At 40.3% G+C, this 288,358-nt stretch overlaps 5 protein-coding genes and 1 long non-coding RNA gene across 24 annotated transcripts; 3 read left to right on the plus strand and 3 right to left on the minus strand.

The window, feature by feature from the left end:
- Positions 1 to 6,332: 6,332 nt before the first annotated feature.
- On the minus strand, positions 6,333 to 39,847 carry DNASE2B (deoxyribonuclease 2 beta). Its single transcript, XM_032696148.1, has 7 exons — positions 39,741 to 39,847; positions 16,093 to 16,245; positions 12,110 to 12,287; positions 10,763 to 10,844; positions 9,611 to 9,772; positions 7,885 to 8,082; positions 6,333 to 7,337 (listed from the first exon to the last, which is right to left on the minus strand). Exons 2-7 carry the CDS (start codon positions 16,203 to 16,205, stop codon positions 6,982 to 6,984), a joined length of 1,089 nt encoding a protein of 362 aa, XP_032552039.1. The 5' UTR covers positions 16,206 to 16,245; positions 39,741 to 39,847; the 3' UTR covers positions 6,333 to 6,981.
- On the minus strand, positions 16,268 to 49,445 carry SAMD13 (sterile alpha motif domain containing 13). 3 transcript variants are annotated; one of them, XR_004358489.1, is made up of 8 exons: positions 48,947 to 49,445; positions 48,580 to 48,669; positions 43,963 to 44,047; positions 39,741 to 39,852; positions 34,113 to 34,538; positions 33,071 to 33,169; positions 20,006 to 20,150; positions 16,268 to 16,424 (listed from the first exon to the last, which is right to left on the minus strand). XR_004358489.1 is itself a non-coding variant. In XM_032696149.1 (5 exons), the coding sequence occupies exons 2-5, from the start codon at positions 48,599 to 48,601 to the stop codon at positions 34,395 to 34,397; spliced, it is 363 nt and encodes a 120-aa protein (XP_032552040.1). In that variant the 5' UTR covers positions 48,602 to 48,669; positions 48,947 to 49,445; the 3' UTR covers positions 33,367 to 34,394. The 3 variants fall into 3 exon arrangements, 2 of the variants coding, with proteins under 2 accessions (XP_032552040.1, XP_032552041.1); XM_032696149.1 differs by lacking the exons at positions 16,268 to 16,424; positions 20,006 to 20,150; positions 33,071 to 33,169 and having other exon boundaries at positions 33,367 to 34,538; XM_032696150.1 differs by lacking the exons at positions 16,268 to 16,424; positions 20,006 to 20,150; positions 33,071 to 33,169; positions 48,580 to 48,669; positions 48,947 to 49,445 and adding an exon at positions 45,365 to 45,455 and having other exon boundaries at positions 33,367 to 34,538.
- LOC116791010 (uricase-like) lies at positions 18,459 to 25,707 on the plus strand. Its single transcript, XM_032696644.1, has 8 exons — positions 18,459 to 18,491; positions 18,793 to 19,056; positions 19,784 to 19,900; positions 20,026 to 20,104; positions 23,267 to 23,453; positions 23,921 to 24,044; positions 24,430 to 24,513; positions 25,461 to 25,707. Exons 1-8 carry the CDS (start codon positions 18,459 to 18,461, stop codon positions 25,596 to 25,598), a joined length of 1,026 nt encoding a protein of 341 aa, XP_032552535.1. The 3' UTR covers positions 25,599 to 25,707.
- A 152-nt stretch (positions 49,446 to 49,597) lies between the features above and the next one.
- On the plus strand, positions 49,598 to 51,086 carry LOC116790779. The gene is made up of 2 exons (XR_004358490.1): positions 49,598 to 49,953; positions 50,125 to 51,086. It is a non-coding gene; the product is annotated as an uncharacterized LOC116790779 (long non-coding RNA).
- Positions 51,087 to 53,753: 2,667 nt separating this feature from the next.
- Positions 53,754 to 129,002, minus strand: PRKACB (protein kinase cAMP-activated catalytic subunit beta). Of its 9 annotated transcripts, none has more exons than XM_032696145.1 (11): positions 128,809 to 129,002; positions 126,528 to 126,753; positions 71,906 to 71,967; positions 70,841 to 70,969; positions 67,048 to 67,146; positions 66,620 to 66,702; positions 65,965 to 66,091; positions 63,680 to 63,775; positions 62,110 to 62,232; positions 59,927 to 60,091; positions 53,754 to 56,698 (listed from the first exon to the last, which is right to left on the minus strand). In XM_032696145.1, coding segments are annotated over exons 2-11 (1,011 nt in total). In that variant the 5' UTR covers positions 126,529 to 126,753; positions 128,809 to 129,002; the 3' UTR covers positions 53,754 to 56,572. The 9 variants fall into 9 exon arrangements, with proteins under 9 accessions (XP_032552036.1, XP_032552035.1, XP_032552030.1 ...); XM_032696144.1 differs by having other exon boundaries at positions 126,528 to 126,759; XM_032696139.1 differs by lacking the exons at positions 126,528 to 126,753; positions 128,809 to 129,002 and adding exons at positions 74,789 to 74,797; positions 119,558 to 119,766.
- A 9,748-nt stretch (positions 129,003 to 138,750) lies between these two features.
- Positions 138,751 to 201,070, plus strand: TTLL7 (tubulin tyrosine ligase like 7). Of its 9 annotated transcripts, none has more exons than XR_004358487.1 (23): positions 138,762 to 138,873; positions 156,588 to 156,763; positions 156,919 to 157,050; positions 157,959 to 158,080; positions 158,779 to 158,846; positions 162,769 to 162,927; positions 164,451 to 164,667; positions 167,132 to 167,296; positions 168,089 to 168,247; positions 173,332 to 173,426; positions 174,056 to 174,203; positions 174,286 to 174,359; positions 177,156 to 177,291; positions 178,097 to 178,183; positions 182,141 to 182,336; positions 183,045 to 183,325; positions 184,579 to 184,653; positions 186,160 to 186,294; positions 188,068 to 188,148; positions 191,873 to 192,033; positions 195,585 to 195,758; positions 196,081 to 196,199; positions 199,147 to 201,070. XR_004358487.1 is itself a non-coding variant. In XM_032696132.1 (23 exons), exons 3-23 carry the CDS (start codon positions 156,739 to 156,741, stop codon positions 199,265 to 199,267), a joined length of 2,811 nt encoding a protein of 936 aa, XP_032552023.1. In that variant the 5' UTR covers positions 138,762 to 138,873; positions 141,560 to 141,703; positions 156,588 to 156,738; the 3' UTR covers positions 199,268 to 201,070. The 9 variants fall into 9 exon arrangements, 7 of the variants coding, with proteins under 7 accessions (XP_032552023.1, XP_032552025.1, XP_032552022.1 ...); XM_032696132.1 differs by lacking the exon at positions 196,081 to 196,199 and adding an exon at positions 141,560 to 141,703; XM_032696134.1 differs by lacking the exon at positions 196,081 to 196,199 and adding an exon at positions 141,560 to 141,703 and having other exon boundaries at positions 156,605 to 156,763.
- Positions 201,071 to 288,358: the final 87,288 nt, after the last annotated feature.

Here is a 288,358-nt window from a genome sequence, read left to right on the forward strand (position 1 = left end):
GCTAAATAAATTATGAAATATTTACATTTGTGAAGCCAACCCCTTATGGCTAGCTCCTCCTCTAATATTAACATGACACTTTTTATAGAGCTACAGCTTCTATACTGCCATTATTCCTCTGTGGGACCCAAGACCGGGAGGCGACAAAACAGCCACCATGAGCCAAGTGACAGTAAGTAATACCTGGGAATACTTACTGATTTTGACACTAAGTGCAGTGAGAAACTACTATATTAGACCAGTGGTAGTTTGTTTAGTGCTGGAGAGCAAAGTAGGATCAGAGATGATACTGAAGAAAACATAAAGCTCGGGAGGTTTCTAAATAAAATTTGATTTTTAACCTGACAATAACAGAGCATATGTTGTAAATATATCTGTAATAACAATCCCCAAAGCAAAGTGTTAAAGGCATCAGTCTTCTTATCTCTGCGTATTTTCTGTTTATTTTCTTTTGTATTTGTATTACTTTTTTTGCCTGCAGTTCTCTCAATACTACAAGAATGAATGCAGCTCACTTCAGCATCACCAGCTGTAATGAAATAATCTGCAGTTACTCCTGTGAATGTTTTGCGTCACTTGTTTTTACTGTATTTTTGTATTGGCTTTAAACCTTAATCTTAGTTTCCTTCTTTTAAAAGTGGTTTAGCATCTTATTCAAATACGTGTGGTTCAAACTGCTTAACTTAGCTTATGAATTTCTCTCACCTACTTTTACCTATTTAATGCTTTTGACTTTGCCTTACCTCTCACCTCTCGTAGTTTGGCAACAGAGAGGTAGCAACTTCCTCTCGGGTGTTGGTTTGGTTTGTGTTTTTGTATTGCTTGGCTACGTCACTTCAGTTTATGCCTTTCATTTTTATCTCAGCAGTGTAGCCTGTGGAGACTGTATCTGTAAAACGGATAAATGTTAAGTATCTAACATAGTAAATTAAATATCCCGTAAACTGGATTTTTGCATAGCTAACTCCTAATGTTTCTCTGTCATCACACTCAAGGTCTCTGACCTCCTTGGTGTTGACAATCCTAACGGTCCTTCTGCTCTTCCCTTGCTCTCTCTGTCTTGCTCACCTTCAGTTGTCTTATTCCTTCTTCTCCCTTTTTCCTGCAAACTCTCTTTGCTCCCATTTCTCTGTTTCTTCCCATCTTTTGACAGTAAGAGGAGGCCAAGTTGGTGAGTGGCTGGGGATACAACTGCACAGATTATCCCTATTTGCTGTGCAGAAATTCTTTCATTGTCTTTTTTTGCAAAATATTCCATGCAACATTGTCAGTTCCTTTATTCTCACCTCGACTTTCCTGAAAGAAATATTTGGAGCATTAAGAAAGCAAGAGAGGAAAAGATGCAGATTTCCCTTGCAGAGTGCCTAGGATTTACAAGGTCAGGACGTGAAATGGAGCAGCTTTCAGAGCAGGGGAGGGCAGTGGTGCTGACCATTCTCATACCAGAGCAAAAATACGTTTTTAAACTGCACTATAGCAAGAGAAATCTTGATGTTTGGCTGGCAGAATGTTAGCCCAAAAAGGAACCCTGGGAAAAGGAAGACACAAAAATGCCCTGCAGCTAAATACTCTCACACTTTAGAAAGCCAGAAGTAAGGAACAAAAAGAAAACACTCAGTAACATGGCTTTTAGTGAGCTTTCGGCAAGTTTTGGAATGTAATGGGGAAACTGTGTAATGCTGTAGTGTGATGTCCATAATTTACGAGCATTAATACATGTGAAGACAGATTTTTGTATTACTGTATTATGATGCACAACTCTGTGGCTAATTTGCATGCAACATTTCTATGATTAATAAATTAGGCAATGCTAGAACTACTGTACTACAGTGAACCACTTGTAGCAATTGCCTTTACTCTAGCATGCAACATTAAATATTATGCTCTGCTCCTGTAAGCTCTGAATATTTGAGTATGGGTTTGCAGTTCCCAAGCTGCAAAGTGATCAAAGGAGGGGAAGAATGTTCCTTACTTTTATCTCTCTTACAGAAGAATCAGAATAGTCACCAGACACCTTGGGAAGAAATGTCAAGCAAAGGCAAATGAAAAAAATAAAATCAAAAGGATTTACTAAAATCACTTGAGTAAAAGTGTAACACAGCTATTTATAAAAAGTGAGATATATTTCTCATGTCCTAATGTTTTGTATTTAACAGTTTTAGTAAAATGAACATATCACATACACATAGAATAGCATATTTGTAATACTGGGATAAATAATTTAAAAACCCTAAAGATAAGCATACAATGGGTCTGCATTAAAAGTTAGATTATGCTGTCTGAGGCCAAGATCTGAAAGTGCTACAACCAATTTCTGGGTTCACACACAACTTCTTTTACTACCTTCATGCCAAATTTGTAAGGATTATGAGAAAATTCAGCAGATTAGATCTTTAACCTGGTATATCCAGTCTAAATACAAAAGTGTCAGATATGGCTAAGATACTCAGGGTATCAGGATATCTAGAAAACACTGATATTGCTATCCCAGCTTGGAATTTTAGATCAGGCTCTCTGCCTTGTACTATGAAGAATTTGTTCCCTACAAGGTGTGTTTTCACACTTAGCCTACCATCAGTTTCTGTTCGTTCTCGGTTTTCAATTCCTGTCTTTTTAAGAAATCTCTTGTGAAATTAAAGAGGTGCATCATATTCTTGCATCACATTCTGAGCACAGTTAGACTGTGGCTTACTGAGCTTTCAGATGACGCTGCCAGCACTACTCTGCCTCCCGACCATTTCACCGCGGGCATAGGCAGCTTACACCTTCTGAAGCAATTGCTATATTAAGTACCCAGTGATGTATCTTTCCCAGAAACTGAAAATAAAGGTATAAAAGAGATTCACACAATACTTTATGGGCGTTAACATAAGGGTGTTTCTCCATGGATAATTATGTGACTATGCTAATAATGCCAAGGATGGTTTGATACATTAAAAACATTTCTCACAGTGATGTTATTGAGCATTTCACTACTGTCAGAAGCCAGGACTGTGTACATTTAAACAAAAGAGAGGGATGAGAGGCCCATATGTCTTTGTAAAAATAACCTTCTCCCTTCATGCTGCAGGGAAGCTGAGGAAGCCCTGTTTGACACAGGCGCTTACATTAGATGTGTTTACTGGAAACTTCCCGGTTTTGGGGGGGTTTTTTGAGAGCAGAAAACTGCACAAAACGTGCCGAGAGGGGAGCAGTGTGTGTGGTTTGTAAGGACAGCTGGAATACCAGGTATTACTGACAGTGAAATGATCAAAACCTAATTTGTGCAGGACTGCTGTACTTTTTAAAGTGCCATCATGCACACTTTGAAGCAGACTTTGCTCTGGTTCAGAAGGACACCTGTGGACCCCTGTGACAAGTGCAAGCACCAGGCTAAGTTAGCATGCCTTGGAGAAGGGAAAACAGAGAAATTTCTCCCAAAGCTTCTTTTGACTTGCTGGCGGGCAGCTACATTGTTCATCACTCCCATAATGAGAGCGCAGGGTATGTTCAGTCATTGTGGAGACACCAGAAGCAATTCCATCAAAAAAGCTGCCCTGTGAAGTGGGCTCAGGCTGCAATGCCTCTGCCTGTGTTCCAGTTTATTGTAATTGCCCAGCTAGAATTAAACCTCACACAGTTTAAATATTTAAGCCTTCATTTTTTTTTTTTATGTTTAGCTTTTCTTCAATGTCAAATCCGTTGACCTCTTGCATTAAGTCTGTGTAAAATTGCACTTTCCAACACAGCAAACGACTGCCCTACTGACCCACAGTTACCAGTGTTAGAGAAGCATCCTCAGGGATTCAGGGGTTTACAGAAAAATCATCACGGCTTTTTGAGCAATCCTGCCCTTGCTCTGGGGTGGCAGCAGCAGTGGTGAGGGCAGGAGATGCAAATGGCAGGCGTGTATTTCAAGAGACTGTATCTGCATTTCCTGCACCCCGCAAGCGTGTCAGGCGTGCTGGGACTGAGCCTCGGCTTGTGGAAATGATTACAAGGCAATTTATACCAAACAATGATCCCTACTGTTGTGTTTGTTACAAACTTGGCTGCAGTACAGTAATGTTTAGTGGATTAATAATGTTTTCTTTTGGCCTCTCCTACTCCCTCAGCAAACAATTTTCATGTATAATAAATGTTCTCATTTAGTCTAACTAGAACAGAGCCCAAGGGTCAGAATAGCCATACCTGCACACTGAGAAGATACTCCAGGTTTGCAGACAAGAGAGCAGCTTTATTCCTTCTCCAGGCCAGGGTCCAGTGCTTGTGCCCTCCTGCAGGGTCAGTTTTGCTGAGCATATCCCCCTGAAATTGCAGAGGGGCTGTGCCACATGTCCCCTTCTGCAGCAACCAGCCTGCCCAGTCAAAAGGGTCATAGTGGGCAGCAGAGGCAACAAAGAATCACTGGGACAGGAAGGTATTTCTAGAGCGTTTGGCATTTTAAAATAGAACAGCGTATTTTAAATTTAAAAACTTTATGAATACATACATATATGCATATAAAATAGGCAAAAAGTATTTCACACTAATGACTGATCACAGTGCGTGCTGTGAGGGCATATGAGGTTGAGTAAGTGGCTTATGGTCTTGCATTTGCACAGAAAGCCGTTGAGTTACAAACCCTTTAAAAATCTATTTGGTTTATTTTGTTGACTATCAGTCTCTTTTGGGAAACGAAGAGCCTGCCCATATTTCATAAGGTGTGTAGCAGAAATACTATGATATGCAAATACTGAAGTTACACAACAATAGCAAAACTGAATTAAAGCTGTTTACAGCTAAAACATGAGAGAACCAGATCTGCAGCCTGTTTATTGCCACACCACTGAAATGAGTCTGTATATTGAGATGCTTGTACTGCTGTATGGTACAGCTGTTTCTCTGCACCTTCCCACTGCTCTTTATACCTCCTCAGGTATAAAATGGAGGCAACCAGTCCTGGGTATACTGAAAGAGGAATGCTTAAGTTAGTCTAGTAAATGCTTAAGTAGTCTAGCCTTATGCCAGCTATCAATTGATCAAATAATTAAGAACAGCAATCAGCACTTAAAGTCAAGTGACAGACTGGTGACGTGTAGCCTGGGAAGCAGGGCTGTGGCAACACTTCTGTGACAACCTGTGGGACAGAGACTCTTTGCTATCCAGCTCTGTGAATCCAAATGCTGTGGCTGAGCATTTGAAAATACCATAATTACAGGTTGTGCCGCAGGTGCTCTCTGAGGCACCACAGGGAGCCTCACCAGCAGTCTCCCGTGGAGGGTTTCTCACCAGCCTGAGAAACACTGAGATCATGTGTACACAAACCCACGGGCAAGATGCCAGAGCTCAGACAGGCAGGTCAGGTTAGTGTCTGCCATGAAAAGATGGGCAAGAGAGATTAATTCTATCTTGGCTTATCTGAGTGATGCCCTACCATCCCACGGCGCAGTGTTCTGTGTCACTGGCAATACTTGCTGCCACAAAAGGTGTTGCTCGACCCTAGCTAGCAAAAGAATGAAAGGTGTATATGTTAAACAATTTCACAAGCATCAGAGAAAAAGCATTACCAAGCAAATTATTTATCAAATGTTATGTCATAGGCAGAGAAAAGTTAAAAAAAAATTTTGTGCAGGATATCTAAGCTATCTACACTATTTTCACTGAGCTATGAGAGTCAGGTTTGCCTTTGATCCAGATTGGCTAATTTTGAAATCTATTCTTCCACAGTTCCCTTCATTATAAAGGCTTGAAACATTATTTGACAACCTCCTGTGGTTGTGGGGCATTTCTTTCCATCTAATTCCTTTTAAGACACTTGTGGAGAACCAGTGGTAGGAACTAGGAACACAGCAAAACAGAAATATTAGTGGGACAGCCAATTCTTCAGACTGGAGTTTATATCAGCAATTCAGGAAAAAAATTACGAGTGAGACAGAACCCTATAAATATATATTTAGGAACATATTAATGCAGATACAATTCTGAAATCTGAACCCAAGAGTGTATCAGGATTTTCCAAATTAGCCTTGTCTTTACAGCAACTCCATGCGAACTTCAGGTCCTAAGCCTGAGAATGGAGATATTGAAAATTAACAGTCACATTTGTTGTAATGTGAAAATGTAGATTAAATAACATCTTCCTTCGAATATTTTCTTCCCTTTTCTTTATTTTTTTTCCTATTTGTCTCAATTTTTCCCTTGGCAGCTATATACATTGTAACAAACCACAAATAACTATACAGATGGAAGAGGGAGACTGTCAACAGACTGTTTTTTCTCTTATTTTGCTTATTCAAATTTTGAACATGTTTATTTGTTTATAAGATTGCTGTACATGAATAAAAGCACTAGAAATACTCCCAAGCTATTGGTTATAGAGATGATTTAAAGATGCTTTAAAGCTCATTTATTCTCTAAAAATGAATCACGTAAAAATGAAGCCTTCCTGTCCACAGATCTACTCATCTCCCTGTCTGGATTTAATCAGCACTTTAAGAGATTCAGCCCAAACTGAGCAGAAATGCTGTGATTTATCTCAACAGCACCTGAAATATGGGGTGATTTTGAGGTATTTTGGGGTACTTGTCCCTTGCCGACTGCCCATTCCTGACAACCCAGCTCAGGAGAGAGGTTTCTGTTGTCCTTCCCATCCCACATGCAGCCCCAACTCACAAGTTGCTCCAGGGGTGCCCATGCAGGGCACCCACAGTGATGTGCTTTGGTGCAGCCTTGTGCCACAGGGTCCCATCCCATCCCATCCTATCCCATCCTGGCACGGATGGTGAGGAGCCAGCAGAGAGCAGAGCGCGGCCCAGCACACGCAGAGCCTCTGGGTCCCACACCAGAGCAAACCAGCCATCATTTACCTACACACCACCTGCTTTTATAGCCAACAAGGGGATGATCTAGCACACCTGGCAACGCACAGGGCCATTTTTCACAGAGGAAATAGATTGTAAGGCAGATATTTCACACACTTTCTACGTAATAAGGGCTGTGCTGGTTGGGAGGAATGGTCTGTTATATCCCTGTGGAAGCAGCAGTGCAGCTTTCGTAGTGGATTATCAGGTGCCTGAAGGCACTGTAGATGTGTTCATTCTGGGTACAGATGAACCCACCGCTTCTCCAAGCTTGCTCGGCAGCACGGTTTAAGTCTCCGATGCAGGTCCACTGATCTTTGTATTTCCTTGAAACAGCCCATTTGGAATGATCATTAATGGAATGAAAGGTGGAATTCAGTGGCATCCCTATTAGGTTGATGTTGTAGACGTGGTAATCGAGAGAGCAATTTGAGTAAAGTTTTTGGCCAGAACGCTGCCAGGACTCAGCCAACAAATCGGTCTTCAGTTCCTGAGCTATCCAGGCCACATAGATATCTGTGGAATAACACAGGGTGTGGGAAGTTAATCTTTCATGTTCCTTCATTTAAAAACAGACTGAAAAACATCATCTAAATTACGCTCATTTCATTGCAACGCATAAAGTCAGCCAGAGGGGATTTTGCCCCTTCCCCTTATTTTGACTTTGGTTTCAGAAGTTCATTTCTAATTTTTCTCCTTCTAGAAAACCTGTTACAAACAACCAGCAGGAAAAAAAGGAAAGGACAAAAAATTGCAAATCTTCTTGATAACAAAAAGACCCCAGATGATTTCTTCTTTGTTGTTATCGTTCAATAACAGGAAATAAATTTTCTGAAAATATCGTTGTTGAACACCTTAGGATGGACCAGACAGCTTTTTGCTTTGTGGGGCTGAGAGAATATTAAGATGGGACACCATTCCTTGCCCTCTGTTTCATTCATTTGTGAAGCTGAACTTCTTTTTTTTTCCCTCAAAGAAAATACTAATTGTCAAAGAATATATTAATTAATATATTAAGAATTAATTGAGAATGTGTGATACATAGAGCAACAGGTTTCCTTACCATCTATGAATGAGTGTGACTTTGCAAAGTGGAGAAAGGTTTCCCCATGAGCTGACTGGAGCTTGGTGAGGTGGCGCAAGGGGACCACGGGCAGCCTGGACTTTGCACAGAGCTTCTGCAGATTTGGGAGATCAGCTTGGAAGATGTTAGGGATGGAACAACTGTAGATTCCGGGATTATAACTCAACATCTGTTGATCTGAGAAAAACCCACAGAAATGAACATATGCAGAATTAAAATGGGCTAAAGCAAAGCAATCAAGAGAGCAAAGTTCTGCCTTGGAAAGGAAACGTAAGTCCTTAATCTTCACAGCCTACCTCTGGATGAGTTTGGCATTAAAGTATCTTATTTTACCAACCAAAAATATATGTAATTGCTTTGTATTCCAGGTGGCTCTGCAGCACACAGACTGGCTGGGAGAGCACGCTCAGGTTTTTCCACTCACGCCTCATTATTAGCAGAACTGTTAACTGGTGGTCTTGGTCCACTGCCACTTCCACCCCTGCTCATCTTCAAGCCTCTGTGCAGCCACACAGCACTCAGACAGCATGTGTAAATCCAAACCTGTCTGTATTTACAGAAGTGGTTTCCAGTCAGTTACAGCTGCCAAGCCAAATGCAAACAGAAGAGCTGCCCAAGGGTCTAGTTTGGTTTTAGGGAGAACAGAACTTGAGTTTCAGCATCTGGATTGAATTTCCAGAAGAAATTCACTTTTCTGAACATTGCTCAGCTTAACTGTAGAAGTCCTTGCTATGGATATCATAAAGAGCTAGGGAACAAATGGGCTCATTAGATGAGTTCAGGGAAGACCAGTCCATCAGGAACATTCCAGTCTTTCTGGCTCAGGAAATCCCTGAACCACAGATTATCAGAAGCTGAGAGGATGAGGCAGGAAAAGCACCAGTGTGCATCTCATTTTCTTGTCCTCTTTCCCTAAACACGTGCACAGATGTGTTTCCACAAACAGGAACCTGGTTTAGATTACTCTAAGGTGTGGCCACTCTGGCAATTTGCACAGCATGTGTGCTTCATTAATATGATTTGAGGTTTGTAACTGAGAAAACAGTGAAAAAACAGTGTGAAAAGAGGTAAGGAGCATGCCAGCATGACTTCTTGTAATGCCTTTTGACAGTTCTTTTCAGGATTCCACTACCAGTTACCACTGTCAGATAGTTCTGAATCTTAGAGGTATATATTTTGTTGGGTTTTTTTGGTTTTTTTGTTTTTTTGGTTTTTTTATATATTCAGTATTGGTGATTTTTGTGGCAAAAAATACCTGGGGAAATTCTAGGTGATATTTACTCCATACTTCATATTTCTGATGAGTCAAGGCTACTACTTCAGCTCAAGCTGTAGCTACCTTACATTTTTAGAACTGCAGGTGACTGTAGCTGAATGAGCTATTACTGTTAAAAATTATTAATCATCCTACTTTATGTTTCCAAAGCACTTTGTATACACAGACTAATTTACCCTTGATAAGCACTTGTGACTATTATTATCCTAATAATCCCCATGGGGAGAAGGAAACAGAGTGGAAGAGCGAATTTCCCACATTCACGCAAGAAATCGTTGGATAAACATAACTGAAACCAAGAATGCTCTCTCCAGGCCCCATTTGGTTTCCCAGTCTGACAACAAAGGTCAAGAACAATGAATTTTTGAGGTGAAGCCTCAAGGAAAGCAATCAGGGACAAAGGCTTTCTTAGGGCAAAGCTTTTCATACCTATTTCAGTGAACTGGTCATATTTGAAGGTTATACAGATGGCCGTCTGTCCAAAGGACTCCCCAGTAGCTGGATACCCGTAACCTTCCTCAGGGATGGGAGGGAACAGAGGCACACTATGAATTACCCAGAAGCCTTGTGATTTGTCCAAGAGCAGAAATCCTATAAAAAAAAAAGTTACTGCTAATGAATTAAGGACGAAAAAGTCCTGCTTTGGTTTTGCTGCTGTGGAGACCACATTTCAACATGTTAATACCTACAGTAAACTGGTTCTAGAGTAGATTAATGGATCATAGGAGACACTAACACTGTATTAAAATTGCATCAATTCTTTCCTGCATAGACTAACTCAAACTGTCATCATGTTTCATTTGAAAAAAAAAAATCTTTTCAAAACCTCTCTTCCTCTGCTCAAATTTTGTCTTCGAAAGTTCTGACTGTGACCCTCTCTCCACTGCTTATTTTCCCTCCCTTCATATATTCACTGGATAAGGGGAAACTGATTCTGTCAACATTGTGTCTTCTCTTCTAGACCAAACTCTCTTCCATGTGTAAGCAGCAGAGAGACGGGCTACACTTCCCCCCTCTGGAGGCTACTCCAGGGTGGAGCATGGCTCCCGAGCTGTCCCTATTGCTGCAGCCTGAAAATACAGCCCTGCAAAATATGGTCATACCCAAGACAGGCTGGGCAAACCCCATCTGCTTCCTCAAGGGAACATTTAGACCTCCACTAAAGTTTATATCTAAATTTTGTTTTTCTGTAACTGCATACCATGATCTTGGCAGCAGTTTCTTACCCCAGAGAGTTTGGAGGGGTATATGTTGAGGGTGTCTTTCCCTTCACATCTTGTACTGCTGTTGCCATCAAGCACAGGATCATGTGGTTTGTACTCGCTAAAAGAATCTGTATGAGTTTCAACTCTTGAAACAAAGAATCCAAAAGCCCTAAGATCCTTCACACAGCACAAGCATACCCAAACCAAAACAGAAGCTGCAGCATATGTAACTATACAACAAACCACACATCATGCAAATCATTCTCCAGTTTTGCTTTAGGCAGGAATTTTAGTTATGCAGGTAGACAAACAGACAAGTAGATGCTATCCATAACTTCAGAAAGGAGGAAACAGTAGGTTGGGACACTCCCTGTACCTTTGGTGTGTCCACTTTTCCACCCTTTGGAGTCCAATTCAGGGATCTCATCGTTGTATATCACATAGGCAATGGTGTTCCTCTGCAGGGAAACACACACTTCTGAAACATGACATTGAGTAAAAGGAAGGCATTTAAGAGAACATCTGCTGGAAACAGAAGAATTCAGGACTCTGTGTGAACATCACGAGCCTAATCCTGCTCCCAGTTCAGCTGACACAGTCTTCACAGATGCTACAGTAAAATAAGCCTGAAGACTCAGCATCAGTGCTCTGGTTAACATGAGGTGGAAGTTTTCTCAATCACTGCAGTAGCCCTTTCTCACGGGGTTGAATATGCTTGCTAAGACAGTTGACATGGGTTTATGGCATTTGCTTGCAAAAAAGTTCCCCTCTCTGTTTTTTGTGCCTATCTCTGATTTAGCAATCAGATCCGGTGAAAACATTTGCTGAGTAAAAAATAGACATGACAAGTGTTCTCAAGAAGGGCAAGCAATTAAAGCTTTTTTGCAAAATATTTGCATGTGGCCGCACCTTATTTCCCCTGAACAAAGAACTTCAAAGGAGTTGGGACATGCTTCCCCTCCCAATGTACTAAGAGTTTGTAAACAGTTTATTACAATTACAGTGAGACCTGCAACAGGACAGTTTTCTGGACTGACAGTATTTGACTGACTTCTGGGAATCTCTTCTACATATAAATTAATGACACCCTACCACTAACCCAGAGTAGAAATGCAAAGACATACCCAGACTCTCAACAATTCTATGTAGATGGTAAAAAAATAACTACAGGCAGATCTTGTGATATTTTATAATCACTTCACACAAATATATATATGTGAGGTGTCTCCCTGTGGGAGAAAAAAAAAAGGCCAACCAGTAGCATATCACCGCTGGAGCAGTCACAGTGATTTCAGGGAGAAGATAAAAATACAGATTTGATTTGAGGGGGGAAACACATGCACATAGGAGGGCTGAGGACGAGTGTCTGTAACAGTCACCACTGGCCCTGGTCTGAGTTCCAAGCCAGTTCACAGCTTCAGATATTGCTCAAGATGAATTGCAGAGAAGAAGCCAAAGGGAGTATGTACCAACACTCTTTTTTGATGGGCAATACTTTAAGTGTATGAAAAGCTTGACTAGAAATTAGAATTTTGAGGATAATTTCTAATTGTAGCCAAAACTGCAAATAATCTGCCCACTGTCAAGGCGCTCCCCTTCATGTGCTTTAGTAGATCTGGGCAGTCAGGTCTGGCCATACCTCCATGTGCTTATTTTGGGTGGTTTCATTTCATCGGCATGCAATAGCAAGTAAACATACTAACAACAATTAAATGTCACTTGCCTTAGATTCATATGTGTCATACAGCTGCTTCAGTGTTCGTCCCAGAGCGCCCTGCGTCGTGTTGATGAGGTATTTACCAAGCTGCCACTGTGGAGCCAGGGCATCCATGTACATGTATTCCAGCCCCAGCATGGGAATCTCTCCTTTAGCATGTTTTGGTAACTTGTAAAGAGCAAACCTACAACAGGGAAGAGCAATTACTTTTTTACCACCACCCTATTTGAATGTGTAAAGCAGTATCTCTTTCCCACCTGAGGAAGAGAAGGGTAACTCCGGGAATGCCTCGGCTGGAGGGGGAGCAGTGCCACCAGCACGCAGTGTGGACATCCCAGCCTCAAAGCAATGATCCAGCACAGGAACCAGCTGCAGTTCGACAGCACAATACCTGCTGCAGATAAATTTGTTCTGCTTCTTAGCAACCAAGGGAGGCTGATTCAGCACCAAACTCCTGTTGCTGTGGCCAGACTGCTGTTGGTACCCCTAAAGTATTTCAGGTAGCCCTGGTTTGGTGTCCACCAAATCCCTATTGCTCCTGGTTCTGGACCTGAGAGCCTCAGGTCCCAAACCCAGTCTAATGTTCTCATGGTCAAACAACTTATATAAATATGGCTTTATATTAAATAGATAAAATTAGGTATTAAAATAAAGAATGCATTGTCTTACATTTATACATTTCACAATCACTAAATAAGCATAAAGCACGGTGATAAAATGTTCTTCCAATCCTACTTTTCCCAAGAGACTTGCACACTGCTGAACTGTTGTAGACCGGATATTTGCAAACTTTTAGCCAGAAACACAAATCTTTTCAAAATTGTAGAGTACTCAATATTGTCAGTAAATGGCTCAGTTCATACTAAGGTCCCCGATAAAGTAAACAAGTTTTCCCATTGCAAAAGTCCATGGGATTAATTGCAATATAATTAATTCAGCCACTTTCTTCAAGGGCTGTACTTGAGTAATTTGTTATTTACGTCAATAGTAAGGACTGGGTGGCATTATTTTCAATCTATACTATTCACCAGAAATGCAGCCTGTGCTTAACCCTTCAAGTATATCAGGAGGAATAAGCCTTGCCCAGTTGATTTACAGTCTCAGGTTGGTCACAAAAGGCATCTCCAAATGCAGGTAAGAAGTGGCAGGAAAGCATTCTGCTAGAAGAGGATATTTAATCTGTGGGAAATGCACACGTAGAGGGAGAAGAAAAACACACACCGCTGGTCACCCTGGTAATCCACCTGTGCTGCCACTGACTGAATGGTGTTCCTTAAGTACCTCGGGAGAAATAACTTCTGATGACAGATTGCAGAGAAGAAAGTGATTTATGTAACAAGGCTGGGGAGAGCTGCCCGTGCCTGTCTGTGCAGCAGGTGTCACAACAATCCCTTTATCTGAAATGAAGATTTGGAAAGGAGAGGAATAACAGTAGTTACAGTAGTACAAGCTAAACCAGGAATTAGTAGATGAAGCCTTTCCAAACTGTTTTGAAATGTAGTGGAATATTTATGCTTTGGAGGTGTTTACAGTCTTGCATCTGACAAATCCACCTTAGCAGGTATGCTTACGGAAACACTAGTCATTGAGCTATCAGTAAATTGCTTGCCAATTCCCAGTGGATACATGTTTTGGCTCTTTCTAGAAAGCCAGCTGAGTATATCACCAATTAAAGTTGTCTAAAAACTTTACTGCTATTTGTGCACGGGAAATTTCTCAAGAACTTAGGCATATGTGGGAACAGAGTGAAAGTTATTTTCCTGAGAGCCAAGGAAAAGTGAAGCTGCTTAGACATGATTAGCATTGTCACATTGTTTGCTTGTGACTGAACACCAGCTTACAACAAAAAGTCATATCGTTACTTCTATATCACATCTTCATTTCTTCCCCTCCTCCCTACTGAAAAAAAAACAACCCAAACAATGGAGATCTGTGGCTTCAGTCCTCAACTCAACACTTCTCAGAAAGCACAGTTTTACCTTTTATTTGCATGGAAAACTTCCCACAGAATACAGTGAGTTTGGAAAAATAAGGGAAAGACTCTAAGCCCTCCTTAGAAAGCTGAACCTGTGGCCATTTGCTCCTGCAGCCTCTGTGTGAGGTGCAGTGAAGAGAGTGGGACGAGCTCCTGCGTGGAATGAAAGCATGGGAGGCTTTTGCCCACCCAGGCACTGCATAGGGGTAGGAGCTGCCAGCCCAGCTGGGAGTACAGATGGGATCAAGTCAGATAAGGCAACTGATTCTTCCAGTTTAGCGGCAAATGAAAGGGTGTGTAAATACTAATAATGACTAATTACAGAATACTGCAGGATGAAACCACTGGATAGTAGGAACTCACATAAAGCTCGTGCTAACTGAAAATTAAACCTGCAGTGCTGTTTGTTTGAAAGGGCATCTTTTGGTTAAGAGGAAGCTCTTCTCAGCAGTTTCAGTTCTGCTTCTCCTGCCAGCTTCATAGCAACGAAATCCAGAATCCAAAGGCTGACCCTTTCTTTTCAATAAACTAGGATGATCCTGGCAGACAGGCAAGTTTCTCTTTCGTTTAGTCAGGGCACATTGAAAAGGAAATACCATTGTCTTTCCTGCTAAATTTGTCAATGACAACAGGGATTTGCCTGTGCAGATGCCAAAGTTCCCACCTGGAGCAGGCCCCATGTCACTGGCATTCATATGGAGGCACAGGTGAATTATTCCTAGCCACAGTTTTCAAAGAATTTCTCAGAGAATATGGATATGAAAATTGTCTTCATTGAAGAAATGGATGGTAAAAGTGGTTTTATGTGGGTTTTTTTGTTTGTTTAGATTTTGGTCTGATTTTTTTTTTTTTAGCTTTAGCACAAAAAATTCATTCTGCAAGGAATAATTGCAGTGTGGGGAGAAAGGAAAATGAAATATCTCATACCTTTAAGTCGTTGGGTAGTTGCACCAACTGATTCTTGAAAAAATAAATCATGTTATCCAGAAATGCCTTGGCAAGGGTGACAAGTCACAGGGATGGACATCATACATTTGATGCTACACCAATACAGAGCAAAGCCAGCTTTGTGCTCCTGCTTGAGCGAGGAGCACCCGCTTTCCCTGCAGTTAGCTTTGTGGGCAAGGGAAAGGATGGGCCTACTTCTTTATCACTTGCATCCAAACTAATCATCGTTCCATGAGAAAAACACTTTTATTTTGAAATTGGTTGATATTTATCTTCGGGAAGCTTCTGTGCTCTTTTTTAAGAGCCCTCATTTCACTTTTTAAACCTGAGCTGGATATGTATTATGCAATTGTACTTCGCATCTTTCATCTTCAAAGTCCATTAATCCAATTAATCATTTAATAGCCAAAGTCGGGCTCGCTGCTGGCAGTGGGGTGGTACCAGCTATAAGGTGGCGGGGAGTGGCCCCTGCTCCTCAGTCACAGGACACAGGCGGCTTTGCCACACTGCTGCCACCGCACCCTCCCGGGCGGCTCAGCCTCCGCTCCCCCTCAGCCACGGCACCAAGGGGACAAGTCCCCCCCGCTGCTGTTCAGGCAGGAGCTGCGAGACCAAGGGCGGGACGCGGGCGGCTCTCCCGCCCGGCTCAGTCTCCTGTGCCAGGTGAGCCCTGTGCCAGGTGAGCCCTGTGCCAGGTGAGCCCCGTGCCGGAGCCCGGCCGGGCCGGTGCCCCCGGGGCTGCCGCTGGCGAGCACAGCCTTGGCACCCCTACACACGTTATGCTCCCTTTGATCATGAGGCACGAACGCCGCGTAAAACGGTGATTATTTTGCAGTTAGTCATAATGCGGTACGGTGGTTGGCTCAGAGAAATGAAATCACATTTCAATAACTTAACCTTGGTTTTCCCGGTGCAAAATTCTGCCACTACTCACAGGCAGATTCACAGGACTGAACTAGTGATTGCCCTGCATTGCTTCTCAGTGACCCACCCACTTCCCGCGGCTTAGTCCCAAGTGTTTTTATTTACTCACCCAGAGTTTCTCCCCGGCACGGTATTTACTTACCAGTCGACTATCTCCCCATCTTCATTCCTGCAGGAAATCTCAGCTGCCCACAGGGGCACAGAGGAGAGAAGCAAGAGCAAAGCAGGGTGGCACCATGCAGATCCTGCGGGCATTTTGGTTTCTCGGCTGCGCAGGACGAGCACCGAGTAGGCTCTAAAAGGAGAAGTTGTGCTGCGTTAGCTGCCGGCTCCTGCCCACGGAGCAGCGAGCACACCCTGGGCGCTGCCCGGGACGGCAGAGCCAGCTCGGGAAGTCGGGCTCCCACAGCAAGGACGGCCATCGACAGCGGGGCAAGGGCTCCTGGGAGCCGCTGGAAACTGCTCGCAATTTCTCTGGGCAACAAAATGACAGTTATGTTTTTGACAAAACTTGTATTTTTACTATTTATAAAGTTCATAGTATTCTGCTTAAAACAAACCCAAACCAACCTGCAGAAACCCTTTTTCTTTAGTGCTGCGTGACTGATGTATAATTTTTGTACAACTATCTGAAAAAAAACTTGGTGTTCAGACAAGCAAACCAAAATCATTTCCATCCCACTATTCTCCACCCAGCCCTCGTAGTGAGCACAGCCCTTGCACCGTGCCTGCAGAAAGAGTTTCTGGTGCAGTGCTGAGCCCTGCCCAGTCCTGGCTCCAGCAGTGGGGACCTTCAATCACCCGGGGGGATTGAGCTCAGAGGGACTGACAGTCAGAGAAATGCTCTGATCTCCAAGCCAAATTAGTTTACTTACAATTAGTTAATTTTTTAAGTGCATTAGCATTATCAAGGAACAAACATGTATGAATTGAGCAATTTCACATCTGATAATCTTTTAGCAACTCACGCATAAAAAGCTTCAATTTATATTTTGGTGTGTAAAATGTTCTTTCTCCCTCCTCGTTATTCCTACATTAAAAGGGGCTGATTTACATTAAAAGATGTTGCTACCAAGTACGGGATATTTCAGAAAGTCTACTGCAATGAGCTCTGGCTATTGTAGCATAAAAGAAATACTCACAACCTTTGCAGTATTTTGTCACCTTGTGAATATAGCCTCTCCAACACTGTAAGAGATGGGTAAATGGGGCATGTTTGAAAGAAGTAGGATAAAATTTAATAACAGGGCTTAACACAAACAAAACCAATGATCCCAGGTAGCCAGGATTTTGGAGGTGTGGATCAAGACCTGAATTTTGCTACTCACATTCACTTCTGATTCTTTTTGTGGGAGATCAGAACCGTGACAGTTGTGAGAAAACACTTTCAGCCAGCTCAGCTGGTGTCTTGTCCCTGCTCTTGGGAATTGCAACGTGCACAGACAGGTAATAAAACACACAACATGCCAAGAACACGACAGCTGTTTCCATTTTTTCTATGATTTCTGCCTGCTTACAAAGCAACCTTCCCACCTCTCACAGGAGAACTGGTTTGACACTCATTGCTTCCACTTGGCCTCGGAGCAGCAGGTCCCCACAGCCCCGTGCCCAGGACCGGGACAGCCCTGGGGGTGTGCAGAGCTGTTGCAGAGCTGTCCCTGGGGGTGTGCAGTGCTGTCCCTGGGGGTGTGCAGTGCTGTCCCTGCAGATGTGCAGTGCTGTCCCTGGGGGTGTGCAGAGCTGTTGCAGAGCTGTCCCTGGGGGTGTGCAGAGCTGTCCCTGGGGGTGTGCAGTGCTGTCCCTGGGGGTGTGCAGAGCTGTCCCTGGGGGTGTGCAGAGCTGTCCCTGCAGATGTGCAGTGCTGTCCCTGGGGGTGTGCAGTGCTGTCCCTGGGAGTGTGCAGAGCTGTCCCTGGGGGTGTGCAGAGCTGTCCCTGGGGGTGTGCAGAGCTGTCCCTGCAGATGTGCAGAGCTGTCCCTGCAGATGTGCAGAGCTGTCCCTGGGGGTGTGCAGTGCTGTCCCTGGGAGTGTGCAGAGCTGTCCCTGGGGGTGTGCAGAGCTGTCCCTGGGGGTGTGCAGAGCTGTCCCTGCAGATGTGCAGAGCTGTCCCTGCAGATGTGCAGAGCTGTCCCTGGGGGTGTGCAGTGCTGTCCCTGGGAGTGTGCAGAGCTGTCCCTGGGGGTGTGCAGAGCTGTCCCTGGGGGTGTGCAGAGCTGTCCCTGCAGATGTGCAGAGCTGTCCCTGCAGATGTGCAGATCTGTCCCTGGGGGTGTGCAGTGCCTGCCGGGCTCTGCCGCTTCCAGGGGCTCTGCCATGCAGGACACTGACTGCATTTTGCAGCTTCTGCTGAAAACAGAGAGGGCTCAGTGCAGCACAGGGAGAGCCAGGAGCCAGAGGAGTAGGAGGTGGGGAAAGTCTGTTCTTGGTGGCAGGGAAAATCGGGAGCTGTCTCTAGAGAGAGGCAGCCCAGCCTGGCAGGTGGGGTGCCCATGGAGGGTGCAGGTGCGAATGCTGCCTGCCCTCTGCATGGCTGTACCTGAGGTGACAGAGTGCACTGGGACACTGGGTTCAGAAAGAGGTGATGGAAGGGAGATTCAAGAAGGTCTACAGTCAGAACTAATTCAAAGATGACAAATGAGAGACTAGTTCACTGTTACTCCTGTTCTATCTCACCCCAAGAATATATTAAAATTTTTACTAATGTAATAATGGTCTCCTAAAGCATTTTTTCTTCCCATCAGGACTTTGAGATTTATAACGGAAATATTCTCATTATCACAGGTGACCACAGAAATAAAGGCCATAAACATTGTTTATGTTTCATTGACTGAGCCTAACTCAGGCTTCTACTGAGTTCCTTTACAACTGCCATGTATTTTCTCTGCAGATCAAGGATGTAGAAGTCCTCAACTGTGAATATGGCAAAAACACAATTAAGTTCCTTCGCCTGCATAGAGAGGGGAAGAAGCATTTCGTTAAAGAAGTGGAAGTGTGCACACATCTCCGTCTGACTTCTCCTCAGGAGTACCTGGAAGGAAACAACTCTCTTGTGATACCTACAGACACCATAAAGAATATTGTCCTTGTGTTGGCCAAAAAAAATGGGGTATTTTTTTATTTTTTAACTAGCCTTGCTGTTTCTTATGACTTCATTTGGAAGTGTTCGTTATACTTTTTATTTTTAATTGGCATGTCAGATCAGCACTGAAGTCATCTTCAGCGATATGAGAGACAAGTTCTCCTCCTCCACTGCGGGCTCCTTTTTTCCTCACAATTAACACTATTTTTGTAATTTTATCATATAAGATCCATCTTTTTTTTTAATTTTTTAGCACATAATACTTCATTATTCCTATATAGCATTTTTAAACAGGTCTCAAAGCATGTGAGACTCCTCTTAATTCTTCTAACTGTGCTCTTACTTCACCAATTGCATCTATCATAATGACAATCTGTAGCGCTAATTGTCGGTCTCTGTAATGAAACCCCATCTCTACCACGTAAAACTTAATCAGAATAATTACTGTTCACTATGCTGAAATAATTATTTCAGCATTGTATCCTCAAAGCATAAGGCTAGCAGTTAATTTCAGTCCAAGGATTGCAGCTCACTGTACCACAGAACAGGAGGTTTTTGATGCAACTGGAGCTGCTATTTGCAGCGTGTGCTGCAAGCTGGTCAAATGACTGGGCACAGTGCACCAAGCCAGGAATAAGAGAAATCTGTGGTTTTAACTACACTGATTCCTCTCAAATATTTACAGCAACCAGAAAAATCTAGTTTTGTACATGAGGTAATTGATTCTTTCTAATAATGCTGTTTGCTCTCTTAGATCCCAAGTTTAGAACAATTTGCTATAGATATCTGCAATCACTTCATGACAACATTTTGCCAAGTGGTGTACGTCAAAACCTACGTTCAAGAAGTACCATGGCAACGTCTGCACGAGGTATCTAAAATACCAATACATTCTGTTTGTTTATGCTGTAGCCATTCCTCGCTCTCTTAGCTCCTGTTTTCCAGTTAAGATAGTATTTATGGCACTTTTACTTACATGTCTGCTCTAAATTGCAGAATGGTGTTCCTCACATCCACTCATTCATATGCGTTCCTGATGGGATCCGCTTTTGTGAAGCTGAGCAGTGCCGAAATGGTGAGAAAAAAAATTGGCAACTTCCCCTACTTCTCAGTAAATATTTCTGCCAGTGAGAGACAAAGATGGCTTTAGAGAGAGCTACAGGTGTTACAGGGCTTACAGCACAGCCAAAATGCTCCACAGGTCTAAAACAAAGGATACTTCTAGAGTCTGTTTTGCAGTTCTTGATCTCTGACACATGGCTGAAGAACTAATGTAGCTCACATTTGTATGTGCATTCCAAACACAGAATGCTTACAACAGCACATCCAGCAGAACTGTTTTATATTGAGACAGGACTTAATAGCCTTCCAAGAACAGGCTGCTTACTTTTTTACCCTGTGGTATATTCTGCAGTCCCCCTATTATCATTACTCTATGCCCCATTGCTGCAGGCCAACTGCCTATGGTTTGCAGTTATTTTCAAACCCCTGTCAACGTGCTCTAATTTGATTGCCAAGATAGCTGCAGTTCCATTTCTGCAAGCCAGGCTAGCTTGAACATCATGAGCACTCAGGTCTACATGCAAACAATTTTTCACATGAAAATACTAGAGTGTGCTTACTATTTCTGCACACCAAAGCACTATTTGGCTTAAACAAGAGTTTCGTGATACTTAAAAGACATAAACTTTCAAGCTCAACTGTCTTGTCCATAAATATACATTCCAAAGGAAGCGTAAAAATTATTTTTACTTGCTATGGCTCACGACCGGAACGTACGTTCAGTCTCACTGTGATGGTGTTTCATTTAACCCATCTCTCAGACTCCTGGGAACTGAGCTGAGACCACTACATCATTTCACACAATGGGTTTAGAGGTTTTAGGCACTAGTTTGGTATCTATCTCATCTGCACTAACATAACTTAGAACTATCTCCCATCCTACAACCAGTGGCAAGACCACTTTCAGCTGCAGACAGGGCACAAGTTTTGAAAGGCGCATTTGAGCACTGTCCCTGTGTTCCAAAATGAAGGAGGGAAGAAAGGAGGGAGGGAGGAAAAACACAAGTCTCCAGTGCCTCTTGGCCTCATCTCTTTTAATGCTACCAGTAACATTAACTACTGCTGTACTTCTGGCACCCTCAATAGTATTGATTTTGGTGTCTGGAAAAATGTTAAGAAAGAAATCTGAACTAAAAAAAAAAAAAAAAGGAAAGAAAAGAAAAAAGAAAGAAAAAGAGTTTATGCTTTCTTGAAAAGCTGCTGCTCTTAATGTAGATTCAATTACATTTTTCATCATCTTGAAAATTCAGCACGAAATTCTGCAATTTCAGATTCTACACAAACAAAAAGCCTTTAAGGCTTACTGAAGAAACCACTTTTCCTTCTTAGACTTCCCTTCATGCAGCCCTTTAGCTGTTTCTTTAGGATTCCCTGCCTAGGTGAAATATTTGAAGAAGATATTTGAATCACTTCTATTTTTTTTCCTAAGAGAATGTTCTCTATATTTAGCATCCTCCTATGCACCTATCAGCCAGACACAGGAGTTCAATTCTCAGTTAATCCTATCTTTTAACACTTTTCTCATCATGAAAAAAAAAAAACCTAGTGAGACTTAACAGACTTATTTTTTGCCATTATATCAGCTGATAAAAGGCTCAGAGCATTTTGGAAACTGAAAACATCAAAAGTAACGGAGTCAACATTTGACAATTGAAGACAGCACAAGCACAAAACATACTGAAAGCACAACGTGGGCTGTTCACCTTGGAAACTCTGCCTAGGTGTTATATCCTTCAGAGTGAGTTTCAGGCTGATTGCTGCACAGCCTTTCAGTCTTTTGTTGCAAGGAGCTCTTTCAAACAAGGCTATGTATTTGACTATAGGATAAATGTATCTCCAGTTTCACTGATAGAATCTGCACTACATTAATACCTGTGTAGCACAATCTTATACCCGAGCAATAAATTAATCAAGATCTGAACAAACCCCAGAATATCCTGTCCAAGGACAGTCTCTTCTTTACATCTTTTTAAGGCTTTGGTAAATAAGTGGGTGATATAGGCAAGCTTACAGATATACCTCCACAGACTCATTCAAAACCAATAATGAATGTAAACAAGAAAAGATAGATGAAAGAAACATAAGACGCAGTTTCAATAATATCCAGTTACAGAGCAGTTTAAAAAAAACCCCAAATCTCTAAACAATCATGCAGTTGAGAAATGTCTACCACAGTGGAATTGCTTCCAGTATAAATTCCTGCAAAGACATGGTTTAAAGTTAAATTTGTCAGTCTTCCCAGTCCAAGGCAGAATTACTGTGCACGAGATGCATTCAAGGATTACTAGCTAGTGCAAGCACCAAGAGCAGCACAGAAACAGCAGCTTGGGCTTCAGCCACTGACTGTCTGTACAGGCCCTGAATGAGCCTGCATGCCATGAAGTTTCTACTTTCTGAGTCTGCTTTTTGGCAGTTCTGGTGAGTGAAATTTTCAGTTATCAGTTTGGTGTGCTCTAAATGACTGACTGCATATAATTTTTAGCCACCATTCAGAAGGTGTGTCAGGAGAAAACATTCAGGACACAATTGTTTGATCTTTAGGAGATGGTAATGCACTCATGCAGCAGTGATCCACAACAGCACATTTTATAAGTAGCGGCTAAGAGCAAAGTCACTGTCAGTTTGAATCTGTGGGTGGCATCTGTATCGATGCCAGTTCCTGCTCATTAGCTGAGCTGCAGGGATTTGCACTGGCTCCTCTCCCTCTCATTCTCAGGGATGCAAAACTCCCAACAGGATGGGTATGTAAAGCAAATTTCTGAGGCTCCGCCTTTATACAGATTGGTTTTGCACTCGTCTGTGTTGTTAGAAAAGGGGCACCATACCTCTCCTGTACACCACAGCACTAGTAGCCTATTTCATTTCCCTTTAGAGAAATCAGTCATTCCTAAATTGACATCAGTGGGAGCCAACCCAATGCATGTCCCAGTTCCAAGCAAGTGAGATAAAAAAGCTCTCCTTAAGTGCAGGTCAATTGGTGGGATTTTCCATTTTCTGGACTGAGCTCTGACTTCAGTAGTTTTTGTCTTGCTTCTTACTGTTCTGCTAACATCAGCGTGCAGAAAATTATTATCTGCTTTCTGGCTTTGGAGTTTGTCACTGCAAGTATCACCCAGAGGTTTTTTTCTCTCTGCCTGAAAATGAGCTCCTATTGTCTTGTAATTTTGGATCACAGGTCCTCTGGTCGTCTTTGCTGGAATTAAAGACCTGAAACTTATGAAGACGACACAGTCTGGATTTGAAGGGTTCTATAAGAACGAACACACCACACTTCCCGAGAGGCATGACAGGATTCTATGCGGAGAGCTCTTCTGCAAGTGGTCATATGGCGAATGCAAGGATTTTGACTTTGATTGCATATGGTATATGTCTTACCAAGTAATATTGACAACTAATCTATGGCCACAAAGTCCCTCTATACAATACAGCAGGTGTAAGGGCCAGATCTGCATCTGCTGCGCACCAGCCACTTGCAGGTCTCAGTGGTGGCACTAAGCTCCTTACAAGGAGTGAGAGGCACGTCTTGGGGGTACTCCTCTCTCTGATGCTGCCTCAGTGGACAGGATTTAAATGAACAGTTCAGTGTTCAGTACACAACACACCTGGAGAATAAAATAATGATTGTTTTTTAGATACTTTTAGCAAAACCTGCTTGTGAATTCTAGAGCTGGTGGGGGAGACCTGGGAAGAATTTGGAGGTGACAGGACAAATAAATCATTCCTCCACAAAGACACAAAAAATACAAAAACCCCACCTCATAGTAAAACATTTTGGATCTAAACAGAGAGAGCTGATATAAAGTTTTGTAAGAACCTGTGTTACCTCTAGGAACAAAATCCGTGAATGCATCCTTGAAGCCTTTTCCGGACCACCTGACTGTGGGGAATATTCACCCTCATATCAGAAAACTGTCAACTCTATCCAGATGCTTGTCCTTTCCAAAGTGTCACAGGTATCTTCTTTCCTCCTTATGATGTTTTATTTAAACAATAGTGAATGTTAATTGATGAGCAAGAAACAAACATGAGACTATTATTTCCTCTGTCAGACTGAAAACTGGTGATACAGCCAGATGGTCAGAGAAAAAATGAACACACTGAGAAGTTCCTATGCTGCTTCCCAGGTGTGAACATAACAGGGGACAATATCACTCAGTGCTTGGCAGCACTTGAGTAAAAGTGAAAGGTGTCCTACACGACACATGTTCACTAGATTACATTTAGTCAACTGTACTGGGAGGGCTGCATTGTTCTTTTTGTGCAGCAAGTGAAAAGCCTGCCAGGCTGTTGCTGAAGAGGTGCCCTAATTCACTGTCTCATCTGTTTTCATGATTTCAGGTACAGGTCATAGAAGTGGTCTTGAACAACACTTTTTATAATGTCCTAGACATGAAGAATCTAGGCTTGACCAATGACAAAGAAGTAAGTAAATGCTTCAAACATAACTTGCCTGCACTCTTTAGAAATACTAAGCCTTAAAGCATAGCAGCAGTTCTGCACACAGCAGAGCTAGAGGGAACAAACTTTCTCACCCAGCCCCAGCTCCACCTTACCTCTAAGGTTTACAGTTTACAAAAGAATAATTAATTGCCTTCTTGCATTGTTGATAAAAGATAAAGGAGCACAGTGGAATGCTTTGGACATCAGAAGGATCTATAACAGAGACTCTCTCTGAAAAATCAATTCCGTTTTCTCCACTGAATTTGACTTTCAGTTATAATGTCAACCTGTGCAGTTTTAACCAAGTAAAATGCACCATGGCATCCTTTCCCATTGCCAGGCAGTGTGAAAAGCCAGCCCACTGTGGCTCTTCTTTCTGCTCCATTGGCACCACCACTGAGGCCAGGGAGCATCCTTGGTGCAGCGGGTTACGAGCAGGTCAGCGAGGCCACAGTCTGGCTCCGGGTGACAGAGCACCAGCACTCTAAGGGAGCAGTGAAGGGATGTTCCTGTAGCCATTAGGAGCTAAGGCAGGTTGGTCCAACACGGACAAGGTGCAAGCTTGGGATGAGGCAGAGGGTGAGACATGTAGGGGATGAGATGTATTTGCTCCTCCCTCCACAGCTGCTGTGGCTGCCAGCCAGGTCCAGCTGAAGGTCTGTTACAATATCCTCCTGTGAGAGAGAAACAGGGCTACTCCATTTTGCATCGACAGTCTATAGTCTGTTTATGCTCTAGTCTCCCTCCAAAGTCTTGGGATACTGCTTCCATCCTCTCCCATTCTTGCCTTCTTTCAGGTGGACATTATAGGTCCACCTCTACTTGTTATAACATCAACATCCACCACTGATGTTCATAAGAGAAGGCAAGGGCCTGGCAGGTGAATTTGTCTCAAAAGTAACCCATGTGTTTGTGCTCATTCCCCTCAGGTTTTGATTCCTGTGGAAGCTCCTTATGGCTCCTGTGCTTGCACTCTTGGCAGGAAGAAGTTTTTTGAAGCACAAGGCCATGTGCTGAAAGATGAGAGGAAATGTCAGTTTGGACTGGCAGCTGCCCAGGGAAACTAAACCTCTCGGCTATGCTCACACCTTCCTGATAAACTTAACAGCACAGCTTTCCTATCAATATTTACTCCTTATTGGCCTCTTCCATTGCTGACTACCTTTCCCCTCTATGAACTCCTGAGGATGGGATTTATGAAGAACCCTCAGAAGTTCAGAAATCAAAGTCTGTTCCTGAATTTCAGTGTGATTTGCAGATTGAAATCCCCTACACTCTTTGGAAAATCCCAGCTGAAAACATTATAGCCAATTAATTTTTAAACTAGCTATTCCCAGACCTCTTAACAAAACAAATAATTCGATATCTGCAATATTTTTTGACATGTAAAATCAGAAACTCTGTATATTCTATTTATTAATATTTCTTCAGTAAAATGAATATACAGGCACAAGACCTGCTGTTTCATTGACATAACCTGTCATAACCCCTTGATGCCACACTGATCTACAGAGCTGAGGTTCTGACCCAGTGACTGAACAGGGAATCAGTCAGACATGGATTTCTTTGCACAGGAAATGAAAAACAGGGGAAAAAAAGTATCTCTCATATCTCCTTTGTGGTGTGAATATTTAACAGCTGTTGACTACTTTCTCTGCATGAATTCTGACTGCATGACTGCTGCTGCTGCTCATCAGATCATAAAGTTACTATAAAACTGCTTCTATATTAATCGCTGAGGTGTTTGAGGGTTTGGGCTATCTCTGTAGGCTTAATTAAATAATTTTCCTTAGTCTAATAATCTTATGACTTCTGAGCAGGCAGGAGTCAACCCAAGTAACCCTATTATTTTGAAAGCCAGCCAGGCAGACAATGCTTATGTTACTTTGGTTACCCCAGGTGATGGCTTTGAACATAGAGATAAAACTATACAGTCAACAGTTCTCATCTTGCAAACTGAGCTGGCACGTTTGCAACAGCAATCTCACTCCACTTCTAACAGTGTCTGACCACTGCTCCCACTCTCTCTGAGCACCATTTTCACAGACTCCATGTGACAGTGTACAAGTCCAATGGGAAGTGCCCAAAGCAACTTCTAAAAACTGCAATTCAGTTGCCTTTGTGCCTCTGGAGTTTGGCAGACCTGCAGCATTCCTCTGTGTACAATTATTAAGTTCACAGGCACCAAGTATGAGAGAGATGTCCTGCATTGTGAGACACTCTGAGGTGCTTTGCAAGATAGAAACTTGCCTGGGTGAGCAGGACATAACAGAGGCAAAGGGAAGACACTGTTCAGAAGCCTGAGGTATCTCCTGAAAAACAACAGGATAAATGACACCACAGAGTGAAACTGTCCCAGATATGATGTTCTCTGGTCACTAGCCAATTCTGAAAGCTCTATTTACTACACTTCTAGCTTTTGCTGGGGACATTCTTGCTTACCTTGTTAGATTGTCTTGTATTGCACTTGTGGGCTTACGTCTTGCTACTTCTGCCATTTCTAGGTCCTTGTAATTTATTAATGTATCTTTTATGGGCAAATAAAGAGCAACATCAAAAAACAAACTAGCTTTTGACTCTTTACCATTTACTACTATATATAAATGTAACCATTGTAAGTAAAAGAAATATTTTAATTCAGCAAATTTAACTTCAAAAAGAGACCAGTTTTGTTCCAAATGACAGTTCACTACCGACAGATGGAACAATACATGAAAAATAATCTTACTGAACATTCCAGCGTTTACCTCTCTTCAAAACAAGGCAGATCTGCACAACCTACTTCCCTTCTACTTTATGAGAAATTTATTGCATTAGGCAGAAGGCTTCCTTCATTACTCTTTGTGCTTCATTTGTGGGCCTGTAAGGTAGCGGTGGACTAACGTTCATGGCAGAATGAGAACACAAAGCAGCAACCAGTTGTTTAGTGAGACTCTCCTGTGGCAACAAGCCCACACGTACACTCATTCAGTGTGGTTTGTATAAACCTCCACAGACACGCAGACATCAGTAAGTCCTTAAAAGCATCTCGGCACAGCTCCATCCAGCTCTGCAAACCTGAGTCACTTACGTGGGCAGCTTCTAAAGAAAGGACTTGGGTAATCAGAAGCAACTCAAGTTTTCCATATGGCAGTTAGATTCAGATAACAGTGGCATAAACCATTCTTGAAAATGGGACTCAGACAGACTTACTTGGGCCTGAAATTTGACCAAATTCCCACAGGTTGCATCAGATTCAGTCTCCACAATGGACTTGCACTAATTTCACTGAGACAGATTTTTTTCAGTTCCAGTCCGGAGGAGCTAGGCAAGTTGCTTACTGTGTTTTACTCAGAAGCAGCTGCGACACTTTGCTGATAAAATCACACTTGATGCAAATGAGCAGCAGCTAGCAGATTGTAAAACTGCTATTTAAAATACAACTTCTTACTGATAACATGAACCTTACTGGTCCTGGGCTACATCCCAATAGGTTATAGGGCCTGAAATCTCCTACCAAGAAACAGGGTATTTCACACACACAAGCATATTATCATTTTAGCATCCAATTCTTCCACATCCTGTTTCTGTTCAATTCTGACAGTTCAGCCACAATCCTCCTCAGCTGCTGATCCTGCTCTGTGTGCAACCAACGTCACACAGATAAAATGCACCAGGTAAACTCGTCAGCCAGTATCTAAAACAGAGAGCAAATGTCACTGTCAGAGTCAGCACAAGTGCTCTATCTTCCCTGACTGTATTAGTCTCTATATACTCAGGCTACCTGCTTTCCAACATACATTTAAAACTGTCAGTTTTTATTAACTATTCCAGCTACTTTTTCTTTCCTTCTTTAAAGTTGTCTTTTTCTTTTTAAAATTTAATCTTGCTTTTATCAGGAGTACATAGTCCTGATTCGAAGTTGAACTGAGCTAGTTAAAGTGACCAAAAACCTGTTTCTGGCTCGAACTTTCAATATAAATACTCCTGAATTTAGAATTCCACTATCTGTACACAAACAACAGCTGGGAAATGCACAGCTGTATCTAGAAAGGACACCTATTAAATGTCTCCAGCTATAGGATCAAAAATGTCAACTCACATCTCAGCTATAATATAAACAGTTTTCCAATTCAGAGATTGAACCTTACCATTCATAGCAGACTGAGAAAAACAACACACGTACCTGAGTGCTTGCACACACCCCCCACCCCCACATAAAATACATGCATAAATGACACTTACTAGATCAGCTGATGTACGCCTGATCAATGGCAATCAAATAATAAAAAACAGGAGCTGGGATTAGTTCTTACTAAACCAAAAATCCAAACCAAACAATATCAGAGGGACTCAAATAAATAAGGGAGTAGAGAAACCTTTGGTGCAGAGGGAAATGTAACAACCAAAACAAGGGAGCCTGCAAGGGGCTTCTGCCATTTCTCAAGGGTGGCATTAGGCATGAATTCCCCCATTAACATTGACAGCTGCCTGAAAAAGACAAGAGTTCGAGTTTTAATAGCATTGTACACCTGCAACGTTTTCAAATCTTTTAGACACACATATTTCCAGGTAGGAAAGCCCAGGCAAACCAGCATGTGGTATTTATACTGGAGGAGGGAGTTAAGAGTATCCTTGTGAAACAGGGTTGCTAGACCACACCCACTTCTACACTTCTCTTGCTGTGGTTTCACCAGCTTGGGAACAAACTCTGCTAGAAGTACCATACTTTCTACTTCCTTCCACCTACTGCCATCCACCAGGACAAGACAAAGCCACATTGCTCTTGAATCAGAGACTGGTGCAAATGATGAGCATTCCCTCCCTTTTTTGATACTATTTAGCTGCTACAAAGTCAGAGGCGTCCTCAACATGGCAAGTACTGCAGAGTGTTTATAGAGGGGCAGCTGGATTACAGCAATCATCCGAAAAGGGGAAGAGAACATCTTGAGATGAGTGCAAGCCTGCCAATGCCAAGACATTTGCTGTTGCCTTTTCAGCAGATCAGCTGATGATACAGCAGTTCTAACAGCTGACTGCTCCTTTAACAAATATGCTCACGAGTGCAGCATGTAAATACAACAGTTGTCTCCAGTACTCACCAGCAGCCTCCAGCAGCAATGAAACTCACATGGAGACCAAGGACCACTTACAGTCTTCAAGGTGCTCCCCTTGGGCTCTCCAGGTGTTTGAGGTTACAGCTGTATGCCCCAAATTTACAGTGACTACCAACCAATGCTATTCTGAGAGTTGCATATACATCTGGGATCCAAATAACATCACTAAATCAATTCCCTAATTATAGAGGCTAAACAAAAAATAATTTAATGACCTTGTTACATTATCGTATTAAAAAGAAGACAGACTTTCCCAACAGGAATGAAAGCTATTTTAATAAATCAGTCTGCCCATTCTCCCAACAGAAGCTGCCCTTGCAGGTTGCCAACGGGCTAATGACAGCCACTGTCCTTGCACCTCCTCTGGGGAAGCTGCTGTCAAAACTGAGCAACACAGAGGTGAAGGTGTATGGAGATCGTGGGTGGGATGGAATGGGATATGGACGAGCTCTCTTGGCTGACATCCCCGAGCCCCAAGTCATCTCATTAGATGAAGCAGATGCCAACCTATTGCCTGTGTAAACTGTCCCTGAAGGAAAGGGTAGAGCAGATTCTTCCCTATCCCGCTCCACTCATCCTGCTGCTTACTGAGCCAGTGATGGCTACACTGTTCACATGCACAGTTACAGTCATTTAATTTCCCACATGACTTTTGGGCCAAAAACCATTCCTGGAAGGGAAGGCACTACTGTTCTGACTTGGAAGCAAAGAACCAGAATAGAGACAAAGCAAGGTAATGTTTTTCTGGTCCTACTCGGACCCAGCTTTCAAATTTTAGACAACACTGCCATTAAAAAATAAGAACTCATTTTGTAGCTCCCCCCCAGACTCACAGAAATTATGACTCTCTGATTTTAAATTAACTGTGATTCTAACTTAAATGTGACAGTAGAAAGAGAAGTGTTGAAGAAAACAGATCAATTAAATGCTGATTTTTAAAAGGAAGAAGAGTGAAAGGATTGGACAGAATCTGAACATGTAGGAAAAAGTATTGAAAAGAGGGAAAGGTCATTTCCCTCAGCAAGTAATCACTGAGATCGAGGGCCTAATGAGATGTTTTGCCTGGGCCATTTCTAACCAGGAGTGATCCACAGGTGGCTGCTCCCTTCATTACAGATGCCAAATCTTGTCCTATAATTACAGGAGCAAAGAATTTTCTACAAATTGATAAAGTGCAGTACATGAGAACAAACGGAGAACAATAACATGCAGGGGTGGGAGATAGCAGCACGTACAACAATTTTCTCTGGGTTGAGAAAGTGATCTGGGTGGACAGGCACAGCCACAGACCCCATACTTTGCTGACCGTTGCCTTATATGTGCTCTACATGTGGCACTTGGCACTGTGTTTGGATGCAAAGAGAGTATGCCATGCATTGTGTATTTACAGCTTGAGAGGAGAGTGACTAGAGCTAATGAACAATACCAATACATATTTCACAAGCATTATATCAGAAAAAGCATACTGTAATGCTTTCAAATAATTTTTAAAAGTGCACGAGAGATTGTGATAGATATGCACTGCTGGTGTTATGCAAAGGGTAAGAGGAAGGACGGGGAGCAGGAGGCCCTTGGCTGCAGCATGGCTCTGTTTTTGTGCTGACTGGCAGCAGCAGAGCAGGGTAGCTCACTGCTGCTTTGCTCCTTAAAGATGCCTCCAGGAGAAGGAGGGCACTCTCTGAATTGTGGTTCGGTGTGAAAGCAAAGACCACTGTCATGCTCAGTATCAGCTGAGCAGTCAGAGCTGGCAGCTTAACCACCATCCAAAGTACAGGGAGGGCTTTTAAGGAAGAGAGACTCTCCTAGCTGCAGGCACATTCAAGGGGGTCATAAATTGGATTCCTGCATAGCTCTGCGACTCAGAGCTGCAGTACTGACATGGTATCCAAGTAATGCCTATCAGTCGCTTCCTCATCTCAACAGCAGCTGTGTTTTCTGCAAGAGGAATGGTAGCTAAAAATAATCTGGCTTTGACTTCCTCTTTCAAACCCTCCAGTCTCTTTTAAAAAGATTTTTTTGTTCTCCCAGAAACAGCAAGGAGAATGTAAGAGACAAAACCAGAACGGTGACCTGCACAAAGGGAACAGCAGCATTAGAAAGCTCGGAGAACCGCAGGAAACTACAATAAAGATCAGGAATAGTAAAAAATTGTCACAATTTTGAGCAACATCCTGCAAATTCCCTTTGGCACTCGCAGCAAGCTTTCTGTTACTCCTTTACTTGTGTGACTCAATGGTGCTGAGGAAAAGGGGAATACAATCTGGATGTTTCTGAATGCAATTCATTTGCTCATTAAAACATTTTAAAAGAAAGAACTGTGCTCAGTAATCATTAAATGCACTCTCACGTCTGCACAGAAGAGATTTTTACTCCCTCATAGAATAAATATGTTTTACTTTTAATTCTGTGTCATCCATAGATCCACAAAATATGTCAATCCCACACCAAACATGCAAATGGAGAAGAAGAGAATATTCAATTAATCCTTTAGTAACACAGCACTATGTATTCTCATCCAAAAACAATTCTACAAATACAGGGCTGGTAGGCATGTCCAGGCTGCTGCACGCAGCTTTTCACAATCCTTTTCATAAACAGACCTAATTCTATATTAAAATGTTGGAGTTTCATACATAATTTTTCAATTGCAGCCCACAATTAGCCTGATACAGACTATACCTCAAAACTCCCCAAGGTAGCAATGATGATCTCTATTTGAATCCAGTCTTGTAGAAGATGCCCACTCCCAGTAGGTACCTCTGGACACTACCAACTATAAACAAAATCATAAGCAGAATTCAGACTGTGACTGACAAACCTGCTGCTAACAGACTAATACCTGAAGTAAGAACAGTACAAGGGACAGAAAAAGAAATGGTGAATACATCTCCATCCTACTGTCTCAAATTCCAAATAAATATGTTGTACAGTGTAAAGGGTTGAAAGTATACAAGAAAGCATGCCACTGTATATAGTTTATGTATTATAGCATATACCATGAGCTTTACCTATGGCATAGCCATTAACATGGCCTTCTCCCTTCTCAAATCTCAGCACCAGAAACCACAAGCAACTCTCTGAGCGCTGTAGCATGAACAGCCACCTCGCCCTTGGCCAAGTCAGAGTGAAGACAAGGCCACCACCTAAGCAGGGGATTACGGGAGTTCCTCCTTCCTCTCCCGAATCCTTTCCCCACTTGGCAGAAAGCAGCACTCTTCTCCCTTCTCAGCTGCACCCCCTCACCATTTCCTCCCACATCATTTCCACTGTCACCACACTCTCATGCTTCCTGGTTTCTTTGCTCAGCCTCACCGATGCAACCCCACAGCCCAGTCCCAGGGGTTATCACAAAGCTCTCTGGGCCAGAGAGGATGGTGAGCCCAGACAGGGCTTGGCACCATCCATGGGCTGTCTCCCAGAGCTTTGGGGGGAAATCAAATCACCTGTGTACCAAGGCTAGCACAGCAGCTCTGCAGCTCTGACAGGGGTAAGGGAAGCACAGGTGCTACCAGTGAACTGGGATCAGGGCTCCTCCTTCGGCACTATGGAACACCAGATAAGAAAAAGCAAAAATAATTAAATCTTTAAGTATCATGGTAGGTGATGTTAAAAGTAATCACAAGAACATAGAATATTAAGTAGATTTTGGTACCTTTTTAATAGGAAAATGGAGAAAAACAGGAGCTCCAATAAACCACAACAAAGAAAGAGAGAAAGTAAAAGATCTGTAAAGTAAACTGAATCCAAACATAAGCAATGTTTTATTGGGATATAGCAAGCAACCTATCAAATAGGGAACTGGTACAAACAGATTGAACAAGACTCTCTTTTAACAGAGATGTATGGTGATGAGACAGCTTCTTTCAGTTCTTAAAACAAGTATTCTAACTGTTAAGTAAAGCATTAAAAAAACCCCAATCATTACAACACCAAAGACAGACAGTATTAAAAATGTGCAGAATTTTACTTTTTACAAATTTCTGCATAATGTTAGAAAACAATCATAAATTAAAAAAGGAATAAAATTAAGCTTTTGTTGTTGTTGTTTGCAAAGGAACACAAACTTTTAAAAACCAACTATATTTTACATTGGACTACTATTAAAAACAGGTGAAAACAAGTTGAAAATTTAAAGAACACCAAAAAATACACAACCCAGTTTCACCTGTCAGCAACACCTTCTGCTATCGAAGGAGTTATGTTAGTTGTATGTACAGCTTTAAACATTGCAGCATACCACAAGTAAACCTTAATAAGGTCAAAATAGGACCCTCTGCAAAAAAGGGTGACTTGGCAAGTGTCAGTCCCATCCTAAAATTAAAAGTAGGAATAATTTTAATAGGTCTTCAGTGTAAACCAAAACCTACTTTAACTGGTTTCTCTCTCCTAAAAATGCCTGTAAACTTTATTTGGGGTTGGTTTTATTTTTTTTTTGTATTTCAATTAATGAAATCAAGAACTGGCTCAAAAATGAGAATGACATACCTCCCTTTTGTTCTGGATACAGTGATGTAGCTATCTCAACATGCTGACTGACACTTCCTAAAAGAGAAAATCATTATGTACTATGTAAAAAATACACACCACCTCTCTCAGTTCAGACTCAGTATATAGTATATTGCCAACTCTATCCAATAGGATATATATATATTGTAATTTGGTTTAAACTCTTAATAGATATATTCCCTCTTTACAAAGTTCCATCACATGAAACCAAATTGCTTATTTTTCCTTTGAGGTACAACATGACCCCAATGAGACAATTCGCTACAAAGAGTTGTTCTTTAGATGTTGTGTCTGTAGAGGTTTTACGTGATATTCATAGATTTTCAGCGCAGGCCCCAGTTTTAATGAAAGTCCAGTCAGTACATCATTTCTTGTCATCAACAGTAATGATTTGCCATCAATTTCCTATAAGAAGAATTAAAGAGTTGATAAAGACAAATGTACACATCTAACAGATGAGAATAGTCATGCAACAAAAGACTACTACAGAGAATCAGTCAGAAAAGAAATAGCAGCCTTTATTTTCCTGAAGCCATGTTTATAGCTGCTAAATTCTGGTGTCTGCTTTCCAAGTGGCTCACCTGTGCTGACTAAGGTATAAATACTATTTAGTCAAGCAAAAAATTCAAATGAGCCTAATTTCAAAATTCCCTCCTTGTAAACCTCTTTCAAATTAATAGGTACAAGTGCAGATTGTCTAATTATCAGCCATTAAGGGAAGGATACCCTTAAGAAGGCAGCTTACGAAGTGCATTTCAGAATTACTATTGACAGCAACATGCAAGTTTAGACTCATCAGTATCTGCTAATAACTTCAGATGCCTTCTTTAAAAGGCCAACCTTCCCATGCATCCTGTGGGGGAAAACAAAGAGAAGACTCTTGCAATCAGAAATTTCAGAAGGGCCTAACTGGAGCTTGACACTCTGAGGTAACTTCTCTTCCTCCACTTACAAGGGAGGAGGAGAAAAGTGGCAACCTGCCAGCTGAGGTCTCAACAACCCGTACACTTTCCTGCTTAAATATAATTTGTAAATCCGAGATATGGTGGCACTTTTTTCTCTCAGACCTTGACCTTCTGACCTGTTTAGGTTAGAAATCCTGTAGGCTTTGGAGCTTTTTTCCATCTCAAAACCTTGTCATACATTTGAAAACTACTTCTAAATGACTTTTCAAAGGTCAAAATGGAAAAGAAGAATCCACATCTCTCAACTCCCTCCTCCATTTTAGACACAGGATCATCCTTTTCGTCACACATTCCTACAGTTCAGTGACACTGCACTACTCCAGAAACAGGAGTTACAGCTACACAACAATGCATTGATTGGTGTCTCATAAGACAGCCAGACCTCCAAAGGGCATCACAGCCCAAAGAAGTATACAGCCTTATCTGGCATTCTCCTGCACTGGACTTCACTCTGCTGTTGCATTCTTTTTTTTACTTTTAATTAAGGAAACCCCCACTGTTAAGTGTTGAATTTGTTATCAATAGCCAACAATGAATTCAAATGCTGGCATATTGTTGCTGTCCTCTAATATACTGCCAAAATTTAGTATTTTTGTAAGTATTATAAATGTCACACATCAATTTATCAAACTGAAGCATGTCCCTTAGGAATATTAAATGTTGTCTTGGAAATGTTAGAGATCCCATTCTTGATTATAAGTCAACATGAAAAGAGGAAGATATATATTACAGTTCAGCATGAATTTGTCCAGACTGATCTCTCTTACAATTCGATAAAGTTTATAAATACAAAATACATGGACAAACCACAATATAGTCAAAGATCAACTGAAAGTGGAATTTCTTTAAAATACCCCCAGGATACATAAGACTGTTAATCCCTCAGAGGAGCACAAAGTAACAGTATGTCTAAAAGAAAAAAAAGTTTCCAATAACTTTTTACCCAATTAGAGCAGGTCTCTTTCCAATTACTGTTGAGAATGTTAATGGTTAAAACCAGTTTCTATCCTCTCTTTTCCATTCGTCACAATTCTTTCTGTGGGAATTTTGACACCAGTGAGTATTTTGCTCATTGCTATGACCGATCTGAAGGTGCTTTTCTGCTGCTGTTCAACGATGCTATGGAGGAAGAACAGCCTCCAGCTTGGTAGGATCCCAATGAAGTAAATCCAGTACCTGGAACAGGAGAAACTCCAAGAACAGGAAAAAAGCATCTATTCCTTCCCCTTCTTCTTCTACAGGGTTCCCTGCGATTTCTAGAAGTGCTGGTAACTACTAAAGCTTTCATTGAATAGAAAACTGATTCTTTAACATCTGTGTAGAAATGAGTGATTACGTATTCAGAGTTCAAGCATTTTATATCTTTGTGTGTATTGTAAGCTTTACCTCTTCCACTTCCTTTAAGTTTCCACATAAACATGCTTCTGCAGAATTGTCACAGTTACTCCATTTTTTGGCACCAGGTAAGATTTTGTATGCTTTAGTGACTTCTCTGATTTCTTCTCTGCTACTTGTCTATTTTCTGTATTTTTTGGGGGGGATGCAACTTCAATGCCAGCTTTCAGTATGCCTTTTTTTTATGTTACCTGCAGAGAGGCACCTCTGCACAACTAGAGCTAACAGTAATTTCCCACTGTGCCTGGATGATCTCAACAGCAGTTGAATATTGTCTTCAGCAAATAACCAGAGGACTGGTTAAGCTTCAAGTCCTCCCACCACTCCTTCTGCCCTTTCTGAGAACTGCAAGGTTTTACAGCACAGGCCACATGAAAGCACGGCAGCCAGCGTGTTCCCACACTCCTCTGTGCCGTGGCTCTGCCAGAAAGCAACAGTGGACACCAGCTGGTATCAAACCCCAGATTCCCTTCGGGTAAGGGATTGCAGCGAGGCCAGGAAACCAGCACTGGGCTTATCTGGCTATCGCAGGACTAACGGGTAAGAAGCCACATGGGCAATAACAAAGGTCACAGCACTAGCATGTCTTGAGACTTTCAAACAGCTTCAGTCTTGGAGGGAGCTACAGCCCCCTGTGCTTCCAGGGCTCCTAGAGAAAGCCCAGCCACATGCTGGCAGGCAGCATTTCTTTGAAAGTGTTCACACCTTCACCCTGCATCTGGTATTCCTCCCTCTTTAGGTATCCTCAACTTCTTGGCTTGTCTGATTTGCTTGCTGATGTTATGGTTTTTTATTACTGGGCAGCATCTTTGAGTTGAATGTGTTTTCATCATTGAGCTCTTTTGATTTGCTGACATCAGTGGAACTCCAAGAAGGAATAAGGTATAATCATCATACAACCATCACTTCTTACCAGCACTTAAAATACGGTTTTAATAAAACATTCTGCAGCTCTTAAAATGTCTTCTCATAGTCCTTAAAATACTGTAAGACAAATTCAGGTCTTAAAAATTTTTTGAGTCACTTGTTTTAGGCAAGTCCAGATGTATTCAGATTCATCAAAAGAAAGTTGGACTCTGCTACTGTTGTGTAAAACCTGAACATAATAACAAGATTACATTCTGGGCTATGGATGTTTTGTAAGGAAACCATTGTGCTACCCCTACCAAAGCAGTTCAGTGGTAAACAACTTCCCAGTGTTGTAGGTGACACTGAATACTTTCCTTTACCACTTACAACCTCATTCTTTTCCCAGTACATATTCAGGGTAGTAGCAGATCTGGTTTCCAGGGGCCCACGCAAACTGCAAATGGCAGAGGAAAACAGAGATGGCCAAAACTTCGGCTGCATGACTGGTGCTCCACAGACAGAGCATGGCTGGGATTCAAACTGAACCTGTCTGCACTGCCATACCTGGAAGATCCTGATAACAGATACCATAAGAAGACAGAGTTAAAGTTAGTGGCTAGTAAATAGTGTAGAAGAAACTGAACACCACCACTGGTAAGAGGTTAGGGATAGGGTTGTTTATGGGGCTGTTTCTGATCCAGACAAGGAACAGGCTGGTAGAGCTGCTATATAGAACCAGGTACTTGCTGCTCCTTGTGCTGCTAATGGAAAGGAGGGGCAAAGAAGTGGCAGTGACTTCTGCAGTGATTGTCCATCCCACAGCTCCTAGCCACATCCTGGTGGCAGCTGTCTGCCTCTCTCTCCAAGGCTTTAGCATAAAGTGACACTGGCAGTGGAATCACAGCCACATTTCTGCACATGCCTATCCTAGCAGAGTCCTCAGTTATCCTACTGAAGCCACTTGCCCTCACTGCAGAATACTAGTAAAACCTTTACACTCCACTTCCCCGCTGTTTTCCATAAGGCTGTTGCAAATTGCTTTGCCAAAACTCGTGAGTCAGCCTCACCTTGCTGCTGAAAGATCAGTAGTAATTACTGCAGTATTATTGACAAGCCAGCTGAGGTGCAGAGAGGTTAACATATTTGACGAAAGTCAGAAGTATCTGTCAGTACAAGATAAAACCTCCCAGAGGCCACAATTACTTTGTCTGTGTGGGTTTTTAAGCCACATTTCCAGAGCTGTTGAGGAGATATGGATGCTGGTATTAAGGAATGGACACACTCAAACATTTTCTTTTTTGGTCTGTTTACCCATCTTCAAATTCTGAAAAATGAGTAGCAGTTGGAGAAAGAACCTTCATCTGCAACTTGCCAGAGAATCACCCAATGGCAGGCTTTTCAACCCCAAGAATAAAGATACAAAAGATACTTCATTATATTCATCAGTTACAATCAGATGGGATTTCACAGGCATGGTGCTGAAGGCCAGCAACATTAACCTGATCAACAATGTTATTTCATATGAAATACACAGTGTCCCTGCAAAGCTGCCAATAACTTGCACTAGCCCACTGGCTTGGAAGGTCAAGACATCTGTTTTGATAACTAAGTACAAATGTTGGTGACTTATTTCCTGGTAGTTGCACTTAAACCCACAGATTTATCAGGGAAGGTGCTGAAGTGACAATCTAGAGATATAAGTTACTTCCCTATGGAACAAGTGGGCTGTAGGCCAAGTAAGCTGACTTTCCTATTCTGCTCCCTTTACCAGTTTGCTGGTAGGTGAGTTACAAGGGGCCATCTGACTGTTAAGCTCTTTGCTGATCAAATCTACCAGAAGAAGCCATCCATCAGCATCAGCAGCTACAAGGCCCAGAAACAAAGACCCAACCTCTTTCTCAGACTGTCATACGAACACATTGCTCCCCTACCAACTTCTCCTTTCCCTGTTCACTTGTACTGCCAAGTTCACTGTAACACAGCAGCCCCTTTTTCACCCCAGGCCTTCAGAAAAAACTTGTTGCTTAGGAGCCCCATGTTTTATAAATACTCATGAGTGTACTTGCACAATACACTAAGAAAGAAGGGAATTACTATTCAAGACAGTGAAATTGAGTGTGTTGTACGGGAAGACTTGAGTTCAAGCCAGAAAATTTGTTTAGATTTCTCATCTTTCTAATGACTATTTTAAACAAACTCCAACTCATTAGACAGAGCTTGAAGAAAAATATTATTACTCAAAGTTCATAGTCCCGTGGATTGTCATCCAGTAAGACTCAAATCCCCCCATTAATGTGAGATTTTCACTTCCATTTTACAGTATATAGTCAGGCCTATGGCAAAAACGTGCAACACGAGAAACTGGTGGCAGTCAGAAGGTGTTTGATAACAGGTTTACCTGTTCTTGAAAAGCACTGGCTTGTTCTTCAAATCCAGCTGTTCTGAAATAATTCACAACATCAGTAACAGCCCAGTCAGCAGGATCTGGAGGTCTCCCATTCTCTACTGAACTGCAAAGTGAAAATCCAGACAAGTAGTCACTAAATGCGTGCAGAACATCTGCTGCTTCTCTGTGCACACCACACGTACGGTCCCTCCCTCCTTGTTTCTTCAGGAAAAGTATTCTTGGACGCACCTCCCTCTGCCCTGATACAGAACAGTCATTCCTGTTCTTTTCCATTTCAAAGACCTAATGCTGGGGACAACTTCCAGGTACCTCTCCCTTCAGAAAAGAAGAAAATATAGGAATCTTCACATCAGCCAAAGGTATTCAGTCAGGATCTTCCTACAAGTGCGCTGCCTTTGCTGTTGGAGAATGAAGACTGCCATAACTGAGGATCCAAATTCCTGTCCTTCAAGCCTTCAGCTTGTTTTCAGCTACCAAGTACCTAACGAATTGTGGGTCGATTATTCTTTTTCCAGATGAGACTGTGCTTCCTTGTAACATGGCTAGAAATTACTGGTAACCATCTTTACCTTATAAAAACAACATCAAATAATAAAACATAAACAAACAACATCCCCCCCCAAAAAAAAATAAAAAAGAAAAACAAACAAAACAAAAAAGAGGCACCAAATGATTGCACTTATTCTTAATATAGAAAATTTCCCAAAAGTGTTTTTGGACTCATCTTCAGACAAATCTGTGGACTTCCTAAATAACTATGAATCTGAGAAAACATCTGTTAAATGCAATCAGAATTAATTCCTTCTGTGATTAACCTCAGGCAATTGTTTTCCACAGCAGCAAAACCAACCAAACATTCATATTACTATCCTTATTCTGCCTTTCTTTTCCTCAAACTGGAATCACCATATCACAAAGATAACCTCTGTGTATCTAAAAATTCTTGGTAAAAGACACACAGTGAGCTTGATTGCCTTTTCTATTGGGATTTAAGAGGATGAAGAGCAAGACATCAAAGAGTTTCTCTAACATGTTTTTCCAACTGAAAGTCCTGAAGTTCATGCCAAATATTTTTCACTGTTCTGCATGCTTAACCACAACACCAATGAAGAAATATTGAAAATGTACAGCTCAGGACAGAAGTCAGAATCCTGTCCATTTCAGGGCTGAAGCTGAGCAGCAGGACTTGGATTTCAGCAGCACCAGCTGGAACAGACACGCAGATTATACTCTGCTGACACCATTTTTGTTCTGTCCTCCAAATTTTTCTTTTCCAGCTATCACCACCTCTGCCTTGCCTGGACTTGTATGTCTTTCAGCAAAATAACCAGAGTGTCAACCGTTTTTCAAACCAGCCAAACAGAATCACATAGAGTGCCTCCCATCACTGTTTCTACAACATCCTAATTTCTACAACTTTCTGAGCCCTGGGAAGGAGGACTCATGAAAACAACAGTTTTTGTATGTCCCCTAACTCTTGAAATGTCCCTGTCAATATGGTAACACAGGGACTCATCCACAATCTATGCTGCTCTTGGCCTTCTAGAAGCAGTTTCTTTCACTTATCACATATCTCAGAGCAATAAGCAAAGGACCAGTTTTTTACTTTTGCTCATCACATAATGACTTGCTTCATGAATTGCTTCACTGATTGTGATTACATAGAAAGCAACACTCAGTAAAATTGAAAATGGGACTATCTGGTCTTATCAGAGCTGCATTTTTTTTTCTTTTTTTTTTTTTAAGGCAAAGAATGCCTTTCTCTTAAGATTTTTCAGTGTTGTGCAAATTCTGAAGCCTAAGAAGTAAAATGTTGAAAGCACCACAGAAAATCTACACGTATTTATAAAAGCAGAATTTGAAGAATTATATTTAAATCTTTGCACTTTCCCTGCGTTATAAACTATGACTTGCAGTGACTCATCTTCTACTTAAAAATAAACAAACAAAATCTCAACAACTCAGTATTAGAAAAAACTCTAGGAGATACCGAATTTAATCCTTCCTAAATAGCAAATAAAAGGTTCAATCTGTAAAAATACATCCTGACCATAATTTGCTTACTTCTCCAAACATTTTAATTTCAGGTTAAATATGGTCCCAAACCCTCCTTCCCACAGTTTTTTAGCAGCCCAGGTGTGTTGGGGTTTTTTTGTAGCTTTTCTTTTATCACTAGGGAACTACAGCTTGGTCCAGCCCCATCCCAGGCCCAACTGCAATGACTTCAGGGGCTCTATCTGTCATTAACTATTGCAGGAAATAATTGCAAGTTCCTTCCTCAAGGAATAGCATCATGCTGGACCTTGAGTGGAGCCAATTTCCACAGCTACAGCTGCAGAAGACTGGAAGGCATGGGGCAGACTGCTGGAGGCTGGCTGGATTTTAACCCATCTACCCACACAGATGCTCATTTAGCTTGCAGACTTTAATAGTCTCCTCCTTGCCCTGCTGTTGACATGGCTCTATTCTTTAAACAAGGAAAGTGAATATATAACATCCATAGTTTAGCCATACATTGCTTTATGCCTGACATCCTGGATGTTGTAAAAGGACTTAAGAGGACTGGCATTTTAGCCTTTGACAGGAGATACTAGATGCACTGACAATGTATAAAGATTAGGCTTGTCTGCTTTTTACCAGTGTCCCTGTGCCTTTATTGCCATCATGTGGCAGAAACAGCAAGGTCTGAAAAGCCATAGCTGAGAACAGATTTTATCCAAGCTATTTATAACCACTTCAACAAAGTGTCAAATACTTCCTTTGTACATAAGCACACAAACATACTATATACATTCATCTAGAAAACACAGCCCTGATCAGTTTAATTACATTTTCCATCCATTCTAAAAAGCCACCTTAGCAATCAGTATTTGAGCCTTTTTCACTGAAGCCTTGGGGAATATGATTAAATGTGAACTGTCCTTGCTTTGACTGCCACCCTTCTCCTCCCACCAGAGTACTCATTGTAGAAGCCAGACTGTCAACTGAAGGTGGCTTCTGAGGGACATACACAATAATCCATTCACAGTCACTGAATAGGAAAATGCTCTTTATGTTGGTGTGGTATAGCCAGCATCTCAAGTGAAGGGGCAGGATGCTGATTATAATGGCTGCCATCAGATCTTTTGATGCTGTGTCATGATCAGGTGTTTTATCAGCATCCTGAAGTGACCGTTACTATTATTTATATTACTCTAGTGCCTGGTAGCCTAAGCATTGTCTTGTTGTCTTGGATGGCTTATGTAAAAGGGATCTGAAGGAGAAGAATGAGCTGCAGCTGCGCAGAAGTGCTGCAGTTCGAGAGGACAGACAAAGAACTCACTCTAGTACCTTTCTTTGTGGTTTGTTGTTGGTTTTTTTTTCTTTTAATATATATGCATATGTGTACATCTATCTCAGCATGGCTTCTATAACCATAAAGCAACAAGGCCAAACCATAAAGCAGCAAGGCCAGATTTTTCCATACAGAACTTCACTTCTCAGATCACGGCTTCGTTCAAAATTGCTAGTCCTAATCTAAGAATTTCTGACCTTTAAGGATAAGTAAATGCCTACAAAACAGTCTCTATTCCTTAACCTGCAGTTTACCACATAAAAGGAAACAGTAGAGCAGTGCACACCATATCTGTCTTATTCCCACAGCAGGTCTGAAGTAAAAACCCAGCAGTTTAGGGCTTCTCCAAGAAACAGCTTAAGATATCTGTTTCAGAAGAGAACTGACACTGAAGTGATATGCTGCTGCTACTTCTCAGCCCCTAGACAGGTGGGCTGACAGCAGAGAAGGGCGTATGTCTTTCTGAATGAGACAGAAAGCAGATTTCCACACAGGACACTTCTCTCCATTAGGCACTGGTTCTGCAAAAGCCACGAGCAGATAGGTGAGCAGAGGTAGAATATTGGTTACAGTGCTACCACTTTCTCTAGTAGAGAGGAAAAAAAATTAATGAAGGAAGGTGTACCCCTAACTCAAGTTACCAGCTTCTACATCTCTCCACTGCTATACAGTCCTTCTACACACCTCCTCTAAGCAACTCAGTGCCCTAGAGTCTTCTATTTCAAAGTTGAAATATAATAGAAATAGTTTACAACAGACAAGGTTTGAAACGAGCAAAGATGGAGACATCCACAACTGCCAACCACATTAGGTCAAAGGAAAACTACATTCAAAATCCATGTCCTGTTTACAGAAAAGGAACATTTCGAATTCACTTACTTTTTGACATCCAGAGAGCCATTTTCCTTGTTTTCCATGTCAACAATTAGCATGGGGAAGATAGAGGCTTCTTTTACTTCAGCAACTGATTAACAGGGAGGGGAAAAAAAGCAGTGTGTAATTATTGCTAGTATGACAAGAGCAACATAATGTAACAGAAACAAGCATTCTACAGGGACACAAGCATGTTTCCACCTGAGAACAACAGCGCTGTCAAAGACTGATTTTCTCAGAAGCTTGGCAAAGCCAACAGGAGATAATGAACTAGAAAAAAGTTGACCTGTGCTTCAAACACAAGAAATATTTATTGCCTGAAAATCAAGGAATTTGATCCTTTTTAAGTGTTAAAATATTGATCAAATTATATATTCATATACATGGAGACTGACCTACAATATACAGCTGTGTATCAAGAGAGCTTAACAGGCCTTCAGTCAGCCTGTGAGGGGTCCAAACAGACGCATGATCTTATCCTTAGAGAGGTTTGGAAATCATAGCCTTGCTTTACAAATGGGTACTCCGGGATACAGATGAGCACAGTCATTTTTGCCCATCTCACACATAAAAAGGGTAAGCAGAATTACTAATTGAGCACCAAACTCCTGAGGCTTACATCAGTATCTTATCCGTAAGACCATCCTTCCTGCACTAGCTTCTTTTATAGGTATAGTATACCAAACTCCAAAAACGGAAGGAGCACATGAAGCACAGAGGAGAAAATCCCATTAATTTCCTTCCTCACTGCGTGCTGCACCACTTTCACCACATAGCTTTTTCCACCACTCAACAAAACGCAGAAATGACCTGAGCCTTTCCTTTCCGTTCTCAAGTAAGCCATTTCTGGTTTAGAGAGCATCAGAGAACTGACCAAGGACTCAGGATGTTCTTGCTGTGTAGCATTAATGGATGCCAGTGAAATGGCACAGGCTCTGGGAAGTACATAACAGGGAAATCATGCTCCTCAGCTAAAACTTTGCAAAAATAGAGAACTGCAATTAACACTGTTGTTTAAAAAAAAAAAAAAAAAAAGATCCTTTATTAAACATCACGTAAAGCACGAAGAAGATAGTAACAAACAAAATCGAAAAGATGCTTCCTGCAGCGGTGACCGAACAACTCCACGTCGTGCCCCGAATCACTTCTCGGTTCACCTGAGGTGACTGCAGGCGACACCCGCACCGCACTACCTGCCGGACGCCCCCGCTCCGCGCCCGCGCAGCTCCCGGCGCCCCCCGAGCTCGGGGCGGGCACCGCCCGCGGAGCCCCCGGGGCTGCCCTTCCCCGCGGCCCCGCCGGGGCTGTGACACCCGTTCACCGTGTCACGGGCACCCCCGCGCCCGCTCGCCTGCACCGCACCGTCAGCTCTGCCTGGGGCGGGGGAAGCGAGGCAGAAAAAACCTACCTACGAGCAACTAAACCAGTGCATGGTCCCCGGCTGCTGCGGAGCGCCGGAGCCCGCGGCCCCCGCCCCCCCGGCGGCAGCGGGCGCTGCGCGGCGGCTCCGAGCGGCGGCGGGCGCGGCCCCGCCCGGGCCGTGACGGGCCCGCCCGCGTCATGGCCGCCGCCTTAAAGGCGCCGCGCCGCGGGGCCGCGCCCGCCGGGAGCCGAGGGTCTCCGGCGGGTCTCCAGCAATCCGGCGGGCCGGGCACGGAGCGAGGCGGGCAGGGAGGGAGAGACGCCCCCGCGGCGCTGCCGGCAGCGCGTACCTGCGGGGCAGCCTCGAGCAGCGGCGTGCGGGCACGGCGGGGCCGACCTGCCGGCGGCACACCGAGAGCAGCGCTGGGCTCCCGGTTCGGGACCTGAGTGCCTTGGGACCTCCTTGTGGACATTTCCGCTCCTACCGAGCGACATTGCTGCCCTCAGTGAAGTTCGTCTCCACGAGGAAGCAGCCTTAGAGAACACGGTGCCGGTTGCACACTCTTTGGTCAGGTAAACCCAGAACCGAAAGGCATCTCTCGGGTGTAGGCTTCATGATTAAAAACTCTATTGTTCCTAAACTCGAAAATCTGCCGACAGGTCACTCTGCCCGCATTATCTCTCTATGCCTTCCACTAAACAACAAGCAACACGTTGTCATCTTTAGTATATATGCCCCAACTCTCCCAGCTGACCCTGCCGAAAAAGATAAATTTTACACTGACCTGCACTGCCTTACCCAAAAAGTGCCTGCAGACGATAAGATCATTATCCTTGGTGATTTCAACGCCAGAGTAGGAAAGAACTTTGAAGCCTGGAAAGGACTATTAGGCAAGCATGGTGTTGGAAACTGCAATGATAATGGTCGACTTCTGCTGGAATTCTGTGTGGAGCAACAGCTCACCATCACTAATACTATCTTTCAGCAGAAAAATAGTCTGAAGACAGCCTGGATGCACCCCAGATCTAAGCATTGGCACCTCATTGATTATGTCTTGGTGCGACAGAGAGATGCCCGCGATGTCCACCACACCCGTGTGATGCCCAGTGCAGAATGCCAAACAGACCATCGGCTTGTGCGCTGCAAACTCAACTTCAATCTCACATTCAAACCCAAAAGGGGCAGTATCCCAAGGAAGAGACTCCAAGTAAACAATCTCCAATCAGCCACAGTGAGAGACAGATTCCAGGCAAATCTTCAAGCTAGGCTCGAAAACCATTCCACAGATTCTACAGATTCCTCTCCTGAAACACTCTGGCACCATATTAAAAACAGCATCCTGCAATCCTCTGAAGAATCCTTAGGGTTCTCCTTCAAGAAGAACAAGGACTGGTTTGATGAAAACAATCAAGAGATCCAGGAATTGTTGGAGAAGAAGAGAACTGCTCATCAAGCACACCTTGCACTGCCATCCTGTCATGTAAGAAAAGCAGCCTTTTGTCTCGCATGCAGCAAGCTCCAACAGAAACTCCGTGACATCCAGAACAAGTGGTGGATCGATCTAGCTGAACAGACTCAATTATGTGCAGACACGGGTGATCACAGAGGTTTCTATGAGGCCTTGAAAACAGCATACGGGCCCACATACCAGGTCCAAAGCCCTCTACTCAGCGCAGATGGTCAAACGCTTCTGACAGATAAAACCTCCATTCTGAATCGATGGTCTGAACACTTTCAGACTCTTTTCAGTACCAACTGTGTAGTTCAAGACTCAGCAATTCAGTCCATCACATAACAAACAGTGAAGTATGAACTGGATATTGCCCCCATTTTGGGAGAAACTCTTAAGGCCATACAGTAGGTGAAAATTGGCAAGGCAGCTGGGGTTGATGGAAGTCTGGAAGTTTGTCACACGCATGTGGACAGCAAACTTGGCCTTCTCTGGAACTCATGAAACTGGAGGTTTGAGGTGATGGGAAAGGGGAGTGACCAAGGACAACGGAGCCACCACCACTACCATGCCTCTGCCAGCACTGGGGAAAGAGAGGAGGTGGAGACACCGATTCCCGGGGACATATGCATCTCTTAGAGGTCTAAGCTCCAGACTTTTATTTCACAAGTATACCACACCCATGGGATTTGCTGTACAGGAAGGTACAATTCAAAGTGCCTACAAATGACAAAGTCTGGCCCACTGGCAGTAAAATCTCACCTACAAAGTTTTCAAGTTTATCTGGCAACAGCGCTTTTTTTTTTCTTTATTACACTCTCTTTTTTTAATGTCTTCTTCAAAATTTTCCTTGATTCATGATGTTTTCTAATGGCCTAGAAGCATTACATGGATGAGATGTTGTCAGTGCCAGGGGAATTAAGCAAGGAATACCAACCAACACATCCCGCTTTCCCACGCATAGGCTTTGCAGCCAGGGCTGTGTCCCAGCCAGATGCTGTTATCTTTTCACTATCCCTAACAGCCTGGGTTACTTCAAATTTGTGGGGTGCTTTACTTGCAGAGTTTCCTTCTGAGTCAAACCACTCAAATTACACCCTTGCTGTTTGCTGCGAGGCAAGGGGGACATTACAAATTACCTGTGGATTCATACAGAACCTAGAGATTTCTGCAGAGCTCTGTGACACGAGTGCCCCAGCCGGCACAGACAGAGCCTGCTGGCCAGCAGAGCACGCTCACGGGGCTGTCTCCCAGGCACCGTGCATCTGTCTCACTCCCAGACAAAGCTTGCTGCACCCTGGCTGCACCGAGGTTCAGGTCACCTAACTGCTAACCCGACACAGTTAGGAGCACTAAAATCACCAGAAAACTGGACTTCTGTGCAAAGGACTGTAGACATGACTTCCCCAACCACTTCATTTTGTCTGACATATGCTGTTAAATAAATAACCAAAGCTTGTAAAAACTATGCAAATAACAGCACTCAAGCATCAACAGAAGTGTTGAGAACAGAGAGCAGTGACAGTCCTCACTCCTTTGGATTGAAATAAATGCAGATAAACAAGATAAATAGAGTATTAAATGTAGTGCACCCTAAAGAAAAACCTCTTTAGTTCACATCCCAAAGCATACTGTAAAACATGGCATATTTGTGTTGGACAAGTAAGCCAAGCAAGGCAATTCTTTTCTGTTTCTTGAGAAATAAGCATTCTGAATGAGGCCATAATGAGTTTTATGCATCAGCTGGTTTCTAACTTTGGTAATGAACTGACATTTGAGGATACAAATATAAATGAGTTATTTTACTCACACTCTCCCCTTCCTTCCATCATGTTCTTCAATTAATTCTTTGAGTATTTAAAGTGAGGCTCACACAGTACATGCATTCCTTCTAGAGGACCTTGAACAGCAAAGAGAGGAATTTTAATAAAATGGGTTATGGAAAAATTCAATGCGGAATATCATCTGTAGCTTGTATTTTCATTCATCGGGGTAGGGTAATTTAATTATAATGAAATTACGTCTGGAGGGAGACAAAACAGAAAAGTGAATTAGTCTTTTGTTTGACTATTTGCATCCCACTTCTGGCAAAAAAACAAAACAACACCACAGTTTCCAAGTTGTGCAAGGGAACAAAGTGAGACCAGGGTTGGTAGCCCTGACTGGCTGTGTCTCACCTTCTGCTGTCACACAGGGGGAAACACAGAGAGCTCAGCGCAGATATCGGACACCAGTCGACCCTGTTTTCTGGGTATTGGAAAAGGCCAGTTTTCTACAGAAAGGCTATCATTTTTTTGTCCCTGTCAATGAAAACAGTAGATGAAGACAAAATGCACCATGCATGTGGCAGAGTGTAGCGCCCTGTTAGTTGTGCAGTGGATACTGAGTTTCAGCTCCCCCGGAGCTAAATAAAGCCCTTTAAACCTTCCTTATTCCAGTGTCCTGGGTAGAAACATGGTTAAACACAGGGAAAGTTGAATAAGGAAACAACGCAGGACTTGCGTGGTTTCCCACTGAGGGAAGCCGCCCTCCGAAAGCTAGCCTTATGCAGAGCAGAATGGGCCGTATGCCTCTATAAAACAGGTATTCCTTTGCCACCACGGCCCGCCCGCTCGGTGCCCTCCGCAGGACGGGCCGGGGCAGGGGCCGCCCTCACCGCGGCGCGGGGGCTGCCGGGAGCGGGGCCCTTCCCCTCACGGGGCCCTTCCCCTCACGGGGCCCTTCCCCTCAGGCGGCCCTTCCTTTCCCCTTACGGGGCCCTTCCCCTCACGGCAGCCCTTCCTTTCCCCTCACGAGGCCCTTCCCCTCAGGCGCCCCTTCCTTTCCCCTCACGGGGCCCTTCCCCTCACGGCGGCCCTTCCTTTCCCCTCACGGGGCCCTTCCCCTCACGGCGGCCCTTCCTTCCCCTCACGGGGAGCGCGGCTGCTGCTTCTCTGCGTGCTCAGGGAGACACTTCGGGGCTGGCGGGGATCGCTTGTGGTTCACCGTGAGGAAAAGCGAACCAGATATGGGCAAATTGCGGAGACATTTCATTTAAATGTGCTGGCAGCCAACAAATGATCAACTCCTCTTAATGCACAGCACTGGCGGCAGGGGAATCAAGGGAGGGGCTCAGGCTGGTTTTAAGTAACTCGTCACAAGGGTGGAAGTGACATGGGTGTACAGATGACAGCTTGTCCCCCAGGTGATTTTAGACAGCCTTGGACTACTTAGAGTAACTAAGGGTCTTTTCCACAGTCCCTGGCAACTACAGTATACTCAGACACAAAAACCCTGTTACTCGTCCAGGTTGCACCTTTCCAACACTTTACTCTCAGAAAACTGTCTTTTCAACTCCTGTCCATTGTCTTTACAGTTGGCTGGAAGGGAATTTTGCCACTTACCTTGCTGCACAGCATCAGCAGCTGTTGGACCCATTGTCCTGCTCTCCCTTCCCTACTTCAGCACTGCATACATAGGAATGAGGGACAGTTCCCATCAAGGAACTCTAGTCTGCCCGAAGAGTCCAGCAATGAAGCACCTCTCTTCAATTCCTGCCTTGGCCAGGAGGATCCTCCAAAAAACTTTTGTCTTCTTCACAGTCCCCTTCTGACCTGCCAGGGTTTTCTGCAGGGCTGAGCACTGTCATGTTGCTCTGAAGTTCTGCATAAAGCCTAGACAAAAGGCTAAAGATAGCATTGGTGTTAAATAAGTGTGGAGGGAAGGGAGGCAGAAAACCTGCGGCCAGAATACAGCAGAGTGACTTGGTACCAGCCTGGCATTCATTTTCAAGGCAATTAAGTGTGCAGTGCTAGATCAGAGCACAACAGCCAGTCAGCCTCAGTTTACATTCCACGCAGTTACCTTGGTACACTCCTGTAAGGTAAAACCCAGGATCTGTAGATGTGCAAAAACTTTTGTCAAAGCTGTGGGTGTCAGGCCCAGTGCCAGGGTTCAGAGCTGTGCAGGTGCACAGGCTGAGTCAGTGACACAGCTCCCTGCCTGCAAGCCTGGGGGGAGGAGCACGGCCCACACTTACTGACAAGGCAGGGTGGCAAAGACTCTTGGTTTGTCCTGATGGAGAGTCCCTTGAATCTTTGCACTAGTACTAAGTCCTAAGGTACTTTTTATACAACATGCGTTACCCAACTGGTTTTTGTAATCATATGAATCTCCAATAAGATGACTAGTGTTGCACCCTCCTCGTACCAGTCTAAAAACGAACGTGTACAGCAGCTGACTGCAATGCAAGGCCAGCAATACCTTTCTGCTTTTGCTTCCTCTTGTTTCCAGGACTGAATTGCTTAAATAAATCTTCCTGCGTGTGAATTATATCCACTTCACTGAGAATTTCCTGCCCTACTTACTTTGTTGTGCAACTTCTTACTGTGGTAGTCGCTCATATTAAATAAGCTTCTGTCTGGACATAAAGCCTTGTTATTTTAAAGCTTATACTTTATATTAAAAAATCATTGTAAAAAACACAGCTCATTTTGCCCACACTAGCAGTAGGACCTGCCACACATGCAAACATCAAGTAGAAAGATGAGGGTAAAGATGGAAGAAATCAAAAGGACATCCCAATCAAGCATTCATTTTGTTGAACTGTAACTTAGATAACTACATATACATTCAAAGTAGCAATGTAGATACACAGTAAAGAGCAATACTTCTGGGAGAAGGCAGTTCCTGTGATATTGCTGTGTACACCAAAGCATTAATACGCCACTAAATGCAAATGGGGCGTTGGATTATTTTTTTTTTATTTAATCAAATTATCTTGGTGGGGGAAGAATTTCAGACAGTTAATCAAGCCTTCCAACACTCCAGTTTTCTCTTTGTTGCCCTAATCACCAGTAATTTTTCCTGGAATTGACTGGACACACTCAGAATGAACCACACTGTCTGCCTGGCTGCTGAGACCTTGCTCCATTTGTGTCAACAAACCTACAGCTGTGTCCTTTCCAATCTTCCACAGCACCTCGGAAGCAAAGGCAAAGGAGGACGTTTCTGATGACTGCCTCCCAGCAAAGGAAAACATGTTACTGTGGTTGCCTGCGTATGGGAACAGATGCCTGACCTCCGTCCTCAAACTCCTTCCAACTGCAACAACCGTTCATCCTAAAGAGCTTTTGTGCTGCAACCTTGTACACACGTTGGGCAGAGCCTTTATCTTGTCCTTGGCACAGATGCCTCACCTACAGCCGGGCTGCTTCTAACACAGAGAGCAGCATTTGCAATCAGACACTACACTGCCACTGTGTGATCTGTCAAAATCTAAACGTTTACAGAACGCAGCACTAGTAAGAAATATGCAAGTTTGTCACTGGCTTGCTTTTAAGCTTTAAAACAAAGAGCTACATAAACACAATTCTTAGAAATAAATTTTTGCAAAGCCATTTATATTTGACCTTTGGAGGGAGGAAACAGGATAGCAAGGCTGTAAGGATTCTAAAGGAATTTTTACCGGCTTTGAAACACAGTGTTGGGAACTCATCCCTAAGATTTCATGGAAACCTCAAGCTGCTGTTACCCCACTGAGGTAAGAATTTTTTGTAGTAGTCAATTATAAAAATAAAACACATTTTCAATATATGCAAGTTCCTTCAGACAGGCATTCCTTTTTGTAATTTAAAACCCCTCCCCAAATCCAAACCACAAACCAACAAAAAAAGGTAAAAATGGGACTAGACCTTAGATTTAATTAATACTTTTAACTCATCATCAAACTCAGAAGTTAGGGAAGATATCCTGAGATCTTATCTTGCCTCAAGGTACTAAAAAAAAAAAATCCAACACTTCACATAATCCCTATGTAAGATGACAAATATCTGCTATCTATAAGGCATTTAAACATCCTTGTGGAGCTCTACCCCTTTTACTGCCCAGTCTGACATTAGACACTGGAATTTTTACCCTTTATGTCAGAGGACTCAAATCAGTTGATTCCTCAAGCCTTCAATTAAAAACATTTTTTAAATGTGTGCAAGGCCCACACTTGTAAAACTGTGTGGTCAAACTCTTTTTTTTCTGTTTTTAATCGTGAAACACATCCAGATAAGCTATGTACACCCCAGCTGGAGAACGGAACTGTCTTTTTACCATTTTCTTATGGAATGTTCTCAGAATTCTGATCTGGGATAAGTCCTCCTCACGCGCAGCAAATCAGAAGAACGCATTTGAATGACATGTTCAAATCTGTGGCTCAACACGCTGTGTTTGCATGGGAGCTGTAGTAAAAGCAGAAGGCAATAGTTTTGCAGGTTTTTTAGCTCAGCTCTAGAAACAGTACAGAGGCCTTTGAACTGTAACGTAGCAGTAGTCCTGCGAAACCAAGCAGCCAAACCCGCAGTGAGCGGGGGCACAGCAGCAGCAGCAGAGGCCAGAGCTCGGCTCGCACAGCAGGAAGAGGAGGAGCTGCAGTACAGGGCAGGTACCGGGGCCTCTCCTAACACCACTTGCAGAAAAAGCCTCAAGACAGACAATGCCAAGCCCATGAACAGTCTTTACTTCTCTCAGTTATTTCACAGCACAATGAGACACAGCACAAAGTTTGTACAGCGGGATCTGCAGACAGTTTAAAAACAGGCAATTATCTTTAATAAAAAGCATTGAGTCTAAATGAAAATAATATGAAGACAAACAATACTGAAGCTAATGATCACCTTGCTTGCTTTTGATTGTCTAAAAAGTCCAAGACTTGTCATAGTGCCTTTAATGTTCTCCACATCACCTTCTCCAAACACCCTAGTTAGTGTAAAGCTTAATGTGCCTCAACTCGTGTGTGTGGGTAGGTTTCACAACCTTTTCCTCTTGCTCTCAAACCCTACTTGCAGTGTGTGGGGAGGTGCAACAACTCTCATCATACAACATTCTGATTCACAAAGAAGCAGCACAAGTGTTGTACATAATTTAATTTGCACTTCTGTATATAAATGTTTACTATATTGCACACTATTGCAGCACTTAAAAACATCTAATTATTTGCAAAAATTAGTAAAATACTTTAAAGGATTTAAAAATAAGGGTTTTAATGCAACTGACAAGATAATAAAAAAAGCAATTTACTTAATGAGATACAATCCTTTATGTTGGAAATGAAAGTTACATACAACTAGAGTACAATTAAAATATACCATATAGTTCAACACTTAATTCCTCAAATGTGTAAAATTAACAAGCTTCTACTGTCATAGATATACAATTTTTCCATATTGTGAAAAGGATTTTTCAAATTAAATACAGGTAACATAATATTCTGTAGTTATATTTCACGACTGTGTTTAAATGAGAGGGTTGTATAATACTCACATTGTCAAATGTACTCACTAATGCCTTGGAAATTGCACACTTCCCCTCCTTTTCCAAAATAGAATCTCGTTTCCATACTGAAGTCTATTATGCCATATTGGAAAAGTGTTTAACTTGCTGACAGGATTTTCATAAAATTAAAAAATAGCAGAATATCATGGCATTATGATGACTTTTCCACTTATGCCCACGTAGAATTTAATCTGGATATCAGACAGACAGGTCAGAACCAATTTCCTAGACTTTTGTCTTATTGTACACGCAAGATGAATGATTACAGTATATTACAAAACAGAAAAATCTCTGAACCTTTCTAGAATTATAAATGTAATGATTAAAAATTAAAATCATAACAGAATCAAATTGTGATCTCCAACATTTATTAAAATCTTTAAAGTTCATAAACGACAACAAAGTTACTGTAGAATTTATCGCATACAGCTAGCATACAGCAGCATGTCCTTGGTCTAAATGAAATACAAAAGATTTTAACATTTTCATACAAAGGATTTCTTTAAATTTATTAATGTGACGATATATCTTTGTTACATAAAATTTGCTACAGCAAAGTATCTTATACTTTTCTTGCACGTATGTATATATGGGTGGACAAAGACTGCATTCAGTGTCAGCCTCCTAATGACGTTGTGCAAAAATGCTCAACAACCTAAACACAGAGAACGTTGGGTGGTACGTTTCAGAATCTTTTGTAAAATGTCTATAAAGGCTTTTCTTTAGGGAGTCTCATACAGATTAAAAGGAAGGAATGCCATCAGCTGTTGATTTGCTCTGGCACTCAAACAAATACAATGGCTATGTATCAGTATAGCTCAGTTTTTTAAAAAACAATTCATCCTTGTATGCATGTAAATTTATCATAAAACATGAGTCTAGTTTAAACTGTTTAGATGTGCTGTTTTAAGACAGGTCACTGAGACAGCCAGAACCAAGTGTAGAAATAAAACTACTATGAATAAGTTTAAAAGCAACCCCCAGAAAAGTGCTGAGCCGCTGATTATTAACATTGAAATAAATGTGTAGAGGTGCCCAAAGCTAGCACATGGTAGCAATACCTTTTAAGTCAGTTGGTGAGAGTATACAAAACATAATTAAACCCAAATACCTGTATCTGTGTGACCATACATTCTGGTTGATTGAAAGAAAGTAGGTTAGAAACAAAGACAATGCAACTAAAATAAATTCAGCTGTTGCAGTTTTTAAACTTTCTCTCTTTTCTTCGTGAATGAAGTGCTGTAATTAAAAAGAAAATGATTGTAGCAGTACTCCATCCTCAGTTTACTAATATAGTATACCAGAATAAAAACTTGGCAATAACCTCTTATTCTTAACAGCTAACAAAAAATAACCGTGTTCATCCAGCGATGCATCTAGAACAATATTCTGCATTTGCTAAACCATTTATTTTTCACAGCTAATGGCAGAGCGCATTTTGCTTTTTGTGGCATGATGGTTCTTATTCTAATGGATGCCTTTTGAATCAAAAAAGGCTTGAAACAAGGAATACTTTGGGAGCCCAGACATTGGCTACTTAAAAAAACCCCCACAAAGTGAATCAAAATGAATCATATTCTCTACAATACTGACCAAAACTTCCTTTAAGAGTTTAGGGTTCTTGATCTTAAAAAAGCCATTTTATACCTGCCAACTGAAATGCTGGTAAGTTGACTTGGTTTAATATGGTCCAAAATCCAGACCAGGTGGAATTCCTGCTCTCATGGGACTGTAAGCTTTCCATGGTACAGTCTGGTTATGGCAACTTACCTACTGCCTAGGTGGGAAATATGAAGGAAGGAGGCAGTGACAAAAAACTGCAGGGATGTAGAAAACCAAGGCACGGGGTCTAGCTACTGTCCCCTACTTAAGCCATCCAATTGATTCTACTGAATTTTGGTCAGCCTCCAGGAAGAAATGTTTTTAAGTTAATTTAGCAGACATTTATATGGCGATAAATACTACCTTCAAAAATGCTAAAAATGTTGGCTAGGTTTAGTCTGAGCTACTAAAAAATTATTATAAATTGTAGCATCAGACACAAGACAGACATGAATTATTGGCTGGCACAGACTAGAAGCAACATTTATCTTTCACTTCAGTCTAAATCACACTAGCCGCAACACCTTCCATTTCACTCACACAAATAATACATTATTCAAAATAAAATGGAGCATTCTTGGGTAAAAAACTACTTCATTTCAAAGGGGGAAAATGAACAATACACAGAAACAAAGAACGACAGAAACCAAAGTTAAGTAGGAAAGTGGTCTATTATTCTGTGTTACTGCACAAACAGTGCTTGCTTAATTGTGCCTAGTTAGAAGGGTTGGTGCAAACTGCACACATGGAAGATGGCAATAAAGACCTCAGTCGGCTTTGTGGAATGAAGTAACTAGGTAACTGTTTTGACATATGATGGTCTCAGCTCCACCTCATCTGTTAACAGAGTGCAAAGATCCCAATGTGAGCCCTGATGTCATCTTGTCCTCTTACTCCTACTAAAAATCAGCAAATTCTTTTGCACATTTTTCTGTTAGAGACGCACGAATATCTTCTTCTTCATAGTCATCGAAGTTGCTGGTATCTCCAGGACCTCTGCACTTTGGTATGAATGGAGCTTCTACCTGTATTGGTGGGAGACACAAAAAAGCACACGAAACGTTACTGGCCAACAGATTTAACATTGTGATAATGAGCACAGCAATATTCCCATTAATCCTCAAATCCTGCCAAATCAGGTATTACAGGCTAAAGCTGTGGCACATAAATAAAGCCAGTCTAAGAAGGTACAGGCCTCTAGACATGTGAATCTAAGTTGAAAAAGACTAATATCTCACTGACAAACATCATTTAAAAATTACTTCCACTTTAAACCAAAGTTTAGTTCTCTCCTTGCAGAGGCGATCCTGCTCCCTTGAACTCATCAGCTCTGTGGCACAGCTCCCAGCACAGTCATGGCAGAAGCAGAGTAGACTGATTGCCATCAACGCTACACAAAAATCTTAGGGCAGTTTGGAACCCCTCTCCTTCCTACTTACCAACGACCCTCTCTTTCCAAATAAAAACTAACCTAATACAAGTGTAAAAGAATTTGTTCTGCCTCTCCTACAAAGCTCCTCCTAGGACCGAACTGTAAGTGAGAGGTGAAAGCCTTTTCAAAAAGGCCACAATGAGACACAAGAAATGACACGAAGGAGTCACTCAAAGACCGTACCGTAAGGAAAGCCAAAATATAACAAAATGATGGAGGCAATGCAAATTTAGACCTGGAAACACAAAGTAATCGGACGAGTGTCCCTGTCCCGAACATCCCCAGCAGTGAGTGTGCCAGAGGCAGCACAGTGGGGAGACAACTAAGCAGGGCAGGCACAGCTCCAGCTCCAGCTGAGGCAGAGGATCACATCACACTGTGCAACCAGGTAGATTAATGGTGGTGTGGATGTGCTGTGTGTGTAAATCAGTAAATTAAAGAGGTACAGCACAGACCAATACAAATTATACTCTGCTGACTTTGGGCGATAACACTATACACCCCAAGAAATCATACTAACTTTTGCCTTTGTTTGTGCAATTGTCACGTGTATCCTTTTGTTCCTAAAACAATATACACGTTTCAGTGATTTATCCTGACTGAACACACAGCCTGTGTACAGAGCTACCCTATAAAGCCACACATGTACCATTATCTGAATTTCTGTCTCTGTCTTCTTAAATTGATTTTCAGTTACTCTCTTACAGCAAAACTCAGAGCACAGAAAATATTGCATTTCCTACTGGAATTTTAGAATGCTGTCAAATGAGACACGTCAGACCTTTTCCTATTACCTTCACTAAGGAAATTGCTAAGAAGAGATTGCAGGAGATAACAGCAGCTTATAGTGGAAATACCTGTTTAGCCCTAAGTACAACCATATTATCAGGCAGTATGTTAATAAATAGCTATGCAAACACACAAAGAAAACAAGACTTGATCGTATCCGAAATATTAAGTAATTGACTGGTTCACTTATGACTGTAGCATTTAAATTTAAAGAAAAAATAATAAAAAAGAAATAAATAATTCACATGACATTAGCTGCCAAGGAACACTAAGTTTATTCAGGAGAATACATGCTGTGGTAACAACCACTGTGAAAGGCTAGTATAAGCCCAAAGTTTATTGCTGTATTTCTATGACTGCTTAGATGATATTACAATGTATGCTATTGTTTCATACCCTTAGTATTACAGGATTTATTCCTTATAATGAAAAGCTTCAAGCTTATTCAGCATCAGTTTTCACAACCCTTTAAATCTTGTAATGGCTATTTTGACTGTACTACTTGCTAACATTTTAAAATATTTCTTATTTCTGCAAAAGTAATTCTCTACAGTAGTGCACTAGGAATGCTAAGAATATTTAGCACAGTATTAAACCATCTGATTTAATCTTATGGAGCCTGAGTGTCCCCAAACAGCCTACCAGCAAATGAAACTTGGTGCATATAAATCCACCTTGCAAACAGGCATTAAGAAACCAAAGAACAATAATTACAAATCTGCAATGGAAAATATTTTCTTAAAAATATCTATACTTTATGCAAGGAATACAGGATCTGTTAACTGTACCCTGTCTAGTAGTAATTAATACATTAGTGAATAATTCAATAACTGTACTGTCACGTTTGTGCAGACAAACAACCAGTTTCTTTTTATAAACTATTGTAAGTATTTAGCTTTGGCCTTTAAAATACTGCTCTTACAAGCAGCAAGTTTATGCCTCTATAGTTCAGACTGTTAGTGTTTCAAACTCAAACCAATTTTTTAAAATATTATCGCTTGTCTCTAGCCCTTTTCCAATAGAGACTCAAAATTATTTCTCCACCTGAGTCTTCTGGGACAACACCAATTTTAGTCTTCTATTGCTGTGTATTGAAAAACGAAGAATTCAGAGGTTACATTTAAGTGAACAAATAATTTCTTAGGATTCTGTTTCTAGTTAACTCACTAATCTACAAATATTTAACTTTGACTCTACATTCAAAGGGAGAGGTAGCTTTGGAGCTACTGGAACCTAGACTGAATTATCATCATCCTCATCCCTTCTGGCAGCTCTGCTTCATTCATCCTGGCAGCACAAATGTGTTGCCCTCTAACAGATACATTAATGGCTGCTCACATGCTGAAAATATTCCCAATTGTCTCTATTGCTTTTGTTCTTATGCAGGTCCAAAGCCCAGTGCAGACTGGGCATAGATTTTCTAAAAACCATATTACAAGTTGTGTTGATCAGGGAACTGGAAAACCGTTCTTAAGATGCCAGAAAAAAAAGCATCCAAGCTCTTCCCATCGCCCCAGCTCATGGAACTGCAGTCAGTCCAAGCATGGTGTCAGGAGACAAAAACTCCAAACAAGGAGGAGGAAGGACGTTCCTTTAGGAGAAAAGAAAGAAAAGCTCTAGCTTTGGCTGGAGCTTCTCCACTCTGAAGCACAGTCTGACTGCTGGGAGCTGGCTGGAAAGGAGAACAGATTCCTCTCTGCTGTGGAGGAGTATTTATAGATGCCACTATAGCAGGGGTTAAATGAAAAGCAAGAGAGGCAGGAGATGGCTCACTCTGAGAGAATCCGGAAACAGACTAAAGCCCAACATGTGTTAAAGAGAACATGAATGTACACAGAGGTTCAGGATAAAATACCAATAAGAAACAATCATAATCAATCAATACATATCCTTGGCAGTCTTAAAAGATGGAACTACCTCTACCTTTTCTCAGTTTAAATTGATAGATTTAGGAAAAAAACCCCAAAATAATTAGAAATTTTACTTCAATCCCTTAAGGACCTGTAATAGTTTTGACCAGGAAGAGTCTTACCTTTCTCTGATAAATGGCAATCCAATCTGTAGTTGCAAACCACTTGTGATTCTTTATGTCATTTACACCATTCTTGAGATTTCCATATCGTTTGGTCAAATCTACCTGGAGTAAATTTCTTAGAAGATCCTTTAGGTCTGAACTGAAGTGTGACGGAAACCTCACCTAAAATTATATACCCACAACATTAAAAAATATTATACAAATTTGATTCTTCTCCCTGTGAAGTGAAACAACTTCATACAAAAGGAAACAGTGGGCCCATTTTCTATCCTTCCTCTAAAACCAAATCAAGTAGGAATGCATGAAGTGAGAGATTATTATTGTTGCACAGGTATTTCTGTTTCAAAGAGCCTTTATCAACAGCATTACCTGGTCCATCTACCATTTCTTGAGCTGAAAGTTTTTAGTGGGCAAAATATTAATTTAGCGTAAGAGTGATATAAAAGCCAAGTTTAACTTAAGTTGGTTCTCACCAACACAACAATCTCAAGACACACTCAACTATTTTCTAGGAATAAATTTTTAGATTATATTATATATATGCACACATGGGAGACACAGTAGAGTACAGCATATAAATATATAGACACGCTCTGAAATAACTGTACATTCAGCAATCATATATGAAAAGTCAGTCTGGAACTTTATGCTGTACTGCAATCTGTCTGATAACTAAATGCACCAAGATTAAAAGTCTTACATAACTAACATAGCACTATTTGAAGATTGCATGTGAGTGACTTGCAATTTATTCAAACCTGGCTAAAGGATATTTGAAGATGATTCCTGGGATATAATTACAAAGGGTTTTACTAGCAAATGATCTACTGACACCATTTGAGATGGCAGAGAGAAGGAAGGGAAAAAGAACAAGCAGAAAGCTATATTTATCATCCTCACTCTCAGTGTTTGACACTCCCTATATTCAGCTGATCAATTATGATGTAAATACAGAACATGGAATTACTTAAAAACATTTGTGATATCAAGAAGTCTAATTATCAAGGGCACTGCTTTAGTTCACCTATCAATATAGGTCTATTGTACATTATGAGAAATTAACAGGTTTTAATGACTATAGTACCTAGACCACTTAGAACTAAGGAAATATTAACTCAAATTTTTAAGTAGAGAACTAAGAGAATAAGGTAGAATGAAAGACTCAGGTTACAAAGAACTGCTAGCTGAAGACTGAATGTTAAGAGTTTCCAGAGTTCATGTCCAGTGCTGTTTCTGCAGCCATCCATCCATGGACTCAGTAAAAAAGGTAGATGATCAACAGTACAGACGTCAAGCCAATGAGATAAAACTGCAAAATTGCCCAACTTTTTTTCTTTTCTTTTAGCTTAGAAGAAAAAGATTTCTTTAAAAATAGATGTTTGTAAATTAATTCCCATATATTCATAGAAACAGCCGAAGGTTCACAGTATTAAAGCCTTTCAAAGAGCAACAACCTTCTTGATTTAAAAAAGAATCAATGTCAGTGCAGTGCACCACAGGCCTGCTGAGTACTGCCCTTGATTAGAAGCAGAGGTACCTGGTGCAGCACTGCTGTGTCTGTGCAGGGACAAGGGAGACAGTAACTGGAACAGATCCAGGGAGCACAGAGAAACAGAGACAACACTGGCTGGCAGGAGAAGCTGCAGTGTGAGTGCATTTTGGTGCCATTCGGCACCAAAGGTAAGAGATATTAATTAAAAATAAAAGGGAAACATTGGAAACACTTTTTGAAAATTTTATACAACAATGAAAACCAAATAGAACATTAGACATGTCTTGAACTACATGACTGCAGAAGTAAAGAGACCTACTAGGAATGATGGAAACCCTTCAGAGCTTCTCAAAAACTGCAAAAACATTCTAGAAAATAGCTAGACAAATTAAGCATACAGCTAAATAGTTGTTAATAGTCAGATCATTTCAATCCAAGCATGAAGGGATATAATACCACAGTGTCTGTAAATTTAGTAATTGGCATTTTAAATTTGAAGGCAAGGAGCAGATTTTTAGAACTTTGATTTTCAAGTTACAATGTCTGTAGTTAAGAAGTGGTCATTACACACTTTTCCTATGTTCTTTCCAAATTGCTGTCTAGCAGCCATTAAATTCTGCATGTCCTCCACCAAAAAACAGGCTCTGCAAAGGCAAACAACTGCGTTTGTGAAAACACACAAACTTACCTTGCCAGACACAATCTTCTCGTAAATTTGAATAGGCTGATCTGCAAAGAATGGGGGATATCCAGCTGCCATTTCATAGATTAACACTCCTAATGCCCACCAATCCACTGCCTTGTTGTAACCCTGGATAAAAACATCCCACTGTTAGTACCGTTTCTAACACAGATTAAGATTTCCAGTATATACCTATGGAATACAAAGAAAGCAATTACACTGTTTGTTCAATACAGAACTTACGACCTAATTCAAACCAAACTGGCAGTCCCAGATTCCAACAGCAATACACTGAAACCCTAATACAGCACTGCCAGTGAAACATTTGTGTGGTGAGTGCCAGTGATGTGACAAGAATCCCTAAGTGACAGAAATGGGCACAATTTATTTTACTTAAAATCAAAACTATCTTATTACAGAATGATTGAAAAGTCTTCAAAGCTTAGGGAGATTTCATTAAATATCACAGTATTTCCTAGACGGTATACTGTCATCTTTTTGCTTGATTATCTGCATTTCAGAACATTCATTTTCATATGCAGTGAGCTAGCTACAAGAGCTTAGAAGTTTAGTTAATAAGCTGTTATAGTCATTTACGATATGATCTTAAAACCTGAACATTAAATCATTAGTAGGTCCTATTCAGTATTACAAAAGTCAAACCTATCAATTTCATATATGTTCCCTGACATCTTTTACAAAGCTCAGGGCTCAGATTCAGTCTTTTCTGAAGGATCTACTATGAAGAATTTGTAGTAGGTGCACTGCAATTTATTCTGCTGTTCTAGCTGCACTGGGGCAAAAAAAGGTGCAAAGAACCAACATTTTTTCCCCAAATAGACATGGATTTTGTTTATTTTTGAAGACCTGCTAAGGTATTTAATTAAACCACACACTAAATGTGCGATTTAACATTATGCATTATGACTATTTATAGCACAAGCAGTTCTATAAACTATATTTTCCCCTTGCAAAATATATAGGGCTACAGTTAAACAGCTATATGATTAATAAGACTTCTTCTATGTTTGAACACTTAGTGCAAGTACCAGACAAACGGATCAAGAGTAAGCTTACAGTGCATGTACTTTATGTGTAAAACCAGTGGATTGTCACTGGTTTTGATTTCATGGAAACTGCCTTAAACCTGAAACACACTGCAACAAGTTATGTGATGACTACTGATTCATCCCCTGTGGGTTCCTGTTACCTCTGGAGTTCCTGTTCCAGCCTGTTAACACTTCAGAATGTAATCACTGAGCTCTGTTGTTCTGATAAGGATGTTAGTTAATTAACTTATAGATTTTTTAAATCTCTTTTCCCCTCCCAAGTTACATGGCAAGTATATGTAGAAAGTTCTGCACAGTATTGTGAAAACTGCTGATTTGGCATAAGTTTTAGCATACTAAAAAATATTTACAATGCGACGATTGCATTTTATGGAATTCATAAAGAATCGACTGGTCAACATCTGATTTTTTGAAGTATCAGCAATTGTTTATCCCTCAGAGTTTAACAATTAGGTGGTTACATTTTAACTGCATCAAATGCATGGCTGAGTAACAAGACAAAGTACCTTGCTGAGAATTATTTCAGGTGCCAGGTATTCTGGAGTCCCACATAACGTCCAAGTTCTTCCTTTTACTCTTTTTGCAAAGCCAAAGTCCGTGACCTATCATCAGAAGAAATAAATTGACTGTAAGTGCATTGCTACGAAGAAATTTAAAATTAAGTACTTTTGAAATCTTTTGGAAAATCATTTTATTAGAGGAAAAATTTATTTCTCAAATCACATAGTAGCATATTATCAGATGTACCTTAGTTCAGTTCTCAATAAACAGAAGGTTTCTCATTATATAATTAAGAAAGAACACAAAGTAGGTATTATCACCTGACATAACCTTCTACGTGTAACTTAAAAAATCAGTGGGAACTGTGGCTTACTAATCTTCCACATGCACTGCAATTACATTATTTGTTTTTCTTATACTTTTCACATCAGGCTGTTTGTACTGCTGAAAGTTTAAAGAACACGAATAAGATATTTATATATTTCTTTACTTAGCAAATAAATTAATCACAAAAAGGGTCATGATATCCAACAGTCTTGTAAATTTAGAATTTTATTGCATAAGTGTATAAAGGTTATATGTAAAATTAGTGTGGGAATAAGACAACATAAAAGAGGTCTTCCTGTCAGTTCTGATTCTGAGTATCTTTGAAAGCATCACCAGAGTCAAGTTTGTTTACTAGAGCCCTGGGGGAAAAATGTAGCAGTAATTGTATTCACAAATGGCAAGTACTTGGCCATTATAAATTCTTCCTTTCACTTGTCATGTTTTCTGCAGGACGTTTTCAGAACTCTGTGTGCAATATCACACTCTCTGTGGTTTTTCCTGGACATATATATTCCTGTGGAATGTACACAGCAGCCAGGTAGTTACATGTGAAATTCTGCCATCGGTTTGAAGCTACTAAGTCTATTTGTTTGGGGATCCTTTTCTTTTGTTTCCTCCTTCGTGGTATCAATTTCAACCCATTCCCAGGAAGCATACTGTACTGCAATGAAAATTGTTGCTAATTATACAGTAACCCTGTCCTGTACACTAGTGTCACAATTAAAGAAGCCAAACTCCAAACTACCAAGGCAGCTTTTGCTTCATTTCTGGAAGAAACAACAGCATCAACAGCTGGAACTGAACAGTGGGTGATGTGTTGACTAGACAGACCTGCTTCAGTTAGCAAAGAATCATTTCTGTGTTTGGGAATGCACATCAGCCTATGTAAGAATGATACACTACAGACACAGGACAAACAGTAATGGCTTTAAAATGGAAAAAGAAAATGAAGTTTGTGCAGCATCAACACAAACAGTGTGCACCACCTGTGCAGCATCAACAAATGAACACAAATCTCCCTCTGCACACCAGCAGGAAAACACAACTGTTGCATAGAGAGAGTTGCCAACTCCGGGCTAAGCCACTCATAGGTTTACATTAATGATGCTCCCCAACCACATCAAAGGAACTTGATTTATCTTCTCCCTACAGTATTATTTTACTCTCCACGCAAAATTATTTTACAGTTATAAGCTGTTTAAGATATGACTCCTTTCCACTTCTCTTGAACATTTTTATGATGTATTTTCTTGTTAGATTCTGCTATGGCAAAAGGTAATACAGTGAGGAACGAAGAACTTCCATAGTTTAGGGACTGTAAAGCATTGCAGAGTGCTTGTTGCTGCACACACTGCCTTCCCATTTGCCATTTAGGTTAAAAACATAAGAGTTAAAAGGAAGATGAGAAGGTGCTGAGAGAGACTGTTGTAAAACCAAAGTCATCATTTGCAGCACTGCAATTCTGATCAGACCTCAACTCAGCTCTTACTCCAGATGTCTGAGAAGGCCAGGACTCTCCAAGGGTGGGATTCATCTGACAGACATTAAGTACCACAGTATCAGTGTTAACATCCAAGCTGGTTTTCCCAAACTACTTATACAGACAATGCAGAGAAACAGATATTTTAGGGCACCTTTCATCTTGTTCTAGGGCAGACGTATAAAATAGGTCAGATGAACAGAGCCATGTAATCACCTACTTCTCACCACAGACCCCAAGGGAAATCTTGACAACTGGCTCAACTGCAGACAGCTCCACTGTGCATACTTAATTTTAGTCAGAGGAAGTACAACCCAATGGTTTTAACCATTACTGAGCAGTAGGGCATTTGAACACTCCCCAAAAATAGGCTAACATGCCAAACAGCTTCAGACCATTTATTCTAAACACATTTGCTAGAATTACCCAAATCTACACAGTAAGACAAGACTCCACTCCCTAAATATATGAAAAGTATCATACCTGGATGTATCCTTGCTGATCAATTAAAAGATTTTCAGGCTTTAGATCTCTGTAGATGAGGTCTAATGAATGGAGGTACTCAAATGTTAGCACTATCTGAGCTGCATAAAACCGTGCATGTGGTTCACTGCAAAGAATTAAAAGAATATTAATTACCCCAGTGCTATGCTAAGGTACTGGAACAACCACATAACTGCCAGGGATAGACAAACTAAGCATCTTTTAACCTGTTCTTTTACTGTGTAACAAGAAAAAGCAAAAGTAAATGTTTTAGAATTGATACATGCATTCCCTAAATTTAAGTCTTGCAGCTAAGATACACATGCAAATCAAGATGAATGTATCCCACAGTGCAGAGCTTAAACTTCAAATTTTACTTTTAGAAGCTATCATCAGTTTCAGTGACAAATATCCATAGGGATTCCAAGATTTTAAAATGCATAGACCACAAATGTCTGTATTAACTAAGCAAAAAATAAGAAATAATTACAAGTTCTTCACTGCCTGACTAATGTAAGTCCACTGAAAAAGAGGTAAATTAAATGCATTTAACCCTTCAGAATTTTTTCTTCAATGCTAACAAATTTTATAAAATCCTCTTTCCAAATTAGCAGCTTAAGCCTTTTTAAAGCAATAATGTCGTTAAGACTTTTACCTGAACCTTCCGATTCTTCTTAGATGTGAAAACATTTCACCACCAGGAACATACTCCATTACCATGTATAAATTAGAATTGTCCTGAGGAAACAAGTAAACATACACAAATACACATTAGGCGTGCTACAGTTTCTGTAATTCCTACACAGAATGTATTTTACTAAAGAATGAAAATGAAAAATTGTAGCCATCCAATGGCCATGACAAATATAAAGCAACATGGGTAGAAATTCTTGAAAAACTGCAAAAGAAGCATCATATATCTCAAGAAATCTATTTTAAAGTAAATCTGGATAAAGATAATTAGTGAGTTCCTGACACAGAATGCTGTGTAAGGGACCTGAAGGAAGAGAGGGAGGATGCTTAGTGCAAGTTTAAGCATGTACTTCCCTGAAACCCAGCAACTACTTTCAAAATGATGATTACCTTAAAAGAATACTCCAGTTTAACAAGGAAAGGAAAGTTCACCGCTTGTAATATTCTCTTCTCATTCAGTGTGTGTTCTATCTGCTTCAGTTTGACGACCTAGGAGACAAAAAAATACTCAGTTTAAGTGTGACATTTTATAGTTGTTGATAAATTTTTCAGTCTTAAACAATTAGTTGAAAGCAAGCTACGTAACTTTACATAATGAAAAACCTTATGGATTACTAGTACAATAACAGTGCCAAGAAAGGAGTAAAAAGTCTAACAACATTTTAAAGAGTAACACTTGTGCAATACGGCTGGCAGACAGCTCTACAAATAGTGTTCCTTCCTACTTGCTCAGCATAGAGGATAGTAAGGAAAACCTCTCTGCATTTCCTTAAGAATGGCTTATGTTTGTAATGGAGATACTTCTGCAGCAGTTCAATAAAATCCATTTGATCTTTGGACCCTTTGTTAAGGAAGGCAGGAGACTGTGTCGGACACATTTAATTCTGAATTTTTGTTATCTGTGAACAGGAGTAAACAAACTTACTTTATACAGCTCACACATTAGTGAGAAAACTAAGGAGAATACAAATTCAGAATTTCCATTCTTATAAGCCATAGTTACTTCTTGGAATCCATTAAAATGTTAATCTGCTAACACGGGGGCAAGTTGCTGATTTCTGATCATTGCTCTTTCTCAGTCAATAATAATTGGTTTCCTTGTGTTAAACCCCAACATTGCATAATCAATTATTTCCATTTTACTTAATCCCTACTGCACAATTTATCTATATCTCATTTTGAGAATGGCATGATTTCCAAGTAAAATTACTTTTTTTTTTTCTTTCTCCATAGGAAACAAGGAGAAAATGTACAAGAGTGATCAAACAAGTCTGGTTTTGTGTTTGGAAATCAAATCTAACTGCTATAAATAACAGATAAACAAGATATTTCAACCCTGACTGAAACTGTATTTAAATTTAACTTTTAGATACAAAAAGGTAGTACTAACAAAAAACTCACTACTGCTTTGAAATAAATGCCATGCAAAACTAATAGTGACTTAAAAATACTAAATCTCTTTTGAGCCACAGATCTTTAGTGACCAAAGAAAAATTTTGCTCAAATCGGTTCATTTGTGAAAGGTGTGCCCTCCACCCATGGAAATGTAGTGGAATGTTCTTGTCCATCCAAGCCAGGAACCTGAGGCTTTCGTCTGGGAGGCGTTCAGCTGCAGTGCCAGACACGGCTTTGCCCCCTTCCTGCATCTGCTTCCTGCACCTCCTCCCTGTGGGGGCCATGGAGCAGTGCCCAGGGGGGTGCTGTGGAACACCTGGGAACACCATCCCAGGCCTCCCACAGCACAGCCCTGCTCCCCTCGGAGCTCAGGCTCAGGGCTGCCCACTGCCAGCTCCTGGGACACAAAGGATCCTGCTAATGGCAGATTCTCCAACAGCTCGGCTGTGTCCCAGCTCTTGTTCATAATATTTTCTTTCCAAAAACCATTACAGAATGAAACCAGCCAAGCAACGGTGTGTTACAGCCTTTCTATCATCACAAGGCAGACAAAGGAATAATATCCCTATATACACAAACTACTGGCTGTACCAACATCGACTACATTTTTTTTTTTCATAACCTGACAAATCAAGCTTAAGATTGGATAACAAAGGCATAGACTATATGCTTTCTCTTATTTCAAGTAAATTGGAAGTGAAAAATTATAGGCAGCCTGCCCATTGTCTGATTTCAGACATCTGTATATTTTCTATAATAGAATAAGCGATAGAAATGTGTTCTCCCTAAACCATCTCCTATTTTGTCATCAGTTAATGAAAGCTACTAATACATTTTTAATAGAACACAAATACATAATTATATATGCTAACTAAGTTGAGTTGAAAAAGCAGATATTTCATAAAGGAACACATCAAGACTTCTGATTACAGACAAAACCATCTAATTTACTAAGAGAAGACTGATGTCTGGATGCAAACATGTTTTAATCCTGTGAATCATTTACTGCAAGTCCACTACAATTGTTAAAAATGTGAGTTTTTGCTTTTGCCAGAAAATTTTATAACTATAGCTTTCCAATTTTGAGAGGTAGTAATGAATTTAATGAACTTTGTTTTAAAATCCTTGAGTATTTTTATAGCAGCTTTCTGAACTAAGATGTAATTTCATAAACCGTTCCAGGGACAACAACTCAGCCATTCATAAAAAATGAAACAGCTGAAAATGTGAAATGTGGTGCTGGGCTCTCTGTGCAGCAGTGGATGCTACAGAGCTCTCCCCACAGGAGGCCACCAGCCATACTGAGGTAATGAGGAGGTGCATTTCCACACAGATGGAAATGCTCTGGCCTGTCTTTCAGTTGTGCTATGTTGGAATGTCATTTTAATTTAACTGGATTTTTTAAAAAACATAAGTTAGAAACCGTTGTTAGAGAAGAATGCTTTAGTTGCAATAAAATGAGCTGTTCCAAGTAAAAATAAAAATAATGTCAGATTTGACACCAAAAGAAAAGTTTACTTTAATTCCTCCTTATCTGACCATTATAAAGTAATCCTTAACTAAATGACCCATTATTCATGGTCCAGGACCCCAGATCACGTGTGAGGAATACTGGAACTGCAACTCAGGCAAACCAGTTTGACTATGTCACTGCCATAGTTCCATTATATAAAATTACTCAGAAATGTAATACTGCCCAAGTGCAGGAGTTCACACTGAGGCAACGCTGACTTTGATTTTGTTAGTTGCTGGTTATTAAGTTCTCTTTGCCCCATTAATACTTTTTTAATATGATTTTTGTTACACAGCAGCAAAGTTATGTATAGTGTCTTACAAAGTAAGAAGAGCTCTTACATTGAGGAGCTTTAAATCTACTGATCTAACTAATGCACTTCTGAAAAACTTGTCAAAACTACTTGTAACGATAAATTCCTTTAAAATACTTTTCCACATTCTGGAATTCTATTTAAATTTTAATTCTATTTAATTGATCTATTTATATAATTATTTATATAATTTAATCTATTTAAAATTTGAACTTTACCAAACAACACCGCTTACTTAATCTAAGAGTAATAAGCTGTTAAAAACAAAAATCAGGTTGGAGCAGCAATACAGGTTCAGACTACATCACTGAAGTTTTTGACCCAGGAAATATCCATTATGTGACAGCTGTTCCGAGGGGGAGACCACTGTTCTATCTATGCAGTTACTACTGATGCAACAGGATTACTACATAATTATACACACAAAAAGTATGGGATCAACATCCATACTTCTTGATTCATCCATTCTTGATCACGGGATCAAGAATGGAAAATAAATTATTTGTGCAAACAATTTCACTTTCAACTGTGGTTCACAAATGAAATTTTTGAGAATTTCTGACCCAAAGAGCCTTCCAGAGTTTTGAGCTACTGTGCAAAAGTTTCTTTCTTTATTTGTTTATTTCAACTACAGCACTACATTTTGCTTTGGCCAAAGAATATATAGGTCACCTTACATAAGCAACGCAGAGAATTTACCTGACCACATTTTATTAATGCTTTGGATGCTACTTAGAGCCTCTTTGGCCCGCTGTTAATGTTATTGCCCGTTGTGTGAATGCTACACAATCCCAACAACTGAATCTACTGCCTAAAAGAGAAAGTCAAACATTTAAATTGTCACTGGTATCCAAGTGTGATAAGAAAAAGCACAGTATGTGCAACACAGTTCAGCCACAGCTACCAGATCTTTGTCTACATCACACTCTTTTGTACCACAAAACCCACTATAAATTACCAACCTTCTGTTTGTCCAGTATCTTCATAGCATAATACTGTTCTGTGGATTTATGTTTCACCATCATTACTCTCCCAAATGATCCTGTTCCAAGGGTTTTTTGCCTCTCGAAATCATCTAGGCCAGCAGTATTCTACAGGTACAAGGATATAAGGACATTATTTACAACCTAATACCCAAAGACAATTTTAAGTGTACGAATTAAATCCATTTATTAAAAAAGTTGAGTAAAATCACATTTCTCAAAGACAACCATAGCCAACTGTACCGTTGTTATAATTTCATACTTGTCAAATTTGAGTAAGAGATTTTACACTGCACTCATTAAAACAGAAAGACTTAACTGAATTATATCACATTTCTGTAATTTGTTCATACGGGTGACACATGCTTCGTAAGAAACATCCAGCAGTAAACTGATCATGAATTTAACATGCAGATAAATAACCTCCTCATGCTTCCCAAACAAGAACATTAGAACATGCAAAAAACCCCCAAGTTCTAGAGACAGTTCTACGTGGAGAGAATGTCACTGAGTACATTTTCTCAGATATCCATTGCCAGAGCATTTCAAATGGTGCTTTAAAACAATGACCCTTCCCCAAAATCCCAACCCCCCATGTTAAAATTGTACAAGGTTTCTCTCTAACAAGCTCCTTAACCTGCCCCCAAGCCCTATGCAGTAGTTTTAGTACCCTTGATTCCCCTTACTATCATGAGGGAAATTATTAGCATGGTAAATTACAGATGTGCCGATGCTTCTTGTTATAAAAAAAGCCAACTAAAACATGCCAATAGATTTGGAGTCTTGTCATGTTGATTGTGAACACGATTCTCGTAAGAAAAACCTGCTGTTCAGTATGAACATTTCATCAGCTCAAATCCAAAGAAGACCCAAGAGTCTTTGCTGATGAACTTCAGTGACAAAGCCAACATTAAAAATGGAAACTCCTTTATAAATGGCACTACAATTATTTCTGTTTTCTGCTCATAGCCAAGTGATAACACACCGATAACATTATAAAAAAATGCAATACAGAAAATTATTGAGTGCTTAAATGAGTGATACCTGAGGAGGGCTTTCCCATTTTCTTAAAAAGTCTTCTTTGGCTTTGGCTAGGAACTCTTTCACTGAAAACACACAAAAAAGTACATTTTAATTAATATAATTCATCATGGATGTAATGGAAATGCTTTGTTAACAAAATACATGAACTCCATCATCAACTTCTTTCTTCAACTCATAATATGCTATTTTCACCATGTATGAAAGCAAGCATCAATGCCTCTAGAACTTCTACCATATCTCTAGGGGATACTTAAGCTTTCTGGAGTAACTACATCATTCTACAAAAACTACTTAAATTTTGCCAGTTCTAATAACTGACAATACTCTATAGGCAAGCAGGCTTTAAGGTGATGTTAATTCTTAATTCAACTGGGAAAAAACCAAACACCTGGCATTTATAAATAGCCATTCCACAAAGATTGACTTTTAATCTATTTTTGTTAAATAAACGTTGCATTTTCTTTCAGCTGCTTGACTGTAATGTCAATCTCATTGCTTTTTCCCCTCATCACCTTTATTTAAAAGCTGTTTGCAAGCTCAAGAACCAAAGGGACAGTATTACTGCAAGCAAAGGTAAAGCACAGGGGTACAACACTGCACATTAAGCATGCCCACAGTCAGAGAATATGCAGTTTTAACACTGATTTTCCATTGAAACTGAAGGAATGTATAATGGCAAAATTCTGGATGACTGTTTAAAATGTGCACCAACATATTTTGCTCAGCTCATCTCTCAGCTGTTCTTTTTTTTGAATATCAATGCTCAGCCACATCAGTGCAGATTCCTGCACGCACAGTCATTAACAGGAGGGGTTTCAGACATTGCTGTGGTTCTGAAAGTCACAGAATCGAGAAGAAAATATCATACTGGTTTTTTGTTCTCTGAATCATTTCACATAATACAAAGTTAATAACAGTGGATTTTCTGTACTGTGACGCTCTGCCTCAAGCAATTGCTAAAAACACACAGCAATACGCCACGATTACTCTGGGCAATATCTAGAAATATGCATTTTAGTAACTGTGCTTTGCATTCTGACAGTCAAAAAAAATGAGGTTTATAACACGGAAACAATCATCTGATGAATTGCAACTTCTTTGTACTTTTCAGTGAATACTAACGTTGACAAAACTTTTTAAAAATTCTCTTCTTACACCAGTTAAGTTCCAGCAGCAGTAAAAACAAAAGCAGCCCTGGAGAAGGCTGGTCATGAATTATATTTTTTTTTTATTATTTTTTCCACCCTCTCAGGTGTGCTAGATTTGATTATCACAAAACACTGAAGGGAGGTTTATGGCTCCCATCATCACTGGCTCTGATGGAGCAGCAAATATAACGGAAATTTCAGGAAAGTTGTCAAAAGTTCTGGCAGACCTCAAAATTAGGAAAGTGTTTAAAGCATGATATCCACTCAGTAATTTTATTTTAAGAGCAATATCACAGAGGAGGAACATACTCAGTATCCTAAACTTATGGCTAAGCAGAGCAATAAAAACACAGTTTATATCAAAGGAACTATTTTTAAATGGTATTAAAACTTGCTGAGAGTTAAAAATATTTTAGTGGCTAATCAGTGAAAAATGTTTACATATTTATCCTGTGTGTGGAAAATATTTCCTTTGTTTTTAAATTATAGAGGTTATTCATGTAATGACTTTTAATGATCCTAATTTGAGAAAAGGACAGGATTTCCTGTGGCATGAAATAATTTCTCAACACAAAAAAAGGAAACAAGCGATGTCCAAATTCATGTTTGATGATCCTTCTTCCATTAGGAGAACAGAGATGATGTGATCGAGTGATGAACATCGATAAAGTTTTTCAAACATGTCAAAGTAGCACAAGTATTATTTCCTCTTAATGACGAGCAAACAATCCCGGAAGATCAGTAAGATCACCAAAAAGCTGAGCCTTCAAACTGGAGCGGCCACAGCTCAGAAGGGAACAGTAACTCTAACACTGTACAGCTCAACCAAAACATGAAGTAGTTGGTCTCATTTTTTTCAAGTTATTACAGTACATATGTCTTAAATATCCCTCATGCTATCTCTGTTGTTCATATAAATAAGTATTTTAACTTTCCATATTTTTGCACTGAAATATGACTATTCAGTATTTACAAAAATATACAATGACATTTACATAGTCATTTCTGTCTCTGTTCTACTTATGGAATAAAGAATGCTGTTTATGAAATAAATGCAATCCAGCTGGAAATACTTAAATTGCAGATATGTGAGAAAAATCATTTCTAGAATATCACTAAGCCACAAGCTCTCCTGCAACAAAACTTCTACCTTATTCTACTTTACTTTGGCTCTCTTTTCTTAGAAAGCAGCACTGAACATGTATATGCAAAATAAAGCTAGCCAGTGGTGCCCATTTATCTTAAATCACTATCTTTTAAAAACGATTTTATATTTTGTGATGTGTTATATTAGAATTACAGTTTCTTCCTAATGAGAGAGTGGGTCAAATTGTGCCTGGTTCTCACTTTCAGAGGTCACCTGAGCTCCTACACCTCAACACAATTCAAGAGGTGCTCTCAAACAGAACTTAGGCAACTTCAGTGCGTACACCTCAGTCATTTCTCAAAATAGGAGCTGGAACTTGAAACAGGAGAGGTACTTTTGAAAATTATCTCAATCACAAAACAGTAGCTCTTGCTACAGGAGAACACATTTCCTTTCTACTCCTCGAGTGCAGATTCAAAATCAGTGTCTGATGCAAACAAAGAGGGCAGAGATGATGACTCGGGAGTTTTGCTCAAGTGCACATTTTTAGCCACCTTACATTGTGCCGATGTGGCTCTTGTTTGCTTTTCTAGTCTAAACTGTACCTAGCATCTGTGACTCTGGGCACTAATGAAGGAATGAGCATACCAAACGTCTCTATAGGTTCCCCAAGGGTTTGCAGGAACATTCACCCACACAGATGAGATGATGAAGAGAGGAAAGAAAGAGAAGAAGAAAAAAAAGTTTTATGCATTTCCACAACAAACACATAGAAAACACAAATACATTCCACCCTTTCCCCTCCCCGCTCAAGAACGGACCCTGTAATAAAACAGCCCTTTCCCACATAGACAGAATGACTCATGCTAAATCACAGAATGTTTGAGCAAAGGCAGAAAAAAAACCACCAAAGGCAGCTAAATTCAGTATGAAAAAAAGACCATGCATCACGGAAATAAGCACAGCTTACAAAACTTCAGGAGATCAAGTTGGCATCTTTAATAATTAATCTATTCCAAGACACACACATCAAAGGAACGGTTGCTAACAAAAGTGTATCTATCTTCATCACAGCATGCTGGATCACAATAAAACCTGTAATCAGGTGATCTTCCCACTACTTAGCACTTTGTTCCAGAAGACAGCATGTGTGAATTGCATGGCATGTGGTGGATAGGCACGGAAATGGCAAGCAAAAGTCTCAAAAAACCCCCCCAAAAAACCAAAACCACTTCACAATCAAATTTCAGTCCCATTACCCAACAAGAACAACTTGAAAAGTTTGAACTGCACAGCTGGAGCTGCTGTGTGCAAACTGGAATGCATAACGGGATCTGGTACAGTCACCACACGAGTCTGATTTAGTTTTGTAAGACTGTCAAAAAAAATAACCCAGGAAAGATATGTGGATATACAGGCTCCCACAGAGACAGAAGCTCAAGGATCACTCATGTATGGCTGAGTGAAGATGAGGGGGGTTCAAGGAGTGTATCACAGACCAGCAACAGCCCCTCCTCAGCCTGGGCTCACTGCTCCAGCAGGAGCTGCAGTGGAGGCTGAAACCAAAGGACAAAAAGCAGTTGCACAGGAAAGGAAGGTACTGGAAGGGGACAGCAAGGCACAGGCAGCAGCACTGGCACAACAAGGGCCACAGCAGGGGCAAAACCAACGAGACATGGCAGGAAGGGCACCAGCTGGAACCGGAGAAGATGCACCAGCAGTGCAGAGATCAGGCAAGCACAACCCCAGAGCACAACCCCAGCTCTTTGCCAGCAGCAGAACCAAGGCAACACGGTGGTAAGCAGAAAAGTCTGCTGGAACAGAGTTCTAAGGGAAGAAGACCCAAGATCCAGAGGTTCCAAGGTAATGCCAGCATACTAGGAGGTACTAAAAATAAATAAGCAAACAAACATAAAAACCTCTACCACACACAAAACCAAAACACCCCCAAACAGCAGGAGATTGCTTTCTCAGTATAATCACACAGTTCACGATACTTCTGCTTGTTTTATTGGTTAACTTTTGTATGGAAAGTTAGTTAGCAGGCTTATAAAAAAATTGTTAACAAAAGGTATGAGTACTACAATGACTACTTTGTCCTAAAACACAGTTCAGGAGCAAGTGAATCAGAGGAAAGTTTCTGAAAAAATTAAAAGGGTGAGGACCTCTCGGCTGCAGGTTGCAGTGATGTCAGAGGGAAAGGGGTCCCAGATGGAGCAGTCCTGAGAGTTACCATGGGTTACCCTGCCTTTCTCCCACCTCCCACATGCACTGTATTTGTTATTCTCAAACACATCTCCCCCAAGAGCCAGCAAGCCAGAATTTTATCTTTTGTAGGAAGAAGAAAAAAAAAAAAAGGATTTGGCTAGGATTCACGGCAAGAAAGCAAGATTAAGACTAAACACTGGGCAACACCACAAACCCCCATCTGCTGTGCAAAATGCCAATCTCTGCCTGGTATTTAAAATGCCCTTTATCAAAATACAATTCAAATTTTGCTCCAAAACTGTAATATAATATGATATAATTTGAAGTCTGGAGTTAAATTGGCTATTTAATTAAATAATTCAATTGAAAAATAAATATGTATGAAGAGATTCTGGTAAATGTAGATGCATATTTCATTTTTATAAAAACAGTATTTATAGCCTTAAACCTTATCAAGACGTATATAGATGACTCAGTGAATCCTGTGGTAATGGTACCTCATTTCAGAAGCAAGTGAGAAGTTGATGATTCCCGTTCAAGTCCCATTCTTGGACCATTAACCTGTTGTCTTAATTTTTAAAAATTTCTCTTTTGATTAGCATTAATGATATCCCAAGGCTCAAAATAAGGTTTCTCCACCCTGGCAAGTGTTTCAAAATGAACACAGCTAAGCACTAAGTATCATTATATACTCAGAGAAGGCAGTGTGAGCACCAGTTAACATTTTAATAGCTGGAAAACACTTCAAAGCAGGAACTAAAATGGTATCATTGAAACAGACTGTCCACAAAACCCAAATGCTTTGTTTCTCACCATATGAAAATGGGGGGAAATAAGGTCTATGTGCTCTAAGGCTGGCTGAGGAGGAACACCCACTGCTCCACCCAGGGAGAGCTGACGGGCAAGGAGGAGTCTGTTTCTGCCTAGGCTGGATCAGTGAACTGCATCCATTCGATATCCCATTTATCACAGTTCTTCACTTTTACAGAAGGGTTTTGATTTTAGATTTCTGTTTGGACGCTAATTATGATAAAAACAGGTGATGGACAGCAAACTAACTTACCAGCTGCAATGGATAAGAACTTTCCTTCAGTCAAAAAACAAAACACCAAACCCCAAACTCCCCAAAACCAAAAAGCCGACCCATGGAGCAGTTCTGAAAGAGCCTATTTGCTGAAATACAAACCCTAAAATTTCTTAGAAAATGCATGATCATATAAGATTTATTAATGGCATACAAGTTTGCTATTTAAATGGAAGTGCTAATTATCTGACTGCACTGTAAACGCTTCTGTGGAATACTGGAAAGGACTGGTAAGAAGTTAAAAAGGGCATGGAAAAAAAAACATGGAGAAAAGGGGAGAGGAACAGGATAAACAGCAAATTAAGACCAGTTACAGCTGTAGTGCCTAAAGACTAGAAGAGAGCAATAGAATCTCTGATCTTTGGAGAAGCACATTAGAGTGTTAATTTAAAACGTGCAGCAATTATAAAATATGAATTGCCTTTACCCATTACAACTCCAGTTTGGAACACAGGCGAAATCTTATTTTAATCCTGTCCATGATTTTGAAGTCTTGAGCTAAACAGTGTTTTGTTAATTTTATAAAAGCAAATTTGCAACAGGTAAGAGCCCAGCCTTTTTCTTTTTTATTTTTAGTTTAGTTTTCAGTGCTACAGGACATAATTTTAATTTTAAGCTGCCAATTAAAGCTGAAATCTTACTTAATGTTCACCTCTTTACTTGGCTGGCTATACAGCAACAGCCTGCACAAGAGATGTGACAGATTCAGACAAACCAGAACAGGAGCCAGGTTTTCAGCTACCAGAGATAACACCAGTCTTTGTTGAATTCTGAGCAGTAGATACTCTGCTGCACACAACTGCCACAGTCAGACTCACTTTCTTCTATTTTTATTAGAAATAATAAAATGAATTCTATTTCCAAATCCAATGTTCAGTCTTTCTCCCTTGTTCTTCTCTTAAATACCAAAGTACTGGTTCAGAGGTAGTGAATCCTGCTAATGCCAGAAATACAATATAACAGAGGCCACTCTGGGGAGACAATTAGGAATTAAGGTTCAGCTGTGCAGTACCACCCTCTACAGTTCTTGCTAAACTTTATCCAGCAAGTAATCTAAAATGTTGTAACTACCACAGGACCCATAGTGTCCTGCTTACATGAAATATAACAGGTATTAACAGTATAAGGAAAAATGAAAATTGGGCAAAAATTGTGAAAATTCAAAATCTTTCGTTTCTGCAGGTGATGTGTTTCCATGGTTACCATGTAGTGAAAAAAAAAAATACAGTTTAAGAATGAATTCCAAGAACAACATTTTCTAGGGCACTACTATAAAATACTTTGTAAATGTATCACATTTTTGAGCAGAGGTTTTTAGCAAATTCTAGCATTTAATACAAATACACAAATTAATCAGATTTTCCTCCTACAGCCAAAACCACTTACCAAGCAAAATGTTTCCAGCCCTTGCTGCAGGTTCCTCCAGTTGAGCCCTCCACCCCTCAGCAGCATTAAGATCCTGGCTAATTGGCTAGCACCAACTTTCCTCTCCCTGTTACCGCCCCACATTCCCCCTTGGTTAAAGTTCCCTGACTAAAAAGGATAACATGCTATCAGGCAGCTATCACTGAGACCAAGCTTTATGGCTGGATTATTAGCAACAGTAAGCATCAATCTGCAGGCAGTTCATCTGCTCTGCACATTAACCAATAAATTCCCCACCAGCAGGCAATAATACCACATACATTCATGCACCAACCCCCTTGCCTTTAGAAGTTTCACTAAACTAATTTCTTCCTTTTACTTCAAACTAAACAACTGCAGGGATGTTCACTGTATGGATGCATTTAACAAGTTACTTGAGAAGAGCAACGCTCATATTGCTTTTTCTTTTTTCCAATGTTTCGTACAAGGCATCAGAACGACGGCAGATACTCCAATCTGGTCTCTGTGCACTCACGGGGATGTAAGTCCACTCCTCACGAAGCTACCTCGTCCCAGCCCCTGCATTCAAAAACCTCCACAAATTCTCATAGAGGTGCTCGGGGATCAGCAAGACACATCTTCACAGCTGTCAGGGTAAATCAGCAAAACAGCTCTTCAGCTCTTCAGCAGATCTGAGCTTCTGACACATCTCTGCACTGACATATGCTCCCCCAGAACACACCTTCAATATTTACAGGAAAGGGTTGCCCGCAGTAACCAGCCAAGCAGGACAAGTTCATTTATACCCTTAAATAGCAGAGACTGACTTCCCGAATAAGGAAGCCTTATGTAAATAAAGACAATTCAACACATCAAGTGAATAACAAGTTTTTGTTTGCCTCAGGATTAAGGCAGGCAAAAAGTAGGTAAGAGTTTTCACTATCCGTTCTGACAGAGAATGGGTCATTGGAGAGAAACTGGTTAAAGTCAGCACTTATTTGTCTAAAAAGGCAGACATAAAACTTGCACAGATTGAACTGCAAAACGTGCAAAATAAATAAAGAAACTAAACCACATGAATCCTTAATGGGCTGGGGTATCTATCAACAAGAATGAATAAAGAAAAACACCAAAAACATTATGCAAGTTACAGAGCTGCTGGTCAGGACCTCAATAATTAAAAGCTTGCGAACTTTGGCCTGCAACAGCTGGCCCAGCAGCAACTCTTAGAGGAACAAGCAACAAATATATAAACAATTTGAGCTGTAAACTAAAAACCATGGAAAATAAAAAAAAATCTTCCTGGTAACAAAATATACGTAAGTAATGTAACGGGGACTAACTAGAGTAAGTCACAGTTCAAGCTTACAACATACCAAATAACCTTTTCTTTGGAAGAAACGCCAATTACATTAAACAGTTTTTGCTCCTACCCCAAAGCAAGCACCCTGAGGGACTGTTCACTGTGTGGATGCATTTTAAGAACTACGTCAGTGCAGCAACTCCTGTTGCCTTTTTCAAATGTTTTGTACAAGAAGCAGAACAAAACATGAACTCAAGTTAGCACCCAAGAGTCCTAATTCACTGTCAGAGGCTAACAGGTAACACTGGGGAATTTTTGAAAAGAAGAAAGCATTTGTCCCATGAGACACATAAAGGAAGATGTATAGTTCTGGCACCTGGAAATTCCATGGCACCCTTCCATTTTCTATAGTCTTTTCAGCAGTTAACTGAATAATTCAGCAACTGAATAATCAGTTGCTACTTGTTGTCCCTTGCCCTTAAAAACATTGCCAGTGCACATAACTAAGATATTTACACTCCCTCCCTTCACCCTTCACTCCTTAAACGTTCCTATTCTCCAGTGTGCACCAAACTGGACAGTAATTCAGCAGTCTGTAGTGTGGCTTACACCCTCTCCACACCCTGCTGCCTGTCTCACACACACCTGGGCAGTACTGTCCTGGGAGTGCAAAGGGCTGGATCAGCCATTCCCCTACTGGCAGGATTGGAAAGCAGTAGCCCAATCCCATACTTGGTGATTCTCAGGAGTATTAAGCCTATTCTTAGTGAAACAGAAGATTTAGCAGAGTAGCACCTTTCACCTCTGGGAGTCTGGGCTATTTAAGTTACTTGGCCTTCCAGTTTTATCTGTTCAAGAATGTTCTGCTGTTCAAAACAAAAGCCCAAGTCCAAAGAAATAGAAAAACAGCTTTTTCTTTGAGTCTTTCTAATAAAAAAAAAAAATCTAATCAGCTTTTCTGGGGAAGAGAAGAAAAAGAAATTAAAAAAGAAAACCAAATTAGCCAATTGTACTTCCAACTGAAGAAAATCTATCACTTTTTCATTCAGGTTTCACTTGCATCTTGGCCATCTTTCACAAGGGAAGCATCTGATTTTATCTGCTGACAGGGTGTAATGTAACACTGCTGCAGTGAAGACAGCCACAGAAGTGCACTGAAAAGCACAAGTGGTTTAAATAGGGAAACGTTTACGGCAAAGACTTAATCCTGATGGAGCAGAAGATGATCACCTTGTCAAACCTGTCAAAATTAGACTAGTTTATAGATAATTCTGGCTGGGAACCGACACCTGGTAAAAGTTGCAGCTATTTATTTCTATTTTTAATGGAATTGGGAGCCAGGATGTCAAGATGAATGAAATCTACAGATGCAAGTTGCAGAATAAACCCCCAGGGAAAATAAAAAAACCTCAACCCTAAAACAACCACCACCCCCACAAAAAAAATACAGCCCCAGACAAACAAAAATCCAACACAAATGATGAGGTTACAAACAACTAGCCACTTTTTCACCTAGCTTGTAGGAAATATATTCCCTTATGAATCAATCATAAGAGAATACCCAAACTAAAATCACCCAAAATTCAAAATTTATAGAGCTGATTTCCACAAACTTTAATTCCCATGGAAGCTACTACCTAACTGTAAGAGAAACAAAGAAAAACGTGACGGAAAACCCAGCCTGGTAACTGGTGAAAAGAGAGACTTCCTGCCCCAAGGAGAGCCCTCTCCACCAGCAGAGACGGTGGCCGGTGACCCGGAGGAAGTGAGGGAGGCTGTGGGTTCATTCCTGCTCCCCACAGGGGCTGGGCAGGGCAGGTCCTGGCAGGGATGCAGTGAGGGAGGCTGTGGGTTCATTCCTGCTCCCCACAGGGGCTGGGCAGGGCAGGTCCTGGCAGGGATGCAGTGAGGGAGGCTGTGGGTTCCCTCCTGCTCCCCCCACAGGTGCTGGCAGGGCAGGTCCTGGCAGGGATGCAGTGAGGGAGGCTGTGGGTTCCCTCCTGCTCCCCCCACAGGTGCTGGCAGGGCAGGTGCTGGCAGGGAGGCTGCAATGCCTGGTGTCCCTGAGGGGCAGTGCAGGCCAGCTGGGGACCTGCGTGGCCACACCAACTCCCCAGCAGCATCCCCAGAGGCTGGGCCAGCACTTGCAGAGGCAGCACCTTCAGCTTTAGGAACCAGCCAGCAGTGATGCTGTACCACGGATTTCCGTGCTGGATGTACAGAGTACTGAAACACCGTCTGAATAACTGTACCTGCTTTGACATTTGTATTTTGTACTTTGCACAGCAAAGAAACGACAGCCACGCTTTCCATTCTGGGGAAGATGACCTCAACACATTTGTATGAGATAAGTATAGACAAGCTGATATTAGATAAGGCAGTGGGATAACTCCTCCCACTCTATGTCATGCCATGAACACAAGTGAAACCTTTGTAAAAATGGTCCTTTAAATTTGTAGGATAAAGCAAAACCACACAGACACACACAGACAAACCCCATACACATGATTAACTGTTCTTTCTTTTCAAGAAATCGCTGCCTCGAGTCATTTTCTAAAGCTCCAGACTATCTGTTTGAAACACAAAGGCATCGATTCGAAAACTAACATATTTGGGCTTTTTGCAAACAATTTTCAAAGGATATCTTTTTCCGAGGAAACAAACATACACAGTTCATATATTTAAAACCAACTTTCAATAATATTCCAAGCAAGAATATAGTACTTCATAATACTATTATATTCAAAGTACCTTATAACAAGTAGTCACAGTGGTTTTGGAAAGTAAATACCTGCCTGATAAGTTTACTAGATCTATTATAGCATCTCATTTCAAATGAAACTGCCCTCCCCTATCTCCATGAATGACCTCAACTATTCTGCTATCCCAGTATTTAAAAGACTAAAAATCATAGAAGAATAAGCTGGTTCAGACGAAAAACAACAAATACCTGTCTAGAATTTTTAAGTAACGATTACAATTATTTCAGAAGGCCTCTCTGATTTGTATTAATTAACATTAAATAATTTATTATGAGTGGCACAGAAAATTAAGTGAACCGACATGTATATATTCAATTAAAAATTTTTCAAATCAGATTCTGTGCCTTAATGATTTGTAAGTTATTTCTAAAAGAAAGCTTTAAAATAAAGCACTAAATACCAGTTATCCAAAGCAAACAGTTTAATAATAAACTGCAAACCTTTAAGGCTAGCAATTTTAAATAGAAACCCACAGTGAGTGGATTACAAAAACAAAGAAATCAGCAGTCGATGTAGCTATGCAGACAAGAAAGGGAAACCTGGTAGATTTTCCCTGCTTATGAAGACAGAACAAAAAAACAGTGTCAAAGGGAATAAAAAAGACTTACCATTCATGCTGAAAAGCTAGTTGTCAGAAACATATTGCTCCTAATATTAATCCAACAGTTGATGAAGTGTGTTAATCTCTCAGATCAGTGCTTCAATCTCTAAACACACTTATACACTAACTAGAGAGAGCACAGAGAATCCAGAGAGCTGCTCTTCCTTATGAGCTCCTTGTGATGCAAAAAACTACGAAGCACAAGATACCAGCAGAATATCAAAATCAATATTCAGGACAGGGGTATTTGGGTTTGCTCATTAACTACTACTGTTCTGACCAATGCTACCTATTCATGTCTAAAGCAACTCAAAATGGCAGGGGAAAAAAGCATGCAAACACCAGGAGGGTTTAAGATGTTCTCAATTATATCAAGCACTGGTTGTTTCCATGGCAACCTTAGACCAGAATTATCTGTTGACTTGTACCCAACTAGTAGTTATTCTAAAGCTTTAAGCAATTCATACAGTGTGCTCTGTACATTATTTCATATTTCACATGCATTTTTCTCTCTTCACACACACTCATATATATATAGTAATTATTCAGCTAAATCTCTATACATCATTCCACAGTATTTGAAAGTATACCGGTATTATTTTGAATCAGAGACCAAATAATATTCCTTTGACTGTTCATCACCCATCCATTTTCAATTTAGAGACTAGGAAGATCACAGATGGACTAGTGTTGCCTCTTCTGACCATTTCAGTTATCCAAGTTGTTAATGTGTTCTCTTATGCAGATTTGGAAAATACTCGTACCAGTTCAAGAATAAAAGATTCACGCTGATCTTACTGGCTGCTCTGTGTTCAAAAGCAAGCAGCCTCACTTTCCTTTGCTTTCCCACTTCAATCATTCAAAGAGCAACAAGCAACTAATAAAACAAAACAAAAATCAAAATGCAGGTTCCATATAGTTGCAAGTGGTCACAGTCAAGACACCTACAGGAAGACTGAAAAGCATCCTTCTGACGGCTCCCATCTGTCCCTGTCACCCTGGGGCTGTGCAGCACCACTGACCTGGTTCCCAGGCCAGGCTCCACAATCACACGTGTGCTCAGGCAGCTTTTGCAAACGGATTCCAAGGCCCGTGGTGCCCTGAGTCAGCTCTGCCCTTCTGGACTTTGAGGAATTTGCAGAACACACTCATTTCGGGCATTGACCAAGAATCCAAGGCACACTGGAGAAACCACATGTTTTATATATCAAAATAACAGAGCAATGATGGCAAATTTCAAAATCAACCACTGAAAAACCCCTAAGGCCATAGACCACAAGGCAATTTATTTAAACCCACAACACCAGGCGACTGACAACACAAAGTCCACCCAACAAGCACAGCTCCCTCCCCTGCAGCAAACCCAGAGCTTCAGCAGGAACTGCTTGGGAAAGAATAGACACAGACCTGTCACTGTATTTCATTACAGCAGATGGTATAAGTATATTAACTTCCTTTTCAAATGGATTCCACCTGAAGCCTAAAATAACAAAAATTTTGAGAAGTTATTTTCCAAACTTTTTTCAGGAATTAAGAGTGCTTTTGCCTTGAACTTCCCAGAGTAATTCACGCTGTCTGCCATGTAGGTTCACCTAAAACCTTATATTTCTAAGTTGCAGTGATACAGGCAAAATAGTTGAGAATATTCAAATATCCTTATAAGACAAACACCAGCATGTTTCTAAAACACTGCTTATTCATTAAACTTTCTGTGAAATTAATCTACAACCTGAATTCAGTGACACTAAGCAATTCTATGACATTGAACTCTTGGGTATTAAAAAAACCACAAGCAAACAAAACAACCTCCAAACAAATGAACAAAAACCTAAACCAAAACAAACAAAAAAACCCTAACACCTTGTTTCTCTTTTATGTTTCACAAAGAATTTTCACAGAAGATGTATTTTTCTGAAGATCTAATTAGGAGTCAGGAGTAGAGAGAAATACTCCCTTCCCTGTACTCCTTATTTTCTCTATCACTCCAGCTAAATGTGGACTTAGTTCATGGGTACCTACAGTAATTTAAAGTATTATTTTTTTTAAATAATCTAGAAATTGAAAGTAAAGTTTCAGGATAAAGATTCAGAATTTCACCTCAAAACCAAAGCTGCATAGACACCCACTATTCAGTTACCAGCTCAGCAACTTCAGCTCAGAACACTGCATGCAACCACTCTGCTTAATTATGACTTAAAATAGCTTTCACAGAACAGCCATTTTCACCACGTTTATCAAGAGACACGACAGTCCATTTCCTCATCAAACATGTCACATGAGGAAGCCTGCCTTAAATAGAGGGGAAAAAAGTACAGACTTGTACATAAACAGGTCACAATTTGTAAGTGTCAGTAGGTCAATACCATTTTTTTCTTCGTGTTATATACACAGAAATGCTTCAGTGTTATTTTTTCAAATAGCTATTTACATAAAAAAGAGCTTCTACATAAACACAAGTATGTGCCTATTTTTACCAAGCTGAAAGTATTTTGGAGAAGTGGAAGCTCAGAATTTATGCACTTTAATCATTTATCTTCCCAACAAAACGAGTCAGTTCTTTCCTATCTCATTTGGGAGACCTAGATTCAATCTATTTTAGGTCAGTGCATTAACACCTTTTTGTTTCCCTGTTTACTGCTTATCCTCTGAGAACAGATTCACTCCCTACTCATGTAACATTTGAAGTTGCAAGCAAGATGTATAAACACTGGTTTTCTTCATGGTAACACTGTGATGTTAAGCATTTCCAACACAGCCTATCTTCAACTGAAATAATTGTGCTATCTCAAACCCATCAATGAATCTGAAATTTGGAACAAAATTATCATAAATTACCATATTGTAACATTTTAAAATGAGTATTTAACCAGACACAAGAATTGCTCTGCAAAATACTGCATGGCTTTAAAATTAAAAATAAAAAAAAGAAAATCAAACGTCAATTTGTTTAGATTGAGATTTTTTTGAAATCTCTCTTATTAGCCAAAATACAACCATGAAAACTTTTTAACCATACAAATACTGTAAACTGTTCACTAATTAAGAAATTAACGCTAATGATAACCAGCATTCCCACACTAAGTTAATATGTAATAGTTAAAATCAAACAGAATGTTATATTGCTTACACTATATAGAGCATTTCTAATGTATATATCCCTTAAAATAGAACTATGAACGATGAAAACCCCTATAATTAGAAGTTTAATCTGTGCAGCAACGTCTACCCATTTGAAAGTTTAAACATTACCGTCTTTAGTTAAGAGCTTTCTATTTCTGCTAAACTCGCTGATTTAATTTGAAAATAAAGGAAGTACTTTAGAAGTAAGAACTGGGGTGGGGGCTTGCCAAAACAAGTCAACTGTGCTTTGAAAGAAAAGAAGGAACAGGGGATAAATTCTCCTGCCAGCCAGCAGTCCCTGAACCAGCCCCATGTCCCCCTGCCTGATGCAACGTGCTGTCCTTCACACCGATACCTTCAGGTGAGGAGCTGGCAATGTGTCACCCGTCGGTGTTCAGCCTCCATTACAAACGTACAAGCGCTTCCCTTAGGAGGCAAACCGAACTGCAAACATCTCTCGAGCAAAGCGAGCCCCACTACTTACTCTCTTCATCCCACCGGGCAGTGAATTCAGAGCACCGTGGGCTCTCCCTGTCCTGAGTGCCTTTCTGCTCCTGTGCACCATGCTTGGAGTGCCTATGGAAGAGGCGATTAGCAAAACCCTCCAGTCTCTGCAGCGCGGTGCCCGAGCACTGGTGACACGGCCCCTCCCTGTGCGCTGCCATCCACAGCCAGGCTGGGCCAAAGGAGGAACCAGGCCAGGGAGCTGGCCAGCCCAGCCCCACCGAGAGCTGGCCACGGGTGAGCTTCCTGCCCGCAGCGGGTGCCAACCACTGCTCTCCTCCGCTTCCTGTCGAGAGCAGCTCTGCGATGGACTGCTTTATACCCTGAAAAGTCTCTTCTCATCTGCATTGAAAAGTGGTTTGTTTCTTCAAAAACAAACAAAACGGCACTAATTTCTCTAGCCTACGTTCTCGTAGCTTTTGAACGCGTTACATTTTATATTTAAATATAAATTTTATGTTAGAATACTATAAACAACTTGTTCAGAAGCAAAGATCAGAAGGCAGGTATATATTTTTTTAATTTACCACAACCACGTGTGAAAAAAACCAAAAGTGACTTATTCTGCAGTTCCTCCCTTGTTATTGAGAAATCATCAGAGCAAACAAAACCAGCTGGAATCTAATCATTAGTAATCTCATGCTTTCAGCTAATCAACTTTCTAATCAAGGAAGTTACTTGCAACCACAACTGAATAAGCTTATTTTAATATGGGGTGGAAAAAAAGTATTATTTTCCTCCTTTGAGGAAAACCAGTCTGAAGAAGTTGAATTCTATTGTACATATAAAAAAACCTGCATTATACTTTTTCCAACTGGGTTCTACTTTCTCTAAGAATGAACCAAATGCATTTAACTTTTTTGAGAATACGATTTCATTCTTTCACAAGAAAGAGTATTTTCAATACATCCGTATTTTCATACTTTCATTTTAAATATTTTTGAGTACTTTCAACTGTGGAGTAAGTCTAGAAAGCATATTTTTTAACAGCACAAAACATAAGGAAAATAAAGTGAAAGTTGTATTTAACATTACATTAGTTTGCAAATGATGTGATTTTGCATGCCTACAATGGGTAATACTAAATATTAATTTTTGTGAAAATGAAAATAAATACATTAGACAGGTTTTCCAGTATATCCTTCACACATCTATGATGTGGCTTCTTAAAAATTTAGGCTATTCTTAAGAAAGATTGAAATAACTTTTCCACAATCTGTCTCCTGCCTTACAGTCAACACGTGTTAAAGACATACCTCTCATTTTTCACCACCATACTTCTCACTGCATAGTTTTCAAATGTCAGCAGATACCCACCCTTGGACATTACATAACCATTTCATAACAGCCCTGTGCCTCAGAAAAAACCTCCTGATGACAAACTGCCCACGACCACGATAAAACAATCCAAATGCCGACAGACAGACTGCACGGATCTGGCGCTGTCCTTCCTAACAGCCACCGGGACACTCCTGGGGGGCCTTGGCCACACCACAGCTTGCTTTTCTAGACTCTTTGCTTCTAGGCTCCAGACACACTGGAAATGTAAATTCTTTCTCCAGCACCTGTTCAAAATTTGGAACCAACTGTCTAAATGCTTACATTTTACACAGCCATTTGTAAATCCAGGTGAGCACCAGATATCTTGGAGGTGACCAGGCTGCTTTCCTGTCAGGGTCTGGTGCCTCAACCCTCCCTGGATGCCAGCTCATTACATGTGCCACCTTATGCCTTCCAGCTGTTCACCTGCTCTGTTCCAAGGTCCATTATGACATCCATAACATCCCATCGGTTCAAGGCTTTGCTGCCATAAACAAGAGCTAGTGAAGACCATGAGGACGTGTTTGCCTTACCAGGGGATCACAAACAGGCAGAGGGGATATCCTTTATACTACCACTTTATGACAGAGTAATGCTACACACCTTCCATACAGCAATATAAGAAGTGCTTAGACAACATCAAGATACTTATTTCCCTGCCTGGTGAACCCTGCAGGACTGAAGAGCCCCTCTGGAATTATACAGCCATGCTCTCCCTGTAGCTCACTGCAAATCTTTGGGCATTCAGGAAATCCTTCCAAGAGACTAATATTCTTTCTGTCCTTGTCTGTTTTCTCCAGTAAACGAAGCCCCCTGGTATGATGGTGTGCTCGTCTTGTCCCTCTCCTCTCCCATGGGGTACTGAGCCTTTACACTACTGTCATCTTTTGCACAGTTCTTCAACTAAAACATTTTGTTTCCCTGATCTAAGAGAGCAATTTACAGAATTCACATTGCTTCACACGACATAAGTTAGAGGCTGTCAGCCATCTAAAGTCCATGGAGGGATGTGAAAACTGCCACAGAGCAAACGTTCCCAGCAAAATTCAGAGCTCTGAAATGCACCCCAAATGACTAACCCGGACACTTGAATTAGGTGTCAAAAATTGGAATCAGAAATACCCGTCCTGTGAGATTACAGAAGTGAACTGGTTTAAGTGAAGACAGGTTACCAAAAAGGAATTGTTAGAAGAGTTCCTAAAAGAAAGCATGAATTTGCCAGAATTTTACAAACCGCTGCCAGCGAACACAGTTACAGAAATTCTGCACATGTAAAACCTGAAAAGAAAGTGTTGGTTATATTACAGGTAGTGATACACTTTCCTAATCTAGGAAATTGCTCAATGATAATACAAAATACTAACACACTGATTTTATGGGAAACCCACATCCCACATGGTCTTCAACGTCTTCAAATGAAGTCCATGATTTTTAAAGGTGGAACTTCCTATTTCCTTTTACTTAATCTTTCATCTTATTGACACTCTGGTGTTCCAATTAATTTATCCACAGTAAGTATTTTATATGCTATATATGAAGAACAGAGTCCAAAATAGAATCTAAAGTTTCTGTTCTACGAGAGATAGCAAAGTTCCAACTCTTGCAGCCAAAGTTAACACTGAAATGTTAAGAATTTCCTTTCAGCAGAAATTTTATTTTTGCTAAATTCTAGCCATGGAGTCTTCACAATATTTTAAAACACATTAAAAACTCCAAGCAGTGGGTAAGAGATTCAACCATGAACCTGAATGTTGCATGCTCGAGGTCCAGTATTTTGATAAATATTATTTCAGTAAAAACTTTTAAGCCGCTCTCCCACAGTTTAATAAAAAGCAACATAATGATGATAGCCACAGACAAGGGCTAACACAGTGGCCCTCTAAGCTGATAAAGGTAACCAAGCCATTTATACTTTTCCTGATGGCCAACCCATAACCTTGTGCACATCTGCCAGGGTCTGCTGCCCTGTAACAGGTAACAAAGAGCACTATAACCCAGCCACAGACCTCCCAGCTCCTTGCTGAAAAAGAGTCAGCAATCATGGAGCTACGTGGACGATTTATTTTTCATCATCTCAGCTAAAACATCATTTCTCAATTCCTAAGAAGCAATTCTGCCCTACCAGTCAAGCCTTAAAAAGGAAGGATTAGGAAAGCGAGCCCCCTCCTTTCCTCCCAGGACCCAGCTGTTGAGTAACAGCATGTCACTGTATGGTGCAACTTTCCTGGGAAAACACGGGACATGGCCCTGAAGGATAACGTGGGCACTTCTCTATGCTCAAGCAAAGCAGGACTGTGCAAACAACGACATTCTCTAGTGTTTAGCAAAGGTCAATACCTTGAATACCTTGAGTATCTTGCAGTCAAGAACAGGAGTCTTAAGACAATTAACTGTATTCCTTGACAGAACCGTGAAAAATGGATTTATGATGCTAACAAATTTCAGATCACCTACGGCTAACCAAAATTCAGGGTTTAATTCCAGATCTTGAAACTTAGTATCTTCCTGGTTTCATGTTTTATTTCTCTAAATAAAAATATTCTACCTTCTTATTTTAAATATTAAACATAATATTAAATTTAAATATTTCTTAATTTCACAGGAGGTCTTTATCTGCATTAAAAAAGACATCTTGCGACATTTCCAGCATATTTGTTTGTAATCTGTGGAAAAAAATAACTTAAAGAAACCTTATAAATGAATAATGAAGAACTTTTTTTTTTTTAGAGGTTAGAGAAAGTTTATTTATTTGCTTTAAAAATTGATGGCTGGATGAAACATCTTTTCCTTTATGCATCAGTTATTTCAAGAATCAAAGATGAAAATACAACTTAAGTATTTATTATTTATTACAAAAGGACTGAGCAATTACTTGATACAAAGTGTTAGAGAGGGATCCTCCATTTTTAAGAGCTTGGGAATCCTGCTGAATTTTCCAGGTATCTTACTGATCAATAAAGAAGGTATTTTTAAGTCAAAAGATGCAGCCAACATATTTCATAAAAAGAAAACAATTTACCTGTCTAATTTTGAATTAGAAAATACAAAAGTTTATAAGCATTTAATGACTCTCAAATTTGTTACGTGACATATACTGAAGAACCTAGACTGTCTTTGCTATAAGCCTGAGGCAATACGTGTGGTATTTTTCTAGTTGTTATATAAACCTTGAGAGAAAAGGATGTAAAACAAAGTACACAGATAGCCATTTTGTAACTTAACCCCCCCAAACATTTGCACCAGAAATTATGTAATTGAACAAAATCCATTTTGAATCCTGCCAGGCATGCATATTTCAGAAGGAATTATGGGTAGAAAGAGAGGCAGAAAAAGGCTCTTGAAAAAGCAGATGTGTTTTCACTATACATCCAGCACTATGCCACGAGGTTGCACTTCTCCTTAAACACAGGGAAGGAGGAGCAGTGTTTGCTCACAGCTTACAGATTTGATGGCTCTCCATTTTGAAACAGAGATTTTTCAAAATAAACACCACCAGTAACTTCATTGTTGAATAAAACACAAGAAAACAAACCCATCCAGTCTTGGTGTACCTTTACACCTCCATTTTTGACTAACAAGGTTCACCCTTCCTCGAGAGTCCCTGCGAGAGCTGCGCCGAGGCTGGGGCTGCAGCACTGCTATAAATAGGACTGCCAGGAAGAAGTTGTTGCTATGGAAACGCTGGTCATATTTCTATTTTGACTCAATAGGCCTCTACTGGCATCTGCTGTACACCAGTCTAACTGCAGCACACATCTAATACCTTCACATCTCCTCAGGAAGCATACATTTAAGTTTGCATGGCCCAACAGCATCATTTACTTGTTAACCATGATGATACAAAATGAATAAAAAAATAAGTAAGAACCTGGTGAAAAAAAAAAGAAAAACGTCAAATTTGGCATCTGATTTTTCACATGCAAGCTAAGAGCTCTCACTCTTCCCATCAGTTTTCTTGTCAAAATGTGACAAATTCATCATCTAAGATGATGCGATTTTCCACGTGCACATACCGTGGCAGCAGACCAAGGTTCCTCATTTCTACCAACATATTACCTGGCATTTTGGAAATCAAATACCTTGTGGTCATAGTCCCAAATCTAGTGCAGACAAGAAGGGGACAGAAGTCTCATTATAAAAGCCAAATCTTCCACAAAACTGTCCAACTTGTCAAAGAGAACTAGATTTCTCTCCTAACACATCACCTTCTCTGTGCTTTTCACACAGCTTCCATCAAGGTCCTGTGCTCACTGGTGATTGCCAATATGGCAGTTCAGACCACAAGATCGATGTTTTCAGAATGAGAATACAAATTACACAAGTGCTCCATAATAAAGCAAAGGTTAGCCAAGAACCATCTTTGAAACAGCTGCTTTCACATAAGTACAAAAAATCTGAAAGTACGTGCAAAATTTGCTTGGTCCATGCCTTTTCAAAATCACAAGCTACTCAAATAACCCTCCATAGTTACTTTCTAGCACAATTTAAGGCAGTTTGACACACAATCAGAAGGTTTGCACAAAACTTGTTATTCTTCAGCAAAAGAGAAAATAAGTGCATTTTGTCTCTCTGAAAAACCTCACAGCGGACAAAAGTTTTGGTCCACTTAATTTACATCAAACTAATTACTACCGTTGATTAGTAATGAGCATTAATAGGTTATTGATCCAAAATGAGTAAGATAAAATGCCTGAATTAGAAGAACCACACGGACATTTTGGTCAATGTCTGACTGGGCTCAAGGAGAAGTCACCTCCGGTTCTGGGTGCTCTCCCACAACAATGCTGCTGAAGACCCGGCTCACACAGAAACCATAAAGGCCCCTGCAGGTGAGCAGCTGCTGTGCAGAGGATCTTGGCTACTGGAAGCCTTGGACAGAGGAGCTCTACTTCTACGATCTGCAGCTTTGGTCTGTTCTTCCTTGGTTTAGTCACTTAGCACTACAAGGAACTGCCCCATATGAGGCACACTTGGGTTTGAAAACCCCAGAGTCAGAGTGCCTCACGTAACTAATTGTTACTAACTCTGAGAGATTTGGAGTCACACTTAAAGATAATTTTTGATATGAGAAACTGAGAGGAAGAGACAGCAGTAAAATGTTCACCTAAACTAAAATCTTGTAGGCAAAAATTATTCACTATATTAGCAGCTACACTCTACTATCAGATCTGTACTATAGAGTAAAAGACCAGAATACTAAATATTAGAGTAACTAGAGCCATTTTAATACCTCTTTCAGGAAGCCTATCTGCATTTTAAATGACCAGCACATTTCCTAGAGAAAAAAAAGAACAAACCCAACTGACTCCACCTTGAGCTAAATATTTTAAATTCACACCTTTGTTTTCCTTCAAAACGAGAGTGTTCCTTGATTATATGACACTTAGGTTCAATTAAAAAAATATCCAAATAAGAAAGAAAGCAAATCCAAAGTAACTCCATTGGAAGGGATAGTGCTTTTCCATGGAATGGAAGAGTACAGAGTGCAAACTAGAATACAGTAGTGGCTTTCATAAAGTATGGTCTGAAGTACCAAACATTTGGCCGTGTGCTGTAGAGATGATCTCACCACTGTACGGACCCTGTATCCCAGTGCCTCCCCCACAGACTACAGGCTACCCTGGAGAGCATCCTGCTCCCCCACTCCTACCACCCTGCTCAGCTTCAGAGATTCCACAAAGCAGGGGCTGACTAAAGCACTGTCCCCCCGGCAGCTGGAGTGGACAATGGCATTAAATCCCTGCCAGCAGAGAGCCTGCTGCTGGCCCCAGGGCAAGGGGCTGCCCAGCGTGTGAGAGGGCATTTCCAGGGGCACTCTGTGCTCCTCACACACACTGGGCAAGCAAGCAGAGTCTGTTACAGGAACTTGCACGAGTGCAGAGGCATCTGAAGTACAGCTCAGACAACAGCATTTCTCTAGATACTGAAGTTAACTACACCACATTTACAAAATTTATGTTAGCCTGCACTTAAATGAAATAACAAATGCCATCTGCTGGTTTAAGACCAAACAAAGTGTGAGGTACAGGAACTGCAATACTGAACAATAAATTTTAAAAGTATTCAGTCATTCACATGTCATGTGTTGTATAAACACAACTAAATATATCAGATTTTTTAGAGGGGAAATAATTCACACACCAACATCCTAATTACTGGCTATTTTTCTTAGTGAGGCAGCAGCAAAGTGCACAGATCTTACTTTTTTCCCCCCTGTCTGTGATGTGTTTTAATTTATAAATTATATCCAGTTTGTTTCACTTAAGGTGAACTTATTCACTAGCAGTCTGAATTTATTCTTAAATTGTATTTATATTTGAATATAACAGAAATAATTTACCAAGAAAAAAAGAAACATTTCCCTTTTGCTATTTATGAAATGTGTTTTCCAGCTATCAGTAAGCAACAGGCATTTACTTCTCAGTCCACAGCATCCTTTGGCATTGCCCAAGTGTTACTTTACAATAAAGGCCAAAACAACTAAAGCTTGGACAGGTAGAATGGTCAGATTTACCTTACACATGACTACAAATATATTTATTTTTATATTTGTTTAAAAACACAGGAAAGCAGAAAGCACTTTCCAGGATAGAAATCCTACAAGAAGAAATGCACAGTGTTTCCTCTCCTTTTTTATGCATAAAATACCCCACTACTTGTAATTCTCTGAACAAAGTCAAACAATTCCCATGGCATGTCAGCTCTGCATGCAGTATGGATGTCAGTAAAGATATAATGCCTCAATACTGTATCCTCAAGCAGCCTCAACCTTTCAATTGTATTTTCACTTTCAAAGCAAAATGATCAAAGATTTTTTTAATAAGATCAAAAGAAACTAGTGATTCCTTCACCAGCTTACACAGAATAAGTTACAAGCTGTGCTGAACATAAAATTTTTGCTTATTTTTAGTGCAAAAATCAGTGCTTGATAATACATAACATCTTTATTCCAAGAAGTTTGACAATTCTACGCTTTGCTTGAAACCCAAATATTTTCTTTCTAGTAAGCAGGTTTTCATTATGCTGACTAGCTGTGATAGAGCTCACTCCATTAGATTTCACAAAAAATAAACTTTTCCACTGTTCAACAATATTTAAATTAAGAAAATTTTAAATCAAATGTAATATAAACTTTTAACTGACAGGTTAAATGACAGTAAATCTTCAAGTTAGTTTTTAATTAGATACAAGAACATCCATTAGTTGTAATTGTATTTACCTTTAATTTTCTCTGAAGAGAAATAGGAGCAAAGAATAATTACACATGCTTTCTGAAAATCACTGCATTTCATACTGCGAATTGCTACTAAAAGTAGCTTCTCACAGTAGTCACCTCAAAGCACTGACAATCAAGGCCATTCCCTCCTGCCCAAGAATCCCATGGAAGTTTTCCCTGCCACTGTGCAGGCCAGCACACACCTCCTCTGCACACTGTGCACACCTGCACTGCACACCGAGCACACCTGCCCTGAGCACACCTGCCCTGAGCACTGCACCCTGGAGAACAGAGCACTGCCCAGCCAGCCCTCCCTGCAGAGAGAACAGAGCACTGCCCAGCCAGCACTCCCCACTGGGGCAGCTCCTGCCAAGAGCTGCCAATGCCATCCTTAATCTTGTAGCAGTCACATCATAGCATAGGCCATCCTAATCATGATTACTCCAAAATAAAGGAAAAGTTTTGAAGTCTATCTCACGATAGCATCTTGCAGGCCTTTCTAATTTCTGGGAAGTAAAAACCCCTCTAATTCAGCAGAGCTGTAAGACATGTTATCTCTTGAGTTTGTTATCTTAGTTTAGTTGAACTAAGTTGTTTGAGAAAAACACTTAAAAGTTTGTAACTAGGCAGAGGCTTCATTTCTTCCTCCTGGAAGAACAACCATGTTTCCCTATGAGCCAGTCTCAGATGCTCATAATTCTTCCTAACAAGCTCAATACAGAGTTGTTATTTCTGGGAGTCACATGGCATGTGGGAAGGTTCTGGTTTTCTTCCAATTCCTCTCATGTTAAACTCTATCCAAGAAAACTGCCAAAATGAGGTACCAGCTGCAATACATTGGGCAATTTTTTGTAAACTTATTTCCACTATAAGATCCACCTCCCTCCACTCTTGGGGGGGTGGGTGGAAGGAAACACATGGCATCCCATTTAAGCAAAATATCAAAATAATGAACTCAGTAATTGCAATAACTGAGTCCTGTCCTCATCTTTCCTATATGATAAAAAAAAGCCCAACACCCAAATTACACAGAAATGAAAGCCTAAATGAATACTTATCTGAAGTGGAAATGACTGCTTATGTATTACTAGGTAACCTACTTTGACATTTCCATTCCTCTGCCTCCGTGAAGTCGATACTTTCAGAAGTAAATATCAACTGATTTGTCAGCCAAATAAGGCAAATGAAGCATTACTGTAATTTTTGAAAACACTGCTGATACCTAATTTTTCTGAAAAGTTGTACAAGGCTAACAAAGCTAATATTGTCTAATGCAACTCTGCCCAGTTCCTGGAGGTTTGTTGGGCATTCAGGATGTCAAACACGGCCAAGTTCTGAAGATGAATGGCTTTTGGGAGTCCATGTTGAATGTGATTCTAAGTTCTACCCAGTCTGAAATCTACACTTGCATTACCTTTTCAGGCACACCTTAAATCTATGCAACCCCTACTATTTTCACCCAAGTAAAATACTATTTAGGCACACTGAATACAGTTTCTTACAGAACTTTTCAGAGGGTAGAATGAATAGATAGATCCTGGAAAACAACTCAAAATATTACTTTTGAGTCCTTAATGATCCAATTTGGAACCTATCAAGGTGCCAAAGACATCCTAGGACTAAAATGCATATATGGCAAGATGGGTAGGAAGAGAAAGGAAGATATAGGCAGAAGGTGACCATGAAGGATATTATTTAAGCTAACTGAAATTTTGCTGCTCTTTCCTTTGCAAAAACAAAAGCAGCACTAGATTTTATAACCTGCTCACCTTCTGTCCTTTTTGAAGATTCATTTGTGACAATTACTGGATTAACTACATCTCTGTACACTTATTATCTTCAGGTATATGTTCATTAAGACCTCTGCCCGTGAGGTAATGAAGAGCAGATTAAATCCAGCAGTAATCCCCCCTCCCTCAGCGATGCCACTCCAGCAGCTCTGCGTTAGTCCCCCAGCAGCAGCAGTGTCTGTGCAGCACCAGCCCCCTGGAGAACAGGGTTCCACACCCAGGGAAAACACACCAGACAGACGGCAGGCTCCAAAGGTATCTTAGCTCCCTGCTTTTTGTAGGATAACTCTAGGACTCTAGGACATAACCATGAACTCTAGGAACAGAGCAGCAGATTCTCATAACTGAAAAGCTACACCAAGAGTTCCAATTCAAGAACAGTCTTTATCAAAAGCACCTCATTAATGCTCATCACCACCATCCACCAGGACTGTAGCATTTAAAACTGTATATAGTTCCTCAATCTACTATTTCATAGAATTAACAACAAAGACTTGGCAAATTGCCCAAAAGCAAACACAGGATCCCAAATTATTTTACACCTCTTACACTTCCTTCACATTCATTCACTTGGATGTAGCTTATTGAGCTCCTTCCTAACACACTGCACAGCCTACACAGAAAAGTTTCTTTTACTCCTGAATTACAACAACTCCAGCTAGAAGATCAAAGCTTTATGCACTGCTGGAAAACTTGCAGCCTCATAGCCATTCATGTTGAAACACAACTTTCTAAGGAAAGTGGGTACGTATATACTCACTCTAAGAAAAGGAAAAGAAAGGCTGATATCCTGGGTACAAATTTAGTTCTTAAAGCAATCAGCTCAAGGAACACAAATAAGAAAAGAATACTTTCAGTAGAACTCCAAACAAAACCATAACTAACAACCCTGATAATAAAATGCTGGCAAGTCACCTACAATAGATTTGAAAATAGCAGAGCAACAAACTTAGCATGAACTTTTAACTCTTCTCCTTTTCTACAAAGACAAATTCTTCTTTATACTATTAAAAAAATGCAATTTATGCCTCGTGGTAAATATTTTAATTCCAAACATCATATATGAACATCATTATACAAATATACATTAGGCAGTGTTTTTGAGAAGCAGAATCTCTCTCCTCCTTCCACTCTTTTGGTCAGTTTTTACTGAAATTCTTTGGTTCAGGCCCTTAAGGGAGTGAATTCACGTGCACAGATACAGTTCTCCAGACACTGGCCACGGCCCCTTGGAGAAGACACTGTCACCCCTTGGAGAAGACACTGTCACCCCTTGGAGAAGACACTGTCACCCCTTGGAGAAGACACTGTCACCCCTTGGAGAAGACACTGTCACTCCCCACGCCTTGCACAGTGTGAGAGGGGCTGAGCCCTGGGGCTCCCTCCCTCTGCCTTTCTCCAAAGCATCCTTTTGCACCCCTGCTTTTGCAAATACCTCTTTGATATAATTTTGTCCCACATATTATACTTTCAAGTATTTTTCAGTTCAGCCTGACTGCTCAATATGCCAAAATTTCTAATCATACATTCCATCTGTTCTCATTAATTTATGTTGTCTAAAAATAATTGGTAGCCTGAAATTTAATAGAAAACTAAGTCATATACATGGAAACAATTTCAAATAAAATTGACTGTTTTTTGTTTAAAGTAAAAATAAGACTTATTTTGGTGTTTCATATGCTTAAATTGGCATCCTCAAGTTCAAACATTGTTGTTAAATTTTTTTTGCATCATACGAGAAGACGGATTAACATTAGACTTCTGACAGTAAACAATTTAAATTGGCTGTCATATTACAGATTAAGAGATTCAGTTTATAAAGAAAAAAAAGGACACATTTAATAAGGTCTGATTTTTGTCCTAAATCCAATAAATCCCAAATGAGAGCCTCCTAAGAAAACATGTTGAGTGAAATAGACCTTTTAAAGGTATGACAGTAATATTTACACCAGCAACTTTGACATTAATCATTGATACAACAGGCTGAAATATGACACAACTATGACACGAACATGGGGAATGTAACAATACTAGAATACACCAGAATGTTGCAAACACTCAGTCAAAAATTGGAATTTTGCAACAGAGCTGGGGGAAGGAAAGGGAGAAAAAAAGCAGAGGAAGGGCTAATAGCAAGGAATTGAGTCCTGACGCAAGACTGCACTAGGGAGCTGACACAAGGCTGAGGCAAAACTGATCCAAGGAGCTAAGGAAGGACAGGATGGGGGTTCTGCATCTGAGCAGGCAAAACTTCAGTTTGAGGGTAAGTTAGAAAGCAAGAAAAGGCACCTTCACCAGCAGTATTGTCTCAAACAATTACAACAGTTTTATTCTCTCATATCATTAAAATATATATATATATATATATGTCATACAATGCAAGCCCCCAAAGCATAGTGCAGGCAAAGTTTTTCCAGATAAAAAGAGGTCTGGCCTGTTACTGTTGATAGAGAAGAAAATAGCCTAACCCCTCACTGCCCCAATTCTTCAGCCATTTAAAGGACAGTACTCCACATCTATATAAAATTCCACACTTAATTCTGTTTTAAACATTAATTTTAGGAGGTCAAAGGCCAAAAACTGATTTAACACAATCTCATTATCTCAACTTTTTTTCATTTCAGTTCTCAATCTGAATGAAAACTTAATTTAGTTACTGACTGCCAACTGGGCACAAATGAAAGACGAAACACCCACTTCTTCAATATTCTTCAATATTTTAGCAACGTCTGACTTGGCAATAGCTGACTCAAATATGCATACCAAACTACAGATACACCTCAGGCATGCTCCGATGGAACCATGGAACCAACCAGTTTAGCAGCATTTCATCTGCTCTCCTTAGATTTATCTGTTGTATTTTACAGCAGACTTCACCCTAGAAAACACCAAAACTCTTCACTGCCTTGGTAACTCTTACTTTATCTGTTTTCACAACTATGATAATTTGGTGAGGTGAAATCCTGATAGGAAAGTTCTAACATTTAACTTGGACCACGTGTAGTGGGGATAAAGAGATCCCAATGGACCATTACAAAATAAATATTAACTTACCCATAACATTTGAGCTGTGATTCCATGATTGCAGAGTAAGAAAGGTGAAGACTGTCTGCTTTCCAATAGCTGATATATTTTTAATAAGAAACAATAAGTTTTGAAAAGCTTGTAAACTTAACACACAGGAAAACAACAATTATTTCTTTGGTGTTGAATGTAAGTTCGCAGAAAAAACATTTACAAAACAAAATACCATTAATATGATTCTGAGCTCATGACTTTCAGCATACATCTCATTTTGTTTTCCAATAGCTGGACATTTTCAGGACTGAAATGAAGCAGATGGAGTTTCCTCAGCTTGCTCATTTTGAAAAAGGATTTACACAATTCACCTGAGTCTTATTTCAGGTTTTTATTATTAACACACATAAAAGCTTAAAACACGGCCAGAATGGATACTCCAGGACTCCACTGCGAGGCACTTTACCCAGGAACACATAGGAAACCTCCTCTGCAACAGAAGCCAAAAGTTTGCAAAGTACTTTCCCAGAGTCCATTTAGATTTAAAAATAGATAAGTAGTATTATGATACAGCAGTCACATGTGGTACATTTGATCTATTTTGAGCTAAAATTAATAAGCACTTTGAGAATGTGAAGTAAATTGATATACTAATTGCCATAAAATAAGGTGTAGTTTTCTCTCCGTAACAGACTTGCCAATTTGCATGCATGACTGGCAAAAAAATGAATATATTCATTATTTTAACTTACTAGAAGTGTTACTATAAGCCTATGGTAATTATAAGAAGTCACTTCACTGTATTGCTGTGTGTCTAGGTCTTTTAAAGAGTTAATTGTTTAACAAATGTTTGCAGTTACTTGCCAGTTTTCAGATGAAAGGTGCTTAATAGTGCCAACTAATTTTAAAAGCTAATGGTTTTCCCAGAAGCACCGTTTCCCCTAACAGGCATTCAGAAATGGTTAAAAGCCATAGGACTGTTAAGCCTGATTGAATTGCCTCTGCCTTGTTTTTCTGGAACATCGGGAATGAGAAGTAAGGATTTAGACAATCATATGACTCCCAAGTTTAACAGCCCAGATTTTCAGTGCATCAAGCCTACGTAGGAGGGTCAACAAATACTGTGCTTTGACCTCGGATAAGAGTCAAAGAGTATCTACAAGCAACTCTCATACTGATACCACAGCCTGACACATTTCTGCTGTTCCTACAAAACACACACAGGTGGGCTTTTAACAGGGTTGTTAGGAGTACTTCTCAGTTTAGAAAAAAGAACTCTCTAAGAGTTCCAGAGAACAAAGGCTTAGCACCAGTAACTATTCCCTTTCTCATGATCCCAAACTGTCTTTGCTAAACTTGATGTAATATCTATCCAAACTGACGTCTTCTCAAAATTTTTAATAAAATTCCTCTAACTTGAACATAAAAGCATACAAGCTACAAGCTTTGCCACTGAAAAAGCTACTATATTACCTTTTAGCTTTATTGTACATCCTAAAAATAATAACCAGAAATTCAACTGACACTGGATAAAGTGAACTAAACCGCTATCAACCTACTGTCATACTAATTATGAATGTTTCTGAATAAAGACAGGAAATGACTAGTAAAAGTTACTGCCTTTTCATAGAAAGACATTTACAAATCAAACTGTATAAACAAGTACTTGTCTACATAACTTAAACAGAAAATTATGTTTTAAAGACATGATTTATATTTCATATTTTGGCATTCAAAGGCATTAAAAAAGCCAGGATTAGCATCTTTTTAGTAACCCCTGCATGATCCTCTTTCACATGTTTTTTTTTTTTATAACAGATGCAGTCATGTATTCATTATTCCACAGACTGGTACCTCCTGCAGAACAGTGTACTGAACTACCCTGGCACTCATTTGGGATTAGGCAGCAAAGGAAATGCATCTGCTGAGCTCCTTTGTGTAGGATGGGAAGATCTACACAACTCTGGGAGCGGGACCAAGTGGCCCCCAGCAGCACCAGGACACTGAAGGCTACTCAACACCACCCTTGAGGAGACACTAGCCTTGCTCTGTGACAGGTTACTTAAATCATACTATTTTCAGCTGCAGGTACTGGGGTTTTTTTATCCCCACGATGATCAAATGCTATGTGAGTGCCTATTTCATAAAGAAGAAGAAATAAAGTTATTAGAATGATAAGAAAATAAGCAGGGAGGAAATTCAGGTTATATTTTATTCTCGACCCACTGCATTGGTAAAGTTTTGGTAACAAATTAAGTAACTTTCACATAGAACTTCAACAGAAAATAGTTTGAAGATATGTGTGTGTGTACACTGTTGTACAAATTCCAATTTGAACAAAACCATAATGGAGAGATAAAACAGAGCTAGACAGAAAGACAGTTTGGAAAAAAGGTTCAATAAAAAACACAAAGGGTGTGTGCATGTTTGTCTGTGCTAATTACATCTGAAAGAAGTTCAAGAGGAATCGTAAGAAGAACACATAGGAATAAAAGTTCAATTCCTCAATAAAACCCTTCTCCTCCCCCCTCCCCTCCATGAGACTGATTTTAATTTCCCCAAGCAAGGAATCCTTCAATTGTTATCAGAGCTATACAGGCATAAAAATTCATTTTTTTAAGCTGACTCTTTATTATGGACAATAAAGATCTGGCAGAATTGGAAAAGTTGCAACAGCATTTTTTAAAGCTTATAAATTTACATAAGAATTGCAAACTTTCTTAGCAGCAAGAAAGCATCAGTTTTGCGAAATAAACTGATACACTTTATATCTGGTGGCCTCTGATCACAAGCTCTGAGAAGCTGTTTCCATAGAGAAAGCATATATTGGTGTTTAACTGCCCAGGAAAGGAAAATGACATATCATTTGAAAATTCACATCTCAGCCTGTTGATAGAAATAATAAGCCATAACATGAAAGCAAAGAAACAGGACTAGGTGATAGAGCAAAAAAATCTTTGGGACAGTACATACCTTTATATCTCTGTCAGCCAAGAAAAAAACCCAAGCTCCCCACACAAATGCACATTGCTGCCTATCTGACCTGAGCTGGCTGCTTGTTTCCATCATCCACTCATCACTGAACAGAAGAAACAGGGGAGGGGCTGCTCTCTGCAGATCACCTTGACGCAGTCCTGGGCATTTACAAAGAACGCATAAAATTCTACCTCTACAAAGAAATAAATGTGCAAAGTCCATAGGAAGGCTTCTTTAGCCGTGCTCAGCCAAAAAATACCTTCCTGTGTTTTTCACAGGCTGTGTTCCACTGTTGGCCCCAATTCTCCCTGGGGCTCCCTTGCTGTGCCTTCAATTCCCCTCAGAAACACAGACACACATCTTCACCAAATGATACAGCCTTCCACAGGTGCTACAGTTCTCCTGCCTGAAACAGCTCACCACTGTGCTGCCTGGTTTTTTAATTTGAAAACACTCATTTGATTGGTTTGAATTTTGGTGGATTTTTTTTGTTTTATTTAGCAAAAACAGGAAAGTTGCATTTCCATCCTTCGCTTTCACTAAAATTTATCCAACCCATAATGTCACAAGCATCATAGTAAGAGGTAGCATAAGAAGAGTTTGAATAATCCTACACTTACCAAATAAAGTAAGACACTGAAAACCACACTGAAATAATGTAATCTTTAGGCAAAGCAAATTTTAACTAATAACTAGTAGGTCAAAATACTAAAATGCATAGTTTTTCACCTGCAATAGACTTCACCATTTACTAATTAAAGCAACATTATTATCCTGAAATATGAGATTAAAGTATCTTCTTGAATTACAAAGTGTTAAAAAGCACCCAATGACAGCCTGTTTCAACAAGATGTACCTATCAGTTTTCTTTTTTAGAAGTGGAAATGTCTTCCTGATTACCTGAACGGGTACAGTTTAGTACGAATGACTGACAATCTTGGCTGTACCAGAATTTAGAAGACAAAAGACAAAACAGGAGACAGGGACATGGTATATAAACACCTGTTGGCAGGAAAGCCACATCCAAAACTCAAAATATTTTCTTTTTGTGAGAATCTTAGTAGTGCTTGTCATTAAAATAACTCAGTGGAAAGACAGTAACATAAAATACTCTTCAATAAAGAAGATATTCATATCTTTTACGTCGCTACATGTGCTAAAATAGAAACACTGAATTAAGACAAACTGTGTTGATCCTCATAAACTAATTTGTTCATAAGATATATTCTCTTTGTTAATACATCCCAAGTAATACTGAAACATATAGCTTGAATGAATGAAAATGCTGTACTTCCATCATCTAACAGAAGACCAGAATATCAGATTTCAATGTAAAAAGATTTTCAGCTTCTTAAAAATGCTTTTATTAAGAGGCTGAAATTCTTTGAGGTAAGACACAAGTCAATTGCACCATGCTGGCATGAACAAGTGCCAGGAGAACAACAGAAGAAAAGCAAATTCTTTACCTATTAATGACATAGTTTAAAAAAATTCAACTTTGACCATAAATGTACAATTTTTTTCTACCCTTAACCAGACACCCAAATTCAAAATACAACTACCACACCACCACCAGCAGACTGCAAATAACTTACGGCATATTTATAAGGACGTTACATCCATTATGTTCAGATCAAAACTGCTGTGTTTGGAGCAGCAGTGTGACCCACACATACTGAGACTCAAATGAAAAACTAAAAAATTCCCTAAGAGAATAAATATTTCAAATACACTTTATTCCCTTTTATATAAATAAATACACCTGCTAAAAACAAACAAACAAACAAAAAAATACCAAAAAACCCACCAACAAACCACAACATATTAAAAGACTTTCCCTTGAAACAGGCTTCTTATTTTGGCTGCCTTATCAAAATTGGTGACTAAGATGTGAATGGAACAAGAACTGACCATCATCTCCACTCTTTTGTACATTCACTTGTAAAAAGGTAAAACCGATATCTGATTTCCTGTTATACCTCACATAACTCTACAGACTATTCATGTACATTACAGAATTTTAAATTACTAATACACGAAGGCTTTAAGATGCAACTGTTGATATATTAGCTACCATTTCTTCCCATTTTTCTAACTTCAACTCCAATGTATCACTCGCCAACATCGTATTTGTCAAAATACAATCAAATGTTTACAAACAATTATATTGCCTAGAACATAATCCTATTTGTTGTAATAAAACTGTTATCCTCCTCACTTTCTCTAACCTGAAAAATCACGATGATATGGAGGGAGGGTTGTTTGTTCAGGTTTTTTGTGTTTTGTTTGGTGAGGTGAAATCCTGATAGAAAAGTTCTAACATTTAACTTGGACCACGTGCAGTGGGGATAATAAGATCCCAAGTGACCATTACAAAATAAATATTAACTTATCCATAACATTTGAGCCACCCATCTCTTTAGAAGTTTGCTGTTTTCAGGAGCTAAAGTGGTATTATGAAGTTGTTCCCTTCAGAAGAGTTGGGATTAGGTGGTGGTGGGTTTTGGGTTTGGTTTTGTGTTTTCTGTTTTTAAGCAGATGTTTGAAACCAAGTCGTTTATTAAAGAAAAAGTTATATTAAGTAATTGATGGCAGAAATACAGAACATAATCTAGCCAAGTAACTGTTGTGCTTTTCAACCATAGGACAGTGCTGTATGATGATCTGGTTGAATTTCTAAATTGGCTGTAGCCCCAATTACTTCTTGCTGTTGTTTAAAGTGTTTTTTTTCAGGACCTCTTTTAGAAGCAATTTTATAATTTCTGGTGGGCAAGAGCTTTCAGAGTAGAACCTGACTTCTGCTGGCATGATGTTTTTTTGAAAAAAAACCCAAATATGTTTGTACTGTCTCCAGCTTGAGGTTTGAGGCTATAATTATGAAACAATCTTCTACTTGCTGCTCGTGGAGTACTTACATGACCAATTTTCTTTGGCAGTAAAGCTGACTTGAAAAAACCCTGCCCTTACCAGCCCTGCTGCTCTGCTCAGAGCTACGATTTGCTGCTTCTCCTGTGCTGATACAGCTGTTCAAGGACTGCTCTGAAGTGCCACCAAAATAGTAGTTAAGACCTTTGCCCCCACCTGGCCTGGCTGTTTTAACCCTTTAATTTCATGGACCTCACTTAAAACACTGCCCCACCTTGTGCTGGGCTGATAAAAAGCAGGGATGTGAAACAAGGGTGAAATGCTGTTGCAAGTGGATTTTGCCATCGAAGAAAACACAAGTGTTTCACTGAAGGGAAGGAGAAAGCACTGATCTCAGGTTTTAGATATGTTAACATAAGACAGTTTTTAATTTGAGGGACTCTTTGGAGCCTTCTCTTGAACCAGAGATGCTGCTGACTGACTGAGTAATGATATGCATCACCATACCATTCTCAAATACTATCAGCAAAAGCTGTCCCATTTTTACTTACAACTGAGACTAAAACAGTTTTTGTATCATTTTAGTTCTGTTAAATGTGATTACCCTCATGGTCGTCAGAGCACAATCTATTTTGACAAAGATCACTAGTCTTCCTCTTCATATTTTTAATTGCTCCAGAATGTACTCAAGTATTTGTTAGGACAAATAAAACTGGAAGATGACTAATACATACACACTCATTTTAGATCCAGCATGTGAGTAGGCAGTAACAGGAGGAAGAGATGCACAGAACTGTGCAGCAGCATGAGGAGATGTGACAGAATCCATACTGAAGTTACCCTAAATGATACCGTAAGGCCACAGGTATGAGCACGGCAAATTTACTATGATCTTTGACAAGAAAAATGAAGGCACCTCTTGCATTTACCTTTTCTGCAGCTGAACTGAATTTTCCACTTAATGGTGAAGATACTGATTTTCTGCAGGATGTATTTTTCACTTAAAGTGAAAATAAAGTTCGTAGCCTACTGCTACGAGCCCTACACTAATGTCCCTTCTTTCAGAAGATAACTTGTAGTAGTTCTGCCTTTCTTTGTGTGAAAATAATTCCAAACAGAAAATAGTAGTTGGCTGATTTTCCACAGTTCTATTCAGAACACTATAATTTTCTCCACCAACTAAATCAACTCGCTCATTTCCACTAATACACACAAACTTACTTGTTCTGGTGCCAGTCCTGTTGTTCAGAGGACCAGCCCAGAACACAGTGGCTGAGGAAACAGAGGAGTCGATGTTCAGTACGGAGAGCATCTAAGTGCAAGCCTTTCACATGCAGCCCCCCTGGACTTGGACACGAGAGGAACATTTTTCACAATGAGTACTCTCAGCCATTAGAATAATTTCCACAGGGAACTGGGGGACTCTTCAACAGTAGGACACTTCTAAGGTTCAACTGGTGCTGGGTCATCCTATCTAGTACATGCTTTTGCTGAGAAAGATTGGACCAGATGATCCTCATGGTCCCTTCCAACCTGGTGTTCTATGATTCTGTGACATGCTACAGGAAAGCTGAGTAGAGCAAGTCTGTTGAGCTTGAGATTGTTTGATACGTGTGCAGCACTAGAGAGGGGTTTATAAAAAGTGACTGCAAGTTAGGGAGGACAGAATAGACAGAGATCAGTACATTTTACAGAATAAAGCCATGGTGAGAATTTGATTCCTCTCAAGTGGTGTGACTGTAGTTGGGTACCTCAAGAAGGCAGGAGTTATATGAAAAACAGTTTTGATTTCTTGTTGAATGTGCACTTAATAATGAAAAACAGACTGAGTTTGGGGAAAACGTATGCTTCAGTTGCCAAGGATGGAATATGTTCAGTATATGGGCATAAGCCAAAACTATTGGCAGTTTTTTAAGTCCAAGTAGCAGTAATACTGAAGAAGGAAGATGCAAGAAAATTAAGAAACAGTATAAATAGTCCCTATTAAATATTTAGTAATTATATAGGTATCAGCAATAGCATTATAGCTTGAGGAGTATTTTTTCTCTTCCAAAATACAGAAGCACACTAGTGTTATGTGTTTAAAAAAATAATCACTGACGTGTCTCAATGCAATGTTACTCCTCTTTGGGACCTTCACTTCTTTGCTGACACGAGCCCATTGGCTTGCACTCCAAGAATACGATGAAACATCAATCTCCCTATTTGTGATTACATCAAAAACTATTGAATGAAAGGTAGCATTAAATTTTTTTGGGGCATTTCATCGCATGGGAGAGCATATTCTCTCATGAAAGATTAAATTGCAGATGCTACTGACATCTGTTATTGTTTGGGAGGTTCTTGTTTCTTTGTGTATTTGGAGGAGTGTTATCTGAATCAGAATTACACGTCTGCTGCAGCAGCAACAACTCTGCAGTATCCTCTGATAGGAAACAATATGTAACCACAACAAAAGCAGTACTTCATTTTTATAGATGTCTGAACTCACTGGGGTGGTTTTGTGGTCTAAACATGGCTTAATTGTCACAGCATTGGATAATTTAGATCTGAACTTAGAGGACTGCTATGTGAGTACTAAAATACCGTGCTGTTTAAAAAGTACTCCCAGCTAATTGTTCTGCTCAAGTACTTAAGAAGGAACAGTAAAATTAGAACAGTTTTGAAAGATGACCTACAAGCAGATATAAATCCGGTCCTTCAAGTTGTTACAATTTAAGAAGGCAAATATGTAGTCCTAACAGTAGCCAAATCAAAACCAAAAACCACCAACCTCCCCAAACAAGCCCAAGTGAGTGAAACTAGAGAACATGCCAAGTATACTTGGCACCCACGGCAGAACAAAAATACAGAATGTAGCTTTGGGCACCTGGCATGAAGGCGGTCACCAGTGCCCTGACCTGCAATGCCACCTGTGCAGCGACAGCCTAACTCTTGACTACAGCCTGAGGGAAGGGTAACACCAGCAGAAGATTGTTGTCCTGAGACACACATGCCTCTTCCATGCAGTATTTCCGTAGGCTGCATGGCATCCAGTTCATCTTCACACCTCGCCTTGGAAAATTCCGCTGTGCCCTGTACTTCACTTCCTCACCATTTGCCCTGCCTAACCAGCAGGGGACAGGATCTCCTACCACCAGAAGAGGCACGATGCCAGGTGCACCAGCTTGTACTCTGGGCTAAATCCAGAGCCCAGCCAGGAAAAACAGGGCTGAAAGATACGAGCACATCACAATGCTGTTCCTGGGGTCCTGAGAGCCAGCTCCCTGTGGATAAGGTGGAACACACGTGTGTCATGGCCTAAATGGGACAAATGGCAACCCCTACTCCAGCTTCTCCAAAACCTCTTATTAAGATGCTCTTGGCTCACGTTTTTTCTATACATTTCCCTTCTAAGGCTCTACACGATGCAGGATCTCTTCATCAAATTCCACTGCTCTGACCAAGCTGCAACCAGGTGGAAGAAGCTTTTCAGGATGCCCTGACACTTGTGGTATTTACTTTGACCTCCTCGGGAAGAGCATCTCTGGCCAGCAGTTATCAGCTCCCTTTTCTGAGATGGGAGAACACGGACAAGACCCAGAACATATTCCACTTAGTGCTCCCTTTGGCTCCCTCCCTTTTACATTTCTTGACCCACACTCCTTTTACCAGCTGCTGCCTGGTTTTTCTCCATCCTCTTTTTCTGTAGTTTCTCATTCTCAAGAAGGGCTCTAATGTTTTATTAGGAATAAATTGGTATCTGTTCCTAAGGAAAAAGCCAACAGAAGCAGTGACTCAAAGCAGCTGCTTAGCAAATGCAAGAAGCAGGCAAGCACTGAACATTTCTCACGCCACACACAGTTTTACAGATCATGTCCTCTACCTATTCTGGATAAGAGATGTCACACAGCAATTACATAATATCCTTCACATGGACATCATTCCATCCTTGCCAACCTTTTTCTGAGTGCTCACCTGAGATGCGAGGTGTTTGATGCTCGTCACCAACAAACGGTAATAAATGAAATAGGAGCGGGGAAAAAACCAGACTGTGAACACATTCATTTAAAATTCAAGAATGTCCTACCTTAGAGTTCAATATAAAAAACTAAGTTAATATGCAAATGAAATAAATTCTGCATTTGAATATTAAATGAGCAGTTGGATAATCATGTAGGTAGAAGCAAAAGACCCATCTTCACAGAAAGCATGTCATAACAACTGGCCAAATTTAGACAGAAATGGGACTTTTCCTTCGGTACTAGCACATTCCATGCGAAAAACTGAAGCTAATTTTGTTTTGTGTTGAGTTGCATCTGATCATTAGTCCTCAGGAAATGCAAAGAGGAAGAAATCTGCTAATTTTGCCAAAGAACCTGGAGACACCCTAAGAGCCACTACAAAGCACTACACACTCTCAAGGTCCCGGGCGATTCCACATCCCGTGAAGCTGCTGGGCACTTAAACAAACTGCAAAACTTATTTGTTTCACAATTTGATAGTCACATTTGCCATTAAATTAAGCTAAATGGTCTAGCACATCATTTGACTCTGAAGTTCAGTTGACATAAACACGCAGCACTAACCTGTAGATTTTTCAGAGAATGCAGCTTGCCCACGGGCTGCACCGGTGCAGCCTCCACGGCTTTAGAGTGCTTACCCCATAGTTCCTAAGCAGAGGAACAGTGCTGGGGTCTGCAGAGCATGCACAGCCCTAGAGCTCAGTGAGACCCCCACTTCTCACGAAACAAGTTTTCACAAGGAGCAAATGTACAGCTGAAGCATTAAAGGTTTAAAAACTGCCCAATATAGTCCTCAACAAGTCAATGAAAAAATCTCCTTTTATCATAATGACACCAGTTAGAGGGAAATACCATGATCTTTCAAATGGGCTTGGCATGATTTTAGCTATGTAATGCTTTTCCGCGCTCTCTCAGGACCTATCCCATTTTTCAACGACAAACCCTGATTAAAACCTCCATCTCCCACATTAATCTATGGATCAGTTAATAAAATGCTTGAATACAGGTAATTTGCATTAAAAACTTCATCTTAATGACAGACTTTGGGTGCAGTTAAGTCCCATTTTTGCCCTGTGCAGAGTCAGGCTAGATTATCATATGCTTAACAATCACAATTTACATATACAATACCCCTGTTACTGCTACCTACTACAAGACAAAGAACTTCAAACTGCTTCATGTTATAGTAATCAAAACTAGCCTTAATTAATATTACAATGCACCTGCTGATGTACTGGAGTACATACACCCTTAATTATGTCATTTCATGAGAGGGGAAAGCAAACGGATTCTGGGCACAGGCAAAGTAACAATCTTTCCTATCTTTCAAGTTTCCATCTTTGTGCCAGAAATGCACTTTCCTTTGTTTTTATTCCTTGAGCCACACAGCAGCTGTGGATGTCTGTGGGTTTACAGACAAGGGTTAGCAGCAAGTGCAGTTGGTTAATGAGTACACACTTCCTGGAAGCAGCTTAACCTGAATGAAATAAAACATACAAAAAGTTCCTGATGTCCTCTGTTTAAATATCATAGTATTTTAACAAAAGGGTACAAGTTAACAAGAGGCAGAGGAATAACAGAACTAATGTTTACCTTTACAAATCACCCAACAGATTAGATGTTCATTTATCTAGCAGAGTGATGAAGGAGGATTTTCTACGTCTCTTGTTTTAATATCGCAGGTAAGATATCTTGCTATTCAGTGTTAGTCTATCACAGAGATATCATATCTCTCTGAAGAAACAGTCAGTGCAAGGTAGAACAGCACCTCTCTGCCCTTCCTAAGGGGACAATTTGGCTCAAAACTGCCCATCAGTCTCTCTCTGGTAGTGAACAATTACATCACAGAAAAGACTTATGCTTTCTCAGAATCTGGACATCCATTTGGCTCTAACATGCACCCCTGACTTTCTGAAAAGATTTTCTAAAATGCACAAAACTATTGCTCAGGACTACAGACAGATGATATCCAATGTAAGGAACTGGTTGTTTATTCTGAAGTCACAAAAATTGTGGCCATTAAACCACCACCCCCAAACATAATAAATGCCAAAATCCAAAACAACAAGGTGTTTCCACACCTTTGCTGCACGGCAGAATGTGAAGCAGTTGGTCTAACCCTTACTAGATGTATATCATGGAATATGTAGCAGAACTCATTCTATCCGAAACCAGTGAGCCCCTTGTCCCTCTGGGCAGGGAAAAGCAGAAAATAGTTTAATGGAAGAAATAAAAACTTTGGTACTTGGTTTGAATATCAAATTGGCAAAAAAAAAAAAGAAGTTAAATACAAAATGAAAAATAAAACAAAAAACCCTCTTCTAAAATATTATTTTCTTTAAAATCCACCTGATAATTATAAAGACAGAAACAAGCAACATTTTGCTCTGTTTTTCTCTATCTTCACATAGCTCTAAACGTCCAACTGCTAGGTGCTAACACCTCTCCCTGAAAACCTGAAGTCTTGAAGTAATTCATTATATGAACAAAGACAGATGGGAAAGTGGTGGTTTGGAGTAATCATTTTTCCAAGGAGTTAGCAGAGTGAGGTCTTAAAGAGCTCAGCGCTAAGAAAATACACTCCTTTTTCTTGCCACCGGACTATTTCATTGCCAACAGAGCTTTCAGTGCCTCCTTTGAATCTGTCTCTTGCCACCTGACACCTCAGTGAATTGATTTGCCGTGCAAAATAATTATGGATAAAGCAAAGAGATAAAACCCACATAGTTTTCTGCCTATGTAAAACAGCTTTACAACGGATCGGAAAAACACGTGAATTGTGACCCGTGAAGGGTCTCAGAATAAAAATGGATTTTTCAACAGTGCAAGTCACCAGATGGGTTCAGCTGTTTTGTGAAACCTTACTCTTAGCGGACGTTCTTCTGCTGAGATGCTGAAGAAACAGCAAGTGAGATGCCAAAGAGAAAAGCCAAGATGAGCACTAAGAGACCGGTGTTTACCACTGCTCATTCCCAACACCACAGGCAGGGCTCTCCCAGCATCTTTCTTTTAGCTCCCTGCACAGCATACCCTCTAAAGTGCTGTCCCAATTCTCCTGCTACACAAACTAAGAGCCTCCCTTTCATCTTTTATTTCCCATCTGTTTGTATTCACCTTATTTTCCAAAACAGAACACATGAGTTTCAGGGAACAAATTTTGTTGTGTTTTTACAAACAAAATAGGGTCCTAACTCATGAACACCAGGATAACACAAATAAACAAAATCAGAGAAACGTGTGTAATCCTTTCCAGACAACAGCAGGAAAAGGCAAAAAAAAGAGAAATAAACTGATTTTGTCTTCTAGTTTTGCAACTCTAAGACAACGCATTCCTCACTTTACTTACCTCCTCACAGCTCCGCTGCTACTTTCCCATTCCTCAGGAAACACTTCTACCTCACACTGTAGAAACTGCTATGGTAGGAAAATCCTCGCAGCACAGCCTGCAAGCACAGCAGCACAGCAGCAGAGCAGCACAGCTCTCCTGGCAGCAGCAGCAGGCCAGGCAGCCCTGCTCGGTGCCCTAACCCAGCTGCACTGCTACAGCTGTCTGCTACCTGAGGGGAACTGGAGCAGGAAGCTGATCCAGGTTAACCAATGTCCTTCCTGCTTTCCCTTTTCTGCAGGGTTATTTTTAACCTAGATCAATCTCAAATTCAGTTCACCTTGTTGTCTCAAACAGTTGCTCCAGCACACTCGAGGGCACAGAGGCAAGAAGACAAGTGGCAAGGGATAGAAAAGCACAACTGCAACTAAAAGAAATGCCTGTGAAAGAGCACCTTGCACCTGTAACAAAGACAACGCTTGAGAGCTTGACTCTTTACCAAGTTCCAGCACTAAAGTTCAAAAGTTTATATGGAAAATCCCCACTGACTCAGGGTTCCTAACACTGAAAACACTGCAAGCTTAAATGCTAGAAGCACTGATTAAAAAAATACAGTCTACTCAGATCTGATCTAAAACTCACCTGCGGTATAGCAGAAGCAATTTATTTATCAAACCAACAGCTGCAGTTTGGGGAAAAAAAAAGCTTGTGGACAAACAAGTCCTTCATGATCTCTGGAAAAGATGTAGGCAAAGCACAAAATCTGACAGCCACCCAAAAGCCTTTCCACATCTCTGTCCAAAGGAGAGATGTCACTTAGAGAAGAACTTCACTCCCTGGAGGCTCCCTGGCACGGCGTGGGCACAGCCCTCTGCCCCGGCAGGGTGGCCCGGCAGTGCTCCAGCCCTACGTCCTGCTCTGCCCACATTCTGCTCCCTGTACCCATGAGATGGGGAATTTTTGCAGCATAGCCCTAATTAGGCTAAGGAACAAAGTGACTGTTGCTAAAAATAGAAGAAATATGAGTATTTTTCAAGATATTGCTTTTGATGGTGTCATTTCTACAAATGTGGATATATGGATAAATTAACAAACAGTAACAGACACCCAGGAACAAGGGAATGTCAAGTAATTTCAAATATTCTGTCTTTAAAGCAGCCTGAGCCTGTAATAATGGCCTAACCACAACACCTAAACACAAACTAATTCATCACTTGGAGGTTCTTGTGACCTTTTGTAATGCTACCACGTGGCTATCATTTATTGAGGGATAACCTCTCTCTTTGCTAGTCCAAGATGTAGATAAGTATTTTGGTTTGAATCCAAGCAGAATTTTCAGATGGTGCATACTGGTAGTCTACGTTGGCGATTACAACAAGGAGTTTTCAGATATTTCTTCAGCAAGTAATTATGACTATTTCTGATATTCATAGACAGAGTTCCTTATTGCTGAAACCTACCTGATCAATAAAAAAAATACAAGACCAAAAATATTGGGAAAGAAGTTTTAAATACATTTTGTAGAGATATTAACCATGGAGACCATATCCAGCATCAGTGGAATATATTATTAATTATTAATTACCCTTATACAATATATACTATAGCTGATGTTCTAAAATGTGTAAACAAGGCTCCAAAAGCTATCATTTTCAAAACCAGAGAGCATAAGCACAATGAGCAAGAGAAAAAGATGGTATCTGTTGAATGAAACTACACTCTGATCAAAAAAAAAGAAACAGGGTCTCTGGAAAAGTGACAGAGAATCAGCACCATGGGATAGCAATGGATATGGAATTTTCACCTCTACTTCCCCGATTTTAATCTAATCAAGGTCAGCAGTGACAAAGCCTTGCCTCATCCAGTCTTTACAAGAAACAGATTTGTGGTGTCTTTGGTCCTTAATGAGTCAACAGCAGAATGACCCAGCACTGGAATGCACATGAAAAATAAAAAAATAACCCATTCCTAAAAAATGTACCCTGAGGAGGTTAAAGTCTACTGGGAAAAGAAAAAGGCTGCATCTTCCTGTCAAGCACACTTCAAAGGAGCACTACTTACAGAATGATTGTAAGAGTTAAAAAGGAAAGAGTTGACTAAATAGGAACTCTGTCATACTGAAGATACTGTAGTGGAACACTTTGAGGAGGAGGAGGAGTGAATGAACATAAAACTCACGTGCAGAATACACATCACACACACTGTACTTGGCTATTTAAAGACCACAGAAGTCAAAGTTAGTAAAATCACGTTAGATTAATAAATCCTCACGCACTGGAAGCTGGAGATCTGGCTACCAGGTAACAAGATACGTACACAGCATTATGCTTTGAAAATTGTGTAGTTTACTTTTAAAATACATTTTAAGAGCAATTTGCTACCACATATTGCTACAGAAAGAGCAGCAAGGGCCATCTGAATCCCAGCAAATAGAACTCAGAAGCCAAACCCATACATTTCAAAATCTATTGGAATAAGAGAAAGCATACAAATCTTCCAGTCACCAAAGAGTGTACTCTAATCCCCGGGTCTCTAACCCAGCTTGGTGATCACAAAGAAATGGAAAATATCACAGCTAAGTGTTCCTGTGTTGGGAGGAGGGGAAGGCGGGGGCACAGTGGGGAACTGGGGGGGGGGGAGCAGAAACAAACAAAAAATACCCAACAAAAACCACAAACAAAACACCAAGGGAGATTACTATCAGTTATAGCCAAATTTCTTGCTGTCATGTATGACATTATCTGCATATCTAAAGGGGCAATAATTCACGGCCATACATCATCATTACTTTAAAAATCTGTAGTATTGAGTTATCTGAAGAAAAACACACACAAAACTTTCTACAAACTATACAATTTGTTGGCCTGACATTCCTTCTACTTTAAAAAGGAAATTCTAGCAAAGTTACAACATTTCTGTTTCCTTTAATCAATAATGATCTTAAAAGTACAGATTCACTTACTGAATTAAAAAGTTACTATGTGGCCATTTTAAACCTAAGACACAGATTGTAGTTATGTTTCATGCTACTTCAACAAATATTCCAAGATAATGAATAATAATTAAGCTAACATTTTCCTGTATTAATCACAACAACCTAAGGTAGACTCCCTGTAGCCTTTTAACAAAATGTAACCTGCTTTTAACTTCTAGATTGCAAAAGAAGTTGTCAACTACTGTAAATTGAGCAGCTGAACAAAATCCCAACAAACAATGAAGTGAATAATTAAATGAATATTAGGATGAGGGATCAAACTTAGAATAACTTTTATGGCAACTGATAATTGCTGTCTTCAGATTTCAGAAGACAGTACTTGTACCACTCTTCTACAGGGCTCTGAGAATTTGCAGGCTGCTGTGCCCCATAGAAACCATGAAGTTGTTTAAAATGGGTACACCTAAGCTTCTCTTTACTAAGGGATAACTTTAATTTTGGTCCTCCAATCAAAATCCAATGCACATTAGGAAGACCTGGAGCAGAAGGGCATAGAAAGAAGGACGTAGCAGATTACACTGAGGCTTTCCATCTCTGTATACACACAAGTCTCTTGTTCTTCTGCTAACAAGCCCAATTCACTCTTTTGGTGGCTAAGCTGAGAAACTTCACCTGCATTCAGATTTCATTCACCTGCAACTTCTGCCTAGAAATACTCTAAAACTTTGATCCAGTCTGCTACTGGTGTTCACATACAAATGGTTTTATCCACTTCATAGCCTGAGTGAAGTAACAAGTATTAAAGGTATCTGAATAACACATGAAAAACTAAAATAAACAAGAAGAATATAAGGGCCACGCTTAGGTGAACAGCATTTACTGTGCTGACCGCAGACAGTGAAAGAGGTCTCAAATTACACTTCATGAACTAGTAAGTATAGTTATCAGGGGAAGCTGTGTTACCCTTCATTGTTCTTTCTGGGACCTCAGCATGTCCTTGATCCATGCAATACCATAAGCTTCATGCGTGGATCAAGGGCATAACATCACCTTTACAATTCAAACCTGGATATTTATCTGTTACCACTTCAAACAACTTCATTTTAAGTGTCCTGAAGTCTGGAATATATGCTGCTGAGGACAATTAACACACAAAACTGGAAACTGGCTCAACGAGGCAAATATATATCAGAAATATTAAACCTCCATCACATTTTATGTTTCTTTAGTTTTTAGTTTCCACGTATCATTTGAATAAATTACAATCAACATTTACTGATAGTAAACCAAATGTTGCAACTAATAGTTTATTGTGTGCATAGTCTTCATATGTTATTGATATTCCATAGTAAATGAATAAGTCTTTCCCAGCAGTATGTCACTGATGACCAATTTTTTCTCCTAGTTACAGAAGTTGTATCATTATAGAGCTTTTTACTGCTAAATTATTGAGTAACTGAACGTCTGAGATTGATGTCTGTAGCAGCAATTCATTTTTATGCTCTGTATAACAAAGGGAGAGAGAGGGAGTTCAAAAAGAAACCCCTTCTGCAACTTAAAACCACTGTATTAGGTATAAGAGCAAAGAATTAAAATGGAAGTAAACACTGTGTGTTGTGTTATTTAACTGCACAGACTAATAGCAGTAGAGTTATTGTGAAGTACTTCGAACAATCCACCCTCTCTCTCTCCACACATATCTTTATAGGTAGGCTAAAATACTTCCCGTCAGAAATTAATGCACTCAGCTAAATATATAAAAAGGCCCCAACCCTAAATAATAGTGGTCAAATATCATAACATACTTGGATGGTGAATTCTATAATAAGGTGAGATAAGAGGCAAGACCGGAAAGACAAAACCACATGTCAGAGCTGGGTCGGCCAAGCGAGCCCCCGGCCCCACAGCTGGAGGCACCCCTGCAGATCCTGGGAAGGCAGAGGAATGCCGTGTGGGCAGGCACTGGGCCTATGCAAATCGGGTTACCCGGTTCTACCCCAGACCAACAGTAAACACAACAAGAGTAAACAAATTAAAAAAAAAAAAAAAAAGTAACTTGGATGTTTAAAGTTCTTTTCCATTTAATGCCCAAGGATTTCAGTAACAAGGGGTATTGTGGTCAGAACATTGAGCTTGCACAACTGCCTGCTCTCCATCTCTTTTCTCTTATCCATCACAAACATACCCTAAGTTTTTCATTAGAAGCGAAGTAAGGAAGTTATCTTACTAAAAATAAAGTCTAAGTATTTTTTTCGAACAACCAAATCGACTTTATATAATTTAAAGTTGCGCTGAAATACTTCGACGGGAAAAAAAAACTCAAACCCCAAACAACACAAACGAACAGAAACACGAGCATAAAGCTCCTGCCATGGCGAGTTCGGATCAATGCTTTTGTCTTCCATTTTACCCAGGGCTCAGGAGAGCAGCGTTGCACCGAGCGCTCTCCGGCGCGCTCCCGAGCCATGTAAACACGCCCGGGGCCGGGGCCGCGCCGCGGGGTCACCGGGGCTGCACGATGCGGGCGGGCACACGAGTTTCTGACCTATATTCCCCGCAGCGAGATGAAAACCCTCCCGCCGCAGACGGAGCGCGGCGGGCGAGAGGCCTCCCCCGGCGGCAGGGTGTGTTCGGGGGTGGGGAAAGCGAGCGGGCCGGGGCGAGGATGGAGGCTGGAGGCAGGCGGAGGCGCCGGCACCTGCCCGCCGACACCGCGGCTCCTCCTCCGCCGGCGCGGACACGGACACGGACACCTGCTGCGGGACAGCCGCGCGGACAGCGCCGGCCTCGGCCGGGCCCGCCCCGCCGGTTCCGCGAGCCCCCGCGGCGGGGCCGGGGCCGGGGCCGGGCGGGCTCCCCGCGCAGGCCGCGCCGGGCCGGGGCCGGGCCTGGCGGGGCGGGGGGCTCGGCCCGAGGCCGCGGGGCCTGCGGCGGCGCGGGGCGGGCGCGCCGGGCCCTCCTCCGGGAGCGGCGCCCGGAGGAGGAGGCGGGCGGAGGCGGCGGCCGGTCCCCCTCACTCACCGCTCTCGATCTCGTTGCCCTTCTTGGCGGTGGCGGCGTTCCCCATGGCCGGGCCGGGGCGGGGGCGATGCCGGGCGGAGGCCGGGCCGGGCTCGGCTGGCGGGGCGGCGCGGCCCACGGGCGCGGCGGCGGCGGCGGAGCTGCCCTGGCCCCGCGCTGGGTCTCTGTGTCTCCGGCCGCCGCGGAGGAGGAGGCGAGCGCTCTGCCCCCTCCCCCGCCCCGCACTCGGCGGAAATGACGGCCGGGGCGGCGCCTCCTCCCGCTGCGCCGCCCGCGGGGGCCCCGCCGACCGCGGCCCGGCCGCTGCCACTGCCTCGGGCGGGGGCGGCCCCGGCCGGCCCGGGGCGGGGGCCGCGGGAGCCCCGGGCGGCGGCCCCGGCCTGGCGGCGGCTCCTCGCGGGGGCAGAGCCGGCGGGGGCCCGCGGCCTCCCCGCCCGCCTCCGCAGCCCGGGCCTGGCGGGCGGCGGCCCCGGAGCGCCCCCGCTGCCGCAGGGCAGGCCCGGCCCGCCCGCGGGGCCGCGGCGGGGGCGAGCCCGCCGTGCCCAAGGTGACCCCGCGAGGCCGCGGCCCTGCGGCGCCGCCCGCCCCGCGCCCCCGAGCATCCCCGGGGACACCCGCCGGGGCCCGCGCCCCGCGGGCGGACGGGAGGGAACTCGCACTTGCCGCCTGTTCACTGAGTGTTTTTACGTGGCTCATCAGACTATAGGAAAAAAAAAAACGTAGAAAGTAAGCGGGCTGCCAGGAAAAAAATTTTTTTCCTCCCCCCCTTTAGCTGCCACCCATCATAAATAGCTACAGCTACGCATTTTCAAGCGGTATTGTGACTTTCAAGTCGATGATAGCTCTCTTTATATATTTACCATATGAAACACTTTGAGTGTTTTAGCTCTGGAAGGAAATGCTTATCAAAAAAAAAAAAGGCTCTATGTGAGGAGAGTGGAGAGCAGAAGTGCTAATCTTATGGATCACAAACTATATATTCTGCCAGGACAATGTATGTCATACCCATGTTTCTGGCAGCCTTCTTTCCCCAAGGCTGCAGGAATTGCTGTGGCAGCAGCCGTCCAGGCTGTCATCCTTCACAGAGGGGCTATCAAAATCCTCTCCCAACACCGTGGGCTGCTTGCCTGTGAAGCACATGCTGTCACAGCCCAATACTGAATTTCCTTATTCTCTAAGACAGGATTTTATACATTAATGCCCACAAAAGCACATACTTCTAGGAACTTTCCAGTCTCCTGAGACTGTGCAGTGGAGTACATTGTATGTGAACACTGGGCAGATTTAGCCAGCGTGTGGCTCTACCTTGACAGTTGGACAAACTGCCTGGATTATACAGCTGCAAAGTTTTGGGAACACTAACCAGAATTATCTTGATGTTTTGTAGGTTGAGGTTTGATCAATGAACTTTTCAGTTAAGGGACTTTCTCTTGAATTTCTTCACCTTTACACTTGCATTATCCTGATCTGTGTGAAACTACTTGCTTCAGGGGAGTACCTGTGCTTCTATGATTAAAGAAGCAGTCTCTGAGGAAGCCAGGTCTTTATTGCTTTGAAGATCAGAAAGAAGATGTAGACACGGTGAGGAAATAACCTGCAAACCATTGGAGGCGGTGAAGCTGCTAGTGTTGAAGAGAGCTGTCTCATTTTGCCAAAGCTGGAATCTGTGCGTTCTTTAGGCACTTACCCAGAGGTTCAGCGATTAACTGGTAATTCACTGCCAAGCAAAGGCATGTAGTTTGCAATGGCCAGATCTGTACCAGGAGGAGAAGTTAAGCATGGGAAAAGGAGAGGGTACTTTTGTCATCTATCATCTTGATCACTCATACAAGGACAAAAACCAGAAATCTGAGATGCTGTAGTGTTTAAATAAATATCTGAAGATGCTATCTCAGAGAGGTGAAGATCTTATCCCAGTTTTAAACATTTTCCCCACTCCAGCCATCATCATTTTCATTTTGGCCAGATTGAGTCTGAGTCAGCTGATTTTCATCCAGGTGCTGACAGGCATTTTGATATCCTTGAGAAGACAGCAGCAGCATCACTAACAAATGAGATGTGCTGCAGCCTCTTTAGCATATTCTTGTCTTTACAGCTCATCCCTTCGCTAGCCAATTATGCTGCAGAGGCTGCACATGTGGGGATCCACCGAGGTCCAGTAGTCATTACTGCCCTTTGGGATTTAGTGGACAAGGATCAGTTGGTCATTGCACGTACTCCAGCAAAATCCTACATATACACACCCAGCACCACATATATATGTGCACCGATGCAATGACACCGGTTCTTAAGTAAGCACGTGCTCTGAATGCACATGGAGCACTGATGGATTTGCATAAATGCTTATACCCAAGCACCCTCCTAATCAGAAACATTACAAATATAAGTCAACTGTGCTGTGAAACAATAAATGAACCATTTCCACGGCCCTGGCATTACACATCTCGCCAAAGATAACAGAAACAAGGAATTAGGGCTGGACATTTGTATTCTCATTCACACCACTTAGACAAATGCTATATTAACAAGTTAACACTCGTTGATTGCAGAGCATACTAATGTAGTATAGATTATAGATGTTATGTATGTATAATTACTTAGCATTCGGACTGTCAACTCTTATTCTAGCCCTAATCTTCAGTTGCCTTAATTTTCTTAGATAAAATCCTTTTATGCTGAAATCTCTCATATCACTGCTCATACAAAAGTAGTTTGTCTTCTTTCTTTCAAGACAATTGATTAAAAAATCAAATAATGCAAATATGAAAAATGTTTTCTTTGGGTATGTTAAAATATTTCACCGAGAGTGCAATCTAAAAAAATTCAAATTCCATTTGTTTTGCTGATCTGTATGAGATTTTAAAAAAATATACTCAGCTCAGCAGTTTTACAACTCTATGCATTTAATGATGGAGTTTCAGTGACTCTCAGCAGGTTTTCATCCACTTTTCTATATATTTGTTGGGAATCAATAATATCAGTTAGGAATATCATAGTAAGACCAGTCTTTTTCTCTGATAAAGCTGAAAGCTCTGTAGCAGATGTATAGTTTCCTCATGAAAGTCGCATATTTTACTCTACATAGACTTAGAACTAAAAATGAGAGGATCATTTCAGGACAGAAAAGATAAATTTCTGCTAGATCAAAGACTCTCACGTGCTTTTAATAGAAATCACCTGTTCCTATGGTAATGACTTCTGGAGCCACATATCATTTCACTCCATAATAATTCTGATTTCTAGATGAGATAGCAGCATTTCTGTAGCAACTACAGCAGTTGTTTTCAATACACATTTGAAACAAGTCACTAAATTTAAATCATTACGCATCTTCTTTTTCTTCTCTGGCATTTAAGGTGTGCCTGCATTGCAAGGGATTGGCATATACAGATTGATGGGTTTGCCCATCTGTACTAATAATTCTTACCCTGAGGGCGTAGGCTCTGCTCAGGTTATGAATACATACCTGCCTTAGTTGTAATTCTCTTTTTATGGCCAGCCTGCCTTACCATTGCAGCAGTGCCTGTAAACTGCAGGGTTTGAATACCGTTAGACTGCTCTTCCCCAAATCCCACATTTCTGCATTTTTGAATACCCCTAGCAGCCTCCTTCTCTGTTCCTAAACAGACTGATATATTTGGCATTTAACTCTTTGTTTTCCTTTCGGGTTTGTTCCAGGCTCCTGGCACATTTCCCGCTCTCAGCTCACCCTGCTCTGCCAGCGTGGGATGTTTTTCTAGCAGGTTGCTAACGTGCCAAGGAAGCATATGTATCTCTTTGTGAATATGGAAGATATTTTTCCAGATTTTACAGCTTCTGACCCAGAAACAGGAATATTCATCACTGCAGCATAATTTCAGATCTGCCAGAATATATCCATTATGTCATGTAGGCGTTGCTAAGGGAAAGGATGAACGCAGGAGTACAGCGATTTCCCCTGCTCCCTGCACCGGCTACACAGACAGCATAAACCCCAGCTTGGCAGGTCAGGCCAAATCCACTGATGCCAAATTCAGTCCTGTTGAGGACCCACCGCCTCAGAGAGGAGTGAAAGGTCTTACATGGCTTTTCCACAATATCTGAGATTGTCAGCCCCTGAATCCACAATGAAATTAAAGCAGCTTGGCCAAGAAACTTTCTCTGCCAGATCTGAAAAATGTTCTTCAATGCCCTTCAGCTGGGAATCCAATGGCATCTGGAGCCTCAGGAAAGTGTTCCAAACACCATAATTTTGAGGGACATTTGGTTCAAAGGAGGGAGTCTTAATTAAGGGCAACTTGGGCTTCCTTCAGTATGGCTAGGTACACTTAGAGTAAAAAGCTCCAAAGGAAGTTTACCCAGCAGCCAACACTTCACTACTGCCCCCTTCCGTCTTGGCATGGGATGTTTCCCAAATGTTTCCCAAGATAGCCAGTGGTCAAAACACCCCATGTAAATATAAAAGCAAGGGAATTATATATTCCTTATTGATTTTTAACTACAGTTTCACCACAAACCTCTCAAGAGCCCTAAAGTTGCAAGGTGGGTTTTTCCTGATGTTTTAAACTTATTTAAAGAAACTGGCACTATGCTTTTGCCGTCAGTATTGCCCCTTGACAAGAGAGCATTTTATCAAATTTTCTATGGATAGTGACTACATATTCAGTCATAGGAGGTGGCAGGTGCTGTCTTATGATCAACGTCCTGCTGAGTAGACGTGTTTTTTTCAGAGATAAACCTACAGCCGTCCTTAGTGGGCAAGTGCAGCTACTCAGTTCTCAGCCTTTATCTCCCACGATCATTGGGCTCAGTGGGTGTAGTCTCTTCATATCAGCCAGGCAGCACTTTGGTCAGCTGCTTGTAACTGTTCTGCAGATTATTCCATATTTGTAGAAGATACTGCCTGCAATTTGTGATTCAGAAGAAATTCCTAATTACTGTTACAGAAAATTCATACTGACCTGTCTCTGTAACTGGCTTTGTGATCATTTTGTGGGTATCTGGCTGGCATCAGGCTCATTTAAAAATTTCCTTATTGCATCAAGAGAAGTCAATGATCTTAAGGCCTTTTTCTGACCTAAATAATTCTAGGATTCTGTAGTCCTTGATGTTCTACACAGGTGTTCCAGGTTTTTTAAGTCCATGATAGATTGCTCAGCCTAAGAAAGCAACATATTTCACATTATCTTGATTAGCTGCACTTCTGAAAATTGATTTTGTACATATTGAGTAGAGGAAAACAACAAACAAACAAATGCACATTTGTATGTATTTTTAGTAGTTTAGCAATATATTTGTTTTGCTGCACGTTAACTATAGGTGGAATGAACATAAATCAAAATTGATGATATAGTTGTCTGACATTAGATTCTCGTTTAGTCACAGAGATTGATAGAAATTTGACTTCTTGTCTAGTCAAAGTTATTTTAAATGCATAGCTCTTAAAAAACCTGTATAGTAAACCAGTTTCAGGGTAGTTGACTTAATTATCTGCATGCTTACCATCATTGAGAGGTGACCAATATTTTACTGATGATTGTTTGTTCTTACTGTATATTGAGACTCTGAATCACTTACCTTCTATGGAATAAAGAAGATTAAAAACAAAAGTAGTGATGTTTTTAATTTATCTTCTTATGTCTTTCTACAGAGATCTCCAAGTTATTACAGCTGTTAATTTAAAGTAGACTGAGCTATGTTAAATGCCTCAGTATCTATTTTTCTTCAGAATTAAAAATGACCTTAATTCAATGTAGCCTACCTCACTTTGGAGTGAAATAAGCTAGGTCAACTGAAGGTCATTTAATTCTAACTAAGAGAGTTCACCACAAAGAGTTCACCGAGTTTTGTACATATTCTGCACCAATAAGTGAGTAATGATGAGGAACTAGTAGTCACATATCTAATCTAAGCTTTACTGTATTCTGCTCAAATGCATGTCCTGTAAATTGTGTCCCACTGTCACATATCACAGTATTGGGTAAAGAAGTCTAGCTAAAAAGGTTCTTAATGTGTAATCAGCTCTTCTGCTGTAGTATCTTTAATAGTGCTATCTAAAAATAGGAAAACAATCTAAGATGGTTTTCCTAGTTTATTATTTGTTTCTAGAAGCATATTTTTAAAACAGAAAAAAAAAATCACTTTCATAAACCTTTAATTTTACCACATTATCTTTCTACAGCCTGTTGATTTTCTCTTAGCACAGTTGTAGAAACTGGAGTTGGGCACATATGCCTAACTGAAGGTGGTATGTCCCATTTGCTCTCATCTTCTGCTGCAAGTGTCTTCTATTCCAAAGAAAACAGTCATCCAAGGCAGCAACGTGCAGTTGTTCATGGTTCAGACCTCTGGCACTTACAGTCAAATTAATACAAGCTTTGCTTTTCAGCATCCTCCATCTACTTTAGTTGTGTTGTTATTCCCTGATTATGATTTCAAGATCTGTGTGCTTTTCTGCCTCTAACATCTCTGTCTACAGTATTTTGAGCTCTTGGCAATATCTAAGGTTTCAGAGCACTGTCCAGTCCAACACTTATTCAGTACTAGTATCTTGGCAGATTCTAAATTGCCTCATCTGGAGTCTGCTTCTCCCAGGAGTCTATTTCTGTATTATTTGCTCCACTTTCTGCGAAAACCGGTGGCTTTTTAAAGTTTTAAGGGTCTTTTTAGTATTTTTTTAATCTACAAATCTTCACCAGATCTCCCCTAAGGCAGGCTAATGTCATGCTTTATCGGACCCTCTAGCAGATAAAATTGTCACCCCAATCTTATAACGTACAGGATAGTTTTAAACCTTCAGGATCAAAGCATATAACATTTCTATGCTTCATTTTTATTTAGACTGCAATACCCCTCATTTTTTTGTAACAGCCTCATGAATATCCTCCTTCTCTTGGGTTTTTGAGAGTCGTTAAATACACCAAATGCGTCAGCGCTTGCTATTTCCAAAGGAAACCTCCTTCTGATAGACTTGCTTTTAATAAACACTTACTGCTTTCAGATGCACACTGAAGGTTCTTGCCTCTTTTCCAGTAGTTTCTGGTATTTCCAGAGTTCGAGCTTTTCAATGCTTCAATTTCTTCTCAGTGTCTTTTTTGATTTCTTTTTACTGCTAGTGCCATGAATGAGGAGTCGTTCCAGGCTCAGAGGGTTTCAGTAGATGTTCTTTAATCATATGTGTCTGCAGTGCCTTTTCCTCACACTTTTAAACCAGAAAGCTAAATCTCAAAAGAACATTTAGACCAGTAACCTTTCATTAGGAGAAATAATAAGAAAAAAATTATAGATCATATTCATAGGTGTGAATCTATTGAAAACATTACTGAAAACAGTAAAAGCCACTTTGCATATGAAAAAAAGCAGCCAATAAACCAGTCTATAAAGTTTATTTACTATTTTTAGATTGCTTTTGGCTTAGTTTGACTGACAAAGCTAGAAGAAATATCTATGGTGCTAGCCAAGTAGAACATATTATCCTCATTAGCATAAAGAAGTGATTATTCAAGTAGTTGTAATGTAAATGTCAATGTAAAGCTTTTTTCCTCTCAGCTCCACAGTCTAGAAGCCATTGGCAGAATGTGCTTTGATATGGGTAGATATTCTGCATATTTGATAGATGCAATGACTGATTCACCAAGAAAGGGAAGTTGAATGTTTTCAAGCATTTTTTTAATCTCATGAAACAGAGAACTTTGACTTCCATTTGCATTTAGTCCAAGCCAGATTTTCTTTTAGCTCAGTTTCACATCTGAAATGCTGAGGTAATTTTCTCATAATAGTTGAAATAAATGTAGAGCTTCCAGTGAAACTTTTATTGTTTTAATCCATATTAAAAGATGGTAACCATGTGAAATACAGGTTTGGTTTTGCACATGGTATTTTGCAATTGGTATTAAGTAGTCTGATTTTTAATAATTACATTTACAAGAAAGAGTTCCATTCCATTTTGTGCAAAGAGTAGATCCATTCCCAAGTAATATATTAAGACCAGTAAATGTATACATATAAAAATTATCCTCAAGAATTTCTCATTTCCAATGCTGTAATTTCTTCTGAATAATTTCAGGTAAAAAAAATCAATCAGGGTCTCTAACAGAGGATGTATAGGAATCTGACTGCCTTAGAGATAACGTCTGCACTTATTTGTTATGCTCGGGTGCAACGTTTTAACTCAGAGGTGATGGGATTTTATGTGTAGATCACTTGAAATAGCTGCTTTTTTGTCCTTTGATATCTCCCCTCAGAAATCTTCCCTTCAGTCTACTTTGTCACAGTAAAGTTATCCTGTGATTTAAACATAATTTGTTGTTCCTCCTAGTTTACTTCTTTATATTGCTAAAAATATTTCCATTCCTCCCCAAGAAATGTCCTTTTCTGTACCCCAAAGTCTTAATATGCCTTTAGACTTACACTCTGCTTTCCCCCCTTTTCTATCCCTTTTGCCCACCTTCATTCTCTCTCCCACTCTCTTCCATTTACTTGCTCTTTCCCTTTACTGCAGATTTACTACCAGAATTGCTATTTTGTAAGAGGCGTTCACAAACCAATGGCATTCAGCAGCACAATGTTTAGCATCCCTGCCTCCTCCAAATATTTGGTACATTAGATCTTATTTTCACTACTAGTGTTGAACAAAGATGCAGGTATGTCTAAATCAGCCAGAGCCCTTCCTGGTCATTAGTGAAAAGACAAAGCAGGTTTCTGATCCCCTGGCACACACAAGCAGAGGCCAAGGCCATAGAAGCCATTGCTGAGGAGAAGCTGTTTTGCGAAGTGTCAAATGGAATCTTGATTTCTTCATACTCAAGTGAAGTTTGGCCATCAGTGACACCAGGATGTCACCTGTAACACTGGGCCTGGGTAGGTTTTCAGGTTTTGTGCCTGTTACTCCTCATAAACTAGCTCAAAGAAAATACCTTTGTTGCATCCTCTCTTTCAATGTTTTCATAAAAATTTCATCGATTTATTGAAGAGACAAGGGTATAATTAGCCATATCCACTCCATCAAAGTTAGCATGGCATGGTATATTGAATGGGCACAAAAGACATGTTAGAAATGGTTCTCTTAGGTAAATAATTTATTCCTGTAATACTTGGAAATGCTAAATCCAGGCTGCAATTGCTCTCCTTCAGTTTAAAACACTTCCCCTATGGAGAACGAGGGAAGGATATTTTTTTTCTATTTGCTGGCTTTTTGAAGGGGGAGCTAAATAGTTTATATATTGATCCTTTAACATGCAAATATTAATAACATAATCAATACCAATACTTACCATTTACGCAGTGCTTTTTCATCCACAAATCTCAGGGTTAGATAGTCAGGTGAAGCAAGAAACTTCTGAAAGTTCCAGTGGTGTTGGAGAGCAGCAATCCCAATGGTAGCTGGGATCTCAAGGGACGAGGGAGGAGAAAGGCTGGAGGAGGTTCAGGCAGAGCAGCAGGACCCCTTGGAGAGGGAAGCTTCACCCTGCCATGGAGAAGAGAGCATGGTAAAGGAAAGAAATACTGCAAGACAGAAGAGAAGGAGGTTTGAAAATGGTAGAGAGAGGAAAATGAACCCGGGAGAATTGGAGCACATGCAAGTGCAGAAGAAAGAAGAACAGATAAAATAGTAATGGAGGAATTGTAGAACGTGCTTCATGCAACAGGAAAATATGGCAATATGGTCTTTTAAGAAAGAAAATAGGAGGAGATGGTAACCTCTCTCATTTGGAGAGAAAGGTGTTGCTTATGAATGGGAGAACCTGTGATTTTGTTACGACCTGGACGATGCACGCACAGTCCGGGTTCATCCCTGCCTGTGTCTGCTCCATGGGTGGTGCTGTCTTTTCCCTGATGGCTCTGAGTGGAGTAATTTGCAGACTTCTGGTCCAGATGCAGTCTTTTAATATATGTTTGGACAGCTGCATCACAATGGGGCCTAATTTTGAATGGGGTCTCTGTTTTCTACCCTAATTGAAATAATAAATCATAATCACTCAATAATGTTGTCACTATCACTTCTGGACATAAAAATCCAATGAGATCATAAGAAAAGGCAAATTATATTAATATTATCTATTATAGTAAAAAAACCTACAATCCATATTCTGAAGCAAAACTCCCCATGTCTGTGTAAAGTACAATTGCAGTAGTCTTTTGTTTGTTTGCTACAACAAGCAGTTGTACCAAAGGATTTGCTAAAAATTTGCAGGATTCTCCTCCCCCGGGGCTGTGTTCCTCCTGGGCAGGGCACTCTGCAGAGTTCCCTTCCTTGGTATTTTGGAGACTATAGCACAGTCAGGGCAGGCCCCTTTAAATCTCTTTGTTTTATCTGGTTGCCCAGGACAACCCCTGCAAACATCAGTGGAACAACTCGTGGTCTTCAAAAAGCCGGGACCTTGAGGAAAAGCTGGGTCGTGTGGGACAGAGAGATCCGGGTAACCACACCTGTATGAGCAGCACACGTTTGTGCACAGACTTAGTTTGCACATTTCTTTGGGAATTCTTTTTGCTTTTACGGTCAGTTTTTAATTTGTGATATATGGCAAAAATAAACCTGTTCTTCTGGCAGCAGCTTTTTTTCTTGTTTTGTGTATTGCTTTCTGTGGTGATATAAATATTTATTGATTAAATATTTATATATAAAAAAAGAATATCAGAAAGAATACTTTGACTATACAAAAGTCAAAACTCCACTTATCATTTTATTTTGATAATGTTGTTTTTATTGTGCCTTTTGAGGTGGCTGAGAACGCTGAAAAGTCTATTAGAAAGCTAATTAAAAATACTAGGGAAATTCAAATAAGAGTGAAAATGGTAGCCTTTGCAATGAGTTGCCATTAGACGTAACAAACAGAGGGGTTAAATATTTGCTAGCTCATAAATATTTCAAAGCTTGCTCTTACTGATATGAAACAGCAAGTTCTATCTTATACAGAATTCTGAAAAAATAAAAAAAAATTAAAACAACAAAACAATCTGGCAGTTCTGTGTCCCTGATACTTCAGAATCACATTTTTTCCCCCCAGATAATGTTTTAAAATGAGATTAAAAGTTTATCTAGTTTGCCTCCTCTCCTGGCAGTGTTTCAGTACAAGTTCCTTTAGAAAACTATTACTACTACTGCTGTATGTTTTGTTAAAAGTAGTAATATAATGTCAGTACGTTACTGCTTTTCCAGATTTAAAATATTATATTCTTCCTATATATCCCTCCCTTTCTCTGCTGTCTATAAAATAATTGCTATCTGTGGGAAATATATAGACAGGTGAACTTGGTCACAGATGAAAACAAATTAATTTTGAACTCCATTTTATGTCTCTAATATTTAAGATTAAAATCTCCATTTAGGTTGCGTTAATATTGTAGCTCTATAACTTGTATTTGATATAAAAATACACCTCTTAAAATTTAGTTATGAAAAACCATATTATTTCATATGTAAAACCCGTGGTTCTGTGATTAGATGATGAAAAAAGTCTGAAGTAGTAACTTTATTAGACTAACTGGATCTCACAAATGAGTATTAAGCTATTTGGAAGTTCTGGTTGAATCCTGTGAATGTCATTCTTCCCTTCATTTTTCTGAGAGAGGAAAAGGCAGTTAAAGCAATTCTTGCTTATGTAATCAAAATTCATGTCATCTTAAGTCTTACATAGCCTTTCAAACAAGAACAAAGTAACCAGAATATATAAATGAGTCAAAACAGGGTAAAATGCAGAATAATTAAACTGAATGTGAATTTAAATCCTGTGTAACTGTGGTTGGAACTTTGAATGGTAAAATCTTCCTGGAGCTGCAGATTTCAGTGCATTTTTTATAAAATGTGAAGTGTCATTTCTCTTCTACAAACTGTGTTGAAGGAGACTTTTTTTAGTCTGACATAGGAATAGGATGGGACTTGGATTGTAGCAAACTCATAATCTGCCACTGTCTGCTCTGGATCATCAGCTGAAAAACTCTTATTTTTAACAGAAGCACTGTGCTTTAAAGAAATAAGGGTTAATATCAGGCTATCTGTTCTACATTTGCATCCTACTCATTATCTTAAAAGGGGATAAAACAGCTTTCCAGACATGAGCTATTTTTTGCATGGAAATTCACATACACTCAGTGAGATAATTTCACAGTGTGCTATTCCACAAGTCCTCACCCCACACATTTCATTTGATTTTATAGTCTCTGTTAATAGTTCCTATTGGTGAATGCTACACGAGAGAGACAAATTTTCAGTCTGTAAAAGTTACAGGAAAAGAGCAAATAGAGATTGTTCAGTCTGTAGAAAATGTTACCTATGTCAGGCTATTCTTAGCTGTCCTGCAAGTTAACCCCCATGTTGTTTATATTTTCTAGAACCAGAAATTCCTGTTGTAACTAGCAAGCAAGATTTGATTGAAAGGGTAAACAAAACTCTATTGCTGAACAGAGAAGCTCCTTCTACACTCCGAATTAAATCTCATATGCCTATCCAGACAAATATTAGTTAAGCTAGTATGAGATATGCAGTCCAAAAGTTCCTTGTGAAAGATAACACAAAAGAAAAATCCTACAATCTGTTCGACATCAAATCAATCAAATCAACAAATAAAATCCTAGGTTCCTCTAAAGCCTGTTGTATCAGGGCAGTGAGGGTACTAATAAATCTCCTGGTCCTGATGAGCCTCAGCTGGAAGTTCCCCAAACCCATGGGCTCAGAAGCTCTATTTCAGTTCAGCCCTGAGTTCTCAACTCTTGGAGCTCCACTAGAGGAGTGCTGATTGTCTGTATGGTCACAACGTGGCTGTGGCTTGTGTAGCTCCTCAGCTTAGATTTAGTCCTGCCTCGTTGTTGTGGATCTGCCTGGGAATTGCTGGACCTTATCCTTGCCTGCTGACTTCCTGGCCTGACCTTGGATCTGCCTCATCACTGTGATGCTGCCTTATGATACAGGTTCTTGCTTGAATCTGTCCACCATCTCCAGATATAAATTTCCACTTTCCTTCAACTTATGTCTCATTTGATCAGTGGAAATACTTCTTTTTGTATTTACTGGCTTGATGGCTGCTCAACAAAAAGAAATGCCTCTCCAAACTGCTGAAGTTCTGGGAGTCTTCCTTTCTTAAACAGGGGCAGATAGCAGTTGGGAACTTGAAGATATTTGAAAAAGAACCTCCAAGCTTTGATTACTAAACAGATAAAGATGCTCTGAAATGATACTTTGTGTGGTTAAAAACAGACGTGTTCCTATCTTAAAGCTGCTCAAAAACATGGCCTGAACCAAAGGGGCCTCGTTAAGTTGAGAGTAACTGCCTGTAGTCTGTGGATACCCTTGGTGTTATGGTATCTGCTTACACCAGTACTGAGCTTCACCCAGAGCATGTTTGGAGTGATGAGGACTATAAAAAGTTATTGTACGTGAGATGCTATGCTATGTCAATATCATAATGCTATAGCTTGTAAATTCACATTGATCTGCACAATAAAAGATGCTTACAGCAGTCATGAACTCAATCAAGCGTGTGTTTGCTGATACATAAAAAAATAACAAGCCATCTTGCTGGGCATTTGATTTCCAGGAGATAATCCCAGACAGTACTCTGAAGATTAGAGAGAGAGGAGATAAGAAGCTGTGACAGGCTGGCAGTATCGGCCTGAAACACCATCCCCTATTAGCAGATGTTGGTGCTGCTGGGAAGCTGTTGCATGGATTTTGCTAACACACTGAGCAGATGGCTTATAAAAGAAATGGGTGTTGCTTTTTGAAGCAAAAATTTTGTAGGGGCTGAGAAATCTTGTAGCAAGAATCCCAAGGGAATATATAGCATAGGGAGGGAAGTTGAGCCGAACTTGTTTCTTCATTGGTAATTTTTTTCTAGTCTGACACTAGAAAATGGGTGGTTTAGGACAGCACAGACTGTGTTTGGACATGGCTTTATAGCAAGTGGGAAAATGCACCTGTTTAGAAAAGCATAATGATCTACTTAGTAAATATATTCTAAGATGAATGTTGTGCAAACAGATGAAAACACAGTGGGAATAGCTATTATTCCTATTATACAGCTACATTCTGGTTCTGTTTCAAAGCTTTTGAACTTCGTGATTGTTACATTTAATGTTTTGAAACCCTTTTTGGCATTTGCCAGTGCTAACAGTTGCACAAACACGGAACATGTTTCAACAGCAGAGGTAAAGTGCAACTTCAAGTTTTCTGGATCATATCAGACTATGAATCCTACTGCAACTCTGCAACTCTGATGGTTGACTGGGCAGAAGAATTAGGTTTGCATTTCAAAGCCTGTTTTGTGACTTTGTTCAAAGACCAGTGATCTTCAGAGAATTTAATTATCCTCTTTGTAATTTGAAGACATTGTATTTACTGGATTTGAGATGGATCACATATACACAGCATTACAGAGCTCATAATTATTCAGGAACTATGTTAGTAGTAATAGGAAAGGTGAAATAGGAACTATGCTCACATAAATCATCAAGCTTTCTCTCAAAGATAGAATTGATCCAATTGCCCCTACAATTCTTCTACTGTGACAATTAAATTCATACAGGAACTCATGATTCCTGGATGGAAAAATAGGAAAAAACTCAGAAAATTCATAAAAATATGTAGATTTCTGAGAAAGCACATTTTCCCTGATCTCTGGTTTTCTGTTTTGCCTGTGTTTGTTTATTTGTGAAATTCATAAGATAATCTTCACACCATACAAAAGGTATTTTTATTACTAGTTCTATTTACAGTCATTATCTAGGCACATCTGTTCTCAAGTGCATCAATGTTCAATATTTAAAATAGCTTAATATTAAAAATAAAACTCTAATGATCCTAATTAAGCATCTGTGTATTTAATACCCCGCTTTTGTTTCTTACTACATTTTGTTAGCTCTAATGTTTCCACATGGAGGTAGGAGTACCATCTACTTTCAGAGTGATTCAGAATGCAGATCGCATTAACAAGAGTAAATCTGATCTGCTTCTGGGAAACAACAAACATTCTAAAAGCACATTCTGGGAGAGATTAATGCCTCCCAGGAAAGGAGATGAGAAAAAGGGTCTGTGCTGTCAGGCTCTGGCCTTGCTGGGAGGCTGGTCTTAGGCTGTGATTTCCCACTGACTCACTGCTGAGCTCTTTGGGCTGGAAGTCAGCTTGAAGAAGACAGAAGTTCCCCATCAACCTGCACCTCAGGAAGTCTTCATCCCCACATCACCATTGGCAAATTAGAGCTCAGATCAGTCCAGCAGTTTAATTACCTGGGCAGCCTCATCTCCTCGGATGGTGAGATTGATGGGGAGACAGACAACAGGTTAGCAAAGGCATAGAGAGCTTTTGGGAAACTCCATAAAAGAGTTTGGCGAAACAAACACCTGAAAAAAAGCACCAAGATCAGTGTTTACAGAGCCATAGTGTTGTCTACTCTCTTATATGGATCTGAATCATGGGTCATCTACCGCCACCACCTGCGACTCCCAGAACGCTTCCATCAAGGCTGTCTCTGTACAATCCTGAACATCCACTGGGCAGATTATGTGACCAATACATCTGTTCTAGAACAAGCAGCAGTCACAGGTATTGAGGCCATGTTGCTGAGAACACAGCTGTGCTGGGCAGGGCACGTCTCCAGGATGAAGGACCAACCACCGCCTCCCTAAGATCCTGCTCTATGGTGAACTTGCCACCGGCTGCTGCAAGAGAGGAGCCCCAAAGAGGAGATACAAGGACCCCCTGAAACAACATCTCAGCCTTGGCCATACTGATCATCAGAACTGGTCTGCTCTGGCCTCCAATCGGGAGCTCTGGAGACACACCATCTGTAACGCTGCTGATGCCTTTGAGAACGCAGCAGGATCACTCTCCAGGAGAACAGACAACGCAGAAAGAATCGTGTCCTGCAGAATTTCCCACCTAAGGAGTCTTTCTGCTGTGCCTTTTGCCACCGGACGTGCCTGTCTCATATTGGCCTTTTTAGCCACCAGTGTGCTTGTAACAAACATGGGCAGAGCCCTCCCCAAATCTTCGTTTGTGAAGCCTGGCCATGATTGTGATTTGATTTGGTATTGCTACCAGCTCTCCTCAGGAAAGGGGAAGCATTAGCTGCACTTTGGAAGGCAGATTGTTAGGAAAAGCCTCCCAGAAGCAGAGCAGGGCACAATTGTATTGTCAGGCTCCAGGTTTGTCTGCAAAGAATAAAGCAACAGCTGGGTACAATCTCTCACCATAAACTCGCATTTGTGATTTGCTGCTCTTTCCAATATAAAATATAAATAGCTCAGCAGAGGTGTGCACCTCACTTGAGGGTGTAGAGACCTGATTTAGGGTATGGAATATGGACATACAGCTAAAACAAAGCAGGCAGAATATGCTGTAAGCCCAAAGCAAACTTTGCCCCAGAGATAACATGTAATGCGTGTAAACCTTGTAAATGGCTTCATCTGCAGTCAGTGGCAGCGTTCCAGGTGACTAACGGAAAGAGAATCAAACCTTTCCTAGGAGCATCCTGTAACACAGCTTCTTCACAGCTGTGAGAAAAACAGTGAATGCTTACATGGGGATGAGCTTAGGTCCCATTGCTTTAGCATGGGATTTCTATCATTAAAATTTAGATCTGTTACTACAAACACTTACCTACACAAAAAGGTTAGACTGGAATTGATTTTAAAGCGAGGAATGTGTGATGTAAGAACGTAATAGTACAAATAAATTAAGTTAATTAATTGATAAAACAGAAGAAAACTCAAGCATTAGCAACCAGAGGAAGTCAATAAAAGCGTACAGCTGGTTCCACGGCAAACATAATTCAGCCTAAATCAAATGCTGCCACAGTGACTTCCGTACTTGTGAATCAGGCTCCTAACCGTGATAAACAGAGGATACTACGTAACCTATTGAGATAATTGACTAAATTTCAGTTGGGCTTCTATTATTTATTCTTAAAAATTTTTCGAAGTTATTTATGCTTTTGTTAAATTTTTTAAAAGATTTATTTGACAAATGTTTCTCTATTTTTTAATCGTTAATGCCTTTATCTGATTAGGTCACGTGCCTTATGCGAGGATGCAAAGTATGTCAGGAGAAGCCCGAAATGGCTCTTTCAGAGTGGCAAACAGCGGGTTGTGCAAACGGGAGGACAACATTTGGGCGCGGGTCCAAATGGGAAGAGGAACAGCACGGTCCGGCACGGCACGTAGGTCGGAGGGCCGCCGGGGCCGGGCAGGGGCCGGGCTGAGCGCAGGGACCCGCCGGCAGCTCCACCCGCCGCGCTCGGGGAGGCTCCGGCGCCTCAAGGCCGAGCGCGCTCGGGGCGCCCGCGGGGCTCCTCGGTCGGGGAGCGCCTGGCCCGCGGCAGCGCTCCGCGGAGCTCCCCAGGCGCTTCCCGGCAGCCGGGGCCGGCCCCGGGGCCGCCCGGCTCGGAGGGGCCGAGGGGAGCGGCCGCTGCCGGCCCTGAGGGCCCCGCGCCTCACGGGCCGGGCCGGGCGCTGCCCGCGCGGCCGCCGGGTCCGCTCGCGTCCTCGGGCGGCGAGACAGCGCGGGCCGCTCCACCGCCGGCGCAGGGGGGACGCGGCGGACGGCAGCGCTGCCCTCGCCCGCCGCGCCGACGGGTCCCGGTCCGCGACCGCCGCCCGCCGCCCCTCGGGCGGTCTCCTCGCACGTACCTGTGTGGGAGGGCCCGTCCGCCCCGGCCCCGCCCGCCCGTCCGCCGGCGGAGCCCCCTCGCGGGAATGGTTTGTCCCGGCTCCCCGCCGTAACCTCCCGCTCCTCCTCCCGCCCGTGCCCCGCGGATGCGGCCGCGCGGGATCGCCCCGCCCGGGATCGCCCGCCGTGAGGCGCAGCACGCGCCGCCCGGGAGCCCCGAGCGCTCCGGGACCTCCCGCCCCGCGCCCCGACAGGTGAGCTCAGGGCGAGGGGCGGCGGGCGCTCCCCCCGCCTCTGCCGCCGCCCCCGAGGAGAGGCGGCGGAGCGCCGGCCCGCCGTGATTCAGCATCGCCGGCGGGGACGGGCAGCCCCGCGCGGCCGGGGGGCTGCGGGGGTGGCGGAGCGGGGTCTGCCGGCGGCTCGGGGCGATGCTCCGGGGCGGGAGCGCGGGGAAGTGCCGGCGGCCGCGCCGGTCCGCGGGTGCCCGGGGCGGGCGGGGCCGCGCGGAGCCGCGGGCAGCGGCCCCTCGGGAAGGTGCCTGAGCGCAGCCCTCGCGCAGGCGGGGAGGTGACTGCGCGTGTCGCAGTGTGAGGAACGGGGAGCCAGCAGGCGGTTCAGGATTAAAGGTATTAATTTTCTGTTCCCGTCCCTCCTCCCCCTGAATTTTTGCATGCGAAGCCCATCATCTGTGCAGGTCGTGGTGCATGTACGGCCGGGTCTCTTCAGAGCCGGTTAAGGTTAAAATGGGCTCGTCCTTTGGCAGTGGTACCCGGTGGAGGCTGAAATGTAGAACAAGTTAAATCTCTGGAGATGCAAGTCAAATATCTTCCTGTGCTTTCTGCGCTGAGCTGGAAGCCCGTAATCTGTGAGGTCTTTTTGAATTTCTGCTGTTGAAACCACACATAACTGTAAGCAGAAGGGAAAAGCAGTTCATCCTGCAATTTGAACTCAGTGCTGAACTCTGAGGAACTGACTTAAGGTCTCTGTATTCATCGCTTTTGTGCCTTTCTTATGTATTTGCATTTTGAGTACCAAAATTAGATTTTATTCCTTCTCAAATCCCCTCTAAACCAACCAAACACACATATTCCACCCACCCCACAATTCAGTGTACTTTTCTCCCTCATTAATTTTATGTGCCAGGGTGCTAGCACCTATCTCAGCAATATTCAGAGAAACCTTGCTGGTTCTTTGCATGCTTGAAAGAGTAGAAGTACTTTTCTCTGTGAGAATTGGTTGTCCCCCAAATTCTGCAGAGTATCTCAAAATATACAATGACTTGGCATCCGTAGAAGCTTTTGCCCCTGTTTTAAGTGCTGTGATGTTGGTTTTAATAGAAATAAGATTTGTGTCAATGGTACTTTGAACAAAAAGTGACAGAAAGCAGTTGTTATGCCAGGGGTTTTCCTACACGGTGAGTAAATATAATGTCTCTGATAACATAGGGAAGTAGTACTTCTGAAGCAAGATTCCCTGGAGAAAAATGTTACAAAGTTTCAGAATATGTGATTTTCGTAAGGAAAGAATATGTCTTTACCTGTAGGTATTGGCAGTATTATACAAGAAAGTCTAGAACAATGGTTTCTAATTTTCTTTGTTTGTTTGTTTTAGAAGAACGCCCCATACTAGATTTCTGATGGTTTGGATACATTCCACATACTTCCGAAGGGATCTGCCCAGCACTTTGGGAGTGTTAAAAGAGGCCAGGAGATCGAGCCTGTCAGCAATTATTAGGTAAATATTCCAGTAATCTAGCAATTATGTTAGTAATCTGAGGCTCAGGTTTGCAATCAAACTCAAAGTTTGTTCCCATGTTCTTCCAAAGCTGACAGTGATAAGTTGGCACCGTAGATTTAGTTGTGGACAAGAACTTGGAGATGAATTGGTCAACAAGCAGTTAGACACTAAGCCATCTTGCAGGTTTTTTGTATAGTTAGGATTTTTTCTAAGATGTTTATAATACTATATGTTGATAATGAAAGCCATAAATATATTTCTGAAGCTGAAATCTGGCAGACTGATGCTGACTGCTGAATGTGCTTGCTCTGAATTGTCAGCATCAAGAATGACTGAAATATGATTTCTTGATTTGAATCTCCACCTGTGGATATTTATTATAAATTTTAAAAATCTCTGTAGGATAAATATGGCAAATGAGTAATTTCTTGAACTTCCACGTTTTCTAATGTACTGGGATTTTTTCTCATTTTTTTTTCTTCTTCCCTCTGTTTTAATGCTGTATTAAGGCGTATTTCTACATGTCTCATACTAAATGAGAACACATTAACTTAAGGGTGTAAATCCTTAGAAAATAAGAAATTGAAGTGAAATCTTAATGTCAGAAATGGAGAGATTGATCACACATTCCAAGCTACCCTGCTTCTACTTTTACAAAGCTCCCGTCTTAAAAAATGCACATGGCAGCATGTTGCAAGATAATTTTTTGCTATGTGAGTTACTAATGTTTTTTTAGTTATGTGCTATGATTTTATCAGTGTAAAGACATCTTGTAGAGACCAGCAATGCTTGTTTCTCACTTCTGTATGTTTCTGCAAATCTTCAGAAAATTCCGGGTGTTATTACTGCCTCGAAGTGTTGTGGCTTTTGGACAATCCTAAGTCATGAAGACCTTGAATTTTTCCGTTAGGCTTTGTATCAGTCCCTGATGACATAGGTGAACGCTTGCCAGCCTTTTACTTTTTGATGAGGTATTTCCATTGTGCGTTGTTGACACGGCGACTCTACAATGATTCCTTCTGGGGAAGGAATAATTTCTATTTTCCTAGAAGAGGAAGTTCATTTTATTTGGAAAGATGCATACAAACTGTCAAAGTTAAGAAATTTCATTGCAGGTACCACAGCGTACGTATTGGAGGATATTACTGGATTTTGTTTTTTCCCTTTAGAGTACTTAGCCTTAGATTCATTTTTATTTTCTGCACACCTGAAAGTTAGTTGGGGCCATTTGAATCCTACTGCCAGAAGTCAAGTGGCCCTTATTAAGCATGAGGAGCTCTTTAGAGCTCCAGTAATGCTTACATAAGATCCTACCAGAATGGTACTTTGCAACTACTCCATTTACAGACATTACGAGCTTCCTTGAAAGTTTACTGGAACCAATGAACCTTTTAAATATTAATATTTAAAGTATTAGTGTATTTCAAGTTTAGAATGGAGTTGGTTGATGTCTACCACACTGATGGATAAGGGAATCATTTGCAATTGAATGGATATGGGAGAAAAAAGGTGACACACTGAAGCAGTCAACCTCTGAACCTGGTGGGTATTAGAGCAAATCTTCCTGTTCCACGGGAACAGCCCTGTTGGAGCCAGAGGCTCTTTCACACCAGGAGGTTCCACAGTGCCTTGGTCTACTGAACATTCTTCTTCATGGTGGTGGGTGCAGGAACCTACAGGTTCTGTAGGGGTGAGAGTAATAGCTTTTGCTAAGAGCATTTTCCAGTTTTCTTCCTTACCTTCTCTCTTAAATGTTCATACAGTTGTACAGTATAGTTTCACAATGCTACCACATTAATTTATACTCATTTATCAATATTTTTGCTCTGCCTTGAATTCCATATGCCAGGAAACAAACTCTAAGATGTTAGAACAAATTTTTAGCTTTGTGTTTCAGAGGACTAAATAAAGCAGACATAATGGTTCTTGCCTTCAATATCAGGTTTAATTAGAATACAGGACCTCCAAAATGAAGATCAGTGTATACAGTTATAGTACTTGTTTCCCCGTTGTTAAAAATAAAAGTACAGATAGTTTAAAATATTAAAAATATAGATCTACATTGTTTCAAAGGCAGTATTTAAAAATGTAATCCCATGGTTTTTGGATGAGCGTTCATTTCTAGGACCATAGGAACAGTACGGCTTTAGGGAGAGTCCTAGTTAACAATAATAATGAAAGAAAGACAAAAGAAAACAACATTCTGGTTTAGGACTCACTTTTCACTTTCTGTGGAGTGAGTGTCTTGCCAGTTCCCACTGTATGCTTGTGTTTGGTTTTGGAAGGATTCCAGATTGAAGTCTGATATGCACCACTGCCCAAATGCATCTCACTCAGATGGCTGTGTTACTGGTGATTGATAGAAAAACTGACTGCCTAAAAGGATGGAAGTGCTTTATGGTGCAGTTCAGAAGCCCTTTCTGGCCAGCAGTAGTAACAGAGTACTGACAGTCACTCCTCAGAAGAAAGAAAGAAAGACAGACTAAATCCACTTTTCGTATATAATAAATGCTGCACAAAGAATTGAGTAGGGTGTGGGTTTCAGTTAGACACGGTGTGTTGACAAGTTTATTTTCATCCTTGCTTAGTAGCAAAATGCTAAATATATTCTTCTTTAGTTACATTAAAGTATGTTTCCTTTCAACTTTGTCCGTGGTTTGACATGTGTTTGTTTTATTTTTAGCACTCGAAAACCGGCACAGTAATATCCCTATAGGGTGCAGTGGAAGCACTGGAGTATAGCATGAGAAAATGAAATCAGATGCCTAATACTGAATTCTTGCAGGTGAAGAGGCAAAGATCTTGATACTGATTATGAACACAAAAAGTGAGTGGATTGACAGGGCAGAAGATTGTGAGATTTGATGGGGAAATCGCTCTTATTTACTCGCTCAGAATGGTCTTTTTTGAAAAATATAGAATAGAGCTATGTGATGGAAGTCAGTACTTTCTTTGCTTTTGTGGGTGGTTGTCAAGTGTTTAGTGTTCATTGAACATGAAATTTCTATGAATTTGTTATATTGCTTTATCCTTCTAAGCTTATCTTGGTGGTGTGGGGGGTGGGAAAAACATGCAAAAACACTCCATATGAATTATTGATGAAAGAAATCTCAAATATGTGCAATTTATTCACCCAGGAAAAACCACACATTTAATTACATTTTATTTCATGGGGATTTTTAGAGGGGTATCATATTATCCTAACTTTTTATCTTTATGTGAACCTGAAGTCTTTGAAAGACTATAAATTATTAGTGAGCATTAGCAATTATGCATTTATTTGAATAAAAGGGATTTTCTGCTTAAAAATAAACAAGAATAGTGTGAGAACATAAGTTTACTACATTTTGTGCTATTTTAAAAATGGAAGCATTTGCTGAAGATAATGTCTCTGAGGATGGAAAGGATATATTCAGTAAAATAAAGCATGAAGGTACAGGAATCAGTGCTGTATCAAACGAAAACTGTTGCAAAGGCACTCCCAGAGTTGGGAATCTTGTAGGATATTGTGCTGGTTTTGGCTGGGATAGAACTAATTTTCTTCACAGTATCTAGTTTGGGGCTATGTTTTGGAGTTGTGCAGAAAACAGTGTTGTTAATAGAGGTGTTTTTGTTAGTGCTGAGCAGTGCTTACGCAGAGCCAAGGCCTTTTGTGCTTCTTGGACTACCATGGTGGAGAGGAGACTGTGGCTGCCTGGGAAACTGGGAGGGGACACAGCTGGGACAGGGGATCCCAAGCAGCCACAGGGATATTCTGTACCATGGGACATCATGCTCAGCATGTAAAGAGGAGTGAAGAAGGAGGAAGGGGGGGATGTTTGGAGGGATGTAATTTGTCTTCCCGGTTAACTGTTACTCCTGATGGAGCCCTGGTTTCCTGGAGATGGCTGAACACCTGCCTGTCCATGGGAGGTGGTTAACAAAGTATTGTTTCACTTTGCTTATGCAGGCAGCTTTTGCTTTCCCTGTTAAACTGTCTTTATCTCAACCCATGACTTTTCTTACTTTAACCCTTCTGATTCTCTCCCCTGTCCCAGGAGAGTGAGGTGGTGGGGGACTGAGCAAGTGGCTGTGTGGTGCTTGACAACTCAACTTAAACCACGACAGACACTGACCCAGAGCAGCATCTGCAAGTGCAGTAAGGGAACAACACAGAACTAGATTTGAAATTCTGGACACCAGTTGAGAAATCATGCAGTTAATGACTCCAAGCAGTCGATTAAAAAAGCCCTCTGTTGCCTCTAGGTATGAAGAGAAAATGAAAGGACATTGTGGCCTTTTTTTGCCAAAAGCAACACTCAGGAATACAAACACATATAGGAAGCAAGTCTTTGATAATCTATGAGAAAAATGAAATAAATTTATGAGAAGTGGAAGTAAAAAAGAAGATATATTCTTGTGCGGGGGTGTTTGGGAATCTGATGCAGAAAGTGAGCAGACCATTTAGTTTCATTGATAAAGAAGAAATACCTCTCAGTCATGGGACATGCACTCATAATGCAGTTCCAGCTGTTTGAGGAGAAGAGATTAATGGTCTGGTTGAAGCTGACTCTCTGCAACAGCTAGATGTAAGAAACCTTGAACCAAGACAGTATGAGGAGCATAGAAAAAATTGTCTATGGGAAGAGACTTAAGGAGAGATGTCCGAATTTCACTCCCAGTTCTCTTCTTCCACAGGAAATTTTTTCTCAGTTGGTTGCACTGAGTTTCCCCCTATTTCCCACTGCTTCAAAGTCCTTGAAGTAATTTCTTCAATTTTGGAAATGTACCTGTCCAATCATGACCAAAGAAGATGCCTTAATCTTTTGCGTGTGTTTTTTTTGTTTGGTTTGGTTTGTTAGGGGGTTTGGGGTTTTTTTTGTGTTTTGTTTTGGGTTTTTTTGTTTGTTTTGTTGTTTTTGTTTGGTTTGGTTTGGTTTTTTTGTGTGACTGGGAGAACTATACTTGTTGTGAACTGGGGCAAATTGCAACAAACTTATAGAGCTATTGAATTTCCTGAGCCTTATTTCTTTGTACTTACGGGACAAATCTGCACGTTTGTTTGATTTTCTGTCTCACTTGAATGGGCAAGCAAGACATTCTCTGTGGTTCAGAGAGAATATCTACTCTTATAATTTGGAAACTAAGAGGGTAGGAAGTAAGAGGAAATGTCTTTTACATACATTGTAAATGTACATACATTCTTCTCCCAGCTGCATTCTACCCGTGCATGATATCCAAAGGCTGGCATTTCAGCTACTAGGACTACCACCACTTTATGTGAATATGTCCTCCTCCACCTCACTAGAATCTACCTTTCCCCACTCCTTCACCTTTGTAGGATAGGTGTGACAGCAGTGGTGCAGTCAGTCTTGTCTGGCACATCCGATGGGCCTGACTGCTGTAAAACTGATGGGAAAGAATGGAGTGCAGTCCATTTCTCCAGTTTTCTTCAGTGCTGATTTTTTTCTTGGCTTTTGTTTGTTTGCTTATTTTTTCTGTGGGGGGAAATAACCCATTTGAACAAAAGAATTTTTCAAACTTTTTATTATCAGATAGCCTTTGTGGTCTGCAGTCCATTAAAATGTACTGAGCTGTCAGGTCAGACCAATCTTTCCTTAAAATAAAAGAATAATATGACAAAGAAAAGTCATCTTGTGAAGTGATGTCAGAAAACAATTTCTTATTGATTATAATTGACATTCCGAAAGAATACAACCTCATTTAAGGAAAATGAATGGTTTTAGAATACTACAGAAAAAGTTATTCCAGTAAAGGAAGTAAATTTTCTTTTTCCATCAGTTCACTTAAGATTTCATTTGGTTTAAAAATTGGTCTATAAGACTGTAATGCTGGCCTCACTGAAACAAAATAGGTTTGATTTCAAAGCTCAAATCTCATTGGTCCAAGGCTGGAAGAGAATTATAACCTTTTTTCTTATAGCAAGTTATTAACTTCTCCTTTAGCTTACTTCTGTGCAAGTGTCTTATGTTATTGTGATCTTGACCTCTGAATTCTACATTTGGAGAAACCATTGTCCTGGTTACAGTAGCTCGTATCTCTTCATATCTCTTTCAGTCTCTGAGTCATTTTCTGGTTTTGGATTTTACTTCTTGTTAGCTTATTGTTATGACTAAATCCTACTGACTTTCTTCCCACGGCTCTTTTGACATTCTGAGCAAAGTGGGAAATAATGCCTTCTTTTCTTATAGCTTGTACCATGCCTTTGTCTTTTCACCCAAAACACAGCGAGAAAATACCTAGAAAGGGTTAAGAAGGAGACCTAAAAAGTGCTAGGGATGGGCTAAGTGGGAAGGAGCTGCTGCTGCTGCCTGTCTTTCCCTGGTGCATCACTGCCTGAAACGGTATCAGCTCTCAATTATTGATACAAAAATGTTTCCAGAGGGCTGACTCTTCAGATAGTTTCAGCAATGCAACACTAACGGTAGGTGATTTCAGTTTGCGACTTCTACTGCAGAATTCTTTTAAATCTGTTTCCATATTAGTGGGAGGTCCTGGTATGACTGGGTATTCTGCAGTATGTAATCTTGTCAGTTAAATCCATGATAAATAAACATTTTACACTGTTATCGGTAATTTGTGTGCAGAAGAATTTGTTATATTATCCTGCCACATGCTGCTTTAAAGGTTTTTTTTTTTTTTTGATAGGAGTTTTTGTTTGTGTAATTTTCCCCTATTGCTCTCTATTGTAGACTGTGTTAATTGAAATTCATTACCTTCAGTTTGAATGCTTATGCATTCTGTCCACCACATATATATTGTAGTAAGTTCCTTTTCCAGCATTCTTGCTCCTTTTCTTTGTTTTTGTGCTCTTTCTCATCCACCCTTTAGCTTGCAGTTTATCTTTCCTTATAACAGAGAACTAGATTCAAGAGCGTCTACTGAATGTATTAAATTGTAAAACATTAGTTAGACAAAAATATGCTTCTGGAGAACAGCATGAAACATTTCCGTGGCAATATATGTTTATGTCACCTGCACAGTAATCCCTGTTTCTGAACATGTGAATCCTACATGAGCTATGAAATATGAAGTGCTGCCTCTAGACAGCAGAGCAGTTCTGCAAGTGATACTGGGAGCTTGTAATCTTTGTCAAGAAAGAGAGTACTTCAGAGGCAACTCAGTTAATTTGAGCTGTAATCTCAAGGTGAGATGAAGGTTTGATTGAAGCGGACTCTGGTTTTGACAGGGATGAGACCAAATGAGCCTGTGTCTTAATTGTAGTTCTGAATTGTGTCACCAGCAGATCTGTCCTGGAACTGAAACATTATGATATAAAGTCCACGAAAGTCAATAGAAATATCACGTTTACTTCACTGGGCCACAGAGAAAATCCTGTTATGTATGGCTTGAACTCATTTACACTATAGACTTGAGACAAAATTTGTACTACGTGTACATATCTTCAAGGTGATGGGACTGGGAAATTTCCTGGAGAAAGCTCTTTCTTGCTTTGAGCAATCAAGGGAGCATAAAAAACTGGGAAGAAGTTTCATATTTGTGTCCTGCATCAACAGCCAACTCTGAATCCCAGTTTATTCTCCTTTTCTTTCTATTTGGTATGTCAATTGTCCTCTCCTTCGTTCTTGTTTCTACTAACACTTCGCATTAAACTTTTTTCTGAAAGATTTATTGTCCTGCTTATTAGGTGTGTTGTAACTTTTCCATACCTTTGTATTTATAAATGCCTTTGACTCAATTGGGTACATTTATTTTTTCCTTAGTTGTGGTTATCAGGCAAATATGCTACTCTCTGGCTACAAAAAATTTTTCTATAGCATGAAGGGTATGGAATGTCTGAGAGAGTCAGAAGCACGAAGAATAAACTTCGTAATTTTCAGCCTAAGATAATATGATTTAAAAAAATAGTGTGTGGTTCAGTTCCCAGTCACGTTTTGGTTTGGGTGGCAGTGATGTACATTTTGATGACATAATAAGAAATTATCGTGCTTGTTTCTTTTGAATATTTGAAAACCAGTTAGCTTTGCAGCCAGCATGTATTTCACGGTATAACTTTATGCTTTTTTGTTGGGTTAAGAATGCACTGTTAAGAAATACAAGATTAAAGCAATGAAAAATAAAATGGAGCCCTGCTAAATGAATTTAATATCCCACTGCTCTAGCCTCTGACTGAGGACTTTTGTTTCAGACCATTTCTCAAGTTTAGCTCTTAAACAACACAGAATCCTTTTTCGTTTTTTTTAGTTTAAAAGAAAAGTTAAAAAAAAAAAAAGCAATACCCAAATGCCAGAGCAAATTGCTTTTAGGTGTTGGTTTTTGGGAGTTGACCAAGATGGATGAGGACAGGACTAACTGTGATATTGTTCCAAACTTGTAATTCTGCTTCTGCTATGATTAAAGCGATGGAGGCAAATAGTCATGCTTAGGGCAGTTGTCTCTCGGATTTTGGAGTTATTTTAAATGACATTAAAAGCCACGATGCGATTGTCAGCGTGGTCTCTGCAGCTCAGAGGCAATGTATGATTACTCAATAAATAAACTGTTGAATACTACAGGGTTTCATCAGTAATGCTGTACTTACCATTCTGAAGGTGCATTAGCCCGATCCTATGAGTTCAAATACATGCTGGAAAATTACTTTTTGGTAGGCTATTCTCATGCTTTGTTCTTTTAAGTGAAAATTAAAGCTAATGTGTGTAAAGTCTGATGCACTTCAGTTTTGTCTCTTCTTTTGGGTATTCAGTGTGTTCAATTTAGGGTCAATATTTAAGACAATATTTTTCTAGGCTTTGTGGTCACATGCTGTATTTTTCTACAGGTGAACAGTATATACAAAAATATTCCTATAGCAGGATACTGGAGTCTCATCTCTTTACTGATGAGGATAGTGACTCTATTTACGTCCCCTACAATGGATAAAAACAGTGTGACACAGAGGGTTTGGAGCCAATCCAGTCTTTTAAAGGAATTGCTATAAATTGGGTCAGTTCTAGTTAGAGAAGCTTCTGAGGACTCACATCTGTTTGAAAGTGCTGATGTTCTCCTGTTTTCATTTACAAAAATATTTTTGAATCAGTGGTACCCCACTGAGCCCCAAGTACTAAGCTGTGGGGAGGAAAGCATGTTTCTGTGAAATGTTTTGTAGCTGCTGGAGTTTCTGGTTCATTTATCAGCTCTTTGCAAACTGTTACTAGCACTGAGTGTTGGTTACAGTAGTCTCAGTGATACTGTAGGCCAACTGTGAATATTTCTGACTGTCACTTATTCTTTTCAGAGTAGAAGTATATGACATAGTCATTAAAATATTAGAGGTCTACCAACACTCATACAAGCACACGAGCGTTGCCAGTGGAGCTGAACAAATGGATTCATAGCTGGAAGTGTCAGGATAATGTGATAAAGAATTTGGTGATTGTGTAAGAGCACCTTTGTTGTACCTTTGTGGTCAAGAAGCCTTTGAATAGGTGTTTCTTGTAAGTGTAAGAAACTTTTTCTTTAACTTATTCAAAGGCTGATTTTTGTCTAACATTTGCACCTTGGGTGCTGAAACTGCAGGCTAATGTCTGCCAATTTGTATTTCGGGCTGCTGTGGGAGTGTCTCCCTTGTTGCTAAACTGGAAAACATTGTTATGTTGCAGCGTGTGAATGAGGATGATGTCATCCTCACTCAGCATTGTTGTGGGCTGTATGATGACTGCAGTCCATGTCTAGAGATGCTAAAATGGATCTATGAACTGTAGGCCTATAAAATATGAGATGAAACAGGGCAGACCATGTAGGGCTAAGGTGTGGCTCTTGTGATACACAGAGATCTGTAGAAATGAATTTAACCATATTTGTGTTCTTGTGTCCCCGAGCTTGATGCTGTTTTCACACTAAGCCAATGCTGCCAGCTTGTCACAGGGCAGAGAAAATTGGATGTGTGAGGGGGAACCGTCTAAAGATATCTTTTTCTTTATTTTCTTTCTCCAGATCCTTAGTAAATCTCTCCCCTAAGGTCTACTTATATATAATAAATCACAGATATAATAAATCACTGCAAACATATCAGCTTTATTAAAGGATTAGTGCTTTTTCTGTTATAACAGCAGAGTCATCTTAGTATATGTAAAATGATAAATTGTTCTATCTTGTAGATCCCTAAGACCTCTAGCTCTTGCTAGAGAAATAGATCTTTTGAGAAGTGAATGCTAAAGAAAGGAGTAGCATAATTCCAGCAGTGATTGGTGTGTGGTGTACAGAATTTAAAGCACCCTGTGGTAGCTATTGGTGTGTGTTGACACGCTGTAATGAAGAGCATGGATGGCACAGAGATGACAGAGCAGAGATGTTCCCACAGGTGCCACAACTCAAATTCCTTCCTAACTCTCTCGTTTACCCTTTCCCCTCCCAAACCCACACTGTCACTATCACATCTCAATATTTCTGTTCAGGTAATCATTCCTGCCCATTGTCATCTCTGTTCCTTCCAGCAGTGGCCTGGCTATCTCAGCACTAGAGCCTCGGCCCTTGGATTGTGGTGGTCCCTCAGCCAGCACAGCTTCCTGCTCTGGGTCCTCAGGGCAAATCACACCAGGGCCTTGGGCTCTCTGGTTTAAAGGGAATGCTTCATTTGAGGGGACAGGGCTCCAGCCCTCCTTGGGCTCCAGCTCTCCCATGGTCTCCAGCTGTCCTGCCTCTCAGCTTGCAGAGCTGGGGTGGCCAATGTGCTCTAATGCAGGGTGTGTTTCCAGGCTGAACATGCCTGGATCACACCAAATGAAGGTGGAGTCGTTGTATAGAATGTAATATAAATATACACACAACCATCATATATAATAGATAAAATGTGTAATGTATGTTTTATATATATATATATATATATATATATATATATATATATATATATATAAAATGGTTGTATATAATGATTCTATAATAAATAGAGATGGGTTTTCCATTCAACAATGTTCAGTGGAACTTACTGTGATCAGGGGGTGGGAATACTTTATGTTCCAGAGTTAGTGAAATGCTGTCCTGCTGGCAGATTTATGGTGTTATCCCCACTGAAGTGGGGAACAGTAGTACAAGACCTATGCATTGTCTATGCTTTTTGCTGGCAGAGAGTACAATGTGAAAGCTGATATTTTTTTAGCAGCAAGTGACAGAGGTATGTATTTTCTGAAATTCAGATTTTACTATATAAAAACATGGTTATGCTTGCTTGTTTGGACTATTTTGTCAATATTTTTCCTTGCCATTATGAATGCTAAATAATGTTTATTTAAAGTTCCCCACACTTTATTTTTGAATTACTGATTTGTAAGTCATGCAAGTTCTTTTCTCTTGTCAATTAATATATTTTCTATGTTTTACTGAACAAGTAAAAGATTCAAGTCTTATCCTTTTACTGCAGTCTTCTAATTTGGTTTCACTTTCTTTGATGTCCCTCTTTCAATATTCGGAACGTAAATATGAAACTCTATAGTACTCAATTTTCTAGCAGTCTGAAATATATTATCACATTAGAAAAGGCTTTTGAAGGGTGAGAATGAGCTAACAGATAGTCACATTGTGGGCTCTGCTATGAAAGACAGTTTGGAGGTCATTTTTTAAACAGAAAATCAATCTTCAGCTTTGAAACATTTGACATTGATTTAAATTTGGCCAGTGATTTGAAGTTTCCTTTTGGGAAATGGATGAATGCAAAAAGAAGTAATATTACTCCAAGACAACACTGAAAAGAAAAAAAATTGCTTCTATGCTCAATTCTGATCTCCGTATATTGTGAGTAGAAAATGATTAATGCCTGTGAAACTCAGGTGTGAAACTTCTACCATCTTAACAGCTTCCAATACATTTCCTGTTTTCTGAATTGGGGAATCTATACTTATCATTTCATAGACCTTTTGTGTTATGAAACAATGAAAAAATTCCATCCAAAGCTGTGAAGTGCAAAGTCAGGAAAAGCCCAAAGTGAAGTCTGCCCTGAACTAACAGTGCAGAGCTCCCGAGGCTCTGTGCTGCTGTGTGTGGCTGAGCCTCTCAGCTGGCTCTGAAGGGTCAGCTCCTGACAGGCTCCAGCCATTGAAGATAACACACCTTTTACATTCCCACGGGTTCACAACTGTGGTGCACACCCTGCTTTGCATGGTGCTTGGAAGGTAGACTGGAAGGGTCAGGATAGTTTGTCTTTCAGTATTGCTAATAGGTGGTGTTGAGTCATGTCTGAAATATGTCCTGTGTTGCAGAAGACTAATTCTAGGGCCTTTACTGACTGGGGTCTGGAATGGCTGTTGGGAGGTTAAACTCACACTAAATGTAGCCTGTGGGCTCAGAGGCAGAGTGCTGTTTCCATAGCTTGGCTTGGTTGGTTTGTTTGGTAGCTCAGGGAAAAGTTGGAAGTTTTAGAAATGCTGGCCATTCAGATAAACTAGTTCAGAGAATCATTTTACAGAACTGCACGATTCAAAAAAAGTCGTGTAAATCATGCTTGTTTGTATTCCTTTGTAGCTTGTAGTTGTCCATTTAGCAAACCAAGCACCTGAGAACTCCATGCATTCACTGTATCTGAAAGAACAGTACACATCTCATCTCATTTCATTTCGTGGTGAGGATGAAGGATGTTGGTATTAATACATTTCATTTGACTTCAGAATATTTTGAACCAAACCCTAATTATGTGCAAGTTTAAGCCAGTTGACAGATAGCCTTTTAAAAACAAGCTTGTAAATTTGACACATCAAGCCTCAAAATGAGGATTGCTTTTTGCATTTAGAATTTCTCTGTAAGAGTGAGAACTTGCCACCAAATTGTTCTTTGAGCATGTAACAATAAAACTGGTTGCTATGCTTGCTTGTAGCAGGAACACTTCAACATACATTTTATCAGGACACATACTAAAAAAATCATGAAAGTGTGTGAGACTTTTAATTGTGCAGTTTCATTACTGAAAATTGTTATTACCTTGCTGAGGCTGGTACTGAGAAAGGCATTTTTCTCTATCATAATTTTTGTTAATTTCTTAATCTCATTGTGGATCTGAGTTTTATATGTTAATTCCAGATCAACAGTAGATTATAGTCTTGCGTAATTGTAATAAATAGCAAACCCCTTGCTACAGTGTATCCAAACTTCCACATTCTAAGATCTAAGGGACCGAAAAACTTTATTATCTAGCATAGAGTGAAAAAAACCCAGAACTCAGATGTTTACTAGGTCAATGCTCTGAAGACTATTTTCACTTCTTTCTTTTTCATGTTTCTGTGAAATTTTTGTTAGTTTGATTTTCCAGCTAATTGCGGAGTGGGGATTGCAGCACTGTGATGTTGTCTTTCCCACCTATGGTCACCTGCCAAGTTCTGTAACTGTGTCTTCAGTGTGTCTCCATTTCACAGTGAAAGCTCCTTATGTCAGGAGCTTTGAGGATTTCTTTCCAGCCACTGCATTTCCAGCCACTTGTGACAGCACTGGGTAAATTGTACTAATGGGCTCAGAGGAAAGCAGTCTGCTGGTTTTAAAATCTATTCTAAAATATTCCACTGTTGATGAGTGATTATTTATCTGTACCCAAATAATGCAGGAAATTAAAAAAAATAATGCAGGAAATTAAAAAAAACCTCCTGGCAATCTGTTTTTTGTAGTATTTCACCTAGGTAAATAGGAAGATACTTGAGAAATGTTAGTTTTCTTTGAGAGATCTTGTCATATGTACCATGGCTTAAGGTCTGAAGTCATGTTTTCAGATCATGTATGTAAGGTTAAGCACAGACAAAAACAAAACAAAAACCTGGGGTCTAATGGCCTGCAATTCCTATTTAGAGATGAAAAATCATCTTTTCAGCTCCCTACTGCATCAAGATGTAAAGAGAAGGAGCGTGAAAGGCGGAGGTCACTTGGGAGGAGTCTGGTGCAAATAACAGGAAATAAGAGGGGTTTGTCAAAAAGTACTTGTAGATAATCTAGGCCAGAGGAATTTTTTTCAGGCAATTTCCTAACTTATTATGACACGCTTTGTGTAACAGCACAAAATACTCTTAATTTTTAATTTTCTGTAATATGGTACAACTTGTTATCAAGGAAATAGGGATCATTCCATTAACTATGAAACCACTTCTTCCCACTGTCCTGTGCTCTTTACTGAGGCACCTTTGTGTCTTGCTCAGACTATTCCCTTAGATGGACTCAGGCATCTGCTTTGGTCTCTGTCTGTGTGCAACATTTCCCTCCCCAACAAGAGTATCCTGCTTCTCCTGTCCCTGGAGGAAAAAAGATCCTTTTTTCTTTTCTTTTTTTCTCTTTTTTTCTTCTGTCACTTTCTAGGACGGGACTGTGTGCAATGTATCTCTCCTCCTGGCACTCTCACACCTTTGCCAGGCAGCTGTAAAGATAACATCTTTTTTTTCCCTGTAGAGCATTTTTAGTCAAAGTGGTTGTTCATATAAGAATGTGCTAACCTGAGGGGAAGATGCATTCATTTCTTCTTCACAAATCTTTCTCCATTTATAGATTAACCATTTTTGTTCAGCTACCCTTGAATCTGTGTGGTTGAGCAACAAACCTTCACCAATTTGTGTGCATCAGGATTTCAGCAGAGAAACGGTATATGCAGCAGGAACTGCAATCCTTTTCTCTCTGAGTGTGAATTCAGAGATTTCTGACAGCTGACTTGCTCCATAAGTCCCAGTTTGAAAATAGAACACTTTCTTTTATATTATTAAAAGCAATCTCTTAGAAACAAGTCTTTCAGGTAGACTACTAGTGAGATATGCCTCTACATTGCTGTAGCTGAACACGGGTTATGGGCTGTGCTTATTTTATAAGTAAAAACTTGTCACAGCTGTAAGAACTGACTCAGAATTCAATGTAATCATAACCTGACAGTGCTGCTGCTCTTACTGTGCATGATGCAGGTGAGTCCTGCTCTGCCTTGTAACTGCCAATTCCATCAGGTGGCAGAGGCTCCCCACAGAGTGTGTGCTCCAAGTCTTTTCCCTCAGCTGTGCTCTGCCCTAGGAGTAGGGCTGGGCAATAATAACAAATCAAGAGGTGTTACCCAAGGAAAGGTGCCTGGGGAGGACCTGGGTCAGAGGACGAAGTAACTCTGGAGTGATTTCTGCTGCATAGAATTCAAAAAGAGAGTGAGAAAGATGTGTAGGAGCCTGTGGCTGCCAGGGCCTGTGCCCTGCAATGCTGCATCGCAGTGCTCTGCCAGCGTGGGCCCCTGTCCTTCCAGCTCTGCCCCCTCAGCAGCAGCCCTTCACCTACTGCTCTCAGAGATGTCTTCCTCTCTTCCAAGTGACCCGTTCCTCCACTTAGAGAACTGCTCATCTAAAGGGGAGTTTGAGGAACAGTTGCAGTTTACCTGGAAAGATTGCAGCTTCCTCAGGAGGCTGGTATTAGGTTTTCTTGCTGCAGAATTGGAATTTCCCACTGCTGTGCTGCTGGGGACATAGAAAGCATGGAGGTCTAAACAGGGACAAGTCTGCTGCTCCCATGGCTTAGTGTACGATTCCCAGGTAGTGCTTTGGGTAGTGTATCCCCCCAGATGGGGTGCAGTGTCTCTCATCTGTCACTTGACATGGTGGGAAGAAAAGCTGAAACTGTCCCATTTCACTGGACTTGTATTTGCCCTTTGGAAAGGGACAAAGAAAAGGACTGTATCCTATGTAAATATTTTTGAAAACTACTGATTTAGAACTGCTGGTGTTTTGGTATTTGGTTAAATGGTTGTTTGGAGATGGGCTACTGAAGAGAAGTGAAGCAGTTGTAAAACAATTTTGAATTATTATATGAAAGTTTAAGGCAGAATACAGTTTAACTTTATTAGTATGGGACAGTGCTTGTGAAAAGTGAAAATCCTAGAGTAAAGTTTAATACAGAGCACAGTCCCATTGCTTCTTTTTCCATATGGCTGAACTACAAGTTGTCCATAGAATACTCTAAAGGTGACCATAAATCTTTACTTTCAGCTCATGTATGTGCTAAAAAGTTGACTGGTTGAAAGTCACAGACCCCGAGTGTTGGTACATTCTATTTATATACTAGAGAGTATTCTTAAAAGAATAGAATAGTTTCTATATAAAGAAAAGCAGTAATTCAACAACGTGGTGCAGTTCAGAGCCTTCAGAATACAGTGTGTTATAGTAACCTTAGGCAGATAGTTTTCTTTGACTGTAAGCTGAATGAAAGCTCTATGAGGTGCTTGCTTTTTATTAGCATATCATAGCTTGTTAATCATGCTGCATTAGTAGAGGGCTGGTGTTTCTCACAGTGAAATGTTAGTCCTCCTAGCATTCTTCCAAATTTGTTTAAAGTTTTTAGTCAGTACAGCAAAGAAACAACTGGCAGGCATTTGAGTCCATGCATGGGAGTCCTTAACTGGCTAACAGACGTACTTCAGTATTATTCCCGGGAACTCAACGTGTCTTGTACTCTGATGGTATTCTTAGCTTGAGAGACAGATAACATGCAATATCCAGTGAGTCACTGTGCCCAGCACTGCCTTTCCTTCACAGTGGTGAAGGAGGATGAATGCTTTGCTTTCCCATCTCTGTGTCTAATTTTAGTATGCCAGCAGGCTGGAGGACTTTCAGGCCACCTTCTTGGATAATGTCATCCAGAACATTAAAACTTCAAAATGGCTGGGTGTTACTGCTGTGCTGTCTGACATTGTATCTGTGTATAAAACATCCCCTGTTCTTACTCTGTGGATAAATGCACATGGTCCACTAAGTGGACATGAGGGATATTTGGTCATCTTGTTACAAAGCAGATTTTGGCTCCTGGTACATTTGTGGCAGTCATAAGAAAACCATAATCTGTTCTTTTTATCCTTTTTTGTTAATGGACTGCCAAGGGTGAATGTCTATCTTGAAAGGAAGTAAGATCTTACAGCTCAAAATATCTGGTTTTATGTTTTCTTGCCAAGTCTGTGACTTGTCCAGAACATACCTGCGTCTCTTCTCTCTCTGTCATGTGTATACACACACAGACAGGCACAAATTAAAAACGAAGATTTATGAGTAATGTTTTGGTAATTTTGTTAATGCACATCTTATCCAATCTTATGACCAATCATAAGTCATGGCTGAATTTGACTTTCCTGTAATTTTCTGCTATTTATAGCAGAAGAAATTCCTTGTGCTCTGTATAAATCTCTTTTAAATAAGTTTTGCAATCACTAAAAGCAGCAATAATCTAAAGCTAGTGTAAGGAACTTAGGCTACACATATAAATGCAGAAAAGAAATGAAAGCATTGAAAGATCAGTGACATATTGTATATGTTTTGAACGCTCGTAGATTTTTTTGAGGCAGCCTGCCAAAGACAGTGTTTGTTTCCTTGCAGACTCTGCTATGACAGCGCTGCATGCCCGAAGCCATGTAGCAGTGCGTTTAGAAGTGGTTTATTCCTGAGTTTTTTCCTGATATTTCAACCCATTCATGAGCTTTGTGGAGATAGAAATTGGCAGTATTGATTGAATTCAGTGTTACTTATTTGCATGTCCAAAATCTCCCATACCCAAATGAAAATCAGAAGATAAGGTAATATAATTTCATTTTGAAAATTAATATGCAAATGATTTTTCCCAGAAAGAAAGCAATTGAATTGTAATGAACAAATTTTTGTATGTACAATAACTTGATCAATCTTTCAAAATAAGCAACTGTTTATACTTGGTATTAAAAGTGTTTCCATATTTAGTTTTCTGCTGTTTATTTTTTCAGGATTTCTCTATAACAAAGTCTCTCTTACATTTTTTTAATGCAGATATCTATCCATTCCAGAACGAATTTTTGCTACAACCAGAGACTGAAATGGCATGACTGGAGTTTTAAGTAATTTGAGTTTGACAGTTTCACCATTTTCTGAGAACTTGGAGCAGAATTTGAACTCTACTTCTGCACTATCCTAGGTTATAATGCCGTCCTTTTCTAATGAGGGAGGTATGACAGTCTTGGATTTTTAATATAACCTATTAATTATTCAGTATAGTTGTACCTCTAAATTGCGATGAAGTACATTTTTTTTAGTTTTAGTTCATTTGTGTACGTTATTTGAGATATAAAAATGTTGATAGTTGCAACATTATTTTTCAAAGATAACCGTGGAACTGATCCTCTGACTTTGAGTTCAGAACTACCCTATCAAGGCACAACTAAAAGAAAAGTCAGAAAGAAGAAGAACAATGGAGCCATCACTGCAAACATCGCTGGCACAAAATATGAAATTGGTAGGAAGCTACATACTTTGTTTTCATCCTAATAACCATTGATGTGAGCGAATTACTAAGTAATGGAGTGAATTAACAGACTTTGCATCAAGCTGACAGTGAGACATTTCCAAAGGAGTTTATTTTGTAAGAAACCTGGAGTTTACTTGTAACACTGAATTCATAGCTTTGAGCACTGTGCATCTACTCATCCCCATTTGTTACTCAGGGAAGGGCCTTGAAAGGTAAAAACTTAAGTAATCAAGAGGGCTGGGAAAGAGCCCTCTGTATATGTGTTATATATGTGTTTGGAAGTCTCCCTAAAGCCTTGAAACATGAACAGTGTAAATTTAAATACTCTAATTATAACACAGAGGCTTTTCAATAAAATCTGCTAATGTTTTGTATTTTCATGCTTGGTGCTAAAATCTTGTTTCCTACAATCAGAGTTATGTATGGCACATAATCAGTCTTTTTTCTTTTTTTCTTTTTTTTTTTTTTTTAATTAAAATAATGCATGTATTTGCTTTTGAAACTACTGCAGCTGGACTAAGGAGGCATTCTTGTCCCTATCTGCACTGACACTTATAGGCATCACTGTTTTAAAATTAACTTCTGTCATAACCATGATTAAGTCTGACTGCTGTACGAGTGGACTTCTGCCAGATGACTGGGGAATACACTGAGGCTTTTTTCAGTTCCCATAGTGGTTGTGCTCTGACTCCTGCCTCAGTGCAAGGTGCTGTAACATTTTAATGGCAGGTTTGCAATAGGCTGATATTGCAAGATAAACAGCTTGCATGCTAACATTGTTCTCAGACAAAGGGTCAGATATTGGAAGTGCTTAAAATCTTTACTTTTTTTAAATTTTGAAAATTAATCTATTTTACAGTCTCAAAATAGTCCCTATGTATGTGATTTCTCCATAGTACGTATAGTAATAAAAGAAATGGGATTTAAGAAAACACCTGATGAAGATGAAACAGCCAATCTTATCTGGAGTGATTGTGCTGTGCAGCAAGAGAAGATTGCTGAGCTGCGGAACTACCAGGTAGAGCAGATTTTTGGTGGTTCAGATTTGTGACATGTTTCAGTAAACTGCTTCACTCTGAAATATTCAGTAAGGGGTCAGTGCTCCGTTTCGCTGGGATGGAGGGCAAAGAAACCCCCACAAAACACGACCAGCCAGGCTCAATGAGGCTGTACCACTGCATATCTTAAAATCCTGTTCTCTTTCCCAGAGTTATTTGTTCATACCACTTGGAATCTGCTGTTTCAATATTTGGGGCTGTTCTTTCATGTTTTGTCTGCCAGTTGGGGGTGTTGTGAATATCAGAGTTTGAAAGAAGATGCAAAACTTCATGTATAAGTATCTCATAAGCTTTTAAGCAGTAAGTTAACAACCAGAGCTCTCTCCACAGTTTCTGTGAATAAATAATTTGGTTTCTTTACCATTAATTTGTGCTAGCATTCTTTGTTCCTAGATAGCTTGGTGAATAAGGGTATGATAGTCTCATGTATGAAATGAAATCAATAGGTACTTATGTTGATGGAGGAGAATACAACTTACAGCATCTTTACTATTGCTAAGAATATGTAATATAATGTAAGATATTATCTTAAATAATTTAGATTTAATACTAATTATTTTTGTCTGAGCATGCAGTTGAATGTTTTAAATGATTGTATTAGGTATTCCAGAAAAACTAGAAAGTATCAACCAGCTTTCTTTTTTTTCTACTTCCTCAGAGAATCAACCATTTTCCAGGAATGGGAGAGATATGCAGAAAGGATTTTCTGGCAAGAAACATGACTAAGTAATATTTCTTTTAATATTAAGAAGTTTTCCAGCTATAGTATTTAATGCAATACAATATGGAACTCTTGCTTGTAAAGTTAGTTCATTTTTACTAAGAAACTGTGAGAGGACCAAGAATAATTTCCAAAGTTCTTTAATAACTTTTGCTTTGGTCCTGGATCTGTAGTATTGGAGTGGGGTACTGTATCTCTCCAATTGACTTCAGTGGAAAATGATGTGGGTTCAGTTCTCTGTGTACACATTGAAGAATGTAGGTGAGCCTTGAATTATTGTACAATAAACTTAATCCATAATACACCCAGCTATATATCCTATAGTGGCAGAACAGAAAAATAACTAGTATGTGGATGGGTAGTGAATCTGGCATCCTGTGCAATGTGCTCTAGGACAGCCCTGCTTGAGCAGGGAGGTTGGACCAGATGACCAAAGGTGAAGCATCTTATTGTTTATATAAAAAGTAAGTCAATGAGGCTCATTTGTCTAATTACACGTTCTCACTGTAGTGGAATAAGTGGCTTCTGAGGAATTATCCTCACTGGGAATCTGTGAGCAAGACCTGTAAGAAAACAATACTAAATAATGATTTGACAGCCTGAAAATAAGGAAAACTTTGGGGATAAATATGTGTCAGTATTTTGGTTATTCTAATCTAAATTAGTTTGAAGAGCAATTGTTAATAGAATTAATCTTCTGGCTCCCAACATTACTTACACTGCATTTACTGTTAGCAGAAGAGAATTTGTTTTCATATTAATGTAATTAATGTGCTGTCTCCTCTTTCTCTCTCAGTTTCTTTCTCTTCCCTTTTCTGTTCTGTAACAAGAACACACAACATGTGGGATGCATGTGAATATTCTGTGCATTGCTGTGGTGTCTGCATGTCCTCCATGTGGACCAGAGCTCCCATGGCTCAGTAACACTTGACAAGCACTTTTCACTGTCAGTTGGGCAGCTTTGTACACAGTGCTATCCCCACATATTGCTGTAGTTATTTAAAAATTAGTCAAATGGACAAAAGGCTCTTGTTATCGTGTACACGTTCTTTCAAATACAGTCTGATTACACCTCTCTCAAGCTACCGAATTCTGAGTTTGAAGCTCAGTTTAAAGTTACTCAGTGCTGAGATTGCACATATAGATAGGACAGGAATAATTCCTCTGATAACTCTGGGTCAAACATCTGTGTTGTGACTTCACTTAGTATCCGTGCAGGCAGGAGGGTTTTAATCAGTCTGTTTTTTTCTCACTACTGGCCTCACAACTCAATGCTTAGTATTCAAAATTTATAAAAATCAAAATTATATGCCCTGAGACTGCTTGTGAAATCACAAGTCAGTTGGGATACATGGTTGAGCAGGCTCTTTCATGTAGAGTGCAGGATTTTTTCCCGTACAGCTGCTGTTCTGTCTTAAAGTTTATTTAAACAGGATTGTGCAGAAACACTAATTCTGTTCCCTTGCTTTTCTGCTGCATGCCATCTTTTCTATTCCCATTACTGACTCTACTGATTGCTATCACTGGCAGTTCATGAACTCTTCTTGAGAATTGGTGGGGAGTAGAGTCTTTTTTTCTTTTACTTGTACATTTGATGTTATACTGATCTCACCCTTCCATTTTATGCAAGTTGTTGGGAATGGAGCGAAAGAGCAAATCTACCTGACTATAGGCAAATACTATCCAGTAGGAAAGGCACTTCAGGAATTCCTTTTGCAGCTAATATCCAGGGTCTGGATCATAGGACAACGTGGTTTTCACATGCAGAAGAGTTGAAGGGGGCAGTGTAATATGTAGCATGTGTAATATGAATGAAGACAACCCAGCAGAGAAAGTGAATGTGGAGTAATGGAACAGGTAGAAAGAGGAATGTAATGGAGAACAAAAGCAGGCATGAGCAACATTTTCAAGGATGATAATCAGAACACAAGAAAGAAAAAAATAATAGTAATAGAAGTGCCATTGTAGGGCCCACTAGATCTTAAGAGACCATTTTTGAATGCACTCTTAGATGAGAGCTCCTCATGTGAAGGATAAGTGTGCTTAGAGAATGAATACAGTAAATGGGGGAGAAGGTGCACAGGATGAATGGATCCATCTGTGAGACGGTGGTTTTTTGCACCTCCTCTGTTGTTTATATATAAAAGGTTCATGAACTGATCATGGGCCAAGAATCATTCTCATCCATCCCTACCTACTAACCTCCTTTCATACTTGGAAAGCCGGAGGATTTTGAAACCTGGGCAGTGGAACCTGCGTTGTTGGACTGACAAGTCATGTCTTTAGTAAACTATGTTTTGTTCAATACCTTAGACTCTGCTGAACAGAAAGTGCTCTGAGATCAAGAGCACAGTCTGACCACATCTGTGAGCTAAAATAGCACTCAGAAGAACAATAATTTGGTGTTTAATTCTCAGATCTCCTGGTAAGGACTGTGAAGGCTAAAGAATAGAGCAGCACAGTGAAAAAGTGGTTACCCACAGCAGTGGACAGCAGATGTGCTGGAAAATAGGGCTATTGTAATGGAATAGGCCTTGATTCCACAAGCTACTTGATTATGTTCCTAAGCCCTTTCTGAATAGGGCCAAGCGAGGAAAGAACAGAGCTGAATTCTTTTGTTGAAAGTTTTAGTGAGCCCCAGAACTTGTAAACAATGCCGAAGTATTCCACTTCATATTATGAAGTGTTTGTAATCTACCCAGTTATGCATCAAAAGGAAAAGGCATATAGGACTGATGTACTTGCAGTCACAAAATACTATGAATATATCTGGAATACTTTGAAGCTATATTCATTGAGTAGGGAGTGTGTGTATCGAAAGCCTTGAGTAAGTTAAATGGCAAGTCTCTAACATGTAACAGGATGCATATGATAAATAATCTGGAGAGGGATTTAAACTAACACAGAAATTGCTTTTTGCCTAAAAATAAGATAATTTCTGCCTAGATAAGCTACTCAGTTGGCAAAGTAATAACACTTGTAAATACAGAGCAGATGGAGAGTAGTTTAACAATATGCATGAATCAGGAATTATAATATCTTATGTTTTTTAAAAGTTTTCCTGAATATTTAGTGGTTTTCATTAAATCAGATTTCTAAAAATAATAGTTATGATGAAACTGTGAAAGCACTGAACCTCATGCAGGACTACTACAGCTATTGTAGATTCTGCAGAGTATTTGCTGGGGAGTTGGCTACACAGTTTGGTGACAGCATATCTATTATACCAGTAGGGCTTGGCTACAGTCCTAGCCTTACAGATGTGGCTGACAGCTCTGTTTTTTCCATTGGTATTTAAGCCACTTAAAGAAAAAGTATCTCATACTGCATCAGGATTATTATGTAGGCTCATAGTAGAAATGAAAAATGGAAATGATATTGCCTCTTTTACACTTATCTTGATGCCTGTTATTAGTATTTTTTGCACCCATGAAGAAACTCCAAATATCCCCTATCCTCTTCTTTGTGTGTGTTGATCCTCATACCTCCCCATACACATAATAGTATGAAAATTAAAATACTTGCCAAATATCTCTCTGCCCCTACCCCCCCCCCAAAAAAATCCATATTTCTAAAATATTTCAAAGAATAGGAATAGCAGGAAATCATCTGAGTAACTGACCAAAAATTGTAACAGGAGTCAGATGGATGCCAAGAATGAGATGGATGCCAGTAACATAATAAGCACATTTGATAATAAGCAAAAATGCACAAGATAGTCTGTGTTTGAATATAACATATGCACATGCATATGAATATGTTACAGAGCTCAAACTATGCTTAAAGAAATGCAGAAGTTTGATTTCAGGTTACAGAATTTTGTTGAAAAAGTTCCATTGTCACATTGTCATAAATGCTTTTTAATCCTGAGGATTGAAACATCATATAGTCAGAAGATTTTAACTCGATTAAACTTTTTTTTTACAGAATGATCAAGAGTCAGCCTCAGGAATACAGTTTTATTCCTCGGACGTGGATCTTCCCTGCAGAATACACACAGTTTCAGAACTATGTAAAAGAACTGAAGAAGAAACGTAGACAGAAAACTTTCATAGTCAAACCAGCTAATGGTGCAATGGGACATGGGTAAGTTGTGAGTTAACTTCAGTCTTCTCACCCATCAAACGTGAAATCCAGTGCTAATAACAACATTAACAGAAGCTGTGTATTAGTAAGAATATTGTATTTCAAGTTGCATGAAGGTCCATGTATAGGGTGAAGGCTTCACAAGCCTCAAATAAGCTCAAATAATTATTAAGTTCATGATAATTTTATTATGAATTTATCTACTGCTTTTAGACTTATGGGGTGAGACCACATTGGGCATGAAGGGGAGGGTTCTGGTGGCTGGAGGCTGTGGGGGTGTCGTGTGCGAGGATGTCAGGATGTTTCCCAGCTCTGAGACCAGCCCAGACACCCCATTGCATTCCCAAATCACAGCCAGGCAGAGGAGCAGAAATGTGTTTGAGAGCAGCAGCTGCAAGGTATAGGAGAGAAGAGGAAATGCTCTTGGGGATGTGGCTGGAGGTGCACTCTTGGGAGGAGGTGACACCCATGCTGGAGGAGGGACACCCCTGAAGAGACCACAACCTGCAGCTGAATTGAAACAGTTTTGTCTGTAAGAGGGCTCATAGTAAAAATCCAATGAGATAAATATTGCAATTGTATTATTAGTTCTTGTTTCTAGATATTTCAGTTGTAGCTTTTATTGCTTTTAATATCAATTTGGACTATACAATACAGTAAAGCTCTTAGTTATTCAAAATATATTAGAATTACTAGAAAAGTAAGGCCCCTGAAATTCTCCATTTCCTCACTTTTCAGTCCTCTTGATAAGGACAAAGGTAAGCTGAAGGGAAAGGTACCAGCATACCAGAGAAATGCCTGGAAGGTACTTCAGTATGATAGGAGTATTCAGCACCAAAACTCTGAAATGTATCTTAAATAATATGGAATAAGATTAAGGTAGCAAAGTTCTGGGAATTTGAGGTTAATAACTGTATACTGAAAATATTAGCTTTTACAGTTATTTAAAAGTCTATGTAGTTAGAAACTGGGAGTTCATAATTCATATATAAACCTTTTTTCATTCTGATGTGGGGAAACTAGAAATACAGAAATACCAAGCTTAATCTGTGCCATTCTTAGCCATGCAGATCAGTGTCCTGCTTTGCAAACATCATCAGTATGTCAGGTTAGCACTGAAAGTTCTTTGCAGCCTGTACCTCGTGCAGAAGTTGTGACAAAGACTGGAAGTCTATTTTTAGAGCTGCAGGGGGAATAATCACAGAAGCTGGAGACTGGTCGTTCTGCCAAACAATTTCTAAGTGCAGAGCAAACCCATTACTACAAATTGTTGAATCAAAGCAAGCAGAAAGTTATTTTGAAATGGCTCACTGCCTGTTCTCATCCAGTGAAGAACCATAAGGGACAGGAAACCAAAAGCCATGTAAGGGAATGGAACTTTCTCTCTACCCTAAAAACTAGATATGTAAGTCTCTTTCTCTGGGTAGACTTTAGCTGATTACCTGGCTGAGTGACCATGGAAATATATTTCGTAGAGTAATGTTCGAGTTCCACATTTTTAAAATAACTTTTGTTTTTACCAGGATCTCTTTAATAAGAAATGGAGAAAAGTTACAAGCTCAGGATCACTTAATTGTTCAGGAATATCTTGACAAACCATTTCTTATGGAAGGCTACAAGTTTGATTTACGTGTGTATATTCTTGTAACCTCCTGTGATCCATTAAAAGTATTTTTATATCATGACGGACTGGTGAGAATGGGCACGGAAAAGTATCACCCCCCCAGTGACTCAAATTTGGTAAGTTGGAGTTCATTCCAATTTATTGCTTATGCATATAGACTTCTACCTGTATAGGGTTTGGAGAAGGTAAAATAAAATAAATTGGGGTGTGAGATTTAATTTGATGCTCATCTGGATGAACTTCTGCATTGTCATTGAAGAGAAAAAATTAAAATGAAAGTATTTAACTCATGCTTTTCAAAATCACAAGCATAGCCATATTATTGCTTATATGTAAAAATTTTATATGACTGCATGTATGTATGCTACATATGTACATATTTAAATGTTTTCTACAAGAAAGCAAAAGATATCAATTATTGACATTCGACCCAGAAAAAATAAAGTAAATCAGCTCACTCCAAGAACAGTCACTTTGCTTTTATGTTCATGTGAGGCTCAGTCTGGGCTGGGGTGGGAGGTGCTAATAAGGTCTATCTCCTGCCAGATCATTGTTTAATGTCCCTGTAGTTTAGAGCCTGTGCTGAGGGTCCTGCAGGTTTCAGAACAGAGGGAAGCAGCAGCAGAAGGGAGCAGTGTGGGAGGGGTCACTGCAGCCCCAGAACTGAGGGATCTGCTGCTCTTGGTCAGTGCCCGCTGCAGCACGGACAGGACAGACCTGGCAGCTTCAGGGTGATCAGTAGGGCTGCCTGTGAACCTGGGGAAAACCAACAAATGGTGAGGAACATGCTAAAGATTTTGGACACTTTCACCCCCTTGTTCACTGGAGAGCATCTTGGCCTGTTGAGGGGTATAACCCTTCTCTTCTGGCACAGACTAAAATGCAGATGTGTAGGAAAGAAGTAGATTTGAAGCACTGGTAGATTTGATTTCTTATACCTCACTCTGTACTCCATTGTATATTTCTTTTTCCATAACATATACTTTTAGAGCTACTTCAATGTAATTATATAGCAGACAACACATGTAGAGCCTTTCTCCCTACTTGCAACTTAAAATTGTGACTGTGTCTTGGTGCATCTTCGAAAAATGCAGGTATAATTTGTAGCCAGTACAAATGCTGTATTTGGAAGGGTTCCAGTACTATATTTGGAATAGCTTGCTTTTAATATTTTTGTTTTGCTACTAATCTCGGCATTAGCAGCACTGAAATATGCTCTGAGAGGATAAATGGAACAGACAGTTGTTCCTGTGTTCTCACAACTGCTCATGCTCTGGTTTGTCTATTGTATGAAATAACCTGGCCTGTCTCTAATGACATTGTTCTCTGGGTGACACTGTTCCATAGTGACATTGTTCCAAATAACTTCAGACTATTAGTTCACATGTTTAACAAAACACTTTCATTTTTTTGTAGTCTGAAAAATAATTACTTTTGTCTGAAATAATTTGAATTTCATGAAAAGATTACAGTTATGATGACTGAAACCCAATAGATTTCAGAATGATTCTCAAAGGAGTAATTGGAAGCCACGGGAGAAATTCATTACTTCTAGTGCTACTACAATATGTTTTTAACTAGTTTGCAGTTAAATTGAGTTGTTTGGTAAATTTCATGAAGTTTTTTTTAAACATAAGGAAATATAGTGAGATAAATGACAGCAGAAGGCTTGTGTTAGCTATCAAAGAGGAAATGGAACAGAAAGCTTATGGTCAACTTAGAATATCAACTACTGTCCTGTATGTAATCAAACATGACAGAGAACTGTGATGAGGACAGTCCTCATGGCAGTGTAAGTGGAGAGCTAAATTAATATCTGCACTGGGACATAATGTAAATCTACAGATCATGATTTATAAATTGGCCTTGCAAAGGGAATATTTTTTTTAAATTCAACTGATAACATGAATCTAATGCTGGTGACATTTTGCTCCTTAAAGTAACTGTGGTACTCACTCATTTATGTTGTGTATGTCTTGAAATTTACCTCCCTCTGATGTATGGCTACCAGCCAGTTAAAAATGAGCAATTTTGGCAGATATCAACGTGGCAGATGAGTTTATATGTAAAAGATATTTTAAAGTATCACTATAATGAGAACATTTCTCATAAATAAGCTACAGTGAAAACTGAAATGTGGGATTGTCTATGAAACAGATGCCAGAGTGTTTTTTAGCACTTTTAAAGTAGCACTTCAAAATACCATCCTTATTGTTTGCTTCTTGTGGAATGTAATCATTCTGTAAGTTATCATAATTGCTTTTCACATTTTTAGCTAGTTGTTTACATACAAACCTGTAAAAATGGCAGATATATTATATTATCTAACCAGATGCTGAGTGGCAGATCAGTGGACTGCAGCTGGCTTAAATGTGAGCCCAGGTTTTGCTGGAAGAGGGTTAGAACATTCAGCATTTGGTATAGATCTCCAAGAACTGCATATAGTGTATTTACAAATATGAACTGTTCGGCTATGTCATTATTGATTTAATGTACTTTTAAAATTTTCATTATTTTGAATTGACTATTCTGGAGTTGTATTTAAGTTTTTTTTTTAATATCCTTTTTCCCTTTTTGTAGAGTCAATTGTATATGCATCTGACTAACTACTCTGTCAATAAACATAATGAGCACTTTGAACGGGATGAAACAGAAGACAAAGGAAGCAAACGCTCCATAAAATGGTTTACTGAGTTTCTAGAAACAAATAATCTTGATGTCTCCAAATTCTGGAGTGATATTTCAGTAAGACAAACTAATGCGCTTTTATTTATTTTGTGTGTTCTTAGAAAATTACTTGCTTCTGTTTTACTGCAATACAGAATGATTTCTGAAACTTTATTAATCCAAATTCTCAGCAATGCATGCTGCAAAGGACATACTATAAATGATTATTATGTTTTTTAAAAGACTAACTAGGGAGTCAGATTACTAATTTAATGTTAACGTTTTTCTGAGGATCAAAAGTCCTTTAAAACAGTTGTTCACATAAGTCATGTGATACAAAGGAACCATCCCATTTAAATTCTTGGAGACTTTTCTAGAGTATAAAGTGAATTTTATGTGTGAATATTTACAATATTGTAGTCAGTATTGTATATACCTGTGGACTTTGACCAGCACCACTAAAGTGGTTGCATTACAGGTGTCTTTAGGTGAGGAATAGGCCTAAGACTGTTAGAGCTTAGAGCTGTATGTATGATTCTGAGAATACTTGCTGAAAACTGTATTGCAAAATAAAATGGGTAAAGATTGGCTATACTGTACTATGTTCCCAATATGCTTTTATTATTTAACTTATTATTTTTCTCCAAGTTCATATGTACCACGCAAAGTATAACAATATAGTCTAGAACTATATAGAATTATATTTGTTCCTCTATGGAAATAGTTTATTTATTATAGACTATTTGGTATTTTAATTTTTTTTAGTAGATATGTAAATGAAATTTAAAATAGTAAAGTATGGAGCACAGTAATTCAGTATATACTGGTGCCTTCTGTCCTGATGAGTTTTTCTGGAACCCGTCCCTGCAGGAGCTGGTGGTGAAGACTCTCATCGTTGCAGAGCCGCACGTTCTTCACGCCTATCGCATGTGCAGGCCCGGGCAAGCCCCGGGCAGTGACAGCGTCTGCTTTGAAGTCCTGGGCTTTGATATTCTGCTGGACAGAAAACTAAAACCATGGCTCCTAGAGGTAAACCTCTTCATACAGGTGTAAAGGAAACTTTTAGGAGTAAAGGTAGCTAAGCCCCAGCTGAATCCATATCTGTGTAAGAAAACTGGCAAAGGAAATGGGTGCATTGCAGGAGGTGCTGTTGTTGAGTACATAAATGGTGCTTTTGCTGCAGCACCCCTATGGAAACACTACCTTGCAGTGATTTTTGGATACTCAAGTAAAGTAATTGTTTTCCTGGACAGCTGTTGCATTTCAGATGTTTTTGCAAGTTTAATGGGAATTGTGATGTTAATGTAGTTGTTACTGTAGCTGGAGGACACTGATTATGGCAGCTGGGTGCTACATGGATTTCCTTCAGAGGCACGGCTGTGTAATGCAGCTCTGGCAGCTTTTGTCAATGTACACTCTAAATTTGCTCCCTTTTGGGGATATGTGTTCTTTTTCTCTCCTATGCTTTTTAAAAACACCCCATAAATAGAGGAAACTAATTCAGTATACATTAAATACTACAAGCAATTGGCATAAATGGACTGGAAGAAACATTTCTCCTCTGATATGTTTGTTAGTGGTACAGTTAAGCTCAAGTGGTGCTCACACACATTTTCAAACAGGAGTCTCTGAAGTTTGTTTGTTGTGTCTCTTTAATTGCACTATTAATGACATAGATTAAGCTCAGTTGTCTTTTTCAGGTTGTCTTATATCATTCTGTTAACTGATTGGGAGGCTATGCTGCTGGAGGAAAACAGCAAAATGTATTAAAAATCTGTCTATTGACAGTAAATCATGAATATGGTTTGGCAACTGATGAGCAAAATGTACACAATTAATTTAGCGAATTATAACCTTGTTCTTAGGCCATTAATACTGCCAACAATTGTTTTGTCATTCTTATTTCTTTCAGGGGTTCATCATAATTTTAATTAGAAAAATAAAATTCCTCCACTGTTGCCATGCAGACACAGGCATATTTGGTGGCTTTGATGTTCTCGCCAAAAGCAGCACATGACATGAACTTAGTCTGTACTCCATTGACATCTTCTGTTTTTGTCCAGTGAAACCTGCTGTCCCTTTGATTTAGTGCTACACTTCCAGATTACCATCTATAGATTGCCTGTGGCTTGCATATAACTGGATGTAGTTACTGAAGTGCAGATTAGAGCTGGTCCATGTAACATTGCATCCAGCCTTGTAGCAAAAGCTGGTAGAGCTCTTCTGTGAGAGATGGTGAGGCAGCCTGTGTAGTAAATCCATTCTGAAGGACACACTTCTATGTCCTCTCACGTTTGCATGAGGTGTGGAGATTCTGGGGGGCTTGATTCACCACTTATGATAATGGGTCTCCAAGGAGAATCATACTATCCCAGACTTCAGGTTTGTGAGAGAGAGAACTCATAAAGGAGTAAATGCTGCTCTGGTACTTTGAGTTGCTGGAGAATACTTCAGGGCTTGGAGTTGTATGCCTGGTTACTATTTTTTTTGTTCATACAAAAGTCTAAGTACTTTGCCAGACATTTAACTAAACTAACAGAAATTTCAAACTTTGAAACTTCCTTGGTTTCTATATTTGTCTACTATTTTTTACTGTGCTTGTTCATGTTTTTTGCAGCACTCACAACAGAGTACTTATATGTATGCACACTGTATGTATGCTACATGTAGTGTAATAAAGGTCAAATATTCAATGTATATAAATACACTATACGTAATATATATATTCCATGTGTATATATGTCCACATATATAGATAATTTTTTTTTTCTAAAATAGTTCTGGCTTCTTCACTAGATTTCCACTCTTAATCTCTTTCCACCATTCCAGTCTGGCTAAAACCCCCTTAGGGGAGTGAATCATTCTTTCTAACAGTGGTAACAAGTACTAATCACAAGGCCCTGAATGTTCCCAGTGTTATGGGACAGTTGCCAAAATAGGATTAGGATGATAAATCTAGTTTCATGTTTCCATGCCTCATGTAGCTTTTCTGTTATAAAGATAGCTTAATAAACTATTACAAGAAATAATTGTGCAACATATTATAATGACTCTGCTTCCCTGAGTTGACTTTTGTTTATATTGCCCTGATGCGTTGTAGCTCTCCTGCTCCTTGATGCTGCTGAACTTCCGGAACCTTCTACCGGAGTGAGGGCTCTGGGAAATGCAGGATTGCCATCTTGTGGCACCAAATGTTTCTGGCAAGCATTTGTGCAGTGTCAGCAGCCTCCACCCTTTCTGAGTAGCAACAGCTACCTAGATCTAGATCTCCCTTCAGTTCCCATAAAATCCAGTTTTACTCTTTTTGACCAAAATTTCCAAGCTTGCTTATTTTATGTAAGAGGGAAAATCATACACTTGAGGTTCTGGGATGGACTCCAACCTTGTTCAACCTCATTATATCCAGTTGTGATCATCGGAGAAAAAGATCACATATTTTAGTAACTGCCTTAAGTGCAGGGTACCCAACTTCTCTTGTGATTTATGTGGTCAACAGAAACCTTATACACACATTCAGAAGTGTATTATTTAGTGTAAGTGAACTAGCAAAATCTATTCAAAACTTTGTTAACAGCCCATGAATGTGAACATCTTAGAGCAACCAATTATTGCTAATTCCTATTAATGAAGTAGTTGAAGTTCACATACACAAGCTTTCCAGCATCGACTCCAATCTCTCATGTTACACTTGCCCTGCCTGTGTCCCTGGAGGTCCAAAGGCCAGCACGGGGCAGGAGAGGTCTACTTCTCCAAAAAGAGAGGGGTAGGTGGTTATAGGAAGTTTTCAGTGTCCTGGGTTCTTCACCAGGAAGAACATACTGTTGTGATGGTGAAGTTTTCTTCCTCTTTGCTCTTAGCTTCACTTTAGGGTTGTTGTTGTTCATTTGCTGCCAGTGTCCACTTGCTGGCTGTTCATTCACTGGCCAGCAATTCCACATTGGTAAAACATTAAGTTTTACCACAAGTCTTTTACATTTCCTGGAGTCGCTTCTTGTGCTCTCTTTGTTATCCCCAGACCCGTGTTATCCAGTGTACAAGGCTGCATTCCTGCAGTGAACGCAGTTTGGCCACTGTGCTCTGTGTGTATCTGAGCCTCTGGATTTTCAAGGCCTTCACTATCATCATTTGCTCGTACTTTTGCAGTCCCTCATACAATCCTGTTCTTGTCAACAACCTTCAAGATGTGCCTTCCTGATAAAATTACTGATGTTACATTAACACAACCTAATTGAGTATGTCCCAGTTCATGGGTCATTGAACTCTACATAAGAGTCTCAGCTGACTGATGCACATGCAGTGGTTTGGTAACCAGTTACTAGGAGTACCTCTTGTGGCATATCACTACTATGTTATCAAGATTACTGTACTACTGTCTTACAGATTAGTCAGCAATCATATTTCTTGTCTGGAAATAAGGGGTAACCACATGACAGATAAGGGATAGTACTTTCTTTTGAAGGATATTTTAAGGGAAAATCAATTGCCTTAACATACAGTTTTTACATAAGACTTCTCAAGCTTTTCATCCATGACCACAATTGATAAAACAAGACACTTTATTCCACTGAATATTACATAAGTAAAATTATATACAGATATCAAACAGCTGAATATAGAGAGTGATGGTATTTGCATTCCTTGTACTACCATGTGGAAATACATTTCTGATGTATCTCATCACATTTCATTGGCACTTGAAAGGAAAAAAGGGATGTAAATTAATGTTTGTACTGTCACAATGTAGAAATAAATCAGCCTTTGTGATGTGATAGGAGAGGAACAGGTCAGTCTAAAGAGGTTAAAAAATTAGATATTTGGATGAAAGTCTTCCAAAAAACAATATGTATAAATCTTTTCACTATTTCTGCCGAATTTTCATGTTTTTTGTTTCAACATCAGTTCTCACTGCTCAGTTTGCCAGCCTGTCTGCAAAACCAGCCAACAAGCTGATTCCAAAGCTGAAAGGCACCTGTTGGCTATGAGCATAAGTGACAGGGCAGCTGGGACCCAGAACAGGGCAGCTGGTGGCTCACCAGCAGCACAGTCCTGTCCCACAGCTGCACAGGCTCTACGATGTACTTAGAGTGTTAAAACAACATCTTGATTAACCGCTTTTCCCCTCTGCCTTGGACATACAAACTATCCCACTTGTGATTTGCACGGGGCTCAAGGTGTTAGCATTCACTGCTGAAGCCCTTCTGTATGTGTCCCTCCTGGAACCAGCGCTGCTCATTCACGATCAAGGTGAGATTCCTGCCTCTCACTAGCACCCGTTGCTCAAATATTAATTTTTATGCCATCCTGGAAAGAATTCCTAGAGTAAATGATTATTTATTGTCAAAGCTTTCTGAAAATGGAAGGGACTCCACAGCTTGGTAGGGTTGTAGGGTGGCTGGTTGAGACTCCTGGCTGTTAAGAGTGTGATTTAGTCTTGTTGATTCCCAGTTGCATTTCCTTGTTTCTCTATACTTATGGTAACATTTTTAATCTCTTTTCTTGTACTTAGCTTATAAACTTTTTGTTACTGAGACATCTAATTATTTTTTGTTTTCACACTATGTGCTGATTTAATAACATAGATCTCTAGGTGTTGCTGTCAAGTGTATCTGAAAAGTTATTTAAATATGCTTGAGCAGACCTTGAATTAGAGGCTCTTTTTGTTCTTGTATAGTCGTTACTTTTTAGAGTAGTATTTAAGGTTGCTTTCAGGCTGGGAACTAGGAAAGAGTTTAACTCTTCCTGTGCTGGACCACCACAGCACAGCACATCATATCATGTGTTATAATGTGTTTAACAGCACTTTGTGTGGTAAATTTTCTGGTTGCAGCAAGTGCAAGTAGATCAGACTGGATTCACTTTGCCAGTACTTGAATGGTGTTCATTGTAAGTGGCTGGATAACTTGGTGACTGAAAGGTACAGCTCCTGGTTCCCAGTAGCTGTGATACTCAATACTCTTATTTTTTAAAAAATACAAATGGAAAAGAGCTTCTCCACATGTATTCTGTAAATCTCTGCTATATTTGAAAGAGTCATTTCTCCAAAGCCTGTTACCACAGGTGTGTTCCCCATGAACCTGAACATTCCTGACTATTCTGTATCTTATTTTTTTCAGATTAATCGTGCCCCGAGCTTTGGAACGGATCAAAAAATAGACTATGATGTAAAAAAAGGTGTTCTGCTGAATGCATTACAACTTCTCAACATACGGTAACTTGTCCTCTTTTCTTCAGTCTGGATCATTGTTTGCTTTGATTTTTTAAAATTTTTTCTTTTTTAAAACTTGAATTGGACAGGGAGAAAATGAAGACCTTTTTTTCACTTTCATGTTTTCAAAATGTAAATGTTTCCCTTGCTGTCAGTTTTGCTATAGAAATAACCCAAATTTAATTTTTCTTCTTGCATATGTGCTTGCAAAAAAAAGAATAGTAATAGTAATTTTTGTACTTTAAAAAAAAATTATTTTTCAAAGGGATCTCAAAGTTGGGATATGTGTGCAGGCATGGGCATGGTGATAGTGCCATATACAGTCAAAAGCCATACCCTCTACAGGAAAAGTTTGTAGCTGGGATATGTTGGAAAAAAGCTACACTTCAGGAAAATAGAAGCAACCATGTTTGTACATTAAAGTATAGCAGAGAGTTTATACGGTACCCTTAAAGAATATTGTAGCCATGAAAGTTAATACTAAATAAACTCCCAACTTAGTGAGTGTTTCAATTCTAATTTTATGTAATAAACCACACATGACTGATTGGAAAATACAGATGATACACTTGATATGAAAGTGCATCTTAGCTGCATTGGATTGACATTTCTTAATATCATCTGTGTTTCAGGACAAGTGATAAAAGGAGAAATTTAGCTCAGCAGAAGGCTGAGGCTCAGAAAAGGCTGTATGGTCAAGGGTCAATGAGAAAACTGTTGCCAGGCTCCTCAGACTGGGAGAAGCAGCGCCACACGCTGGAGAGGAGAAAAGAAGAGCTGGTAGGAAGGGGAAAAAAGTGCTGTTTCTTGCCCGTGGTTTATGGTCTCTTTGTTTTAATTGTCTTATTTTCTTGATTTGTAGAAGGAAAGACTTGCACAAGTACGTAAACAGATTTCCAAAGAGGAGCATGAAAATAGACACATGGGGAACTACAGGTGCATATTTTTGACTGTATTAGTAGGAAGCATTCAATGCATTCATCAGGAATAATGGAAATGAGTATTTGTGGTAGATGACAATTTTCTGCTAAAAATGTGTAGGCATTTATAGAAAATATATACATCTACATCAGGTAGGTTTTTATCCAGGTAGTTCTTTTCTTGATTCTAATTTTTTATATGCACTTAGGAATTTATATGACATCAGTCACCCTAGTATTTGTGCAAGACATTTGTTTGAAAGATGTGATTATTCACACTCAGTGTGCCAAGGAGCATGACTGTTGTTATGGACCTGTCCTGTAATCACATATGATCATTCTTATCTCACTGGGGAAGAGGGAGGGCAATATAGGGGTATGATTATTCCCCTGTAAGGAAATCAAATCTGATTTGTATCTCAGAGGCTTGCCAAAAATTCAGAAAATTTGTTGGTGCACCCACCATTTTTATTAAAGAGTGACATTTGAAATACTACATTTGTATTTTTGCACTTTGATTTTGGATCTTAGTAGGTTTAAACATAAGTGCCTTTAGATTCCATGGTAAAATATGTTAAACAAGAGCTTTATCTTGTCAGTTACAATAGGTATTGGTCAGAAAACAAAAATTTTGTTTAATGATGTTTTTATTATTATTTCTTGATTTGTGCTTCAGTGAGAAGTGAAAGTAAGGCCTATGAATATTTGTTGAAAGGGAGCAGAGTATGGAAGAGATGATGGGAATATTTGCCCACTCTTTGTAATATTCATCCAGAACGTGGGAGATCTGAGTTTACATATTTTATTCTGAATTAGTCAGAATGCCTTTATTGCTGTTCTTCATCACTGCTTTTTTTGAGCAGATGTTCTGTAATTCCCAGAAAAGTTCTCATTTAAACAGATAGATGTTTGTGTGAAATTTTCATTTTTGATGACTTAACATTTTGCTTTCAAAAAGTCTGTAACTTTCCCAGTTTTGATTACATCCTTTCTTGATGGAGCTGAACTAGTATGTAAAAAAACCCCTAAATGTAAAATGAAGTGATGAAGTGGTTATTTTCATGTCATTTAGAGAAACACCATGGTGCTTTAACACGTTTTTCTTTTTTGCTAACTTTAAAATCTCCCGTATTAAGTGATCACTTTTTAGGTTGTTTATTCAGTTCTTGACTGAAAATGAGCCACATGTTCTCCTTATTGAGCTTTTGGGTTAATGTCATTCAATAAAAACACAACAACATTTTTTTCTCAGGAAAAAGTGAAGTGTCACTTCATGAGGAATGTGCTCCTGTAAAAGGGCAGAACAGCTCTGTGTTTTCCTATTACCATGGGCTAGAGAAAAGGCTGAAGAATCAGTAGATCCTGAGAAGGAAAGTAATCTTGGCCAGAGATGCAGAGGAATTTTATCAGTGTTGTGCAGTATTTTCTCCATGTGAGATTCCTTCTCAAAGCAGGACTAACTTCTGTCAGGCAGGGACATAGAATCATGGACATTTTGGGTGCTAGTATTGCTGCATGGATTAGTATTGCACTGTGAGCAAAAATCCAGAGACACCTCAGTGTACCTCCACAGGAGGAGTCTGGGCAGCCAAGGAGGAGCTGTGCTTTCCAGATTTTGGGAATTCCAGAGGAAGTGGAAAGGACATATATGACTTGGAAATGGCTTTCAGCTGCAGTCTACTTCTACCTATATTAAAAGCATTATCCTTCCTTTAAAGTACTGTTCTATGACACTTTTCCTGCAGTAGAATCCACACCATTAAAACATGTTGGCTGAGCCTAAATTAGAGCTCCTTCAGCAAAACCATCTTCGTTTTGCTTTAGAACTGCCCTGAGTCTAATGATATTATAACCATCCTATTTTCATTGCAACAAAATCCTCATGATAGATAACTTTCCAAAGAGAAAAAGTCTGAAAAGGAAGAAGGAGAAAGAACTTTGTAAGAAGTTCAGAAAGGACTCACAAATACATAAAAGTCACATAATACCTATATAAACGATGTCTATGCTTTGCACACTGCAGGCAAAATTAATTTATGGATTACTCCTTACAATTCATTAGAAATTAAGTTTTCCATCTTCATAATTTCTGGCTGTGTTTCAGGCATTCGTGACAGATGGATTGAGTGGTGTTCCTCAAAGCCCATTCTTGCCTGATGAACATGAATAAATCACCAAATCCTGCTTCTCATACTGCCATAATCTTCTTACCTGTGATTTTAGAGAATAATGGCATTGCTGCTCAGAGTCACTCTATATATCCATGTACCAGAATTCTTTTTCTTTCTTATAGTGCCTATTTCTTCCTGTTATTTTTTTGGAGACTTGAAGGATTTAGCATTCAAGTTCAGTACATATTCAATCTTTAATTTACATCCTGCCCATGAAATCAAAGCAATTGTTCAGATTTTCACTGGTTTGTGTCCTTTTATTGCTAATACAAATTATTTTGTGGCTCTACATTTTACATGCGATATTTTGTTAATATTTAATGAATCATTCACACCTGCATGCATCATTCACACCCACTGAAATTTCTGAGCACTGCAAAGCTGGGTTTTGGTGTACCTCTGGAATGACCTGCATGGTTTTCTTTTTGCTGGTTTAAACACGAATGTGTTGACCGAGTTAAAATTAGATTTAGAGAGCAATGTTCAGAGTCTGTGTTTTATGGTATGATATTATATAATTATTGTAGAAGGGGCACACATGCATTATAGAAGAGACTGTATTAGTGACATTGCTTTTGTTCTTAGCCTGATCAATAGCTCAGCTTCTATCTTAAACTCCTCTCCTTTTTTCCCTGTGTTAGGCGAATTTACCCTCCTGATGATAAGACATTACTTGAAAAGTATGACACTTTGTTAGCCACTGCTTTCCAGACCTTTCTTGCTGGAAGAGCAGCTTCACTGCAGCGGGAAATGAATAACCCTTTAAAAAGAATGAAGGTACTGAAGTACATGAAGTATTGGCTTTAGAAGTTACTTATCTTTGAATTGATGACCTTGTGGTTTAGTTTCACGATAATCGTGTGTGATGGCTAATAAATAGCATTTGATAATGTTTCCATGATTTTATTATTATTCTTTGTGCAGCTTGTGGGCCAGATCCTTGAATCTGGATGAACTGCAGTGGACCCAGGGTGGAGACAGGCTAGATGGCTTTAAGCTACTTTACCATATCCCTGCTCCTCAGCCTTACCCCTGGCCAAACCAGAGGTTGGCAGAAACTGCTTTTGAGCTGGTAATTGCCTCCTTCTTCCTCCAGTAACGTTCCCAGCCTATTCATCCACCTCTATGGACTGGAACAAGAGAGACCCTAAAACCAGCTCCACTAGTTAAAGGCATCCAAAAACTCTGCCTGTTTGCTTACTTATTTAGTCAGAGACAGTAGGAAAATGACTATATTAATAACCAGTTAATGTGATTTAATTTGAAATCTGAGAAATAAATGATTTTGCATCTTTGTAGTTGGCATCATCCAGCAGCTTCACAGGAATCTTTGTTTAACCCTTTCTTCAGACTTTTATTTTTAATAAATGTTAAGACTTGATTTTAACTTTCATTTTGCTTGTAAGGAGAGATGCATGCATGAGAAGAAATGCTTTTATTTCCTCCTGTGGAGGAATTCATAGTCTTATTTCAGCAATTAGTAATCAGAGTAATTTCCAATTCCTACCACTTTCTGCTTGAATTTTGGAAGGACGGGGTATGTCCTGCTTTGAATCAATTTTAATGAAATTCCCATTTCTAGGAGGAGGACATTTTGGATCTTCTGGAGCAGTGTGAAATAGATGATGAAAAGCTAATGGGAAAATGCACCAGGCAGCGAGGACCTAAGGTATTTGACTTCTAGATTTTTTGTTTCACTCTGTAGACAGGTATTCTGGGAATTTTAAGGGGAGAATTTAGTTAGCTGGTCCTGGTGGAAGTTTTCTTCTTCAGACTGGCACTAACTTTTTTTTTTTTTAAAGTATGGAGAGAAGCATCACTACCATTTGTCCAACTAAATCCCACTAAAATTTTAAGTGTATATAAGATCCTTCTTTCCCTCTCTAAACTGTTTTGAGGAATTGCCATGCTTGGCAACTGCTGTTGTGCAAGAGATTGCTTGATTTCACTGTGTGAAAGGATTTTTATATCAATAGCCTATCTCAAAAGAATGCTTTCATCTTTAATTGATTAGTTCCAAAATTAGGAATTTTGAGATCATGGAATAAAAGGCACTATGGAAGATCGAAGAATTAATTATAATTTTAGTATGTCTGTGGCTTCCTCACTTGCTAAAATAGTTGTACAGTGTATCTTGGAACCTCTTTTGTATCCAAAATCTGCTTTTAATGTGAATGTATATTATTTTTAGCTTAATGCTTTCTGATTGTGTGCATAGTTCATGTGAGTCTTTGCCTTAAATAAATGGCATGTCTCTGTAAGCCACTAAAGATAAATAGTTTGAGCTTGGCTAAAATAAGTATGTTTTTTATATCCTCCAAATGTTTTAGGTCAAGTCTGCTTAGAAGAGCCTGCATCTGTGTTCCTGAGCTCTGATGGATTTGTTTATTGATGCATGTAGATTTTTTTACAGCGTTTCATGTTTCTGATGACATGGTGTACAAATCTGTGAATTTAAGTACAAAATGAATGCTGACAGTTGTTCTGAGCTTGAAGAGGTACTTCAGATATGTGCAAGAATCCAAAGGGCTACCTCTTATTACAGGCATGCATACTGGAAAGAGGATCTGCATACCCAATCTGGTATTAAGATAGATTTGCAGGGACCTCATTACAAATATGGGGATTTTGTGAGCTAGTGCTTTAACAGCAGTGGATTCATTTAAAGAAGAAAAAAGAAATCCAGTCCACTCAAGCAACACACTCAATCCCCATTCTTCAGGAATTCTTTTCCTGGAAGTTTGTTTTCAGTTCTTTAACATGGGGTCACTTAATTCAAGTTTAACATCTCAGTCACATTTTTTCCTTTTTCCAGAAGCCTGTCTTTTCCCAGCAACCCCCAGAGAGCATCCACCTGTTTGACTGTATCACACAGACTTGATCTATTCTACCTCTACTCTGGTTGCACACAAGCCATTCCCAAACTGGAGGCTGTAAATGTTTAAAAGGGTACTAAGCCCAAATTGAAAAACCTCTCTCAAATAGTTTTAGGATGAATTTGATTAATTATGAGTCAGACTATATGCCACGGTCTTCTTTTATAGCAGACAAATGGACTGTGTAGCTTACAAGCTGCTCTACCAGTACACTATTGTTTGCATTTAGGGGAGAAAGAAAACATTGCTTATGACCGAAATTTCCATTTTTTTGGTTATAAAATCAATGAAATCAAAAGGGAAAACAATGAAACTAGCTATTCCAGGGAGATTGTTTCTTTTCCTTGCAGTGTGCACACTTCATGCTACACAGGATTTCTAGTCCTGCATCTTTTGTATGGTCCTGTTACACTTCTCAATCATTTAACCCTCCCTGGTTGTATAATGTCTTGTGCACTCCCTTTGAAATACAGATGCCCACTGTGGATGGGCTTGGATCTTTTACCAACCATGTGACAGGTACTTTTCACATCATGTAATCCAACATGAAAGGTTCTTTTAGAAGGTCATAAAGTCTCTCCCCCCTTAAAATTCAGTAGGTGGCCTGCTGACAGAAGCTACTGTTAGGAAGTCAGATGCACTGCCTTTCGTGCACTCTCCTCCTCAGAATAAAAGAACAGTCAGGACTCAGAAAACTCTGTACAGAACAGCTGGAATAGTCAGGGGAGACGTGTTTTCCTCCTCATCTTCCTCCCTGCATAGAAACATATATAAGTATCTACACTTGCACATACCTATCTATATATGAAGGGGTGTGTGTGTGTGTATAAACAACTGTTCCATAATTGCCAGGAATTTCAGCCTTATTTTTATTTGAACATGATTAGGAACTCCGTGTAGAAAAAAAATCAAGAATTTCTCAGAATGCAGGCATTTTTTTCCTGCAGTGAAAATGTTGCTGAGTTCTGTGTAGATTGAGAAATGCATTCTGGAAATGTCCAGCTTATTTGTAGCCTCTAGAGGTCTCCTTTCACCTCCACACTGCCGGGGTTACCGTGTCTCACACTGTACCTGTGTGTGTGGGATGAAGGGCTAGGCAAAGAAAAGAACAGCTAGTAGAGAGGAAATGAGCAATTACTGTCCTTTTCAATCCTTTGCCATAAGATCAGATGGGTTTAGTCACAGAAAAATCAGGTTAGCATAAGGAGAAAATCAAGGTGATTAAACTTGCTAAACAATCAAATATCTCTTACTTTAGGAGGTCAGTTTAAACCCAGATCTAGCTATCATTTGTCTTTATTGCTTTTCCTAATTCTTCAACTTTTCTTTTTGTTCTTTTGCGTTGTTTGATGTGAAGTCCTGGTCAGGATGTTCTTACTGTTTAGTGTAGAATGTGTGAGGAACATGTATATGATAAGTGGAAAGCCTCTGTGAGTTTTGACCGAAAATGTTTATTATACCTTGCCTAACTCATCAGGAATGTCTGATCAATGTATTTCAATCATACACAGTGCTTCATGGTTAGGACAGCTATTTTTAAGAAAGCAGTAAGGCACACTGTCCTTCTGGCAGATAGACAAATACATAGCAATGTATTCTTTGTCTAACAGCAATTGTCAGGGCTCTCCTCAATGGAATATTCTTCTTTAACTTCTCTTTATCTAGTGTAACAGCTTGGGATTGCATAAACAGGCTGTCACTTTTTAGGCAGAAATCTCTTCCCTGCTTTGTCTGGAATGGAAGTTTAGGAAGCATATGTTTAGTTATAAAATGTATCTTGCAGCAACAGCATGTTTTGGGGCTTTTTTCTGTTACCTCTCCTAATAAATCTAGGTGCATTACATTATGTTAATACATTAGGAAAGTTTAAATTCTTCCTGAGAGTTCTTCTATTTCAATCTGACTCAAAGTATATTCAGAAGTTATGATTTTTTTTTTTAAATCTGAGCTTTAATTGCAACCCATTTGATGACTAGGAAGATGTTGCCATCAGCATAGCTTCCTACAGCTGAGAGTTACTGGAAAGAAAATGTGTAGGAAAAGAAGGTGACCAGTTAAACCTGCTTAGGATAATAGAGGTAATGGAGGATACTGCATTTTTTGTGTCTGACCGACGGCAGATGGAAGAAGGAAAATTTTCATTTGTCGTTTCTGTTCTTGCATCAGTTTCTCTGTCTCCTACTTTCTGATTTTTGTCTTGCAGTATCCTTGGAAATAGCTCAGGATTCATTAGCTGATGGCACTGAATCCCATGTGCATATGGGACACCAAGAACACCCAGCACAGCTTTCTATATTCTTCCAGTTTCTGCTCTCTGCAGGATGTTTATTAATCACTTTCTTTTTCAGAAGTATAGCAGCTGAAGTTCCTTGGCATGTTTTTTTACTCCATGTTGATCATGGCTGAACTCTAACTTCAGTTATTGCAAATATCAGCAAAGGACCTAAACTGATTGTAAATAGCATTCTATAGCACTTGATTTATGATTTTAAACTATAATTCAACATGTCTGGTAGTGCAAGTCATACTTGAAATAAAATAATTCCCCCCCTCCCATTACTATATTATGCTGTTCTTCATGTGAAAAAGATTAGGATTGTTGTGGAGTCAATTTAATGAAATATTTAAGCATTTATTCTAAAATATAGAACAAACTTCCAGTCTAATTTGGGAGGGTTTATAGCTATGCAAATCCTGCCTGAACCTGCCTGAATCAGGTACTTTTTTTTTTTTTCCCCCTTTTTCTTTAGCCTTTGTGTTCAATGCCAGAAAGTGCACATTCCTTAAGGAAAATTAAGAACCACAGTAGTGATAGCAGCTGTGATAGTGGTAGCTGTGTGTCAGAATCGGGAGAGGAAACTGAAAAGGAAGATCACAATGAAAAAAAAGAGAAAAAAGTTTCATATGATCTTGAAGAAAATAAATACAAACCTTTGGAACGATCAGGTAAGTTAAATCATTTTTCCAAGTAAGTCTGGGTTTGATGATGAATTATATGAAATTCTTCAGTATTTTAGAATGTATCAACATTTGTATCTTAGGAGTAAACACTGCTTTGCTTGTTTCATTTTCTTTAAAGTATTTTCTAAATTAATAGATTTAGCATGTTATTTTTTTGTTTTAGTAGTATATTGTCTCAAAGAATTTCATAACGTCATTGCACATGCGTAGTACTGCTTCTAAAATGTTATTTTTCATAGCATTTGTTTAGCAGAAGACTGAATTAAAAAACTACAGCTATACAGGAGCAGACGAGGGATGCCAGATCTGCAAATATGGGATCCATCGAGCACATTTTCTCTCCTGTTTCCATATTCTTACGGTCAGGAAGTCACACTCAGTAGTCACATACTTTTTGACCTACAGGGCACATGCCCTCTCTAATAAATCTTATGGATGTTATAGAGGACTGGAGTCTACTTGATTAAAGCTGAATATGGGGAAGAAATAAATCTTCTTATAGAGTGTGGAAATTATGTCTTATTAGGGGATCTGACATGACTGACTGCTACATTTATAGTTGTTATTCATCATACAGGGTGGTACAACATATGTTCACACGTGTTGATCATGTATGTTATTAGTTACAAAGACTGAAAAATGGGCATTAAGAGAATAGTAAGTAATTACTTCACTCCTTTAATTTGTCCGCAGGGAGAATGAACTGGAAGCCCTCCAATAAAACTGTCAAATCTCCATCATATCCGTGCCCCACGTCCTGCCCAGGCCCCATGAGGCGCTCAGTGAGCTGCCCTCGCTCCATCTCAGTGCTCACTGTGCAGCCACAGGCAGCTGAGCCCCGGCCCTGCTCAGCCAAAGCCCCTCTGCAGCTCCAGAGGACATCCTCAGTGAACAGGTCTCACTCCTTGAACCGCAGCCCATCCTCGGCCAGAGTCTCTCACACAGCCACCTTGGGGACTGGGAACTCTCCAGGGGTGAGTTAACACAGCAGTTGCATTCAAAATGTGTTCCATTTCTCCAAAACTCAAGAAACACACTACCAATTTTCACCATGTCAGAAAGCCTAAGGTTATTTTGACAGATGCTTGGGAATATAGGATCTCTAGACCTGTCTATGACTCAGGGTGAGTGCTAACTGTGATGTTTCGGGGTTCCTGGTGCAGCAGTAGAGATGTTACATTTTGTGAGAATGGAAGCCTGAAGAGTTTTTGTGAATGGGCAGCCCTCTCTACTAAATAGGTTTTTGAAGATAGAAAGGGTCATTACCTCTCTCAAAAATTTTCTGTGATTTGTTTGGGGGCTTCTGGTTCTGAAATAAGGATGCACTTACCTTCAAAATCTTTACAGTAACAAAAATAGATCAATATTCCAAACCCAGTGTATACTCCAAGGGTAAATACACTGTACCAAAATAAAACATTAGTAAGACTTTGTATAGGTGTCCATTGTAGAAGGTGTAAATAATTTTCCACCTGTACTTGTTTTATGTATGCTATACCACTGCAGTAGAGCTCTACTGCCACAGTGAACAATTGAAAATTTATGTAGTGCTTGTTGTCTTCAGGATTTGCCACTGCAATAACTGCAAGTCATTTTCTTTCTTTAAAAGGGAAGATAAAAGCTTCCTTCATTTTGAAGCCTCTCCTTGAGACAGATAAGCAACTAGACTGAATAATTAATAATCAGATTAAACACTTTTAGGTGTTTAGAATTTGTGTGGTTAGTTATAATTTCACAATGTACTTTGAACCATCTATATTTTTTCATTTTGTTACCAGAGTGTCATCCTCTTTGGCATGTCTTCCCAGCCCAGGCAGTTGTGCTGTTGTGTTTGCATGGTGGAGCACACGTTCACTTCCCCGGGCAGTGCTGGTGGGGCTCAGGCCCAGGCTCACACTGCTCCGCATGTGGTGCCACAGCCCTGCCGTTCCTGCTTTGATGCCTCACCTATATATTCCATCACCCACATCATTCACTGCAGATGGGGCAAAACAAATTGCCACTTTTAACCCATATTTGCAGCCTTTCTGTATTGTGGTGAGCTTTGATTATGAGAAATCCTTTTGTAATGCTAATTAACTTGCTTCATAGTATTTACTATCTTTAATCATCATTTTTATCCAGTAGAACGCTCATTGTCTGTTTTGCCTGTGAGGCTTTGTCTAAATGATGAAAAAGGATCCTTTTAAAATTGTGTGCTGACATCTTGTGAAATACTCCTTAACAGAGTTTTCCATCTCTAAAGTCAGTTAATAGAATTGGAAAGCCATTAAGATTGTGTCTTCACAACAAAGCGCTGAAGGTATTTTTTATCGCATTAGCTATCTCCAGTTTAAAAAGTACCCTTTTATCATCATGATGTACTCGGAGAGTTTAATGAGACAGGGCTAATATAGATTTTTCTGTTCACATTAACTTTATATCAAATATAAATTACTGAAAGATTAAGAACCGTCCCTTACCATCTGACATTAAAAATGGGCTACTTGCTTAAATTAACATTAGTAAGAAACTATACTCCCTTTTTCATTGAGAAAGCTCCACCACAGAAATGATCTTGATATGCAGAACAATTACACTGGGTGATAGAGCTTAGGTCACACTTCCTAAAAATAATGTTAATAAAATTACTTACAAAATGGATAAGAACTACTCATAATTTAGCACCGTATTCTGAATGGAACTCTCTCCATAATTATTTTTGCAACTAAGAATAATATAATATATATTACTGTTAGAATAAAATTAAAATTGATAAACTGTGATTTCCTAAAAAGAAATCATTTGTGCATGATAAAGTGTTAGTTTATCTATCTTTTGGGCAAAAAAAGAGCAGTATATTGCCATTTTTCGGAGGCTGCTGAGATCCAAATGTTCTAAAGATATGGAAACAAAGTTTAGAATAAGCCATTTACAGTTGGAAATTACAGATGTTATTATAGCAGTTATAAACAAAAGTGGATTTGGAACTATTTGCTATCTTATTTCGGCCACATTAATATGTATCAAATTGCAGGGTATTTTTTTGTACTTGGAAATATTTATCCATTGCTTAAGCAAAAATATTCTTAAGTACTGTAGTTTTTACAAGATACAAAGATTTAGAAATGCCTAAAAATTTTGAATTTCATCTTGAAAAAAATTAAAATTAAAAAGTAAAGAAAGAGGATCAGAACTACTTCTATGTAGTATCTTATGTTTTAAAGAAAAACCCTGAACCCTCCAGAGAAGGTCTTTTACAGACACTGCAGGGGTTCTGATCAGTGGTGGTATGAAAAGCACTGACATTTTAAACAAAATTCTGGACAACTGAAGACACTGTCAGAGCCCTGACTGACCAGAACTGGAGCAAAGTGTCCTTACTTTTTAATGCTTCCTGAAGTCTTGGCTTAATGATATATTGCCAGTTTCTGTTCAATTGCTGAAGTGAAAAACTGAAAGGATCATTTTTGTGACTAATAATATTTTTCATAATGCTGAATTTGAATTCAAAGTCTGTTATCTAAATTTCAAATTTATACTTAAATTGTGTGCACCATAAATATTGAATATATATTTGTGTATTCTGTTTCAAACAAACTTACATTTGAACTGTTTTTCTTGAATTTCTTGACAACTCTAAGTAATGGTGATGCATTAATGTACAAGACACGTGTGTATATTAGTTCTGTCTTAGATAATATGTCTATAAATTTAAAGAATATATTTTATATCACCCTATTTATAATTTTTTTTTCAAGCAAACATCTTTATAATGTGTTTTAATGACACTCTTGAAATTTTTCCTCTGCTTCATATTGGTTTTTAGAGTGAGTCTTTGCTGCAACAGAAAACAAAAGAGCAAGAAGTTGCTTTGACAAAAGAGACTCTTCTCCTTATCAATGACATGAGAATCAAGTTCCCAGGAAAAACAGATGAAGAATCTGAATTAATTATAGAAGATGTGAGTATCTATAAATAAGAAAAAAGAACAGGCTAGACACTGTTTAGACCACTGAAATGAAGCAAAGTAAAAAGCTCAATCCATGATTCTTGAGCTCCTTTGGCCTTAAAACTTCCAAAACTCAGGATAATTCAGAAGAGTTTGGAACTTTGGAGCTTTGCATACTTTCTGACTTTAAAAGCAGCACTGAAAGCATTCCTATGTCCTTATAAAATATATGAGAAACAATCAGGAAGGTTAGGAAAATTCAATTTTTCATTGTGGAGAAAGTTAAAACTTTTAAGTAAGCCAAGAAGAATGTCACAATTAATATTTCATCTGATTTTGTTAAAACAGATCCTGACTTGTTTAATTTGCTCTCAGATGTGCACAGCAGAGCACTCAGAATGGTATCTGCAAGGCAGACTGGAACTTTGCTGCTCATAAAGAACACCAGTCACACACTTTTTGGCTCTTCTGGTCTGCCAGCCTAGCCTTCCTCACATCCAGCACAGTCCTGAGCCTCACAGTTTATCAAAGACATGAAACAGTGCCCAACTAAAGGTCAATTAAAATCCAATATTAAGATATATAAGCAGAAATTACATGCTATCTGAATCCCTTTTAAATATTTAGTGCAAAGAAGCTAACACCAGGTTGGAAAAGAAAACAATTAAGACAGAAGTTCTTTTCTCAGTTTAGAAGAAATGCGAAGGGATGTAGTAATTTAAATGGACACTTGGGTCCGGGTGCAGTAAGCACAGCCCGTGGTGAGTCAGTCAGTCATCTGATTCCTTGTCTGGCCCGAAACCTCCTCTGCTCTGAGAGCTTTCAAAATGTTGAAAACATCATCAAACTACATCCCAGTGGGAAAGACTTCTCCTCTAATGATGGTTGATTTGTGTGATGCTGGCAGATAACATTCCTAACCAGCAGATTGGGTCTCTCATCCTTGAAGCAGAACTCAAATGGTTCATTAAATGTGTGTTCCTGTGCCAGGGGTGTGTGTTCCTGTGCCAGGGGTGTGTGTTCCTGTGCCAGGGGTGTGTGTTCCTGTGCCAGGGGTGTGTGTTCCTGTGCCAGGGGTGTGTGTGCTCCGTCTGCAGGGGCCTCCTCACACAGTGGCACTGGGCTTAGAAGTGCACTTCCTAGTGCAGAATTCTATATAAACTCAGCTGGCCTTAACCCCTCCTGATGGCAAATAATACCTCATCAGGGAAGGAAAGAAAGAATGGTATACTGGTGGTCCGTGAGGCAGAACTTGTGTCAGGTCTGGAATGGAGCAGAAAGAAACAATAACAAAATGACAGTGAAAGTGTACGTTTGCAGCTTGAGCTTGTTTGGTGGGCTCAGACCTCGTAAAAGGGGAGTATTGCAGTTGATGCACAATAACTGAGAGAAAAGATGTTCTCCAGCTAACACCTAATATCCCCTATGCAACACCCCCCTCACTAGTTAAACAGATGAGCAGTTGTGCATTATTGAACTTACTGCTGTGTTCAAGGACTCGGAGCCGAGTCACCCGAGACAGGTTTCTGACTGCTTGGCAGTGTATGGCTGTCTAAACCGGGTAGAAAAGAGGGCAGGAGTAAACACAAACATTGCACATGTCTTTGCAAACATTCCCCCCCATAAATTTGCAAATATTTTTCTATTTATTTTAGAGAAAACTTCTTCTCACAGTGGTCTTTTAGAGGTTCACAATTTTAAGCATTAGGAATGCTCATGAACGAAATACCAGCTTTCAGTAGGTTTTTTTTGTATTTTTTATCTTGTGTTTTACAATGATTACAGATTATGGATAATTGGAAGTATCATAAACCAAAAGTGTCATCCTATTGGTTGTCAAAACTGGATCCAGCAAAGCAACGAAAAGTAAGTGACATATTTCATTTGCTGAAGGTCAACTGAAGTAGATGCACAGCAGTGTTTCTACTGGTGTTTAGCAGTAGCTGGGAGTGACTTGAGATGCTGCAATCCTGGCTATTGATACTAACATATATATGAATTAATTCTATTGTAGGAAATCATGTTGCTCCATATTTGGAGAAGCATGATTATCCTGGATTATAATTTAAAAACGAATTTCTTAAAAACTTAATCTGCTGAAAGAAAAGGAAACAAATAAATTATTAGTAGCTTAAATACCTAATTTTATCTAACATTCTTAGAAGTGTATTGAGTCAGCAGGTTTGATTCATTAGGGTGAAACAAGTCAGCAGTTTCAGACCAAGCATGTTAAAACTCCATCAGAGTTAGTGATGTTGCACTTGGCTATTTGAGTTTTTGACCCACAGTATTAGAATAGATTATATTGAATAAAAAATGGACCTGCCAAGCAAAGAATTTTCTCCTTTAATTATTTCAGAAAGCCCACAATAAAGGGAGGTTCTGCCCTTTATTTGACTGGCAGTCCTGTTAAACCAGGGGTACATGTAGGATCAGGATGACACACATTGATCCAGGTTGTTACTCACAAAAACTACACAACCAGAAACGGGGACTTTTTGCTCTTCTTGTGAGGATATCTTTTACAACTTAGGAGACTTATCATTCCTGAAGCACTAGAGAGCCCTTCATCTTTGCTTGCACTGGAAATGATTTGCCTTTTTTTTCAACTGCTTTTAACCTCAATCCCTTCAAGCAATCAGATAGTTATTCTTGGAAGGGTAGTTTATAAAAACGGATTAACTTTGACAATGACATTGCAGCTGAGGACTGCCAAATGTCTTTTGTTGATTTGAAAGAAGTATGTTTTATATTCCAATGAGGTGGCTGAAGGAGAAGTGAGCACAAGGTGGAGAATATTTATGCATGTAAGGAATATGTCTCAAAGGTACCTTTCCACAACTTTGTGAAATACAAACCAGAATCTCAGTCCCCTTCACTATGCTTACTGGGAAATTCTAACACACAAAAAGAAAATATCTGGGCAATGTACTAGATTTCACAGTGTTCATCCCTGACAGCTGTATTTGCTTAACAATTATTGAGCATGGTGTAGAAAAATTAAACTTCTGCTCATATTCTTAGTGTGTAATATTCAAGAATTACAGCACAAGAACAGGAGGCATTCAGAAGCAAGCTCAGAGTAAACCAATGCAGTCAATGCATGCTAAAAAGAAATTTAACCTCTAAGACTTTTAAGAAAAAGAGACTTCTGGGGGGGGGGGAGTTATGACTGCTTCATGTTATATTACTTTACATAATTTCTTTAGAAGTGTTTTGATGCTTACCAGAGGGTTTTGAATATGCTCTTTCATAACATCTTGTTCCGTTACACCTAGATAATTGCTTTTGTTAAAGTAAATGTTGTAAATTAAAGTAAACAGAAAGATGAAGGCAAGCTAGGGAAATTAACTTAGAAAAGGGAAGATGTAGGTTTTGTGATTTCCAGCCCTTGTGCAATGCCTTGTCTCTTTTCCTAAATGGATGATTGAGGCCATGTTTGTAAATTAAGGACAATTAACTGGTACATTTCCTGCTCTGGCATATTGACAAAGAAAAGTAATTTTTTTTCCCAGAGTACCTGGCAGTCTGTGGCTTGCTCTAAGATACCCAGTTCTTAGTTTTCTTCAACTCCAGGTGCTAAAGTAAAAGAAAAAGCTCTACATTGGCATCACTGCTCTTAGCTCATGTCTATTGGACTAGCGAGAGAGGCTATACAGGGTGGAATTGTTCTGTTCCACCCAGGCAGGTAAATTACCACTAGGAGTGCAACATTGCAAAGAAATGTATGGTTGATCCTTACGTAATTTAGGGACTTAGTTAGTTCAAATGGGTGGATACAACCACAGATACCTGCCATTTGTGTGGGAAAGCCTCAGACAGGTGAGACACAAGGAAAGGTGCTTGAGAAGCATGAAGACAACAGGCTAATGCTGCTAAGGAAGTGTCTGAAAGTCTGGACCCATTCCTCAGGCATGGGGCAATCCAAAACCTGGATTTAGCTCCTGCTGTCACAAAAAAAGATAAGCATCCTTAGGTTATAATTTCTTCCTCTTTCCATCTCATTCTTTGGGAGGAGACGACTGTGGGTGTGAATTTTAGTGGGCTAGACACCTGCATGCATAAAGATTCCCAACAGAGATGACAGTATTGTATTTGCATTGGATTTTTATGTGCATGGATTAAGTGCAAGACCTATGCATGCAAACTAATTCTAGGCCTTCAAAAAGAGCTTAAGTAACATGGAAACCCCATATTTCATCAAGGCTGACATTATTAGGTATCTATAGATTTTCTGCCCATTAAGCACTGCTACACAGCTTCCTTGTACTATTGCAAGCATTTTATTTATGCTTTGTTTCCTTCATGGTGTCCTATCAGGCTATTTATAAACAAGTTTGTTATGCAGAACCAAAAAATTGCAATTCTACACCATGCTTCCATACTTTACTGTTCCACTAAATCTCTTTCACCTTTTGAGAGACCATGTGAATCAGTTTGTCATCCATAACTGAAAGTTTCCTGGGAAAGCATTGTACTTTCTCATTTACAAAATCCTATGTCAAATCAATAAATACCTCCATCTGTTTACCACTCACTCGAGTCTGACTGGCTTTTGGAAGATGCTGTCAGGCAAAAGAGGCAGAGAGGCTGTTTCCTTTAGAGGAAATTATGTTGATTTAACTGACTTTTGGTTACATGCACTGTAGGCTTTTTTGTAGGACAGGTCTGACACTGTTCCGAGTGCCAGTGTCAGGCCTAAACGCTGCTTTGGGCACAAAACCATTTAGGTGCTGTCAGTAAGTCTGGGAATAGTCAGAATCCACGACACTCTGGAACCTGTTTTTCTCCGGGGGTTGTGAAGGGAGCATAGGGGCCCGACTTCAGAGAACATCCAGATATTTCAAACAGGCGAGTCCCAGCTCCCTCCCACGCCCCAGTTCAGTTCCGTGGGATGTGCAGAGATGTGTCCAAAGGAGTGCTGAGCTGGGGGTGCAGCTGCCTTGGTGCCTGTGCTGTACAGAATGCAGCTCAGCTCTTCTCCCACATCTGCATGTACTTACATTTAAAGGTAGTCTGTGTAGAATAAATCCATGACATTTCTATAAATGTGGCTGTTTTAAATATCTTGCTGATCATTTTCTCACTTATTGATTTTACTGCACTATCTCCTGCCAACTAAACTAATATGGTTTGATCCAGAGTAACACTGAGCAGTTTGTAGCTCTTCAGGCCATTTTAGTTCTTTGTAAAATAGAGGATATTTTAAAAGGGGGTGAGAAAAGAAGATATATAATATTTGGGTTGTTAGTTAAGTTGCTTCTAGTCTGTAATTGTGTCCATTTTGTTTCTTTTTAAACTCTTTTTGTCATTTAAATTAACTAGTATTGAACGGACTGAAAAAAATAGAAATTAACTTTTCTGTAATAAAAATAAAATATTTTGATTTGGCTTTGCAAAATGTTATTGACAGAAAAAGCATATAATAAAAGTTTGCTGATGAATGCACAGAAATGAAACCCAGACATCTGTGGGAATTTGTAGCTCTGCAGTCATCTGTGTGTGTGTGTGTGCAGTCAGTCAGCCATCAGCTGGTTTTCGGTTTTGCAATATGCCTTTGCTTTAATTTACTTGGAATACTCTTTCCTAGGTTTTGGATATAGTCAGGACAGGTGTTCGTGCAGTTCTGCAGCACGTGTGGAAAGCTCCAGACGTGGAAAGTTTGCATCTCTACCGTCTGTTTAACCGCGTGTTTAATCGCTTGCTTTGGAGCCGTGGTCAAGGCCTATGGAACTGTTTCTGTAATTCAGGGTAAGCCTATTTTTCTTTTCTTAGCCTTCTTCATAACTTCAACATTACAGTCGATGCTGGCATACTTTTTTGCTGATTTTTATTCAAGAGAATACTGTAATACAGTGAACTTGTTTTAACAGCATCTAAAGATATAGTGTAATTAAATCTAATAATCTAGGCCAACCTTTTCACAAGTGGAATCCAGTATTTAGTTATGTATTTACAAATATAATAATCTAGGGAAAATAATCTAATTTTCAAAATATCTGAGCCTTAAGTCAACTCTTCCATGGGATGGTGCATGATTTTCAGGCCAGACCACTGTGTCCAACATGGACTTGCCATCAACAGAAATCATTGTCACATCTGTTTGAGCTCCAGACTCAGAAGAGTTCAGTCACAAGTGCATCTGACACCTCATGCCAAATGCAATGTCACTTCTGTGATTTACAAATAATGAGTTCAAATTTCTGTGCTTTATTACATTTACTGTTTCCCATACTGGTGGAAGCCCAAGTATATGCAGAATATGAAATGTTCTCCCTGAGGTAAGAGTCTTTGAGCCAGCAGAAGAGCTCAAGGGAGACTTGGATTTTTTGTTCATGCAGAACAAGACTCAGCTGACTCCAAGGTGGAGCTATTCTTTGGCAAAGATCCAGTTCCTTGTAGAAGGAGTTGCTATGTAAAAGATTAAAAAAAAAAAAGTAAAAGTAATATACAAATATCCAGCATGGGTAGAGATCACTCTGCATGTAATACACTCAGTACCTAATTCGTGGAAGGAAACAAAGAGGCTGTTTGTACCTTCCCAGTCTGTTGTTTATTCAGTTGAAGCACCTTCTGGCCGTGGAAGGCAGAGCTGAGAACTCCTGACAGCACCTCTGCAGCACAGAGGCCAATTCTCATCACTGCCCTAATGTACCATCTCAAAGAACAGACTGGGATAAACACAGGGCATGTGCAGAATTTGGGAAAACGTGTTGGGAAGGGGTATTAATGTGCTGATTCAGAAACAGCATGACTATATGAAAATATATTAAGCAATGCAGTATGTTAACTATTCATAAGATATATGTCTTGGGAGAAGACAGGAGCTAATAGCCTTAAGGTTTCCTCTTGATCATTAGATCTCTGCTTGGTATGTGCTATTTTGGTAAAAAGAATGAAAAATGAAAATCTCAGGAGAAAAAAAAGGGATGTAGATGGTTTCATAAAGCTACATTTGTTTTACTGTATAATAAACAATTAAAACTAATAAGACAAATTGTTGACTTCAGATGGTTAGAAAAAGACTAACACATAATTGACCATATTGAACATAATTGACCATATTGCACAATCAAGTGTACTAGTCTTTATTTGGTCTGGTGAGGACTCCATGATTTCTTACTAATATATGGAAACTAAAGTTATAGCACAACAAATTAAGCTTACTTAGGAAACAGTACTCTGATCCCTGTTGACTGCAGTATAATGGAGAATAAACTGAATCTGTGTAGCATATGGAGGAGGTTGCACAGGCACATTTCTATGAAAGCCCATTAAAAGTCACATTTATGTGTCCAAATGTCAGCCTTTGTTATCAGGGTAACAGGACAGCACTGTGTTTGTAGTCAGCCATAGTTACAGCAGGCCACATATTATTTTTCACTGACAAAATTCCTCTTAACTGTAGGAAAGGAATCACAGACCTTAAAATCCAGAAGTTAAGGAATTTATCAGGAGAGTTTCTTCTACAGGACTTCTGAGGTTTATGGATTAAATTATAATATAATTATGTGTAGCACTGTGAATCTGTTGAATGAATGTAATACTTAGAACTTCATCTTAGTACTTTCTACCAACCATCACATGACTTCATGAGGAAAGAATGAAGACAATGGATTAATTTCCAGATAAAAATACATGTGGAAAGTTCCCTTGAACTTGAATTGAGAAAAATGTATTAAAGAAAATAGTAGCTGTTCAAGTAGTACTGTGACGCAATGATCTTAGGGGTCATTTCCAACCTAAATGATTCTCTGATTATTCAGTTTGTGAAATTAAACAGTTTTTATCTGTTATATATGTATTATAGATTAATATATTTGTAACAAACAATACTTCTTAATTAATTGTATGAATAAAAATTAAGGAGAAATGCTTGCATCACTTGAAAATTATGTTTGCAATGAAAATTCTGTAGGACTGAACAGTTTCAGCTGGAAGGTGACATCTGGAGGAGCCAGGCTGACAAATGGCTTAGCTATACATACAGCTTATCTTTTAGTCATTAATGGTCAAATGCCAACCTAATCATAGGATCACAGAATGTTAAGGGGTTGGAATGGACCCTATAGGTCACCCTGCCATGGGCAGGGATGCTCCCACTAGACCAGGTTGCTCAAGGCCTTATCCAACACTGCCAGGGTTGGGGCATCCACAGTGTCCCTGGGCAACTTGTGCCAGTGTCTCCCCACCCTCACAGTGAAACACAAGCTCGTTTAAAAAATCTAACTAGGCAGCAGTAAGCTTGCTGGTTCTTTGGCGTTGCTTTGAGGACAAACTGTCTATACCAGCATTGTTACTGCTGATCTCCATGGACAAGGTTCAGTCATCTTAGATGCTATGTTGAGGCCAGATGCAGTAAATTTGCCTCACTCTGTGAAGTGCTTCTTTCATACACAAACAAAAAACCTCAAGCTTACAAACTATCTGTGCTGCTGGATAATAATTTGACCAAAAAAAAAGTCTTTACAGGGACCATGTTGCCTTTTAAAACAGATGGAATGACCTGTAATTTGGTCAGAATTTTGCACAAACAGGAGTGTTGAGGTGTATGCAAAAAACCATTGTAGTCTTCTGTGCTAAAACATACCTGCTTTATGTTAGTGTGGTAGGGTTTGGTGGGTTCCTTTTCAAAGAGAAATGTCTTTTTAAGAAAACAAAAGGAATGTTTCTACAGATGTGTTTTTCAAGTTGCACTTAATTGTAGCAGACCAACCCCATATGACCAGATGAAATAATAAGTAGTATTTAAATGAGAAAACCAAGAGACTCTCCTCATATGATTTTTTTTGATAAGGAAGCAGAGCACGTACTAATCTCCTGTAAATGAATTTCGTGTTTGTTTCTTAGTGTCACGCCCTTAAAAAAAAAGAGTATTATTATGCTGTGAAGACATTTAGAAATAATTTGTTACTTTTATTAACTCCTTTAATATCACATTTGCATTCAGGTGGTAACCTGTTAAAAATAATAAGTGGTTTTTGTTATTCCTGTTGTAAGACACATAGACAATTATGTGACAGTAAATGTTTATCTGCTAAACATAAGTAATGGCTCTATAAACACTTAAGGGAACAAACCAAGTGAAAAATGGCAGTGGACATTTCCCATACGAAGATTAACTTCTTAATTTGTGTTTTGGACTCAGCATTTGCCAGTATTTGTGTTAAACTGTACAGACCTTTCCTGTACGCAGGCAAGGTCATGCTTTTCTCTTGTTCCTCTGCTGTTAAATCTGATATAAAGCTCTTAGATTGCAATTTGTGACAGAAAACATGAGTTTGTGTCTTTCTCCATAACAGGAGCTCTTGGGAAACCATGTTCAGTAAAAGCACAGAGGTAGTGACTCCTGAGCAACTGCAGTGTTGCCAACGAATAGTACAGCTTTGTAAACGCTGCCTGCTGGTAGTTTACAAATACTCATCAGATTCCAGAGGATCCCCAACTGGGATTAGGCACCACTGGGATGATACAAGGTATAAATTTGAATACTGTAAGTGTAATGGATAGTATTGGAACAGGTTTCAGTCTGTGTTGCTACCACTCCACTTTTCTATAAGCCTGGTTCGCTCTGTATTTAAGGAAAAAAAAGCAAACTCCCCAACATTTCCCTTGCTCCTGGGTTTCAGTCATTCCAATCTCACCAGCCCACTTATGAAGTGCCACCAAAGGAAGACTTGACACACAGATCTTGTGTGAAAGTGCACTTTTTAAACTCTTGATTGCCCACTGCCTAATTAGCTGCAGCAAAGGCTTTCCATAAAGTGAACTGAAAATTTCCTTTCTTCCCCTTCTCAGATCCCTCAAAGTCACTGTTTCCAGATTTGCATTCCTAGAGGTATCCTAACATGTCAGACACTTGTGGCTCCACATTCGCAGTGGGATGCTTTAGGGGCACAGCTCCAGCCCAGGGTCAGGTAAGTGCCAGCTCATTTACTGTATTGCACAGGTTTGCAAAGTTCATTTCCAAAACCTATAGGCTGAAAGTTTTATTATTTCATCTTACAGAGCATAAATATATTTTCAAACCTTGCAAAACAGCATCATATAGTAAAAGAATTATTTGGCACTTACCCGATTCTCCAGTGGCTGGTTTAGTTCTCCAACTGGATACAACAGGGATTATAATATTGTCAGTACAGGGATTACTGGAAATGCTCCAACTGTGGAAGTCAATGATTTGGGATTAAACAGTCATAGGTGGAGAATTAAATATCAGTTTCAAATTACTTAGGTTCCAAATTCTATCCATAATGGCAATTTTAATTATTGTGTATATAAACTTACAAATGTTTTGTTTATATAAAATATCTTATATATATTATTTCATAGAAGGGCTTTATGAGTTAAACATTATGTGAAAAGCAAACTTTTGATATATTATCCGTTAAACTTATTTTATGACTTAATTGCTTACTTGATATAGCTCAGATTAGTTACTTGATACACTGAACCCATTTGTTATTGACATGTGGATCTTAAGACACTCTAACTTAATGTAAAACCAATCAGAAACTGAATTTGTTTGGTCACAGCAATAGTAGAAGTATGTTAGCCACAAACCAAATCATATTCAATATTACCATCTACTCAGCTAGAGCAGGAGTATGGTAAAGTCATTTGGATTAGCTAAGACTAGAAAATCTTCAACCCTGAAGTTTTTATTGCTTTTACTGTTAATGCTGCAGAAAATTTTACATCATGACCAACCACAAACTATTCAAACTGCTCAGATTAATGTGCTGCAGCTAACAGGCTTGCATTTGGAAAGCAATGAAAGGAGTGGTCCAAGAGAACTCTCATCTCCAGTTTCTGTGTTCCTTTGGATGCTTGAAGGGAATTTATTCATAAATTTCACAGGGTAGAGGGATTTAAGCCCTTTTTATATGAAGTATCAGTAATGGAGTGTCATGACAACTCTGATGGATCGAAGTTACAGTTTTTATATGTCTCCACAAATGTTTCATCTCTAGCTGAGTACAACAATATGCTATGTTACTGATATTCTGAATTTGTGAAATGAAGGATACATATGGAAATAAACGCTTTTACCTGTTATGGTCCACAATTGTAAGGTAATGAAATATTTTTCTAGAAATGGGAAAACCACAGTACTATTTCACTTAAGTTTCTGTTTTTAATGAATCTGCACTATTAATAATAGTTTTCTTGACTCGCCATAAAATTGTATGGTGCAAGAAAAGATCAGAGTATAATTCAATAAATGTATGAGAAGTCAATTTTTTCAAGACTTTATAAAATTTAATTTGAAGAACTTTGTTTTTTCTGAGCGCTAACCAATTTTTTATTTTGCTTGTGATTAAGAAACAAAGTATGTGAAACTAAAGCTTTCAAATATTACACATAGGTACCTCTTTAGCTGAGAAAATTTATTTGTATAGGGAAAGAGAAAAAGATAATGAAAACTGAGAACAAATTAAATTTATTCTGAATCCTATCTCTTAACTGTAAATCCACTGTATATCATGAAGAATACAATGCTCCTGAATAAGAGCATTGAAATGTTTATTAATGACACTTTTTTCATCAAAAAATTAAAAGTGTAAATAAAACAATGGAAGAGCTCAAAAAATATGCCAAAATCTCTTAAAAAATTAGCTAAAATCAAGCTGTATAAAAAGTCAGACTTTAATATTTATATAAATTCACCTGTGTTGTAAAATTAAAAAAAAGCCCAGAACATCTACTGCTAGGTCCTTACATGTTGGTAAGTGATCTTATCTATCACATGGCAAGTAACCCTGGGAAGTATCAGAGTTTTTTACTGTATCATCAGGCTAAGGCAGGACTCGGGCTGGTGACATAGTGAACTGTCAAGCTCAACATCAACCCATTCCAAATCTGACTTTTTTTTTTTTTTGCAAATTGTTTAAAAATATATTGGTGATAATATTTTATAATAAAACTTTTTCTCAAGCTTCAGCAAACCTCCTGTGTACGTTTGCTCTGTACAGTCTCCTGCTGACACTGTGGTGCTGTTTCTGTCCATGTGATCAGTCTTTTAACTTATTCATCATTAGCCCATATGATTCACTAGAACTGTACAACAATTTTTAAGCAATGATTTATACAATTTGTTGTGTTAATCCTTCCTAACGTTGACATAATTGAATGTGAAATTCTAATTACTATGGATGTTATTTTTGCACACTTAACTGTGCTCATTTAATGATTTCTACAATTAGGTAATTATACCATGAAAATATTTAAGAATTAATGTTAGGCATACGATGAACTATTGTTTGTAGTATTATATGAAATACAAGCTATACAGTTGCCTGAATTTAAAAGATAAATAGTCACTGACGTGAATTACGAGGTGTAGCATCATTTCTTCCTTTACAAGAGTGGTGATGATAACATGTCTATTTTTAGAGAATTAGAGCTGGAAACCAAAGCTGAAAATCTTTTTTCTTCTCTAATAATTTTTTTTTTCAACTTAACTTTTTATAAGCTGTTTAATGCCACTTGCAGTTTTTGCCTAGTCTAAATTAAATAAATAGCACTATAATAACAAAGACTATTGGTCGAAGTATAAATTTTTGGTAGTAGTGTTACACAGGGTTTCATTGTTTATTTGTTAGATGGCTTGAAACGTAAAGGTCTAGAAAGCTGTTTGGTCCTCATACAACATTTTGAAATTTTGCAAAGAGTTTCTCAGAGTTTAGATTCCTTTTCTGAGTTAGCTTGTGCCTACTGCCCTCCGTGTTTTATAAACAGCATTTACTGTACCCAGTTTCTTGCATACAACAATTATAAGGTATGGTGCATAAACAGTAATTCTTTTGCTCTTGAATGTTGCTTTGTCTGTAAACTCTGCTATATTTTTCATATCCTTTCTAGGTATTTATTGCCAGGACCTTCACTGTTCATCCTGAAATCATCCTCATCCAAACTTAGCTGCAGTTCATCTGGAATGCCTCGCCCTAACATTTTGTTCACACACAGATACAGTCACTTGTGAAGTTAAAGGAAAGTTGCTGTTTGTAAATAATAGCACCAATATTTTTTTTTTTTCAGTTTAAAATTTGTGATGAAGCTAAATATAAACACGGTTATATATTTCCTACCATCATATTATAATAAAATTTAGCTTAAAACCTACTGTAAAAGGATAGCTTTTCTGGGAACATAATAAATCTTGTTGTTTACATACACATGTGAATGTGTAGATCTTGCTAGGTTTATAAGTAATTCCTTCCTACTAGAAATGTTATTTTTGCTGCAGAATATATAAAATGGAATTGATCTTGAAGATTCTATTACAGTATTACATTATTTTGTAAGTATAATACTTTGACATGAAAATTATTTATTGTAAACTATATTATTTATTGTCTCAAGTGTAATTGATCCTTTAACAAGGCAGATAATTAAAAACCTCTAGTAGAACAGTAAAACTGTAACAGGCATTGAAAATAATATGATCAGTTCTTGGACATGTTTAAAATAAAAGCCAAAACTCTGTAAGCCAAACCTAAAGCAGACATATTTTTATTTCTCCTCTGAAATGACAAGATCTATTTAATGCTGCTATTTTTCTTAAAGGACATGATATAGTATGTTTTAGCCAAAGCAAAGGCATCTAGTAGACAAACAGTAAAATATCAGTTAAGCATTGCCTTTCTAACTGCATTATTGTGATAAAATGGAAGCCAATGTTTGTTTCCAGATTTTTGGTCACATTACCCATACCCTGTGCCTTTAGGTTTCCTTTGGGAGCAGGAAGTCATCTCCAGCTGCCCAAGCATGCATAGTGCACAGTTCTTCTGTTTTACTGCACAAGTGGTAAGGCAGACATTTTAGGAATTACTGCAGCTGTAATGTATTGTTTCAAACTTAACCTAATTGGTTTGTTGTAGTTTTTAGCATGCAATCCAGTACCTACTGTGGAATGTATCCTTGCAGTGGACAGTATTTTCTAGATTGCTGACATGGTTACATGTTGGAAATGTAGTTCATTTGAAAGCTCTCACTCAGATCCAGCTTCCTGGGGCTGGCTGAAGGGCACAAAAATAAAACAAGCCAGAGCAGGAACTTAGCATTAACAAGATTTGTAGCCTGAAAACATCATTCAGGTTTTGCTACATACAGCCATTCATCCCACTCAGCATTGTGTCATGTGAGCCTTATTCATTATAGAAATAATTATTAAACAAATCAGTTAATCTAGATTTAAAAATTAATTAAGTTTTTTAACTGAGTAAAGAACAGAGTAGTTATTATTTACCAAAGACTTGTGTACTTATCAATCATTTAACCCTGACATGTGTTTGTAAATTATTGATGTATTTCAGGTATACTTAAAAAAATTATTTGGGGGCTACTTATCCTCAGGAGAAAGTATGTTAATAGTTTTTGATATCCACCAATTTAAGACAAATTTAAGAGACTTAAGAAATTTGAGATTGAAGTTGTATGGAAATGTGTTGGGTTTGTTTTTGGTTTTGTTTGGTTTTTTTTACTTTAGTCATAGGATATATAAAGCTGGGAATTTGGATGAGATTTTTGATGCCTGTCTGTAGTGCCTCAGCTCTACAACTGCAGAAGACTATTTGTAAACAATTAAAAAACTCTCTTGGGATTAGCCAGATAAAAGGAGTCTTTTTGTCTGGTGAAGTCTTTTTAATTTTTGTGGTAATATTAGTTCAGTAATATAACATGTTTGCATTAATTGTATATCTCTTTTGGTCCATACAGTGACTATTAAAGCCTACCCTGGTTATCTGTAAGACCTAATAAAAGCTGTAAATTTTCTCTCCTTGGAGAAGGCTTCCATTGTATTCTACTTTTGGCCATAAGGATAATATCAGCTTCCAACCTAGCTTGCCAGACTCAAACAGAGCTTAGGTAGGAGGTTCATATGTCTTTTTATTTTTCCCCCTTTTTCCTTTTTATTTTTTAAATTTCATTATGATTTCTATTCTCAAATGCCAATGCTGGGCCAAGTCAGTCTGTACAGAACACTCTGCCAAAAGAAAGAGGGCTACTAACCATACCTATGCAGTATGGCCAGGCTTGGGAAAAAAAATACATTTAGCATGTACAAAAGTGGAACAGACAGTGGTTTATGTCTGACATTACTTAATATATTTGTATTTCTGATAACCTTTCCTGAAGTGGTCCTGTGTTCCTACTAATGCGTGAACCGATACCTTCAATAAACGTCGTGCTCCCTTTGCTGCCCCTCAGAGCCAGCGCCTGTGGGCTGCGGGGCACTCGGGGCTGCCCCTGGAGCCCAACCCCGGGCGGTGCCACAGCTGGGAGCATTTCCCCTTTTCTGTGCGGAACAGCAGCATTCCCTCTGGGATCAGAGCGCTGCTCCTGGGAAATATTAACTGGGTCTGGCCCGAACCTCCTGCAAGGGCTGCTGTGGTGGCACCTTCAGCCCGGTGCCCGCAGGTGTGCCCCGCTCACCTGGGCCCACCTTCAGCCCGGTGCCCGCAGGTGTGCCCCGCTCACCTGGGCCCCGCCAGCCCAGCTGTGCTTGGGGAGCAACAAATTGACCCAAGGCGGAGCTGAGGGCAGCGCCCAGAGCGCCTTCCGTAGTGCGAGCGGGCCTCGGGCGTGGTCCCACGTGCTGGGGAGCTGTGAGAAGGGACAGGGCGTGGACAAATGTTTGCAGGGGTTGATCTTTACCTACTTAAGAGAGGGCGGAGCTCGCGGAGCGTGCTGGATCCCGAGCCTCCCCGGGCGGGTCCCGCGGGCCGCACGAGCGCCCCTGAGGCCGCACGAGCGCCCCTGAGGCCGCACGAGCGCCCCTGAGGCCGCACGAGCGCCCCTGAGGCCGCACGAGCGCCCCTGAGGCCGCACGAGCGCCCCTGAGGCCGCACGAGCGCCCCTGAGGCCGCACGAGCGCCCCTGAGGCCGCACGAGCGCCCCTGAGGCCGCACGAGCGCCCCTGAGGCCGCACGAGCGCCCCTGAGGCCGCACGAGCGCCCCGGCTGTGAGGGGCCCGGGCTGTGAGGGGCCCGGGCCAGAGAGGAGCTCCCTCGTGAGGGATCGTTGCCCCGGGCAGCGCCCTCCCCGCCGCCGGGAGGGGGTCCCGGAGCCGAGCCCAGCGCTGCCCCGAGGGAGCCCCGCCAGGAAGGCACCGCAGGTAAGGGGCGGCTCCGCGAACAAGGGCCCGGTGCTTGCACTGCCCCAGCGTGAGGGCAGGAGGGGCACCTGTAGGGCTGGGTCAGAAATGCCGATTAAAAAGCATTACAAAGGCTTCACGCGTTATTTGAGGTCCGAAGAGCAAGGAAAACACGTCTTCGAAACCGTTGCTTTGATGGAGCGATGTTGAAGGAAGCGCTACTCGAAGTACCTCATAAGGGCCCCTGTTGGTAGTTCTCGGCCTCGAGTTAGTGTGCTGTCTAGACAGGAATGTCTTATCTTCGTTATGGGAAAATTAGTCTCTAACTGTTGATTCTCTGTGCAGGAAAGTAAAGAAATTAATTAGCTTTTAAATTTACATCTGAATGGTTCCTTAGCTGGTTCTAGGAGTTCTAGAATAAATTCATTTTCATATATAAAACCTCAAGTTTACAGTTTCTGAGTTACCGCATGTATTGAAGTGAAAATACTGAAAATGTGCCTGGATGGATCTGGACAGGCTGGCTGGGCCGAGACCAACAGAGTGAGGTTCCACAAGGCCAAGTGCCGAGTCCTGCTCTTGTGTCACAGCAACCCCTGCAGTGCTACGGGCTTGGGAGAGGGGCTGGGAAGCTGCCAGTGGAAAAGGACCTGGAGTGCTGCTTAACACCAGCTGAGCATGGGCCAGGAAGGCCAATGGCATCCTGGCTGATATTAGAAATAATACAGCCAGCAGGACTAGGACAGTGATTGTCCCCCTGGACCGGTGAGGCCACACCTCGAGTGCTGTGTTCAGTTCTGGGTCCCTCGGTTCAGGAAGGACATTGAGATGCTGGAGTCCAGAGAAGGGCAGTGGAGCTGGTGAAGGGTCTAGAGAGTAAGTGCTGTGAGAAGCAGCTGAGCTGGGGTTGTTTAGTCTGGAGAAGAGGCAGCTCAGGGGTGACCTTATGACTCTTTACAACTCCCTGAAAGGAGATTGTAGCCAAGTAGGCATCAGCCTCTTCTCCCAAGGAACTAGTGACAGAACAAGAGGACATAAGCTGCACCAGGTTCGGGTTGGACATTAGGAGGAATTTCTTCACTGAAAGGGTGATTAGATACTGGAATGGGCTGCCCAGGGAGGTTGTAGAGTGCCCATCCCTGGAGGTGTTTCAGAAAAGACTGGATGTGGCACTCAGTGCCATGGTCTAGTTGATGAGGTGATATTTGGTCACAGGCTGGACTTGATGATCTCAGAGGTCTTTTCCAACCTAACTGATTCTGTGAAAAGAATGAATTGCATTGACAGTTATAACATGTAATTAGGTGTTAGCAAGTATAAGTATCCACAAGTTAGCTTTGCATGCATTGTTAAAACAGTTAACTTGAAGCTTAAAATGGGAATCTGTTTCCAGGAGGAAATAATTTGCAGTTACATGGCATGCTTACTGGAAAATCTTTCACTCCAGCATTTACTAAAACATTTGTAATTTTTTCTGTATGTGGTAAAATTCACATATATTAGTTGCTATTCTGCATCTATGTTCTTTGTTCTCTGCCAGCTACCCCTGTGCAGTTCCCTACAATGTTGAAATCTCTTGTTAACGTAGAATGGTCTTTGTTAGGCTGTAAACACCTGTAGCACTTTAGGACTCTTAAGGAAATGGGGTTAGTTTTACCTTTTACATATATGGAATGAAAGATTCTGCTTGTGGAGGATCAAAACAGGTGTATTCCTGGTGTTTTTTAACATATCCTCATTTCTTCTTTTAAAACAAAACAAAAACCAAAAGGCAGTAATGAGAACTCATAATATTGAACTGAGTACTGTCCTCCTTTCACCACAGGTGCTTTAGCTTATACTGTAAACCATTGCAGTTAAGAGTGCTGTGTGTGGGCCCAAGCGTACTCTGGCTGAGTCAGCCTGCTCTTTGTGCCATGGATCCCAGTGGAGCCTGGGCCTGGCTGGAATGGGGGCTGACACGGGTGCCCAGTGGCTCAGGTGGCTGCCCAGCAGTCGGTCACACTCCGTGTGGGCCCTGTCAGGAGTTAGCAGCAGCGTCAGGAGGGGGAGAAGAGCGTAGGGAAGTGCCCCCTACCAGCCTTTCCTGCTGTGCCCCCACAAAGCCACTGCTCCCAGCTCCTGTCAGCAGTTTTGCTGAGCACCATCACGCGCTGTGCCACTCCAGTGAGGTTTGGCAGCACGGGCAGTCCACTCGCTGCACAGCACTGGCTTTGAAGGCTGAGCGTGACGGTTGTGAAGTAGATTGGAGCCCAAAAAGGATATTAGAAATAAAGGGACCTGGTGAGGAAAAGCATTATCCTGGAGAAGGTTTCATATTAAAGGTTTTTCTTGTGCCCACCTTTGTGGAAATTACTCTGTCACAGCAGAACAGACTGTTTCATATAATGCTATATATATGATTTTTGAGTGAGTGGCATAGTGACCATCTGAGCATCTGTATCATTATACCCACTCAGTTGTTCCTGCCACAATTCCCCACAATCCACTTTCTTGGAAGCTTCTCAGAAGGACATAGAGGGCCTTATTTTCTAAATAGACCCTTTCAATTTCAAGATAAAAAAAAAGTAATTCAGTACTTGTATTGAAAACTTCTATGTAGCGCACAGATTTCTTCGTCCGACTTGGGTATCAGAAGCCCTCTGGTTGTCCTTGCACAAGAGGGATGGAATTAATTTACTTTGCAAAGGGAAGTACAGCTCTGAGTGACACACAGGTGGACTCAGCAGTGGTGCATCTGGCACAAGAACAGACAAATCTGAGAACTCAGTATGTGTGCACAGGAGTGTGCACCTGTGCCCTGAGCAGCCCTTGTGCGCAAGCACCTCTCTGCTCAGTGCTGAGTGATCTCTGGCTCAAAACTGAAGTTGCTTCCTCGCAGCTCTGACACTGCTTGTGCTGCCAGAGTCTTGTGAATCACATGCAGCTGCAGGTTTCATTAGTTCTAATGTTTCTTTGCTAAAATAACTGATACACAATATCCGTGCAAAGGCATTAAATTAGTCAAACAACTAACCACTGCCAATGAGAAGTGCAAATTGTCCTGTCCAAACATCTCTACTTTTCTCTGGTAACTAATGAATTAGAGGGCACTGTGCAGTGTAGACATATTTTTGTAACAGACTATGTTGATAAACAGTTGTCAGCTGCAATCTCAGAGATCTGGCAGTGTTGGGAGAGTTGGACATTCTTCCATCCCACCTACCCTTTCCCGTTCAGCCCTACGAGGTGATTGCAGGTGTTCTGCTGAGTCAGGCCATGAGGCACACAGCCTCCTCCCTCCCCATGCAGGGTTTGTCCTCTTCCTGGGAGCGAGCTGCTTTTTCCCAGTTGTGTAGGATTCAAGCCATCTGATTTCCTTTATTCTGATTCAGAGAATGCATAAAGTAGCTGCATCAAAATGGCACAGTATGCTGTGGGGCAGTTTAACTTCAGTCACGTCGTTTGGTTGCTTTGGTGTTCAATACATTGTGCAGCCAGGAACAACTGAGGCAGCTTACTGGCATAGTAAAAAACACGTCCCTCTGGCACTTAAAACAGTTCTACCAGTATTGGTAAAATGGACCTGGCAGCACCTTTCCAATCTTTAATTTAGTTAATCTGTGGGATGATTTGCCAGATGAATCAGCGTGACTGCCTGAGGCTGTGTGGCTGGGTTATACTCCTGGTGCACTGAGCTTCACTCCGTGGCACACCCAGACGGAGTTGGTGCTTACCTTTACTTTTGTCTGCAGTGGTTTCAGTGTGTGTGTGTTCCTCTCCCATCACCACACCCTCTAGTTTTGTTTTGAAGTGGGACGTGAACCAGAAGTGGCTGTGACATGCCTTTTGACATCCTGAGAAGCTAGATGCTTTCCTGCACTAGTGTGCCACTGAGTATGACAGTACTGGTCACAACCAGTGAATAATGGGGACTTAGGTAGCAAGGGAATTTTTCTGAAAAGCAGGTATGGTGCAGTAGTTTTATCCTTGCCACCTTACGAGCTGTTGGTATCTCCCTGCACACATTGTTACAGCTGTCAGAGTGGCTGTCCACTGTGGGGAGGAACATGTCACTAATGCAGACTGTTCTTTTGAAGCTGTGGCACTTTGCAGTTTTTCTTCCCTTTCTTCCCTCCACCCCCAGCCTGCTCAAGTAGAGGAAACAGTAAGCTTTGTATATCTTACAGCTTCCAAATGCTAACTAATCTGGGTTTGAGGAAAAAGCTTTAATAGCAGTATGAATCATCCTGTGATGTGAATCAGTGTTCAAACTATCCCATATACCTTCTTGTCTATATGTTTGAATACCACTCTTTTGCTAGAAAACATATTTCAGTTGCCCAAATGGTATCCAATTATTATACTTTTTAACACCTCTGCCTGTTATATGTCTTCTTTCAAGTATACCAATTCAGGTGTTATTAATGATAATGGAAATCCTACTTAGGATTAGAATGCTGAAGTAATTGGATGTCTGCTCTTACCTGAGAAACACCCGTGCTGAGAAGAGGCTGGGCTCTCAGTCAAGATTTTGCAGTGATGGGATCTATTTCACAGTAATTTGTTTTCTCCTGTACAGACTGGAACAGCACAGTGAGGATAGCTTTACTGGCTCTTGTGGTCAATTCAAGTAAATAAAGTTGGTATATGCTTTTCTTTGAGTTGGCTGCTGTATAACCTGTTCTGCAACTCTAGGAGGACAGTTGTATTTTTTTTTTTTATATCAACAATGATAACAACATCCAGTAACTAATATGCATTGTCATGTCAGCACTCTTGTTATTTAGGAATTTGTATCTCACCTGAGTTGCAGTTTAGCTTGCAGAGCCTCAGCAGGAAGTATAACACTGTACTGTAATTATTTAATCAACACTAAATTGTACTTTCCTATGTTGTACTGTTGTGTTTTATTCTTTTTAAATAAAGTGTCATGTCTGTCAGAAGCAACTCTGCTTTCATTGCACACCTACAAGTGAACCATCACTCTTCAGTATAGTTAATAACTGGAGTCTAGCAATGCTCCCTTCCTGTGTCTGTACACCTATAAAATTTAATATCAACTGTTGCTATTTTGTGGGGAGAAGTGGTTTCACAGGTTGGTCATGTTGGTATTAGACTACTGAGTGTTGAGATTATGCTTGTTCAATCAGCAGTGAAACAATCCACCTCCAGCTGCAAGCCCGTTGGCACAAAGGACTCAATTTGTGTGGTGCTGTGGCAGTGAAGGAATTACTTCAGCACTACCAATGATGAGTTTTCTTACCTACTGTTACTTTTACTATTTTATTCAAAATTGATTGGGGAGATTTTTTCCCAAGTTAAATTTTCTTGTTGCCAAGGTCAAGTGAGAGAGCACTCTGGCAATAATTACCCTGGCCTTTTTGTACTGGTAATTATCGATTCTGGGAACATTTTCTTCTGGAAGCTTTAATTCCTGTTAACACCCTTTAATCACATAATGCAAATGACCCTACCCCTACCTAACTTAGGAGCTATTCTTAAGATAGCAGTAGTTTTCCACAAATTAACATCAAGTAAGGTTTGTTTTGTTTGGGTTTGTTTTGTTTGTTTTTTCCGTTATTATCTTGTGTTATTATCTCAGGTGAAATGTAAGGGCCAGCAGCATTTGTGCAACCAGATATTGTCAGACAGTAGTTTGAGGAGTGTTCATCTCCAGCAAGTCTGAGACAACTGGGCTGGCACCAACCCCGGTCAGGGCTGGTGTGCTGTGCCCTCAGGTGACCAAAGGCAAAGCCAGCCCTGCCCTGCAGCTCCTTCTGGGAACTCTTGGGCTGTGGGAGCCGTGGGCACTGAAGCTGCTGAGCCACGGGCTTGGGCAGCAGGGGTGAAGGGCTTTCAGCCCGCAGGGTTAGGCTGGCAGGTTGCAAGGAAATCTGCCCTGATGGTTTCTGGAAAACAGGAGGCTTTGAGTTGAGTTCAGCCAGGCTCCTCTGGGTTGTGATACTTATCAGGCTGAAGGCTTTCAGCATCAAACCTGTAATTATTACATACAAAAATACAAATCAAAGGTGACCTCCTTAAGTTTTCTTGTTTTTAAAAGCAGTTGCCTTTCCTACATTTTTTAGTTGTGTGGCATCATGAAAATTAGATTTTTAGTATCTTTTATTAGCATAAAATATGAGTGTTATTCAGGAGTCTGAAATATCACTAACATGTAACTTGCATGAACTAAGTATGTCACAGATAATTTGCAAACCTAGTACATGTAATCTTAGTGATATGGGAAATTTACAGTTGTTTGGAAGAGAAAAAGGTAGATTATCAGAGGTATAGAAAAGCTTAAGTATTTTCTAATTACTGCTCTAGTTAAGGAAGAAAAACCAAACTCTTCCTGGGCTTTCCCCCCCTAGAGGAGTTCTCTAGTTTAAACCAGTAATTGCAATTAAGAACATCAACGAAAAGAATTATTTAATGCTGCTCCACTTTGCTATTAAAAGCTTAAACTTTTTCTCCATTAAAATTGAAAGAGAGGGGAAAAAATCCAAAAAGGATTTAATTAACTAGTAAACTTGAGTGTTTATCAGCTGTAAAAATGATTTGATTTCTGTGGCAATAGGATATAAGTCAACAAGGAGATTTTAAAGATCAAAGTTAGAATAACTGCAAAACCACTGATTGGCTATTTATTTATTTATATTTTTAATTGAATTTTTAAAGCTTAATATTTCAGGATATTTTCTCCCCACTTACTATGGGTTATTGGGATTGGGTGTTTGACCTTGCATGTACTCTGTAAGCTGTAAATTAAAAGGGGAAATAACCTATGTGACCTCAATAAACCCTCAGTGCTCGAAAGTTGCTCTGGGATGTGTCAGCTGGGCCGGGGGACTGTAACCAGCACATTCCTGCCTCCTGTTGGGTCAGGGCTCCACTGCAGTGGTTCCAGCTCGGGTGTGAGCCAGCCCAGCAGCGGGGCATCGATGGGCTGAGGTGTCAGGGGTGGCAGGCTGGGACCAAAATATCCCTTTGGAGAAGCTGATCATCAGTCTTTTCCAGCCTTGATGATTCTATGATTTTACAATCATTCTGATGCATTTGATATCAGTTTCCATTATTACAGCTTATCTGATATCCTGTCCGCTGAATTGCACTGTTGTTTTGATTTTGTTGGATGTTGCAAAGATACACATTAGAGCAGTTGGTTAAAACACCTACTACAACTTCTGCTCCAGAAGTGTGTTGCTGTTTATGAATTATTCAGTTTATGTTCTTACCATTCATGACTTTGGCAGAATCATTTGACTGAAGTATGGCTCCATTAATCTCTCTCTTCACTATTTATATGTAATAATTAGTTTAAAATTTCACTCATCAGGATATCTGCATTAAGTATAACTTCTAGTTACTCCTGAGGCAGCAGCTGTAGTGGGAATATCCATCAAATGGCATGGTCACAACAGTTCTCCTGCTATTACTCTGTTCGACATATGGATGCAGCAATTTAGCTACACAAGTTCCCTCATGGATTTTTAGGGAAGTTTTAAAAAGGTTCAGGAACTCTCATCTGATTTAGCTTTCTCTTCTGGGTGTGATTTCTTTGATTTACAGATTAGATGGGTGCATCTGGATCAACTGGGATAAGCAGCTTTTTGAAATATGTTAAAAGATAAGATTTTTCTAAAATATCACTAAGTCCTTCAGTAACTACTTTTTTTATACTTATGCAAAATCTATGTGTTTCTTTATTTGTTGTTCACAGAAAAAAGAGGACAAAGCTTTCAAACTGTGGTGGCTAAAATTATATGCCACCACAGTTAATACATCTCAGTAAAAGAAAGAGGATTTAAAGATTTTGAGAATTTCATTTTGGGCCATTGAAATCCAAGAGAACCAATAAATGTTCTCCTGTGTTAATGAAGAACGATTTTCACCTATTTTTATTCATGTAGGTTTGAAAGCTTTATTTTGGATGCTTATTTTAAGAAGACTGTCCTTTGTTGATTAGGCTTTTTCACAAAAATAAATGGAGCAGAGTATTTGCCCTCCTTTAGTACCTTAAGCCCATGTGTACCCTAAGGATTAATCTCTTTAATTTAGATTATTTGTCCCGAATGAGAAATAGCCTGAAGGTTACTGGGCCCTGTGTAACTACCACATAGAACTGGTTATAAACATTATTACTGCAGTTCTGTGCGGCCCAGGTGGAAAGGACAGGGATTACTATTAAACATTTTTATAGCACAGCATATGTACAAGCAAACAGGCTAACAGAGAGGAGACAAAGTAGGACGAGCTGAGGAAAACAAGGGTGTAGAGTTAACAGTGGTGAGAAGGCGTTGGCCAAGGGAGAATTTAACCCGGGGGATGGGGAGGGCGGGGAGGGCCTCTGAGGGTGAGCTGCAGGAGAGCAAAGCGGGAAGGGCTGTGTTGTGGTGCTGTGCTCAGTCTCTGCTCTATGAACAGTGATGGGGTTCTCTCAACAAGCATGAAGTGAACAAATCAGTTTGCTTTAATTGTCATATCCTGTTTATTCTACCACTGCACACAAACAGCTGTATTTACACTGAAATTTTCAGTGAATGCTTTACTGTTTGCTGGCCTTTGCTTTACCTGCCTCAACCTCAAGAGTAGTAAAGTACAGCTACCATTGCCACATGAAAGAACCCAAGCAATTTATCATAATATTGTTTCCAAAATTATTCTTCCCTTTGAACATACGTATTTTTGATTAATATTTTTGTGCATGTAGATAAGGTATTAATCACTTTGATAAAGTAGCCTGTGGCATATAAGACTATAAGTCTGGTGAAGGAGCTAGGACAAAAGCAGCTAACTTTTTGCATCATTAGCAATTTATTAGATATAATAATGATGAAAAAAGAATCAACATTTTAACGGTATTAAAATGAGAAGCTAAAAGTTATTTGTAAGATCAGTTTTGGAATTAGAGTTGAATAAATATTTTTTTAAGGGCTGGAATTGTTGCACAGAGAAATTTGTGTCAGTACTGCACATTGACCAAAAGAGAGCAACCTCGGCACGCTGAACGTGCTTCAGGCAAGGGGCCATTTTACCCTGTGAGCAGGAACATGTTGTCCTCTGGTTTAGAGTCTGGATCTTACCTGCTTCTGAACAGGAGGGACGTGGTGCAGTTATTATTTAGGTTTATAGGTATTGATGATGTATGTTTTATGGACCATATTTTTGTCTTTCAGATGTTTATGTACAATATGTTTCCTCATTCATTATTACTGCATTTAGGATACATGTTTATACATTTGCTAAAACACTGCTGCTTTTTTTTTCTGCTAGAAACTTTTTTCAGCAGCAGAATTTGTATTAATGAATTTTCTTTGGCTAAAGTCGTTAAGATGTACTTAACATTTTTAGTTTTATTAAATGCTTTGGCATGAGATCAACGATGTTTTTGATTCACTTGAAAAAACATTGTAGGCTTAGAAATGAGCGTGTTTTTTTTTTTTTATTAATGATTTTCACCATCCTGAGTGTGTAGACCATTTCATTGTATATTCAGTTTCAATTGGCTGGATAATCTTTTCAGCCCCAAAGCCAATAAATGCACTCATATATGTCAAAGTACTTATTTAGGTAGGTGTGCAAAAGTTCTTTGAAGTCTCTTTCCTAAAGTATCGAGTCCATCTTAAGTTCGTAGCTGGGAATTTCTTTAAAGCAAAACTCGAGATAAGCAAATCCTCAAAATAAAAGACCCAGGAATTTGTAATGCCCAGGTTGTTTTCAGACAGTAAGTACTTATGTGCAGTGTCCAAAACATACCTGCTGCATTTCCTGTACCTTGCATTTGGGGTTGGTTATTGGCATATTGGATGTTCACACTGTCTCTGTATTACTGTATCTCGTGGTCCTTCACTGACATAAAGGGGTTTGGGGCACGGTCTTGTGACCTGGTTCAGAGCATTGCTGGATCCTGGGATCTTTGCAGGCTGAAACAAGAGTAGGTTTTCCTGCAGCTGGGAAGGGAAAGGGGGAGCTGAGCAGCAAAGTCTGTCCCGTGCCAGGCTGAGAAGGGCAGTTTTCTCCTCCCTCTTTCCTGTATGCAGGAGAGAATGAATGGTTTGACTACTTTTTCCTTCTTAGTCCAGAGGTTGAAGTAAAACAGATGCAAGTTTTTTTCAGCTATATTCCTGCTAAGCCAATAGGAACTAAGGTCTGTAAACTTTCCAGTCACTTCCAGTGTCCCAGTAATAGACATTTCTTCCATATAGTAACACTGCCCACAGTAGACCCCTGTTTGGGAGGACATACTGTGAGATGAGGTCCTTGGACAGTGATGGGGCTGGAGGTGTGATGTTGGCTTGTGCCAGCAGCCACCCGGGACTCGACAGCCTCAGGCGAGTCCCGGACTCCACAGAGACTCTTGGAAGGATCCTGTAGTCCAAATGGCTTCACTACCATTCACTTCAGGGGGTCCAGCAAAATGTCAGCTGAATGACATCTTCAGGCCTGTGGCAGGATAGAGGGGGTCAAAGTGCAGGAAAACAGGGAAAAAGAAAATGCTAAAAACTGGCTGGAGGAAAACCATCATCCCATCATGTTTATTAGGAATGTGGGTGATGCATAGTAACAGAAATGAAACGTGAGCTGTATGTAAAATAGGAGTGAGTTGGAATCTAAATGTGGCCAGAGGCAAAGCAAATGAGGGTACATTTTTAATAGAAACCTCTCATGAAAATCTTGCTGGAGCCAGGAACTGCTGGGTGTGGGTGTCACTGGAAAGAAAATGATACCCTTCTATAACCTGCATTCTTGAATGTATGTGCCCCTATTTACTTCTGTTTAAAAATAAATAAATAGTTAATCTCAGAGTTCAGTATTCTGTGGAAGTTCCCTGTGAAGAACAAAAGGGTAGCCCTGAGAGATGCTCGGTGTGGGAGTGAGAGTGTGCTGGGCTCTGGAGAGCTGAGCAAAGATACAGCAAGATTTGGCTGTGCCGGAGGCTTTGAGCCCGTGTTTGTTTGTTGTGCTGTGTCTGTTGGAATAAGTAGCTCTTCATCTGAGACCTCTGTGCACAGAGAGTGACCCTGTGTGTGCCAGGCAGACTCTGCCCCTGAAGAGCCACTCTCACATCTCTTTGCCAGCTGTGTATAAACATTGGATTGAACCTGTTTTTCACTCCCACTAGAAGAGATGTCTGCGTAAGCTGCCCAAAGTCTAAATCTAAGGACTGCATGTAAATAAGACAAAATGGGTATATGTTTACAGATCTACATGTATGTACACACACGAATTTTACTCAAAATATTTAGATCCAGATTTCTGCTAGAATAGATTGTTTAATGAAAGTATGTTTTTCTGACTACTAGCCAAGACCTTGTCCCTTTTCCAGATATTTTCAGACTAAATAATCATTTGAAAGAAGCATAGCCTAATAGTTCTGGGGCTTCTAAAGCTTTCAAGCCTTAGGACTCTGGATGTTTCACATCTCAGATCGAAACAGAGCACTTTCAAAACTCCTGTTTCAAGAGTATGGGCTCTTGCAACAAAGTTTGGCTAGTTTTCTACAGTGGGGGTACATTGATTCTGCCCAAATGAGAAGTGTTTAGCATAGTTTAAAAAGCTGAATTCAGGAAGGCTGCTGTACAAGATAATGGATCACTTTGTTCTGTGGACTGAACTCACATTCCTAATTCTGACTTCCAACATGCAACAAGAGTATTCTCTCTTCCTAGATTAGTGAGATTAATCAGGGGTTGTAAAGTCAGGCAAGGGAACCCAGCTGAGGGAGGAGTGTTGGCACAGGAGACATCTAAACGAGAGACCCTCGTGCATTTCTGAATCTCCACTGTCGCACACAGTTTCCTAGAAACACTCTTCTTTTGAAAAATGTTGAATTGATGACCTGACTGTTTTTTTGACTCACTGTAGCAGTTGTCTGTGTATGTACATAATCAATCATTAATGGTATTTTACCTACTAAACTGTGTAAAATTATCAATGTGAATTAAACTGACTTCAGAATGAATGCCAGTGGTGCACACAAAGAGAAAATATGACTTAATGTTTACAGACTAAGTTTGTACAATTCCTGTGAACAAAAGATGTTTTTCCTTTACTAACAAGTTATCTATTCATATTTATAATCTGCAATGCTGTGATTGAACCATTCTTATTTAGACTGAGATGTATATTTTCATGGCTCCTGCTCCCCCAGTCTTTGGTCAGTGCAAGCTTTCTGCTCAGGATGCTCTGGTTTACAGAAATGGCAAGAGTGAAACAGTCTTAGACCACAAGTTTGGGGAGATTTTGGTGAAATGAGTTTGTGTGGCTGAGAACATGCTGCCTTTAGGTTCCCACTCATGGAAAGTGTAGGGAAACATTAAAAACTGAGGGCCACTGTGTGAGTGGGGTGATGATTTTGAAATGGTAAAACGAGTGTGTCTGCACTGAGAGTGTTGTGTGCTCAGGAAGTGCTCTAATATAATTTTTTCCTTTGTGTAATCAGGAAGTGCAGCTGCACAGGAGTTTCTTGCTTCAGCCTGCACCCTTTGAGAATAATGGGTTATTGCTTGAGACTGGAACCCTGTAGCTCCAAATTGTGATAATGTCAGTATAAAAAAACCAGTTAGGATTGATCCTTGAGCAGGGATTACTTCTCATGGTCATACTGTGCTCCTGTGAAGGTCAGGTTTGGGAGAAACTGTTTATTTGTTTGTTTATTTAAAATATATGTATTTAAAAAACTCCCCATCTGTTTCCCCGTGTTTGGCCATATTTAATAGCGATCATAATCTATAGTTGATGATTTTTAGTTTGCCTCCTTCTAGCTTCTGTCTGTTGACAACTATTTTCTGTTCATCTGTCTATGCAAAGCAGAGCCTAAAATGCTTTGTGCAGTTGATAATGGAATTCCTGGCAAAGGTAGATTTCAGGTGCTATGAGAGAGAAAAATTATGGGAATGGGAGAAACATCCAATTCATCTCTTGCTGCGTTTGCTTCTTGTGACTTGTTTGTGTAGCACAGTACTGTAGCTCTCACCACCTAAACAGCCCTGCATCATCTGCTCCCCTGCTGTAAGGGTGAGATGTCTAAAAGAGCACAGCAGGGGCATGAGAATTGCAGAACTTGAAGATCAGAACTGACCAATACAGAACTTACAATAATTGTTTAAATTTGTAGTATCCAACTGGTGGTGGATGATGGCTTCAGACTTCTGCTTCTCATCATAATTTTAATGAAGCAGCAGCTTTCCAGCCATGTGTGATGTGAATTTGGAGATGGGTCGTTGCTCTGCAGTGCCCTCAGCAGCAGGATGTGGACACTGCTGCCACACCACTGGCAAGGTGTAATTGTGTTACCTGAACAAAGCATGTGAGCACGAGGATGATATTTGGTATTTTTCATAAAATTAGTTTGGCTTTTGTTTCAGACAAAAAAGCTTCCTAAGTTCAGCAGTCATTTAAAATGCTGTTAAGCATGTAACTGGAATGTAACATGAATTATCATTTCATATTTCATTGCTATTCTTTGCACGCTGTCAGTGATTCCTGGCTCTGTAAATTATAGCTAAGTTAGGCCAACCTACAAATCCTGATATCTTTGCATAATCTCTCCTGTGAACAGTAAAAGCATGTGTATTCTGTTAATCCATATTCAGATAGAAGCCTGAAGTCACAGTGCTAAATATATTAGGCCAGGAAAAATAAGTTATCTTTTTTTCCCATGAAAACACACTTTGAAGCAAATGAAGTACTGCTTATTTTGTGTGGTTTTGTTTTTAAAACTATTTTTAAATATTCCATAGCAGACATTCTACCCACAGAAAACAGCAGGACAGTTTTCTTACATAATAATCTGACAGATGTGTCATGGTATCTAATCCCTTAAACCTCCAAAGCCCTCTGATAGTGGATGTTTTAAAAGGCCAGATTGAAAAGCATGCTGCTCTTTTATTGAGTCTTTGCCTTCAGTGTCCATTCCACACTTGATTGCTTCATTTTGCTAAAGCAGAGTACGTGATAACTTGAAGTCAAGGGAAAAAAAATTATATCTCAGAAAGCAGAATTAAACATACCATAAAAATAATTAACGCCAAATGAAAATACCATTTAAAATCTGCCTTTACATCTGAATCTTTTTTTTTTTTGGTGCTTTCTCTGAGATGCTGTCAAGAAGTAAATCAATAATAATTACACACACAAAATGACCAGCAGACTTGCCACTGAACCATCAAGATTTTCACGTTCCTTAACTATGCAAGCGTGTAATCATATTACTGTAACTCTGGTACTCCTTGGTCTCAGCCTTTCTGTGCCTTCAGGTGTCGTGTCTGAGCACATCGCAGGCCACTCCAACTGGGGACTGCCTTCTACTTGCCTGGGCAAGCACCTGGCATTCCTTTTAAAATAACAAAGTCGTTAGAAAAGTCTTTGCCTCTTAGCTCATTTTAGCCTTTTCTTTTTCAGAGCAGTTACAGCTTTAATAATCCAAATGTCAGAGGGAACATGAAATCAGAGGATCAGGGTTTCAGTTAATCATGTTAAATAGGTTCCCCTGATAGTTAGGTACGGCAGCATACAACCTTATTTCAGCGAGCAGGAATTTTAGATAACTGAGGTTTGGGTAATCAACATCAGAATACACGTGATTACTGCAGCATTTGCCATAAATCTGTATTCTACATCATTTAAAAAAATCATATCGTGTACTATTATGTGGGGGTTGTATCTAAACTTGTACCTAAACTGGAAGACAGCAAACATTTGGAAAGAAAAGCTGACTTATTTGAAATTTGGACATTTGCAAAAGTGCAATGTGGTGTTAAATGTGTAAATGAAAAATGGTGCTTTAAAATACATAAGAACACCTAGAATTTCTTTCAAAAATCTTTTTCATATTTGTTTTGATAAAATCACAGCTTTCTGGGTTTTATAATCCTCATTGCTTTTAGTAAGGCAATTATTTAGGGCTTTACCTTTGAAATGTGAAGTGATGTGAGTTCTCTCACCTGAGGAGGTTATCAAAGGTTTGGGAAATGACACTCTGGGACTGTGAAACGAATCATCTCTTGTTTGGTGACACCAACTGCTCTGCCTTTCTCCTGCAGTCAGCAGCTAACCTTGACTTTACACGTGGCCAGTTTCGACAGTTTTTGCAGCTTTAAAAAAAAAGGTTTTTCAACAGATTAATCCTATAATGCAGTGATTTCTTTTTACAGTGAGGATTTCTGAGTGATTTTTAGTTCTGTTCAGGCTAAGGTTCTTTATATACCAGCTGTACACACATAGAATGTAAGATAAAAACAAAAGAGGACAGACAAGAAATGAAGATTATACACAAAGACTTCTAGGTTAAAGTGGTTCTGCCAGTCTAGCAAATGTGAAATACAAGGTTAAAAAAGAGGTCTTTGTTATTTAAGTGGCACACCTTGCATTATGAGCAAGAGTTTTTTTTTTTTTTATGTGGCTTACAGTGCTGTCTGAGGATGGCCCCCAGTCATTGTACATCCTTTCTTACAGGGTCAGCCTCCTCTGCACTTCTGCTTTCCTTGCAGAGAATTGATGATTGTCAAATGATCACCTCTCTATCTATTTATTGATTTTTAATTACTGTGTGTATATTGAGGAAAGCTTGATGCCTCAAATGAACACTTTGACACTTTAGTTTGGGCTTACCACTGCAGTGGTGCACTTCTCCTGTACTGATGAGATTGGATGGTGCATTTTAGACCCTTTTCCCAGTGTTGACAGGCACTGTTTGGGAAATCAGTGATACAGTATAAATGTTACAGCCTAGGGAAACCTGACAGCACCTTGCTTGATGTGACTGTTCAGGTCTGTGAAGAAGGGGGGAATGTGAAAACAGAGGAAAAAGTTTTCTTCCTTTCAGGCTGGCTGAAGCAACCAACCCCTGTTGGTTGGTTTGATGTTAATTTTACTGTCTGTTGAATAGCAAGAGTTTCCAGAGGCAAGGACATATCTTTTCATGGAACCATTTCGTTCCAGAATTGGTTGTTTATTCTGTACATCTGTCCTTTTGGTACTGTCCCTCTAAAACAAAATAGCTGCTACTGGAAAGTGCAGTGCCTGCCTGGAGAACTGTTACAAAACTGCTGGTCTGCTCTTTGGCAGCTATATTGGCCAGTTTAACTTAGTTATGTGCCTTCAAGTCTAACACTTTTCTGTTGCTGAGAGCACTCTACCAGTTGACGGAACCAATAAAAAGGGAACACTGTAAACTTCAGCCCTGCAGTGGATACCAAGGGGAGGGATCTTCTCAATTCTGTTGTCTCTCTAAAATTACAGATATGCCTTCTGCTCGTGTATGCAATATGCTAAAATATCAGGCTGTGATTAAAGTGCTTTGATTTTTGGAGGCTCAGACTTTCTTTGGGACTTCTGAATGATAATTTGGGTTCAGGTTCTCAAATGTTCTCAACAACTCTGTAAGCCCTTAGGCATTTGATTTGCCTTTTAAGTGCCATTGAGTGTTTTAAAATCATCCAGCCCTTGCTACCTCCACTTGTTGTTGATACCTCATAGACAACTGTTTGTTTGAAACCAGAGCTCTGCAAGAAGATCAGCAAAGCTGAATTGCAGAGGCACTTTTTGAGCTGACAGCAGCTGAAACCAAGAGCAGAGAAGCTATGGTGTGCTGAGATGTTGTGATTGCAATGCTTGCTCAGAGTGAGAAAAATTCTGGTTTTAAGTTTTGCTTTTTACTTTGCAGTACAAATTTAAATTTGGGTCTCTGGTATCTTAGGATGATATCCTAGATATTGAACTGCAGATAAACTGTCTTTTCTCATTATGAATAAAACTTATATCAAGCAGAGGAGATTCTGTTGCTTTGGATAGTGAAGGAGCTTTCAAGAACAAAACATTAACCAAAGAAGAGATAAAAGCTGAAGGACTTGAGGAGGTCTTCAGGTAATGTATCATCCTTTTCCCTTGAAAATGGGGCAAGAAACTCACTGGTCCTCCCTAAGCATTTAGGGAAATTCCAGGCAAGAGGCTGCTCCTCTTCCTCAAGTCTATATTGCACTGGATATATAACCATTCCTATTCTAAAAAACTTCACAGGTTTACTGCATTTATTTATTAGCAGAAAGGTTACAATCACTGAGAAACTGTTGAACTGTGTCATGGGCCATCTGTCCCCAGTTAGATTCACTGTTATCTTTCTACATCCAAAATTTTGATGCCTGTGGAGTCAGCTGGCTGGCTATGAAATGTTGCAGGAAAGAATACACAAAATTTCTTGCATTGAAACTCTTCGCTTTTTTACAAATGGACTAATTGTTCCTACAGCCAAAAAAGTACACTTGAGACCAGACATTAAAGCAGATATCTAGAAGAGAAAGAGATACAGTCCTGCTCTAATTAATGTTTATTTAAAAGAGGTATTTTAATCTAACTTGATTTAAAAAAAAGGAGTAGTGTTTTTCAGTTGGAGCTCTGGATTTCTCCAGGTACCTAGAGTTAGGTGGCTCGTTAGCAGGAAGGGTGTGCAGCAGGAAAGGCCTGGCTCCAGGGGACAGGAGGGGTGACAGCCAGGCATACTCTGCTGAAGGGGCAGTTCAGTTGCTGGGGGAGGCTCTTTGTGTGCCATCACCAGCAGTAAAGATGCATTAGGCCAAATTCTGATATTGCTTTTATGAAGGGCCCATGAGCTTGTCCAAGTGTAATGGGCTGGAAATTAGTGAAATTAGACAATAATTCTGCTGGCAGTTCAGAAGGAGGAGTAAAATTCGCAATCCTTTGCAGCTGTCTGGGGTAATTACCTGCACAGGGCTAGAAGGAGTAAAGGGTAGTAAAATCATCTGTCTGAATAGACACTTCTGCAAATGAAGCTGTTGGTTAAAACTAGTATTATCTCAAGACCCCTTCTAGTGAACTGTTAATCAGGCAAACGAGAGATCCTAGGTTCAGTTTTGCTCTGTGACTCCTCTTTGTTGCGCAGTTGTTGTGTACTTGGCCTGCTGTTCACTGGGAAGGCAGTGTAACAGCTGTCAGAGGAATCTACTTCTGTTCAAAAAGCTCAAATAAGCTGAAAACCCCATGGCATCTTGTGTAGGGACTTGTATTACGATACCTGGGGGGGGCTGCTTGAAGATATGTTGTGGTTTGAAATAAGAACAGAAGTATCAGAAGATAAGTAGTAGGGAAACTTCCATACCATGGATGAGTTACAGAGGTTTCTGAATTTGTGGAGAGGGGTTTGTTGTTACTGTTGTTCTGCTGGGTGATTGAGGCATGTTCACAGACCAGAAGCAGTGGGTACCACCATTGTAACAGTTCTTGCAGAATCCAAGAGAAATTGGGGTAGACTGGAGATCCCCTGGTGCAACCCTCCTGCTCAGAGCAGGGCCAGCTGGAACAGGTCTCTCAAAGCTGTGTCCAGCTGGGTTTTGGACATCTCCAAGGATGGAGATGCTGCAGTCTCTGTCTGGGCAATGTGTTCCAGTGTTCAGTTGCCCTTACAGGATAAAAATAGGCTGTTCTTATGCTTAAGTGAAATTTCTTATATTTGTTGTGGACTTGTCCATAACATGCTGGGTAAATAAACCCCCTGGTTACAACACTGAGAGTGTTTAACCTTTCCTGCTTCCTCTACTCTCCCAGCATTGGTCCATAGCAATGACTGCAAGTACTACAACCCAGGAAGATCTAAAGATAGTATTTTGTTGTGAAAGATGTCTCACTAAGAAGAACTGGACTTGATTCTAATACTGAAAACCAATATTGACAAGTGTGTGCTATTCAAGACAGTACTGCAGCAGCTCTTTTCTGGCAGTCTCCTGTGTAGTGAAGGTCAGAAGAACACAGCTTCTTAATCAGGCAGAGCTGAAGTCTGAGACTTATTATTTTAGTTGTATAAGGATAAAATGGCTGAAGTGCCCATTTTGGGATGTTGCACGTGGTAGATATAAATCACTTTGGCACAGTAATGTCATTGAAATGAACGGCACAGCTATACCTCGTAACATTTCTTGTGCTGTCATTAGCAGGCAGTTATTTTCAAATTTCAGATGACAGTACCGTTGTTTTCAGTGTTTGGATGCTCCAATGCCAGTAGTTTCTGAGGGTGGCTGTGGACGTCTCCACGTGTTTTCCACTGTGGTTCAGCTGGCATACTGTCGCAGCTGCTGCTTACAGTTTATTCCAGGAGTTCTCTTTTTTTTTTTTTTCCTTTCCCTTCTCAAACTGTGTTCTGACAGCACTCCTCCTCTCACAGTTCACATGGAGAAAACTTCTTGCAAGATCAGGATCTGGATCGGGACCAGTGGTCTGTGCTTATTAACAAAAATGCTTAGGGAGTGCAGATAGGTTAATTGAAGTTAGTTGTGTGTGACCAGGTTGGTTTGTCTTTAATCTCTTATGTTTAAATTTCATATGCATGAAGACAATTAATCCTCTTAACTGCTGTAGACTTTGAATGCTTAGTAAATAAGTGGCCTCTTTAATTGATGCTATGGTGTTTGCCTGTTTAAACCAAAATAAAAGTAAAGAGCTACACTTGGGCCTTGAGGGAATCTTCCTCAGTGCAGTGAGAGGTTCTATTATGGAAAAGGCTTAAGAGTCTTCCCAGCTCATTATTTTTATAGTACTGTCTGCTTGGCTCTTTTAAGACAATGCTCTTTTTTTCTTTAGCATCAACAGTTTTGAGATCAGAGAGCACTTCCTGAGTCAAGGCAAACTGAGTAAGATATTTCAGCACCTGGCAATCAAAGATGCACTTCTCATGCATGCAGGTTAACACTGCTTTCCTTTTTTTCCTGAAACCCAAAAAGGTTCCTCTCAAGTGAAGGGCTTGTTATCTTCACAGTGTGTACTGTAAAGTAACAGTCAGTCCAGAGCTTATTTCTTTGCAGCGAATCCTGAAGTGCTTTACAGAGTGTATATCTAGGGATTAATCACTGGCCAACCGACCAAATTACTGATATTCTGTACCAATAAATCTGTATAATAGCTTTAATGAGATGTGAAGAATATGTTCTCCATTTTTAATTCAGTCTTGAATTTTGTTCAGGTAGCATGTTAACACTTATTCCACTGAATGCCATGTTAGTGACAGTTAGTGACACATCCTTTTTTAAACCAGATTTCAGATCATAGCTGGGTTTCTTAAATCATTGTTCAAATACTGTTATACTTTGGACTGTATGGTGAATAGATCAGGTATAATAAGATGGAGGGGAAGGATCTGACACTTAGAGACAATTTTTCATACGTGAGTTATGGTGGAGAAAGGGATTGTTGTCTCATTTGCAATGAAATATAACTTCAGGTGAGTTTCACCATAAATATTTTGCCAGGCTGGAATGTCCCCAGTGTTATGGCAGGCAGTAGCCGAGCACAGATGAGCTGTTGGTGCCTCAGCTTCCTCCGGAGGTGTCACACTCACTCCCTGCCTCAGCTTGGTCTGCACAGCTGTGCTCTGGAGTCCTCAGATCTGATCACATTTGCTTATCCATGTCATTGTGTTCATATGTAATTTGTTATTAAATTCAGTCATATTTAATGATTTTGGGGAACTAATAATATATTTTAAACGTAGCCCATAGTTTTGAATATCTTTCCTTTGAGGTTCTTAATTTTTTAGCATAACTTTTAAGGTCAGTGGTCTGACTGTAAATTATTAAATACTTCTGAATTTTTTATAACTTTTCCCAGCAATGCAGATTGGATTTTCCCTTCTCTTCATAATTCCTGGATGTGCAGCATGAAGGGTGATAGTGTACATCCTTTGTTTTTGTTTGAGATCACAGTCGTTAATGTGAACTCTAAGCTCTCATTTTACTAATTCTAATAGCAACGTAGAAAATATTTTGCTCCCTCCAAATAGAATTTATCTGTGTCTTTAATCTGTAGAAGAGTGAACAGCAAGTATCCCATAGTTTTGGTCTTCCTCTGGGTTTACCTGGTACCAGCACATTGCAATGGGCACCCAGGGTAATTAATTGTCTGTGGAGTGAATAAACACGCTGCCAGTTACTTGCTGTAGCAAGGAAACTTGTAACACGATGAGCTAAAATTGTCCCTGTGCAAAATTTCTAACTGGACTACTTCCTGCTCAAGGGAATTGAGAGCTTTCCCTTCTGGTACTTCCGTGTACACATCCTTGCATGGATTGGAAGTGTTTGTCTTTACAACAGTGCTAGATAAACTATAGCTTTAGAAACAGTTCTCTGAATTCTGAGGCTTGTTTCACTTTCCCCCACAAGCACGTCTGGAACAGTTCAAATAGTTCTCAGTTGGAGAGCACCATTAGAGGGTCTGGGACTGCTTCCCCCTCAGTGGGTCTGTTTTAACATTGTGCCTCCATCACCCTGTAGCCAAAAAGTGAAAATGCAGTTCAGTAATTGAAAGCATTTAAATTCTAATGTGAATTAAAATCCTTGCAACCATGACATCACTTTTGTTTGGGTCAGCCTTTGGATGCTTGTTGCCCGTAATAAAAATCAGTTCAGTATTTTCCTATCAATGACAGTCACATCAGATGCATAACCAGCAACTGTAAAAGAAGCTATAAAGCAAAAATACCATTTGTTAGATTTTAAAAAACAAAGATTACACCCTCACCAGGAAAAGGTTGCCACACTCTAAACCAAGAACTTTCTTCTCTGAGTTGTCTAAATGTAGAAATTTTGGTGATAAAGATATTCTACATATCGTGTGGCACTATAGGAGTAAATGAAGTGTGACCATTTTTGTTCTGTAGTTCATTTTAGCTGTCTTAACACCTTGTTTGCTCTTTTCCTGACCAGAAAAAAAATAAGAAAGAAAGAATATATATTTCTTTTACTTTCAAAGTGCTGGAGGCATAGGGGATTCTATTCCCATATCTTTAATTCTAGTATTATTGAGGCATTTGGTAAGCTTCCCTAAATTTCTCGAGTTTCATTCTTGCTATAAGAAATACTTCTAGGTAGTTCCTGGATGTACCTTTATAATTGCCAAATCACAATTTTTTACAAAATCCTAGAGAAGGAAATAGAAATTAAGAACAACTTAAAATGGAGAGTTTACATACCAAGATAAATGAGTCTGTACATGAGATGCTGCTCTTAATTCTACAACAGATACACACCAACAGATGGCACAGTCTTCAAAGCAGCAATTCAGATAGAGAACAGGGCTTTTTAATTTTGCTTGTCTGTTAACAAGAAGCTTAATTTTATGCTGATGGAATCAGGCAACATGTAATGTTTTCTGTTGCTGCTGGGTGTGTGTTCAGACTGAAGTGACCACCCATCCTGTGTCTTGTAATGTCTGGTCTTCTGAAGCATCTCTGCCCTTCAGGCTGAGATACCTTGTGCTGTTTCTGATTCAACATGAGCTATAGATGTTCACCATTTCTGGAAATCAGACACAGATTGTCTCAAGTTGGGTGCCCCAAATCTGCAGAAAATGCTGCTAATTAGGCATTTTGCTGGAGGGTGCTCTCTGAAACCACCATGAGATAGGGTTACTGTGATTGAAGTCCCTTCTACTTTGGCATCTAATTTCAATATGAGTGACAATAAACACAGTGCCTGATCAAAAGACATGCAAAGCATGGGGTCCCCTCCTGCTGCATATTTATATGTTGCTCTGTGTTATAAATACATTTAACTCAGTAGAAAGCATTGTAGTTTATATAAATCAGCTGCTATTGAAGAGCTAGCCGGTTGGTTGGTGTGTGTGCTTTTGCATATGGCTGTGCTGCCAGAGGCAGAGTGCCCCTGGAGTGTCAGACCCGGGATGGTCCCCTTGTATCTCTTCTATTCAAAGGATCAGCAGCTAATTACTGAAAACTATGCAGTAGGTTTTGCAAGTAAAATACCCGAATCTTTGTCTTTTAAAAATACCTTTAAATCAGCTACAACATAATCAGAGAAACAGATATGAAACATGGTTGACTTGTGAAAGACATTTCTACCTTTCAGAAATTGATAGTCCCTCCTTTTAAAGTCTTTTTGGAATATTTTGTGTCAAGGTTGAAGAAGGAAGCTTTGTCTCTGTGGCTTTATCTGAATCAACGTGCCTGTGTTAGGTGGAAATAGGACCCGGTGATTTGTGTGTGGTTTTACGTCACAGATAAATATTTTTGCGTAGTGGAAGGGGGACCATGAGGTTTTACTTGCCCTCCCTGACATTAGGACCACTGCCTGATGGGGAACAGAGGAAGTTATCCATGGACTCAGTAAAATACGACAGTTTTATTTGAGCTGTGTAAGAGGCAGAATTGTACTGTTGGAACAGTGCAATATGCATTTGAATTCTCTTGCATTCCTGTACATCTGTGACGAAAAAAATGGGGAAAGTCAAGAAATATATAAACCAATGATAAATATAAAAGATAATTTCATTTGTCATCTGCTGTATAGTAATGTGTTACAATCCAGTAGAAGCACTGACCAAATAAGTCTCTAACATTTACAAGCTTCCTGTAAAGAGAAGGAAAAAAAAGAATACAAATGTAGTTTTTCAAATATAGAAATATCCCTTTTATTTTGAACGTGTTAGTTTCTCTTGTGTGTAGCTGTTTATTTGCCCAAGACAAACCAATACTTTCTTCTTTTTTTGAAGTTAAAAGTTAATAATGGGGAAAAAAGCTGTCAAACTGGAGAAGTTACTTCTTTGGGGGGATGGTGGTAAGGGGAAGGAAGGCTCTTTCTCACCATCTGTTTTCCCTAAGAGGTGGCCCATGTGGAAAACTGCATATTTAACTGTAAAGGCGATTGCTAATGAGCCACTGGGGGCAGTCTTGGAGCAGGATTAGTAACTCTTCCCAGTCTCCTGCTCATTGTGCTTTATGGATATTAATGTTTGCAATATTCCATGACTTGGTGCAATGTCATTATGCAAGTATTAGTCCCTTTTACATTTCAGCAACAGAGCTCAGAAAGGAAACTATTTCCTTACAGATCACTGCTGGAACTCGGCACAACTCTCAGGGAAACAAATTTGCCTGTCCTGCAATCACAGGTGCATCAGGAGATCCTCCTGTCTTCCCAGCATATCTGCAGTGTGACACCAGCTCCCTGCACCTCTGCAGCAAGCTGCTCTGGCAGCCGGAGCTAGGCAAGGAAGCAACCGCTAAGCAAGGCTCTCAAGTGCATATTTAACTTCAGGGCCCCGGGAGCCTTGTTCGTGGTGGGACTTGTCCTGTGTGAAATAGCGTTCGGATCTAAGCGCGTTGTCGGGGCACGAAGCTCTCCAAGTCTGGCTTTAAGAAAGCTGACATGAAGTGGTTTGCACCTCTGCAGAAGAACAGAGCCACAGGGCAGCTGCTGCCTCTGTGCCTCCTTATCAGAGCTGTGTGTTGGCTCAGGAGGTAGCACAGATCCACGAAACCAGAGAATCTGTAGACATCCATAATTATCAGCTTCTCCTGAGTCCTGACTTGGACACCCGGTTCCCTGTCTAGCTGGGGAACTTGCATGCTGATAATAGCTGCTCATTTTACAGAAGAGAAGCAAAGTCTGGAAGACAAAAAAATCATTCCTAGTGGTAACATGTGCCAAAATCTGGTGGAATGTGGACAAGAATTGTGGTGGTCACAGACAACATGGCAGGATATTATTTGTGGGAAAATGTGAACAGCTCACATTTTTTGTTGTTTACTGGCTCAGATAAATTAGATTAGTCTGATGGAATAGATAGATTAAGGCAGTTCAAAGTATTTAAGTTTATGAAAGTGTTTACTCCCTGCTTATTTTGTTTAGTTACACTCACTAGAAGATAACCAGATTGACCTAAACTATATATATATCTCATAATTCTCAATTGATTTAGACCATGGACCTTGTTTATTTAACGTCTCTGCTGCACCGTTCCTAAATTTGATGTATGCTGTAATCTCAAAAAAGATAAGTGGACTCTTTGGATATAGCGAAGAGAATATTTTTGTTCAGAAGTGTGTCATAAGACACATGGTGTAGAAAGTACTTTCTGCCTAGTGGATTAAATTCTGTAGTAGAGCCTTGATCAGATTTTTTTGGTGTCAACTGAAAGGTTGGTGGCATTGTTGCTCGCTAAATAAGTCAATCCTAGCTTGTTTAATGCAGCCCTGGAATAACAGTTTGGGACAGTGATAGTTTAAACGTCAGTAGCATTGGGAAACAGACCCTGGGCAGGAGCAAGTTTTGACAGCAGAGACTGTGCCAGGGAGCAGTGTGCTTTGTTTATATATTCTCTTTTTGCTATAGATTTCTCATCCTCAGCAGATGAAAAGAGGTGGTGTTTTCTCTGTTTTAAACATAGTGATACTATATGAAGAAACTTCTTTCCCACACACTGATTTAATGAATCTGTAATTTTAAGCTTGTCTATTTGGAGATGAGGGATTTTCCGGTGTTTCCTGAGGAGACTTTCTGAAAAGCAATAACTATAGTATTAAAAACCTCTAAGTCACCTTTCTCTCGTCACAGGAAATAACACTGCTTTCCTTACATCTCTAGCAGTATTTAATCATGCCCAAATTCTTACAGAATGGCAAATGGCAGGTTGTCTTAGTGGTGGAAGATTTGAATTTTTAGATGTGAAATGCTGATTTTGTGGGTCCTGGATTATCTGGGCTTTGCCTGTGTATTGGAAGTCTGACAGATTTGTTCCACTTACCTTTGTACTGTACAAGATGCTAAAAGAAGTGCTGATAAGAGATGTGAACTTGTTTAACAGTGTCTGTTTGCCGTGTGCTCCTGACTATGATACCTCAGCCTGATTTATTGTCTGACACTGGACAACTCCAGTCCCCCATGGGGTGAGTCTGCTGGTTGGGAAGTGGTGGTAGATGCAGATTTATTTACAGAAATCTTCCTTATTCTTTCTGTGTGTTTTCTACCTTGGTGACTGCATGTAGAACCTTCTTTGTGATGGAGAGATGTTTGCACCTTGGTCTGAGTTTCTTTTTGGACATTCCACAGTTAAGTCCCTTTGGCAAGTAGCTATCAAAGAAAGGAGATTTGTTGACTGGAGTGTTCTTTGGCAGAAGGGCTGAGGCAGATATTGCCACAAGAGAAAGTTGTTTGCAACCTGGGTCCCAGTTCTGACCTTTGCAGGTATCCTCTCAGCACGGCACCACAAAAACTTCAGGGCCTCACCACTTTGGAGAGTGAATGGTTTGGACCTGACAGTGCATTTCATCTCCCCCAGCGAGCCCTTGTGAGCAGTGCTGGAGCTGCAGCTCATGCCTTCTGGGCGGCAAACCCAGGTTCCTGTGCCACAGGGCAACCTGGGCGCCACAGGGCAACCTGGGCACGGCGGTGTGGGAGCTCCTGTGCCACAGGGCAACCTGGGCACCACAGGGCAACCTGGGCACGGCGGTGCCGGAGCTCCTGTGCCACAGGGCAGTCTGGGCTCGGGCCGGCTCGGGCTGCAGCGCAGGGCAGAGCGGGCACCCTGCAGAAGGCAATGCCGCCTGCGTTAGCTGCCTCCCGGGTTGGTTTGTACTGCAGGGTGAAGCCTGGACGCGCACCGGGGGCTCAGCACCAGCTTTTGGTGTCTGCCGCTCAGTTTGGGCGGAGGAGGGGAGGGCAGAGCAGGGCTGCTGGCCCTGCTGTCACAGCTCCTCGCCGGGCACCTGGCGGTGCTGCCGTCAGTGCTGCCCTGCCCACACTGCGACTTCTGCTGGAGGAGAAGCGGTTTCCGAGCGAAGTGCGGGTGTTCCCTGCAGCCCCGGCGCTGCTGGCCCCGGGTGGGCCGGCTCCGCTCCCCGCCCGGCCCGCGGCTCCCCTTGTCCGCCCCAGCCGGGCGGGTTCGAAATAGAAGCGTTTCGAGACCATCCAGCTCCCACCTCAGCTAAAAGTGGCGGTGCCTCACTGCTCGGCAGACACCAGGACTAGCTCTGTGGGTGTTTTTTTACGGTCATAATTTGAAAAAAAAAGAAAAAGTATATAGTAGGGGAAAAAAATCACTACCCCATTAAAGCACTTCTTTTTGTTGTAACTGCTGAGAAATGTGAATGCCTGCACAGATTGGGGCTGACTGAAACTCTAATCATTATACTGCAAGAATATTTTTGATGGATTTTCAACAGCTCCAGAGTTCCTGTCAGCATCACTGTGTGCCTTTTTAAAGTTCTTTCCTTTAATGGGTCCCAGGACCTGTGAAAACATTCGGGTCAGTTTAGTACCTGAGTCTTCCCAAGTAATTAGCAGGTAGAATTACCTGATAGCAGTCAGTGTTTTCTGCTATAATCCATCCACAGAAGCTGCAGCAGAGTAATCACTATCTCTGGCAGCCCTGCAAACATGTCTAATTTAATGTGTCAATAGGGATTTTTCTCTCAGGTTTTTTTTCATTCCCAATGCTAGGCTGTGAATTTTCCTTTCAGAGGGCCAGACTCAAAGTGAGATGGATATATTGAACATGTGGATTTAAAGGAAATGTTTTTCCCAGCAACTGTAAATGTGTAAAAGCGTTGAGCTCATTCTCCTCTCCACATGACTTTTCAACAGGTTAAATAAACGTATGTAGCAGACATACTCAACTATGTGATCCACAGTTACTGGAGCAGACAAATGCTAAACTGACTGTGGCATCTCCTTGCCAGCAGTGCAACATTTCAGTCCTCCTGCCTTCTTTGGGGATGTTCTGCTGTTCTCTGATGCTGGCTCAGTGATATCAGCTGCTGGTGAGACACGTGTAGGTTTTTAGTCCTTCCTTGGTAATCATTTGCCAGCAGTGAAGGAGCAGATGGGCTGGGATCTGCTCCGAGTTCAGGTGCAGTGAGGGTATTTCCAGGGTACTCCACAGGCGAGTTTTCCCCGCAGGTTCTCTGTTGTGGTGCCTCCCTGGATCCTTGTGCAGCTGTGCTAGGAACAGTGCTGGGTCTGAGGGCTGCAGTCCTCTTAATTGCTCCGTTTGTCCACGTTCAGCTTTCTTGCACGTCACGTTACAGGGCTGTGAGCTTTTGTTCTGTATCTAAAAACCCAAGGTCCTGTTCTGCAAGAGAGAAAGCATATATTCTAATGATAAAAAGGCTCCCTCCCAAAGGAGAGATCTATGTGTTATATATTCTCTACAGATCTATAAACAGTCCTTTGAGTCCGTTCACATCATGCTGCGCCTCACTGATGTTTCCTGTTTAGTTTTCAGTGAAGACCCCAACATCTCGGTTGTAAAGGAAAAATAAAATCAGCTCATCTTGAACAAACCCATTGGGCATGTTTCTGAACAGTCCTGGACACAGAAAACACAATATTCTTAGATATTAAAGGTGAGGATCCCTGAGCGGCAGAGCCGCGCTGTGTCGGGGATTGCAGAGGAAAACTGTCCTTCCTGAGAGCACGGGCAAGGCCTGAGCCCTGGTGACCTGACTGGCACTGCTAAGCTGGAGGCAGGAGATCCATGTTACATTAGTCACTTGATAGCATAGTCCTCTCCTTTTTGTTTAAAAAATTCCCTTTTGAAAGAGTAATTAGCGTAGATTTGGAACACTGGAGGACTGTGGTGTGCTACTCAAGGTCTTGTTGCTTTCCTTTTCTTAATTTGAATTTCCCAACTTTAAAACTGACCCTTTGAAATTTAAAATACTGGTTCCAGTGGCTAGCACTCATGTATGTAAATATTGCAGTTATAGTGTAAATGGATATCAATATTGAATAACTGTGTCAGAATCTATAGTGAATATGAGCAGCACTTTATGAATGAAGACTGTAATTTTGTACAAAGTAAAACTAGATCCTATGTCAATTGAAAGATCCTACTGCTTAAATAAACCCAAAATTGCCTGTTATCAATAGTGAAATTTTTAATATAAGATATATTTGTCTTTTGAGGAGTTAAATTTATGCAATATAGTAATACTTCAATGTAGGCCTTTTCAGAAGGAAGACCTTGAAGTTTTATAGAGAACTCACTCCAAACTGCCTTTTTGTTCAGCAGAATAAAAACTGAGGTCCTTCTCTGCTTTAAATGGCAGTCAGAAAATCCACAGGTAATCCCTGTAACTTTTCATATAAATTTGACAAAAAAAGAAAGGTGTGCCAGCAGTATCTCTCTAACACAAGTAAGCTTCATTGCATAACTCAAAGCATGATGGAGATTTTGACATGCTTACTGGCAACCTGACAGATGTGTCATAGTGTCTAATCCCCCAAAGCCCCAAAGCTCTTTGGAAATGGGTGTTTCTGAAAGACTGGATTGGAAAACATACTGCTTTTTTATTAAGCTTTTTCTCTCAATGCCTGCATTACTTCCAGTGTCATCTTGTTGCCAGGCTGACTGTACAGCTCTGCTTTGTTAGTGAGGAGGTAAAATATGTATAACTATGTATACTTAAACTATGCATTTTATATATATATGTAAAAATGAGGGGGGGTTTGCTTACAGTTTGAAAATATTATGTTTGGAATTTGCGTCCCACATTTTCCTGTTCTGTGGAAGTGTACCTCTGTTGTGTCCCAACCTCAGTACTTCTGGCATCTAAAAAAAAAAGCCAACATTATTATAGATTTGTGGTAAGTTCATAAAGTATTCTGGAACAATATTTGAAATGCCAGTGGTTGGGAGGAAAATAAACTATATACTTAAAAGTGTGCTTGACTAAACAACCCTGCAGTCTAAATGCAGACCACGTCCCTCTGTGAGGGATTTGCCAGCATATCTCTGGGCCAGACTCATGGGAGACTGAGAGGAGGTTTCATTGTAACATCATCGTGTCCTATAGACTGTGCTTAGTGGCATCTCTGTTGTTTGGACGACATCCACACTTGGTAAAAAGAGAAAATTGGACCGGTTTGCGTTCTGTTACAGAGCAGCTTCCTGGATGACAGAATAATTTCCAATAAAAGTACCCTGGATTACTCCCTGCTGTGAACTAATAGGGTGCTAATTAGCATATTTCATTTATTTACTTAACTGGGATAAAAACAATTGGGCACAGGTCCCACTTACAGTGGTTTCCTGGGAAGCTGCAGAGTGCTCTGAGTGCTACCGTGCTGCATTAAAAAGATGGAAGCTCCCATAAACGTGACGTGCAGATGGAACACAAACTGGCATGGCAGTCCAATCTCCTCGTACACTGAGAGCAGTTTAGACCATGAAATAAAGCTGTATTTCTGTTTCCTTCAAGTCTTTAAGTGGGCCAAATGCAATCAGAGCAGCATTTCCCCAGCCTTTGCAGGTGTGCCGGTGCCAGTTCTGAACAGGCGCTGTGCTGTGGACAGCATCCTGCTTTGCCTGCTGCTCTCTTGGGCTCCCTCTTGCCTTGATCCCTCCTGGCTATTAACAGTACTGAAGGCTTTTGGGAATACTGAGTTACCCATGAAACATGGCTTGGGAATCGTCCTGCAACTTTTTTCCAACTTGCTCCCCTCCGTTCCGAGGTGAGGACTCACTGGCCCAGCTCTCTGTGCCAATCTTTAAGGTATTTCTAGTTGCAGAAATGTCGAAAGTGCCCATTTATTTATTCCTCACCCCCCAGATTTCCCATGTTCCCAGTTTCCTGCATCTTGCATAATTTATAAAATTTCAAGTACCCAAATTAGTAGCTTACCTGGGGAAACCTTGAATGTATATTCTGAGTTTGTAGATGGTGAGGCAGGAAGGAAAACTCTTTTCCTTCATTGTTGAACAAAGGTCTTTTTCCAAACTGACATATTAAAGCACATTTTTGCATTTTTATATCTTAAGTAAGAGTTTTACTTAGGATGCAATTCCTTATCCATTTTGATTCAAATTCTACATAGTTATGAAAATCTGGATTTGCCCTAAGGCACTGTAGTATCTGTCTGCATCTGGGAGGCAACTTCATTAAATGAAATGGAGATTTTGTGATCAAGAGACCTGGGGTCTGTTTCTGCCCTCCTTTCATGTTATTGTGTGACATTGAGTAATCTGCCTTTCCATTCTTCAGTTTCCTTATTCATAAACTGGAGAGAATAATGCTCTATTGCCTCCCTTAAAATGCCTTAAAATTCTCAACTGGAAGATGCTGTTTTTGGCATTAATCCCTGTCCCCCTCTCCATCCCCAGACTGGCTCCTTGTCTCAGTCCACATTAACTCCTACCTGAGAATTTGTGCCATGATCTGCTTTTTAACATTTGTCTTGGTTTCAGATTCAGCTGCTACTGGGGTTATCAGTCTTGTTATAATCCTTGTTCTGGTTTGTATGATCTGCCTTCCCTCCTCTCCAGCTTGCTGGGAGGCTTCTCTCATTCTTTTCTTTGGGAGAATTTTTGCTCTTATTTTTCTGTTACTCAAAAAGCCCCTGAGCTTGTAAAACACATTTTGAGCATCCAAGGATAACAGTTTATAAGCCATTTAGGATAGAGATCTGAGCACTGGAGGAGACAGAACCTTATTTCAGGCTAGTAAGACCTGTTCCCCAGGAGGTGTGTTTTGTGTGTTGTTCTTGTTCAAGTTATCACATATTCCATTAAAGCATCCTTTCAACCATTCAGTACCTGTCCTCTCCTCGAAGGAGTACCTGTCATCTCTTCTGATGCAGTGATACATCCTGCAGAAACAAATATGGTTCCATTTTGGGGTTCTGTGAATAGGTCTAATTTGAAAGGAATTTAAACATGAGATGGAACATCCTTTGTTTTTTTCCCCCCAAACCCACCTGAACATTGAGAAAGGTGGATGGCAGCACCCATTGAGGACTAGTCCCAGAATTTGAGCACATTAACTGGCCAGTTTCATTGCTACAGTGTACTGCTAAAAGTTCAGGAAACGTAAAACTAAAAAAAAAAAAAAAAAAAAAAAAAAAAAAAAAAAAAAAAAATTCCTCAAGGCTTGTGAATTCATGACCACAGGGCCAGAAATGGCACTGTTGATCTGTGTGCAGAAGAAACTACAAACTACTGGGCATGTTTCTAGGGCCATTGGAATTCTGTCGGGGCCCAGAGATCTGGATGGTGGTTCTGTATCATTTTAGTGTGCACAATGTTGGACAGCTCATCGTTGGTGAGTGAACCAATTTTTCAGTAATCTTTGTCACAGCAGGCAAGATAGAAATTGGTCTGTAATTTGTAATCATTACTTCTTTGCTTGAGATTAATCCTGGATCACCCACAGTGAAAAAAGATGCCTTCTAACCTCAGGAAGGACCATTCTCCATTCAGAAGACCACTGAGGCTTGCTGTTCACAAAGCACACTTTGTCTTGACCATCTTTCTTTTTTGTGCCAACGAACTTTTATCTGTGTTCTGCTTTTCTCAACAATACTGAATACTCCAGACTTTTTACATAAAGCAATTTTCTCAATTCTTAACACTGTGAAAGAGATTGGAGGGTGGGGGGTGAGCTTTGGAGTTTTCCTATTGGTATATTTTTCAGAAGAGACAAAAAGCCCTGCTATAATGCGCACAAGCAGATGTGGGAAGTGAATAGAAGTAACTTTTATTAATACCAAAAGGCTCTACTTACTAGCAGGGAGTTAATATGAGGAATTTTGGCTGAAGGACACTGTAATTGTGAAGATCTAAGTTGACTTCTGGAAGAAAAGCATTGACAAAGCAACGCAGTCATTCCAGCACTGCACTATGTGTGGTGAAACCTGTGCATTAGAAAACCTCTGATATTCAGAATGATTTCTTAGCTGATCTCTTTAAGGCAGTAACAAGGTTTCTTATACAATGTCAGGGGGCTCTTTTTTTTTTTTTTTCTCAAAAGCCGCCTTTGTTTGGTCACTGATTCCCCTCCTTATCTCTCCACTCTTGGCTTTCTCCACAGAAGAAAGAGAACCCTGGCCTGGAGTTTGGTGTTGTGACATGAAATGCTCTTCTGTTGAAATCAAATAGTTTGGTTTAATATTGAAGGGCTTCAAACTAAGAGCTAACAGTGAATCAGGTGCAGGGGTGGCTGGGGGATACCAACACTGCAGACAATAACTGTGGCCAGAGTAGTCATCAGCTGTTGCATTTCTAGCAGGAAAGGTAAGTATTTAAACTATTGTACATTCTTGATCAGCCCTATTCAAGAATGCTAAATTCAGTGTAGGATGGATGAGAGAAGTCTTCTGGAATACTCAGAATAGCAGAGAACCAATTTTATGACAAAAGAAGAAGTTCTAGAAGCTGAAGGGCAGTGTTCAAATACCAACAGGTATGAGTGGCCTGCAATAAAAGTGGAAATGAAAAATTCCTTGCCATCATGGCCTATGGTTGGTGTGTGCACGTATCCCTGTGGTGGTGTGACAATCACTGAATCATCTAGGAGGTCCTTTCCAGTGTATTTCCTATACTGACATGTTCCTAAAGAGCCGTGTTCATGTAATTTTCTTGGATTGGATAAAATGTTAGATAATGTGTTGAGATCTCAGTTTGCAATGGGTGAGCATTTGAATTGAAACACATATGTAGTTTAAAACAAGCTTTAGGATTAGAGGTATTTGAATAGCTTGTTTTGGTTAACTTTTCTCTTGATCTATAAACACCAGAGTTACTGAGTCTACTATAAAAAGAGCAGCATGAAATACTGGCAAAAAATGTTCTATGTAAATTACTGTTATGACTTAATCACTACTTCTTTTACATAATTGGAAACTTAGAAGCATCTATTTTTTACTTCAGATTTAAGATAATTCCAAGAAAGAGGTACTGGTAAATTTTGATTTTTCTAATATGCCTATTTAACCCATTAATTATAAATCAATTGTTGGAGTGTCACTGAAGGCCTGTAGCTTCATTTTAAGTTTACATTGGTGTTTGTGTTTGATGTGGGATGTGTATACTTCACTGAACTGAGGTACATACAGAACCAGGGGAAACTTGGCACCTTTCTGACCTGTGTTAGGTTCTTCTTTGTCTAAAGGGGATGTCTCTGGTTTGGAGACTTTCCAGGATGAGCTTCCTCTGTCACTTGTGGTATGGATTTCTCAGTCCTTTCTGATACATCTGTTTATTTCATTATGCATCAAGACAAGAGGAAAACGGATATTTAGGAAGAAGGTCTGTGGCTCTGCCAAGAGCTGAGCATTGTCCTGTCTGTGTCCTGCTCGTGGCTCTGACCGAAGGAGTGTCTGCCAGGAAGGAGAGGGTGGGAGCATTTGAGGAGCTAATTCTGGTGGCTGCTGGGAGCAGGGATGGGCTGTGGGAGTGCCTCTGGCTCTGCTTCTCTCTTTCTGCTCCAGGAACACAACGTGTATCCAGCAGAAATAAAGGGAGGTTCAGCAGAGAGAGTCTCCTTCTGTCCCATTTCATCCAGTATCTCTGAACTGTAATGGTTTTGTGTGCCAGTCCTTGTCACCTGCTATATCTGCATGGCCTCAGTCAGGGATGTGTAGCTGAGAGGAACTGAATAGCTTCTCCTGGCTCTAGGTAATTTATAATGTGAATATTTATCTAGAAAAATTGGGGAAAGGAGGGAACTGTGGCAGCAAAATGACTGCTCAGAGGAGATAACTGGACATTCCTGAACTAATGAAGTTTGTCTGTTCCTGCTTCCATGCACACAAGAGATGTACTCGGGTACATTTATTTAATTAATTTTGGCTATTGTCTCATTTTCTATATTCCTTTGTTGCCTGATCAATTGTCCTGTTATTTGAGCTTGCTCTTTTTCTTCTGCTGAAGCCAATAGGTGCATAAGCTTTAGCAATGATAGCTGAATATTGGAGTTTCTGCATCTGGGACTCATTCTGCTGGGAACTGAATATATTATTTTCTTAGGCTCTTTACCCTTTAAGAGAGCACTGATATATATATACATGTATGTATGTAAATATACATATATGTTTCCTTAAATGAACAAAACCCAACTCTGGTTAAAGAATTTTTAAAAAATAAAAAAGTTCCGTGGCTTTATTTTTTACAATCCAGAATTCGGTAACTGCAAGGAAGGAAGTAGTAGTGGATACTTTTTTGCATACATCCTCATAAAAATCAAATTTAGAACCCCACTTATCTACTCCATAGCAACTTAATTCCTTCCAATTTCAACAGTGAAAGAACAACCAAAGAAAAAATAGTAGATATAAAATAAATTTGCCAAATTTAAGGTGATGGTTCCCAGTTGTACACAAGGATGTATAGTAATGGCTATTTTTTTTATACTTCATCAGAAGTTTTCATGCATCTATCCTTTTGTAAATAGATGAAGTTGTAGACAGAAAAGCAAAGCCACAAAGAGAATTGTTAAATCAGGCTTGATGTGCTTTGCCAAACGAAGGAAAAGTTCAAACTGCATTGTAGATATAGTGCAAATGAATTTCTTTGCAGCTGTGGACACTGATCCACAGTCTCATAAAGATCATTCTAATTCTCTTCTCTCTTTGAGACTTCACAGCCCGGTCTGTCTGTCTGGGAATTCTTATCAGAATTCCAGCAGATGGGAATGACCCTGGGAGATTGCTCAGGATCTGAATGGGGGCCAAAACCAGAACAAATCACAGCCCATTTCAAATATCCTACAAAAAAAAGTACGGGATTAAAGAAGTATTTTAAATAAAACTTCAAATGTTCCTCTTTATGTGAACACTTCTGCTGAAAATCATCAAAAAATTAGGACAGTTACAATATGTTTGAAAGTGCTGGGGGAGGAAGAAAAAAGCCAGTGTTGACAAAGACTAATTGAAACAGAGAGATAAGGATCTTTCTGGATGTTCCATTTATTATTTTTCACCGCTTGTTTTATTAACATGCATCTAGAGTTACATGTTGCTTTAATCTCCTTGATTAAGACTTGCTGAAAGGATCTGTCATTATTTATTGTCTGAGCACCTCAGGTCCCACTTTTTGTTTTACATTAGCTCTGACTTGAAAAGGAAATACTGTAGTTTTAGTAAAGTTTAATATACCTGAGTTTCTTCAAAAAAACCAACAAAAAACCAAACCAAAAAACCCTAAATCAGTTGTATGAGTAAATATTGTTTTAAGGCAGAAGACCCCACTTTCCTGTGACTGATACACAGTCAATGTTCTTTGGAAAAGCTTTCCTGAGCTGTTGTCCGTGTTCTTTTCTTACCACAGGTTTGCTGTGCTCACTTTTTTTGCTGATGAAATACTTGGGGGTTTTATCCTCTAGTAAATACATGTCTTCAAAGCTGAGGTAAATTCTTTTTAGCCAGAAAGAGTTAACTCAGCTTGCCAGTGCTTTGCTGCTGAGCCACATTTAAGTAGTTCATGGGGCACTGGGGCAAGTTCCTAGAAAGGAATCATAGCATTTGCTGTGATTTCAGCTCAAGAGGGGAATATATGTTTTTAATGTAGGACTTTTTTTTCCCTGTTCAGGAAGATACTTAAGAGGAGAATAAAATAAAGGCCCGTTGTAAAGGTACCCAACTCCTCATTACCACCTGCAGGCCACACATTTCTGCTGCACTGTTGTCTTGGATATTATAAACGTGATGTTGATTTTTTTTTTTCCTAAATTGACTTTTATGTTCAGGAATATATATGAAATTATATAATTTAAAAAATATTTTTAACATATGGTGGAAGTATTTGTATGCATACAAATGCCACCCTGGCTCAAAAAAATAGACATATATACTGTATTTTGATTTTCCTTTGTGTGTGTGTGTATCAGAGGGAGAGGTTCTAGTTATGAAAGACTCCAGTTATAATACCTGTTGGTTAGGGAACATGAGATCTGCTTGGAGAATTGGCAGCTAAAAATGCCATTTAAATACTCTACTCTCTTAATACATCACGTTAATAATAACTGCTGTAAGAAAATATTTTAGGATATAGATATTTAGAACAGTTGGATTACTTTTGACAACAGTGCAAGGAATCCATTCAAAGCTGATTTCCCTCTTTTGTTCACTGAGGACCTGCAGAATCTAAGATAAAAATGGCAGTTGTCCTGAGGGCACCCTGAGGCATGTCATTAAAATTGGAATTTGATCCTCTTTTCATGGTTACTTGGGACAATCAGCCACAGCAAACCTGAAAACTCATCAGTTTTCAGAAATGTGACATGCCCTTGACTTTGTCAGTTTGGATTCAGTGTGCAAGATTTGAGTATTTCAGAATCCCTTTAGATGTCACTCTGTCTTCAAGAATACATTGTGACTTGTACTGTATAAAAGATACAGTACTTCTAAACATTTCTGAACACTTACCCTATTCGTGACAAGGGACAAACTAAATTAGAGTCATCAAAGTGAAATGCTTTTTTAATTGAGATTTTTTAACGCTGGTAATTTTAATAAATAGAAATGTATGGACTCCAGTTATTTTTAACTATTAGAATATTTGTAAATGAAAAGTTTCACTGTCTGAAGGGATATGGACCTTTCTAAAACTGGATGAAACTATCCATTCTGCCTGGCTGTGTATTTCTGTTTGATAACTGCAATTTTCAAACATATATGGAAAATGGATGCAGAACAACATTTTCTGTTTATTCCTCTGTACCTGTCCTCTTGCTGCTTTGGAGCACCTTGCCTTCCCCCCTTCCAGGCTGCCAGGTTGTAAGAATTTACGCGTGTTTTCCTAAGTGTTCTTTTGGTCAGTGGCAAAATAGTCGCTTTCCTGTTCCTGCAGCCGGGTTGCCAGGAATTGCACTCTGTGTCTGTGGCACAGGAACCACGAGCTGGGCACTGTGCTGGGCACTGTGCTGGGCACTGTGCCGTGCCCGAGCCTGCCCGCGGGAGCTGCTGGGCCTGTGGGGCTGGAGCCACACGGCCTCTCCTGCCCTGGCTCTGCCTCCTCTCCTTGCCCTGGCTCTGCCTCCTCTCCCTGCCCTGGCTCTGCCTCCTCTCCCTGCCCTGGCTCTGCCTCCTCTCCCTGCCCTGGCTCTGCCTCCTCTCCCTGCCCTGGCTCTGCCTCCTCTCCCTGCCCTGGCTCTGCCTCCTCTCCTGCCCTGGCTCTGCCTCCTCTCCCTGCCCTGCTCTGCTGCTCCCCGAGAGCTGGGGGGGAGAACCATCTGCTGGCACCGAGGGCACCCGGGGGCTTTGGGAGAGGGGCAGTGATGGTGAGACACCTCCAGCTGTGCCTTGGCTTCCCCCAGGACATTCTTCAGCTGCCTCCTGTCCTCAGCTTTTCTGTGATATGCATTTGTTCCTCCCTTTTGGTTCAGTTTTTTCTTTTTTTGGGTACATCTCTTTTTACTTAGTCTGCAAACTGAAGTTCCTAGTTAATATGCAGAGTATTTGTAACTGCAAATCAGTTCATTTGATAATTGGCATAAAAGTGTCACACGTGGAGCAGCACAAAACTTGGCAGCACTAGGCAGGAGGAGGTTTCGGTGCCTAATCCCCACCAGGCACACGGGTTAAGGTGTTTACTTGTGCCATTTGTGTGGGAAGGAGAAACCTTGCCTGTTCATGTGGAAATTCCTAATTGCTTTCTTCATTTTGACAGATTTATGGGTTACAACAAAACATAATTGCAAGTAGCACAAGAAGGTAACACTCTCCTGAGCACCTGTAGTGTTGCTGTTATAAATAGGAGTACTAATGTACAGTGTTGGTTATTGTAAAAGTACATTCAGCCGAAGTTCTCATTTTTCTTGCTGTGCATGTTACGCTCTTGGTCTTCTGCTTCAGTTTGCAGGAGAATTCCTCCAGTCTTCAGCCCAGACAGGCAACATCTGTTGCCTCACTTTTCTCATCTGTTGTTCAGCATTGAAATGGTTAATACTGTGCTAGAGGCAAGTGAGTACCTGGTAACCTGTTCTTTGTCCTGAATTTCCGCTCTCATGATTGAAAGTAGCCCCTGGGTCTTTGGAGATGCTCTGCTTTGTGAAGTTGTCCTCTGCACAAAGGCCTTGCACTGTCAGACAGACTAGAGTGGAATTGTTGCTGTGCCAGCTGAGGAGGTTCCACGTCTGCAGGTCTGCAGCACTGACAGATCTTGGGATCTGCTGTGATGTTCACTTGGCTGCTGTGACTGTTGAGGGCCATCAGGAACCATGACCTGAGGTTGGGAGAGGTCGTGGAGGTTGGTATTTAGGACACCTCTGCTGTCTGCCTGCTTCATGGACTGACTTTTCTTTTGTGGCAGTTGACAAATTATCCTATTTCTTTGAGCCTTGGTGTCCTTCTCTATAAATTGAAAATGCTTCTGCATTTAAAAAAAAGAAATTTCACTGGCAGAATGCTGTAGCAACAAAAAGTTTTGCAGGCACTGTAAAGCTCCTCATATCAGTCATGATGATGACTTAGCAAATACATATTACATTTGTTCTAAAACCACATAAGAATATAGCACATGGGATAATTGATGAATAGCTGTACTTATTGAAGAAATAGAGAAAATGAGGCTACATCCATGCTTGCATTTATATTACATTACAGGATTATTTTCCAGAGCTCTGATGTCAAGACCATTGTGTTTATGAGGAATAAGAAATTTTGATAAGTCTGAGGCTAGTAAAAGAACCCTTTTTTTTTTTTAACATGTAGATATTTTAATTCTCATAGCTCTTGCCATTGTGCTTAATATCTCACAAGAGAAGAAGGTATATGGATGTGAGTATGCTGAAAGCTACGTATTTTATACCCACATTGAAAACTGAATTATTCTGGTACTGAAAATACAGTACAAACTCTGAATAAATTCTGCTGTTGCAAATCATATATTTGGATTGCAGTTGCTGTGAGACTGAGCCCTTACATATTCTTAAACTTTTCTCAGGATAATTTTAAAGCTTCACTCAGCCTAGGATTTTTGCTTAAATCTGTTAAACAGAAAGGTCTAATGTTTGTCTGTCAGAGTTTTCTGTAGACAGTAACACAAATACTGGGCTTACACAGATGCTGGCCTCTCTGGAATCTGGGTACCTTGAGCAAGGTGCTTCAGAGCAAGATCTGAATCTGATATTAAAGATAAAATATTGATTGTTTTGATTTCTTGCTGAGAGGACTCATTAGCATTTTACTCTCAGTGCACGTGTATTTTCATATGACATTCATTTATGTTTGGTCAATATGAAAAAACCCTTCTTCTGAGCCTCAGAAATTCCTGTCCCTAAGACAGAGTTTTAGTTCTGTGACCTTTATCACAGCAACAAAGAGTAAATCTTATTCAAAGCATTTAGATGAGATCAAACATAACCTGCAGAGTAGGTGGAATGGAAATTGGGCTCTTTTTGGAATGCTCCCAATAGCAAACCCCTGTTGTAGCCCTGTTGTTAAAGCCCCACATCAGTGTGTTCAGTCGGGGCTGATGCTGCTGAGTGCTCTGAGTCCCTGCAGGTGAACCCAAATCCAAGGCAGAACAAGGAGTGCTCCTTCAAACCTCGGGGAAGCATTTCCTTCCCATCCTGAGAGGAAACGTTGCCCTGGTGGAGTGCCAGGAGGAGCACTGAGGGCAGGGTTGGTGATGTGTAATGCTGGTTACACATGGAATGCTTTTGGTGTTTTCCTCATGCTAAGCCTTGCTCTGAGGCATCTCAGCAAAGAGCACCGATTAATCATTGCTGGGGTGCCTTAGTTTTGGTCCATTTACTTTTCTGACACCAAAAATGTAGACTTGAAGACTTTTAATTATGAATATATACTGAGAGATATTATTAACATTGAAAGAGGCCTTTTTTTTCTTTTCTATATAATAGAACATCTGGGAATTTAGAGGTCTTAGATGATGTTTATTTTATCTGTTGTATTTCCACCTTAGTTAGGGATTTTATGATGACAGGGAAATAGCTTGGTATCTTAGTTAAAAATGGTGTAGAGCACATTATGTGAACGTAGCAATTAGGCAATGAGGGTTGTGTAAACTTCATAAAGTATATAATTCTCCTCTTAGGTTTTATCTGTCCGGATTTTTTATGTCTTGAAGTACTTCATGATCAGTAAATAATAAATTCAATTTAATGAATAGTGGTTTTGTCACTTAGAAATACTCACTTGGAATATATATTTTTAATTGGCATCAATGGCACATTTCCCAGGGAGCATGACAAAATGGATCATTTAATAGATGCCCAATCTCTCCATCCATCTATCTATCAGCACAGCACACGATGTTTTGACTTTAACATGGTAATTATCTCAGGCTGACTTCAGAGGAAGAAACTGCCACCCACACAGCAGTGCTTAATTACTTTAGACTTCAGTTTGCCAAGAGAAAAAATTACTTTTTTTTTGCACATTGCATGGAATTGAAATGATTTCATTGTCATTTTACTTGAAATGCAGCCTGACATCACCATGGCATCATGGGAAAGAGAATGCAAAATTTCTCTGAAATTCTTAAAATAGGCTGAAAGCTGCCTTATATTTTAATGGTTTTCTGTGAAGCCTGTGTTCACATTCCTTGAATGTTAATGATGAGCTGCTTCAGCTTATGGGAGGAATTTTTTTTCCTGTGAATACATTTCATTTGCAAGCCAATGAATGCAGGTTTTTTTAAAGCCAATACAAACTTTGGCACTTTAAGGGCAGGTGACTGTTCAAATTAATGTTTGTGTGCTGTAGAATCTGAGAACATAACTGGTAAGATGAAAGAGATGATGAATTAATGGTAGTGTACAGGCAGTTCAGGAATCAAATAACTAATTTTTTTTGTCATTGGCAATCACAGCTATTATCCTGAAATGTGGTAAGAAAGTTGCATACGCGTGTTTTCAGCATTTGAAAGCTAAATTTAATATCTATGAAAATGAGTACAGGGGTTTGTGTATACATTGTTAAACATGCTGCTAATTGATTTACCACACAAATACTGGAGGCAACCAGTTAAATGCTGCAGACAGATTTTTGTGCTCAAAAGAGGAGGGAACTTGGTTCTTAGATGTCTTACCCCGTGTTCGCTGAGGGCAGAGCCGCTTGGGGATCAGTTTAAGGCTGTTGGGTCTCTTGCAGCCACTGATGCCAGTGGGGTTCCAGGGTTGGCAGCTGTGGGGCAGTGTGGGTGCCGAGCAGGGCAGCGTGGGTGCCAAGCAAAGCAGCTGAGTGCCGAGCAGGGCAGTTGGGTGCCAAGGAACACGAAGGAGGCCGAGCAGGGCAGTTGGGTGCCAAGGAACACGAAGGAGGCCGAGCAGGGCAGTTGGGTGCCAAGGAACACGAAGGAGGCCGAGCAGGGCAGTTGGGTGCCAAGGAACACGAAGGAGGCTGAGCAGGGCAGTTGGGTGCCAAGGAACACGAAGGAGGCCGAGCAGGGCAGTTGGGTGCCAAGGAACACGAAGGAGGCCGAGCAGGGCAGTTGGGTGCCAAGGAACACGAAGGAGGCCGAGCAGGGCAGTTGGGTGCCAAGGAACACGAAGGAGGCTGAGCAGGGCAGTTGGGTGCCACAGGAACAGAACACGCTCTTTGTTGCCGGGGGGGAAGGCAAGAGCTGGGCTGGGGCTGCGATGCCTCCCAGTGCTCTCGGAGGGTGAAGTGCCTCGTGGGGCTGGGAGTGTCTGAGGGCACTGAAAAAGTGTTCCAAGCCCTGGTTCTCTGACCTGGCCCGGGCTGGCCGGGAGCAGTTGTGGCTCCTGGCCGGTGTTTGGACCCCGTGTTCTGTGCACGTTTCCCCTGGCTGGGCGTGCAGCACTGAGGCAGGAAAAGCTTGTGTTTATCTGCTTCCAAATCAGTAATAAATCTGCACACAGCCAACGCTGCCAGTCTTGCTGTTAAAATTTTACCCTCAACAAGAAAATTCAATATACTGTCTTCCCAAATGGCAAATAAGTAATATTGAAAGTGTCCTTTTTAAGGTAAGATGTATCTTCTTTTTCAGTTTAAACATTTATACAGTGAAGACCCACTGAAATTATTATTTCATTGTCACACACACTTTTCACAAAAGAAGAATGCAGAGAAGCCTTTTGAAATAAATCTGGTGACACTAGAGAGTTTACAAATACTAGCATATTAATATACAGCTAAAATAATAATAAAAAACACCATGCTGCTAAAGATGTTTAGTATTATCCACTCTCTGCGGGAGTTTATTAGAAACTCCAGCTTTCTTTTATTAAAATTTCAATTGGCTTGGTGAATGAGATCCTATGTTAGTGTCATAAAGTGAGAAGCCAGAAGGAGAGGATATTGGCATTTAAATGCAGATTTCATTTTGAAATAGTGTGTATTATAATACCAGAATATTACATATCACAAATATGTAATATTAGTGGTGTTAGAAATAGTTGCACTGATTTCTATATTCATCAAATTGTCATTGTTTTCTATGCCATCTGGAAGTTTATACATATAATTTTTAAATATATCCTAAGAAGTTTTTAATATAACTATAAGTAGAAAGCAAATACTGCATAATTCTGTGGAGATTTTAAAAGATGGGTGGCACAAATGGTGTCCCAGAATTGGCTTCGGTGTCAAGGGACCAACTTAAATCAAAGGATCAAACCTTTTCTGAATCATTACAGGGAGGTCATGGATTTAAATTTGACAATTGTATCTTTTTAGGTGTGTGGTTTAATAGTGGTTTTTATTGAAGACTGCTCGGTGTTTTTTCAACCACCTTCTCAGCTGTGCAGATCAACCATGGGGCTGGGACGGCTCAGCTGGACGTGAGCTCTTCATTTGTGGCTCTTCCCCCTTCCCTGAGCTGTGCTGGGTGGTGGTGGACAGGGATGTTATAAGCACTGACAAAGGTTTTTGCTGCACATTGATCTCTATTTCCTGGCACCTTCAAAGAAGATGAGCTGGAAAAGATGACCAGAAATGGGTGGGGTGTGCCTGTCCCTCCTCCCTGCTCCTCCCAGAATTGCTCTCCTCTGTGTGCGCTCCCAGCAGCTGATGGGACCTGTCCTTCAAACAGGCTGCGGGTGGGGAGGGTGACAGAGCTCTGGTGCCAAGCAGCTGAGACTGTGGTAAGGGAGGAACCTGGCTTTACTCTCCCACCTCAGGGATGAAATGACTTGGGGAAGAGCTGCTCAAAGTTTGATTCCACCCGAAATCCCACAGAAGGACCGTAAGGGAAATGTGATTTTAAGACTGAATGGGTTTGTGTGTACATATATTCTCACATACACAATATAAATACATAGAGTTCAAATATCAGTTTTGTACCTTTGCTTTTCAAGAGCGTGTCTGAACTGGTATTTTTCTTTTTTTTTTTTTGGTTTTGGTTTCATGTAATTTAACTTTGGTGGTCTCAGCACAGTGACATCTGGACATGTTGCAAAATGGTCATAAATTAGCCTACAGTCTTTCACATACTGGTGTAATTAACTTCAGATTTTTTTTCTATTTTATTTTTAAAGAGATTCCTCTGTTCTGTTGTTTGTGATTGGATAATCAGTGTTTCATTATTTGGTGAAGTGTTGCTTTAAAAGTTGATGGCACCAACAACTCGATCCAGCTGGAACCCTCCACGACGGAAAAAAAAATCTCTCTCACATCCCCCCATCTGGATCGTTCAAGATGCAGCGAGAAGTTTGCACTTCTGCAGCTGCAGTTCTTTCATGACAGGTTCTGTAAATTTTACACATGGCTGCCTGCTTGGAAAATATTTTCCAGATTTCCATGTTTGCAGCACTGACATGTGAAACCAAAGGCCTTCCTTCTCCATTATGGCACAAGTACTCACAGATTGCACACTAACTTTATAAAATCTGGAAATGGATCATTTACAACTTTCAAACAAATCAAAGTGCCCTTTGATCTTGACTCCAAGTTTCCTTAGGAGCAACAAATAAAAATAAGTTTTGTGGTGGGCTTTTTTTCCCCACTAAATATGGTCAGTATTAATGTAACTGTTATATCTCTCTGAAAACTCAAGCAACACATTTAATACATTTTTGGTTCAAAGTGTATATCTGGGAAGAGAAATATAATTCAGCAAGTGTAGGCACCATCATGATCACTGGGGTGGCTGGTAAGTGCATCTGTAGAGGCTGTATGAACTCAGCAAGAGAGAGCTTGGTCTGTCCTTTATTCCCTCCTACTTGTGTGATTTTGTTTTCACTAATGTTATCACAAATTTGGAATAGCCTTGTTGGAGGGAAGAAAGCTGACACTGCAAAATCTATGGAAATCTGTAGTTACTTTGATGCAAATTAACTTATCCCCATAACCTTCAATTACATTTTTCTGATTCCTACAGAACCGCTAAACACATTAAAAATGTATGCTGTTGGAAGTGTGAAAAATCTGCAACAATTACAGAACACTTACATTTTAAAATATTGCATTCAGACAGTCATCATCTGTGATGAGCTTCAAGTCACCATATTGCCCATTGTCACTATTTACTTGGCCCATCATTTATTCTAGCTTATGTTTTAGATATATTTTTGAATGTTATAAAAGTTTAAAAGGAAAAAATACGGCTTGCTGACAGAAGAAATATGCATCATTTATTAACTCTGGTGGAAAAGATATTTTTATTTTCGTTAGGCATTGCTGATTTTTGCAAACATGTACTTCTGTCTCTTGCATGCTGGCCTGACTGGAATCCACAGTGTTCAGGATTTTCTCAGTCTCAGTCATGGTACTGCCTGAAATATTTTACCTTTATAACAGATAAATTCTGGCACAAAGGATTTTAAAAAGCCATCTTTAGTAAAGGTAGAGCTTAGGAGGGAAAGGCTGGGCATCTCCAAACTAAAACTGGGCATCTCCAAACTAAACCCACCTTTGGAGAAACGTGAAGTCCCGGAGGTCAGTTGGGCAGGTGTCAAATCCCTCCTCTGTCAGGGAGGGAGGCACTGTGGGCAGTTGGATCGTTCTGTGACCTGCTGTCAGAGCTCTGACATTGCACAAGGGTTGAGCTTCATGGCTGGAAGCAGCTTTTTGTTCAGGAGTGTTTATTGAAGGATAGGGGCTTCCAAAGGGTTGGTTTTGTTGGAGGCAGGAGGTTCTGGGGGGGAAGGTGATGGCTCAGCTGGGGCTGGGCTGGGCTCTCCAGCCTGAGTGCTGGCAGCAGAGGGGTTGGGAGCACTCCAGTGACCAGCGAGGCTCAGAGTGTGCATCACCCTGTGCAGGGTAAGACAGGCCACAGAGATGGGTGTCAGATGGAAGTACAACATCTGTCGCTTTAGATCAGCTCCTTCTTGTTAACTTTCTAACACATGTACACAAGCCACTTGCAAACAAGTAAATACCTTACAATATTTGATGTTTCCTTTATAGGCTAAGGAGAGTGAAAGATTTAAACAGAACTGGAACTGAGCCCTCCCTTTCTGCCCCCTTAATGGTTCATAGAATACCCTCCTGTGCTTCATGGTGAAAGCTGTGCAAGTATGAGAAGACAGAAGATTAGATGACTTTAGGACTATTTTTGCATGTGTTTCAGTGTGATGAATGGCTGGGGTAACCTAGAGGAGCCAGATGAGCTAATGAAAGGGGGATTAAAAGTCTAAGTCAACTGTTTCTTAACGAGTGGCATCATCACTGTAAACAAGATAAATGAGACCTATGGCTTTGTGTTTAGTTACACAGTACCCTCATGGTGGGCTACAAGACTCTAAAAAATGAACGAAGCAATAGGCTCAGAAGGAGAAAGCATGTCTGCTTCAAGAAAAAAATCATCTTTTTAACAGAGCTGTGATGCTCCTAAAGCACTGCTGGTCTCTGAACACAAGAGCTGTGCTGGGCTGGGCTGTGCACACGCAGCGTTCCTGGGACTCGCTGCCAGCCTCAATTTCTACCCAGCACAGTTTTATCTACGTAGCCTTCTGATACAGGGAAAATCTTATTTGAAAATGAGCATCACCATCTTCTGCATATCTGAACTGAAGGTTCTAACTGTAATGCTTTAATCCAAACTTCAGTAGTCCTACAGTTAATAAAGATCTGAGTTAGTTTATCAAGGTAGAATAAAAAAATCTGTTGTATAGTTGCAAATGATGGCTATTTGAAACAGGTGCCACACAGCTTCCAAATGCTTTCTCCTGCTGCTTTAATATAGAGTTTATTTACCATTTTTCCACAAAATAACCTTTTTAAGCTGAATATTCTGTAGCATTGTACACTTGTCACATAAAGTCTGAAAAAATAGCTGCTAATGAAACACGTAGTCTGTGGGCTTGTTTATTCCTAACTGATCTTTTTTTTTTGAGAAAAGAGAATGGACTCTGTTGAGCTAATAGGCATTAACATGTTAAAGTTGCTTTTTGAGATTATGACTCCTTGTTTGCTCATGATTAGGATTAAACCTAAGTATAGCAGGTAGTGATTCTGTGAATGGCAGTGCTAAGTGGAGAGAAAGCAAACAGGGTATTTTATTTTTATCTCTATGTTCCATACTCCAGCAGTCATGGAGAGGGAGAGTTTCCAGCTCAGTACTCAGGGTTCTCCCTGGGTTGGGTTGCTGGGGGGGGGATATTGGCAGCACTGTGGCTGCAGGTTCTCCTGGTCTTCCTTCCTCCTCTGCAGGGAAGTGGGGAAATGCTGAGCTTTGGTAATGAGTATTTTACACTGAAAGTTAAATTAGTGTCACAGTGGCTGCTGTTGAATTCTTTTGCTTTCTCCTTCTCCTTCCCAAGCTGGAGGAACCAGTTCTGCAGCGTGGTAGGGATGGCAGAGGAAGGCAGTGTCAGCTGTAGGGTTTGGCATCCTGGACAGCGCTGTGGCTCCCAGCTGCTGATTATCCATGAGCATTGATCTCCTTTGTTCCACTTGCTGAAGCAGTTACTAGTGTTTGATCTATTAAATGGCTGTAAGAGTATATATGTGCTTTTCTGGGTTTTCATACCTTATGTGAAAACATTTTATTAGATGCTTTTCATTTAATTATTAGCTATGTGATGCATTTTATCAAAAAGAGGTTGGAAATCTTTCTGTGCATATATTGAAAATTTTGTGTATACAGAACTCCTTGCCAATTGTTGTTTGTGTTCCCTGAGAACTAAATCTTCAGACATTAGGAACAGTCCTGAAGTTCTTCCATAGTTTACTAACATAATAACAAAATAAGAAAATTATTTCTTTATGTAGAGCTTATAGTATTACTTAGCTTTTGGCATGTGGGTAGTTTCTTTACGTAAGAGAAGTGTTAGTGTGTGCCATTCTGCAGCAGCGGTTGCAGATCTGAAGGTATACTGGCTTTCTTTCCTAGTACTTATAAAAAAAAAAAGATTGGTGTAATTTGGAAGGACTTTCCCAGTGAGATTTTCTGGCTGTTGAGAGCAGTGCAGATCATGCAGCCTTTATATACTTTGTATATTTCTGATGGCAGGCCCAGTGCTTGTATGACTGGGAGAGAAAAGGAGGGATGGCAGGAGTAGCTCTGCATGTATCATTTTGTAACTTGGTGAGGAGAATTTCAAATATCCCTTTGTTTTGTTTGGATAAAGCTGAGGGAGAGTGTGGTGAGATAGCTAAGAGAACAGAAATTGCTGATTTCATTCTGCTTTTTTTCTTGACCTTTTTTTTTCCTTTTTTTTTTTTTTTAAGAGACTTGAAACAGAAAAAAGATCTCTGTATCGCAGTTTACCTCTCAGCAAAATGACTGTTATGACACTATAACATTTTTAATGAGATTTTTAATGCAGCTTGTTGTTGTTTTTGTTGTTTCATCATTCACAACATTAATTTTTTTCTTTGCTAAATGTCTTGCCTCAGAGTGGTGAAGAATGTAAGCTGCGTAATCTGATAACAAATATTTGCATGTTCAGTAAACTGTTTGTGAAATATAGGCAGTGTTTTGAATTCCAAGCTATTTGCTGGAGAGAAATTGATTTTAGAAGATACTTTAAGATGTCCTCCGCATAGCACGGGATGTGCAGTGTTATCAGTTTAGCCCCAATGGGAGCTGGAGCGCTCTGGCTTTGTCCTGAGGGATGCGTTTGCACCATTCCTCAGGAGTATTTGGAGGGTGACCTTTCCCTTCCCAGTCCCTCTGAGTGTGGAAGCAGCTCTGGGCTGGAACCAGTGAGCTGGGCCGCCCCGGGCCCGTACCTGCAGAGCAGGGGGCTGAGCAGAGGGGAGGATTCTCCTTCCTGCATCATGGAATGCTTCCGGGCTGTGGCTGCTGCCATCAGCTTCTGAAGAGAGGTCTCGAGTGTTATGTAGCAGTTTCTAAAACATGAACCAGAGCCCTACCATATTCCTTAGTTCCTGGTCCTCCCTTCCCTTCCCATCTCTTCGTAGCTGTCTGGATCCTGGCATCCTGAATTAAACTTTCCCCAAGGTATTGGGGAGGGAGTGCACTCAGACAAAAAGCTTGACTCATGGTTCTGCTGGAAATCCACCTTGTTCTCCTATTTTTCCAAATATTGCAGTGGAAAAAAAGTTATAAATTATCATTCTAAGGTACAAATAAGAATAGATTTACTCCCTGCCCACCCTGGATAACATTCTCCATGTGACTGAGAGATTGTTTCTAAGCATTTCTTAGAAGATTTTAACTTGATTCCACTGGTGATTGATCCTTTGTGCTTGGGGAAGTACTCCAAGAGAAATGGGAAAGAGAGCACAGAGACGTCAATAAGCAATTATTTCACAGAAAGCAGTCACGAGGCTTCCAAATCTCTTGGAGGACAGTACCTATTTAATACCTTTTTGGCCAAGTAAAAAGTAGAATTTCCCCCTGCCTTTCTAGTTTTCTCCAAACAGGAAAATCCCTAGCATGGTGTGCCTCAACTGGGAAATGCTGGAAAAGCAAAGAGTTGAGAGGTTCAACTTCTGCTGCCTGTTGCTCATGAAGTAGAGGATGACTCTCAGATTCGATATTGTATTTGCTTGTTGGCAAGCAGAAAAGTAAACAACGTTTAACTTGTGAACTTAGAACTTAATTAATGGCATTAAAATAATTGAAAGAATGTGAATATAAAATGCCAAGATGCTGTTTTTATTACACCCTATACAAAGCAGAACTGTAGTAAAAATAAGTTATTCTGTAGCAATGAGAAGTATACATTATTAGTACATTAATATTTGTTTTTATTGGAGCTTTTAATGGTTTATAGGGCAATTGGAACATAAAAAACATAAATCTTGGAGACTGCCAAGAATCACAAAGGACAACAAATATGTTAGGCTATAAAGTATAATGTACTGTGTTTCTAGAATATCCTGAAGAAAAGATAAAAGCCATATTGGTCTGGATGTGACAGTCTGCCAGTGTTGCCTGCAGGATGCACATAGTTTCTGTGAAAAAAAACCCCGAAACAGTGAGGCAGAGTGAGCCACAGCTCTCTGTGTGAGCCTTTCCTTGCCCAGCTTCTCCTTTGCCCTGGTGCAGGGTTGGATGAGGCCGTGGTGGAGGTGCCAGCCCTGCTGTTCCCTGGCAGTGGTGGAGGTGCCACAGGGAAAAGAGAGAATTAAATCTCCTGTGTTTATTAGGAATAGGGGTTCACAGGAATGTAATTGTCAGGGGAATACTGGTTAATGCAGTGTAATTAAATAACCTCCAACACTCCCCAGTGTAACGTTTCTGACAGTCACAGGGCAATGGCAGTGCTGTTGATGAAGTGGGTGTGTAGATAAGTATGGACAGATTATCCTGAAGGGTAATTGAGTCAGGTAAAGATGAAATGAGAAATTTGAATATAAAAGTGAAGGAGACGGAGAGAAAAGAGCAAAATGAAACATCTGGATTGAAGACTTAGGTAACCACAAGTCACATAGTTGAACTGACATTTATAAGGTAACTGAATTTGTGTGCAAGTATTACATGTTCTTGGACATAAGTTAGCAAGGGAACTCTTAAGAAAACTCAAACAAAACTCCCCTGAATTGATTGATTCAGAAAATAGGTTAGGGTTTACAATGTGATCTGTATGATGTATTTTTTAATCAACATTCATTTCCTTAGGAGTTTTGCAGAAGACCTTTATTAAAATGAAGTAGAAGAATTCTGCAGAATTTGAATGCGCTTTTCTAGAAAAAACATGATAGACTTTCTGAGGAGTTTTTAAAGCTAGTCTGTAGGAATTTGTGAAGAATGTATCCCAAGGGAATATTCCTTGGGATCAGTAGTCCACTAAGTATTTATATGTGCGTGTATGCACATATGCAAAAATATATTTGGGTTCCAGAAGGAACTGTGGAACGCTGTGGTTGTGCATACAACATTACTCTGCTACAAATAAGGGTAGCTCCAACAAGGAGCTTTAATATCTTGTTTTTTATATATGTGTATTTTTCAACGTTTTATGACATAGAGGAACATCTTCTGGAAAAAAATAGTTCAACTTTTTAGTTCTAATAAGTGATGCTACTAGGAAATCTTCCTGAAACTAAACTGTATGTCACCTTCAGACATACTCTTTTCTTTTAGTAGTGTACAACAGCATTTGACCCTGGTGAATGTTTTTCTCCAGTTGTAGTGCCTGAGAGAGAGAAAATATATTTGCTAGCTTTCTATCCTATAACTAAATTGATAGACTCAGGGACCAATTCATTAAAATTTTATATCTGATTTGTTTGGGTCATAGCTCTGTTATAACTTGTTATAAATATATTATATTCCTTAATATTGCATACTCTATTAACATAACAGACATTAACAACTGTAGCCCATCTGGAGCTAGAGGGAAAAAGCCATAATCATTTACCTTGCCAGCTGAAAAATGACATAAAAAATCATGTGTTACAAAAGTGATTTGACCCTTCTCACATGTAATCAAGGAGATTATAAATAATGAAATGGCCTAGGGAGGTTCAATAGAAACTGTCCACATTCCTCCCCTGCTGTTCTGATCCTTTTATTTACTCATTCAGGAATTCACTAAATGACAGAGTAGGTAAGGCCTCTTTTTCTTGGGTTCTTTTGTAGGAGATACTGAACAATATGTCCTGCTTTAGGACAAGATGAAGGTAACACTAAGTCTCCGACTGTTCTGTAGAAATTATTCTGTGCATTGTTCTAAGTATGGACTCTGACTCAGGACCTGTGGAAGTGCTGAGCTGGGGGAGTTCTGCTCTGTTCCCTCCGTTTCCTTTGGCAGGGAAGGAGGGCAGGAATGGGATCCAGGCAGCCAACCATCCTGTGGTTCCTTCCTCCATGGTTGGTTACTGCACACCTTGCACTTTCTAATGCTTTTCTTCATTTGTTCCAAGCTGGTATCTTCTCCCTGGTATCCAGTGCTAGGATGTGTGGGAATGGTGCAAAGTTGCACGAGGAAAGGTTTAGGCTGGGCATTAGGAAGTAGTTCTTTCCTGAAGAACGGACAAACTGTGGACCAGCTCCCTAGAGAGGTGTTGGATGGCCCAGCCTGTCAGTGTTCAGAGGGCATTCCAACCATGCCCTTACCTACCTCTTTAACCTTGGTCAGCTTTGAGTTGATCAGGCAGCTGGACAAGATCAGTACTGTAGGTCCCTTCCAATTGAAATATTCTCTTCCAACATCTCTTTTAAAGAGAGGAAGAGCAGTCACTCTGGCAATAGAGAGGTGATGTTTGCATAAAGCAAAAAAAGGCTCAGAGTTGAACTGATGTTATTAGAAAAGCTGTAAAGTGCTGATCTCGAAGATAACTCTGTACAGACTGTGATGGATATCTTCCCTGAACCAGAAGGGACCATTGTTATGGAAGGTTTATAAATTACAGGGAAGTAAAGAGAGAAGTCTTATCCTTGTGGTGAAGTAGTTCCTCATGGTCATGTCTGAATGGCAAGGTTTTAAATCTGTATGCTAAATGACATTAGAGAATGACACTGGTTCTCTCCTTCTCTCTGCTCCAAGTGATCTCCTCTGCACATGTTTGGAGCACAAGTCTTTCTCTCCCTGACTGCTGGGTCCAGATGTACACCTGCCTCCATATGCTTGAGTAATCCATGAAAAGGGTTTTATACCCCGAGTCGTAATTAAATAAAGGCCAAAGTGCAGAAACAAACAAACTCTAGAATCTCCTGCTGATTGACTGTGGTTCTTTGAAATTCTGTAGTATATAATTTAGTGCTTATGCCACAACTTGCAGCTAACTGTGCTGGAAAGGATGGAAACGACACACCACTAATTTTCTGTCTCTTGTCCTGTGAATCTAATTTAAGTCTCATATTCCCAGTGGCAAAACCAGAAGTGGGATGTATCTGGTTGTTGACTAAGTGTGTGTGGGCTCATAAAAAGGAGGCTGCTTTTGATCTTTGCATTTGCATGCTAAACTGGCATATTGGAGCCCTCATGTTTTGGACTTTGATCAGCAGCCAAACACAGGAGAGAAGGGCTGAACAGAACTGAAGAACAAAGATGGGTGAAGGTTGCCAAAACACTACACTTGACTCATCAGCTACTAAATATCTGATTTGGTTTTTGAGTTCTTCCTGATGGTTGTGGATGAGAGAGATGATAGGATTCTGCCCACCTCAGGCAGCCTCCAGTTAATAGTGTCAATAATTGTCAAAATGTCAGAAGTGCATTCAAAGATTTATAGCTTCAGGAGGGAGAGGGTGGCAAAAAAAGATAAGTGTCCGTTTTGTTCAGTAAATTGAGAAAACTGGCTGTGGGAAAGATGTCTGTATTAACTAGAATAAATATTAGCTCGGAGTCCAGGACTCCAGATTGTCCTTGCCTGTCCATGGTGACAACCTCTTACCAGACTCTGACGATTCTTTGAAGAATACCAAGTTGCAGGTTCCTGCTTTCATTAACTGTTGGTGAGTCAGCACTGTGGAAGAGTTAACCTTGGCTCCTCAAGTGGCTGAACAGCACTGAATAGAGTTTTGTGCATTAAAGTAGGTTTGGATAAAGCATTATTAGTAGTAGCACTAGGAAAAGGCAAGAACCTTTTGAATGTGTTAACAGATTTGTGTAATCAGAAATTTCTAGGTTTTGAGTAGATTAACTCAATGAAATAATAGATATAATAGGTGATCTGTCTAATAATAGATGAGTTTTCCTTTGGGGAAAACTGATGAAAGAGCCCTGTTCAATTTATTTATGTATAGGTGGGTAGTTTGGTGGCACATTGCCTTCCATTCTCCCCCGTTAAATAAGATTTAAATTTTCTTTCCTCTAAAAGTGTGGTGAAATTCATCAGTCACAGCAAATGGGAAGCAACCTTCATTTTTACTACTGGATTGTAACATTAAACATGTGAAATGGAAAACCTGTTAAATGTGAGACATAGATCTTTTGGAACATTGCAATACAATAAAAGATTGCAGAAGTTTCCATGCAATGCAGTAATTTCAGGGTGGGTTTTCTGATGTTTTTATAAACACATCTCAAACCTTTGTGAAATGCTTTTAGGAACTAGTGAAATATTTCTCTAGAAGAATATGTTCCTTGACTGCAGTTACAAGGTTTTGTCACTTTTGTTATTAATTGCAGTCACAATCTTTTGTCTTTAGGCCAAGGGCAAGAGTTCTTTCAGTACTTTCTGACTAGATTAACAACAAAGTTTGTAGTGGCATGTCATTAATATTTACGCTGCACAGGTAATAGAGTAAATATTAGGGCTCTGAATTATTGAAAGTGAAACGAAAGTGATGAAATACTGTTTGTTAGTTTGGTTGTTATGTACTTTTGCGTGTTTTTGGGAAATGAGGACCTGTAGAAGAGAGCATCACTTTCAGTAGTGCTTATGATTTCTTCATTTATGGAAATTTTCATTGTCAAATGATATGAATGTTTAAAAAGAATTCTAAATGCAATTCTTATGATTAATTCTAGTGCAAGAAAACATGACAATAATTTAATACAGCTGCTTTAGAGAGGGTACGGGAGTGTCCTCTACAAATTACTGCCCTCCCAGGGAAGTGAGATTCCCAGAGCACTCTGAATCTTTACCATGGTTTCCTGCAGGATACAGGACAAGTGCTTCAGCCTTGCTTTTCCCGCTGTTCCAAGGTGAACGAGGGCATGTTTGCGACAGGCTTTCTGTGTCATCATCCCTGACCTTCTGTTCATGGATCTGGGCAGGGGACGGGAGTCTTTGATAGGCTTTGTGTAAGCTTCCCTCTTAACTTTGGGGCAGGAACGTAAGAAAATCAAGTACATGCAGGTTGGGGGGGAGTGCAGGGGGGTTTATGTCTGCTGGAGTGTAAAATGGGGAAATGAGGAAGGGGTTTCTTCTCTGGATGGGAGGGGGAGCTCTGCAGTTTGTAGCAGTTCCCAGCTAGTGTAGCTGTGAACTACACACACTGTGTGTAGCAGAGTGAGAGAGGAAGGTCAGCAAGGTCAGTGTACCAGGAGAAAGGGAGTAAGACAAAGGCTTGCACTTCTTCACTTCTGCAAGCTGTGGGAATCCTGACCTGTACACACACCCACACAGTAACAGTTGTTATTAATTCAGTGATGAAGGATTGCAGAGCTGTCTGGCCCTAATGCCAGAAAGGATCTTGCAATCCTTGGTCACTGAAGGACATGCAGCTCATGGTACTGTATTTTGAGTTGGCCCACAGTGCATTGATTTTTTGCTCATAAAATACATTTTGTGCCCTAGCATTTTTCACAAATGGTTTCAAAGTTTCTTGGTTTGTATGGTGTGCTGATCCTTCCCTAGTAGTGGCTGCTCCACCCACATCTGGCCATGGTTTTTTGCTCTGCTCTGTCATACCCTTCTCCCCTTCAACCTAGCAGCTCTGTGGGGCAGCATGAGGACTGAGGGGTGCTATCTGATAACTGTCCCTTCCTCAGAGAGCTGAGAGCTGTTTCCAACAAGCCTCTGCCCTGCTGCTGTCACAAAGCCAGCTTGGGGGAGACCTGTGCTCCTGTGGGAGCAGGGGAGGGTTTCTCACTCGAGCTTCTGACTTTGCCCACACCAGCCTGCTGCCCTGGGCAGCCTTCATGCTTGTGCTAAACAGTCTGGGTGTGCTGGTTACTGGTTTTCACTCTCTACTAAGACAGATCGTGTAGAGCTTCATCATGAGTACAGAGAGCTGGGTTAATATAGTCCACTCCAGCATCCACTCCTACTATTGCACATCAGTCAGGGAATTCCTTCATAGTAAGGACAGGCCCCTCTGTAGTGATCCAAGCAAAAAGTCTCCTAACTATCCAAAATTACTGCTAAAGCCATAGCTCTTGCCAACAGTTAGCAGGGTGTGCTGTCAAAGTGATCTCAGCTGCTTCCTGTGCTGTGATATCTGTTTGGATCATGTTTCTTGGTTCTCCTTCTGTGGGCCTTGTTAGGAACCCGACCCTGTGGGACTGAGCACCCTACAGAAGACTGAGTCAAATCTAATAAAGCCTGTAAACAGTAGAGATGTGAAGAGACCTCAATGGTACTGACTTCTGGTGGAGTTCAAAGAAATTCTGACCTAAAGAACCAAGTCCTGCATCACCTGGATGGGATGATTGTGCTTCTGAGGTAGACCAGGCTGATGCAGACCAGCACATCAGCCCTGGGGTCATGATTAAGGACCTACAATAATTAAGTAACACATCAATTCAGGGTTGAGGGATTTGTTTAGGTCTGAGACAGACTGCCAAGAACTGCAAGCAGCAAGACAGTGGGCAGTGCTGGATTTGGTCAAGCAGACCAGGCAGGGACAAGCTGTAGCACAAGGAGGACAGAATTAAGACAATGAAGGAGGAATCAGGACTCAGCAGGTAGGAAGCAGGATCAAGGACCAGAGCCAGGAATCAGTGTGTGAAGCCTGGCATTGAGGCAGACTGTGAATTCCCAGAAGGTTGCTTGTACAGACAGCTTTTTGATGTCTCCTGTCATTAAGAAGAGGCACTGGATGTGGTCTTTGTTTTCTGTTACCTCTGTCACTGGTGGCCCATGACCAGAGGTGCCTCACTCCAGCTGGGCAGGAGTTCATTGGGTGCTTTTATTTTTAACCTTGGCTTTAGTGTGACAGCTCTGCAGTCCCCCTGTCCCAGCAGGTTTGTGCTGCCTACTGAGTTTGCAGTTCTTTAGCAGACAGGCAGGGGAATTGTTCACCAGAATTTACATTCTGACCAGCCAGGCTGCCTGCACTGAGCAGAACCAGGGGCATATTCCTCCTTGGCCTATTAGGCTGTGTCTGTCTCACCTTTGCTCCTCAGCATCGAGTCTCTCTGATTGCTTGTGAATGGAGAGGCTGGGATTTTGCTGACTGTGCTGTTTTGGTTCAGCTGTGAAGCAGTTACTTATAATTGGTGCCAAGGAGTAGCAATCAACTGGAAAAAAAGCACTGGGAAAAGTTGATTTCCCCCCCCCCCCCCCCCCCCCGCTGCAAAATGTTTCTGTGAGCTGATGCTTGAAATGAAAATGTGGTTAGAAGGAAAGAAGACATCGTGGAATCTGGTTTTCAGTGATTTACAGTAAAAATCTACATCTGGATGGTGAAGGGAAAGAAACAATGATGATTAGCACATGTGCTGCTCATGCCCAGTTCTCAGCATTGCTGTTTTGATGTCTCAGGGCTGTACAACAGAACTAAATCCAGTTTCAGGAGGTGACCATGAGCAGTGGCTCAGGTGAAAGGAATACTTCATTAAAAGATAAAAAAAGGAAAAAGCACTGACAGTGACCAAAAATTAAGTTAGTTCAGTGTTTTGGATTTCTGTGGGGGAAAAATAGTTTCCAAATGCTAACAAAGATGAGAATTTAATTACTCTCTGTAATTATGTATTCCTCATTGGTGGATCTCAGGGTCATTTTCACAGTACAGTATGGTTGGGTTTTTTTGATCACAAACTGTTTACTAGTACAGTTTTGTACTTTTAAACAGATGCTGAATGTTCTACCCTTAAAATAAGCAAAGGAAATTCTGATGTCAGCTACTCCCAAATATTCAGGAGTCAAGACAGAATGCCATCTATCTAATGCTAGGGTGTGATCAAGAGAGGTCATTATTTGTATTTGCCAGCAAATTCCCCCTTTTTTTGTTTAAAGGAACCCTTACTCTGATACATGAATACTGGAAGTACATCACACCAGAGCTTTGCAGCACAGCATGTTTGCTTGACTTTACCATGGGGCATCTGGTGGTTATGGTCATTTTTAATTAGTATTTTTCAAGCTTTTAGTTTAATAACATCTTATTATCCAATTTCACCTCTCTCTTACTACTTGAGTTATTAAGGTCATCCAAATCCTACTAAATTTTAACGTCTCTTTTTTTCTTTCAGGTCTTGCATATTTTTTCTCTGATTTCTCAAATTCAATGAGATCTTATTTTCTTATCACTAAAATCAATACCAGCACTTTCAGATCCTTGATCCTTTTGTCTAAAAGGCTCAATTATTATAAAAATTTTTAGTTCCACTTACATTTTAATAGAACTAGTCTTGCAATTTCAGCTACAACAACTTAAAAATTACAGTGTTGAGAGTATGCCAAGCTCACCCCCTGACTTTCACACTTTATCTGGTCTGGTTACTTTTTCTGTGAAAGTTCTTCCTTTCTTGAGGAGAAATTTCTACTTTTATGTATTTTTTATATATACGCAGTTGCTTCAGCTACTGCTGTTATTTTGTACATCTATTCCTATAAGTGCTATGAAAACCAGGCTTAATACAAGCTGAAGACTGATGAATGTCTGGTTTCCCCAAATAAACGGTGTATCCAAATTTTTTCCATCAGTATGTGTGAATCTGGAACTTGCATCCCTGTAAACAGATTTTGGCTGTTGAATTGCTCCTCCTACGTGTCTGCTCAGGCGAGTGGAGAGTCTGTGTTGTGGTTAAACACCTTTAGAGTCATTAATGAGAGGGTCACCGGATGCCAGCATTTCCCAGCTCTCTGCCTTTGGGTTTATTGTAGACTTGGGAACTAAATGAGGTGGTGGCACAGTCATCTAAGGACTACTTTATGTTTCAAATTTGAATCCCTATTCTGGTTATTTCTTTTTAGGAAAACCAGGTAAAGAGTTAGCACTGATTGCCTTCCTTCTCTCTGGTTGCACAACGAGGCAGTGACAGTTGTGTGGAAGCTCTAGAGATTTGTCCCCAGGTACTGGCTCTGCCAGAGGGGCCGAACCGGCCGTGTGCCCTCCGGGCAGGGACAGGACGGAGCCGCTGGCTCGGAGCGACGCTGGCAGCAGGAGCACAGCGTGGGACTGCTGGGAAGAGTTTCCTTTAGAGTTTGTGCTCTTGGGAAATCGGAATTATGCGAGTGCAGAGGGGCTCTGAGCTCAGCTTCCCGTCGGTCACACGGAGCCAATTAGCCTGCCAGAAGTCCAACAGGAACCTTGTACCTGTGGCTTTGTGCAGCAGCCACGGCATCCAGCATGGCAGGGGGAGAGGGGAAGGAAGAAGTGAAATCATTAGCGTCCAGAAATCTGTGCGAGGCCAGATAGGGCCCAAAATTACACTTCTGATTTTAATGAAAGGTTCTCTGCCTCAATAAAATTTAGAGCAAAGCCCTGCTGGTTCAAATTATTAGCACACTCCTTAGACCCGGTGAGTTTTATATAGTTTCATGGGGCTCTCTGTACATTTTGCACAGCTTTAGTTCAACTCTATTGCCCTCCATGTAAGAACCCTTTTATAGACTTACATAGAGATAAAATTAACTCCTAAGGAACAGTATTAATGGATTGATATTTCTCATAATCTTCCTTGGAGATTGGGATGTTTTCCAAAACAGCAGTATGCCTTTGAGTGGGAGAAAAATTATAGATCTGAGATCCTTCTAGCTTAATTTAGAAACAGTGATATTTTAATAAAATGAAACACTACCAGGTCAGGACTGTAACTGTTGCATGTGGAGTGCATTGAGGAAGGAAGTTCTGCCTGTCCACGTAGCAGTTGGCTTCTCCCCAGTTTTAGTGTTCTCATTTTTGAATTTCACTTAGTATTGCTGCTGTCTTAGTATTATTTCTGTGATTCTGCATCCCACAACAGCACCCTGAATACAGCTGCAGGAATCATGTGGAGTAGTCTGAGCTGGCAGATAGGGGTGCAGGTGGCTTTTAAACTTCTAGGTCATGGGATTCAACAGGTGGGAAGAGTTAACGTGGCAGAATTTCAGTTCATTCACTGTCTCACTGCAGAGCCTGTTCAGGACTGCTTTGATGGTACATCACAAGGGAGAGTTTCAAAGCAGTGCTGAAGTGGGATGAGTTTATTTCATTTGTGTCATTAGAGAAGAAGATGGGAGACTTATTATCTGCAATGGTTAATGGCAATAAGGTAAGCACAAGATGAAGGAAAAAAACTTCCTTCAATTCCATTAAAAAAAAGAAAAAAGTCAACATTTACTTTTCTGAAGGCAATTGCAAAGAACTACATAGGAAACACTCTGTATTTTTTTTCCTGCAGACAATCCAGTCATGAATTTCAGGAGAAAATATTTTTTTTCAATACCTTCTGAGTATGAAATAAAGAAATGTTCACCATTCAGCTATCACATCTCTGATGAGCAAAACACAGAATTTACAAGTGACCTTCACCACTTGCAGAATTTTATAGACAAAGTTCTTGTGCTGTACTAGTTCCATTAATAATTTATAGAAAAAGTTTTTTTAATGCTAATTTTGAAGTGATTGTATGTTACAGTGTAGTCTTGCCAATGTACTCTGTGTAGTCTAAATGTGTGCAAAGAGGAGAGATGCTGGTTGTCCTAGGGACCAGTCATGGGGTAATGCACTATGATCAAAGTCCTGGACAGGTAGGAATGATTTAGAAATTGGGTCATGTAATGCAGAGTTTGGATTGCTATCTCCAGAAATCTTGGCACTTTCTGCCTGCTCCTTACAGTGCATGGGCTGGCAATCCTTGCAAAGGCACAGAGTATTCAGAGAAGCTTCAGGAAGGGGCCAAGGCCTCTGACAAAATAGCAGCATCTCTCATCTTGAGCTGGTTGTTAATGTTCAGTCCTGCATTTCACAGTGTTCCTAACCACTCCTCTCTGGGGAGCAGTGACGGGCACAGTGAGTAAATACATCAAGGTGAGAGGATTCATTTCACCCAGTGGGAGTAGTGGATGGGATGTTTCCACCTTTTCCATGTCCCAGCTGTCTGGCCTTGAGCCACTGTAAGTTCTGGTGGCCATGGCAGGGCCATGACTGAGTGTGAGTGAGGGACATCCCTGTCCTGCCCTGTGAGCACTCCCTGCGCTGGGGCCTCTGTCTCTGCCTGAGCTGGGACACTGCTCAGGGCTTGGGGAAGGCTCAGGGGGCTGAACTGTTCTATTCAGCTCTGTCAACATTGGCAAAACTGGCAGGTGAACACTTAGGACACTTAGGTGTCTCCTTACCTCTGGAAGTGGCAACAATACACTTTTCTGCCTGATTTTCCACATCCTGAGCGTGCTGGTGTTAGTCACAAGTCTCTTCATTACATACTGCTCAGTGGAGTCACTGTATAAACACACTGCAGAAGACAGAAGGAAAATTTATATTTCCAGTATTTTTCTTGCATGAACGTGACACGTAACTCCTGACTGACAGTAATTCTGAACCTTATGGAATACACAATCACTTCTGTGTCCATCTGACTGATGGCACTGCTAAAGTTGTGAGCTCGTGTTGATTGAGAAATGTGACTCCTGAAAAGTTATTCTTTCTGTCACGGGGCACTGTGTAAAGACGGCATTTCAGAAAAGAAACATATAACAGCAATTCTGGAGATACTTCATTATTGCAGCAATGGTGGATGAGATACAAAAAATAATTTCCTATCTAGAGGTGGACAGAGACGTTACATTTTCTAAGTAAATGAGGTATTGATGAAAATGTAATAGCAATTATATGTCTGTGGAACTGAAGTAATGTGACAGGACTAAATTGAATATAGCCAGCACATAGCTGCAGTAATGGAAACAAATGTCACCAAACATTAACACTCTAAAATGTGTATATATTTCTTGTGAAAGAGAGGTTTACGTGTACTTTTATATGTATATATTTTTTCTTTTTGAAATGAAGACCTGTTATTTCAGTATGGAAAGCTTAGCTTGAAGTTGCAGTTTGTAAAGCAGATAAGTAGGTTCTTGTGAGATGGTTGACAAATTATTGCTGTCCCTGGTAGCATTCTGCCAATGTCCTGTATTTTCATTTAATTGTGGTTATCACACCACCTTGAAGAGTGTCAGCAGTGAGCATCATCACTTCTTTTTGTTCTGTGAAAGAGGGGAGACAGAGAAACAGAAAAGAGAGAAGTGTGTTTCTAAATGAGACACGTGAGAGATGAAACAATTTTTCTGTATTTGGGGGCATTAGTTTAAAATCAGCATACTTGAGTGTATATTAGGTGTAAAAATGTTCTTGTTCTTTTAATCTGTTTGCCTGATGTGGACTTTTGGCCTCTAAATCTTGGTGTGCTCAAAAGGTGAAGGTTTTACAGTTTTTCAAATCAAGATGGGTGGGGAGAGGTAAACTGGTTAAGTTCTTGGGGAGCAAGGGGCTGAGTATTCATCACTGGGTGTGGCTGGTGGTCAACAATGTATTACTGGGTTTAGATATGATTTCTTTTTTAAGGGTTTTTCTGCATGTTTTTGCTTTCTAATGAATGGAAAACGCTGCCTCTCGTGTGCAGAGAACCATCTGGTTCCTTCTTTAAGAGGTGCAGGGGCACTGTGGTGCCTCTCTTGTTGGTGAGTCAGATGAAATGCAGTTGGTTTGATCCATGGAGATGAGCGTGACCTCAGGGTTCTCATCTGTGCTGAAGAATGGAGCTGTACAGGGAGAATAAAGAGGCCACGGCACAATCTGAAGGAGGGAGTTTAGCAGCAGGCAGAGTGTCCTCAGTCATGGTACCTCACTGTGAAGAGATTACATGAAAAGATAGCCTGCTGCAAAACAGATATGTAAGTAGTTGATATTTCACTTGTAGAAGTGAGGTGGTTTCAATGTTGCTTGAAATTTCTGTATGAGCTTTGGGAATGTAGATGATGACACGTGAGATTGGTGTCTCATTGCAATTGACTTCAGGGAACAAACTTCTTTTCATAGGTGTGCATTTGGAACTGTCCAATTAGGTTCTACGTGTTTGCTCATCTCTCAGTTTCTGCTTCTAGGAAAACGCTAAATAGTTAAAACACATTCTGTTCATCTAAAGAGACCCATGGACCTCTTCAGGTTAGAGATTCACTCAGGTTCAGGAGATTTGAATGTTTGCATGCTTGTCCTTGCCTCAGCTGGATACTCTTTTCCTTTCTGTGTTTTACCCAGTCTGCATCATTCCCATGGATCCCTGTCCCCGTGCTCCTCTGGGCTGCCCCGTGTCAGCAGCAGCTCCTCCTCTGCTCTCTGCAGGATCCCTCCTTCCTTTGGAGATTGCACTGTGACACTTGGCAGTTCTGATTTGTTTTACATTTAAAAATATAATCATCCTGTCACTTGTAGTGTCCCTGTGCTCTAGTTTGGTTCAGACTCTTTAACAGATTCCAAGATAATCAAGTGGAGACGTTTCCTGTTTCCTATTGAGCTTTTGTATCTGCTTTAATTTGCTTAAGGCAAAATACTTTTATGGTATGACTTGGAAGTAGAATTTAATAATGATAAAGTTCTGGCTGCAGTCATTCATAGAATCTAGGAGGAATTGGCACCTATATGTGAACCCACAAATACCAGCAAAGACATACACACACATTTATGCATTTTAACAGCTGCCATCCTTGCAATCTGCTAAAATATCCACCCCATTATGCACACACAGACTGTTCTGCTGCACAGTGAGAGGGAGAGATGCACTGATGTGTCAGGGAGGACGCTGATGAGAAATCTTGCTTTGTCTTCACAAAACATTGTGGAGAAGTTTTGCAGCAGGGGAGAGAACATGTATTATGACTGAAAGATCAGGAGGGGAAAAGAGGTAAATTCCTAAATGTGTCATGTTAAATGTGAGTGATGGAGATGTAAAGACTATTAGGAATAAAAAGTGAAGAAGAGACAAGATGGTAGAAGAGAGGGAGAAGGAGAGCTTTAAGTATCGTGAAACAGTTTGAAAAAAAAATACCTGCTGGTAGGAGAAACTGAGAGCACAAGTGAATTAAATATCAAAATGGCTGGGCAGGAGGGGTTTGCAGTGGTGTGACTGAGCAGGAAACGATTATGGAGGAGTGAAGAGCAGGAATACAAAATAAAAGGGTATAGCTGAAGAGGAGGACAAGTAGCACACATACTAAAATCTGGGCAGTTTTGGTTTACTGTATTATGGTGCATGTGTTTCACAGTCTAAAACAAGAACCTGGTAACAGTGAGAATAATAAGTTGAATTAAAGAAGTGGCAAATTTGGTGAGAGAAGTGCTGTAGAACTGGCTGAAATCTGCAGGACCGTTGGCTCGCTCTTCTCAACAAAGATGATTAAATTGGGAAAACCTACAAGTTGCATCAATGTCTTTGATGCTAAGCAGAGTTTTCTGCCTCCTTTTTAAAAAAGAAAATGTAAGAAAAATAATCAAAGTAATTTTTTGTTTGATTTACATATTTTTTGAAATGTCTTCATCCATTTTATGTTTATTTGGGAGATTTCAGTAAAAATTATTTACAAATAATAAAACAATCCTACTTATTTTCATAAGGGTCTGTACTAATAATATTCTTACTTAGTAAAATGAATTAAACATGACGTGCATAATAGCTAAATATTTGCCATGGTAATGTTTTTTGTGAGGGATGAATTATTCTGAGGCACTCAAATCTTCCAAAATAAATCTCAGATTGTGTTGTTAGAAGGTAAAATAAAAAAATGGATAGGACTGTTATTTTTATGCAGAGGCACCATAAGAAAACTGGAATGTTTGCCATGCTAATCACATGTAGCCTTCTCTTAAGATATCATCCCTGACTGTGCCCAGGAAAGCAGGGGCAGTGCAGGGGCTGACAGTTCCTGAACACCCCCAGAGCAGCCCAGCCAGGGGATACATTTTGGCTTTGCTTGTGTGAAGTTTGTGTTCAGATCCATTAATAAATGCCTATAGGTTTTGAAAACTAGGGCATCCTAGTGCAGCATCTTTTCTTTATGATGTATAGTCTGCATGTGTGAACAACCAAAATAATTTTCATGTGGCCCATGAATCATAGCCCTATTTTACCCTTAGTTTTCACTTTTTCCTTATATAAGCAAACTCCTATTGATTCTGAGCAGATTTTTCTTGAATGAGAGCTGAGGAGGGACCGTGGTATTTGGCTCGAAGGATTGTATAAGCTGGTATGAATCATAAGAATTTGGAGACAACATATTTTAAAATTATTTCCTCTCAAGTACATTACTACATCTTGCCTGTTACTCGGAGCCGTCGGAATGTTGTTACCATATGGATAAATAAACTCTTTCTCCCATTCCCTGTTCACTCATTTTTCAGAGCCTCCCTAGTTTTCTTGGCAGGTTGTTGTTGCACAAATACTATTGATGGGGCTCCTCAGCCCATGCACCCTGATTGTGCAGCTCCACCTGAAGAGCCTGCTCTCTGGATTTTTATTTATCCACAGCCTGCTTTTGAAGACAGCCCCTCTTGGTATAAATCTTGACAGTCTACATCAAGGTCTCAATCTTCTTTCTCCTTGTGATGGAGTTTGTGATCAGCAGTAAAACGTCAGCTCTGTCTCCCTTGTGTCTCCAGAGCTTTAGAGCTCTGCAAATACCAAGAGCGTGACCCTCAGATAGATAGATAGATAGATAGAGAAACTTTTTTTTCCCCAGAAAAAGAATAAAGAGGAACTTGTCAGTCAGTCTTTTTGAAAGCAGATTTTCAGGAAGGCTGGAGTCTGCATCTGTCCTTGAGCTGAGGGTATAAACGTGGCCCAAAGGTGAGGCACAGTGTAAGGCTGGGCTCAAATTAATGCAGTGAGTTGGTCAAAAAGTTTCTGACCTTGCAGGGTGACTCCTGTGGATCAGGACATAAACATACTGTCAGTTCTGCTGTACTGCTCACAGGCCTTCCCACCAGGGACTGCACCCCTGGGGATTTTTGGGGACTCGTGCTATTATGGTCTATGTGGGAAAAAGAGGTATTTTTGTCTCAGACCTGGAGCCGAATGTGTCTGAGCAGTTTTACACTGATTTGGAGGAAGCCAAATGAGAGAACAAGCTTCATTTTAAAGGATCAGAAAGCCTTTTCTGATGCATATATATTCACTTTTTCTCAAACAGATTAAAGTGATGATTCAGATTGGCTCAAAAAATTCCTGTGTGTTGCTTGTGGATTTTTTGGTGGGATCTTTGAACCCAGGTAAATGATAGGTATGGATTTGTGGATACAAATGAATTCTTTTAAATTTCAGTATAATGTTGTGCAGTAGTTGGAAATGTATGCTATAGGTTCAATAAGAAGAGATGAGAAGCAAACTAAACTAAGCTAAACTTTTTTAGCCTTATGACTTGGAGGCCAATGTGAGAGTACAGTGAATACTTGTAAATTGAAAATACAGGGGGAGAATAGGATGTTACTATGAGAAAATGATGTGGTTTTGAAAAAAGTAATTACCACTCAAGAAATGAGAAGGGAATCTGGTGTGCTGGTTGCCAATCAAGTGCTGTGTGTTTGTATACCACTCAAATTATTTTCTTTAATGGCCGCATGAAATACAGGTTGTCAGATGTTACCTAATATGCAAAACAATATTTTCAAAAAAATGCCTCAAACCTTTTGCGTAATTATTTCTCATAACAGATGTAGATCTGTAGCAGCATAAATTAGGGCATTGTGCCAGAATGCTGCTGAATTTAAGGTTGTGTCAGTCAAGGGCAATATTAGAGGGTGCTTAGCTTCAGGTCTCTTTGGGCAGGGTTATTTCCAGTGATATATTCTTTTTTGATATGGCTGAACAGTTTTCTAAGTGGTTGTTTTTTAGCTATAATTAATCCTTTGAACATCTATAGCTGTTCCGTTAAGACACTCATAACTAATGAATTAAATCTGAGAAAATCTCATTGAAGATGCATTTAATTTATTAGCTTTAAAATTCTAATGGAAATAGTTGTGGATGTCCAGAGGATTAAGGATTACTTAACTAGGAGGTCAGTAAGTATTCCATCCATTTTACAGATGAATAAACTGAGGAGGTGGGAGATTAAATGATAAATGTTGTAAAGAAAAGTTAGACAAGAGCGGAAGCCAAGGCATCAGCCAATGCGGTCGCACTATATGGAAAAAAAACTAGGGGTTTTTGCTGTTTCTTGAAGGATTCAAGATTTGTAGTTCATTGGTTTTTGCCTTTAACTGCAAGAATGGCATCTCTTTCAAAAGCACAGAATTGCATCTGAACTTTCCTCTTACCAAGTTTGTTTCCTTCTCCTTCCTTGTCCCCCTTTGTGTGTCATTTTGGAGCAGGTGTGTTTTTCTTCTTCATACAAAATGAAAGTACTGCTTCAAACTATAACTTCAGAGATGGAAAGGACTTAATAGAAACATTAATAAGTACAACTTTAATAGGATTTGAACTCACAACCTCTGAAATATGACTTAGAAATTTCTCTGGTAGCCTACACAGTCTTTCATTAGCAGCCGTGGGAATTTACAGGTGTTAAATTAGTTAGAGAAATGCTCCGCTATTCCATGACTGCAATAAAAACATAATGAGAACTACAAGGGAATAAATTAATTGTAAAAAAGAATTCTAATATCAGGGCAACAAAGTTCACATAAAGCCTGCTCCCTAGTTTTTAACGAGATCTCTGAAATGTCACTAATATTAGACTTAATATTGCATTGTTACGCTTCACTTGTTGAAATATTTTCACTGTGTGCAAACTTTAGTGATTTTTTTCTCCTCCTCCTTTATAAAAAGAAAATTCCTACATTTAAAATATTTCCATGTAATAGTTTGTCTGTTGAGATGCTGTTGTGATTTAATGGGCTGGAATTACGAGCCCCTGGTGTGGAGCTGAGCCCAGGAGGGCACTGGCTGTTCCAGGTGGGGATGAGCCAGGAGGGGCAGGAGGAGCACAGAGCACTGCCCTGACTCTGGTGGGGAGGAAGGAAAATGGGTTGGTCAGGGCTCGTTTATGTTTCAGATATGTGACAGCTTTAAAAAATCTAGTGTAAAAAATATGTTTTCACTTCAAGGACAGTAAAATACTGTTATCCCAGTTGGCTAATGCACAAATTAAAAAACATGGCCAAATGTACCAAAGTTTTGAGTGCATGGTGTGAATGCTTTGCAGTATGTGTCAGGGGACTAAATTACATCAGTGCAGTTTTAGGTCTTGCATTGCTTTTCTTCCTTCTGGTTTTAGAAAAACAAAATCTCAGGTGTAAAGCATTTTCAGTCAACCAGTGCAGGAATTGGGTGTATCTCGGTGCAGGACCTTGTTTCAGGGGCTTACAGATGGTCACTGAGAGCCCAGCTCTGTGGGTTCAGCAGGTCCATCCTGTCCACAGCCACGTGGAGATGGCATGTTCTGCTCCATTGGCCCTGCAGGGTGGTCAGTGTGTCACTGCTGGTGGCCACGGCTGGCAGGAGACAAATGAGGGACACAAGTTCTACTTGCTCAGGGGAGGTGCCCCCAGTTCCCCCCAGCTCTGATCACTGTAGGTGTGCTGGCAGTGACTGTGCTCTGGCTGTCTCCTGCCACAGAACAGAGGCTGAGCAGGGAGGTGGGATGTAGCCAGTGTTCAGCCTTGTGCCTGGAGGAAAAGGATGCCAAAGATGTTACTCCTGTGGTACTGGGACAGTTATAATGAGGGCACGTGCACTGATTGTCCAGTTGATGTCTGTTGTTGTCTGTGGGTTTTCCTTCATTTTACAGTAGCTGTCTTGTTTTCTAGATTTTTCTATTGGTTGCCATCTATTTTGTGTTGTGATATATCTTCAGTGTGGCATCCTGTGAATACAGGAAAACTAGGACTTGTTGGCAGCAAACACTATTTAGGATAAAGTTGCTGTTAACCTTGAATTCAGTTTGTTGTATGACTTAAAATGGATTAGGAGTCTGTTCTGGTCCTTTAGAATTGCATTATTTATATAGAAGTATATTATTTTTATATATTTAAATATGTATTATTTATATTGAACATACATAGTGTATTCAATTTAATAAATTTTGAGAAAATACTTGGGATTCAATGACATTCTGTGACTTCTCAAAATTAAGGCTAAAACACACATCACTGTTCCCTGCATTATTTAAGAAAATATAACTTTTTATTTGTTGTATCGGTAAGATAACAGTGTTCAAATAATTCAGAATTTTTTAGGCTTTGCATATAGAGTATTCTTAATTTGGAGATTTAAGACCCTATTGTTTCATTAATTTAAGGAGAAGCTTTAGACACACATATATCACTGTAGCTTTGTGTGAAAAAAAAATGAGGAACATGTCTTAATATTATAAATCTTAGAAAAAATAAGTGAACATTACAAAATACACAGTAATCTTAACAGTCCTAAAAATCCTGTTTGATCATATGTGAATTAAGACTATTTTCTTTAAAATGCTTAATATTCACCCAAAACCTTTAGGCTTGCTCACATCTTGTAGAACTAAAATAAGTAGCTTGAGTAGTCAACAAAAAACCACTCCAGATCTTTTGGAATGCATTTTATACTCCAGACTTTGAGTTAGTCTTTATTACTCCACTGTGCTGCATTCTGTCTTTTGGAAGTATATGTTTATGTCCTTCAAAAGGATTTTCTATCTTCTTACACAGTTGTGTTGCTGGATGTCACTGTTAGGTAAGTGACATTTTTGGTTTTGTTCCTTACAAGGGAGATGATGGAGGAGACTTGCAAAGGATGCAGGTGGTTCAAGGGTCTGCTTTGCCTCCAGAAGGGTTCATTTTTCGCTCCTCAACAAAAGGCTGTTGACTTTGTCTCTAGGCAGAATAATTTCAGTTGTGTAAGTTCTGCTGGGTCAGGTGGATCTGTCCAAGAGGGCCTTTGCTCCTGCAGGTCTCATTTGTGACTGGGGACCTGAGGGCAGTGTCCTGCCTCCTCAGGGTAAGGCAGGACCCCCACATCCTGCTCTGCAATAGTATTAGTGGGTTTTTATCTCGGCCTTCTACCAAATGACAGAAACTGTTTCAGATGACCTTATGTCCACTGTTGGGTCATTCCCTTAAAAAGCACTTTCACTGTAATGTTTTGTTTGGCAGGGAGTTTCTAAGCATTCCACTAAATAATGTGTAACATGAAGGAGCTGGAATGCAGCTCATCCCCTCCGTGGCAGCAGAGCGCTCAGTGCTCCCTGTGCTCTGCTGGGGGGAGCTGAGGGCACAAGCAGCCTTCAATGCAGGCTTTTACCTGCTGCTCAGCTTAACTGAGCTGGGCCCTTCCCACACGCTTTGATATGCAGGTGTGTTCATTGAATTCATAAAACAAGCATCTGTCCTCTGTCTTCAAGATGAGCTCAGCTCTATCTTCTGGACTCAACCTGTTACGCAGTCTTTCTTACATCTGGAAATTCACAGAAATTCCCAAATTTCTGTCTCATGCATTCCTTTTACTTTTCTATTTTTTGATTTTTATGCAGTTTTGTTTTATAGGTAATATTCTTGCCCTTCACATTCATGACATTTATTTGATTTTTTTTTAAAAATGTTTTTCTATTCTCACACTTTTTTACCTCTGTCTTTATTTCAAGGTCCTCTAACCTCTTACATTTATATGAGAAAACATTAACTGTTTCAGTGCTAGCATACCCCTGTGTTTTGATCAACTGGTCATTTGGTGTATTTTCATTCTGTTCCTGAGGTGAACAAGGGGAGCTGGTGGGTCCTGCTTGTGCCTAAACCCAGAGCCCGCCCTTCCCCTCTAGCAGCTCTGGCAGTACAGCCAGTCTTGTGTCCCCTTCTAAGTATGAACTGGCTGTTCTCTGGAGAGTACTTTGACACAGCTGAATTATCTTTGAACAACAATCTGTTGGGGAACGTAGGTGGAAGGTATTAGGAATACTCCCCAGAATTCCTGAGGTAGTCACAGGTGAGGTGAGCGTTTCTAAAAGCATGTCCCATTGTCCTCCAAAATCCTGAAAAGAGAGTCAGGTGCCTTGTGTGTCCCTGCCTGACATCTCCTGCTGCTGGGCACGAGGAGACTGCCTTAGAGCCCCTTCCTGCTGGAATCAGTGCAGGATGTGCATCACTCCCAGCACTGGGAGACAGTCAGACTGCCTCCAGGAAAAACAAAGAACCATGGTCCTGGGGTTTCACATCGTGCCCTCTCTGGTTTTACAGAACAGCAGAGTTCTAGGAAGGGTCGTTACGCAGAAGGCTGGGTGTGTCTGATGGCATTACTGCATAGACACATCCACATCCAACCCCAGAATACTGGTTCTTCAGGCAGAACGTGCAGGGCAGCACTGAGGCTGTTACTGGAGTGAGAACAAGAGATTTGGGCTCACGGTTGGATGAATTTGTCCTGTATCCTAAAAGGTACTTTTAGCCTGCAATTTAGCAGGCTCTTACACTGTTCTGTAACTGGTGTAAAGTGTTATTGTGCTGATTTGGACTGAAGAGTGCGGATAAAATTAAAGCAGGCTTGTATTTGCTTCCTGCAGTGTTCAAAGTCTGGAGTAACTTACACATGTAAATGAAAGAACATTAAATAGATTATTAGATAAGTAATAGATTGTACAACAAATGTAGCCAGGTGTAGGTAATGGGAAATTCTGTGTGGGTTTTGGCCTGGAATTTGTATGCATTGACAACAGCCCTTGATAGCTGTCTGGCAATCTCAGCTTTCAGATAGTCTGCTGTCCTGCTGCTTTGCTGAGTTGCCTTCAGAATAACAACTGAGGGTTCCAGTGGTGGTTTGGCACACCATATCTCGGGCTGGTGCAAGGAACTTGTTTAAATAAAGCAGTACTTTAACACAAAAAAGGTAATATTTTAGTGTGATGTGCAAAACTGATGAATGACATTCTGTAAGTCCAATACCTTTTTTTTTGCCCCTGGCAGATATACCACTACTTTTGTAAAGGCCAAGAAATTAATGAATGATTTTATTCTTCCCCTTTGCAGCCCGCACAGGGTAATTATGTATTATTAATAATGCAGCAGTACAAATGATATTAAATGAACTACATTTGTTAACATAGATCTTATCCCACTGCTTTTTTCCATCGGTGGACTGTTTCTCATCAAGGGGAACTAATTAGCTCTAATATGTAGAAAGATGGGACAGAAATCCAATCAGATAAATAGGATAGATTTGGAAAAATTCAGGAAGGAAGAATACCATTTAAGACTGTGAATGTATTATTAAGAGGAGAGATGAGAATTTATGCTATTTTGCTTTTTCATATATTTTGTGATCATTTGAAAACTAGAAAGTATCAACTCTTGTTCTGTGAGGTCTGTAAAGACTCCCAGAATATTTAATTTGTCAGAGCTGTAATGTTGTTTTCTTTTGCAGTTATAGAAGTGCATGTAAAAGCTTTCAGTCTTTGCTATGCTTGCTGTTGTATTTGTTCAGGCTGCTGTGCTGATGAAAATTAGTGATTATCTATTGCTGCTGGCATTTTTTTTAAATCCCTCACCTCCTGATAGAGTTTTCTCTCTCTCTGTGGTTGAATAATGATCTGTTAATTTTTACCACTGTGTTGCCATACATTTCTGTGTAGTTATGCAATAAATACACATGCATAATGCATAAATGTAAAGGGTTTGATCTGACTGCCTATAAATCAATGAAAGACTATTGTAGACTTCAGAGAGTGTACTATGAGACCAAATAATCATTTGTATAATTTCTGTACAGTTGAGATCCAGTCCAAATGAAACCAACATAATTTCATTTGAAAGGAAGTGGTTGCACCTGTGTTCACAGGACAGCAATTCAATTAATCCCATACATTAATAGCTTTACTACACATTTGCACTGTGGTTCTTATTAGTGGAGTTCAGTGGTTCCTGTGTTCTGTGGGATGGACCATTATCATCCAACTGCACAGTTCTGGTTTCCTGTCCACCTGTAGCACAGTGAAACTGGAACCTTCTTTGAGAACCCGTGGTAGCAAACCCGATGCTCTGGCACGAGAGGTTTGTAAACCAGAGGTTTGTTTAAAATCCTCTACCAAGCTGGATTGCCTCCTACATTTTTGAAGATAATCAGTTATACGACTTTATATTCCCTCTGCATTGATGGAATTTGCTCCTTTTCCTTAAACACTCCACCCTTGCCCACCCACACATCAGTGACCCCGTAACAACCCCAGCCTGTCCCACTGCCCCAGCTGGGGCAGCGTGAGGGGGGTTGTGGGGGTCAGGGGTGGGTGTAGGGGTGTGGGGTGGGTGTAGGGGTGTGGGGTGGGTGTAGGGGTGAGGAGTGGGTGTAGGGGTGTGGGATGCAGCCAGCCCTGGGGGCCCAGGGTGATGGTGGGAGCCCTTGGTGAGGATGTGCTGTCACAGCAGCAGCCTCAGGAACCAGGAAACTGGACTGCCTAGAACTGCACACAGAAATAGAGAGAGATTCAGGACTATTTACATTTTAATACAACTATTTAATGTAATTAAAGTAAACAGATAAACAGATCAATATGTTGAAACAGATGTATAAATATATAGATAGACATATTGCACGGAAACCTCAATATTTCATCCAAATGAAATACTCTATTCCAAATATGCCCTGTAGGAGTTTTGCTCAAGGCTATGCTTAGGTATAGTCAAAAATTCCCGATAGCTAGTCACGAGGGAAAATATGTTCTCTTACAGATAATTGCTACTGGCAGCTAGAGACCCAGAGAATTTGATGTGCAATAATGTGACCTGACTATGTATTAAACTTTTTTGAAGGACATGCGTAGAGAAATTTTATATGCTTCTCACACACTGTGGGTTTTTTTGGATTTCACTTGTGTTAGCACATTTTTAACAACTATCCGATGTTTAGTATGTTACATTTCATCCTAATAGTTCTCAGCCATAAAAGATCCTAATACTATGTGTTGGGTTTTTTTCCAAAACAAATGAGCTTAGAAATGTGGGGTGGAGAGGAGACGGGAAGGAGAATAAAGCCCAGGTGACTTGTAAGGAATATGTAAACAAAGCAGAGTTGCATTATTGATGACAGCACTGCAGAAAACAAAAGCAGTAAATATTTTTTCTTTAAAAATGCATGAGATTAACCATCCGAGTGCCGCTCGTTTCCCTGAATTCAGTTGGAATGTTATCATGTAAGCACCCACTTTGTATCTATATATGTGCTATTTATTTACCACTCTGTTGTGCCTTAGAAAAGCTTAAAAGATGACTGTCTTCCTATACTAAAAAGGTTGTATGTTGTATATAGCCTTTTATCCTATTGGAAAATACATAGCAATTACATAAAAAAGAGTCAGTTAAAAAAAAATGTCAGAATTGCTTGCTATTGGACTTATCTTTTCCTTTAGTGCTGGTTTTTAATATTTGTTTCCCAGAATTTGGGATTATCACTAAGCAATCATGTATAGCTTGAATTTTCATAAACTGCCAGGAAGTGAAAATGAACTTCCAAAAGATACAAAATGACACAGTTTCAATAAATATTTTTATATACCCAATAAAAATTCTTGATATAATCTTGTTTTGTTGTTGGCAGATGTTAATAGGCAATAAATATATATGTTGTTTTTCACTGTCCAAAGATAAAAGGCTGAAGTAACTGTGTCCCTGCATTATAAACTCCTTTTATTCCTCTTATTTATTTTAAACCCCATCCCAGATTCCAGATTTAGATCTATAGTTAATCCGAGTCACTGAAATTTTCATTTTAACTTTATAATTTTCGTTATTATTTTTGAACACTATTTATGAATATAGGCAGCAACACAGTGTTTCTATGTAGGTTGGCATAATATTTTAATGCAACATAGAAGTTTAAATAAAATATCAGTTGACATTGTTAATATAAAAGACTTCTGACTTATTCTTGTAAAAAAATCATGGTTTTGCAATAATTTAAATTCTAATACGTGATATTTGTGGAAAGCAGTAGAATGTAGAGTATTGGAGCTAATTAGAAAGTGAACTGCACTGCTGTTCCTTCAGACTCCTTGAGCTGGGCCATTTAACGGGGCTGCCTGAACCCTCCTTTGGTGCATCACAGTTGTGTGGGGATGAGGTCAGTACAGGCTTTCCACCTTCTGAAATTCCAATCATAATATGTATATTCTAACAAATAAAAAATATCAGGCCTATTTTAATCTTGACAATAGAGCTTTTAATCACTTGAGGGTGGAGGCAGAGCAAGCTATTATCTACCTGCAGTTACATTATTTAGTCCTGAATATTTGGGCTGGTTATTTCTAGCACTGAGAGCCTGAAGTCAATGGGAACCTCTCCATTAATATGAAGCAACAGATCAATCCTGAGAGCACAGGTTTTATTCATTGAAAGGCCAGACCTCGACAAAATAAAGTGAAATATAATTCATAGAAATCAATTGCTGTGTTGATCTTCAAACATTGATGCAAGAAAAAAAAAATAAATCCTGTCTTTAGCAGTATCCTGTTTTGCAGTATCTCCTTCAGGGAGATGAAGAGTCAGAAGGAAAAGTCTGTCTCTCCAGAACATCGTGTCTTCTTCACACATGAAGCCCTTTTGAAATCAGTGACACTACAGCCTGGAAACTGCTAACTTCAGAATTACATCCAGAGAAACACTGGCCCAGCGTACCAAGAATTTTTCTCTTTTGCCAAGTACACTTGCATTGGTTTGAAATGGAAAAAAAATTGATTAGCTGAAAACAAGATTGTTCTTTTCATAGGAAAGAGAAATGGGAAATTTTCTGCTTTCATCAATGACCTCAAAAGGTTTGGGCAAAGAAAATGTATAAACTCACTGTGTAATTCTGTAATGATTTAGATCAGTGACAGCTTGTCTGTCTGAACTCATCCGTGGTTATGCTTTACTGTGATTTCTAAAGCAAATGCTGAAGTCTAATTCAGGGTGGCTGTTATGAAATATTAAAACAATCCACGGGGGATAAAAATCTTTACTGCTAAACACCAGTTAAAAACTACATAATTACTGAATAAGCATTTTTTAATGAAAAGTATCCTAAATTTTTTAAATAATGCACATTTGACATAGAGTGGTATCTCTGAAGCAGATGTCTCCTTGACACGTGCATTTGAGCTGTTGGCGGTGACCTTGTAGGGCAAAGCAGTTTTGAAAATTAGCTTTTGCCTCCCAATCTGTGAAAATAATGCTGTAGTGAAGATTTAATAAAAGTCATAGCTTCTCATAGAAGCTTATTTCAGCAAAGTAAACAATTAAAATAATAAATGTCAGCTATTTCTCAGCTTGACAGTTAACACAACACAGCTTTTGCTTAGCATGATGTACAGAATGTATGGGAGGTGTACCTATAATTCATTTTATCTATGTATGGTTCACTTATTATATTTTAGTACAGTGATAAATTAACAAATAACGCTGCAGTTTTCGTAGTGGTGTGAGAGCTTGGGGAAAACCCATCTGGCATGCAAACAGTGTGTAGCTAAAACGGGAGAAAAATGAAATTAGGGAATTTCTGAAGGATTTTAAGCTTTGCAAAGCAAAGGAGAAAATTTGTACCACTGTAGCTTGACTTCCGTGTTCAGTTACCTGTTGAGGTGGGGCAGAGACAGGAGGGTGGGAGAATAAGGTTTGCATTTTTATTGTAACGTGACTTTTGCCTGAAATGAAAAAAGCCCGAGGGTGGAGTTGCAGTTTGGAGCTCTGTGCCCTCTGGAGTGAAATGTGGCTCAGGGTGGAGTCAGAGGGGAGGGTGATGAGGGCTCTAAAAGCATTAGTCTGGCACAGGAGTGTGCTGGGGCTCGGCTCCAGGTGGGGCAGCTCAGGGGTTTTGCCCAGGGTTGGCACCTCTCCTGCCAGGGGGTGCCAGCACGGGAGGAGGCAGCGTGGCCACGGGTCTCCCATGGCCTGTGTCCAGCAGCTGTGCAGAGGAACCAGAACACATTAGTTATGGAAGTTTTACAGTCTACTGTGGGCATTTCTGGGGGTGCCATTCCATTCTGGACTTGCATGCCAGCAACCTTGTTAAGTCTGTGAGAAAAAGTAAAATGCATGGTGTTTATAACCTCTCACTTTGCAGCCTTGTTTCTGTGAAGCCAGTGCAAGGTGACTGAGGATTGTACTTTCAGCTGCAGGCATTACCCATTTGAACGGCCAGGACTGCTTGCTCTTGTCTCTTGGAATCCCAGAACTAGCAGAGCACACTTTGAAAAGTTTGTCCTTAACCTCTGCCACAGGTTTCTTAACTACAAGGTATAGAGAGAGCTTTTTTTTTTTTTTCTGAATGGTTTGTGAAATAGAGATAACTCAGCATTTGATGTTCTTGTAGAGTTAACTGCCCCTCATAGCTGAGAAAGCAAATTGTGGAGACAGGTGAAAAGCCAATGGCCAATGTAAATAAGGTGATGGATTCAGAAAAGTGTGAGCACAGGTCCAAATGCAGTCAACAAGGTTGTGAGCCCTCACCTCAGAAGTCAGCATTTTAAAAATTTGATGGTCAGTCACTTAGGAAGCTTAAAAGTCAGAAGCAATGTACTTGGGCTGTTGCTGCAGGGGCATGGGAAATTATTTCCTACAGAGCTGCAACCTAATGCGCATTTGTTTGGAGTCTGTTTTTCTTCTTGGATACAGTTAGGAAAATCACTTCTATTTAAACAGGATAACAAATGAATGGATTATGCAGTCTCTGGGTTTTATTCTTAATTTTTTCTAATCCTGTACTCCGTTGCACAAAGCTTGTCCTAGTCGAGGAAAGGGACATCAGGTATGAGAACACTGTCAGAATACTGAGAGTGCAGATCTGAAAGTTCTTCATAAAGAGCTGAGAATGTACCAGACTTAAAGGGGAAAAACCATTCAATTCTAACTGATTTCTTTCTTTTTCATGGAGTAAAACTGAACCTGTACAGCAGTCCTGAATGATTTGCAGCAACCCTGCACTCAAAACTAACTGTAAAATGTAAAGATTTTTTTTTAAAGTGGTTTAATGGATGAAATTCATTCCTGTTTCTAAGTCAATGGTTCAGTGAGTCAGGGAGAACCCAAATCAGACTGTAGATGTTGGTTATAGGGCTGCCCATAGAGAAAACCCTTTATCCGGCCTTCAGAAAGACACTGAATGAGTTGCAGCTTCTGTGTTACAATTTTATTCACATAGATGTGCTATCAGTATTTAGCACTGAGATTCTGGCAGGCCTTGGCCTTGATGCTATGCTGTACATTGCATTAAGTAGAGTCACTAGCAAAGAGTGATGCTACAACCCTTCCTCTTCTCCCTGAGTGTCACACCTTGTGTAAAGTGCTGGTTATTTGGCATTTATAGAAATAAATCATGCAGGGATTAAAAACAAACATTTTTTTTTTTAGTAATTAAAAATGGCTTTTATTGCTCTAGAACCTTGTTTAGACTCCTTAGCAAGGTTGAGTAAAGAGATGAATCTTTTTATCACTGCAATCAATGTGGCTGTAATCAATATAATTTTTATGGCAGCATTGATTCAGTGAAGCCACGGGAAGGAGTCACTGTTGGCTGGAAGACTGTCTGCAGAACAATTTAGCAGGAAGAAGCCAGGAGCATTGTGTAGTAGATGAAAGACTAGTTTGGCAAAAGTTATTGGAGTTTTCACTGCCAGCTTTTGCCTTGTGAGTCTGCAGTCTGTCAGTCTCGAGGAAAGGAGTCACTCAAGGTACTGAAAATAAATGCAGATGTTAAAGGCCAACTTGTGAACTCATTATCAAGGGATGAGAGAGCTGGATCCTGATACCTGTATTTCTGTACAGAGATGCCTGCTATTCCAGCTCTAAGGGAAGGCCTTTATTAGGTGTGTGTTTGCTCCTCCACTGCAGACTTTTTGGATTTGAGAGGGGAGCATTTCTGAACCACCTGTGGAACTTGCACTTAGAAAGTGATTAGTTGTTTAAAAAGGGCAATTTATTTCAAATTATATCATGGAGTAAAATTTATTAGAGATCTGATAGCATTTAGCAAGCAAGTGCATTTACAGAGAAAAGTTATAGTGTGTGAATAATCCCTAGATACCTCATCTCCACAAACTGCTTCATGCCAGATAAGCAGTAGGAGCTGTGTGTGTTCTAACAACTGCAAGGTAAAACGTGTTGGTTTGCAGTGTGGTCAGTTTTTGAGAAGCTGTGTGGAAAATAATAGATGACACTACATATTATTTCACATTTTCAAAGGGATGCAGATGGTTAGTTGCCAGGGCTCAGCTGTATGTTCACAGCAGGACACAGTAAACCTATCGTGTGTGGGTCCCCCATGTAATGACTAATATTAAATCCTACTGTTAGGCAAAAAAGCCACACCCAAAACATTTGCAAGGAGATAATGTGATGCATTTATGAGTGTATTATCTTAAAATGTTGTAACTCAGTGAGTGATCACATACAGATCATTTGCTGTAGCTGTTGAATTGGAAAGCCCCTGGTATCAGGAATGGTGAGAAGCTGGTATAAGGAGCACTGAACACATTTTTGATTGGAGCTTTTCTTTCAGATTTACCCCAGTTATTCCCAGGACCACATCAGTGCAAATATTACAGAACTTTGGCTTAAAGGGTGATTCTCTTTCTACAGTGAATGTAAATAAAAATCAGTATCTGGAGAAGGACTGGGGCAGAGATGCTGCTGGAGCCAGAATGAGGATTGAGTAGGACCTGTAGCTGCTCTTCAGCCCTGTGTCCCCTGGGCGATTGGAGCCTTAACTCTTACAAAAATTGTTTGATGCACGTGCACAGTTTATCCACAGACAGGCCACTGTGTGTCAAGGGGATGTTTCACTTCACAGTACTTTTGGCATTTTCAGTATTTCTGCAGTTATTATTCACAAAATGAGCATGGTGCTCCTTGGAGTTACTGGGAAAGAGCCGTCCTGCTGATCCAGTTCTCTATAAAACATTTGTGCAATGCTTTTACAAAGACAGAATTCTGGCTACAGCAAAGATGGTTATAAGCAGCAAGAAGGGATCTGTAATACCCACAGGCCTAATACAGCTTTTGCTATGAGCTGTATCCATATATGCATGTCAGAGTGGGTCAAACAATAGGAACTAGCTCAAACATTTGTCTTTGACATAAATAGAATAAGGCTGTTGTGCTTTTTTTTGCAGGTTTTAAAATACAGAGTTAATAATCGCTATTACAGTGCCTCTTTTCATATGATATGTTCAATTATCTCTGCAGTGAGAGAGTAAGGAGATCATATCCCATTTTCCTTTCAAGGCATTTGTCATACACTTTCAGCATAGGAATTTTAGGTGCTTCTGAGAAATTACTTTTTTTTGGTCGTGTTTTTCCTCCTTCTTGCGTTGAAAAAGCTGTGGGACATCACAAAATGTATGGTATTTGTAAAGCCATTTTATATTGTACCTGTGTAATCTGAGCCTTGTTCTGTTCAGTCAAAACCCCGAGGTGGCAAGTAGTGATGGGCTTTCACCCCTTCCTGTCTGTTCATGAACAAGTTTACTTTGAACTCTGGTTCACCTGTGGTAGTGCTTAGATCCAGGTGTGAAGACAAGACTATTTATTTAGAAACTGGTATCAGGCATTCACTTACTCAGGATATTTGCCACTTATTTCCTGTGACTGTTTCTAGCAACCAGTCATAGTGTTCTTTGTGTGGTTCGCAAAGGAGACTTCTGGAAAGGATTGCTTGAAGTAAATTAAAATAAAATGTTCTCTACCGGAGATTGTTATAATCATAATGGTGAATTCAAAAGACAGAATCTTGTCACTGATCCCAGATTTCGATATGAAATATCTGTGATCTTTGGAGATTTTAGAACAGCATTGCTGGATTGGGTTGTAGCATTTCCTGTGGCAATCTGTGTAAGTCAGGCCATGGCTGAAGTGTGAGTGCATGCTGCATGTTTAGGTGCACCTGAGGAGGGACAGGATATGTCCTTTCCCACTTTTTTACTTATGATTTTATGGTTTCTAAAGGGTGTCCCCAGTAGAACCAATAGGAAATGCAGGTACTCTGCACTTGTTAAATGCAGGCTAGGTCTTTCTTTATGTGCTGGGTGACTCAAAGGCAACTGTGCTTGCTCAGCAACTCCAAAATTTGAGTCCTTCCTGCAGGCAGCAGCAATTGGAAGTGCTGGCTGTTTTCCCAGAATGAACGGGGTTTAGCACCATGCAGAAGAGGAGAGTTTATCTTACCCACCCCTTGTCCTCATGCTCACAGATGACTGACATTTGCTGTTATTGCTGGTACAGAATAACTCATTATGATGTGAGAGCCCAGACTTCAGGCTTCAGTCACTCTGAAGGCTTCTCTGGTAAGTAGTGTTGCAGCTCTTTTGCGGTGAAGAGAGCTCTAAAACTATTCAAAGCTGTGAGCATAAAGTGTCTTCCTTGAAAGTGTGTTTTACAATGCTGAGTGCTGCTCAGTTGTGTTCGGGGTAGTGATATCAGTAGCACTTGACAGCTCTTTACTTACAAAAACTAGAAGAAAAATCTCATTCCTTTCTCTGTCTTCAGTGTTGGTAACAATTATTTGTGATGCGCTCCACTAAACTGGAGAAAGGAGGGAAGTCCTCCTGTAGAGAGGCTTCTCCACTGGCTGGTAGGGTTGGGACTGTATTGTTGAGAGGGTGAATAACAACAGCTGGAACTCCTGCCTTGGCTTCTCTCTCTGCTGCTGTCACCAGCACTGTTGGCATCAGCCTAACATGTTTGTCACAAAACACTCGGAAAAGCAAGACTAATAATCCAAAATCAGGGGATGTCACCCACACCCCAAAAATTTAAATGCCACACGTTGCCATTTCAAAACTAGGGGTCATTGCTATTTGTAGCTTGTTAATTTATCTCCCATTTTAGAACACAGTTTAGAGACATCATAAACATCTCAAGCTCAAATTAATAAAGTGAACTGGGATGCTTGTATGGAGGTTACCTAGTTTGTGGAACAATGAATTCCTGTGGACAGCACATATTGTTGACTTTGCAGCTTTCATAGATTTCTCATGTGCTAAAGATTAAATCTTTCCAGCTACCAGTCATTCACTTAATGGATTGCTTATATCGACAATGAATATTGCTATTTCATGAATATAAAAGAAAAATTAATTTGATAATTGGCTCTATTTACTGGCATTTTTCAAATGAAGGTTAATATATCTTCTATAGACATTGATTTCAAATGGTGCACATGTATTGACTGAAATTAAAGTTCTCTGTCCTCTGCAGAGGAGGACTCTTCCAACTAGAAATATTAATAGTGAATCTAAAAAAAATATACTATTTTAAATGAAACTGCCATTACATAGTTTCAGACAAATGTACTTGCAACTTCACTTACCTCAGGATGGTATCTGTAAACAGACTGTCTGAGAAAACCCAGAAAGCTTTCTCCTGTCAGGGTGGTATCAGGACAATTTTGTTCATCTTCCTGTAGATGCAGGGAAGTCAGCTATAAATGGACTTATAAATTGGAATAGATATGGAATATATGGACTTATAAATGGAATTATAAAAGGCACTGTTGCTTTGTATTTAGCATTATGCAGCAGCAGCAAGAACATGGTACTTTCATCATCCAGAAGCAGTTTAGAATCCGGGTGATACTGTAACAGTGATGGAACATGCTTTTCCATGCTAAAGTAAAACTGTGTAACATAAATGTATCTTGGACATCTTGTCAATATTTGTCACAGTCTCTACTGAGAAATGCATTACCAATTTTTGCTAAATGATTAAGCATGACACATGCAGTTTAGCTGTGTCTGGTTCTGTTGCTTGCTCTGGGGGCACAGTCTAAATGTGGTTTGTGAGTTGGCTGCAGTAAATCAGAATTACCTGCAACTCGTTTCTCTCAATATGTGTGATCTTGTGCTGTGTTTGGAAATGAAATGCAATTGCCTCTGTTGGACCATCCACATTGAGGATTCTCCTCTTCTTCCTTTGGCCATTAGTCAGTGTGATTTTGTGTTTAGGCTGAGCCATGGCCAGACAGGCCGAGCTTGCTGACGGTCTGAGCCCTGTCCCTGGCCAGGCCTGATTCTGGAGAGGGCAGCTGTGGTGCCACTGCTGCCTGTCTGCTGAGAGGTGATGGTTTGGGGGTGCCACTGCTGCCTGTCTGTTAAGCAGTGATGGTTTGGGGGTGCCACTGCTGCCTGTCTGCTGGGCAGTGATGGTTTGGGGGTGCCACTGCTGCCTGTCTGCTGGGCAGTGATGGTTTGGGGGTGCCACTGCTGCCTGTCTGCTGGGCAGTGATGGTTTGGGGGTGCCACTGCTGCCTGTCTGCTGGGCAGTGATGGTTTGGGGGTGCCACTGCTGCCTGTCTGCTGGGCAGTGATGGTTTGGGGGTGCCCTTGCTGCCTGTCTGCTGAGAGGTGACAGTTTAGGGGTGCTGTTTCGATGGGGGCAGTGCAGAACTGGCTGCTCGGCTGTGCCCACTCTCCTGGCTCCTGCAGGTACTTGAGCCACAGATGGTGTCAGTGCTGCCCTCCCGGGAGCAGGAGGAGCAGGAGGAGGGCACTGCAGCAGTGCTGGGCTCAGCAGAGGTGTCCCTGGTTATTAGTGGCTGGGAGGCATTAGCAGAGCTCCAGGAGCTGCCCTGTGCTTTGGTTTGAAATTCCCTGGCACGTGTTGGAGAACTTGCTCAGTGGCTGTTCCATGTCTGCCCTGGGACACGTGGAAGGGCTTCACTTTTACCAGTAAAGTGTTGGTGAGGATTGCATAGAGGCATCTTTGACTTTGTTTAGCCTTCTGTTTAGAGATACTGCCTCATTACTGAAAGCCTCTTGTCCTAGAAGAACAGACTCCATTTACTGTCTGAATATTAACTCTAACTTGAGTTTGATCTAGCATGAAACCTTGATGTTGAATGTTCTAATAATTTTCATTTGAGTTGGTTAACTTAAAGGGAGTAAACGCAGCAGCTATAGTTAGGAGAATTTGGCAGCTCATAAAATAATGATTTTTTTCTTCTGGTGCATTAGTTCCTCTAATAATTGAATAATCTAATTCTGCAGCTTTTGATTATAAAATTTATTTTTAATAACAGTTTTATAAAGTTTGTCATGTTGTGTATCTTGAGTAAGATTAATTAATTTAAGAAGACTTAACTCAGGTGTGGTTAGCTTACTGTGAATATGGAACCTGATTTGAAGCGAAGCTCTCCAGTCTGAATGGAATCACAGGAACTCTTCTGAAACTCTTGCACTCTTCTGGAGGTGTTCGATTCAAACACTGACCTAAACTGACCTGCCTTCTTTATTGGAGGTGGACAAGACATCGGATTAGGTAGGTCAGCATGTCAGTGGCATTGAACTAATCGTAAAGGAGCCTTAGAACAGTGGTTAAAGAAACATTGGGGTTTTTAATGCTAGAAATATTTGTGCGTAGGATGGATTTCCACATTTGCCCTTTACTATTGCATTGACAAAAAAATAAATATCCACACCTGTTTGTTTTTCATCAGGTGGAAATGTGTAGTACACACAAATATTTGCCACCTTGTTTGACCTTGTCCCAAGATATTTACATCTTGGAACCCATTTAAATTTTCTTATTGTGTTGGACTTTGAAGTATTTGGCAGTGAAAGAGATGTTGTTGACATACCAAATATTTCTTTCAGTTTTAACTGCTTATCATACTGTATATCCTGCATGGAAATGAGAAACATTTAAACAAGTTGACTTCATCTGCTCTCTTCAAGGCAGAAGTATTTATTTAAGGGAAGGAATAAACAGCCAAGGTTCAAAATATGGAGCTGGTATACCTGAGCAAAATAATAACAAACCTTTCCTTAGGTATATTTCCAAAACATCTGTGTTTGTGCCTTAACGCTCCTTGCTTTAAGAAAGAAAAGATAAATCCACCAAAACCAAGCCAGAAGGCTGCCAACCCCGAGTGCCCTGAATTTGTGCTAACAGGGCTGTTCTGAAGGGTGAGGACATGTTGGCACAGCCAGTCCTGCCGGCCACGGCCAGCACAGCTGGGGAGTTTGAGAACAGATCTCTTGTCTTAGGGGGTGTGAAGGAACAGCACCTCCCTCTGCAGTTTTTATAGGGTAACAGGACCACATTTGCTGCCTCTCTGTCTCACCCAGAGGTTCTCTGTGTTTCTCCTGACATGGAAAACAAGCACCCATTTCAAACTCTGGTTAAAAATGAGTCTCATGGGGTTCACCTCCCTCACTCTGGCTGCTTGTTTCTTCAAGGGATGTCTTTCTGGGTCTTAAGAGGCCTCTATGCTGCATTTTGAACAGTATGATAATAAAATAAACCAGTATGGATTAATCTGGAAAAGTAAGTTGAAATTTCAGGGCAGAGGGACAGCATAAAGCAAGTCAGCTGGGAGTAAATGGCACAGATGAAAACTGGGGAAGCAGGGGGAGAGTTTAAGCTGGAAGACAGTACTAATTGCAGTAATAAACATCCCAGAGGAAGTCCAGCCCAAATGAGCTTTGTTATAATCCTCTTGAACTCACAGCTGGGTGGGGGGTTATTGCTTCCCTGAGTTACAGCATCTGCTGCAGACCCTGCTCAAGGCTGGGCTGGGCTGTGCTGGGCAGGGAGCAGTTCCCATCTACAACAGCTCATTTTCTATGTGGACCAATCTAAATGGGGTTTAGCATCTCTAAAATGTTACCATAGCAGCTAGGAATTCCTTCCTGTGACTTCCATCCCTGGGATATCAGAGGGGAGGCAAAGGCTCCGTTACTGAAGACTCTTCAAGGCAAATAAAAGGGCCTGGGAGCCTGCAGGGAACAATGTGGCATTGGCACAGGAGCTCCCTGTCAGTGACCTCATGGATCTGTGTCATCTCCAGCCTTGGTTTGTATTACAGGATTTGATCCAGGTTTGTATTACAGGATTTTGTCATACAAAAAATAACCTTTTAAGCATCAAATGAGAAGTTCATTACTGAAAGTCTGACAGAGCTCCTTTGAGAGAGGGCAGAGGCCTCCTCCAGTGCTGCCATCATATTTGTTGGCTCCTTCCCCTCTGCAGCCTGCCACCCCCTTGCATGTATTAACTCCTTCTCTACAGGTGTAGTCCCAAAGAGAGCTCCCCTTTGCAGTGTTCTGCTGTAGGAGTTCAGATGGAACCTGGAGAGACACCACCTCCCCCTGCCCCCCTTGTTTTCCCCTGTGGTGTACTACAGAATCTGATCATGAGAGAAAGGACTCTCCTCAGTATTTATACAGTCATGACCAAATGAAAAGGAGAAGTCGTGTCAGCTGTGGTTTAAATGCCTGGGGAACTGTCTGTGTAACAGAGAACGCAGCAGCACCAAGAAGGGAAATTTAGCAGAGAAAAAATATTAGAGGTATGAGTTAATTATTTAGATATCTGTGTAGACATTCATTGCCTTCTATTTCAATTTTTAATTATTAGCCTTTGTAGTTAATAAAATAGGTAAAAAATTAATCTGCAGAACTGTCGGACCCTATAAATATCACGTAAGTTGGAGGAACGGATAATTATAATGTTTCAATCAAGCAGTAGAATTTATATAAAGTAGCTACAACATGACACACCCTATGCAATAGTATTAGAAAAATACTTACTCTGTGTTTGAAAACCAGCATGCAGAGCTTCTGAATACTTTGATTTAGTGTCTTTTCAATCAGAGTTTTTAAAAATAATGTCAAATTATTTATATTC

This window comes from Chiroxiphia lanceolata, chromosome 9 (assembly GCF_009829145.1).
Source record: "Chiroxiphia lanceolata isolate bChiLan1 chromosome 9, bChiLan1.pri, whole genome shotgun sequence".
NCBI classification, from domain to species: Eukaryota; Metazoa; Chordata; class Aves; order Passeriformes; family Pipridae; genus Chiroxiphia; species Chiroxiphia lanceolata.

Bases quoted from the DNA above. Each gene is read 5' to 3' on its own strand.
- DNASE2B (XM_032696148.1), bottom strand. From the start codon at position 16,205: ATGCCCGCAGGATCTGCATGGTGCCACCCTGCTTTGCTCTTGCTTCTC. The intron at 10,845-12,109 runs GCAAGTGACATT...GTTTCCCTGCAG, and splicing joins ATGACACATATGAATCTAAG to AGGAACACCATTGCCTATGT. The intron at 7,338-7,884 runs GTAAGGAAACCT...GTTATTCCACAG, and splicing joins GTCACACTCATTCATAGATG to ATATCTATGTGGCCTGGATA.
- LOC116791010 (XM_032696644.1), top strand. From the start codon at position 18,459: ATGCTGCCTGCCCTCTGCATGGCTGTACCTGAG. The intron at 23,454-23,920 runs GTATATGTCTTA...TGTTACCTCTAG, and splicing joins TTTGACTTTGATTGCATATG to GAACAAAATCCGTGAATGCA. The intron at 24,514-25,460 runs GTAAGTAAATGC...CATTCCCCTCAG, and splicing joins GCTTGACCAATGACAAAGAA to GTTTTGATTCCTGTGGAAGC.
- SAMD13 (XM_032696149.1), bottom strand. From the start codon at position 48,601: ATGATGGAAGGAAGGGGAGAGT. The intron at 44,048-48,579 runs GTGAGTAAAATA...CCTGTTAATCAG, and splicing joins GATGGAAGGAAGGGGAGAGT to TTGCTGAAGTAAAAGAAGCC. The intron at 34,539-39,740 runs GTAAACCTGTTA...TTCTTCTTATAG, and splicing joins CCAGTGCTTTTCAAGAACAG to GAAATTGATGGCAAATCATT.
- PRKACB (XM_032696138.1), bottom strand. From the start codon at position 88,799: ATGAGCTGGCATCCAGGGAGGGTTGAGGCACCAGACCCTGACAGGAAA. The intron at 70,970-71,905 runs GTATCACTCATT...TTGTACCTGTAG, and splicing joins AATGGGAAAGCCCTCCTCAG to AATACTGCTGGCCTAGATGA. The intron at 60,092-62,109 runs GTAAGTTTGTGT...ATATAATTTTAG, and splicing joins AGAAGATTGTGTCTGGCAAG to GTGAGGTTTCCGTCACACTT.
- TTLL7 (XM_032696132.1), top strand. From the start codon at position 156,739: ATGCCGTCCTTTTCTAATGAGGGAG. The intron at 158,081-158,778 runs GTAGAGCAGATT...CTACTTCCTCAG, and splicing joins CTGAGCTGCGGAACTACCAG to AGAATCAACCATTTTCCAGG. The intron at 174,204-174,285 runs GTAGGAAGGGGA...CTTGATTTGTAG, and splicing joins AGAGGAGAAAAGAAGAGCTG to AAGGAAAGACTTGCACAAGT.